The 217,567-nt window shown below is 42.7% G+C and overlaps 1 protein-coding gene across 2 annotated transcripts; it reads right to left on the reverse strand.

The window, feature by feature from the left end:
- Positions 1-36,628: 36,628 nt before the first annotated feature.
- Positions 36,629-173,798, reverse strand: ZFR2 (zinc finger RNA binding protein 2). Of its 2 annotated transcripts, none has more exons than XM_089687463.1 (18): positions 173,677-173,798; positions 169,884-170,109; positions 160,491-160,653; positions 140,093-140,337; positions 130,865-131,035; positions 127,157-127,328; positions 110,119-110,252; positions 104,865-104,984; positions 86,742-86,890; positions 82,038-82,158; positions 71,467-71,645; positions 68,593-68,761; positions 64,360-64,540; positions 61,313-61,404; positions 50,746-50,841; positions 48,732-48,843; positions 46,678-46,775; positions 36,629-41,292 (listed from the first exon to the last, which is right to left on the reverse strand). In XM_089687463.1, exons 1-18 carry the CDS (start codon positions 173,721-173,723, stop codon positions 41,113-41,115), a joined length of 2,655 nt encoding a protein of 884 aa, XP_089543589.1. In that variant the 5' UTR covers positions 173,724-173,798; the 3' UTR covers positions 36,629-41,112. The 2 variants fall into 2 exon arrangements, with proteins under 2 accessions (XP_089543589.1, XP_089543590.1); XM_089687464.1 differs by lacking the exon at positions 173,677-173,798 and adding an exon at positions 173,429-173,608.
- Between the last annotated feature and the right edge of the window lie 43,769 nt (positions 173,799-217,567).

Genomic DNA, 217,567 nt, shown 5'->3' on the forward strand with positions numbered 1-217,567 from the left:
TTCTGAAAATTCAAAAATTATTTTCACTATTTTTTTTTTACATACTGTCACCAGTGCAGTACAGCGTCATCATATAACTGGCATCAGGGACACTGACTGGTGACAGTATGAAAAAAAAAACATATAATTTTTTTAAATTTTTTTATTATTTTAAATTTTTTAATACTTTTTTTTCAAGATTTTTTTTCATATTTCACTATGACCAAAGTTGTACAATATTACCATAGTAACATTGTACTACTTTGGGGAATGATCAGTATTTTTTTTTTTACACAATTTGCTTATAGCAAAGAATTACTTTGCTATAAGCAAGCATTTACCTGAATGACATCGATTCATTCAGGGTTTTTTTTTTTTTTTGTGCTTAGCTGTGATTTGGCCACGGCTAATCACATGACACAGCTGGGCTGTGATTGGCCCAGCTTGTGCATGTGATCGCTGTGATCGTTCACAGCTAGACACACTAGTATACAATGGATGGCATGAATGAAGCCATCCATTGTGTACAACTGTCATGTGACCTGCTGTGATTGATCACAGCAGGTCAAATGGTACCGGCAACGGGGCTGGTACACAGATCTTTCATTGGCCATGTCCGAGGTACACGGCCGGTGACAGAACGCGCCGCTGCGCGGCTCTGCAGGCGCGCAAACTGTGCATGCCCGGGAGGACACCATATGGCGTCCACCCGAAACGCTGCGGGATTTTGCCAGCCGCCAAACGGCCATTGGCCAGGTGGCAAGAGGTTAACAACAATTGCACACTCGTTTGAGACAGTTCCCCATACAAGGCTAATGTGTAAGGTAAAATCTATGGGCTTGGAAAAATTTGTATGTAAATGGATAGAAAACTGGCTAAAAGATCGTATTCAAAGAGTAGTGGTTAATGATTCATACTCTGAATGGTCTAGGGTTGTCAGTGGTGTACCCCTAGGTTCAGTGTTGGGACCCTTACTTTTAAATATATTTATAAACGATATAGGGTCTGGGATTAAAAATCCCATTTCAGTCTTTGCAGATGACACAAAGCTGTGCAGTGGAATAACGTCTTTACAGGATGTCTCCAACTTACAAGCCGACCTCAATGTACTATTTAATTGAGCAACTATATGGCAAGTGAGGTTTAAATGTTGATTAATTTAAGGTTTTGCACTTGGGGGGGTTAAGAATATGCATGCATCATACATACTAGGGGGGTACTACTGGGGGAATCAATGGTGGAGTAGGATCTGGGAGTTCTGGTGGACCACAAGCTTAGTAATGGCATGCAATGCCAAGCTGCGGTTTCTAAAACAAGCAAAATCCTCTCTTGTATTAAAAGAGGTATAGACTCCAGAGAGAGAGATATCATATTACCCCTGTACAAATCATTAGTAATACCTCATCTGGAATATGCAGTTCAGTTTTGGGCACCAATTCACAAAAAGAACATTGGGGAACTGGAGAAAGTACAGAAAAGGGCAACTAAACTGATAAGAGGCATGGAGGAGATCAACTATGAGGAAAGATCAAAGGAACTGAATTTATTCTCTCTTGTGAAGTGGAGATTAAGTGGGATATGATCCACATGTATAAATAAATAATAGTGAATTCGGTGTAGAGCTATTCACCCTGAGGTCATCACAGAGGACAAGGGGGCACTCTTTACATCTGGAGGAAAAGAAATGTAATCTCCAAACACGGAAAGCTTTCTTCACAGTGAGAGCTGTGAAAATGTGGAATAGACTCCCTCAAGAGTTGGTTCTGGTCAGCTCAGTGGATTGCTTCAAAAAAGGCCTGGATTCTTTCCTAGATACACAGAATATAACTGGATACTAACATTTATAAGTAAAGTTGATCCAGGGAATATCCAATTGCCTCTCCAGGGATCAGGAAGGAATTTGTTTCCCAGCAGGAGCAAATTGGACTATGCTTTGCTGGGTTTTTTTGCCTTCCTCTGTATCAACTGTGTGTATAGGATTATAATTTTTTTTTTTACTGGTTAAACTAGATGGACTTTTGTCTTTTTTCAGCCAGACTAACTATGTAACTCTATTTTCTCAAAAGCCACCTGCCTTGATGTACAGTTTCTTCTTCGCATTGTAAATATTCTTGTTTATATGGGGTGGAAGCACACCTCTTGATGTACTTCCATGTCTGCTTAGATGTAAGCATTGCAGGTCTCAACAGACCTCAGCATTATGGTTGCATCTCTACTCTCCTTATCTCCAGGACAATTGCAAAATACACAGCCAAGGATTCATTTTCTGCATAGCCTGCTGGAGAGGGAGGTGGAGATGTGACCATACCACTAAGGTCTACTGAGACCTTACACCAATATTATCATGCACTAGGTGTAATATGAAAATGCAGCACTCAATCCTCCAGATACAAGGAATTGCAAATAACATTTAAGATAAAAAAGGTGCACAAACTCCTATATTATTATACCCACAATTTCAAAAGATGATACCTCCATCTTGTGAATTTTGGATTGATTGAACACTTTTGGAAAGTGGCAGTGGACCCTGAGAGTGATCTTATCCAACACTTTTGACCTCTTTTGCTTAGAGATCCTGGTAATCCAGTAAAGAGTAGGCACTGTTGGTTATATGGTGACCTGGAAACACTACTGAGACCTGCAGAACTTACATTTAAGTGGGCACGAAAGTACAGTAGGAGCTGTACTTTCACTTGCATGTAAACCAGATTTGTGGTGAAAGTAATTAAAATGTACATCAAGTTAAGTAGCCTTTAAGGAAACGGATAATGCAACTCAGTGAAAAAATGCAGCTTTTAATATCGTATAAATATCAACCTTACAAAATGTATGGTATGAATAACATAAGTACATGCACTGTAGAGTGCTAGAGTCATTAACGTGAACAAACGTCTTAATAATGACGTTTAAAGTGCAAAGGTGATATAAATAATAAATAGGTTGCAAGTCCAAAATAAATCATTAAATGAATTCCGTGCCTCCAGTGGCTAAGAATGAGTGTATATTGCACTAACTGGACAGCGCAATAGAATGCGCATTTGAGTATATCAGACCACTCCTGGTAATCTGGATCTGGAAAGGTGAAAATCAGGAGGATCATCTGGCTAACCACCGTAAGACAGGTAATCAGCATATCATCACTCTCCAGGCTCCAGGGATGCACATCCATCCAGCAGGGGGACCACTCTCAATGGTAAGTACGGAGTAACAGGAATCCACCTTGGGGGGGTGGCTCGCAATGAATGAGCCCAAGCAAAAACCTCTGATAGTGTAGTAATTTTTATTATCGTATAAACAGATACACATCAAAGGAATGAACTCACATCTGGCACACTAGACTGAAACAAAGATGGCCGCTGGCCTTCTTCGTGGCCTGTGCGGCGTGATGTCACCAGCCGGGCTCCTCCCTAATGCGGTTCGTGCCTGTGCATGTTTTCAAAGGGCTATCAGAGGTTTTTGCTTGGGCTCGTTCATTGCGAGCCCCCCCCAAGGTGGATTCCTGTTACTCCGTACTTACCATTGAGAGTGGTCCCCCTGCTGGATGGATGTGCATCCCTGGAGCCTGGAGAGTGATGATATGCTGATTACCTGTCTTGCGGTGGTTTGCCGGATGATCGCCTGATTTTCACCTTTCCAGATCCAGATGACCAGGATTGGTCTGATGTACTCAATTGCGCAATATATTGCGCTGTCCGGTTAGTGCAATATACACTCATTTTTAGCCACTGGAGTCACGGAATTCACTTAATGATTCATTTTGGACTTGCAGCCTATTTATTATTTATATCAACTTTGCACTTTAAATGTCATTATTAGGGCGTTTTTTTCACGTTAATGACTTATGTTACTCATACCATACATTTTTTCAGGTTGATATTTATATGATATTAAGCGCTGCATTTATTCAGTGGTTTATGAGAAGGTTTAGAGGTTTTGCCTTTACGCTAGCTGCTTGCTATATATTATACCTAGCGCTCAAATACTCATTTCTATTCATTTATGGATAATACAACTCGTTTATAACCAGGGTATTCATTGTGTCTGGATTTGGACTCCAACAGATGAAAAGAGATCAAATAATGTACATTCATCCTTAGGGTTTATATAAAGCCAGTTTGCCATTGTTGACCCCTGCTCTTGAAAACTTAGAACTGAATCAAATATTGTCAACAAAAATGCAGAATGTAAATTGGAGTATCACCAACTGACTTTGGGTAAACATCACAAGTTTACTCACAACAGAAATATGTTTAAAAGGCTAAACACAAAACCTATGTGTTTTATGTCTAACAATAAAATCCATAAAAAAGTGCATTTATAATATACAAAACTAAAGGAATTTTTCATCATTTGATATAAAGAGTACTACAAATGTTTAAAAAAGACAAGAAGGTTAGCAGAAGTTCAAAATAAATGACAAACGTCTAAAGAGAGTAACACCAAAAAATTATTTAAATATAACAATAGTAAAAGAAAACAGACGAGAAAAATAAAACCAGACTCAGTAGTTATATTTCATTTAGCTTTTTATCTACAAATAAAATTGGCAATACCGATGTATAATATGAGGATGGTATGAACACAATTTAAAGCCTGAGTGCAGCCAAAATCACAAACTGAAAAATCAGAACAAGGGACACAATTTATAGTCAGTAGGATGTGTCCCTTGTGCTGATTCCTCTTCTGTTATTGAAATTCTTCCTCTGTCCTGTAACCTCACCCCCACAATCATCCCATGTCGGGGGGGGAGGAGGGTTAATACAACGTATTAAGAGAACCTGACTATGCCTGCCCTTTCCAGCTGTACTACAGTTTCTATAAATGAAACATAATCTATAAATGGATGGGGCAGAGCTATCAATCATCCACCTGTCAATCATTCCGAGATCCTGTTTCACTCATAGAAACTGGAATAAAAAAAACAATGACCCTAACAAAAAATAATTTTATTCCAAAGAATATATGTGCTACTTACTATTGAATTCAGTAATGAAGATACACACAAGAGGGCTATAGAAAGGGATTCACTTTTATTATAGGAAAAAATATGAGGGATTGGTAAAAGGCTATACAAGAGTATAAGTTGAAAAAAATGTAATAAGCAATAGCTTACATTGATTTACGAAAAACAGAAAATGTCAATAAATTCTACTTACCTTTTAAAGAGGAAGTAAGCTGCCACTTAAATAAATTCGTCTTTAAATAGTTTGGTTTTGACATGGTTTTCCACATACAGATAATAAAGGCTTAGAAAATGTTGTCTGTAAATGGACAGGATATCCCGAATGTTCTAAGATTGTGCGTGGTGGACTTAAAGGTTTAGTTTTTAATACGTATACAGTAGCCTATTTAAATAACTGATCCTGTGTCTGAGTCAGCTGTAAAAAATGACAGCCAAACATTTGTATAGCTGGAGTTTGGCAGTTTCTCAGTTTCTGATTGATTACACATTATAACAACTAGATGGATTGCAATCATGGGTTTAAATCAGGTGGTGAGGAGGAAACATATCGCCTTCTCGCCATTTGTCAAACACATTTGGATTGCTTTTCAGAGGCGCAACAGAGTCTGCTGCACTTGTGAATAAGCCCTTAGTGCAAAACTGTTCTGTCATTTTTTCCAGCTGACTGAATTGACACAATAACTATTTAAAATAATTTTTTCCTTGCATTGAGTCTGCGTTGATCAATGCAGCTGAATGTACATTAAGTGGGAAAGAAATAAAAATGGGAAGAGTATGGATGTGGTTTAGGTGGTGATAGGCAGGGCTTTCTTTTCAGCAGGAACACAGTTTCGGCACCTCCAGCACTGAATATACTGTATATACAAGGGGTGGTGGGGTGTGCTGGAGGGTCTCTTGATGCTGGCTGCTGGGGGATCTAGTGTTGCTGGGGAGGGTCTATTGTTGCTGGCTGCAAAGGATCTATTTTACTGCTTTTCTTGTTATTAACATAATCCTTACAAACTACTTAGCACTACATAATGAATTGTTCTGTATTTCCTAAAAGAGGCAATACTGGGAGGTGGGTAGGGGGTGGAATCAAGGGACAGAGCTTGGAGGTGGGTAGGAGGCAGAGACAAGGGGTGACTTAGGAGGGGGAGTACATGCACCTATTCTCTGAGAAAAAAGCCCTGGTGATAGGAATGGGTAGGAAAGTGTAAAGAGCAACATTATAAGAGTGGGGTGAAATAGGGGGTATGGCTTAAGAGAATGTGCGAGCCCTAAATGGAAATTGACAAGTTACGGTGCCCTTCCTGCTTCTTCTTACATGTTCTAGCTCAATTGGTACAGCACCTATTGTGAGGAAATTTCTAGTTGTCAGTACAGTAGGGGTAAGCAACCTTACAGAGCTGGAGATCTACCTAAACAACATGGTAGATGTCAAAGATCACCAGGCACAGTGTCGCCTCCTCACACCTGATTTACACTTCTAATTGTTGTACTACCGTGTTGCAATCGCATGCATTGCATTGCAATCATTTCAAATTGTTTAAATCAGGTGGTGAGGAGGAAACATATCGCCTCCTCACCATTTGTCAAACACACTTGGATCGCTTTTCAGAGGCGCAACAGCATTTGCTGCACTTGTGAATAAGCCCATAGTTGCATTCAGTAGTGGCACCCTTAGGGCTCAGGCACATGTAAAGTTGAGGGGTGGTAAAACCCTGTGGTTGAGTCTCAGTTTTACCTCTCCCAATTTCTACCCCCTTTAGCTGTTAGGAGGGCAGCAAGCAAAGGTGTACATATGCCGCAGCAGGAATTAAACCCCCTGTTGCTTTTGATGGGTGCTACCACCAAGCATTTATAACCTATTCAAGTAAATGGGGCCAACCTACAAGTGCCCTGCAACTGCATGCTTCTGTGGGGTCCAAGGGGTTAAACCATGTGGTGAGAAAGCGACATAACGCTGCCTGTTTTAACCCCTTGTTTGCTGTACTGTACAAAATTGCAGGGCACTTGCTTTGTTCGCTTGAATGGGTCATGCTTGGCACCCACCAACCAAGACAGGGCATATAACACATGCAGCATGTGTACACCCCTGGCCACTGCAGCTAAAGGAGGTGCAGTTGGACCAAGGGTGGTAAAAACACATGTTAACTATGGGGTTTTATCACAATCCAAACTGCAAATGTAAATGAAACCTCACTGTTCTGAGCCCCCTATAAAATTGCTTTCACACTGACGTGCTGTGGTTTACTTGCACCATGACTTGCACTTTGCCATAGACTTCTATTATATCCTGAAGGTGTGGTGCATTTACTGAAAGCACTCCAAAACGCCTGCATTCAGGAGTGTTGGTGCTCTGTCACAATGCTGACCCCCACAGTACAGCATCTATAGCAGGGGTCTCCAAACTATGATCCTCAAGCTGTTGAAGTACTGCAAGTCCCATCATGCCTCTGCCTCTGGGAGTCTTGCCTGTGGCTGTCAGAGTCTTGCAACGCTTTGTGGGACTTGCAGTTCCTCAACACCTGGAGGGCCATAGTTTGGAGACCCCTGATCTATAGTGTCTCTGGGGACATGCTGGGTGAGCTGTGTCAGTAAAACACTTATTGTGCTGACATGCTTAATGAAGAGGTCCTGCATGGCCCTAAGATGTTGTGCATGCACTCACTTTGATGTGATCACTTTAAATAGAATCACAACGGATCAATGGGGTGCTAATGACTGTTTTTTTATTTTAACATGTTGTCATATTGCTTGTGTGCTAGTATTATTATTATTATTATACAGGATTTATATAGCACCAACAGTTTGCTCAATGCTTAACAATATAACGGGCAACTGTACAGCAACAATACAGTTCAATACAAAAGGGTTAGGAGGTTACAATCTAAGAGGGAAGAGCTGGTGGTACAAAAGGTAATAACTGTGGGGGATGAACTGATAGGAGAGATAGACGATTCTTACATGTTCTAGCTGCCCTGAAGAGAGAGGTTTTTAGAGACTGCCTAAAAATGAGCAGAGTAGGCAATGTGACAGGTGCGGCGTCAGACCCCAGCCCTTTTCACCAACTTGTGACCGAAGGACCAGCCAATCTAAGACCGCGCTGCCACTTCCATAACAATGCCACTCTCAGCTGCGCCCTGCACAAAGATTTTCCAGCTCGCTGGACCACAATCTATGTGCCAGTGTCAGGGATCGCGGCTCCGGAATCAGGGATCGCGGCGTCTTCCCCCGCGCATGCGCACTGGCGGCAGATCACGCCGGGACACAGGCACTAGGTCCCGGCGAGCCGCGGCTGACAGGACGCCGCGCATGTGCAGTAGGAGCCGCGGGCGCGCCTCAGGCGTCCAATGACAGCCGGGGGCGCGTCCTAGCCGGCCAATGACAGTGCAGGGCGCACTATTTAAAGATGCCCTGCACTGTCACAGATTGCCGCAAGGTCTATCTGTGATCCTGAGTTCCTGTACCCGTTCTAGTGACCCTGATTGACCCAGACTACGCTGCCTTCTCCTGTGATTGACCCGGATTGCCCTGACTACGCTGCCTTCTCCTGTGATTGACCCGGATAGCCCTGACTACGCTGCCTTCTCCTGTGATTGACCCAGATTGCCCTGACTACTCTGCCTTCTCCTATTCTGACCCCTGGCTTGCCTGACCATTCTACGGACTGACTACCCTGCTGATCCTGCGTGTGACCTGACTACTCCTTGCCCGCCGATTCGGTATCCCGCTGACCCCCACGGGACCACGATCCGTTACCACCCTGCTAGGGTTGCCATCCTCTTCACATCTGGCTCTCCCAGTACCTGCATACGTCCCCGGAGGCTTCCTCAGCCACTGGTGGTCCTGCTCAGAGGTCGTGACCTGGCCCGGGACTGTTACAAGTCCATCCACACCATCAGGGGCCCTGGTGAAAGCACAGCCCGGGCTTAGACTCCACGCTCTGGGTAGGTCCGTCAGTTGGCAGCCTGAGGCACCACCTGGCGGATCATAACAGCCAACAGCCTGAGAGCGATTGTTACTGGGTCAGGTTATTTACGCAATTAACCCTTCACACTGCCACCACCACCTTTTTACAGAGAAGGAGGAAACTCACATATCTTAGCAGTAACACTATGATGTTTGAATAAGCATCTGTATACAGACTGCCATGGCAGACAGATGTATGCAGAGGGTTAAAACACACGGTAGCACTCTTCAGAGACAGGGATTCTTAGTTTGCATTAAAGAGCTTTAGAAACAGTTCAACACTTTTCAGAAAATAGGATTTATTACTAAAAAGGTCAAAATGGTGCAATAAAAATATTTACAGAAAAGATGTAGCCAATATATATATATATATATACACAGTGGGGCAAAAAAGTATTTAGTCAGCCACCAATTGTGCAAGTTCTCCCACTTAAAAAGATGAGAGAGGCCTGTAATTGACGTCATAGGTAGACCTCAACTATGAGAGACAAAATGAGAAAAAAAATCACACCTGTCGCCTCCTATAATTGGAAGTATATGACTTTTTATCCACGGCAAAATGGCGCCCACAGAGTCGCGCATGCGCACTCCGCGGTCTTTGGCAAAATGGCGGCGCCGCAGTGCACACGCGCGAGCGCCGCTCCACATTATAAATCGAAGGGACGTCAGTCATGCTTCTGTTGGTATCCCCTCTGATGATGTACTTGGGCACAAAAGGCCTTAGGAGGAACCGACAGAGCATGACATCATATCCGCCCGGAGCCACGAGGTAGCCCGGCGGTCATTTTAACTAAGGGGTCAGTATCATTGCTGCACACTCTGCACTGTTAATACAGTTATTGAAGCTCTATACTACCCTGTATTCACTCATTTTCTGCTAATAAATATTTAAAACCTACTACACTATGGGCACCTGTTTTTTGGCTCCTGTTTGGAGCTAATTAACTCGCAGGACACCTGTAGTCTGATCCACTACCACCAGAGGGAGGGAGCCCAGGATCCCGGCTGAGCATCCCACCATCCTTAAGGGGACCTCTGGACCTAGCAATACATTCTTCCAGGCAGGACGATCCATAGACGGAAGCTCACCTTTTTCGCCTACCATAAAGATTCCAGTGGATATTGATTATATGCGCATTATTCATGCGTGTCCGGTAAGTGCGCAATTCTATCATTGGTTCCTGCTCTTATTAGTTATCCTGGAATTCTGATATAGAAGTGGATCAACAACGTTATTATCATTTATGAACTATTCTTTTTGTACTTATTTTACTCACTTTAGCGCTGCACTGTGTTTACTTTGTCACTTTATTGGTTTACTGCAATTACCTTTAGTGCTTTAGCCGCTGACACAGGAGCGCTTACTTTTTATTCTATTATTTTATTGTATACTATATCCAGTGTTAAGTTGTAGCGGCTCTCTTACATACTTATCTTCAATTATCTTCCGTCTACTGTCATTTAAGATGGGAGATATATTTGATCTCAGACTGTCTAGGATAGACTTATCTGAGGATTGCTTTACCATTGATGATGATACTGATGATCTTAAAGGTCTCTTTTTACATCTCAAAAACCTTACCACAGCAGAAATAAAAACACTATGGGATATCTCATTTTTAGATAAATATATCAAAGAACAAATGGTACCCAGGTCTCTACGATGGGATGTCCCCCCTGATTCAGATGATAGTAAAGACCACTTGGAATGGTACCAATACTTTAATGCTGCCGGTATAGATCTACTTAAGTTTTTGATTCTACGGAAAAAGAAAAAACTAGTATATGTAGACAAAGAAATTAATTTAGTACCAGAAAAACTCATGCCATTTGAGGACAATGAGAATTATAAAATAGAATCGGATAGACTAAAAACACATATGGAAGGAGTAGAAAGAGAACAAAAAGTAAAGAAAAAGAAAAAATACCAGAGGGATCATAAAGATTACTCTGAACAAACAGTATTCAACTGGCAAAATAAAGAAACTTCTTCAGTGCAACCGATCACTACTCCCAAAACTCCTATGTCAAGATTCAGACCTCGACCAACTAATCATTATAGTAACCAAAAGACTCAACATTGCAACATTAATACTTCCAATAGATATGAGACCCCTTTATGAACCACATGATGAAAATATAGGCTCTAGAGATTCCCGCTGGCATCCCAATATGAATACACCAGCATATACCTATAATAACACTCCTAATAGAAATGGATATAAACGCCATGATACTTGTCAGAGACATATAAGAGACAATGCCTATCATCCACCCCCACGTCAATATAACAAAAAGACACATCCACCCTACAATAGACAACACTTGCAAGGTCCAGCAAGGAGAGATCAACCTTATGCTCATGAGGCACCTCCCACAACTCCCAAAAGGAATACTAATCCTCACAACTCCAATAACAATAATCACAACTCACGGCAGCTTTTTTAGGGGAGGACAGAGTTCGAAAACGGAGAAACAGCACAGAGGAAAGAGAGGAGGGAGGAGGACAAATAGACGCAAACAAGAAAAGGAGGATGTAGTGGGCAAAGGGCTATTTAACCTTAGTAATAAAGAACTAACTAATGAGGAATTAAGACTACTTGACAAGGGACTTAAATACGCCCCTGCCAGTAAACTGAACAAGTTTCAAGTATATATGGATATACATAAGTTTGCTAGGCAATTGTCTCTAAAAAGATTTTTTGCCAACAAGCCTATTACTAGCGGTAAGATACAAGATAATTATATCCATTCCAACTTGCGAAACGCCTCCACTTTTAATCCACCTCCACAAACACATTCATATGTGAACTTATTCAAAGATAAAGTTCTTAAAGAACTGGGTAATTTATCCATCAAACGGCCATTTGATGGATCAGGAGATCATAAAGCCATCAGATCACTTTTGGAGAAGAAAGATTTGGTGATTAGACCAGCGGATAAAGGAGGTGGGGTGGTGGTCCTCAACAAAACCAATTATATAGCAGAAGTTAAAAATATTCTGAAAGATCGGACTACATATGCCCCATTAGCAAAAGACCCTCCTATCAGCTACAAACATTCTCTTAAAATATCATTAACTATGGGTATGATAACCATATACTCAATAAAAAAGAGAAGGCGTTCCTGATTCCGGTTGCACCTAAACTACCTATTCTATATATATTGCTGAAAATCCACAAAGACCCGATTAAACCGCCAGGACGTCATATAATAAGTGGAATTGGGTCTCTGTGCTCCAAAATTGGAGAATATATTGATTTTTTTCTGCAACCCCTAGTTATACAGACGCCCTCTTACCTAAAGGATACCAAACAGGTATTGAACCTAGTCAATAATGTCACCATATCTCCAGACACTTTCTTGGTAACAGCGGATGTTTTAAAAACTGATCCGGTTCTGTGTAACATCTTGCCAGATAAACCAGAAATTTTGTTCCGAAAAGCCACTTCTATGAGACACAGCCTGGCACCTAATGTGGTTGACTCCCCCAAAAACATCACATTGTTTACTGATCTAAAGGGTTTTCACCCCTGCAACAAGTGTGTCATTTGTAAATGTGATAACATCAGAAAACGCAGGATAAATTCATTTACTTCACACGTTACTGGTAAATCATATATCATCAAGAATTTTATTTCTTGTAATAGTAGGTACGTAGTGTACTTGCTTCAATGCCCCTGCCTTAAATAATAAGTGGGTCGAACCACCAGAAGACTACGTGACCGCTTACGTGAGCATGTATCCAATATCAAGAAAGGATATAGGGAGCATTCCCTATCGAACCATTATAGAATATATCATAATAAAGATCCTGCCTCTCTTAAGTTTACAGCTATTGATGATATTATTATCCCACACTGGAGAGGTATAAATAAAACAAGTGCGGTGTCACAAGCTGAAACTAGATGGGTGTATGAACTCAGCACCTTACACCCTTTGGGACACAATATCGAGATTGACGTTAACTGCTTTCTTGCAAACAGTTACTAGATAAGGAGATTATATACTGCATATATTTATATATTTTTACCTTTTATCCCTCTTCAGTTACTATCCTTTTATTAAATCCATTTTTATTCATATTGAGAATATTAGGTTTTTTACTGGGCAAGGCATTACTCCTGTTATCAGGAGTCTTTTTATGTTCATTAAGGAACTCCATGGCAACCGATATGATGATCTGTTATGTACTTTCATCAATTCTTATGTTGAGTCTTATGATTTTTATGTAATTTTTATGATTTACTATTAAGTCTGGATTATATATATATATATATATATATATATATATATATATAGATATATAACTTTAGTGTTTACAGACTTAAATAGTATCTTAATATGGTTAGTATTTTGTGACTACCCATTTATTATCATATGATATCTATGAGTTATGACCCCTTGCATTGATATATTTTATTTTATTTATGAACAACCCCTATTGTGTTGATATTTATTTTTATATTTATACATTTATAATTATGTTTTTATCTATGGGTAACCCCCCCACCCTTTTTGCCGTGGTATTAATAAGTATCTATTTTAAAACAATAATCTTTAATATGTTTTAACTTTATACCTTTATATTTTGAGATGCACCTACACTATGGATGATTTTTAGCCATAGATATTGTACAGCATATGTAGCTGCACACTTACTCATCCTCAGTGTTAATATACAGCTGTCATTGATGCAGTCTTATCTGGTTGATTAATAACAGTGTTAACACCTGTCTGCTCCTATAATGGGAAGTATATGACTTTTTATCTACGGCAAAATGGCGCCCACGGAGTCGCGCATGCGCACTCCGCGGTCTTTGGCAAAATGGCGGCGCCGCAGTGCGCACGCGCGAGCGACGCTCCACATTATAAATCGAAAGGACGTCAGTCATGCTTCTGTTGGTATCCCCTCTGATGATGTGCTTGGGCACAAAAGGCCTTAGGAGGAACCGACAGAGCATGATGTCATATCCGCCCAGAGCCACGAGGTAGCCCGGCAGCCATTTTAACTAAGGGGCAGTATCATTGCTGCACACTCTGCATTGTTAATACAGTTATTGAAGCTCTATACTACCCTGTATTCACTCATTTTCTGCTAATAAATATTTAAAACCTACTACACTATGGGCACCTGTTTTTTAGCTCCTGTTTGGAGCTAATTAACTCGCAGGACACCTGTAGTCTGATCCACTACCACCAAAGGGAGGGAGCCCTGGATCCAGGCTGAGCATCCTACCATCCTTAAGGGGACCTCTGGACCTAGCAATAGATTCTTCCAGGCAGGACGATCCATAGACGGAAGCTCACTTATTTCACCTACCATAAAGATTACAGTGGATATTGATTATATGCGCATTATCCATGAGCGTCCGGTGAGTGCGCATTTCTATCATTGGTTCCTGCTCTTATTAGTTATCCTGGAATTCTGATATAGAAGTGGATGAACAACATTATTATCATTTACAAACTATTCTTTTTGTACTTATTTTACTCACTTTAGCGCTGCACTTTGTTCTTTTGATGCAACTCAGCATTCTCTCTCCTCCAAACACGACGAGTTGTGTTTCTACCAAACAGTTCTATTTTGGTTTCATCTGACCATATGACATTCTCCCAATCCTCTTCTGGATCATCCAAATGCTCTCTAGCAAACTTCAGACGGGCCCGGACATGTACTGGCTTAAGCAGGGGGACACGTCTGGCACTGCAGGATCTGAGTCCCTGGCGGCGTAGTGTGTTACTGATGGTAGCCTTTGTTACGTTGGTCCCAGCTCTCTGCAGGTCATTCACTAGGTCCCCCCGTGTAGTCCTGGGATTTTTGCTCACCGTTCTTGTGATCATTTTGACCCCACGGGGTGAGATCTTGCGTGGAGCCCCAGATCGAGGGAGATTATCAGTGGTCTTGTATGTCTTCCATTTTCTAATTATTGCTCCCACAGTTGATTTGTTCACACCAAGCTGCTTGCCTATTGCAGATTCAGTCTTCCCAGCCTGGTGCAGGTCTATAATTTGGTTTCTGGTGTCCTTCGACAGCTCTTTGGTCTTCACCATAGTGGAGTTTGGAGTGTGACTGTTTGAGGTTGTGGACAGGTGTCTTTTATACTGATAACAAGTTCAAACAGCTGCCATTGATACAGGTAATGAGTGTGGGACAGAGGATCCTCTTAAAGAAGAAGGTACAGGTCTGTGAGAGCCAGAAATCTTGCTTGTTTATAGGTGACCAAATACTTATTTTCAACCATAATGTGCAAATAAATTCTTTCCAAATCAGCCAATGTGATTGTCTGGATTTTTTTTCTCTTTTTGTCTCTCATAGTTGAGGGCTACCTATGATGCCAATTACAGGCCTCGCTCATCTTTTTAAGTGGGAGAACTTGCACAATTGGTGGCTGACTAAATACTTTTTTGCCCCACTGTATATATAAATAGAGAGAGCAATAACACAACAGAGAGATAAAAGAAAGAAATTTGAGAAGGTAGGATACTTGCAGAAGTCCTTGATTTAAGCAGAGCTCAAGTGTCCTGAACAAAAGGGTACCTTTTCTCCCAAAGATGGTTCCTCATGTTAAAAGGGAGAATCTCTTCAACCCTCTCTCCAGGCATGACAGCCTTTTCTAGTGTCCCAGCAGGGGGTGTCTACTGAAGCCAAGGGACAATCACCTCATTTGGGGAGGGGTGTTAGGCGGAAACCCAGGCTGTGACCCAAATCCCTCCCAAGTTTATACCATGGTCAATAGCCTTCCATAGGTACATGTTGCAGCCTAGCCACTGGTAGATTAATATGCAGAATCATATTCTGAACGTCCAGACACCAAATATGACATATCCGGCTGTGACGGATAAAAAGATAATGCTTTCTACTCTCTGGTAGACGTTACCTAGGGGTGTAAGGTATCAGGTGACTTGTATTAAAATGACATATCTGAATATATGCTTTGTTTTAATGTACCTTGTTCCTGTCGGGATTTATGAATTTGTATGAAAAAGTGTGTCAAGTGGGATGTACGTTTTACTGCCACTCCGGAATGCTTTTCATGTCCAGTGACTGACTGATTTATAGCTTTACGACCAGGCCAAGGCAAGAGTCTGACAGACATCACGGGACCAGCTAATTGGGTTTACAACCATGAAGCGTATCCAGCTGTGTCTGATGCACTTGTAACCCCAGCATATACACACACCACATGCCATTCAAAAAAGGGAGGGGAAAGACTGAACGGAGTGAGAATGACATTTGCAGAGTATGATACAAGATGGTAGATCTTAACAAAATGGTTGTCCGCGTCCAATCGCCACAGGCAATAGTTGGAGAGATTGGGGTAGAGAGTTCCAGAGGATGGGGAGGCTCTGGAGAAGTCTTGGAGATGAGCATGGGAGGAGGAGACAAGGGAGCTAGAAAGAAGGAGGTTGTGGGAGGAGCGGAGAGGACAGTTTGGGTGATATATGGGGACAAGATTGGTGATGTAATTTGGGGCAGAGTTATAAATGGCTTTATATATGTTATTGTTAATATTTTGATTGTATTAATTGGGCAACAGGAAGCCAGTGGAGGGATGGCAGACATGAATGGTTGGTAAGGTGGATGAGTCTGGCAGCAGCATTCATGATAGACTGAAAAGGGGATAGCCTGCGATTAGGTAGGCCAATGAGGAGGGAGTTATAATAGTCAAGGTGAGACAGGGGCGGACTGAAAACTGGATCATGGGGCCCCTGTATCCTTGCCCACAGTCAAAGCACACCCAAAAAAGCCTATAAATGGTACCAGGGGCATTTCATGGGGCCCCCTACTGACCCAGGTCCCTCGGGCAGTGCCCGAGTGCTCAAATGGTCAGTCCGCCCCTGGGTGAGAGGTAACAAGGGAGTGAATAAGTTGCTTAGTGGTATCAATGGTTAAAAAGGGGTGTATTTTGGAGATGTTGCAGAGGTGAAGTCTACAAGATTTGGACAGTGATTGGATTTGGGGCTGAAAGGACAGATCAGTGTCTAGGATTACATCTAGTACCCTGGCATGAGGGGAGGGATTGATGGTTGTATTATTCATCTTGATGGAGAAGTCAGGGGAGGGGGCACGGGCTGGAGGGATTATCAGTTTGGTATTAGAATGAGTCTGATTGTGTCTTTGTTAGCTTTTAGGTTGTGCTAGTACAGTACTTGTTTTGTCTTTGCAAAGATGCTGCTGGTTGTAATTGTGTTCATTTGTTTTTGATTGAACTTCTGTAAGTACGATCAGTATCTTACTATTGTTCTAATATTGTAAATCTTGGTAGAAAGTTTTTGTGCAGTATGTTGTGAGTGCTTGAGACTAATTTAGAGGAGAAAAAGGTATAAATTCAGTCCTGAGTATACAGAATATGTTGACCTACTGAGAAGATATAACAGAGGAAGGGAAACCAGAACACAACACAGCAAAGCAGAAACGTGAACTGAAATTTAAATACAAACTATAATGGTTTGGGTCAGTTTCTATTGCAAGTGTTCACAATTATGTACAGTAGTTATTATACCTGTTTTTCCATATTCTAAATCATGATTTCATAGTACAAATAATAATGTAACCGTTTAATTGCTTTCACTGTAAATATTACAGCAGAGCAGTAATGGAATAAAATGTTTTTACTTTAATCAACTTGAGTGCTTTTAGGCATGGTTCACACCAATGCATTTGTTTGTGCTTTTTGCAGAAATGCACTACAGTTCATTTAACATGGTTTCCTGTGGGACACATTCACATCAATGCTTTTTTAAGCAACTGTGTTTTGGAAAGGATCAAGGACTTTTTTAAACACAAAAAGGAAAGTTTTTGCGACAGTAGCATTCAGTGGAGAAACTGCTGAAACACATGTAGTGCGATTTTGTGTTTTTATTCTGCTCAGCAACAAAAACATTTCCCCTTTTAACAAAAATAAAGATGAAAAAATGCAAAACGTGGCATAAATGCACATGTAAAAGCGCGAAGCAAAATGCAAAAAGCATTGCAAAAACAGACCACAAGCAAACTGCATTGGAGTGAACCAAGCCTTAACCACTAGCCTACAGGGCACTTATACCCCCTTCCTGCCCAGGCCAATTTCCAGCTTTCAGCGCTGTCACACTTTGAATGACAATTGCGCGGTCATGCAACACTGTCCCCATATGACATTTTTATCATTTTTTGGTGACAGAGCTTTATTTTGGTGGTATTTAATCACCTCTGAGTTTTTTATTTTTTCTGTCTGATCATTTCTGTAGGCTAAGATTGGCTTCACCCAACATCTGAACCCCCCTCCCACATACATTATATTGCCAAAAGTATTGGGACACCCCTCCAAATCATTGGATTCAGGTGTTCCAATCACCTCCATGGCCACAGGTGTATAAAATCAAGCACCTAGGCATGCAGACTTCTTCTACAAACATTTGTGAAAGAATGGGTCGCTTTCAGGAGATCAGTGAATTCAAGCATGGTACCGTGATAGGTTGCCACCTGTGCAATAAGTCCATCTGTGAAATTTCCTTGCTACTAAATATTCCACGGTCAACTGTTAATGGTATTATAACAAAGTGGAAGCAACTGGGAACAACAGCAACTCAGCCACCAAGTGGTAGGTGTCACAAGTTAGCTTACAGCCTCTTGTGTGTTTACTCTTACCTCCTTGCTGCTCTTGATTCCTTCACATGTGTGTTTGTCCTGCTCACCTGTGGGCATCATCTGCTATTCCCTGGGTTTTATGTCCTTCCCTTTCATCACTTCCTGGGCCGCCTGCTGGCTGGCTTGTCTATTTAAGACATGCTCAGTGTGTCCCGCTTTGCCTGAGCAACTTTGTGTTGTTAGAGCTCCCGTGTGGTTCCTCTGTGAATCCTGTGTTGTGTATCTGTGCACTGACCCCGGCTTCGTTCCTGACCCTGCTTGTTTTCCGCCTGTCCTGACCCCGGCTTGCCCATTGGATTCCCTGTGTCTTCTCCCTTTGTACCCTGCTCCCACTAGCGGTCTCCTCCACCTCAGCTGGGTGTACCTGGGGGCCACTCTGCGCCCTGGGGAATCCCAAATGGTGGACCTATAGAGCTCACTACCATAGGCGTGACAGTTTGCTCAGGCATGAGCTCTTTGGAGCCTGTTCTAGAACAACTTCAGGCTTTGGCGCTGAGAGTCGAGGTCCAGCAGGCCTTGGAAGAACAAATCATGCACTGTCTGCAGGAACTCTCCTCCCGGTTGGATCAGCTACAGGTTGTGTCCACTTCCTCACCCTCTATTTTGGCCCCGGCTCTGGCTGCTCCACCTTCTGCTGTTCCCCCAGTGGAACACTGTCCTTCGAGAGTCCAGGTGCCTCCACCGCCTCACTTCTCTGGTGATCCCAAAGCTTGTCGGGGCTTCATCAATCAGTGCTCAATTCACTTCGAGCTAGCACTATTTTTCAACTGATCGTTCCAAGGTGGTGTATATGATTTCCCTCCTATCTGATGCAGCACTGGCTTGGGCCTCGCCACTGTGGGAGCGACAAGATCCAACTATTTGCAGCCTCCCAGCCTTCCTGCAAGCTTTCCGAAAGACATTTGATGTGCCCGGCAGGACTTCATCTGCCGCAGGAGCTCTTCTTCGGCTTCGTCAAGGTAGCAGGACTGTTGGACAATATGCAGTTCTGTTTCGCACCTTAGCCTCGGAACTGGCATGGAATAATGAGGCCCTCTCTGCAACCTTTTGGCAGGGTCTACCAGACCGTATTAAGGACAAACTAGCTGGAAGAACCATACCAACTCCCTGGATGACTTGATTGCTCTTAGCATCCAGATCGATATCCGCTTCCAGGAGCAAGATCTGGAAAGGGCTCATCCACGTCGCCCTCCAGTGGGTTCTCTTGCTCCTGGTTTCCAGATAGTCCCTGATCAACTTACCTCTGCAACCGTACCGACGTCTGAAGAGCCCATGCAGTTAGGCCGAACACACCTTACTCCACAAGAGCGATCGTGTCGCCTAAGATTTGGTCTATGCCTTTACTGTTTGGCTGAAGGTCATCTAATTAAGTCTTGTTCTGTCCGACCACCTCGCATTGTACCCATGGCTGTGGCCACCACCTCTCCGATGCTCCCTCAACAATGCCAGACCTTACAAGATGTTTCTTGTAGTAAGGCTGCTCCCCTGCCTACTCCTACTGTGGGCCCCCTTCCGGTGCTGTCCATCTCTAGTTCCTTACCCTCTTTGCTGCCCAAATCTTTGGTCCCTTTATATATGTTGCAGCTCAGAGCTCCTATATCGCGACCTTCTGGATGAGTGGAGGTCCCAACATCTGTGACCTCTGTACCATCTGAGTTCCCAGATTCATGTGCTCTGCATGCTGAGACCCCAAAACTCCCTTCAGCAGCTTTGGATCCAGCCGTGGTTTCCACATTAGTAGCTACTGTACCCTCTGTCCCCTGTCCTGCCCCCATGTATCCTAAAGTGCCCTCTGTTCCTTGAATCACCCCAGGTTCCTGTTCTGCACAGCCTGGTTTGCCCACTTTACAAATCAAAACCTTCACAACTACTCCTGTGCCCTCCCTAGCACCCTCCTCACCAGACCCTTCATCCTGGTTATTGGTGTCTGCTCCTGCCCAGCTTCCTGTCGTGTGTTCTCCTATTCTTACTCCTTCTGAGGCAAATGTTTTCAAGAGCTTACATCAGTCAGCTCCTAAGTACAAAGTAGCTGCAGATTGTCATCACCGGGTGAGTCCCAAATATTTCCCGGGTGACAAGGTTTGGCTCTCTACCAAGAGTATCCGTTTACGGGTACCCTTTATGAAATTTGCTCCTCGGTTCATTGATCCCCTTACTATCCTTCGCCAGGTCAATCCTGTTGCTTTCAAACTCCGCCTCCCTTCACATCTGAGAATCCCTAATGTTTTCCATGTTTCTCTTCTGAGACCGTATATCATCAACAGATTTTCCTGTCCTCATCATCATTCTTCCCCAATAGCGAGTACTTCGGATCAGTATGAAGTCAAGCAAATCTTGGATTCTAAATTCATCAGAGGGAAGCTCTTGTATCTAATTGACTGGAAGGGATATGGTCCTGAGGAGAGGTGTTGGATTCCTTCTACTGATGTTTCTGCCCCCCGTCAGGTGGAAATATTTCATCAGAGGTCTCCCCTTAAGCCTAGCCCTAAAAAAGTGGGGAGACCTCGTAAGAGGGGGGGTACTGTCACAAGTTAGCTTGCAGCCTCTTGTGTGTTTACTCTTACCTCCTTGCTGCTCTTGATTCCTTCACGTGTGGTTGTCTGTGCTCACCTGTGGGCGTCGTCTGCTATTCCCTGGGTTTTATGTCCTTGCCTTTCATCACTTCCTGGGCCACCTATTAGCTGGTTCGTCTATTTAAGACATGCTCAGTCTGTCCCACTTTGCCTGAGCAACTTCGTGTTGTTGGAGCTCCCGTGTGTTTCCTCTGTGAATCCTGTGCTGTCTATCTGTGCACTGACCCCGGCTTCGTTCCTGACCCTGCTTGTTTTTCGCCTGTCCTGACCCCGGCTTGCCCATTGGATTCCCTGTGTCTTCTCCCTTTGTACCCTGCTCCCGCTAGCGGTCTCCTCCACCTCAGCTGGGTGTACCTGGGGGCTGCGACCTGGTCCCAGCCTGCTGCAAGTCCATCCCCACCATCAGGGGCCCTGGTGAACAAGCAGGCTAGGGCTTAGACTCCGCGTCCTGGGGAACCCCAAGCTGTGGACCTATAGAGCTCACTACCATAGGCGTGACAGAAGGCCACGTAAAATGACAGAGCGGGATCAGCACATGCTGAAGCGCACAGAGTCTATAGCTAAAGACCTCCAAACTTCATGTAGCCTTAAGATTAGCACAACAGTGCGTAGAGAGCTTTATGGATTGGGTTTTCATGGCCGAGCAGCTGCATCCAAACCTTACATCACCAAGTGCAATGCAAAGCGATGGATGCAGTGATGTAAAGTACGCCGCCTCTGTACTCTAGAGCGGTGGAGGCGTGTTCACACTTCTGTTTGACAATTCGATGGACATGTCTGGGTTTGGCAGTTGCCAGGAGAATGGTACTTGCCTGACTGCACTGTGCCAAGTTTAATGTTTGGTGGAGGGGGGATTATGGTGTGGGGTTGTTTTCCAGGGGTTGGGCTTGGCCCCTTAGTTCCAGTGAAGGGAACTCTTAAGGCATCAGCATACCAATTTCATACTCCCAACTTTGTGGAACAGTTTGGGAATGGCTCCTTCCTGTTCCAACATGACTGCACACCAGTGCACAAAGCAAGGTCCATAAAGACATGGATAAGAGTGTTTTGGGGTGGAGGAACTTGACTGGCCTGCACAGACGTCTGACCTCAACCCGACAGAACACCTTTGGGATGAATTAAAGTGGAGACTGCAAGCCAGGCCTTCTCATCCGACATCAGTGCCTGACCTTCTGGAAGAATGGTCAAACATTCTCATGGACACACTCCTAAGCCTTGTGGACAGAATTCCCAGAAGAGTTGAAACTGTTATAGCTGCAAAGGGTGGACCAACTCAATATTGAACCCTACAGACTAAGACTGGGATGCCATTAATGTTCATGTGCCTGTACAGGCAGGCGTCCCGATACTTTTGGCAATATAGTGTATTTCCCAGGCACATCTACAGTTCATTTAACATGATTATCCTATGGGACACGTTCACATGCTTTTTTGAGCAGCTGTGTTTTTGAAGAGAAAAAAGAAGAGTTTTTGCTTCAATAGAGTTCAGTTAGAAGCTGCTGAAACACATGTAGTACAAAAACAAAAGCCGAAAAAATGCAAAACACGGTATAAATGCACTAAATGCAAAAAGCATTGCAACAAAGGATCAAAAGCAAACGACTTTGGTGTGAACCAGGCCTCAAATAGAAGGTAAAGCTGTCTGATCACTTCTATAGGCTTAGATTGGCTTCACCCAACATCTGAAACCCCCCCTCGCACAAATTTCCCAGGTACATCTGTGTCCTGTGGAAGCCTGGCTGCTATCAGTATGGTAAGGTGTGCAGAAGAACAAGCAGCATCCCTTCCCTGATCTCTCCTGTGATCAATGAACCTGAAAGTGCTAAGCTCTGAGCACTTCAGGATTAAGAGCTACCAGATCCTGCCAGTAAACCGCAGACTGCGGGACCCTTTGTTGGTCAGGCACAGTGAGCAGACACCAGGGCTCTATTAAAGTTAATCTGTCTGGAGAACCGCCAGTTTAACACCTGTGTTGTAACCCATTCCCCTACAGACTTCCATCCTCTTCTCCTAATTTCCATTCTCTGAAAACTTTCTTAATCTCCCTTCCTTTTCCTGGGATTTATTATTGCTTATATCATCAGTTTTTCCAAAAACCTTCCTCTCCCTTTTCCCTACTTTTGTTGTCCAGACCTACATGTTCAATTAGTGGTCTTGACTATCTATCCCTCATCATGGGCCCATAAAGAGGCCTTCATGCATCATGTTCTGATAGGCCTTGTGTGTTTACTATTGTTATTTGATTATTCTACCCTTACTGTCTATTATGTCTATCAGATTACCTGCATGACCATGGCTGTTGTTCCTTTTTAAACCAATAACAACGATTACAAAAAAACCCAACAAACTATAATACATTTTTTAAAAATGTAAATGATCCTTGTGTAAGCCTAATATAATTGTGTGTACATAAATGATATTTGTGGTATATAAACTAGGTATCATCTCACATGCCAGAGTAAGAGGAAAAATGCCAGGGCAATCATTTAAACTTTAAACTACAGTGATGAGCTGTAAATGATGTTAAAGTGTTGCCAATAGTACAATTTTGAGCTTGTTGCCACTTTACAGGTACAGTATATACAGTTTAGTGGCTTGACATATTTGGTATCTATTTACTAGACACAGTATCACCTTTTTATATATAACAAAAAACAAAGAATATATTCACATTTTTGTGTGTCACTCTATAGCCAAAAGTGGTGGTAGCACCATCTTGGAACACCATTCTCGCTGTCTCAACGAGCACTGGAAGTGACGCCACCACCGCCATATTGGAAATCCTAGGCACAGGGAAACACGCTGCAGGGGAAGACAGCAGATCAGGATGCCACCAATGGCCCACAAAACGGCCATCCTCTTCAGCAGGTATTCAGCCATGCCCACTGCCAGGAACACAGCTGTGGGGAAGCCACCAGAGCTTCCAGGGTCTGTACAACCATTTTATGGAGAAGCAAGGTCCAGGTGAAAAAAAAAAAGGAAAATGAAGAAACCTCTCAGCTCTGTAAAACTACTAGGACCATACCCACAAGTAGGCCAGTAACACTGGGAGGAAAGCAGGTAACCACAGATACCCACTCAGAGAAAATGGTAAACGGACGATGTGTTTCAGAAACACAATAACAACTGGGGACGAGGGGGAAGGAAAGGACTTTTCTGGTATTGCTTCCTGTAGAGGCAGAGCCAGTATCTCCCAAGTAGCCACCCTGGAAGACCCTTTGGTAAATTATATTAAAGTGTAGACAATAGGAACATTTTGGAATTGCAGCTTTACAGGTGTATACATTTTAGTTGCTTTACATATTCACTATCTGCTTACTTGACAGTCTTATCTTTTATATATAACAGAAAATGTGAAAATTGTGTTTGTAGTTTGTTTTTTCAGGATGGTGAGTGATCCTCTTACTTTTTGTGTACCTGTACACGTTGCTTTGAGCACTTCTGGATTCATGGCTGCCAAATTCTTGCTGCTGGTGGCCAGGAATGTAGAAAAAAAAAAAAACAACAACCACTGTCTGTACTTGATTTGTTTGCAAGCAGTGCACGGGAGACATCAGAATTCTAAAAGAGCCCTTATGTCTCCCTAAAGAGGACCTATCACATAAAATGTACTATTACAAAATAAAAAGAGATTATAAAGGACCTCCACCCCCCACAATGCATGCACATACTCATGCATACACACGTAGGATGTTTTTATGTAAGCAGATATAACGTAACACATTCGGTGTGGCTGCCACTCAACACAATCTTGCCTTTTTAAAGTTTGCAAATTTATTGAAAGTCTATTTTTTACAGAAAATGTATGTTTGAAAAAGAGATTGCATCCATCAGGGCGGATGGCAATGGATTGGATCCTTTAATGGCTCTCTGATGACATTATGACAAAAGGTCTGGAACGTGGCTTGGAGGGAAGGAGAGAAAGGGAGAGGGCGCTAACAATACACGCTTACATGGAAGGATCCATTCCTTTGCCATCTGCCCTGACGGTTGCAGATGTGACCTATTTAAAGCTTTATATGTCTGGTCTTACTACATGTGAGAGGCTATTTCTATGGGGTTTTTTTTTAAATAAAAGAGCAGTGATCACTATATATATATATATATATATATATATACACACTGTATATATATATTCTCATTGTCTTTTCACATGTAAATAAACACTGAACCATCTATCCAGCAACCTGAGCTGTTGAGGTTCTCTAAGAGTTAGAGTCCTTGCTAATTAAGAAGGAAAGGAGTCCATCTGATGTTGTAGCACATATTGAACCTTTCTTGTAGGGGCCAATACAGAGAGGTGAGAGTTTGCCCATAAGGGATTCTCCAGGGTGGAGGTGTTTTCTACTTGCACTTTCTTGCAGCACTTACCTGAGAGTGATATATAGCACAAGTTGTTTGGGACTGCTACATTCATGATTATATGGATGTTTTCTGTTTTATTTATGATTGGTTGATAGTTTTTTCCAAATAATTGATGAATGCTGAAATCACATAGAACGCAATAAATTACTGGTAGCACAGCATTTACTCTTTTATATACATTCACTTTACCTAACCAGGGGTCAACAACCAGTAGATTGCTGTCTGAGCTTGCTGACCCGCCATCCCAGAGCATCAGAGTGCAATGCAGAAGGACTACTTGTGAAGTTGGAGCTGTAGTAGGGAGGAAGTGCCACATAAGCTGATGCCTCTTGTGTAGTGCTGGTGCCTGTCCCTTGTGGAGTGATACCAACTGAAGTCCACCTCCCGGCTAGTGGTCACCAGAGTGGTGCCAGCAGCAGCAGGAAAGGAGATCTTGAAGCAGGCACTGCTGCTCCTCTGAAAAGCTATCTGAGTGTGTTTGACAGCTGCCTTCTCACTACCTGAGTGAAACCCATGATTGTTGTGCAATGCACTCGATTGGGACACAGTAGAACAGCAATTATAAGTTTAAATCAGGTGTGAGGAAGTGACACTGTGCCCGGTGATCTTTGACTTCTTGCATGTTGTTCAGGTAGATCTACACCTTTTTAAGGTTGCCTACTACTGCATGCTTGCAGCTTTAATTATTCACACACTTGTGCGCAGATAATCACACAATTTTTTTACACTGCAGCCATAGATCATGGGTGCAATGGCTGGATCCTGCAGACACTCAGTACACTGTCTGCCTGTAAATCCCGTACAGGCAGGCAGTTATTGTATAGCAGGAAGAATCAACGGTCTACGAGAGTCCTCGCCAGGATTGTTGTAGTTTATTGAGAACTACAAGCTGTTGGCCATGGAGGCCAAAGGTACTTGTAGAACTCTGTGAATGAATGATGTGGCTGTGTGGGTGGAGCCCCACATGGCTACGCTGTATTTAAATTCTAACAGTGGGTGCGGGCAGAAAATCCCCTGGCTGCTGTCACAGGGAGGGTGGATGGGGGTGAGAGGAGGCAGGAGCTGGAACACGTTACATGTACCACCCTAAATACAGGTGGAACATGTATCATATTCCAAAGGTGAACTTATCCCTTGAGTCTTGACTGGCTTCTTTCAGATGAACTGCCTGAAAGCCTTGAAACTTCTTTCATCCATCTAAAACAATACATTGCAAAATATTAAGTGCCTTTGTGTGAATCCATACCTCCCAACTGTCCCTCATATAGAGAGACTGTACCTCTTAGTTATACCTTACTTTGGACAGATGTGTAGACCTCTTGTCAGTTAACTATTAAAGTTGATGCTCATTTTCATGAGCATCGTGCACATGTTCAAGCAAACAGCCGAGCTTGGGCCAGTAACCAACATGCACTGACATTGCACATCTGTGTGCACTAGTGCACACAGATACATTTGTACATGCCCGTACACACCCAATCTCAGCAATGGCTCTAAGCTGCTTATTTAAAGGAAGTCCTGATGTGTGCTAATCACTAGATGTTTTCCAGTTTCCCTGTGATCAATGTTCCTGTTCCAAAACACAAAAGCCCACTTGGAGTTTGGTTTCCAAAAAAAAAAAAGCACCTGAGTATCCTTCAGGGGCTTTCACGTGTTTTACACTGATGAGAGGCTTCTGTTTAGCCACTCTACCATAAAGCCCAGATCGGTGGAGGGCTGCACTGATGGTTGTCCTTCTGGAACTTTATCCCATCTCCACACAAGATATCTGGAGCTCAGCTAGAGTGACCATTGGGTTCTTAGTCACCTCTCTTACTAAGGCCTTTCTGCCCCGATTGCTCAGTTTGGCCAGCTCTTGGAAGAGTCCTGGATGTGTCAAACTTCTTCCATTTGAGAATTATGGTGGACACTGTGCTCTTTGGAGCCTTCAGTGCAGCAGACTTTTTTTTGTAGCCTTCCCCAGTTCTGTGCCTTGCAATAATCCTGTCTCCGAGCTCTGCAGGCAGTCCCTTTGACCTCTTGGCTTCTGCTGTGATATAGTATGCATTGTCAACTGTGAGGCCTTTTAGGGTCCTTTCACACAGCGTGGACCCGTTTAGCAGATCCACTTTCTCAGCAGGGGATCTCTCCGCTGATCCCCCCTGATCAAGTGGATGAAAGGTCTGTGTCTGCAGCGCAGGCACAGAGCAGCTCGCTGTACTCAATGGGAGGTCAGATGGAAACGGACCACCTCCCGGTTTACATCCGACAGAAGTGGAATTGGATCCCCTCCGTCTCTTTTTTGCGGGTCAGATTTGATGCTGGCAGGTGTAAACGGACACACCCACCGCTCCATAGAGGAGAATGGAGGTTCCGACTGGGTCCACCTGAAAAAGGGGAAGACGGACCCGATTGGAATGTCCATGTGAAAGAGGCCTTATAGTGAGGTGTGCGCCTTTCCAAATTGTGTCCAGTCATTTTAATTTACCACAGGTGGACTCCAGTCAAGGTGTAGAAACATCTCAGCAACAATCAAGAGAACTGGGAGGCACCTGAGATAAATTTCAAGTGTTGTGGCAAAAGGCCAGAATACTTAAAGTGATACTAAATACACACTGGTTAATTTACATTGACCCAGTTCTTTCCTAGCCTGTCTGCAGGGATACAGTAGCAAGGAGAAGCTTCTAGCCTTCTGATGCTAGTCATATGTTCAAAAAAAAATTAAAATAAAAATCAGCCTTTGGGATACAGAGTAAAAATAAATTATATCAATAAACTGTTTTAAACCATCATACAAATGCATTTGAAATTAAATCTCAATTATTTTTTGGCAATAACAATAGTGGATTTCTACCAATCACAGGCTGTGTCATGCCCCTCCAGCCTGTGTCTTAGAATAGCATGGAGGTGAAGCCTTAATCAATCTACATGTAATATTCCAACCAGTGGTGTATTTAGGTTTTGTGCTGCCCTAGGCAACACAAAAATTGTGCGACCCCCATGAGAGTGCGAGACTTCAATAAGTGTGTATATGTATATAAAATATATGTATTTATTTTCTCTCTCTCTCTCTCTATTCCAATTCCTCCTAGTAAATAACAACCCCCCCCCCCCCCCCAATTCCCCAGCAAGAGGTGAGCTGTGTTGTGTTCTCTGGGCTCTCCCTGCAGCAGGAGACAGGATCGCTGATAGATCATATGGAACTACACACGCACATTTACCACTCCCTACCTCCTCTAGGGGCTGCTCATCTCCGGCAGCAGGAAATTTGGGTAGGGGGTGGTAATCATAGTGTGTGTGCAGTCCCATACGATTTATCAGTGACCCTGTCTCATGTGCTGAATGGACGATAGGAAGGAGAGCCTAGAGAACACAACACAACTCACCACCTCCTGGCTCTTTCCTCTCTGCCACTTCTCCTCTCCCTGCTCCAGGCTGTCCCCTTGTCCTGCCACTTCTTTTCACCCTGCTCCAGGCTGTCCCCTTGTCAGGCTCTGAGTGCAGGCGGGGGAAGGAGCTCAGCACCCCCTTGATCCAGCCACGTCTGTCTCTCCCTCCAGCAGCAGAAAGGTGTCGGGATAGGGGGAGAAACCAGCTTTCAGCTGCTGGAGGGAGCGATACATAGGGAATTGTTCTGCAACTGCTCTGCCCCACCATACCGATCCTCCTGCTGTCCGGGCCACATAAAGGAGAACCGGGGGTGCCCCTCAGATGGCGACCCTGCATGGGTCAGTCTGCTGCTGCTCACCAGGTCCCTTATTTCGGGGGTGCTGCCCCCCTAAAAATTGCCACCCTAGGCAAGCGGTGTATTTACTGAAAGGCAGATTCCAACTCTATTGTGTTTAGCTGATTTGTGGGCATGAAGGAAGAGGGAGGGGGCTGTCATTTAACACCATGTATAAGCCCATGTGTGTTGACTCTACAGTCACATGAGCTGCTCAGATGTGATAGGGAGGAAATGCTCAGCATAGAAACTCACTGAAAACTGAGCATGTACAGTAGCTGCCACCACTGCCCTGCAAAATCCCCCATCTGCATTGGGGACATACACAGAATGGGGAGCTAGAGAACAGTGGGATCAACCAGGTTTTTTGCAGAACACAAAAAACAAATCCCATAGTGAATTAATATGAACAGCATGTAGTACAGCATTTGATCGTTTTTTGTTATGATGTGAATTTAGTGACACTGAGTAAATATGATATTTCAGTTTTTTTCCTTTTAATAAATTCACAGACATTTCTAAAATTCTGTTTTCAGTTTGTCATTATGGGGTACTGAGTGTAGATTAGAGAAAAAATAAATAAAACTGGCAGCACAGTGGCTAACTGGTTAGCACTTCCGCCTGGCATTACTAGGGTCATTGATTTAAAATCCAACCACGGCACCACCTGCCTGGAGTTTGCATGTTCTCCCTGTGCCTGTGTGGGTTTCCTCCCACACTCCAAAGACATGCTGGTAGGTTAATTGGATCCTGTCTAAATTGGCCCAAGTATGTGTACAGTGAAGGAAATAAGTATTTTATCCCCTGCTGATTTTGAATGTCTGCCCACTCACAAAGAAATGATCAGTCTAAAAATCAAATGTTAGGTGTATTGCAACACAGACAGAATAGCAACAAAAAAATTCTAAAGAAATGTACGTCTAACAAATTATGCAATGATTTACATGTTCATGAGGGAAATAAGTATTTGATCCCCTTCACAAAACATGACTTAGTACTTGGTGGCAAATCCCTTGTTGGCAATGACAGAGGTCAGACGTTTCCTGTAGTTGGGCACCAGGTTTGCACACATCTCAGGAGGGATTTTGGTCCACTCCTCTTGGCAGATCCTCTCCAAGTCATTAAGGTTTGGTGGCTGACAGCTTTCAGCTTCCTCTAGAGATTTTCAATTGGATTACGGTCTGGAGACTGGCTAGGCCACTCCAGGGCCTTAATGTGCTTCTTCTTGAGCCACTCCTTTGTTGCCTTGGCTGTGTGTTTTGGGTCATTGTCATGCTGGAACACCCAACCACGACCCATTTTCAATGCCCTTGCTGAGGGAAAAAGATTCTCACCCAAGATTTGACGTTACATTGCCCCATCCATCGTCCCTTTGATGCGGTGCAGTTGTGTTGTCTCCTCAGTAGAAAAACACCCCCAAAGCAGAATGTTTCCACTACCATGTTTGACAGTTGGGATGGTGTTCTTGGGGTCATAGGCAGCATTCCTCTTCCTCCAAACACGAGTTGAGTTGATGCCAAAGAGCTCAATTGTGGTATCATCTAACCACAACACTTTCAACCAGTCCTCCTCTGCATCATTCAGATGTTCAGTGGCAAACTTCAGACGGGCCTGGGCATGTGCTTTCTTGAGCAGAGGAATCTTGCGGGCACTGCAGGATTTCAATCCTTGTCGGCGTAGTGTGTTACCAATTGTTTTCTTGGTGACTGTGGTCCCAGCTGCTTGGAGATCATTGACAAGATCCTCACCTGTAGTTCTGGGATGATTCATCACTGTTCTCATGATCATTGACACTCCACAAGGTGAGATCTTGCATGGTGCACCACATCTAGGGAGACTGACAGTTGTTTTGTGTTTCTTCCATTTGTGTATGATTGCACCAACTGTTGTCACCTTCTCACCAAGCTGCTTGGCGAGAAGGTGTGTAGCCCAGTCCTGCCTTGTGTAGGTCTACAATCTTGTCCCTGACATCCTTGGACAGCTCTTTGGTCTTTGTCATGGTGGAGAGTTTGGAATCTGATTGTTTGATTGCTCCTGTGGACAGGTGTCTTTTATACAGGTAACAAAATGAGATTAGCAGCACTTCCTTTAAGAGACTGCTTCTAATCTCAGCTTGTTACCTGTATGAAAGACACCTGGTAGCCAGAAATCCTGCTGAATGATAGGGGATCAAATACTTAATTCCCCCATGAACATGCAAATCAGTGCATAATTTGTTAGACATGCATTTCTTTTGAATTGTTTGTTGCTATTCTGTCTCTGTGTTACAATACACCTACCATTTGATTTTTAGACTGATAATTTCTTTGTGAGTGGGCAAACATTCAAAATCATCTGGGGATCAAATACCGTATTTTTCGCTCCATAAGACGCACCTGACCATAAGACGCACCTAGGTTTTAGAGGCGAAAAACAAGAAAAAAAAATATTCTGAACCAATGGACTGCAGACATAGTACAGGAGATGACCAGAGACTGCAGACACAGTACAGGAGATGACCAGAGACTGCGGACACAGTACAGGAGATGACCAGAGACTGCGGACACAGTACAGAAGATGACCAGAGACTGCGGACATAGTACAGGAGATGACCAGAGACTGAGGACACAGTACAGGAGATGACCAGAGACTGCGGACACAGTACAGGGATGACCAGAGACTGCGGACACAGTACAGGAGATGACCAGAGACTGCGGACACAGTACAGGGGATGACCAGAGACTGCGGACACAGTACAGGAGATGACCAGAGACTGCAGACACAGTACAGGGGATGACCAGAGACTGCAGACAGTGCAGGGAATGACCAGAGACTGCAGACAGTGCAGGGAATGACCAGAGACTGCAGACAGTGCAGGGAATGACCAGAGACTGCTGACCTTTGGGGAGGGAGGTGGAGCGGGTACCTGAATTTGACAGGTACCCGCTCCCACTTCCGCAGAGCTGTCCTTCCCTCTTCTTCCCGGGCCGGCTTCTGTGACAGCCAGGTGCCCACTGCGCATGCGCGAGAAGCACTGCGCTTTGTGAATGGCCCGGCGCCTTCTTGGACCTGTCATGTGTCCCAGAAGACACCGGATCATTCACAAAGCGCAGCACATGCGCAGTGGGCACCCGGCTGTCACAGAAGCCAGCGCGGGAAGACTGTGCAGCGCTGGAGCGAGGAACAGGTAAGGCCCTGCAGGAGAGAACAGCTGAGTGGCCAGCCCGGTATTCTGACATGGTGGCAGCGGAAATACCAGACCGGCCGCTTTATATTCGCTCCATAAGACGCACTGACATTTTCCCCCCTTTTTGGGGGGGAAAAAAGTGCGTCTTATGGAGCGAAAAATACGGTACTTATTTCCTTCACTGTATGTATGAATGTAAGTTAGGTACCTCAGATTGTACGCCCCTTGACGGTTAGGGACTGATGTGAAAGTATAATATATATGTAAAGAACCGTGTAAATTGACGGTGCTATATAAGTACCTGAAATAGCTGAAAAAAGAAAAGGGGATCCCTCCTAGATTGTAAGCTTGAAAGAGTAGGGCCCTCTTACCCCTTATGTGCTGTTTGATGTTACTGTACTGTTTCATGTATTGTCCCCCCCTCTATTGTACAGCGCTGAGCAAACCCTTTGGCGCTATATAAACTCGATAAATAAATAAATAAATAAGGGGATCTGAATACTTTATGAGGGCACTGTATAGGAACAAATGTACTGTGCTATGTGCATAGTTTATGGATGGCTGATCATTTGTTGTCAGCATTGACTTTGATTCCTGGATGTCTACAGCACTTTATTCAGCTGAACACTTTGTTTACATTTTGTTTTCGAAATCATAAAAATTAGAAGGTGGCTCTATTGTGAAGATATGTGAATGACTTCATCTTGTGGCAATTCTTTATTACAAACTCTTAGATGGATTTGTATGGCTGTGAAATGGTTTCTATTAAAGGTGGATTTTATTAAAATGTTACAAACTGTCTGAACTAGTTCTTCTCTGTACGCCAAAAGAGAGTTGGTCTTAATTAGTTCCAAAATACTTGTCTGAACTTCCAAGTGGTTATAGAGGCAGAAGGTTTTTTACCTTCATGCATTCTATGCATGAAGGTTAAAGAAAAAAAAAACCTACATGAAGCTTACCCCCCAGCCCCCATTTATTCTTACCTGAGGCTGATCTTGAACCAACAAACAATGTGCACAAGAGCTGAAGCTCTCCCCCCTCATTGGTTAGAGCCATTGGCTCCTGCTGCTGTCAATCACAGCCAGTGAGGTGGGAACAGGAGCGGGGCCAAGCCGTTCTGTGTCTCTTATGGACACACAGGGCTGACTCGGGAGCGAGCACACACAGGTTCCCCCACAGCAAGCGGGGGGGACGAGCCAGGAGTGCCAGCCGGGGACCCGAGAAGAGGAGGAGCAGGGATGCTCTGTGCAAAACCATTGCACAAAGCAGGTAAGTATAAACAAGTTTGTTATTTTGAAGGGGATGGGGGGGGGGACAAAACAAAGGTTTAGTATCAGATTACTCTTTTATAGGTTGTTAGTGCTTGTGTACATGGGTGTAGAAAAAAAAAAAAACCTCAGCTTTCAGATATTTTGTTTATGCTTCTGAAAACAGCTATAAAAAAGCCAATGTGCCTATACACATTCTGAAATATAAATCGGTAGTTTAGAGCAGTTTTAAAGTTGTAAATAATGCCCAAAACATGCATTCCAGAACATAATGGCATCATTTCTGTTGCAAGTATGTAAACATTGCATACAGCGCAAATGTACTTTATCGGCCACTGCTGCTCAGGGCCAGCATGTAAATACCAACACCGTGTAGCCAGCTGATTACACGCCATTGTTAAATACATGTTAGCTCAGCTTGGGCCATTTTGTCAGGCAATTTGTGTGGGCAGAGTTAAGCCTCCTTGTGTATATTACAATGCAATGGGCTGTTCTTGTAAAAAGGTCTGCAAACAGGACAAGGAGGATGGATTCTACTGTTCTCAATGTTATGTTGCTGATATTTTCACAATGCCTGAAAAGACGTGGAGGTCAAAGCTAGTATATTTTGGGGTGTTGCCATTTCCCATCAGGTCCACTCTGACAAGCAGTGGGAGGAGCCCTTTCTGCCTGTTTAAAATTTGATGGGCCCCGGCCAATCATATTATATATATATAGGCAGAAATGGCTGCTCCCACTTTTTTTGTCAGAGTGGACCTGATCGGGAATCGCAACAGAGAACAGTAGACTTTATTCCCCCCTCTTTGAATGCTGGCCTAATGAGAAGCAAGTTGCCACAAATTATATTTATTTATATATATATTTACATCAGTCCCTGCCCTCAAGGAGCTTACAATCTAAGGTTCCTATCTCACATTCAGAAATGCACACACTAGGGCTAATTTACACAAGATCTGAATAACCAACCAGAATGTCTTTGGAGTGTGGAAGGAAACCCACGCAGACACAGGGAGAGTTATACACCAGGCAGAAACAGTTCCACTCAGCAGTTGTCAGAGTCGACCTTATGGGAACAACTTAGAATCAGACTCCACCCCCTCATCCTGAACTGACTGGTGCAAGAATGGCCTATATTGTAATAAATACAAAGGGGAAATATAACAGAAATGTTTACATGCATACAGGGTATGGACAACATTTTACACAAGATCTTGCTGCCAGCTTCTGGCTTGATCATTAACAATATACACAGTCAAACAACTTCACTACCCAGTCATCAGATTGAACCTGATGGGGAATCACAACTGAGAACAGCAGATTCCACACCCTCATCCTGAATGCGGACCTGATGGAAAAATCAACTGGAACAAATTATACATAGGTAGAAACAACTCCTCCCACTGGCCTTTAGAGGGGATCTGATGGGGAACTGCAACTGAGAACAGTAGACTCCAAGTCCTTATCCTGAACTGAATGACACAAGGAGGGCCTATAGTGCAAAATATACAAGGAGCACTAGCCCTGCTTGGATGCAGGATTAGTGCCTAGCATCCTTCATTGCTAGAACGCAGATAGTGTGAGCAGCCTAGCATCCTAGAAACCAATAGAACACATTTGTGCAGTACACTTGTGAACAATACAGAAATGTTTACATGTGTACAGACAACATTTCACACAAGATCTTGCTGCTACCTTCTGGCAGCAAGATCCAGCATAAATAAATATTTTTTACACCCATTTGCATATGCCCTTAAAGGGAGGGGTAGAAAAAGTGCTTTTAAATGACTTTGACATGCAATCGATATAGTGAAGCAAACCACATTCCCTAAGAATTCATAAAGACTGGTGCAGACAGATTTTGGGAAAGTGTCTCTCATGCATTCTACAAGTGGTGCAGAATGTGCCAAATTCATGAACCTGTCTAGAACTTGTGCTTTAATTTAGCTCATGCGCCACTTTCAGAATGCAGGAGAGACACTTTACCAAAATCTGTCTTAGCCAGTTTTTCTCTCTGTAGGCCAAATAAGATTTGGTCTTAATTAGCTCCATTTTACATTTACATAGTTACATAGTTAGCCTGGCTGAAAAAAGACAAACGTCCATCCAATTCAACCATAGAAAAAAAAAAAGTTATAATCCTATACCCACAGTTGATCCAGTTGATCATTTGCTTGTGACATTTGGCACATTCAATGCAAAATAATGTAAAAGTGGCGCACTTTTGAACCATCTGAATATAGTGTAGGAGTTTCTGTCAGAACCAAAAGTATTGAAAATGCTTATTAAATTTGGTGCAATACAAAAACGAGAGATTAATGCCAACAAGTGGCGCAGCGGCTTTATTGAATTCCCCCCTGTATTTTAAACTTTCTTTATCTTATACCATTTTGGTAGTAAGCCAAGCAAGATGTTCAAGGTTCCACATTTGCAATGAGCTTTTCAGTGCGTTTGGCTACTAATGTAGGAATGCATAATACATGAAAATTAAAGCCATAATGCACATATTTTTAACATGTGAATGAGACCTCAAGGTGTCAATAAATTCTCAGTACCATACAGTATATTCATTAGAAAATTACCCAACACAGATATTGAGAAAATATAAACAGCCTGTGTGAGAAGCCTCAAAAAATGAGTTATTCTCTCACTAGTGGGGCAGAGAGAAAATTGCAATAAAGAAGATGACATTCTGTTTTGGAGCTAATAAAAAAAATATCACTTGCATTACAAAGCTACATCAAAGGCCCCTCACGCAAGTGTTTTGCTTCACGGACACAAGTAAATTTTTATTCTTAACCTCCAAGGCACACAAACATACACAGCGATGTCTCTTGACCACAACATAGGCTGAAGATGAGCACCAAACCACCAGATTTTTAATCCTAGATCTTCTCAATGCTAGTTCCTGTAAAGATTTGTCTATATATTCTGAAAGTGCTCTTCAATGGAACTCCAATGTCCCATTTCTCTGCTACTAGAAGCTGATAGGAGTGACGTTCTTTGTATAATACTTGAATAAAATACAGTACTGAGCAATTTCATTTTAATAAAGTCAAGAAAAATTAAAACAATTCAGTATACTATGAAGGGCACACTGTAAAAACAAAACTAATTAAGCAACAGACTGTAAATTACACAATACACAGTAAACACCTTTATGTTAACTAACATTTGCTTGGATAGATTGAAAACGCTAGGTATTTGCACTATGCATTACCTTATCTGTGTTAAAAATGTATAGTCCATGTTTCCAAACAATATGTATGTATGTATATTTTTCTATTTAGATGTGTGTGGATGTATAATGGATATTATTTGGCATTATATAACTGGATTTGCATACAGGAGTTCCAAATGTATGCATATATACTATATAAAGCACTGGTTTCGAAATGGGGAGCAGGTTTAATGCCTGAAAAAAACACATTACAAAACATTGTTCAACAAAGAAAAATAGACTTTTGTACTCACTGTCCGTTAAGCTGGACAGGAAGTTTTCCATCTTCAGGTTATGCCGTCACCTACAGAAGAATCGGCTACTGACAAACAAAAATCCTGAAGGGCAGCCCAGGATAACACCTTCTACTACCAGCATGACTCGGTTTTGTAAAAAAGAGAAAGAACCGAGAGTATTATCATAAACACAGAGGGGTGGGACCAGTGTTCCTAAATGGTAAGCACAAAAATTCTATTTTCTTTTTTATCTATTGCAGGATGTCTTTCACCATAAGGATGTCAAAACAGTCCAACTAACAGGCCTAAGAAAAACAACAGATAAACTTGCTACTGCCTGCAACTCAAAGAGCCAGGTGAATGACCTGACACCTGAAATTAACATCAGATGATACTGCAATGCAATGATAGAACTTAAAGTGGAACTTCACTTTCTCAATCCACATCGATTATTTTGAATCCTTACGCTGCCAGCATTGGTAAATACATAGGAAAGTGTATATATATTTTTTGCCTTTCTTCAGTTACTTTCTGGTTTCCTGCCTAGGCAAATTACATTATACATCCCAAGAGTCTTCGGGGGGGGGTTCTCAGCTAAGCACACACTTCTGCCTGTATGCCTGAGCTAAGGGCAGATGAATTCCAGCAAGTAAATGCTACTTGAATCATCTGCCCAAGATGGCCACAGCCAGAAATCCTAGGGGGGTGTTTTTCAAAGTGATTTCTCAGCAAAATAAAGCATGGAAACATGGATGGATGGGGGAGTTTGCTTTGAATATTACAAATTAATTAAATAGCGTTTTCGGTTTGTGGTGTTCAGATGCAGGGTAGTTCCTCTTTAATGAATTTGTGAACACAAGACCAAGTACCAGCCTTGAAAATCTGGGAAACAGTTTCTTGATGTGAAAAAGCCAAAGAAGCACATACAGATCTAGTAGAGTGCGCCTTGATAGAAGAGGTTGGAGCCCAAACCTTGAAACCATAAGCTTGGATGATGATCTCCTTTTGATAATTTGGAGTTGGACAGACAGATGGAATACCGATGTCCTGGTTGAGGTGAAAGGCAAAAAGGATGTTTTTGAACTCAACACTTGCAGGGGTAATGGCTAAAAGGATTACCACCTTGTCCGTGAGAATAGAGAGAAGAATGTCTGTAATGGGTTCAAATGGTGGTTTCTGAAGAGCGTAGAAAACCAGAAAAAGATCCCAGGGGAACAAACAGGGGGAACTACATTGGCCTTAATCAAGTAGTGGGAGGCCAATGGTCTCAGAAAAAGAGAAATGTCAAAAACCTGATCTTTGAAATTGCTGAGTCTCAAATACTGGTCCAGACTCAACTGTTGGAACAATGGGCTTCAACAGCCATGCTGACAAACTCCAGTGACCATGAAGCAGTATGGCAAATCGGACCTTGAGGCAGTGAACCTGGATGATCTGGTAGAGCCCATAGAGTGTCCATATCTGCATGGGTTAACCTGCAGCAAAGAGAGTCACCACATTGCTCTCCATCTCCTATCTGCAAAGCAGGCGAGAAAGTTGTTTTAGGGAAAGAAAGGCATAGATCATCGAGTAAGGATCCCATCGAGTCACCAGAGCACCCACTGCTTCCGCTACAGGATCCCTGTACCTGGAGACAAACCTGTCCACTTCATTGTTAAACATAAAGACCAAGAGGTCGCCCTCCAGCATCCCCCACACATCTTTGAACACCTCCAGGTAGGGACCACTCCCCTGATTCCAGATATTGCCAGCTGAAGAAGTCTGCCTGCCAATTGTCCACACCTGGATGTACACCTGGATGTAGCAAGACTTCTGGTTCCTCTTTGATGGTTTATGTATGCCACTGCTGTGGTGTGGGCCAATTAAATCTGGATTGGATGACCCTCTAGAAGGTTAGTCCAATGCTGCAAAGACCAAATTACTTTGAAGATCCAGAACGTTGATCAGGAGTCAAGACTCCTTGATGACCAAGTTCCCTGAACTTTTCAATACAAAAGTCAGATTGATGAGCCATTATTCCAGGGACAACATGGTCCTCGGTGCTCAATAAATTGGTCTGTTCAGGAAAGTGACTGATTTGTTTCAAGATGATAGAATGTAGAATTGTGGAGATCTGGACTGAAACTGGGTAAATGGGAATGCGTAAAAAACTCTTTAAGTCGAACGACTCCTGGAATGAAAATCTTAAATCTGAGATCTGAAGAGAGTTTCCCCTGTGGGAGAAACACTCTGGCCTGTGCCAGTAGCACCAAACAACTCACTGAGCCATCTGACGTGATGTAAATGCCTGGACAGTCAAAGTAACATAATCCAAAAGAGCCTGCGTCAACTGTTTTCTAAACAGGTCATCTAATTATGCCACAATGGGGTGCTTGCAAAAGTGTAACAGTGCTAGTACTGGGACCAGCACCTTGGTGAATGCCCAAGGAGCAGGTGATGTCATGAACTGACAAGGTAAGGGGTCCTACCCCAAATCACAGGAAACTGTGCTGAATGAAGATGTTTGGTGCTTTCAGGTTCAAGGTGGGGTGCTTTGGGTTTGGGAACCTGGAACAGGTTGGAGTAAAACCCCTGAAAATGTTTTGCCACAGGATTGTGGCAATGACACTTGATCTAAAAGAACTGAAAGGGCTTGATGGAGATCTGCTAATTTGTCTGGTCACAAAGGAAGGTTGCAGGTGAGAAACCAAGGTGAGGGTAGGAAGCCAAACTCTAGCTTGTAGCACATGGAGACCACCTCCTGTACCTAGGTGTTACTCTGAAAAATGGAGTGTGACTTTCATGCTTAGGAAAATTTGTCTGGATTCGGGGGGGCTTTCGTCCTCAGAATTTGCACTAGGGGACAAACTTGGGGGGTCTGGACAGGGTGTGTGGGGGGCTGATGGGAAGGTACATTAACCATCACACCTTTGGCACAAATACACCAGAAGCTACAACCATCTGCCACGGTGGATGCAGATCACCACCAGCTGGAGCAAAGCTGCTGCAGGCATATGAGGGGGACACTGTGACAGACCATCAGATTTGCTGGTCATATGTGCCCCCTACGGATTGAACCCCACAGGATGCCCATTAAGAAACTGGGCAGTTGCAGCTAAACCTGCACATGCTTGATAGATGGCTGAAACTAGAAAAAACTACCAAGATCTATATTATATGGCCTGTCACCCAGCCAGCAACCTGCTTGGAGACAAAAAAAAAACAAAAAAAACAAGAACAAAGGACTTTAGGATATCCAAGAGGAAAGTTATGTGCTTTATGTCTGGATGTTGAACAAATAAACAAGTTGTCAACAGTTGTGGAGGGGGTTTTGGCCACCAGCAGGGCCCCCTAGGCAGTCTCTGTTTTTTAATGCACCTAACTTTCTACCCTTGCAGGTGGTGATATAATCAGTATCTAAAGTTGAGCTGTGTCCCCCAATAAACAAATGAGAATATAGATAAGTAATTTACGCAACATAGCTAAAGAAAAGACATCCATCCTCCTAGCAAACTAGCATAAAACTCAGGGATGTTTGTAGTAGGGGGGTTGCCCTGAGCTGGCCTACATGATTTTTTTTTTTTGCCACTGTAGAATCCTCCCGCAGGTGCCAGTATAACCCGAAGGTTAAAGAATTCTTGTATTCTTTAACGGACTAGAAAGAAAAAAAACTGAACAAGCTGACAACTCAAAGTTTACATTTCAAGAAAAAAATCTTTATACATTTTTTGTATTGTGTGTTACAGATGAATGCTTGTGTACATAACTTCACAATCTGTGTGTTTAATGCACAACATATATGCATACATATATAACAGCTTTTTTTCCCCCACAGAGTATGTAGAGTGCTACAAATATAGCAATACTTATTGCGTCCAACCAATTACATTCCAACACAGAAAACTATGCCATTAGATTTGTGTATGTCAAGCATTGCACTGTAAACACTACTGGAAAGAAAGGTGTTGTATATGTACTGGTACTTTGGAAAATAAATGTTATAATGAAGAAGTGCAGACACACCTATTAAGTTTTATTCAAGCTTCTAATATAAAACCGTGGTGTTCATGCACAAGTCCTAATTCGCTTTTTGAACATTTTCCACATTTTCTTTCTTGTCCTTCTTTCTTGCTCCTAAACCAGAGTCACTATTGTCCCGTGGACGCTTTCTGTTCTGTCTGCTTTGTCTTGTAGATCGCAGAGGTTCCATATCCAAAACCTTGTGAATCTGTCTAAATGATATCATCCTGAGTGCTTGCTGAAAAAATCAATTTGTTTGTTAGTATTTGTAATGTTTTCAAATAGAAACAAGTTTTATTCTACTTACAATAAAATCCCCATGCTACGAGGCTTAGAATGTGCATGCAAATATCTCTATTCCCACATGCCCCTATGGCCTTGACAGAGGTGATCCTGGGCTCGGACCCAATGAAGTTGATTTCAGATTTATACAACATATTACTGATGCCCTCTGTGACTAAGCTGGCTTACCTAATTAAAACTAGATGACTTGATAATTAAAAATGACTTGAGAAGAGACCATTTTGTCATTGTCTAGTATTTCTTCTAACTCATTTCCCTCTACATTTCCCAAGTTCACAGACCATCTAATTCAATTGTATATTTTACCCAGGGCTTACCTGACTCCAGTTTGTGTTTCTCACAATAAGCCCATATGCCCCTTCTGTATACAACAAACAGGAACCTTCTTCCAACTCGTGTGGGCCTATCCAGTGGTCCAGACATACTGGACCCAGGTGATTAAATTTCTACATGATCTCTATCTCTAGACCCCAAATCCTGTCTACTTGGCCTTTTCCTTGAATATATTTCTACATGAAACACTGTTTATTCTCAAAAAGGAACCTTAAACAGCACGCCTGCAAAACTTTGCAACCAAAAAAAGCAACAGAAGATGCAGACACATCAACTCTGTAAAATTGGCAAAAGTATGCAAAGGCGATTAGGTAGCAGCCTTGCAATCTGAGATACATGCGCCCAATATCGGAAGGCCCAAGTGGTACCAATTGCCAAAGCAGGATATGCCGTAATGGGGAAGGGATGAACCCGACTGAGGGCAGACACCTGAATAGCCGTTTGCGGAATCCAATGAGGCAAGTGGCAGAGGAGGCTGCCAAGCCTTACCCCAGGCTGTCCATGAGCACCCAGGAGAGTTCGACCCCCAGAAGGAAACACACAATACACACAAGTGTAGTGCAAGCATCCTAGGGGGAGAAGGCCATGGCCATGGGGAAGGCAGGACAATATCCTCATTAATATGGAAATCTGCAACCATCTGCGGAGGACAGACAGAACAACCTCATTCCTGCGCCATATCCAAAAGGGAAGACTTACAGGACAAGGCCATCTGCCTGAGCACCCGTGGCACAGAAGTGATGATGATCAAGAAGAAGAAAGACGCAAGTGGAAGAATAACCCTACTACCCTCAAATGGACCATGAGAACCAAGTTAAGGTCCCATGGTTACAATGGAGAAACACACAGAGGGAACTACCTGGCGAACCCTTGGCTGAAGGTACGAAGCAAGGAGCTTGTGACTAAGGGAAATTGAAAGAGGATTGCCAGGATAGAACTCGGCCGATAATGGTAGTCAAGGCAGTGAAAGGGAAGGACTTTAGGGAGGGAAATCGAAGCTACCAGAGGAGAGAGGTCATATCTGGTTGTCCAAGAAAGCGGGAGATTTATCCCAGTTTGCCAGGATCTCCCTCTTCAGAACCCTCATAAGGGACTGCTGCAAAGGTGGACACCAGAATGCCCAGGACTAGCATGAAAGACCACAGGGAAAAACATCTGAGGGGCAAGAAGAGTTGGACCTCAGTACAAGTGTCCACAGTCCATCGGGAAGAATACATTGGCCTGCACCAAGTCACGGATGAGACCCAGATATTTCAGTCTCCTAGTCAGGGTTTAGGCAGACTCCTTGAGATGCAGGACCTATCCAAAGTCCTGCAGAATGCGCATCATGATATCCACGTAATCCATAAGCGCAGAGTGATCCCCTGCTTGCAAGAGCAGGCTGTCTAGGTGACCAATTACGGCAATCCCTTGACAAACTTGGTAAAAAAATAGAGGAGCAGAGGCCAAGCTGAAGGGGAATGCCATAAAATGATAATGTGTGTCCTCTTCTGCAAAGTTGCATCAAGAGATTCATAAAATGCGTACTTCAGGCCATGGCCCAACATGTCCACCATTTCTGAATACACCGGGGACATCTATTCTAATATCAAACCTTGTCCTAACATCTTGGCCCACTAAAGAAGCATCTGAGATACCCGGGTAATGGGGAAATTGTATATTTTATTCCTTATTTTTTCCTTATTAATGTTTGCCTCAAAAATGTTTAAGAATGCCTCCAAGCCCTGGTTAAAGGGCTCTACAAGGACAGGGTCTGATTACCTTAAATAACAAAGGATGTGATTAATTGGACAAGCCAAGCCAGACCACTGCTCTCCTTTTTGTCTGCATGGGGGGTGGGTTGACGATTGCTTACACACAAGTCCAGTATATAATGCAAAACTAGACTGGAAATATTTGTCTCAACCTAGAGCATGTCTTAAGCATGCGTCTAATCTGATCATTGGCCACGCCATATAATGGAATGACCTGTGGCGGAAACATCATCTTTAGTTAAGTATTCTTGTTATATTTTCTTTTTCTTTATCTGTATCTGTTTATTATAAGTAAAACATTTATTACAAGTAAGCATTTGTGTGATCTTTCTTTGAACATATCAAACACAACCCCAAAACCCTAACAAAACACCGGGCCAGGGCCAACCCAAGCCACAGATGGTAAACATATTGTGAGCATCCGAGTCTGCCTTACAGTCCACAGGATCCTGAAAGGAAGGAGATTCCTTCAGCGGACAAAAAACCTTAGCTGAACGAGCTGGCTCATGGGCAAAAAGGGGACAACCACTTCTTTCTAGCACCGCCACCAGCCCCTATTCCTGTGCTGGAACAGTGGCAGAGGGGGTGCCCTCTGAGTACAAGGACCAGTACTGAAAACCAGGCCCACCAGACCCCTAGGGAGGAGCACCACCCATTTAGAAATGGCTTGCTAGGCATGCCGGTTGGCAGGGGTGATGAATCATATGATCAACCCTCTCATTTTCTCCTGGGCAGAGCTCACCACAGAGGTTTACATGCCAATCTATTGTGAGGACCATGATGGCTAGGATTCGCCACAAGGCATAACAGGGAAGAAAGGGGGAATGAACTGCCCACGTGCCATAGGTGTTTAAAAGTGTGACTCAGTACTGATGTGACCTGCTTCCACAGAGGGATAGCGCACCATACATCGCCAAAACGGCCGCTGGTTCAGGGTACACCAAGATGGCCACGGGCGCGAAGTGCTAATCCCAGCAGAAGGGTGGGACCTTGATGACATCCCCGGTCGCCCAGCACAGCCATGCCCTGCAGAAAACAGGTACTGGATGGAGAGAATAGCGAGTGCCCAAAGATGCTGGGCGTCACAGTCTGCCCAGAAGGCCACAAAGCTGCAGCCTAAATTAAGGGAGGTAGCATTAAAATCACCACAAAAGGCCAGGAGGGGAGAAGGAACCCCCAACACAGTATCCGGGGAGGAGGGGTGCATCTACTTACCAATGCAGTGGAGCATACTGTCCCATGTCAGATCCTTCACTTCGAGTCAGCTAGGGGAAAACACTGTGACACAGACTTCGACAAGACGGCAGGGTGGGGCTGTCGCAGCCAACCCAGTGAGTAGCTAAAGGACTGTGTGCGCTTGTTGGCCAGACAGGAAAAATCCCAGGAAAAAAAAAATCTATGGAACCACAGGTCCCAGCAGGAAACCAGGTCCTTACTCATGAAACACTAGGCAGAAATATCTGGCTTGCCTATAGCTGAGAGGAGGTTTAAACCAGCTAGGACTTGCCATAGGCAGTGTTGTGTTCTTTTTCGGCCTAGTGTCCTACTCCTGTAGGTGGTGCTATAACTGTATGGTCAAGAATAGAAGAGCTGTGTCTATTAACCACTTGACCTCCAAAGGATTTATCCCTCTTCCTGACCAAGCCATTTTTTGCGATATTGCACTGTGTTACTTTAACTGAAAATTGCACGGTCATGCAACGCTGTACATAAATGAAATGTATATCTTTTCCCCCACAAATAGAGCTTTCTTTCGGTTGTATTTGATCATCTCTGCATTTTTTTGCTCTATAAACAAAAAAAGACCCGACAATTTTGAAAAAAAAAAACAATATTTTTGACTTTTTGCTATAAAACATATCCAATAAAAATTTTTCATCAAATCTAGTCATAAATTTAGGCCAAAATGAATTATGCAACGTCTTTGCTAAAAAAAAATCCCATTACGTGTAAATTAATTGGTTTATGTGAAAGTTATAGCGTCTACAAATGGTGGTATATATACTGGAATTTAGATTTTTTTTTTTTTTTTTTATACTAGTAATGGTAGCGATTAGTGACTTATAGCAAGACTGCGGGACTGCAGAGAGCATTCTGACACTGGGCGGGAACTGACATCCCCAGTGACATTAAAATAGTGATCAGTGCTAATAAAAACCACTGACACTGTACTAATGACACTGGGCAGGAAGGGGTTAACATTTGGGTGATCAAAGTGTTAATGGTGTGCTGTGTGTGGTTTACTGTGCATGCTGTTTTACTACAGAGGCATGCTACTTTGTATTTCTCTGCTGTGCAAGGACATGCTGGCAGGAGAGAGACCTGTGATGTTTATGCACAGGTCTCTCCCCTGTCAGTTCTACAAGGCGATCTCCGGGTGCCGGCGGGGAATCTCCGGCCAGGACCCGGTGATTGACATCCCTAGCCAACAACAGCGGCGCGGGTAGGGTGGTGAGTGCACCCCCTACCTAGAAATGCAAATCACATATATATGTGATTTTGTGCAGTCCTGCCGCCATGTAGCAGTAGTTCTACTATAGGGCAGTGGGCAAGTGGTTAATGAATGCAGGTTTTTCACTTTAAATAGCTCAATGGGCCAAGCTTGCCCAAACTATTTCCATAATAGAAAGATGTGTAGACTATAGCAGCATTAGCTACATACAGTGAGTGGTGCTGTGTCCAGAAGTGGATAGGAGAGCGGATGATATCACAATCTCCACCTTGATCAATCCAAGGAAGCCTTGTATTCATTGATAAAAATACTAGTCAGAAAAGTCAGAATTCCTCATCTCCAAATTTGTTCTATGTCAGTGATACAGAAATTATTTTGAAAGGAGAACGCAGTGGAAGCCTCTACTTTCTTCTCATTAATGGCTTCTTTTAAGCCATGTCATTAGCAACACTTCATGTATATTCTGAAACATGGGCAGAAAGGAATGATCTGTGAAGCTCAACACTGAGTTAATTTAGCTCACTAAATACAACCTGGCTTTAAGATGCAATCTTCCTGACAGGATAAGCAAAACTACCTTGTTTTTTTTAAAAGAAATGTCTCAAAGACAGAGCAATTTGAACTATTTTACAGTTTTCTCTTTTACTGTAATAACATGAAACCGAATCCCCTGATTGCATACTACTGACTGGAAAGCTTGTACATGAAAGGTACACCCATATCACACATAAAAAGCAATTACTGAACAAATACATCAGTTCTGTAGACTTCTGTATAGTACCTGTGCATTTGCAGTGATGTCTTCTCGTTCTTGATTAGTGAGTGATTCTAAGACATCAAACGTGTCCTTCTGACAAGGATCTTGAAGCCCTGGACCATCTAAAATAATTATACAAGCAGATGAAAAAGTATTTAACCACCTCAATACCAGGTACATTCACCCCCCTTCCTGCCCAGCCCAATTTTCAGCTTTTAGTGCTGTCAATTAAATAACAATTGTGTGGTCATGCAACACTGTATCTATATTAAATGTTTATCATTTTTTTCACACAAATAGAGCTTTCTTTTGGTGGTATTTAATCACCATTGGTTTTTTTTTGCATAATAAAGTCTGTAGAAAAGTTATAGTCTACAAATTATGGTATATATATATACATATATCTGAAAATGGATTATATGTACTGCATGTATTTCCTGAAACCCGAAAACTCCAGGACAGTACAAATATTCCCCATATGACCCCTTTTTGCAAAGTAGACACCAGGGGCGGACTGACAACTCATGGGGCTCCCGGGCAATAGCGGATCATGGAGCCCCTGTGTCCTTGCCCAAACTCAAAAAAGCCTACGAAAAAGGTAACAGGGGCATCTCATGGGGCCCCCTACTGACCCCGGGCCCTCGAGCAGTGCCCGAGTTTCCAAATGGTCAGTCCGCCCCTGGTAGATACTTCAAAAGACATACCGAGTTTTTATATGTAATGTTTTGTCACAATTTTTTGGAAAATTAAGAAATGTAAAAAAAGTTAAAAAAAAAAATTTTTCTCCCATTTTTTTTCTTTTTTCACATACTGTGACCAGTGCAGTATAGCCTCATCATATAACTGGTGTAGTGGTGATCAGGGACACTGACTAGTGACAGAATGCAAAAAAAATTATTGCAATTTTGTAATAATGATGATCACTGTGACCAATCACAGAGATCAACACAATAGTACACAATGGATAGCATGAATAAACACAATGGATAGCATGAATGATCACAATTGTCATGTGATCAGCTGTGACTGGTCACAGTGATCACATGGTACACTGATCGGTCATCTGCTTTGTCCAGTGGACACAGTGGGTAAAAGATCATGCTGCAGCATTGCCATGAGGAGCGTTCAGGGGAGGACGTCATAAGGCGTCCACCCAGAATGATGTACGTTCTGCCCAGCCATCAATTATCTATAGGCCGAGCAGGAACCGGTTAAACATCAAAGTTAAAGTGGCAGTAAAGGCTAATACTAACTCCCCCCCCCCCTTTTCTATCTATCCTGCATTAAAAAAAAATGTGTGTACTTACCTTAATAACAGGTAAGAACACAGATCTGTAGGAGGGGGGAGGGAACACTTTTAAGAATAGTTCATATTAGTCTCATCTTCCACTTGAAATCTGCATTCACGTCTAAACATTGCTTTTACACACATGTATTACACTCATATAATCTTTATATCAGCTGCCATTTAAAAATAAACTATGCTGCCAGAGACTTCTAAGTGATTCATGAGAGAACCAGTCATTTTCTACAAAGTAAACAGACTACTTTCATGTTACTGATGAAGTCTGATGAGCGCAGATAAGCCAGTCCACTTCATGCAACATTTTGAACAAGGACCAAGCTTAGCTTCCACTGGCTTAAAGTGAAACTTTAAATAAAATTTGAAAATATGAATTTTTATAGCAGAAGAGACTTACTATGTCATACTACTCCTACCTGTCTGTTCACAATCCTCTTCATGCTATACACTGAGCTGTGCATGTGCAGGTCGGTGTACATTTTCAGCATCTACAGGGATGAATAAACTCTCGGGCAAGCACAGGAGTAACATCATCTCTATATGGGGAATCAATATGGGCAAAGATTCCAAACCCGGAAGGGGATTAGCTGAAAATGAATGGGCTGCTACGAAGCCTCCTTAATACAGTTTAAATAAAGATCTTTTCTCTCTAAGTTAGTGTTGTTACCAAGGGGATAAAGCAATCAATTTTGAATATTACAATTTAGAATACAGTAAGTATGTAATGCAGAAAAGTTTATAACTACCCAACTAAAATCAAGGTTCAAAGACTAACCAGAAAGGAGAACTCCAGAAGCAATACATTCCAGTACTCTTCGTGTGGCTTCTGCGGGCGAAAGTGACGTGGACGATGAATTCAAAGCCTTCTGGACTAATAATTCCAAAGCCTAAAAGAATTACAGAAAAGGCTTGATTAACAATGCGCTTGAGAAGATACATTACACAGCAATGACATCCAACGTGTAAAATGAATCGAGTGAATTTATACTACAGGTTATTTTTTGGTGTCCTTGTACCTCTTGGAGACAACTCCAACATTTTGGATTTCACCGAACTTTCTTTCTTTCTTTGGTGACATTGGTCAAAAGAACAAAAAGAGTGAATTCTAATGGGAACACAGACACCAATAAAAACTTGACATAGTACCAAACCTTCACCAATTTATCCAAAACTAAAAATAAGTTTTGCCTAGACATACGCATCCATACAATCCACACAGCACACAAAATTGGAAGCATCTGGTGTGCTACCTCACAGGTTACAGCAGCTGGGGTTCCCAGAATTCTAGCAACAAGGAAATCTTTATTTTGTTCAAAATTGTTGACAGAATTTGGGCTTCCATACATAGCAATATGCAGCAAGTATGCAGGATGCTACTAGAGGGACTCAGCTATGAGGAAAGATTAAATGAATTGAATTTATTTTCTCTTGAGATGAAGAGATTAAGGGGATGGGGGATATGATCAACCTGTATAAATACATCAGTGGTTCATATAGTGAACTCTGTGTAGAGTTATTCACCCTGAGGTCATCACAAAGGACAAGGGGGTACTCTTTACGTCTAGAGGAAAAGAGGTTTAATCTCCAAATACGGAAAGGTTTCTTCACAGTAAGAGCTGTGAAAATGTGGAATAGACTCCCTCAAGAGTTTGTTCTGGCCAGCTCACTAGATTGCTTTAAAAAAGGCCTGGATTCTTTCCTAGATACACAGACTATAACTGGATACTAACATTTATAGGTAAAGTTGATCCAGGGAATATCCATTTGCCTCTCGGGGGATCAGGAAGGATTTTTTTTCCCTGGAGGAGCAAATTTGAATATGCTTTGCTGGTTTTTTTTTTGCCTTCTTCTGGATCAACTGTGGATAGAGGATTATAATTTTTTTTTTTTTGGTTGAACTAGATGTACTTTTGTTTTTTTTCAGCCAGACTAACTATGCATTTTTTGGTTTTGAGACTATACTGGTCATAGGCCTGTTTACTTTTAATGAAGCTATGAATGGCAGCTCCTATATTTTAAACCTCAAAAGTTCAGAAAGTATGGAAGTCAGGTACAGCCAGGCAAATCATATTCATATGATAAGAAGTTATGGCAGTCCCCTTATTTCTATGGTTGTAGCTTTCCTACTGCCTGCTGTCATAGCAATTGAGTCTCCCTGTGGCAGCAGAATGTATTTATTTCACATGAGAAGAGCACCGAAAGAAAGGGAACCTTTTAAACAGCAGAAGCAAAGGCAGAACCAAAACTGTTGGCAATATCATGGGAATCCCAAAATAAATGCAAGGACCCAATAAATCAACTTGTATGCACACCCTCAAAAATCAGTTTTGGGTGAACTTAGCATTTAGTATTTTTTCTGAACAAATGCTTTTTTGCATACTGTAAATTCTTTTCTTGTTAATTCGGGGGTGGGGTGGGGCATTAGGACTCTTGTGAGAGTTGTTGCCCACAGTGACTAATCAGGCTATATATTATGTTATATTATTATTATTATACAGTATTTATATAGCGCTAAAAGGTTTGCTCAGCGCTGTACATTATAGTGGGGGACAGTACATGAGACAATGCAGTAACAAAACAAAACATGAGGGGGTCAAGGGCCCTGCTCTTTCAAGCTTACAATCTAGGAGTTATATGGGAAAATTAAACAAATCAAACTGGACAGTATAAGTAACAACTCCATTTCCCCCCATGTTTATTTAAAACTAAAACAAATATTGACAAAATAATTTTCCTAGTCATCCAGAAACACACACTCGCAATGTATTTAAAATCCCATTGTCCCTTACCCAATCAGAAAGAGCTGTCCATGCCGACACTCTCTGACGCAAGTCACGAAAAATGCGAATAACAATAACACAAGACTGCAAATCACTTGCATGAGACTGGAAAAGATGTATTAGAAAACAGTAATTAATTTATTATGAAATTTTCACAAATACTTTATTTACCTTTTAAAATGGAGAGTATATCTGTTATTTATATTGTAAAAGATTAACCACTTCTGGACACACACACACATACTTACAGGCCCATATATATTTGGACACAGGCACAATTTTAGATTTTTTCAGGTATTTACCAAAACATATTCGCTATAGTTATATAATGTTATATAATGGATATGGGATGAAAGTGCACACTCTCAGGTTTAATTTGAAGGTATGTACAACCAAATTGGAGGAAGGGTTTAGGAATTACAGCTCTTAAGAATAGCCATCCCCCTTTTTTCAAGGGACCAAAAATAATTGGACAATTAAATCAAAAGCTGTTTCATGGCCAGGTGTGGGCTACTACTTCGTTATTTCTTCATCAATTAAGCAGGTAAAAGGTCTGGAGTTGATTCTAAGTGTGGTATTTGCATTTGGAATCTATTGCTGTGAACCTACATCATGCGTTCAAAGGAGCTGTCCATGCAAGTGAAACAGGCCATTGTAAGGCTTCAAAAATGAAACAAATCCATCAGAGAGATAGCAGCAACATTAGGAGTGGCCAAATCAACAGTTTGGTACATTCTGAGGAAAGAACGCACTGGTGAGCTCAGCAACATAAAAAGGCATGGACGTCCACACAGAAGACAACAGTGGTGGATGATCGCAGGATCCTCTCTATGGTAAAGAAAAACCCAACATCCAGACAAGCGAAGGACACTCTCCAGGAGGTGGGCATATAATTGTCAAAATCTATTACTATCAAGAGAAGACTTCACGAGGCCAACGACAAATTTAAATCACAAGGGCACAAGGGTAGCCTGACAGCAGGGACTGTACGAATGACACCCTGTACAAAGGCTCGAACCAGGGAGTGCAAAGCAATTGGCCTTTGAAAGAATACAGACAAAGCTGAAATCTGACCTTTATGGTGCCCAAGGCCAACCTCATTTACACACTTGAGTGGAGAAAATAGAGAATCCTTCCAATCACATATTTCCTGGGATGCCATCCTTTGGTCTCACACCATGAAATGTAAGACTTCCAGACTCTGTAATAGATGTTCTTGGAAACCGGCTTCCTAGCATTCAACAGTGTAGAAAAAACTGGACCCGAGACCCCTCGGTCCCTCAAGATCCTGGCTTCAATAGTCACATTGTCAAATTTAGTGACCATAAAGCAGGGTCCTGGGCCCTGAGACAGTAGGTCTGCCAGGACTGGAAGGGCCCATGGACCATCCACAGCTAGTTTTACTATATCTGCGTACCAATCCATCCTGGGCCAGGCCAGAGCCATCAAGATCACAGGTGTTACCTCCTCTTGGATCCTGCACAAAAGGCATGGCAGGAGCTGAATAGAAGGGAAGGCATGAATTAAGGAGAACTGATCTCAAGAAGTCACCAGAGCATCCACCCTGAATGCTTGCCCTTGCTCTGGACATGAACTTGTACACCTTGTTTTTGAACTTGGATTCCAACAGACCTACGTTCGTGGTACTCCAACGCTAGCAATTTCTGTGAATATCTCAGGGTGTAGGGTCCACTCTACTAGAACCAACTGCAGGTGATGGAGAATCAACCTGCCAGGTCTCTACCGCCAGAATGTAAACTGCTGAAAGAAACGGCAGATGAAGCCAAGCCCAAGCTAGATGTGATTCACCTCCTCCTGGGCCATCCGGCTGCTGGTGCCTCCTTGGTGGTGGATATAAGCCACGACCGTTGCGTTATCAGACTGGATGATGACCGGATATACATGTAACCTGATCGCCCAAAACTTCAGAGCAAAGCGAACCGCCTGAAGCTCCAGGATATTGATGGGCAGACTCTTCTCTGGCCGAGCCCACTTCCCTTGGACTGTGGCTCCCTCCAGAACAGCCTCCCAGCCAAAAAGACTAGCATCCGTGGTTGCTATCTTACAACCGGAAGAGAAATCTTCCCTATTTCCAGAGTGCAAGCCACCAACCACCAATTCAGACTCTGCCTTACCCTGGGGAACAGAGACATGTGACAATCCAAAGCTTGGAACTTCTTTTTCCAGACAGACAGAATGTTTCTCTGCAATGGTCTGGAGTGGAACTGTGCATAGGGAACTGCCTCAAATGTCGATACCATCTTCTCCAACAACCTCATGCAGAGGCATATATAGATGGATATCTTTTTCTCCTCAGCACCTGATCTTTCAGAGCATGGCATTTCCTGGGGGCAGGAAGACTTTCGCCTGCACCATAACCAGGACCGACCCCAAATATTCCAGACTTTGAACTGGCTCTAAGGCCGAAACCCTAGAAGTTTAGGATCCAGCCTAAGTGTTCTACAACATGTACTGTATGAGCCACATTTTGCTTTAAGCTCAGAACAAACTGTTCCCTGAGAAATAGGTCATCCAGATATCCTAGTACCAATATTCCCTGGGCTTTTAGTAGGCCCAATACTGGAGCCAGAACTTTTGCGAAAACACGAGGGGTTGTAGCAAGCCCGAAGTGCAGAACCACAAATTGAAAAGGATTACCTTCTACTGCAAACTGCAGAAAAGAACAAACAGAAATTGGTTCAGAGCCTTGAGATCTAGTATAGGCCCCACAATTACCCCTTGGGACAGCAATCGTTCGAGTGCTTGAAATAAAAAATTTCTCTGCAGTTGGTTTCTGGGTACATTAGACTTTAAAAACCCGGAAGGGGGAAGAACCCAGAACTCTAGTCTGTACCCCTCAGAAATCGTGGAAATAACCCACTTTTCCTGAGTCACCTTTTCCCGGGCACTTGAAAACGACAAAAGTCTCCCCCGCACCCTTCATAAAGAGAGCTTAGGGCCAGCCTTAGCTGATTTCTGAACCCATGGTTTCCTTTGCCCTTCAGGCTTGCTCTAGATCCAGATGCCTCTGGGCGCCGAAACTGCCTGGCAACTGAGGCTGTAGCACAGCAGGAGTACATGAACCCATCAAACAGGCGCTCACCATGAAAGGGGAATCCAAACAGTTAATTTTTACACAGTAATTTCACTGACCAGCTTTTCAAGATCCTGCGCATGTGTACTGAAAGAAGAGCCAATTGTGAAACCTGCAGTATAGGTAGGGGGAAATCCAGTCACCTCCTCAGCAGAATCCTCTCCCTGACCAGGAAGATTCTTAACACGATCCTTCTTGGATTGACATACGCTAACTGCCGCCATCGCAGGTTGTGCGGCAGACTCAGCAAGAGCAAAAGAAGCCTTCAGTAATGATTCCAAATTATTTGCCAGATCACTGAACACTTGGGCACGGCAACCGCCAGCATGCTCCATTTTTTAACAAATGTTTCCTCCATCGGATACAGCACGGAAAACCTCTTGGGAGGAGCAAATAATCTACGCAGGTGACCCCAGTCAGCATGTACTACCTGCTATAAGAGTGGATGCAATGGAAAGGCTTGAGCATTCTGCAGAGGCTGCATCGAACTCAAGGAGGAGTAGGAGGCCTCAGAAGCTTCCAATGGAAGCAATCTCAATCCAGAGCGGACCGTTTCCGTAAGGGACTGAACCAACAATCTCTGGGACTGAGAGGTTAGCAACACTTGGTCCTCCTCAAGTACTGACTTCCCTGAAGCAGGACCTTTCTCCAGCTTAACAGCGACCTTCCTCCATATCCTATACCCATTCCTGCTTCAAAACAGGAGGATCAGGGTAGGGGGATCTTTCACATTTCTTCCATCCCTGCATAACAGAGGAAATCATGCCAGCCATTTTATTCTCCAATCCAGCCAAGGCAGATGCTAAATCATCCTTAGTAACATATGCTGAAGCAGACACATTGGTAGTAGCCACAATAACAGACAAGCAAAGTGGCTTCGATTGCTCAGTCGCCTCTGGTCTTTCAGGGAAAGTCAATACAGTGGAACTCAGAATAGGATCTTCAGGACCTGATGATGGTGCACACGTGCCCCGTCCTGCTGTGGTTTCCCCACTCCGCTTTCTAGAAGATATTACTCTTAATTGAATTTACAATAATGCAACTGGGGCTTGTGATAAAAAAAAACCCTCATTATTCCACCAGTACAGCACCCCACCATGCAAGGCTGTAATCCAGCATATAGCAGCTATCACAGCCTACACCGCCAAAAGATGCAGTACTACAGCAGGAGCAAGCCAAACTGCCAACTGTGACCATACCCAAACAAGGACTCACGTGCTCAAAAGAATAGCCTACTCTGTGTTCCTTCCAGCCGCCTCACAGGAGCCCCATGTGTAAAAAACTATCCACTTAAGTAAGCTGGCCGGTATTGTGCATGCACAGCATGCCACTTGAATGCCCACTGTGCGTGCCTACGAATAAAAAGCTACTGCGCCAAGCACGTTTGCGAGCAAAACTGCTACTAAGCATGCACGGCGTACGTGCACACTCAAGCTTGGAAAGATGCATGTGCGCTCCTGCGAGTGTCCCACGATCCAGTGGGCAGGCCTGGACGCCTACTGACCACAGCTGAAACAACTAGAAAATGGTTACCCCAATGACAGGAGTTCCCCACAAATCAAAATAAAACCAGCTAGGAACACACAGACAGTAGCCAGTACCTATACCGTGCTCCCGATGCCCTCTAGTGGCAAACATGAAAAGGACACATTGTGGATACCTGGCCCTGCTTGGCTGCATAGGTAGTAGTGGTGCTTTGCATAAAATCTTTTATTTTGCCCTCGGAAATGAAGGTATTAAAATATACACCCCTCTGTCCATGCTTGTTTCTTTTCTCTTTCTTAATTTTTTTAAATAGAAAAAAGAAAAGGGCAAACTTACCAATCCCATCACAGGGGCTCTGCTAATAGACACCCAATCTTCACCCATCATGGTGGGTCTTGCCACTTAAAAGACCTTCAAGGATCCAGTTCCCCTATGTTTTTTGGGGTCTACTCCCTTGAACCTGTATAGCACCTTGCCAGAACACTGCCTTGGACCTTTAACAAAAATGCACAGGGATCCATAATGCAGGGTCTGGAGCCAAAAGGGCCGCATTACAGGCAAAACCTTGTTGAGTCCTCCATCTTCCATAGGAGGCTAGTGTACCATTTATTTTAGAGTACAGCCATCCAAATGGATCTGCTTAACCAGTCCCTTGATCTTTATAAGAACCATTTTTGGGACCAAACCACATTCTCAAAGAGAACAGAACTTCATTGACCATCACCTTCCAGACACTGGTAAAAGACTGCACTACTTCCGGTGTAGGAGGGGTTATATAGGGGAGGAGTTCTTGTCTGTTTTGGTCCACCAGTGTCCATTCACCTATAGGTGGCGCATAACCCAGATAGTAATGAATATAGCTTGCTCTGTGTCCCATGATGTATGATAAAGAAAAGGGCCTTTATTTCATTTGTAATAACTTTGCAAAGCTTTGTACCAATACATACATGCAAATACAATTTTAGCATTATAAATTAGATCAAATACAGAATACAAGGTACACTTTATCTACAGTAATATTATTCATTTTAAATTTAACAACCTGTCAAAATAGAAAAAAGACACATTTAAAAAATTTTTTGCAGAGGTACTGAACTTTGGAATTGCTCTGATCCATATGAGTTATATAGGAGTGAGAGCTGAAGTGGTTAATACCGTTGCATCTTTGGTAAACTTCTACAACTGAAGTACAATGCTAACAGAGCCCAACAGAGATGGGAATCAAGAATTACAGATACATGGGCACCAGCTCTATTACCTAAATCTGAACTGCAGATATAAAACACAAATACACTGCTCAAAAAAATTAAAGGAACACTTTTTAATCAGAGTATAGCATCAAGTCAATTAAACTCCTGGCATATTGATCTGGTCAATTTAGGAGGATGTTGATCACTTTCAGCTGCTTTGGTGTAAATGAAATTAACAACAGGTGCACTAGATGGGCAACAATGAGACGATCCCCAAAACAGGAATGGTTTTATAGGTGGAGGCCACTGACATTTTGTTGTCACTACTGGTAGCATGAGACAATACCTGGACCCTACAGAGGTTGCACAGGCTGAGAGCAGGCTCAACCTGAGCACATGTGACAGACGTGAAAGCGTCTGGAGAAGCCGTGGAGAGAACGTTATGCTGCCTGTAACATCGTTCAGCATGACAGTTTTGGTGGTGTGTCAGTGATGGTCTGGGGAGGCATATCCATGGAGGGGCGCACAGACCTCTACAAGCTAGACAATGGCACCCTGACTGCCATTAGGTATTGGGATGAAATCCTTGGACCCATCGTCAGACCCTACACTGGTGTAGTGGGTCCTGGGTTCCTCCTGGTGCACAACAATGCCCAGCCTCATGTGGCAAGAGCATGCAGCCAGTTCATGGAGGATGAAGGAATTGATATTATTGAATTGCCCCCATGCTCGTCTGACCTAAATCCAATAGAACACCTCTGGGATATCATGTTTTGGTCCATCCGCTGCCGCCAGGTTGCACTTCAGACTATCCAGGGGCTCAGTGATGCCCTGGTCCAGATCTGGGAGGAAATACTCCAGGACACCATCTGTCGTCTCATTAGAAGCATACCCAAACGTTGTCAGGCATGCATACAAAGCACGTGGGGGTCATACAAACTACTGAGTACCATTTTGAGTTGCTGCAATGAAATTTCAACAAAATGGACTAGCCAGCAGCATCATTTTATTCGCTTTGATTTTCAGGGTGTCTTTGAATTCAGTACTCTGTAGGTTGATCATTTTCATTTCTATCAAATGATGGGGCATCCTTATGTTCCTCACACATTACCCAGTCCATGTCAGTATAGATATCCAGCATGAGAATTTTTTTCCCCATTGAGATCTGATGTGTTTTCAAAGTGTTCCTTTAATCTTTTTGAGCAGTGTATATGCAGCCAATTTTAAAAGAAAGTATTTTACGATCATAGATTTCATGTGGTATCAGCCTTGCAATCTCTGTACAGCAGAGTTCAGACTGGGAGAGGGAGAAGCAGCACAAGGAGCCTAGTGGTTGAGCTGCAGTGCTCATTCTCTAACAAGGAACATGCTGATATGAGGATAGAACCAGAAAGCTTTACATAACTGCAGCAAAGAAAATCAGGTCTTCTGCCTCGCCAGACAAGGCTGTGCTAAGTGGCAGAACTGTGTAAATATCAGAACTAAATGAACAGAAATTGAAATCCTTTGGTAGGTAAAACAGCTCTCATATTTATTAAGGTAAAGGCTTGTGAGCTGCTATGTGAGTATTGAAGCCTACTTAAGTGCTAATTGTGAATTAACTGCACCTGACACATACTCATACTAGTGTGCTAAATCAATAATACACCTTAATGTGCCATGCTTCACTTGAAATTATACATCCAATTACTATTACTTAGGCTGGCCATACATTATACAATTATCTGGAGATTTTTGGTTTAGATTTACCAAAAACCATATAATAGTAGGACAAACCTAAACACTTTCAGTTGTATCCAATTAGGCAGGCCCTTGCACTACACAGTTGAAGGTAAATCTAAAGAAAATTGGGCAGAAAATTGGAAGATAATTGTATAATGTATGGCCAGCCTTATATTGCATACCACCATAAATAAACAATTAAATGAAATATGATGAATAAAAGTGAATAAAAATAAAGATAAATAAAAAATATATTAAACCAGTGTCAATTTCCAATAACAGTGTCCATATAATTATCAGGAAAGTCCATAATAAGATTTCTTCAAACTTGCATAGTTCACTTTAAAAATATAATAACCCGTGCTTCTGAAATAAAATGTTTTGTGCAAAAAAACTTTCATGGACGTGCTCCCCCACCGGTTGTGCTCTCACCTCAAGTATATGACCAAACCGTTAAGTAAGGTCATATAACGCTTGTGTCCCTTTAAATGGGCCAGAGTATGGATGAGATAATATCTTGCCTTTTGCGGTCCTTCTCCACTCAAATAATACTCTTCCTTTCCACGGTGGTTAATATAGAGGAATGGATCAAATCATTTCCCCCTGACGTAACGCGTAGGGGAGAGGCTCTGACGCTACGACGCTCGATGGTACCATATTGACACCAGCTGGCAATTTTAGGTTTTTTACCATAAGAAAAGATCTGGAGGACACATTTTGTGAACAAAGCGTTTTTATATACAGAGTATATGTGAGTGCATTACTTTTATGAATAAAATGTTTTTTTAAAGGATAATACACTATGATTTGATGCATTCCTCTATATTAACCACCGTGGAAGTCCTAATACAGTCCCAGATTGTGGATGGTCCAGTACTACAGAGGGGAAGCCTATCTTTTTGCTTGTTATAGGCTGTCTTGTCAGTAGACCACTAGTCTTTTGGTAGAGTCTGACAGTTTTCACTCCTCATTTTATACGAGGGTCTTTTTGGTGCTCTACAGCCCCATGGCTGATCTTGTGTCACCTGTATCCGCGCTGGGTCTGTCCCCTTGCCCCTCTCGCCGGCCTCTTTCCCGTCTTCCTTGGGTACCGGTATTCTATCTGAGGGCAGCATTGTGAGATCGGTATTTTTATTGATGTACACTTTTTTTTTAGGGTCTCATCCCCCCCCCCCCTTTTTCTATGCATGTCTTGCACCATAATTTATCATGGGTTATCGGAAAGATGAAGTGGTTGAGCAGTGGCGTAGCTTACGTTGAGGGAGGGGGGAGATGGGGATAGTAGTGGGTGGATAGGTTTCAGGTGGCATTTCAGGGTGCCTGTGTGGGCGGTTAGCACCGATGATTATCATGGATTATTATATATATTTTTACCATATATTTATATTTTTTGAAAAAACAGTATTTTTGCTACAGTGCTGTCTTTGTCATTTTCTTGCATTTAGCCATTTGCCTGGAGTTTAGCTATAAAGGTTTGAATGTATCTTAACATAAGTCATTTCTGGAAATTTTCTAAACTGCCACATCTCACCTTCAGGCCTCATTTACATGGTTTTATGTTCAGTGTACACCTGTGCAAGGGTTATGTTTTCCTGCACAGGGATGCACAGGTGTGCCATGCATCCCCACGTAGGCAACCTTATTTATGTCAATTGGGATGCAGCAACTGCATGAACAGAGCTGCTGCTAATAACCTGACATCTATGTGGGTGCAGGTTCCCGAATGCACGCTGTCTGCGTTTAGGGCTGTGCACCCACAAGGGGGCAGTCAAACTGGTAGCAGCAACTGTGTTCGTGCAGACACTGTGTTCCAACTGACATGAATGGGACTGCCTGCATGGATGTATGGAATAACTGTGCACCCCGTGCAGCCAAGTATAAGGCCCTACTTATTCTCTCCAAAAGTAATAATTTTGCTGAATTTAAATGGATTCTAATATTTCAACAGATCACTAGAATACAATATATTGCCTACAGAATATGTCCGTGTAAAAAAACAAAGAAAATTTAAACCTTACAAAGAATGAAGAGCTTTATAAAAACTGAGATTATAGGACACAGGTACTCTCATCAATAAAAGTTTACGAGGCTGATTTTAGAGAATCGGTAATTTAAAGGAACATTCTACATACAGCAGTTGCTTACTAAAACTAATCTCTAGCTAACACACTAGGATTTACTAAAACTGGAGCGTGTAAAATCTGGTGCAGCTCTGCATAGAAACCAGTCAGCTTCCAGGTTTTATTGCCAAAGCCTAACTGAAAAATTTAAAGTTAGAAGCTGATTTGCTAACATTCACAGCTGCGCCAGATTATGCACTCTCCAGTTTTAGTAAATCAACTCCCATGAAAAGAATTATAATTACGATTTTTGTCTTTGCAGGCCTCAAAGTGGCAAAAGACAAGCCTCAAGGCTGGTACACACGGGCCAAATATCATCCAGTTCAAATGAAACTGGCCGACATTCGGCCCGTGTGTGCGACTGTCCAAGAGAAGCTGTTCTAAACAACCGTCTTTTATTGAATGGGAATGCTGGAAAAACCAGCATCCAATCAGTGCTTGCAGCCCATGGCTGTGAGCACTGATCAGTGCGTTCTGCCGGAGGGTGAACACATAAGCTCAGCAGTATAGATTTGCGCACAGCAACCTCAGTTTTTTTTCGTTCAGCTCGCTGGGTTGAGCGATATAAAACTCCCCGTGTGTACCAGGCATTACCTTAGCTTTTTTTAAAAAAAGTGTATGTAAAATGTATAGAAAACTGTTAGGAGTAGGGAATATGAGTTAGTGATGGAAAAATTAATGATTTCCCATCAGTTAAAAAACTGCTCTTTACAGTATAAGTGGACGAGGTATATGTCAGTGCAAAAAAACCCCGAAAAACTTACAACTACTGAAGGCTAAAGCAATTTTTTGATCCAGATAATTATTCTGAATGTTCTTAATGGGAGCAAAATAAAATGATATTTTATTCTGTGTAGCAAAAATGCAAGCTGCAATATATTACTTTATGAGTTAGATGGACTGTAAAACCTATGCAAAAGTGTACAGAAAAAAATTAAATTTAGAATAGTACAAATATGCTTTACCTGAAACCACTGAGCCTGATGAAGACGAGCTAGAGACTCCTTGCATTTCTCTTCGCTAAGAAAATTGTTTTCATCAGATGTTGTACAAGCATCTGGTACAAAAAAATTAGAAGTCAAACCTTAACTTTCTTAAAAGTTGTTTTCAACTTTTTTTTTTCAACTTTCATCTACCTTATCAGTTGTGTATAGTGTTTGTGGTGATTGAAGTTGGCCAAGTTACAATCTAAATGTACCAAGAATTATGTGGTGGAAAGGCCTAGCTGATTGGATCTAAATTGAATTAAGTGACCCTAATACTATTTGTATATTAGTGCCTTGAATGCATAACTTTGTCAAATGTAAAAGTGGACTATATAAATGACATGGAGGCAGGACAGTGGCGCAACTTTCTTGATTACGTGCCGCTGATGAGATACACACATACTAGTAATGGCGGCGATCAGCAACTTATAGTGGGACAGTGGTGGGCATTCTGACACTGGTGGGAACTGATGTGGCGTCGCTGACATCTCCAGTGACACCAATACAGTGATCAGTGCTAAACGAAAGCACTGACACTATACTAATGGCACTGGGCAGGCAGGGGTTAACATCTGGGCGATCAAAGGGTTAACTATGCGCTGTGTGTGTTTTACTAGGGGGCTGTCTCTGTGCTTTCCACTGTAAGTACACTGCTTTGTATGGCTCTGAATAGCAGAGCCATACAAAGCAGTGTGCTGAAGCTGACAGGGGAGAGAACTGTATTGTTTACATACAGTTCTCTCCCCTTGTCGTTATTACGTGGCAATCACCCGGTGCTGGCGAGTAATCACTGGCTGGGACCCGGTGATTGACAGCCAAAAGCCACGAATGGCAATGCGGGTAGGGCAGGCATGCTATTTCTGCTATAGGGCGGCAGTAAAGCAGTTAATGACCAGCATAGTACCACTGGACTGGAGTAAGGCCAATGTGGTGCCTATATTTAAAAAGGGATAGAAATCTTTACCAAGTAATTATAGACCTGTTAGTTTAACTTCTATAGTTGGGAAGATACTGGAGAGTTTAATAAAAGACCACAGAAATGAGTTCTTGCTTGAAAAAAATATTTTAAGCAATAGACAGCATGGATTCATGGAAAACAGAAGTTGTCAAACAAATCTGATTTCTTTTTATGAGGTGAGTAAAACCTTGGACAGAAGGGTGGCGGTGGATGTGGTATACTTGGATTTTTCAAAATCGTTTGACAGTTCCCCACACACAGCTAATGTGTAAGGTAAAGTATACAGGCTTGGAAAAATCCGTATGTAAATAGATAAAAACTGGCTAAAAGACCGAATTCAGAGAGTAGTGGTTAATGATTCATACTCTGAATGGTCTAGGGTCGTTAGTGGTGAATGGTCTAGAGTTGTCAGTGGTGTACCCCAAGGTTCAGTGTTGGGACCCTTACTTTTTAATATATTTATAAACAATATAGAGTCTGGGATTAAAAATCCCATTTCAATCTTTGCAGATGACACCAAGCTGTGCAGTGGAATAACGTCCTTACAGGATGAAGTTTAATGTTGATTAATGTAAATTTGGGGGCTAAGAATATGCATGCATCATACATACTAGGGGTAGTACAACTGGGGGAATCAATGGTGGAGAAGGATCTGGGTGCACAATTATTAGACAACTATTAGGCCCCTTTCACACTGACGGTCCGATCGGGTACGTCAAAAACAGACAGATCCGTCCGTTTGGCAGTTAATTTGCTTCTTTTTTTCTTAATGTTTCTTGTAACTCTGTTGACTATGTGCAAAAATAAGTTTGATGGTTGTGTGATCACGCCCCAATATCTTAGCAAATTCAAGAGTGCTGCATCCCTCTGAAAGACGTTTTACAATTTTTGACTGTTCAGAGTCTGTTACGTCTCTTTTTTGGCCCATTTTGGTAAAATAAAGAAGCTGCCTAATAATTATCCACACCTTGATATAGGGTGTTGGTTTCCTTAAGCCACACCCTCCCTCATTACAAAAATACACATCACCTAATATACTTAAATCCAATAAGCATTCAAATTTATACAGCTTGGTGTTGGACAATAGGGGCAGCACAGTGGCTAAATGGGGCAGCACAGTGGCTAAATGGTTAGCACTTCCGCCTGGCAGTAGTAGGGTTGTTTTTAATCCCAACCACAGCGCCACCTGCCTGGAGCTCGCATGTTCTCCCCGTGCCTGCGTGGGTTTCCTCCGGGTACTCTGGTTTCCTCCCACACTCCAAAGACATGCTGGTAGATTAACTGGATGCTGTTTAAATTGGCCCTAGTATGTGTATGTATGAATGTAAGTTAGGGATTTTAGATTGTACACCCCTTGAGGGTTAGGGACTGATGGGAATGTACAATATATATGTGGAAAGCACTGCGTAAATAAACGGCGCCATATAAGTACCTGTAATAAATGAATTAAAAAAAATATATATATATATATATATATATAAAAACGATGATTTGGTCAAAATACTCGCTTGCCTAATAATTGCGCACACAGTGTATATTACTATTATAGATTGAATCTTAATCCTCCTGTTTTTATTTAGTTAGTGCAGTCATGTGCCTGAATGGCAGACTCTATGCAAGATGTGCAGCTCCCCAGGCATTATAAAGCACAGGGCAATTTAGGCATAAAAATTGGCTAGAATAGTTTGTGTGCATGTACCCTTGCAAACCTGTAGTTGCTTTTTTGCAACACTGTAACCTTTTGTTTACATTTATCCACTGTGTTATAATACCATGAACAGTTGACTGTAGCAAGAAAATTTCATGGATGGACTTATAGCATAGATGGCAACGAATCACTGTACCATGGTTGAATTCACGGAGCTCCTAAGAGCAACCCATTTCACAAATGTTTGTAGAAGCAGTCTGAACGCCTAGGTGCTTGATTTTATACACCTGTGGCCATGGAGGTAATTGGAACACGTGAATCCAATGATTTGGAGGGGTGTCCCAATACTTTTGGCAATAAAGTGTATATATGTGAATGTTTTTGTGCCCAGAGTTCAGCTTTAATCGCCCCAATGTTCACCTTTCTCTTTTTTCTCTAGATCTTCTGTTTCTACATCCTCCTTTTTTTCTCCATTTTTAGCAACCACTTGGTTGCAGGTAAGAAACACAGTGAACTGCAACCTTGGTTCATCAGCAAACGTAATCACAAGGCGGGCCTCTTCCATGTCATAGGTTACACTATGTTGCTTTTTGGATAACTTCTGCAGAAAAAGAAAAAAAAAAAAGTAACAAGGATAAACAAGCTATTCTTGTGACTAAAAAATGTTTACTAATAGACAATCGTAAGTTCAACAGTTAAATATTTTTTTTTTGCAAACACAATAAAATAGTAAGGAAACAAATATTACTTCTGGACCAGGCCTAAACTACCTAGGCCATGGTGCTTTGGCTTCTTCACAAGCCAAAAAAGTAAGTCTTTCAATCCTATAATTTGTCAAATGCTCTACTACCCACTGAACATTGATATTTGATAGGTTGCTTATAGTCAGCAAGGATTATTGCCAAGAGTTGCTAAATCTTTTTTTTTTTGTTAAGAAAAGTTTTATTATACATATGCAAACATATCAAAGTGAAGACCATGACATTAATACACCAAGGTACATGTACAGCATCCAAACAAAATAGTACAGTTGCTATACTTCACCCAGCTAGCATGGCCCCACTCATAAGGCTGGCAAGTACAAAAATACGTTTACATATTTCCAACATCTCTGTTTCACCATGTGCTGCAGTTGAAAAATATGGAACAGAAATACAAATGCACATTAACCCAGTAGCCTATTCATGACCTGGTCTACAGGGGCTAGTCTTGGCACATCTAACGATCCTTCCCACACTCTATCAAAGTTGGCCGGGCAACCCCTATGCTGGTATATATTATGTTCATATTTAAGTGTGGTGCCCATATGGTCTAGCCATTTCCTAACTGAAGAATGGCTAAATCTTAACTTAGGCAGAAGTCGAGAACCAAGTACAACCTTGACTTAAGGTTCAAGAAGCTCCAAAGGCACTTCAGCTCTACAGTTTTTTAACCTTTGACATGTTTTATGCAAAGTCACTTAACAGGAAAACTACTAAATATACAAACCCTTTTTCCTGATAAAATATATTCATGATTCTGTTCAAACACTTATGATTCACTAACCTGTGATCTCCCTGTGCCATCCACAGAAGCTCAATTATTCTGCACCATTCTTGGCCTTCAATATTTTTGATCATGACATTCGTTCTCTGGTACGTTTTTTCTTGTGATCTCTTTTAAGTCAGTGTCCTCATCTCCCTTCACATCACAGTCCTCAATTACCCCTTCACATCACAGCCTTCCTTCACATTAAAATCCTTCTTCATATCAGTGTCCCTGCCCCCTAGACTTCAACCCCTCCCATTTACATCACAGTCTCCCCTTCACATCACAGCCCCCCTTCAAAGGATATGCCATTAATCTGCATATAAAACAACATGTCTAAATACATTGTCACAGAGTATTTATGAATGAAGCTGGCAAACTGCAGCACAGGGTAGGGCCCAGCTATCAAACTAACAGCTGTTGTTGGAAGTTTTACCAGACATGCGTGGCATGTAGTAAGGATTACCCACACAAGTGACTAATCACTGCTAAATGCTTTTTGTGTGGCTTATACCACAAGGAGCCATGTGTTCAATCTGAGTAACAATTTACCACTACTCAACGAGTAATTGTTGAGATTTTAAATGCTTTGTGAATATTACAATTAAATTACCACAAAACTAAAACAAGAGTATGGTAAATTCAGTTGTTCTGTGCAATGATTACTTTAGTAAACTATAAAAAAGCATCTTTGTTTCTAAAAATGACCAACTAAAGCGGGGATGAGTAACCAATTGATTGCGGGCATGTGAAGGGTAGATCGCATTCCTTGGTTGCTGACCCCAGAACCTGGAGAGGAGGGCTTGCATTTGATGAAACTGATGGGCTGTATTTTCCTCCCTACAGCAGCTGAAAGCTGGCAATTCTTGCTTCGCCTCTTCTCCCTCCTGCCGGCATTTGGCTGCATGGAAGGAATATACAGCCTAGTGGTTTCATTAAATGCCACCCCTCCTCTCCAGGTTCCTCTTCTCTGTGTTGTCTGGCCCCTGTATGCACCATTTCACCCCCCCCCCCCAATGCACTGCCGGTTGCCCCTCCTGCTGGCTGCTGCAGGGGATGTTTCATGATGGAGAGCAGGAAAGGGATCTTTAAATATGTCATTTACAGGCCCCGTTCCTTTTCTGAAAGAATATAGTCAATGATCAGTACTGATCACTGACTGCGTCCATTCCTAACTGAAGCATAGTAAACTGAGTTTACTATACTTCAGTTTGAGAACCAACAGAAAGCCGCCGGGCACAGAGCACTTTCCATTCATTCACTGTCTAGTGCAGCTGAGGCTGCGGAGAAAGGAAATGGGGAATTTCTGCCCTCAGTGCATTTCTCTGTCTCAAAAGTAAGACATCAGGAGTCTGTTTAGAACCCTGATATTTCACAAAAGCCCCCCAATAGGGTTCCTAAAAAAAAAGTGTAAACAAATAATATTAAAAAATGTAAAAATTACAATATAAAAAATTGCTGACACCATCCACTGCCCTACTGCTACTATCCACTGCTAAGGTAGACTAAGTTTATATTTTTACAGTGACATTTGTTTTATTATATTTTTGTAAGTTTTCCTTACTATTTACTTAGGCCTTGCTAAGTAATCTCTTAAAAAAAAAAATCATGTCAAACCCTGGCGATCTTTGATCCGTTTCATTTTGTTAAAGTAAATTTCCACCTCTCAAAGGTTGCCTACCCCTCCACTAAAGTAATGCTTAAAAGACCACATTCTGGCAAAAAAAAGTTAAACAAAATGAACCATCAGTTTCAGGACGCTATGCTAGAGAGAAGGGAGGACCAGAAAACACAATACTATTGATGGTCCTGAAGTTTCTCCAAGGGAAGGAGAACTTTTGCCTGTCCAGTGTCCAAAACAAAGTTTAGGTTCCCTAGATAAAAAAACAAGCACAGCCAAGATTTTCGGAAGTTTAGGAGCTAGCTGAACTCTAAGAATTTGAAAGGTCACTTAGAGATCACAGCCATAAGGAGGAATTCCAGTACGGGAACTAGCACCTTCTTGAAAACTCTTTCGGCAAGGATAAAGGAAAGGGTCACAAATGGGGTTGTGCAGGTTTATGTCCTGTATGTCTATCAAAAATTCTCCTGGATGAAGTGATGCAAATACCAATTGATAACATCCTTTTGGATTTTCCTGAATTTGTTGAGAGCTTTCAGGTCCAAAAGACGGACACTTTCCTTTTTGTGTACAGTAAATAGGTTTGAAAAGAACCCTCTGAACTTCTCTGGTGGAGTAACCAAATTACCCCCTGTGAGGAGACCCTTTACATCTAAATTAATATCCACCATTCATCTTTGGGATGTCAGAAGGTGGTTCAACATAAAACTGCTCCAAATGCAGACTGAAATTCTATCTTGTTGCCTGATGCTATAACTTCACAAACCCAGGCATCCAGTTTGACTGCTCCACTAGTTGGTGAAAGGTAAGAGTCATTTCTCCTTCTCTACCTTGCATCAGAGAAAGAGAGATTGACAAATTTAGTATTAGAGCAGAACTCAAGAAAACTTTTTTCTTACTACTCATTTTCGTTTGCTACTTACAGTTTAATTTAGGCCAGATAGTATAGCTTTCACTATTCTTCTGGCACTGCGACTAGGAGAGCTGCAGGACTCATACACAGAAGCCGTACTGTCTTTTATCTGCTGCTCTTTCTCCTTGTGCATTCACAGAATGCCTTGTATTTTGTGAACAGTTAAGTGAATATAAGGCAATCTTTGAATGGACAAGGGGAGAGAAGCTGTGGAAAAACAAGGATACAGCTTCTGTGTATGAGAACTGCAGCACTCATAGTCGCAGCGCTAAATACAGCGAAAGCTCTACTATCCAGCATGAATGAAATTGTAAATAGAAAACTTTGTGACTAAAGTCTTTTTTTTTTTTTTTTTTTAATACAGCACATTTTAAGAAAAAAGGTTTCCCTTGAGTTCTGCTTTAAAACATCAGAACCTCTTCAAGTATTTTCTTTTATACAGAATGATTTATACTTTTGATAACAAGTTTTGTATTATCCTACCATTTTACATACAAACAGTGACTGGTGGAGATTTTTCATTTTAGAAAACAGACAAGTTTTATCTCCAGTGCAAAAATTTAAACACACAAAACTCACACTAAAGACTTACCTCTAGCTGTTCTGGGAGAACTTCCGCAATCCTCTTTATCAAGCTGCAAGTTGGCTTGTTTGAGCATAACAAGGTTAGCTGAAAATTCTGGTTGCCTCGCAAAATGAGGCCTTTTGACAGGATACCAACACGTTTAACACCCCTCAAGACACCGGCATTGCCAGTTTTACTGTGAATAACATAGGTATATTAACAATACATCACATACACAAAAAATAAAAAATGTAAATAATAGACAAATATATCAATATGTATCTGTCAAATGAAGCATCGTGTGCATGGACCCGCATTTAGGTCCAATGTAGTTTTCAGTTGCACATGCACATTACCTGCATGTGCCAAAAATCACAAATCAGCAGAACAGAAATGCAGCATAACATTCTAAAAAAGACATGCACTGTAACGGAGTGAACTCTTCAACTGAAAGCAGTATTAAACCCAAAACCAAAAAATAAATATATTGCAGATTACCAATCATTAGATGTGGTGGTTGCATCAATTTTCTTTTCTTTGCCTGTTTTCCCCTCTGTTAACCTGGTGATCTAGCCAGTAACACACTATTAGTGAGACATCACTCTGGATGAATTAGTACAGTGGGCATAGCAGACAGCACAACTGTCCCTCTGGGGAATACAGGATTGTTAAATGTATTATTAGATTTAGATACTCTAACAAATTAAAGCCAGACTCCAGCTCACACTTTATAAGCAGTTATAGCAGTTTATTTCCCCTTTTGGGATAAAGAATTTACATGCATAAATATAAGCTGATCATTTTATTCACCCCCATCTGTGTTCAGTGGTTTGTCTCATCCATGTAAACTGATACATTCTGTTGGAGAGCTGGAGCTTTTGAAAAACAGACAAACTAGCTGGCTTACCAGATGAAAATAGAACAAAAAGCCTAAAAAAAGAAACTTACACAGCCATTACTTTTAAGTATTGGTAAGCTGCAATGTAATAAAGGTTTGCTTTTGGATTTAATACGGCTTTATTTTTTTTCCAGTGATCTGAAGTTTACCCACAGTGGGGGCTCAGAAAACTACATAAATGTAAGCAGGCCTTAAGATAACATTTATTGCCTTCAGAAAAGTTCTAAGGGGCTCATTGAGTCTCTATACAATAGAAGCATGGAGTTCACAAAAATGGTAGCGTGTATAGTGTAGTGCCATGTATTATATACACTACTGTATACAGAACAATGTACAGAGTGGAGCAGTAGGGAGTAGATAAATGTACAGCACAGTGTACAGAGTGGAGAGAAAGCTGAACTATTGGTAGATATTAAAAATAAAAATAATGTAGCTTTATATTCAATAATACGGCACATAATGAAATGTATTTCTTAAAGTGTTAGTAAACTCTTAATTTGTAACTTTTTACTACAGGTAAGCTTATAATAAAGCTTATCTGTAGGTAAAATGAATATCTCCTAAATGTGCATTTTTTAGGACGGGGGTCAGCAACCTGTAGATCGCAATATACCAGTAGATCACAGCCAGGTGACTGGTAGATCTCGGTCTGGGCTTGCTGACTACTTGGAAAGTTGCAGCTGTAGTAGGGAGCAAGAGCTACATAAGCTGATGCTTCCTCTGTAGTGATGGCGCCTGTCTCATGTGGAGTGATGCCAACTGCACTCCACCTTTTATCCCGGATAGCGGCCTCCAGAGTGGTGCCAGCAGCTGGAAAGAAGAGATCTTCAGGTCACTGTGAAGCAGTACACTGAGAATGATAGTACAGAGCTGCCTTCAGACTGATGTGCTGCGTTGTACCTGCAGCTTTCCAGTGGGTTTGCTGTGCTTAGCCACAGACTTCTATTATATCCTGTTGGTTTGGTGCACTTTCTGAAAGTACACCAAAGCTCCTGAATGTAGGAGTTTTGGTGCGCTTTCAGAAAGTGCACCACACCTGCAGGACATAAATCTATGGCAAACCACAGTTAACCCGGGAAATTCGCAGATGCATTGTGCTGCACCCACACTGCAGCACATCAGTGTGAAAGCAGCCTTATTCGGGGCTCAGAACAGTAAGGGTTCGTTTGCAGTTTGGGGGGGTGACAAAACCCCATAGTTAAAACATGTTTTTACCACTCCCGCCCCATTCGCACCCCTTAAGCTGCAATGGCCAGGGGTGTACACATATCGCAGCCCCAGCATGCTTTATTCACCCTGTCATGGTTGGTGGGTGTAACACCTGCCAAGCATGACCCATTCAAGTGAATGAGGCTGCTCTGCAAGTGCCCTGCAACCTTGTGCAGTACAGCAAACAAGGGGTTTGCTTTCTCACCACCTGCTTTAACCCCTTGTACCCACAGAAGCATGCAGTTGCATGATACTTGCAGAGTGGTCCCATTTGCTTGAACAGGTCACTACTGCCAGCCAGAAGCTCCCACCAACAGCAACAGGGGGTTTAATTCCTGCTGCGGCATATACAAGCCTTTGGCGACTGCCTCAACAGCTAAAGGGGTAAGGATTGAGGGTGGTAAAACCATGATTCAGCTGCAGGGTTTTACCACCCCCTAACAGAAAAAAATGTAAGGGGGGGGGGGGAGCAGAACTTCTCTTTAGGTGAAGTTCTGCTTTAATAAATGTTGTGGACTGAATCCCGCACTGGCTTTCAACAGCTGTTAAGGATACACCTCCATGCTTTACTTGGCAAGCTTGGAAGTGTTCTCAATCACCCTCTCAGATTATGCATTATGTAAAATTCAAACTCCAAAAGGAAGAATAATGGCTAAAGCTAGTATATGGCAAATATCTTGCCAAGACAGTCACTGAACTGGAAAAATATATTTACCATACAGCAACATGTAAACACAGGTATAAAAGGATGAAACATATAGAAGAATAACTCAAAAGTTACATATTTTATTTACCTAGCGTCTTCATCACCAGAATCACGTCTAATGCAATCGGATACAAGCTTGAGTGCTCTTTCAGACAACGATACAGTTTTCTGGATAGCCTGAAGCTCTTTCTCAGTGGGATAGATCTGAGCATGCTTTCTCATGATGTATTGGTCATCTACAGATTCATTCACTTGAGGTGAATTATGCTGTTGTATAAAATAATCCAGGGAAGAATAAAAATAACAGTATAAAATATAATAAACAAATAATAAATAAAATAGTAATAAATACAAGAAATGGAAAGTAAAGTCGAAAATGGAGCACTCATTAAGTACTCTCCTCTCCTCTGTGCAGTCACATTTTCAGGTATCTGCATGCACCTCTGCATGCAGGTAGCCCATAGAAGTAGATGCAGATTTAGTGGCTGCACAGACACAGTCGCATGTCAAAATCTGACATGCAGGCAGTACTTTGTTGGTCACATCTAAACCAGCAATTGTCAATTCACCAATGCTGGTTTAAAGCAGGAGTAAACTCTAACAACTTTTTTTTTTAACTGGACCCCTTGCAGTGTTATGCCGTAATGTGCTAGTATTAACCACATACTAGAACATAATGACTTACTTTTCAAATAGAGCCTTTTCAAATAGAGCCTTCCAGTACTGGTCTGTGACTACTCCTGGTGCTTCCATCTTTACTTGGTCTTCCTTCTAAGTTCACACTCTCCAGCCATTTGAATGACCAGGTCACTCCTGTGCCTGAACACGGCAGTCATTAAGGTAGTAAGGAGCTTTCTACATTCATGGCACACTCAGTAGGCCTTGAATACAGAGCGCACTGCACATGCGCGGTGACATTATCCCCTGGAGCCACTGTGAATATTTCCTAAGCAGCATAAGCTTGAAAGATATACATAGTACCTATATTTAGGCTTATTAAAAGATTACCTGTAGGACAAAATTAAATTAAGTTTACTACTGCTTTAAGGGCTCTGTTTTGTCGACTTTTATTTAACAGAAAAGTTCACAAGTTCATACTCATACTTCATTATTATTATTATTATATAGTATTTATAAAGCGCCAATGGTTTGCTCAGCGCTGTACATTACAAAGGGGGACAGAACATGTGACAGTACAATAACAATACAATACAATGCAAAACATGACGGGATCGAGGGCCCTGCTCTTTCGAGCTTACAATCTAGGTGGGAGGGGATAGTGGCACAGGAGGAGATAGCTGAGGGGGATGGAGTGGTAGGAAGAGTGGAGGAGGTTGGCAAGTTAGCAGGGGGTGGGGTAGGCTTCTCTGAAGCGATGGGTTTTCAGGGTGCGCCTAAAGGAGAGGAGAGTAGGTGATAATCTGATGGGTTGAGGCAGGGAGTTGCAGAGGATGGGTGACACCCTGGAGAAGTCCTGGAGGCGGGCATGGGAGGAGGAGACCAGGGAACTAGAGAGAAGGAGGTCTTGTGAGGAGCGGAGTGTGCGTGCTGGGCGGTACTTGGATATTAGGTCAGTGATGTAGTACGGGGCAGTATGGTGGACAGCTTTGTACGTCAGTGTTAGGATTTTGATCCGTTGCGCAATCGGAAGCCAGTGGAGGGATTGGCAGTGGGGGGTGGCGGAAATGGAGCGGTTGGAAAGGTGAATGAGTCTGGCAGCCGTATTCAAGATCGACTGAAGCGGGGATAGCCAGCGGCGAGGCAGGCCAGTGAGGAGGGAGTTGCAGTAGTCGAGTTGTGATATGATGAGGGAGTGGATGAGCTGTTTAGTGGTTTCTGGGGTTAGGAACGTGCGTATTTTGGCGATGTTGCGGAGGTGGAGTCTGCACAAGTTTGTTAAAGATTGGACTTGGGGCTGGAAGGATAGGTTGGAGTCCAGAATGACACCAAGTACTCTGGCCTGCGGGGCGGGTTTGATGGTGGCGTTGTTGGATGTGACGGAGAAGTCAATGGGGGGTGGTGTCCGGGCTGGGGGGAAGACAAGAAACTCGGTTTTGGAGAGGTTTAAGGAAGTGAAGCGACATCCAGTCTGATATGTCGCTCAGTAGGTGTGTGATTTTGGCGGAGACCGAGGGGGTGAGGTGGGGGGTTGAGAGATAGATTTGTGTGTTGTCGGCATAGAGGTGGTAGTTGAAGCCGTGAGAGTATATGAGTTGGCCAAGGGAGGAGGTGTAGATGGAGAAGAGAAGGGGCCCAAGGACAGAGCCTTGAGGGACCCCAACAGAAAGGGGGAGTGGAGGGGGAGGTGATAGCATTATAGGTAACGCTGAAAGAGCATTGTGACAGGTAGGATGAGAGCCAGGAGAGAGCAGAATCTCTGAGGCCGAGGGAGTGTAGTTTTTTGAGGAGGAGGGGGTGGTCGACTGTGTCGAAGGCCGCAGAGAGGTCAAGGAGTAGGAGCACTGAATAGTGGCCATTAGCTTTGGCGGTTAGCAGGTCGTTGGAGAGTTTGAGTAAGGCAGTTTCGGTGGAGTGTAGGGGACGGAAGCCAGACTGTAGGGGATCGAGGAGGTTGTTGTCGTTGAGGTGAGAGCTTAGGCGGGTGTAGACTAGGTGCTCGAGGAGTTTAGATGTAAATGGGAGCAGGGAGATGGGTCTGAGGTTATTCGGGTCATTGGGGTCCAGGGAGGGCTTTTTAAGTATGGGGGTGATGTGTGCATGTTTCAAAGGGGAGGGGAAGTGCCGGAGGAGAAGGAGAGATTAAAGATGTGGGTGAGGGAGCGTAGGATGGAGGGGGAGGGAGGTCGTAGGAGCTGTGAGGGGATAGGGTCGAGGGGGCAGGTGGTGAGGCGGGCATCAGAGAGGATCTTGGAGACTTCCTCGATAGTAGTAAGGTCAAAGGTGCGGAGTGTTGGGGGGGCTTCAGTATGAGGAATGCAAGGTGGGGTGGAAGTGGGAGAGGGGTGATGAGGGGGTAGCTGAGTGAGGGGGAACAGAGCTGGAGGGAGTTTGAGCAGCGACGAAGTCCCTGCGGGTTATGTCGAGGGAGAGGGGGGATGAGGGGGTAGCTGTGTGAGAGGGGACAGGTTGAGAGGGCATGTGAGTTGCGGCGATGTCCTTGCGAATTGTGTCAATCTTGTTTTTGAAGTGATTGGCAATCTCAAGGGCAGTGAGTGAGGTGCTGGGTGGAGGTGGGGGTGGCGAGAGCAGAGAGTTGAAGGTGGAGAAGAGTCGGCGAGGATTGGAGGAGAGGGCCTTGATGAGGGTCAGGAAGTAGGCTTGTTTGGCAGCGTGGAGGGAGGAGGTGTAGGTGTGGAAGGCAGATTTGTAGCGGGTGAAGGCTTGTTGGGATTTTGCACCATAGTCGCTCCAGGGCACGATTGCGTCGTTTGAGGGTTTTGGTGTGATCAGTCTACCAGGGCTGGAGCGGTCGGGGGTCTGATGTTGCATGTGGTTAAAGGCGCTAGTGAGTCAAGGGCTGTTGATAGCGCGTTGTTGTAGGCAGTCATAGCCAAGTCGGGGCAGGACAGGGGGAGAATGCTGTCGTGGAGTTGATCAGCTGCAGAGTGGAGGGGGGCAGGGTTAAGGTTGCGGAGGTTACGGCTGGTAGTAGTGTGACATTTAGAGGGGTAGGTGTTGGAGGACGAGGAGATAGAGAAGGTAATCAGGTTATGGTCAGAGAGAGGGAAGGGGGTGTTTGTGAGGTTGTGGGGAGCGCAGCGGTTGGAGAAGACGAGATCAAGGATATTACCGTTGGAGTGGGTGGTGGATTGTATGCACTGTGCAAGTGCAAAGGAGGAGGTTAAGTGGAGGAGATGGGATGTGTCCGGGTTGTCGAGGTTGACAGGGATGTTGAAATCCCCAAGGATGATGGTGGGTAGCTCAGAGGAGAGGAAGAAGGGTAGCCAGGAGGAGAAGTCATCCAGGAAGCGGGATATGGATCCAGGAGGCCGGTATATCACAGCATACTCCGTGCAGGGGTTTTCAGCTTCACAATGACAAATAGAAATTTTCCAGCCTCCTTGCTATCTGAACTGTGTACTCCCTGAGCTTGTTTCTGCACAGACTTACTGCTTAATCCCACTCAGCCTTGTGGTTAACAAAAGCTCCCTAATTGTACTGGTTCCTGCCTATCTACACCCTGTTCCAAATTATTATGCAAATTCTATTTAAGTGTCACAAAGATTAAATATTTTGTTTTTCAGTTTAACTCATGGATGGCATTGTGTGGCAGGGCTCTTTTGATCACTGAAAACAATCTCGGACACCTGTGATAATTAGATTGGCCGGTGAGCCCAATTTAAGGAAAAACTACTAAAGGACGGTGTTCAACATTATTAAGCAGAGCATCATTTTCAAGCAATATGGGGAAGAAAAAGGATCTCTCTGCTGCCGAAAAGAGTGAAATAGTTCAATGCCTTGGACGAGGTATGAAAACATTAGATATTTCACAAAAACTTAAGTGTGATCATCGCACTATTAAGAGATTTGTGGCTGATTCAGAGCACAGACAGGTTAGTGCAGATAAAGGCACATTGAGGAAGATTTCTGCCAGATCCATGCATTGGATCAAGAAAGCAGCTGCTAAAATAACATTACATAGCAGCAAACAGATATTTGAAGCTGCTGGTGCCTCTGGAGTCCCACAGACATCAAGGTGTAGAGTCCTCCAGAGTCTTGCAACTGTGCATAAACCTTCTATTCGGCCACCACTAACCAATGCTCAGAAGCAGAAACGGCTGCATTGGGCAGAAAAATACACGAAGACTAATTTTCAAACAGTCCTGTTCACTGATGAGTGCCGTGCAACCCTGGATGGTCCAGATGGATGGAGTAGTGGATGGTTGGTGGATGGCCACCCTGCTCCAACAAGGCTGCGACGTCAGCAAGGCGATGGTGGAGTCATGTTTTGGGCCGTAATCATGGGAACAGAGCTGGTCGGCCCCTTTAGGGTCCCCGAAGGTGTAAAGATGACCTCTGCAAAGTATGTGGAGTTTATGACTGACCACTTTCTTCCCTGGTACAGAAGGAAGAACTATGCTTTCCGTAATAAAATCATCTTCATGCATGACAATGTACCATCTCATGCTGCAAAGAATACCTCTGCATCAATGGCTGCTATGGGGATAAAAGGAGAGAAAGTCATGGTGTGGCCTCCATCCTCCCCTGACCTCAATCCTATTGAGAACCTTTGGAGCATCCTCAAGCAAAAGATCTATGAGGGTGGGAGGCAGTTTACATCCAAACAGCAGCTCTGGGAGGCTATTCTGACATCTTGCAAACAAATTCAAGCAGAAACTGTCCAAAAACTCACAAGCTCAATGGATGCAAGATTTGTGAAGCTGCTATCAAATAAGGGGTCCTATGTTACAATGTAATGTGACCTGTTAAAATGCTTAAAAAGTTAAAATGTTGTTAAAAGTTTGATTGAAATAGCTTTTGATTTCAGTAAATATGCTGCAAACACAACAAATGACAATTTTCAGTTCTTTACAACCTATAAAGTGTTTTGAAACTTACTGTGCGTAAGAATTTGGAACAGTGCATTGTAAGTTTATGTTTAAAAAAAATCCTGTTATCATTAGGAGGTTTGTTCAATAAAATTTGAATTGTACTCTTATTAGTTGATAACATGAGAAATTATGCTGACTGTTATTTACATCAATTATTTAGGTAAATGAGAAAGATATCATTTGCATAATAATTTGGAACAGGGTGTAAACACTGCTCCCCTTGAGGCCAGCTCCCCTTGAAGCCAGAACAGACAAACTTTCAGTTTCTGTTCATACACATGCTGCTTGTGCGGCAGTTGGTCTCTAAAAGAGATGCCCTGAAGCACACTCAGCCTCTATACTAAAAAGGGATGTGCTGCAATTACTTTGTTGGTTGTATACAAAAGCTGGACCCAAGATAGACTTCATCCCTCCCAATTCTTTACGAAGCCTCCAGGCTTACAGGACCCAGACTGGGTTATACCATACTTTTAGACTGAAAATTCTCTCTGTACTCTATATGACACAAGCACCCTAGAATCCTGCAACCTGCCTGGTTGATAACTTAGGGCAACAGTTAACCTTCTCACACTAAGATGGGTCATCTCACTGTCACAATCAGTATGCTATTCTTCTAATTTTTAAGTTGTCATACGATGTTGGAGCTCTTTCTAGTGTTTGTGGGAAATGAGAACTATGAGCTTGGAAAATTACTATGGACTTGCTTTCTGTATTTCTTTTGTTTGTAGTTTATTCAATAAAATTATTTTTGAATGTAAAAAAGCAGATCGGGCCAAATAAATGGCTGTAGATCCACAGCCTAACTTGCTCTGGAGCCAAGCCCCAATCTAGGAAGGCTGCAATGTGTCCAAGCAGGCAGATGACGGGCAAAAACTTGGGTGTCAGCAAGCAGCCATTACTAAATGATCACGTTAGTCACTAGACTCTGGCTGATCAGGCACAAGATCAGATTATACTGGATAGTGCAGATAAAGCTATTTTAATAAACTGTACTGAATACCAAGACTGAACACCATTTTTTAAAACTAGCTCCATACCTGCAAGGGACAGGCTTAGTGCAGAGATAGAAGCTAATACACAGCAGAGGGTACAGATGACAGCACTGTCTAAGGAATGAGTGTAAACACAGAGCTGTAAACCACTCAATGGTTAGGTTTACTCATGCGGCAGTGCTGGATCGCTTTTCAGAGGCGTTTGACATGCGGTTGCAATGTGGTGGTGCTGTAAATGCAACACCACCACATTGTAGATGCTTGCATTACACCAAGGTGCAGGGTGGTTGCAGCACGGACCCATTAACTTGGGTCGTGTTCGGTAACGGTACTGCCCGTTGAACATGACAGGGGGGAATCACCCCCGCCGCGGCCATAGGACAAAGCATTACAGCATGTGTACACCCCTGTCCAGGTACCTCTTTTTACTGCCTCCCAAACCACAAGTGTAAATAAGCTCTTACAGATCTGCAGAGTTCCTTTCGTATCCCCCAAGAGGCAGTCAGATATTCCCAGGATCAATTTTACCTATAAATATTTTATTTAGTTATATTTTGTGCATTTAGGAAATAATTCAGGCCTTTTTTTAAACAATCTACTGAGTTGGGCAGAACTAGCTCAAGGGAGTCTATTCCATATTTTCACAGCTCTTAGTGTGATGAAGCCTTTCCGTATTTGCAGGTTAAATCTCTTTCCTCCAGACAAAGAGTTCCCCTTCATCCTCTGTGATGACATTAAAGTGAATAACTCTACACCAAGTTCACAATATGGACCACTTACGTATTTACAAATGTTGATCATATCCCCCCTTAATCTCCTCCTCTAAAGAGAGAATAAATTCACTTCAGACAATTTTTCCTCAGACAGGTAGGAGCAGAGACGCCCCATGGAGTCCCATCAGAGGGTCCGGAACACCCAGAGCCCACCATGTGTCAGCGTTTAACGCATAGGACGTGGTGACATATTTGCGGCGCGGCCGCCATTTTGGTACACCTGTAACCCATGCAGATACACCCATAGCATGAGGTTTTTCACAGCTTGTTTGTCTTATTTCAAATGTGAGTGGGCAATTGACTTTTTGTGCTCATAACTATTACTTAAAAAGGTTTTACACTATGGAGATTTCTTTTATATCTTTATCCTAATGGGAGCTGGCTGTATCTGATTCTATCATCCCTGGAGGGAACCTGCTGCTTCTATCTGTATGCCTATGAAGGAATAGCACCAGTGTGGACGGATATCATCCTGGTAGGGGTATCTGAAAGTGGAAGGTCCTTTTGGAATTTCAACAAGCGTTTTGGCCCTTTGGGTCGCTGCAAGGAGGTGAGGGGGCAATTCAGCCGTTTATGGATTATTTCCTATTGGTTGTCATGTTTATCCACTTTATCACCTGCACGTTTAAAGAAGTTTGAAGAGTCCAGATATTTTGGTGTTTATATACCTGTGAACGTTTTTCTTTGGACTTGTTTTATGATTCCTTTTTTTTTTTTATTTCACAATCTGTATTTAATTTTTTTGTCACATATATGAATGTTGATTTATTACATCACTTGCCACTTATATATCTTTGTCCCGCATTCTGGGATTATCACAACACTTGTTAATTTGTGGTAATTTTGTCCCGCATTCTGGGATACATCACAGCACAGTTATCTTGTGAAAATTTGTCCCACATTTTGGGATTCACAGATGTCACTGTCTCTTCACCAAATATTCTGGCACATTTAAAGCCTGTTGGTACGTTTTCTTGTGAGGATCTTAATCCCATTATAGGGGCTCACTTTTACGTTATACATATATTGTTTTCACATCATTGTTAGTCCATTTGGACTAGTTTCATTTTCGCTATTTTCCATCATTGTGTTTATACGTTTTTCACTTCTAGATCGGCTTAAGGATCATTTCACTTTATGATAATATTCATTCACCTTATATATATTTGTATGATTTGTCACTTTTTACGTGTGTTTCAATTTTGTTATTGGGTTTATATGATTGGTATTTAAGTTTATTTAGTGTAGCGCTGCTCCAATACATCAATTATTGTTTCCTCATAGCTGAGCTCCTCCATTCCTCTTATCAGTTTGGTTGACCTTCTCTGTACTTTCTCCAGTTCTCTGATATCCTTTTTATGAACTGGTGCTCAAAACTGAACTGTATATTCCAGATAAGGTTTTACGAATGATTTGTACAGGGGTAATATGATATCTCTCTCTTGAGTCTATATTATATTCTTAATAAAAGAAAGGATTTTGCTTGTTCTGGAAATAGCAGCATGCCATTTTTAAGCTTGTGATCTACCAGAACTCCCAGATCCTTCTCCACCATTGATTCCCCCAGTTGTACCCCCCTAGTATGTATGATGCATGCATATTCTTAGCCCCCAAGTGCATAACCTCACATTTATCAACATTAAACCTCATTTGCCACATAGTTGCCTAATTATACAGTGCATTGAGGTTGGCTTGTAAGTTGGAGACATCCTGTAAGGACGTTATTCCACTGCAAAGCTTGGTGTCATCTGCAAAGACTGAAATGGTATTTTCAATCCCAGACCCTATATCATTTATAAATATATTAAAAAGTAAGGGTCCAAACACTAAATCTTGGCGTACACCACTAATAACATTAGACCATTTAGAGTATGAATTACTCATCAACCACTACTCTCTGAATACAGTCTTTTAGCCAGTTTTCTATCAATTTATAAACAGACTTTTCCAAGCCTGTAGACTTTACCTTACACATCAGCCATGTGTGGGAAACTCTGCCAAATGCTTTTGCAAAATTCAAGTATACTACATCCATAGCCACTCCTTTGTCCAAGTTTCCTTTGTCCTAGTCCAAGCTTATGTCCTCATTAAAAAAATCAGATTTTTTTGACAACTTCTGTCTTTCATGAATCCATGCTGTCTATTGCTTAAAATATTTTTTCCAGCAAGAACTAAGCTATGTGGTCTTTTATGAAACTCTCCAGTATCTTCCCAACTATAGAAGTTAAACGAACAGGTCTATAATTACATGTGATCAGCACAAAGCCAATCAGCACTCTCCAGACAGGGGTTCAGGGGTCTTGCATCCTCCTACAGGAGAATGGAAACTCCTCCTACAAGCTGTAACGAGTGCTCTGTTGGACACTGAAAGAAGTCAAAAGACTGCTCTAACTGCTGATGAGAAAAGGTATTTAGCAGTTATATTTACTAAAATAATTGCATTTCCATGTTCTGTGTACTGTGGGAGACCAGTTATAGTGAATGCACGGTCCTGGGTTTAGTAACACTTTAAAGATTCCCTAAAAATTAGAAATAATAGCTCATTTTCTTTTAGGACATGTGGGTGTAAGTCATCTGGGCCAGGTGCTTTATTCACCTTTATTCTGTCTAAATATTTCTGAACCATATCAATTTTGAGCCATTGTGGATCATTTGGGGCTGTGTGTGAATATCATCCCCATTATGGACATGAGTTTCCCCATGCGCCTTAGAATTTTTTTAAAGAGACTGTCATTTTAAAAATACTGAAAGCTGCTGACAGAAATTATATGTAGGGACCCAAATGTGGATAATATCCTGAGCCACTAACAAAACAAGCATGTAGTTAAGGACTTCTGACATTTCTCTAAGGCAGCCCATGCATGCACCATATTTTTTAATTTAACCAGCGGATTCAACAATAAAAATAAATAAATAAAAGATCAATCAAATGCGTGGCTGGGGGAATCCTCCGGCTGTGCTATCATGTTCTGACAGCAGGATGCCTTCCCCACTCTCAGAATAAAATGATCAGTGCTGCCGACTACAGTCAGCAGCAATGATCAATCAGGAAAAACCCAACAGACTGGATGTACAAAAGTCGATCAAGAGATACACTTCTGTACAACCTGGGTGCCCATGCATGGAATGAAATTCGGCTAGTCCCTGCTAAACCTGCTAAATTTCAATCCATGTATGGCTAGCTTAACTTTTAGGTTATTGATTTACATAGTTAATCTGGCTGAAAAAAGACAAAAGCCCATCCAGTTCAACCAAGAAAGTAGAAAGTAGTGTAGCTAAGAGTCAGCATAACAGTCAGACAGCAAGCATTTTCAGTTGGCCAGAAATAGCTCCCCTTATTTCTTACATGATAAGCTTACTTTAGGTGACCACTGCACTCACCGAGTAAGATTGCCTGCCTCGGGCCATATGGTGCCATTCTAATTGCATGCGTCTCATTTGTTGATATTCCCAAAACAGATACTCTTCTTCCAACTCTCTCCAGTACATGTCCTCATAATGTCTGTAAGGAAAAAAACAAAAAATAAAACAAAGTGGGGTCTGTTTATTCCACACATGCATAGTATGTGCAGAGAGGTCAGCAGACCTAACTGCTTCTGCCCACCTGCTCTCCTGACATCACTGTGCAGCAACAGAGTTGGGAAGGGGCAGGAGGGGTGAGGTGTATGGAAACTATAAGGGTTGTTTAAATACACACACATTTCACACATGAGAAAGAAAGCCCAGAGCACTATCGATTACTTTAACCACTTCCTGTACTGAACATACTTGGACGAAGAGAGTGATATCTTGGTCATCGCTACAGCTGCAGCGATTACTGAGATATTTCTTTAGTCCCGGGGACTCCGCACAAAATAAAAGTAATCTGAGTAGCTAAAGAGCCACTGGATTACTTTTACAGGCAGCGGAAGGGCTCCCCCTTCTGCCTTTACCGGGCTCTTACGTGTGATCGGGTAGCCCAGAGAGGACGTGCCCGGCGGCATCCTGTTCTTGAGACATAGTGTGTGATGTCAAAAAACGGAAGAAACTAGAATTTAGTCACTTCTGGTTTCAGCCTGTTTACACGCCATTGCTGGCTTAGGAGAGCTTTGGATCCACCAGATTTGAGTTTGATCCAAAGCTTTCAAGGGCAGAGGAGCTGATGCAAAGCTTTCCCAGTAAAGAGGACCTGTCACTGCTCACAGGGGACGTTTACATTCCTTTTGATAGCAAAAAAAAAGTAAAAAAAAAAAAAAAGGGTAAAAATGTAAAGAATTCAAATAATATAAATAATAATATTAAAAAAAAAAAAAAGCTTCCCCCATTCCACTGCTGTGCTCACGCGCAATGGTGAAAGCACTCGTTGTTCCTGCACTCATATGTAAATGCCAATTGCACCACACATTTTAGGTATCGCCATGAACACCAGAGCGAAAGCAATAATTCTAGCACCAGACCTCCTATGTAATTAGAAACTTGTAACCTGTAAAGGATTTTAAATCATCACCTCTGGAGATTTTAAAGAACTGTAGTTTGGCGCCATTCCACAAGCGTACGCAATTTTAAAGCATCACATGTTGGGTATCTCTTTACTCGGCGTAACATTATCTTTTATATGTTACCAAAAATTGTGTACTATATTGTCATTTTGTGCATAAAACGTTATTGAAATTGCATTTGAATAAACGCTGCGCAATCACTGTGTGATATAAAAAATTACAAAACACACCATTTTATTCTCTAGGGCCTCTGCATAAAATGATATATAGTATTTGGGGGTTATAAGCAGTTTTCTAGCAAAGAAATTATGTTTTACAAAGGAGAGGTATGTCAGATTTGGCAAGGACTGGAAGTGGTTAAGAAAGCCTAGTACAATTACTTCCCTTTCAAACCTACTGGGTCTCAGTAAAACTAAGGAACACATTTTTTGATAGGTCGCTATGGAAATAGACGAGGATAAAGGTGGGTATGATTAGTGTGTCTCTTGTGAGGCAAAAAAGCAGCTCAGATTAATTTTAGGTATGATATAAGCATAAAATGTAAAAATTACTTGTTAATAAATAGAGAATCTAATAACCTACTCCTACTGTCAGTATGATTTAAAGTTGAAGTTTAATTTGGTTTTATTTTGTCTTCCCTGCTTACTCCTTTCCCCCTTCATTAACATGTTATGTTTTACATACTTTATTTAAGACCAAGTGATATAATCACTGGGCTCTGGGCTACCCTAAGCAAAGCAGGCAGCTATGCACTATGCAGTACATAGCTTACTGAAAACATCACACCACCCTCTGCCTCAGTACTCCTCTCAAGAACCCTAAGCCCTAATGCAAGTTGTGACCTGGCTTTTTGGATGAAGTTAGGCAAATATCGAAATGTTTAGTTGGGTAAATGTCAGTCTGGAGGAGTGGGTATTCCTAAGATTATTAATAAATATATTTTATTAGATTTTTATTTCGTCTTCAAATTAGCGTAAATAAAGAATTTGGATTATCAGTTGATATATGAAAATTGGTAGGGAATCTCTTTAATTCCAGGTCCCCGTGTGTTTTCATACACTATATACTTATTTTTAACGTAGAGCTAAATTTCTGACATATTTTGGAGGCCCCAGCAAGATTTGCCTAAATTTGAAACAAACAGAAGGATAGGTATATATATTTTATTGGCATTTTCTTGGTTTTGAAAGTGCTATCAATTACATATACAGAAAATGTCTGGTCCCAAAAGCGTTTCTAGTAGATCTAGTCATTCTGGTGCAGAATCTGAAGCTATTTTGACCCAGAGAGAGGCTAGAGAATTGATGAAGTTTCAAGTGTTGTTTTTTGTGAAAGATAAATTGGACATGAAGGAGGATATTAATGATTGAGTAACTGAAATGTAGAGAAGGATTGCAGGGTATGCAAATGATATCTGTACTCATTTTTATTATTATAAATATAGATTTATTAATAATTTTTATTATTAATAAATAAATATATATTTTTAAACATTATTGATTTTTATTTTGTCTTCAAATTATTAGTTGATTTATAAAAATTAGTAGGGAATCTCCTTAATTCCAGATCCCCGATCCCCGCCCGCTAAAGTCCTGACAGTAAGCCTATTGGAGGTAACAATCCATTACTCTAGAACAGTGGATAAATAGAAAGAAGAAATAGAAAGGAAGTCAGAAAACACACCCCAAATTCTGCCCACAGTATGCAAACCCGGAACATCTGTAGTGTGCATACAAAACACTCTAATTCGAGGTAGAGGGAGTCCACAGCTTATCGTATTTCCAGGGAAAGACCCAATTATTGTACGTAACTTTATACATAGGTAATGCTGCAACCACCATGGCCTCCCAGGAGGGCACTACAGGAGGAACAGACGACGTCCATGTCATCAAAATTTCTTTTTTAGCATAATAAGGAGAAATAAAATTAACAATTTAGCATGATGAGAGCGTTGGTCGCCCTCATGTATGCCCAACAGGGCCAGGCCCGGAGAAGATGATTAATCTCAGATTGCAATTGATTTTATCACCTCAAAGATCTCAGACCAGTAGGTCATTTTTTACAAGATTTTAAACAGAAAACATTTCTAGGAATTTCTCAGTGCTACCTACAACTAGCAACACTGAAAAAACAATTCAGGTTAAAAAATGTATATAAAACACCACTGAAAAACGGCACATTACCATGGATCTACCAATCCAATCATCTTCTGGCTTTTTTATAATATTTGAAAATCAACTTCTAGCAAAGCATTTTTGAGAAAAAAAAGCAGAGCTTCTTTGCAAAACACTTTGCTGGTCACAGGAAAAAGTAACAAAACAGCCTTTAATGCTGCATGCAAAACTTTGCAACCAAAGCTGGCATCCACATAAACCATACAGAACTTCGTAAAAGTGTGCTCTGAGAATCAGGTGACTGCTTCAAAGACCTGAGGCGATATTGTGATGCTTGAAAACCCATACAGCACTGAGTGCTCTACCACAAATAATACAAAACCCAGGAAACAACCTGGAACAGAGTGAAAGTCATTCTTCATCCCTGGATGCTATGAAAAAACTTCTCTAAAAAAGGATAGGTTTAGTCACCAGGTTATGCCTGCCCATGAGGTTGATTTTTTTTGCGCAACTAGCAGGTGGTCATATAAATCCACTGAATGGAGCTGTATCCCCCAAAATAAAAAAAAATATGGTTTTACTTCTTCAATGTCAAAAGTTATACAATTGTTTTCTGACCACTAATTATGAACAGAAAAAAAGTGCAGCATCAGAGATAATTTGAAGTAGAGATGGTAACAGCGCTATTGCACAGAGCAGGTGAGTATAGTTTTTATTATTTTAATAAAAAAAAAATGTTACCTTTAGTGTCACTTTAAACTGAACATATGAAAAATGCATAAATAAATAAAGTTACCTGCAGTGAAAATTCCTTACGCAGCACAGTGGCATAGTGTTAAGCACTCCTGTCTGGCAGCACCACTGTCATCTGCCTGAATCGCAACCATGACCCTACACCTGCCTGGAGTTTGCATGGGTTTCCTCCAGGTACTCCGTTTCCTTCCACACTCCAAAGACATGCTGTTAGGTCAAGTGACTCCTGTCTAAATTGGCCATGGTATGTGCAAGTATGAATGTGAGTTAGGGACCTGAGATTTTGAGCTCCTTGAGGGCAGGAGCTGATGTGAATTTACAATATATATTGAAACGCCAGCATAAATTGATGGCACTACAGAAATACCAGTAATAAAAAAATATTGGTCAAAATATATAAGAATCCAATGGTGGAAGTGAATTTCAACTTTTTCAGTAGAAACTAAATCTGGCCTAACCTTTTTCCACCATCGAAGTCTCCCAGCCAGGCAATCTGGCGATTCATCACATGGGTCAATAGAGACGGGATTGGGAGGGAGAATATCTATGTATACTGTACATTTAGATGTCTATGGACTTTGACATGCATTTTACACTGTATATTTTCATCATATGCTCAGTTTGAATTGCTCAGAATGTTGATGTTCTTACATTAAAAGACCTAGAATAGTGCCAAACCACACATATATGATCATTGCTATTTTGCATTCAAACAACAGTCCCCATCCAGATAAATATACCTCATTTCCATTAACCAAATTTGTTCTTCTTCTAAGTATCTCTGCATTGCCTGTCTATGCTCCCATCTGCGCCAAATTTTTTCCTCTTGTATCTTCCAAGGTCGATTGCTTGGCTTCACTTCTACTGAAAGGCGTGGGTTCACTTTTTTCTTAAAAACAAAAAGAAAAAATGTTTTAAAGGTTTAGTAAAAAGAGGCCATGGTAGTATACCACACCAGTGAAGGAAAATTTGAAGGGGAGTTCCACATATTTCACAAAGTGAGTGGCAATTCAATTCAAATGCAGTGGAAATGACCTTTTCCTTAACCACTTCATGTTTGGACACTTTCACCCCCTTCCTGTCCAGGCCAATTTTCAGCTTTCAGCGCTGTCACACTTTGAATGACAATTGCGCGGTCATGCAAAACTGTACCCATATTAATTTTTTAGCATTTTTTTTTGAGACAGATAAAACTTTATTTTGGTGGTATTTATTCACGGCTGGGATTTTTATTTGTTTTGCTATATAAATGAAAACGTCCAAAAATGTTGAAAAAAAGTTTTTTCCTTATACAATTTTGCAAATAAATAATCTTTCTTCATAAATCTTGGCTAACATTTATTCAGTTATCTTTTTAGTAAAAAAAAAAAAAATAACCTAAATTAGTTTATAACCAAAAATTATAATTTTTTAAAACATTTTTTTTAAATTTAAATTTTATTTTTTTATATTATTATTTATGTTTTTTTTAACATACCGTCACCCTAGCAGTACAGTAGTATGGACTACTTGTGGGGGGTGATGAAGATTTTTTTTTTTACACTGATTGCTTTTACACCCATAAAGGCTGTAAAGCAATCATTTCCCTTTCTCTCTGGCTGCATTCTTGCAGCCATTGAAAAATACTGTGTGAGCTGTGATTGGTCACAGCTTGTCACATGGTACAAGGCTGTTGTGAATAGCCTTGTACCATGTGATCTCTGTGATCATTCACAGATTTCACACGTAGTAAGCAATGATGTCAGAAGTGACATCTTGCTTACTACTATTTATGTGATCATTGATTGGTCAATCAGTGATCACAGGATCGGGACTTCACACAGAGGTCCCGTAAAGCGATCGGTGCTGCGTTGTGTCCGGAGGACACAGCGGGCACCGGGTCGCAGTGCCGAGCGCTCCCAGGGAGCGCGCACAGTCCAAAATGGCGGGCGCCGTTTATGAATGGCAACCCGCCCCTGCACTGCCCCCATCCGGCCGTTTATATACATGGGCTGGACAGGAAGTGGTTAATGGATGATAGCTGCTAATGATGACACACAGTGCAAGTGCAGAGTATCAAGCAATGCCAATGAACGCATTCAGTGCCCCCTGTTGCCTTGGCATCTTATTGTACAGCTATATCAATGTTTGCTTTGGCGAGTGGTGGTGATATCACTTGGGCTCCACTCAGAGAAAGAAGCCTATGTCAACTGTAATAAGGATAGTGTACATATGCCCATTCTGACAGTACTAAAACCGGATTCTTGTACTTTCTATCAAAATAGTTTTCCTGGAGTCCATTGAAGGACGCAAAAAGTCATATACGGTTGGGTTAAACTGCCACCTACAGGCAAATTAAACACTGGCAACAAAAATCTGTAGGCCAGCCCAGGGTAAAACCCCTCATATCCCTAGCATGTCTTCGCTTGTAGCAAAAAGTACCAAAGCATTATCATAACACAGATATGTGTAACCTCTGTCCCTAAATTTTTTTTGGTGTACAAAAATCCAATTTTTCTCATCCATTGAGGGACGCGGAAAGTTATATAATGTTGATATATCCAAAAGTTGGCCAGGTAAGAGGAGAGCAACCACAAAACACCAAACGTGAACAAAACTGGGAACTGCACAAGGCTCGAGACCCGTCTAAGGGTTTGTTCATGCCATACGCATTGGGGCTATGCTGGCAGCTATTTCCAGAGCAGCCCCAATCCATAGACAAGGCAAAATTCCTGGTATCTGATGTGTCAGTTCACTGTATGCAGTACTTTTCTTCAGTGTAGTGGGCTGCATTGTGAACCACCACATTGCAATCTTACTGTGGTTAATAGAACTGTCTTGAAATGTCACTCTTGACATTTCATTAAAGTTCTGTGGAAAAAAAGGAAATTGCATCTCTCATTGTATACCTGCGGCAGTGCAACCAATGAGGCTAGCTGGTGTGAACGAGCCCTAAAAGGATTATGACCCAAAAGCTTGAACCTGATGAGGCTGAACCACCCACCGGGTAGAAAGAGAACAAGACAAGATTGTAATAACATAGGAATGAAGGCTGATTCCAGAAGACAAAAATACTCTCACAAGTGAGAAAGACCCAGCATGGGGGAACCCAAAACATATACTATAGCGTAGAAGAAAGCTTTTCTAACGGCCTGTTCATACACGAACGCGATGCGTGAAACTCACATTCCATGCGCGCTTTTTGTACCGTGTTCAAAATGCACGCACTAACAATCTGCGGTGGGTTTCAATGCAATAAAAATGCAGGTCACAAACACAGTGTGTTTGCCTGTACCTGATAGCATGGTACAGGAGTAACAAGCAATCCAACTGTAGTGCGTTTTTTAAAGTAGGGCATGCACTACTTTTGATGCAGTGCAGTGTGATTTCAGACTATTGAGATAAATGGGCTGAAAATGCACTGAACTCATATCGCACAGAATACGAGCATGTTCCTGTGCAATTCCTGCTGTAAACCTGTGTTAGGAACTGGGATCAGACAGAGGTATAATTCAAGCAAGGGAACACCCTACGGCTAAAGAAAACTCTAAGCCTTAGCTCAACTGATCCTGATATCCAAGAGAGAAGGGGTGCATGACTGACAAAATTGTCAGGCGAGAATATCCACCTCCAAGAAAGAATCCTGAGAATCACCAATTCAGACGTAACCCCAAGGTATTAAAAGGAGGTCCTTGAACCCTCTCAGAGAACCAGGTTTGATCCCCCCGAAGTCAGCTGATTCACTAAAGCGGTATTAAATCCAAAAATAAAAATGTAATATATTGCAGCTTACCAATCCTTAGATGTGGTGGTTGCTTGATTTTTTTGGGGCTTTTATCTCTTTAATTCATGTGGTGATCCAGTCAGTAACACCTCATTGTCACGCATTGTCAGTCTGGGGAAAGAGTAGTGGTAGACTAGCGGATTTAAATGGACTTGACTTAAAAATGAAAGCTGAATTCTAGCTAACGCTTTATAAGTGGTTAAAGCAAACCTTTTTATTCCCTCTGGGATAAAGGTTTTACATAAATCAATAAAAGATGACCATTGTAAGTACACCTGTTAGTGTTAAATGGTTTGTCTCAAATGGTATTTTGTCTGGACAGCTTGGTTGGAAAGTAATGGACATACTGTCTGGATCACCAGGTGAAAAAAAGAAAAAAGAAAACCTAAAAAAAAAAATGCAGTATATGCAAATTTTTGCAATTTAAAGCAAAACTTTACTAAGGCTGAAACAACTAATAGATATAAACGATTATTAAAATAATGTAAATGTTTGTATGTTTAAAGCAAAACTTTACTAGGGCTGAAATAACTAATAAAACATAATCGATTATAAAAATAGTTGTCAGCTATTTTAATAATTGATTAGTTGGTCAGCCGGTTAGTTGGCCTGCATACAGAATGGTCACATATAAGAAAATACAGTGCAGCACACATACAGCTCAGTACACTGTACATACTTGTCAGTAAGTGCCTGACAACTTGTGAATGTCAGCGGAGCAATGATTCTAAAGGCAGAGGTTTTTTTTATACCTGCTATAGGGGCACTCTGAATGTAGGAGGAGCCAGAAGTGACGGTGGGGGAACCCAAAAGAGGAGAATCAGGACTGCTCTGTGCAAAACCATTGCACAGAGCAGGTAAGCATGACAAGCTTGTAGTTTAAAAAAAATCCAAGGTTTACTATCACTTTAAGAACTCTGTGCAGGGAAGATCAGCATCTCAACCCAGAGAAGCCAGAGGCTCATAGATTGGAGGTAATATAAGGCATTACAAATAAATATAACATAAAATTTACCAGTATTGTGCATTATATTTAAAATTATTATATCCATGCAAAAAAGTCTCAGCCTTAAGTACTACTTTAATATAAAAGATTTATGTCCCCGTCCCCCCTACCATTCATATAGCTTCATGTCTGACTCCCAGTTAAAATACTCTGTGCAGCCTACCTGAAATTGCATATATGTATACACACACACACACAGACACACATACACTATATTGCTGAAAGCATTGGGACACCCCTCCAAATCATTGGATCCAGGTGTTCTAGTCACCTCCATGTCCACGGGTGTATAAAATACTAGGCAGACTGTTTCTACAAACATTTGTGAAAAACTGGGTCGCTCTCAGGAGCTCAGTGAATTCAAGCGTGATACCATGATAGGTTGCCACCTGTGATAGTCCATCCGTGAAATTTCTTTGCTACTAAATATTCCACGTTCGTGGTATTATAACAAAGTGGAAGCAACTGGGAACAACAGCAACTTGTAACAGGCCACGTAAAATGATTAGCCATCCAATGAACGTGCCTGGGTTTGCCTGACTGCCAGTAGAACAGTACTTACCGGATTGCACTGTGCCAAGTGTGGAGGGGGGATTTTGGTGTGGGGTTGTTTTTCAGGGGTTGGACTTGGCCCCTTTGTTTCAGTGAAGGCGTCAGCATACCAAGACAATTTAAACAATTTCATGCTCCCAGCTTTGTGGGAAGAGTTTGGGGATGGCCCCTTCCTGGTCCAACATGACTGCACACCACTGCACAAAGCAAGGTCCATGAAGATATGGATGAGCGAGTTTGGAGTGGAGGAACTTGACTGGCCTGCACAGAGTGCTGACCTCAACCAGATAGAACACCTTTGGGATGAATAAGAGCGGAGACTGTGAGCTAGGTCTTCTCGTCCTACACCAGTGCCTGACCTTACAAAAGAGCTTCTGGAAGAATGGTATGGAGAGAGAGAGAGAGAGAGAGAGAGAGAGAGAGAGAGAGAGAGAGAGAGAGAGAGAGAGTGAGTGTGTGTGTACACAACCTCATTACCTTCTCCGTCTCCTCATCTTCATACACCTACCCTTCCAAACGTCAAACTATCACCAACCGAAACCTCCGCAACCTGAACTCTGCCCCCTTCCACTCTGCAGCTGATCAACTTTACGACAGTATCCTTCCCTTGTCCTGACCTGACCTGGCCACTACTGTCTATAACAACTCGCTGTCAGCCGCTCTTGACTCCTTAGCACCCCTAACCACACGATACATTAGACCCGACCGCTTCAACCCTGGCAGAACGACCGTACCAAAAACCTCAAGCGACGCTATCGCGCGCTAGAGCGACTATGGTGCAAAACCAAATCCCAACAAGCATTCTCCTGATATAAATCCGCCTTCCTCACCTACACTTCCTCCCTCCACGCTGCCAAGCAAGCCTACTTTGTAATCCTCATCAATACCCTCTCCTCCAGCCTTTGCCGGCTCTTCTCCACCTTCAACTCTCTGCTCTCTCCGCCCCCACCTCCACCCAGTACCTCACTCACCGCCCACGAGATTTCTAACCACTTCCAAAGCAAGATCGACGCAATTCGCAGGGGCATCACCACTGCTCAGACTTCCGCCCCACCTAGCATCCCTGACACAAAAACCCCCCCATCACTCCTCTCCTTCAACCTCGCCACTGTCCAGACCTCTACCCCGCCTAACATTCCCCACACTCAAACCCCCTCAACATTCCACTCCTTTGACCCTGCTACCACTGAAGAGGTCACTAAGGTCTTCTCTGAAGCTCGCCTTACCACCTGCCCCCTTGACCCTGCCCCCACACAACTCCTACGATCACCCTCCTCCTCCATCCTACGCTCCCTCACTCATATCTTCAATCTCTCCCTCTCTACTGGCACATTCCCCTCCCCTCTGAAGCATGCGCACATCACTCCCATACTTAAAAAACCCTCCCTGGATCCCACCGACCCTAACAACCTTAGACCCATCTCCCTGCTGCCATTTTCATCCAAACTCCTTGAGTGCTTAGCCTATAATCGCCTAAGCTCCAACCTCACCAACAACAACCTCCTTGATCCCCTACAATCTGACTTCCGTTTCCTACACTCCACCGAAACCGCCCTACTCAAACTCACCAATGACCTACTAACCGCCAAAGCCAAAGGCCACTACTCAGTGCTATTACTCCTCGACCTCTCCGTGGCTTTCGACACAATCGACCACCCCTCCTCCTCAAAAAACGATACTCTTTTGGCCTCACAGACTCTGTTCTCTCCCGGCTCTCTTCCTATCTATCACAACGCTCCTTCAGCGTCACCTATAACGCTGCCACCTCCCCCTCACTCCCCAAGGTTCTGTCCTCGGGCCCCTTCTCTTCTCCATCTACACCTCCTCCCTTGGTCAACTGATACACTCCCACGGCTTCAACTACCACCTCTATGCTGATGACACTCAAATCTATCTCTCCACCCCTCGCCTCACCCCTTCAGTCTCCACCCGAATCACTAGCCTTCTGAACGACATATTAGACTGGATGTCACTCCACTTCCTCAAACTAAACCTTGCTAAAACCGAGCTCCTAGTTTTCCCCCCAGCCCGCGCCCCCCCCCCCGACCTCTCCACGACCAACAATGGCAGCATCAGCCCCACCCCGCAAGCCAAAGTACTAGGTGTCATTCTAGACTCCAATCTGTCTTTCCAGCCCCAGATCCAATGGCTGACAAATTCATGCAGACTCCACCTCCGCAACATCTCCAAAATACGCACGTTCCTAACTCCTGAAACCACAAAGCAACTCATCCACTCCCTTATCATATCACGTCTTGACTACTGCAACTCCCTCCTCGCCGGCCTACCCCAACACAGGCTATCCCGGCTCCAGTCTATCCTGAATTCTGCGGCCAGACTCATCAACCTCACCAACCGCTCCGTATCCGCCACCCCCCTCTGCCAATCCCTCCACTGGCTTCCGATTGCCCAACGCATAAAATTCAAAATACTAACATTGACGTACAAAGCTATCCATAACACTGCCCCAAACTACATCACCGACCTGACATCTATCTACCACCCAAAACACACTCTCCGCTCCTCACAAGACCTCCTACTCTCCAGTTCCCTGGTCTCCTCCTCCCATGCCCGTCTCCAGGACTTCCGCCATCCTCTGGAACTCACGACTCCAATCGGTCAGACTGTCACCTTCCCTTCTCACCTTTAGGCGCACCCTGAAAACACATCTCTTCAGAGAAGCCTAGCCAGCCCTCACACACACACACACAGTGGATATGAAAAGTCTACACACCCCTGTTAAAATGTCAGGTTTCTGTGATGTAGAAAAATGAGACAAAGATAAATCATCTCAGAACTTTTTCCACCTTTAGTGTGACCTATAAACTGTACAACTCAATTGAAAAACAAACTGAAATCTTTTTTTTTTTGGGGGGGGGGGGGCCTAAAATCTAAAATGATGTGGTTGCATAAGTGTGCACACCCTCTTGTAACTGGGGATGTAGCTGTGTTCAGAATTAAGCATTCACATTCAAAATTATGTTAAATAGGAGTCAGTACACACCTGCCATAATTTAAAGTGCCCCAAATAAAGTTCAGCTGTTCTAGTGGGTCTTTCCAGACATTTTCTTAGTCGCAACCTACAGCAAAAGCCATAGTCCGCAGAGAGCTTCCAAAACATCAGAGGGATCTCATTGTTAAAAGGTATCAGCCAGGAGAAGGGTACAAAACAATTTCCAAGGCATTAGATATACCATGGAACACAGTGAAGGCAGTCATCATCAAGTGGAGAAAATATGGCGCAGCAGTGACATTACCAAGAACTGGACGTCCCTCCAAAATTGATGAAAAGACGAGAAAAAAACTGGTCTCGGAGGCTGTCAAGAGGCCTACAGCAACATTAAAGGAGCTGCAGGAATATCTGGCAAGTAATGGCTGTGTGGTACATGTACAATCTCTCGTATTCTTCATATGTCTGAGCTATGGGGTAGAGTGGCAAGATGGAAGCCTTTTCTTACAAAGAAAAACATCCAAGCCTGGCTAAATTTTGCAAAAACACATCTGAAGTCTGCCAAAAGCATGTGGGAAAATGTGTTATGTTCTGATGAAACCAAGGTTGAACTTTTTGGCCATTATTCCAAAAGATATGTTTGGCACAACAACACTGCACATCACCAAAAGAACACCATACCCACAGTGAAGCATGGTGGCGCCAGCATCATGCTTTGGGGCTGTTTTTTTCAGCTGGAACTGGGGCCTTAGTCAAGGTAGAGGAAATTATGAACAGTTCCAAATACCAGTCAATGTTGGCACAAAACCTGCAGGCTTCTGCTAGAAAGTTAAACATGAAGAGGAACTTCAGCTAGAAAGCATGACAACGACCCAAAGCATACATCTAAATCAACAAAGGAATGGCTTCACCAGAAGATTAAAGTTTTGGAATGGCCCAGCCAGAGCCCAGACCTGAATCCAATCGAAAATCTGGGGGTGATCTGAAGAGAGCTGTGCACAGGAGATGCCCTCGCAATCTGACAGATTTGGAGTGTTTTTACAAGGAAAAGTGGGCAAATATTGCCAAGTCAAGATATGCCATGCTGATAGACTCATACCCAAAAAGACAGTGCTGGAATCAAATCAAAAGGTGCTTCAACAAAGTATTAGTGTAAGGGTGTGCACACTTATGCAACCATATTATTTTAGTTTTTTATTTTTACTTCCCTCCACCTAAAAGATTTCAGTTTGTTGTTCAACTGAGTTGTACATTTATAGGTTACATTAAAGGTGAAAAAAGCTCTGAAATGATTTACCTTTGTCTCATTTTTTCTACATCACAGAAACCTGACATTTTAACAAGGGTGTGTATATACACATACACACACACACACACATATATGTACATATACACACACGGGCCACTTTATTAGGTACACCTTGCTAGTACTGAGTCGGAGCCAAACCGATTTCTAAAGTAGTACATGTACTACTTTTGGTGCGATTTGCATAGACATCTGTGTCAGATATCTTGCAAATCACACCTAAAATCGGCATCTCATCCGACTTTGAAATCATGTGACTTCACTGTAAGTCTCACGATTTCAAAGTCGGGCTTGATATGACCGGGGGGTAAATGCACTGAGTTGCTGCCATGTGACTGTGGCTGATTAGCAATTTGTGTCACCAAGCAATTGAACATCTGTACCTAATAAAGTGGCCAAAGAGTGTGCATAAGTTATATATTATTACTTTCACTGTTTCACAGTAAAGATTAACCCCTTACAGTAGTGATTATCTGCTGGTTTTGTACTAAAAAGGGCTAATAAATTGTTTTTTTGATCCAATCATGACAGGTGATAAAAAATGCACGCTGCTACTAAATGTCTTATTGCTGGCCATATACGTATCGATTTTCAGAGACTATTCATACGATCCTTGCACTTTCGATGAATGGACGAATGTTGTCTGAAAATTTCACTTCCTTTAATGTTCAATTTTAAAATAAATGTAATTTCTGAACGAAAACCCATATAGACTGTAAATTTGTTTGATTGAAATGTTTTCTATTCTGCTTCTTCAACTTTTCTCATCACTGTGGTCAAAAACAAACACAATTTGTGGTCAAAAACAATTTGATCCCACTAACAATTAAAAAAATCGAACAAATGCTCTTTAAATGAAAATTTTCTAAAGAAAAATATGTTTGTGTATGTCAGCATAAGTGACTGCAGGTGCAGGTAGCTTGTATCAAGCTACCAGTCTATGACAATGAGTCTGTCATGCACAATATTATATTATTATACTCTCTGAAAATATGCAACACAGCATATTAAGTCTTAATTTTTTTTTCTTTAACCACTTGACAACCGTGTTATAGCTGAAAGACAGCTACAGCACGGTTGTCCAGTTCTGGGAGGGCGTCACATGACGTCATCCCAGAACGCACCCTCCGGTGCGGCCCCCGGCGATTTCCGTTATTGCTGTGTCCTATGGACACAGCTGATCCCGTGATGAGGTAAAAGGCCAATCACAGCAGCCTTTTACATGATCAGCTGTGTCCAATGACACAGCAGATCACCGAGGAAACACAGTTGCCGGTTATCGGATGCACTTTCCTCACGTTGTCACAGCGTGAGGAAAGTACCGCCGATAACTGGCAACTTTCACAGAGATCGGCACTGATGATCAGTGCCCTGATGATCAGTGCCCAGTAGTGCCACCCACCAGTGCTGCCTATCAATCCCATCATTGCTGCATATCAGTGCAGCATCATCAGTGCCTTCTCATCAATGCCCATCAGTACCGCATCATCAGTGCAGCCCATCAGTGCTGCCTATCCATGCCACCTCATCAGTGCCCATCAGTGCTGCGTATAAGTGCAGTCTCATCAACGCACATCAGTGAAGAAGAATTACCTGTTTGCAAATTTTTATTATAGAAACAAGGAAAACTTTTTTTCTCTCACATTTTTTGCTCTTTTTTGTTTATAGTGAAAAAAAATAAAACACCCAGTGGTGATTAAATACCACCAAAAAAAAGCTCTATTTGTTTTAAAAAAATTATAACAATTTCATATGAGTACAATGTTACATGAATGCGCAATTGTCATTCAAAGTGTGAGAGCACTGAAAGCTGAAAATTGGCCTGGACAGGAAGGGGGTAAAAGTGCCCTGTAGGCAAGCGGTTAAATAAAAATTTTGATCTCTGAGTCTGATGAGATGTATCAGATTCAACCTCTTATATTCATCTCTTCTGTGTATTATTCTCAGAGTTGATTATATCACTGTTCCCTAATCGTATAGCTGGTTATTTACAGTATATTTACCACAGCATATAAGGTAGATATTTAGGAATAAATTGTCTTTTTTTTAAACTTTGCATATTAACTAAATTATACTCCAAACGCTTTTTTGAGGCTTTTATCCGATTAATCGAAACAATAATTGACCAACTAATCGATTATGAAAATAACAGTTGTAGCCCTAAACGTCACTCTCTCAATCAACTTTGACCATTTGCAATCCTTATCGCTGCTAGCATTAGTAAATGGATAAGAATGTACAGTATATCATAGAACGGGGGGTGCCCCCACCCCCCATATCTTCAGCCACTTCCTGGTTTCCATGCCTAGGCAAATTATGTCATACACCCCAGTCTTTAGGAGGGAAGGAGGGGGTTTTCTCAACTAATCACACCTTCTTGCCTACATGCCTAAAGCTAAGAGAAGATGGGTTCCTCGAAGTAAATGCTACAGGATTCTTCTGCCCTTATTCAAGATCGCCAGGGCCAGAAATGCTAGGAGGTGTGTTTTTCTCAGTAATTTAAAAGTAATTTCCGAAGAACTACAATATTTAAACTGTCTACAGGTGAGGAGCAGTTTTCAGCACCTCTTTCAGATGGGGCAACTGAACTTTGATACATGGACATGCATGGCCATAAGGCACATCAAGATAGTGTTGTCCACTAAGGCATTGGACATCTAATCTCTCCACAGGATAGTGTCCCACAATTGGGATGCCATAAGAGGAGACTACAGCAGACACTGAAGTGACACCCTGATAAACTCTAGGTGTGCAGGGTACACTGATGAGTCAGAACCCTAGTGGGACAGTTATCAGAAAGTACTGGTCCCATCTGACCATACAGGTCAGAAGATTACTCTGAGGAGAGACGGGGGTTGTTCCACCGAAAGATAATACTACTAAACTGTTGACCTCATGTGTCCTAAGGGATACCTGAGGCCAAACTGGGACAGAGGCTAGAACAAGAATCTCTGGGTTTAAGATACCCCAAGAAAGCAGAGGTAGGTCTGCTAATCTGTGCGGTGGCACAGAAATATAGAGGTTGAGCAGCTGAAGATAACACCAGAGGCAAGGGATTAGTTTGTAAACCTGAAGGGGCATTCTCTGTATCTGAATGCCTGAAAAGCAAACTATGCAAGCATTCACAAGTGTTAAAAAGCCAGACCCAGTTTTGCCGTGACACAACGCGATGCTAACACTTCAGTGTGAACAGCACTGTGTGCTGCCATGTGCAGAATTTTCATAGGTGTTTGAGAAGCATTAAAAACGCTTCCCAAATGCCTGTATGACACCTGCTGACAAAGCTAGTGTGAACTGAGCCTAAATCAAGCACCTAAGCATATAGACTACTTCTACTAACATCTGTGAAAGAATGGGTCGCTCTCAGGAGCTCAGTGAATTCAAGTGTGGTACCGTGATAGGTTGCCACCTGTGCAATAAGTCCATCCATGAAATTTCCTTGCTACAAAATATTCCATAGTCAACAGTTAGGATACTTTCACACTGAGGAATTTTTGAAGCGTTTTGCATTAAAAAAAAAAAGCACTAAAAAGCTCAAGAAAAATGCTACCTTATGTTTGTCTACGTATGTTTTCACACTGGGGCGTTGCGCTTCCATTGCAGTGTAAAAACTCCTGCTTACAGCATCTTTGGAGCATGTTTGTTCAGTTGAAAAACCATCCCAAAACTGCCTCTTCCCATTGAAATCAATGGAAAGCGACTGAAAAGCGCCTCTGAGAAGCATTTTTTGGTGTAGTTTTTAAGTCACATGCCCCTAAAAAACAGATCAGCGTGAAAGTAGCCTTAGTGGTATTATAACACAGTGGAAGCAACTGGGAACAACAGCAACTCAGCCACAAAAATGACAGAGCGGGGTCAGCTCATGCTGAGCGCACAGTGCACAAAAATCGCCAACTGTCTGCAGAGTCAATAGCTAAAGACATCCAAACTTCATGTGGCTTTCAGATTAACACAACAACAGTGCGTAGAGTGCTTCATGGAATGTATTTCCATGGCCGAGCAGCTGCATCCAAGCCTTATATCATCAAGTGCAATGCAAAGTGTCAGATGCAGTGGTGTAAAGCATGCCGCCACTGGACTCTAGAGCAGTGTATACGTGTTCTCTGGAGTGCCGAATCATGCTTCTCTGTCTGGCAATCCGATGGATGTGTCTGGGTTTGGCGGTTGCCAGAACGATACTTGCCTGACTGCATTGTGCAAAGTGTAAAGTTTTTTTAGACAATTTTATGCTCCCAACTTTGTGGGAACGGTTTGGGGATGACCTCTTCCTGTTCCAACATGACTGCGCACCAATGAACAAAGCAAAGGCCATAAATACATGGATGAGCGAATTTGGGGTGGAGGAACTTGACTGTCCAGACCTCAACCCCATAGAACACCTTTGGGATGAATTAGAGTGGAGACTGTGAGCCAGGCCTTCTTGTCCATCATCAGTGTCTGACCTCACAAATGCACTTCTGGAAGAATGGTCAAACATTCCCATAGACACACTCCTAAACCTTGTGGACAGCCTTCCCAGAAGAGTTGAAGCTGTTATAGCTGCAAAGGGTGGGCCAACTCAATATTGAACCCTACGGACTAAGACTGGGATGCCATTAAAGTTCATGTGCATGTAAAGGCAGGCAAATGTTAGAGCAAATGATCGCCTGCGAATTTGTATTGACTCCCTTTCACCAGGCCTTGGCCAAATTGAGGATATTACCCTGTGGGATACTTGCGGAGTATAGGAGCACGGAGTAAACCATCCTGTAATGAATCTTCAAGGTGAAAAGGGGGTAAGAGTGCCCGAAATACCTTACAAAGGCTCTAGGTGGCAAAGTGTGTGAACAGTGATATGATGTAACACTCAGTCATCGGCATGAGACTGAGTACTGAGTGGCTGAATTTTAGTAGCAAGTTTGGTGAATACAGTCCAAACATAGCCCTGTTATTACAGTAATGGTCAGATACAAGGTGACTCTGTCTTAGCTGTCCACAACGCTGGACTGTAAATAATGTCCAGTGGGCATACCCCTGAAGGAGTCGTCAGGGACTGGGTTTCACAGGGGCGAACCACGGCACTGGACCTGTATAGCACCCTGTGACGAACAACACATTGCATGTAGTGCCAAGGTGAGTGCTCACGCGGGATCTAGTGCCCGGAACACCATTACATGCTGTCCCTAAAAGTAGGGTTTCTGTACTGCTCCCAATATTTTACCAAGGCTGCGCCGATCTGGATACACTGCTTCTATGCTGGCATTAGAAGACAGTGAGGGTTTGAGTGAAGAGTCAGCAGATAAAATAATAAATAAAAATTAACAAACTAGTTAAGCTAAAAATGATTTTCTCTGTGAAGGAGAAAAAGGTCCATCACCTTTAATCACTATTGCAAAACTAAGGATTCACAGGGTAAGGTAGGGTCATAGCAGAGGCACCAAGGGGGATGTGTACTCTTAGACTTTGCCAGTGTGCAGGCACCTGAAGGTATATGTCTATAATGCATGGTTTATGAATACTTTGCCGGTGTCCTGTATGATTAAGATATACCCAATATTTTAACCAACTGGGAAGACCTGCACTTTTTGGCTGTCTGGAAAAACTTCAGGATTTCAAATATCTAGCCTAAATGTTTTGCAGCAGCTGCTTGATTGGAGTCAAATTTTACATGAGAAGACTTAATCCAACAGAGACAAAGAGGAACATCTTACCACCTGAGGACACCAAACTAAACTGAGCAGGTTTGCTGGGGGTGGGGTTATAGCTACTGGGTCAGCCCTTTATTTTTTTTTCCCCAAATATTGTGCATCATCCTATAGGCAGCATCATAACTTATCACAAAAAGATTTGTATTTCACTCTATTCAATTCAAAGTTCTACACAGCCCTACCACACAATACAGCATGCTGGCCTTAGATTTCTCTACTGCAGTTAGATCAATACAGCCAGGTCACCGTCCTCTAGTGATGGAGATGGTGCTGTAGATCTTATACATTTCCTCTTGCTCTCTGTCAACATGTTTCTTGTAAGCACATGAGCACTTCAGCACACCCACTTGGCTCCTAATGTTGTCCCTTCCTTTCTCAGCCAAAGTCTACTGTATAGAGGTTTACAAGAAGCTGATGCCAAGTCAAATATAGACACTTACACTATTTGTATTCAAAACACATTGAATGTTACTTGGTTCATTGTCATTTTTAACATCTGCTTGGAGCTCAATTTAAAAAAAAAAAAAAAACGCATAAAAATAATACCCTCCTTGTTTATGATACATATCTCATTATGTGTTAAGTTTTTTTTCCAAGTAGTCCTGGAAACAGTGCCCAAAAAGCAAACAGATAGCAAAGGACTAGCCACCAGTCTTGGTTATAGAAACCAAATAATATAAGTGGTGAAGCGCTCAACTTAAATAATCAAACCTAGTGCAATATCCCCATATATAAATATTAAATCCCTAGTGATATACCAATACACAAATAATACCTCTTAGGTTATGCAAATAATACTGATAAATAATACATAGAAAACTAGTGCAATATCCTCATATATATAAAGAATATATATCCCTGGTGATATAGTGATAACTAATATCTCTTAAACTGTGCAAAAGGTGAAATACATTGATTATTGAAATAAATTAAAATGGTGATGCCACACTGTGCAAAATAATGGCAAAGTGTTCAAATAATGTCACTCCATGCTGCAATAGTGCTCTTCGTGAAAATCTTGACGTGACTCCCCTCAATAGCAGAAATGCCCCCTCACCTTCCACATTCGACCCTTGCGGGTCACAGAGCTTTTTATATATATATCTCTGTCAGATGTTAATCTCCTCCACTGCCTCCACCGACCATGATCCTCCTCCAGGCAGTAAGTACCACTCCAATTACTCCCCTCATGCACCGAACTTTGCCAGATAATACTCTCCTCCACTGCCACCACCGACCAAGATCCTCCTCCAGGCAGTAAGTAATATTCCAATACCCCTCACACAATGGACTCAGACACAGAGCGATTCATATAGAAAGACAAAAGCAGACCTCCATAGTGCAACACTGTTTTAGTAGACTAATCCGATACAGTGAAACATTACACTCACATGTCCTCACAAATCGAAAAGCAGTTTCCCATATGCTATGGGTGTATACAGGAGTCCAAAGATGGCGTCCGAACCCGGAACCGGAAGTACGCGTTGCGCCACGGTCACGTGGCTTCTTCAGGATCCTGAAGAAGCCACGTGACCGTGGCGCAACGCGTCGACGTAGGGGTGACATACTTCCGGTTCCGGGTTCGGACGCCATCTTTGGACTCTTTGGACTCCTGTATACACCCATAGCATATGGGAAACTGCTTTTCGATTTGTGAGGACATGTGAGTGTAATGTTTCACTGTATCGGATTAGTCTACTAAAACAGTGTTGCACTATGGAGGTCTGCTTTTGTCTTTCTATATGAATCGCTCTGTGTCTGAGTCCATTGTGTGAGGGGTATTGGAATATTACTTACTGCCTGGAGGAGGATCTTGGTCGGTGGTGGCAGTGGAGGAGAGTATTATCTGGCAAAGTTCGGTGCATGAGGGGAGTAATTGGAGTGGTACTTACTGCCTGGAGGAGGATCATGGTCGGTGGAGGCAGTGGAGGAGATTAACATCTGACAGAGATATATATATAAAAAGCCCTGTGACCCGCAAGGGTCGAATGTGGAAGGTGAGGGGGCATTTCTGCTATTGAGGGGAGTCACGTCAAGATTTTCACGAAGAGCACTATTGCAGCATGGAGTGACATTATTTGAACACTTTGCCATTATTTTGCACAGTGTGGCATCACCATTTTAATTTATTTCAATAATCAATGTATTTCACCTTTTGCACAGTTTAAGAGATATTAGTTATCACTATATCACCAGGGATATATATTCTTTATATATATGAGGATATTGCACTAGTTTTCTATGTATTATTTATCAGTATTATTTGCATAACCTAAGAGGTATTATTTGTGTATTGGTATATCACTAGGGATTTAATATTTATATATGGGGATATTGCACTAGGTTTGATTATTTAAGTTGAGCGCTTCACCACTTATATTATTTGGTTTCACATATCTTGCGGTATAGAGAATGGGTGATAGCAGCTAACTCACTAGGTCCTGTGGAGCGCAGGGGGATTTCTGTATTTTAGTCTTGGTTATAGGCTCCCTGTGAGCTTTTTCTTATAATGAACTTGCTAGACCTTGCTTGGTTCCATGTTTGTCTGAAAGCAGTTGTAAAGCTAAAATGTTTTTCACCTGAATGCATTCGCCACATTAAGATAAAAAATGTTTTACAGCTTGTTGTCCTCTCCCACCTTCTTAAATACTTACCTGACTCCTCAATCGTTTCAGCACTATGCATGGCTGGATCTCTTCTCTCCTCTCTTCCTCTTCACACAGGAATTCAGGCAGCAGCAGGAGCCATTGGCTGCTGTCAATCAAATGCAGAAGGAAGAGGGAGATGGGGCCAGCCCATGCTGTGTGTGTCTATAAACAAACACAGCTCGTGAGCGAGCACGCAAGTAGCTTGCTACGGGAGCCCATGAAGAAGAGCAGGAGCCAAGATAGCTGGCAGGGGACCCCAAAAAGAGGAGGTTTGGGACCGCTCTGTGCAATACCATTGCACAGAGAAGCTGAATATAACATGTTTATTATTTTAATTTAAAAAAAATTACCTTTAGTAACACTTGAAAGTGGCCATCTTGAGTAAAGTTTTGCATTCTAATGTCAGAGCTGCCCCATGATGACTGCCAATCCCATAACTGGTAAGGAATTATTTAAAAAGTAGCAGAAGTGCAGAAAGCACTGACCCACATAAGCAGAAATATCCTTGCACTGCATGTTCTCAGGTACAACTTACTCATTAGCAAGGAGATAGAACGTTGACCAGCAAAACAGTGACACGGTGCCCTAGATTTAACACTGCAGCTATGAGGTTTAAGGCACAGGAATTCACTGATATTTTTCAGGAATTTAAGACAAAAGATAAATCTTTCAGGCTACCACTTAGGCAGAATCTACAATGTTGGATATAAGCTAGGAAATCTTTACTTTTTAAATTCAGGACAACTTTAAAAGAATCCTTTCCTTTTTGTAATATTTTATTGTTGTTCTTTCCATGACTGGGGGAAAATGAGGACAGGTGACACCTAGGAAAATTCTCATTTTCACTGCATTCAAACTTCCAAACAAACAATTTATTCGAACAGTGTGCTGATGTGCAATTCTTTTTAATAATTCAGTCCATTAAATACTTGGCACTATTAATCCACAAACCTTGTACTGTAGCCTGTGTCGGCGGCCCTTCAGATGCATGTCCCTAGCATTGGTATCATTGAAGCTGCATTCACAAAGTTTACAATGGAATCTCATTGTCTTCCCTTCTTCATTAAGAATCTGCAAAAAATAATGACAAATGTATAATGGTCTCAATTCATTTTTGCCTTTAAAGTGTCTTATTTCCTTTTTATAGTTAAAGTGTACTTATTCCATTTAACTTTTTTTCATTTAGAGCTGATCACCAACTTTTAGGGAAATGTAAATAGTTTGTTTGAACCAAGTTGTTCCAAACAATTACCTTCACTACTAGATGTGCCCACTGTGTGCATTGTATAAACTATATGCAGCCTCAGCTACATTCAGTATACAGCGCTTTGTTCCAGCAGTGCGATGGAATTTCCCATCCCACTCCTGGTAAAAAATTCAGTCAGGCTGAGCACTGCTTAGCTTCTTCTGAATGGCGCAGATCATCAAGTCACCTGTCTGCCTTTGCACCTTACCCAGTCAGAGGAAGCTTTGTATTTATTCGTAGAATACATAGCTTCCCGTGAATAGCTAAGCAGCGCTCTGCCCAACTCAATTTGTTCTGGGTAGTTCTTATTTCACTAAAAGCTGTAGATCAGCTTTAAAGTTCTGTATATCCAAAGCCAAACCTGTATTGGTTTTGGACACGGTGGTTAGGAGTTAGGGCCTCAGGTTTTCCTGATATTGGTATCCCTGTTAGGAAGACATCCAGGTAATCCATGTCACTAAAAGTGAGAGAAAATGCAAACATTTACGTTTTCAACCCAGAACAGGAATTAAGGGGACATCTTCCACTGGTTACACTGTTATATGGTGATGGCATTTCCTTCATTATGGTGACATTTTATCTCACATCCTGTTTCTACTGGTGTGGATGTAATTCTCCCTAATAGGAACATAAAAAAAAAGTGTTTTAACTATTCCCTGCTTTTTAGAACTGGAAAAATGGATTACATTACAAGGCACAGGATCTTAGTCTTAGGCCATTGGTTATATGTGGATTCCTTCAGGTGATTAATAAACAAAGATGCAAGGATAGCCCTGCCCCACTAATTCCCAGCAAACTGCAGTTTTGTAGCAAGCAATAAAGTGTGAATCTTAAAAGGAGTGAAATAAGGAGTGATACAGAGGGGAGGGTCCTGTAACTTGTAATGTGTTTCAAGAAAAGGATTTTACAGAAAAAATCCTATTTTCCTATTAGTACATTACAGAACACAGGAATTTAGTCCTAGCAACACAGAAAACAAATGCCAACACACACCCCAAACAGAAAAAAATGACAAGATTGTTCCCTTATAACATATATATATAAGAAAGGAACTTCCAGCTCACAACATTGTTCCCTCAATGGCTCTGTACTGGCTGAACAAACATTTGGTTGAAAACCATGTGTAAACAACCAACAAAAATGGCCACGGCGACACTTATGGTTAGCGTGCGTGCGTCTTGACGTCACTCCCCTAACACGTTTCGTCACTTCCGGACTTCGTCTGAGTGGTTTTGCGTTTTGCACAGAGTGGAGTGTTGTTATATATATTTAAAAGATAATGCACTATGGGTTTTTCTTTTTACTTTTTTGAGGTTTTCATGGAATATTTAGGATCATTTTCCTTCCAACTGGATTGAAGTGGAAAATTTGGGACCTTGGCACTGGACACATTTGGATTTATTTGAATTTTGGGACATATTTGGGATTGAATTTGATTTGGTCACAACTTTTAATTTAATTGTATTAATTTTGATTGCATTAATTAATTTTATTTGTGGAATTTTATTTTATTTTGGATTTATGTGGTTTATCACAAAAAGGATATGTTATATTGTATACTTTCTAGGGAGAAAGTGTGACTTTTTGGTAGGAGTGGAGGAGAAGGAGGTTATTTGTTTATTGAAAGATTGTTCCCTTGCCTAAGGATCCAGTTCAAAGCAATATTACAGGCCGGCCCAACATCTTCCAAAAGGCAGGGTCTGGGTAAGGCTCCCCATGGCTATGTTGAGAATTCAACTGGTCTGGAACCACGAAGGGCTGCAGTGGCTACGGTGCAGCTAACTGATAAAAGAAACATCTTGGAATATAATTACCCAGAGAGAGAGACCTCCACAGAAGGTCAGCTTCTCTCAGTAGAGGAAAGAGGTCAATTACTGAAGGGCACTAGCAAACAACTAAGGCTAGCTCGGTCTAAGAGGGATGTCACTACAGCCTTCCTTTTTTTTGCAAATGTACAATCACCTGAAGGTCCAAAAAATGTGTATATACTGGCACAAAAAGCAAAACAACACTTGTAAACCGGGGATTAGGTAAGGAACAGTACTGACAGGTTAAACACTTGCCCTCAATAGCCCAATACATGACAAGGAAGTCAGTAGTAAAAACCATAAATATAGTAGACTAGACACAAAGTATTATTCCTAACTAGAATAAAACAACCCTTTAGAACTTGTGGGGACAGGACTTATAGTACTTGTCAGGTGCAGGTAGAAAAGTCTGTTTTCACAAGATATGCTCAGAAGGTCCATGACCAGACAGGGGTTAAATTCCCAGTGCAATAGTGCTGATGTAGCTGGTATTCTTACTGAAGAAAGGAGGCAGAATGCTGTGTAATGATTGGATGGCAGATCAATGGTTTGCACAGAAGAATCCATGGCATGTGCTATTATAGAGCAGCAGCATTCCTTGTGACAGTCAATGTGCAGGCACAATCACGTACATGTATGTCATTGTGCTTGCTTGAGCTAAGGGGGTGCTGTGCACAGCAGATTGTGGATCCTGGTACTCGAAGCCCGGTGATTACATCACAGTTTCAACAAAGCTGTTATGAATTCATTCATAAGAGCTGTGTTTCCTATGCTGTGACTGGCCCACAGCGATCACATGGTACCTGGGCCAATCACAGCACCCTGTACCACGTGATTAGCTGTAACCAATCACAGATCACTAGTGATCACAGCTGTCAAAAATGACAATGATTTTTATTATAATAGCAAAGTGTAAAAAAAAGGTTGGCTAACACCCTCAGAGAAGTACAGTGTTACTATGGTGACACTGAACTAAAAGTATTTAAATTTTTTTAAAAAACATACTATCTCCACTCAGTGTCAATGGTCACCGCCACTCCAATGCTGTAATGCACTGGTGGCAAAAGTGAAAAAAAAATGTATTCAGATTTCTTCCTTTTCAAAAAAATTGTGACCAAGAATTACAACTTTAAAAAACTTGCCATGTCTCTTACTAAATACCTCAGACTGTCTACTTTCCGGGGCCATTGAGGGGGAATTTGTACTGTCCTGGTATTTATGGCCTAGTACACAAAATCGTACAAAAAATATAGCTTTCGAAGCGATCGTACAATAATCTGATCGTTAGTACACAGCTTCGAAATTATCTGAAGGGATAAGCACGAACATATTTCTCGTATGATTACTCTATGGTTTCCTGGGCCATGAAGGCAGCATTCCAGTTGACTACGCTGCATCTAGGTGACCCCTGCAACCTTGTTGGGTCAACAGAGCCTTTATAAGACCCCTGGGTTTTGGCGCACGTTATGAAAGTGACTAGAGTAGGAAAAGAGCACCTGTCTATCAGGGAAAGTGATAGAGTCAGGGAAAGGTTCCTGATGAGTAGAGTCAGGCTAGGGATTTGCAAACTTGTGCTGTAGCCTCCCCTTTTGGACCAAACAGGCCACATTCCTCCCTCTGAAGACAGACACTGTTGGTACAATGTTACCTGCTGCCTCTCTGTCAAGACTAACCGTGAGTGTTACCCTAAGCGGTGTTCTCCCACTGGGGTTGCTTGTGGCTCGCTTCTCTACAGTACAAGATTTGAGTTTTCTGCAACTAGACTCTGTGTCTTTACTGCCACTGCACCTCCTCACAGGTGCAATTTTTACAGAGATGACATAACTGGTTGCTGGGGATGTTTTGAACCCAGTTTTGATGGTGGCAACTGTCATGATGTAAGACTTGCCACTAGTGGGCTTGAAATGGTTCTAGGTGTATATTGTATTGTTGTCATGGTATAATTCAAGGTTCAGGAGAATAAGCGATCACCCAGGGGTTGTCATTGCAGTATTTTGCGAACGGTTCTGTGGAATGGGGTTGTCCCCATTCTCAGACGATGAACCTAGCAGCCAAAATAAGATATGGGGGGCAAATGGGTTTATTTGTCAGATGTCATTGTCCTCCCAGAATGACGCAGTAAGGTTTGCGTGTTTTTATTAACTTTTTATTATTATACTATCAATAAAGTGTCATGCCAGTCACTTGCTAGCTCCTTCCCATGAACCACCCCCTTTTTAAATCTCTGTAAAAGAGTATGTATAGCTTTTTGCCCTCATTATACTACCCATTGGCTTGAAAAAAGGAGCGCTTACCTTTCGAAATGCATTGCCTAGCAACTCGAATAAACCTGGAAGTTTCTTTCCCCACTTTCTCCACAGCTGACACGCTGCTGCTTATATCATTGCTTTACAAAGAGAGATCATTTTGCCTTCCTCACTCTTTTCTCAGCACTACAGGCTTTATCTCTCTCCAAAACAGCCAGTCAGTACTGAGAGTAAGGAGCTGACGCTCTTTACTCCCTCCAATGACAGCTCTGCGGGCTTCTTTTTTATGTAAACCACCAATTTAATATCCAATCATTACTCTGCCTCTTTTCTCCTGCAAAAATCCTTGCTACCGCAGGACCATTACACTGGAAATATAACCCCGCCTGACACTTATCACCTGTGGGTAGATGCAAAACATCCAGCTGTGATTATTTAAAGCATGTGTCCTGTACTGTACAATCTGGAAATTAAATCATTCCGTTTCCAGTCCAGATCATCAACCACCATTTTTCACCTTTTGGTCCTTAACTAGTTCTTCCTTTGAATCCTTTGTCATTAGAAAATTATCACCTGTTTCTCAATTCTCTACCCATTTCACAATGAGCTTCCAGGCACACAACTAGTCATTTTAAAAATAAATTGACTGAGATGCTATGGTTCGAGCAGTTTTTGATATGAGTCTTGTGTGCATCATGAATGTCGAAGATCGACATGTCTGTTATCCTCCCCTCCAATGTACTTCTACCTATGTTGCTTATTTTACAATGACTACTTTTATGCTGCTTTAGGACAGTTTTTTATTTTGTGGAAATTGTTTCCATAGAGCCATCTCTCTATTGTTCTGTTCAAAAAGTCAATAAACACTTTCAAATAATAAAAATAAATTGAAGCTAAAACTATACCTCTTCCACATAACTTTCTCCAACAGGTTTCACAGGATTTCCATAAAACGTATCTTGGGCATCCTTGGGTCCTTCTTCCACCTCTAATATTGATGGGTTTTGCTTGGAACTTGTAGATGAAACTGCAGATGATTCTGGAAAAAAAAAAAAAAACATATAGTGAGGTACTTGCAGATCACCCTGAAGCTTGAAAATCACCACTATGTACTGGAAGCTACCAAACACAACATACACTAATCACTGCTGCCACAGTGCATTATTACTCCATAAATAAATGCATATAAAAATATTTTTAAACAACCCACTAGGTTGTCATCTCAGGAGATGGTCATGATCAAGATAAGTGGAACATCATGACTTGATCAAAATACAGTGAAGGAAATAAGTATTTGATCCCCTGCTGATTTTGAATGTTTGCCCACTCACAAAGAAATGATCAGTACAAAAATCGAATGGTAGGTATATTGTAACACTGAGAGACAGAATAACAACAACAAAAATTCAGAAGAAATGCATGTCTAATAAATTATGCAACTTTCAGCTCCCTCCACAGATTTTCAATCAGATTAAGGTCTGGAGACTGGCTAGGCCACTCCAGGACCTTAATGTGCTTCTTCTTGAGCCACTCCTTTGTCGCCTTGGCCGTGTGTTTTGGGTCATTGTCATGCTGGAACACCCATCCACGACCCATTTTCAATGCCCTGGCTGAGGGAAGAAGGTTCTCACCCAAGATTTGACAGTACATTGCCCTGTCCATCGTCCCTTTGATGCGGTGCAGTTGTCCTGTCCTCCTAGCAGAAAAACACCCCCAAATCAGAATGTTTCCACCACCATGTTTGACAGTTGGGATGGTGTTCTTGGGGTCATAGGCAGCATTCCTTCTCTTCCAAACATGGCGAGTTGAGTTGATGCCAAAGAGCTTGATTTTGGTCTCATCTGATCACAACACTTTCACCCAGTCCTCCTCCGCATCATTCAGATGTTCAGTAGATCCAGTGATATTGGATCAAATACTTATTTCCCTCATGAACATGCAAATCAGTGCATAATTTCTTAGACATGCATTTCTTTTGAATTTTGTGTTGCTATTCTGTCTCTTGGTGTTACAGTACACCTACCATTCGATTTTTAGACTGATCATTTCTTTGTGAGTGGGCAAACATTCAAAATCAGCAGGGGATCAAATATGTATTTTCTTCACTGTAAGTGGAATGTCATGGCTTCGGAGTCTGCAGGCTCCAAGCTATGTTTGTGCAATCCACTGGTGAAGAGGGCAGCAACCACATTTCGTCTTTACTGTTATTGTGCAAACCCCGCTGTCTCCCTCACACTGCAGCTCAGACTCTTCTAAAGAATATTTTGCATAGCACTGCGACACATAAAAAAAAGGTGATGCCACTGCCCATGTGGTAGAAAATGGTGCCTATGCCTGGTAGAAAAAAAGGATTTACATACCTATCAAACTCCCACATGTGCCAGGTATTTGCATAATTTTGGATCATATAAAAATCGCTGCCACCAACCCACTAGTTCTGCTTTTAAGGGAGCCCAGTGCCACAATACTAGCCTGTTCCACATCTGGCTGTGAAGCCATAGACCATATCGTGGCTTGTGTTTTGCCACTACTCCCCATGTTCTAGCATGTACTTTGTTGCTCATATGCAGTGCAGTGATCAGCTCGATCACTGTGCCACAGTGCACCCCATCTCCTTATCAGCTTCTTTATCTATGCACCAGCAATCCGCATCCATATTTTGTCTGTTGCCCGCCCACCACAAAAGTTATTATTGGTATAAAGTATAGTACAATCTGTATAATGTACATTACAAGTACTGTATAATCTGTAGAGCTGTTAAAGTGTCCTTAAATGCAAAAAATAATCGTTCCCCTTTTTTGAAAAGATCAGAAGAGAGAAAATACCTGGTGATCCTCTCAGTGCATATTACATCCTTGCTCAGAGTGGCAACAGTATGCTGGCCTATTCACAGTGTTCCCACCGTTTGTGTATTTTCCATTTCAAGCCCTGCCCTCTTCTTCACCCCTCCCACTAGTCACCCCACATGACACTCCTGCATGTCATATGGGACAGCTACAGCATCATGACTGACCGCAGAGCACTTCTGCAGCGTTCAAATGACTAAGACTTGAAAAAAAAAAATCCATCTAAATATCATTAGCATTATTTAAACAGTTAGTTCACCTTTGAGGGGCAATGATTCTGGGACCCTCACTGAATACAGGTGGGGTGGGGATGTTGATGGGGACCCTGGGGACCCAGACCTAATAAGAGTGAACTCTGGGGACCCAGATGCGAGGGGGAAAAAAATGGGGACCCTAATGCGTCACTGTTGCTGGGAATGGGGATTGTAAAACAATGTATTTTGCTAAATAAAGAATTTAAAAATTCTGTGCCAGTCCAAAGTGCACTTTAGGGCATGGTAGTCCACTTTTATTGAACAAAACGAAAAGTTCACATCAGCTTTCCACAGAGGGACCATTAACACTATTAACATCATTAACATCAACAGAAAATGCAGAGCCACATAACTACATTGTCAGCGGGACTGCTGCTCTTCTTACCAGTCCTTAGCTGTAATGTCCAGCTCTCCTGGTTCACTTAGTCTCTACTTACAGGGCCCTGCTGCACAACCCACTCCTGGCTTCTGGATAGGGGTTCTCCTGACACTGCGCTAGGAGCCCACCTGACTCCTGGAACAAGACCCCCATCTCCGGGCTTGGGCACCTCTTACCCCTGGTTGAAACCTGTCTCCTGACTCCTGGCTGGGACTGTTCTGACCTCTGGGTGAGACCGTTTCCAATGTGGGAGCTGTCTCCAAGCTGGGACCTCTGAGCTATCCTCAGGATTGGCTAAATAAGGCCCCTGCACACATGTATACTCATACAGGCTGCAAGCACCTGGTAAAATCAAGATACAGGATAGAAGGTTCTGCACCACCCAATACACTTTGGAACCTTCAAGCTCCATGCCCTGATCAGGGACTATAGAATCATGAGAAAACCAAAACCACAGCTTTCTCTACTCAGATATGATAGTCTAAAACTCTGCATTAACCCTTAATGCAAATCTTCTCATTTTCGCCTACATTTTCATAATGACAGAGCCTCATACTGTCACAGACCTTAATGTAAGGATGGTGATTCTGGGAACCCTTATATAAAAGGTAAGGAAACTCTGGGGACTCTAAGTGGGGGTGCTTTGGGGACCCCGATTTAAAAAGGAGGGGAATTTGGGGTCTCTAATGAAACATGTTCACCCTGATGTAAAAGGGGGTGAATTTGGGATCCCTAATGAAAGTTGGGGCCTGTGGACACTCTGTAAGAGTTTAGTTTTCTAAAAGTAGTAATTAGTACAGGAATTGGGACTCATCTGAGGTAGGACAGTTCAAGAATTGGGCTGATCTGAGAAGTGAAGGTGCAGGAAATGGGATCGATTTGAGGTGTGAAGGTGCAGAAATTGGGACAGATCTAAGGTATGAAGGTGCAGGAATTGGGATAGATCTGAGGTATGAAGGTGCAGGAATTGGGACAGATCTGAGGTGTGATGGTGCAGGAATTGGGACAGATCTGAGGTGTGATGGTGCAGGAATTGGGACAGATCTGAGGTGTGATGGTGCAGGAATTGGGACCAATCTGAGGTGTTAAGGTGCAGGAATTGAGGCTAATCTGAGGTGTGAAGGGTACAGAAACTGGGGCTGACCTGAAATGTGAAGGTTCAGGAATTGGGTCTGATGGTGCAGGAATTGAGTCTGATGGTGTAGGAATTGCGGTTGATATGGTGCCTGAAGGTGCAAGCATTGGGGTGATGTGAGGTGTGAAGGAGGAGAAACTGAGGCTGATCTGAGATTAAAAGGTACATGCATTGGGGCTCATTTGAGTTCTGAAGGTGCAGTAATTGGACCTGATCTGCGGTATGAAGGTGCAGGAATTAGGGGTGATGTGAGGTGTGAAAGTTAGGAATCAGGCTGATATGAGGTGTGAAGGTACAGCAACTGGGCTGATTGAAGGTCTGATGGTGCAGGATTGAGGATGATCTGAGGTGCAAAGGTGCAGGAATCAGGACTGATCTGAGATATGAAGGTGCAGGAAGTGGGGTGATCTGAGGTGTGAAGGAGCATAAATTAGGGCTGATCTGATATGTGCAGATGCAGCAACTGGGGCTGATCTAAGGTCTGAAGGTGCAGGAACAGGGGCTGATCTGAGGTGTGAAGGTGCAGGAATTGGTGTGAACTAAGGTGTAAAAGTGCAGGATTTTGGGTGATCTGAGGTGTAATGTTGCAGGAATTGAACTGATCTGAGGTGTGAAGGTGTAAGATTTGGGGTGATCAAAGGTGTGGCAGTGAAGCAATTGGACTGATCTGAGGTGTAAAGGTGCAGGATATGGAGTGATTAGAGGCAAGATGGTGCAGGAATTGGGCTAATCTAATGTGTGAAGGTGCAGAAATTGGGGCTGATCTGAGATCTGAAGGTACAGAAATTGGGTCTGATCTGAGAGAGCTTTATTAGAATAACCACTATAACCTCACAGTTTATTTCTAGAAATGTACAGGAATTGGGGCTGATGTGAGGTGTGCAGGTGCAGGAACTGAGTCTAATGAGAGGTATGAAGGTGCAGGATTTGGAGTGATCTGAGGTGTGATGGTGCAGAAATTGTGGTGTTCTGAGGTGTGAAGGTGCAGAAATTGGGATTGATCTGAGAGAACTTTATTAGGATGACTGCTTTTACCTCACACTATTTCCAACTGTGTATTAAGCAGAAATCCTTGACTGGCATATTCAGTTCAACCTTACCGTAATTACCTTGCAGCACACCTGTTATATGGATAAGCTACCATTTACTTTACCACTTACAGTTCTCTGAAAGTGCAATATTCATTTCTTACTATTATTCAAGTCGTTTACAGCATTTTTCCTTTTTCCTGATTGAGAGTGTGAAGTTGACATTTTTTTTTATGTAGATGGAACTCTCAATTTCTTTGAAAGTATTTTTCACAAAGTATGAGAAAGGGCTCTTTACAAGAAAGGGCTGCTAGATCAGGGACACTTCTAACAGATGTGATGGTCACCAAAAAGGCTACTTTACATACAAGGACTTCTAAGGGAAAATCCCTGATGGGTTCAAAGGGTGGTTTCTGCAAGGTAAATAGAACTAAGTTAAAGTCTCAGGGAAGCACAGGGTGCTGCAAAGGGGGCCTGATATAAGAAACACCTTGAACAAAAGTTTTCATAAGGGAATAAGAAGCCAAAGGCCGTTGAAAAAGGATGAGGCTGAATCTTGCCCCTTCAGGGTGTTGAGATAGATTCAGGTCAAGACTTGTTTATATGAAGGCGCAGATGCGAGGCACAGAGTAATCTCACACCATGCAAAATAAGATTTCCAGGTACAATAGCAAATCTTCCTGGAAGTCTTTTCTTGCTTTTTTCAAGGTAGGAAACACAGGCTCAGAAGTACTCTATCCGTTGGGTTTCAAAAGCAATGCCGCTGGGTTGAATAGAGGGCCTTGGGATAGAAGATCTGGCCTGCTGAGAGAATGCCAGGAATCATCTGCAAGAAGCATGAGTATGGCTTTGTATCAGGTTCTTCTGGGCCAGTTTGGTGGCAGAAGAATAACAGTCTTCCTTTCTTGTCCTATTTTGTGGAGCAGGGGAGCTAGAGAATCCTTGGTTCATGGCTACAAACAGAGGTAGCTTGTTGTTGCATCTGGGAGGTTAGGATGTCCACATCCGGAGTCCCCAGTTTTTGGCATATCAAACTGAACATATCTGGATGAAGAGCCCATTCCCCTTGGTTTAAGTGTGGAGGTGTAGATAATCCACCTGCCATGTGGGCCACAAAAATCACTGGGAAGTGAGGTTTTGGATCAGGTTTGCTTCCTCCAACACAATAAGGCTGCTCGTGCCTCCTTGATAGTTGATATATGCTACTGTGGTGGCAATATGTGACTGTACCCAAATGGGAAGGGGGGGGGGGGGGTTTGGTCTCTTTGAAAGGATAGTCCAGTGTTGGGGGGACAGCCTGAGAGCTCTAAATTTCAAGATGCTGATGGAGAGTTTAGCTTCTTCTCTGTCAAGGATTGGAAGACTCCCCTCCCCAAACTAACAGACTTGCATCTGTTGTAAGAACCTTCCAATTGTAGACAGGAAGGATTTTCCTACTAGTAAGAGTCGAAGTGGTAATCCACCAGAACAAGGTATTTCATGTTTGGGGGGAAAATGAGCATAGGTAGATCCAGGGAAAGAGCCTGTTTTTTCCATGCTGATAGGATGTTTAAAGGATAAGTTCAAATGTCGTAACATGTGACACCCCCAGAGTCCCTGTTTTGACAGCGAGCGGGGGATGTCCTCCCCACGCTTGCTGTCGCAATCTACAAAATAAAAAAAACTCGGCTGTACAGAGATTCGCCCACTCAGTTGCATCATTAAATCACAAACGTCATTCTGTGAATGGGAAAACTACATGTTCCGACAGCCTTTGTGGCTGCCGGCTTGTAGTTCCCAATGAACTACCAGAGCGCTGTTGATCGCTCTAGATAGTATACTTAGCTTCCTGTCAGAGTGTAACTGCCTGCCCATATTTAAGATAAGGGCAGACAGATACACAGACAGTCTGCAGGACCATGGCATTGCAATGCTTTACAGATCCTTGACCTGTTGGTGCCAACGGTACGCAAATATGCAGCCTTTTGGCGGCTGGGCCTTGATGTCGAGCGGCCGCATATCTGTGAGCCAAAAGTAAACAAACGTGCCGAGAGTGCACAGGCTCACGGCACATTTACCGGCGCCTCAAGGGAAGATCTTGATTTCAATCTGGACCATTTTGATCATGTGACTGCTGTGACAGCCAATCACGGCAGTCACATGACCCTAACACACACAAACACACATGGGCATCAAACCCACCTTAAAGGGCCAGGAGGCGCCGGCGCCACAGGGTTAACAAAAAGAAAATGAATGCATTTGCATAATTGCAAAACAAAAAAAATGTGCATGTATTTTTTTTTTTTTAAATTAACTTTTCCTTTAACTTTTGAGTTCTTAAATGGAATTGAGCAAAATGTACTGCTTCAAAAGGAGGCCACTATTAACCAGTTGCTGCCCGGCCTATAAACAGATGGCGGCCGGGCGAACAGCTCGTCCCTCCGGATGGACGCCATATGGCGTCCATTCCGGAACACACATTGCTGAGAGCTGTAAGTTAACGGAATCCTTCAGAAGAAGGTCATGTAGATAACCTGTCAACTGGATACCCCGAATTCTGAGAGAGGCAAGCAAAGGTGCTAACATCTTTGTAGAGTACCTTATAAAGGCTCTAGGTGGAAGTGGCATTAAAGTGTGGCGTTAACAGTGGTGTGATGTAACCCCTGGTTTACGTGAGATTGAATTACCTGAGTGGTTGAATTTTAGTGCCAAATTTGAAAAGTTTACACTGTGCATACAGTTCAAACATTGCCCCCCCCCCCTTTAGGAACTGGGTTTCACTGCAATGGAATACAGCCCTTGACCAGACCCTGTAACTAACTCAACGCATTGGACTAGGTACCAACTTACAGGGCCCTGCTGCACAACCCACTCCTGGCTTCTGGATAGGGGTTCTCCTGACACTGCGCTAGGAGCCCACCTGACTCCTGGAACAAGACCCCCATCTCTGGGCTTGGGCACCTCTTACCCCTGGTTGAAACCTGTCTCCTGACTCCTGGCTGGGACTGTTCTGACCTCTGGGTGAGACCGTTTCCAATGTGGGAGCTGTCTCCAAGCTGGGACCTCTGAGCTATCCTCAGGATTGGCTAAATAAGGCCCCTGCACACATGTATACTCATACAGGCTGCAAGCACCTGGTAAAATCAAGATACAGGATAGAAGGTTCTGCACCACCCAATACACTTTGGAACCTTCAAGCTCCATGCCCTGATCAGGGACTATAGAATCATGAGAAAACCAAAACCACAGCTTTCTCTACTCAGATATGATAGTCTAAAACTCTGCATTAACCCTTAATGCAAATCTTCTCATTTTCGCCTACATTTTCATAATGACAGAGCCTCATACTGTCACAGACCTTAATGTAAGGATGGTGATTCTGGGAACCCTTATATAAAAGGTAAGGAAACTCTGGGGACTCTAAGTGGGGGTGCTTTGGGGACCCCGATTTAAAAAGGAGGGGAATTTGGGGTCTCTAATGAAACATGTTCACCCTGATGTAAAAGGGGGTGAATTTGGGATCCCTAATGAAAGTTGGGGCCTGTGGACACTCTGTAAGAGTTTAGTTTTCTAAAAGTAGTAATTAGTACAGGAATTGGGACTCATCTGAGGTAGGACAGTTCAAGAATTGGGCTGATCTGAGAAGTGAAGGTGCAGGAAATGGGATCGATTTGAGGTGTGAAGGTGCAGAAATTGGGACAGATCTAAGGTATGAAGGTGCAGGAATTGGGATAGATCTGAGGTATGAAGGTGCAGGAATTGGGACAGATCTGAGGTGTGATGGTGCAGGAATTGGGACAGATCTGAGGTGTGATGGTGCAGGAATTGGGACAGATCTGAGGTGTGATGGTGCAGGAATTGGGACCAATCTGAGGTGTTAAGGTGCAGGAATTGAGGCTAATCTGAGGTGTGAAGGGTACAGAAACTGGGGCTGACCTGAAATGTGAAGGTTCAGGAATTGGGTCTGATGGTGCAGGAATTGAGTCTGATGGTGTAGGAATTGCGGTTGATATGGTGCCTGAAGGTGCAAGCATTGGGGTGATGTGAGGTGTGAAGGAGGAGAAACTGAGGCTGATCTGAGATTAAAAGGTACATGCATTGGGGCTCATTTGAGTTCTGAAGGTGCAGTAATTGGACCTGATCTGCGGTATGAAGGTGCAGGAATTAGGGGTGATGTGAGGTGTGAAAGTTAGGAATCAGGCTGATATGAGGTGTGAAGGTACAGCAACTGGGCTGATTGAAGGTCTGATGGTGCAGGATTGAGGATGATCTGAGGTGCAAAGGTGCAGGAATCAGGACTGATCTGAGATATGAAGGTGCAGGAAGTGGGGTGATCTGAGGTGTGAAGGAGCATAAATTAGGGCTGATCTGATATGTGCAGATGCAGCAACTGGGGCTGATCTAAGGTCTGAAGGTGCAGGAACAGGGGCTGATCTGAGGTGTGAAGGTGCAGGAATTGGTGTGAACTAAGGTGTAAAAGTGCAGGATTTTGGGTGATCTGAGGTGTAATGTTGCAGGAATTGAACTGATCTGAGGTGTGAAGGTGTAAGATTTGGGGTGATCAAAGGTGTGGCAGTGAAGCAATTGGACTGATCTGAGGTGTAAAGGTGCAGGATATGGAGTGATTAGAGGCAAGATGGTGCAGGAATTGGGCTAATCTAATGTGTGAAGGTGCAGAAATTGGGGCTGATCTGAGATCTGAAGGTACAGAAATTGGGTCTGATCTGAGAGAGCTTTATTAGAATAACCACTATAACCTCACAGTTTATTTCTAGAAATGTACAGGAATTGGGGCTGATGTGAGGTGTGCAGGTGCAGGAACTGAGTCTAATGAGAGGTATGAAGGTGCAGGATTTGGAGTGATCTGAGGTGTGATGGTGCAGAAATTGTGGTGTTCTGAGGTGTGAAGGTGCAGAAATTGGGATTGATCTGAGAGAACTTTATTAGGATGACTGCTTTTACCTCACACTATTTCCAACTGTGTATTAAGCAGAAATCCTTGACTGGCATATTCAGTTCAACCTTACCGTAATTACCTTGCAGCACACCTGTTATATGGATAAGCTACCATTTACTTTACCACTTACAGTTCTCTGAAAGTGCAATATTCATTTCTTACTATTATTCAAGTCGTTTACAGCATTTTTCCTTTTTCCTGATTGAGAGTGTGAAGTTGACATTTTTTTTTATGTAGATGGAACTCTCAATTTCTTTGAAAGTATTTTTCACAAAGTATGAGAAAGGGCTCTTTACAAGAAAGGGCTGCTAGATCAGGGACACTTCTAACAGATGTGATGGTCACCAAAAAGGCTACTTTACATACAAGGACTTCTAAGGGAAAATCCCTGATGGGTTCAAAGGGTGGTTTCTGCAAGGTAAATAGAACTAAGTTAAAGTCTCAGGGAAGCACAGGGTGCTGCAAAGGGGGCCTGATATAAGAAACACCTTGAACAAAAGTTTTCATAAGGGAATAAGAAGCCAAAGGCCGTTGAAAAAGGATGAGGCTGAATCTTGCCCCTTCAGGGTGTTGAGATAGATTCAGGTCAAGACTTGTTTATATGAAGGCGCAGATGCGAGGCACAGAGTAATCTCACACCATGCAAAATAAGATTTCCAGGTACAATAGCAAATCTTCCTGGAAGTCTTTTCTTGCTTTTTTCAAGGTAGGAAACACAGGCTCAGAAGTACTCTATCCGTTGGGTTTCAAAAGCAATGCCGCTGGGTTGAATAGAGGGCCTTGGGATAGAAGATCTGGCCTGCTGAGAGAATGCCAGGAATCATCTGCAAGAAGCATGAGTATGGCTTTGTATCAGGTTCTTCTGGGCCAGTTTGGTGGCAGAAGAATAACAGTCTTCCTTTCTTGTCCTATTTTGTGGAGCAGGGGAGCTAGAGAATCCTTGGTTCATGGCTACAAACAGAGGTAGCTTGTTGTTGCATCTGGGAGGTTAGGATGTCCACATCCGGAGTCCCCAGTTTTTGGCATATCAAACTGAACATATCTGGATGAAGAGCCCATTCCCCTTGGTTTAAGTGTGGAGGTGTAGATAATCCACCTGCCATGTGGGCCACAAAAATCACTGGGAAGTGAGGTTTTGGATCAGGTTTGCTTCCTCCAACACAATAAGGCTGCTCGTGCCTCCTTGATAGTTGATATATGCTACTGTGGTGGCAATATGTGACTGTACCCAAATGGGAAGGGGGGGGGGGGGGTTGGTCTCTTTGAAAGGATAGTCCAGTGTTGGGGGGACAGCCTGAGAGCTCTAAATTTCAAGATGCTGATGGAGAGTTTAGCTTCTTCTCTGTCAAGGATTGGAAGACTCCCCTCCCCAAACTAACAGACTTGCATCTGTTGTAAGAACCTTCCAATTGTAGACAGGAAGGATTTTCCTACTAGTAAGAGTCGAAGTGGTAATCCACCAGAACAAGGTATTTCATGTTTGGGGGGAAAATGAGCATAGGTAGATCCAGGGAAAGAGCCTGTTTTTTCCATGCTGATAGGATGTTTAAAGGATAAGTTCAAATGTCGTAACATGTGACACCCCCAGAGTCCCTGTTTTGACAGCGAGCGGGGGATGTCCTCCCCACGCTTGCTGTCGCAATCTACAAAATAAAAAAAACTCGGCTGTACAGAGATTCGCCCACTCAGTTGCATCATTAAATCACAAACGTCATTCTGTGAATGGGAAAACTACATGTTCCGACAGCCTTTGTGGCTGCCGGCTTGTAGTTCCCAATGAACTACCAGAGCGCTGTTGATCGCTCTAGATAGTATACTTAGCTTCCTGTCAGAGTGTAACTGCCTGCCCATATTTAAGATAAGGGCAGACAGATACACCGACAGTCTGCAGGACCATGGCATTGCAATGCTTTACAGATCCTTGACCTGTTGGTGCCAACGGTACGCAAATATGCAGCCTTTTGGCGGCTGGGCCTTGATGTCGAGCGGCTGCATATCTGTGAGCCAAAAGTAAACAAACGTGCCGAGAGTGCACAGGCTCACGGCACATTTACCGGCGCCTCAAGGGAAGATCTTGATTTCAATCTGGACCATTTTGATCATGCGACTGCTGTGACAGCCAATCACGGCAGTCACATGACCCTAACACACACAAACACACATGGGCATCAAACCCACCTTAAAGGGCCAGGAGGCGCCGGCGCCACAGGGTTAACAAAAAGAAAATGAATGCATTTGCATAATTGCAAAACAAAAAAAATGTGCATGTATTTTTTTTTTTTTAAATTAACTTTTCCTTTAACTTTTGAGTTCTTAAATGGAATTGAGCAAAATGTACTGCTTCAAAAGGAGGCCACTATTAACCAGTTGCTGCCCGGCCTATAAACAGATGGCGGCCGGGCGAACAGCTCGTCCCTCCGGATGGACGCCATATGGCGTCCATTCCGGAACACACATTGCTGAGAGCTGTAAGTTAACGGAATCCTTCAGAAGAAGGTCATGTAGATAACCTGTCAACTGGATACCCCGAATTCTGAGAGAGGCAAGCAAAGGTGCTAACATCTTTGTAGAGTACCTTATAAAGGCTCTAGGTGGAAGTGGCATTAAAGTGTGGCGTTAACAGTGGTGTGATGTAACCCCTGGTTTACGTGAGATTGAATTACCTGAGTGGTTGAATTTTAGTGCCAAATTTGAAAAGTTTACACTGTGCATACAGTTCAAACATTGCCCCCCCCCCCTTTAGGAACTGGGTTTCACTGCAATGGAATACAGCCCTTGACCAGACCCTGTAACTAACTCAACGCATTGGACTAGGTACCAACTTGAGCACCCCATGCACGATCCAGTTCCAGTGCTCAAAGCAGCATTACAGGCTTTCTCCACAACGTGTGGTCCAGGTATGTCTCCTCAAGGTTTTATCAAGGTTGCATCGATCAGGCATTAGAAGGCAGTGAGGTTGATTGAATAATTCTTTAGAAAATAACAAAGGAAAATAATAAATCAGTGAAGATAATTTCTCCAGGAAGAAGATGATGTTCACAGAGCCTGTAACCTCTAGTGTTAAAACAAGGATGTCTCTGTCCTGTACTGTACGATTAACATAATACCTTTATAATTTATGATTGCCAAGTTTCATAAACCTTTATTTACATTGAATCTAAATACTTTATAATCTTCTCAGTGGAGTCCCACTCTTACAGTTTTGTGGGGCGGCTCCAGAACTATGAGTGACAGCAGAGTACTTCCACTCCTACAGCTCTCCCAGTTCACTAGACCAGAACACTCGCTATCCCAGATTTATCGAATCTTTTTAAAAGCTTTTCATCCAGATCCTCTGTAATTACTATCTAAATGGGAACGGAGCTGAATTCATCACCTGACGACATGGATTGGAAAACACTGGCACTTTCCTTTAAACTATCTATATCATCCCATGCCCGGAAACATAACTACTGTATTGTGTCTCGGTGGTATCGATGCCCTACTATCTTACAAAGAATGGACCCTACTATCCTGGTTACATGCTTGAGATGCTTACAAGCCCCTGGGACCATGACGCATATCTGGGGCACCTGCCACATATTATCCCTTTCTGGGATAAAATGCTACAGTTATATGACAAACTTGTAGGGGACAAATTCTCAAATGCACCTCGCATAACTATACTTTTTATGTTGCCAGGCTCCTATAGACAAATCAAGAATAGCTTAATTCGCGATTTCCTTACAGCAGCCCGCTTCGTCATTACTAGACATTGACGGCAACCATCTGTACCCTCTTTGGCTGATTGGGCTTGTGAAATGGACAGGATTGAACACCTGGAACACATGGAAGCATGGGAGGATAATAAGACTGACTGTCACAAACTTATGTGGACCGTCTGGTCATATTTCCAGTTTTCCTCCAATTTTGGGGACTTTGTAGCTGTTCCTTCTGGGGCCTCTCAGGTATAGATGGCATCCACATTTGTTTATTTTTCTTTCTCCATTCTCTACCTCTCTCTATGGTATACTTAATATCTTCCATCTATTTCTTGTATACATGGTGCTCTGGACTGCACTGTTCTGTTTATTATATAGATCATAGCGCCACTATACCTTTTTCATTGTGATCTTTCACGTTACAATGTTGATGGTTATAGAGCTAACAATATCTGCAAATGCTTTGCTACTCTTAACGTGTCTTAATGACCTTTACTTTCTTATAACCTTGTGATATCTCGTCTTGCATTACTCTAGCCTATATGCATCTCTGTACATTTATTGGACATAGACATGTGCTCTTATGGTTGTGCTCTGTACTGTTTAAACACTGAATAAAACAGTTTCAACATAAAGCAGAACTATAGGCAAAAATCTTTTTTTATTTTGGATAGTGTAAGGGAGGGTTAAAACCCTTGTCAATTTTATTTTTTTTTTCGAGTCCATTGGGAAAATATACCTTCACTTTCTGACCTATAGCCAAAACAGGAAGTAAGAGGAAATCCCTACAAATGAAAGGAATCCCTTGGCACCCCACCCAAGGTCATCAGAACCAGTGTCCCCATTGAAAGATTTCCGCTCTATTACTTTTCTAGGGACAACCCACAATTGGTGATTTTTTTTACTTTCAATGATAATGGTATACAGGACAAATAGAAAGGGTGAAATCTCCCTAATGGTGAAAGCAATAGCAACCTGACAAGTGTGCGAATCCATCTCCACTCTGTTCAAAACTAAAAAATGGTTTGCCTTTAGTTATACTTTAAACTTCATGAAACATGGCGATCATAACTGAAGGGCAGTTACAAATACAAAAAAAACCACTATTGATATTTAGAGATTTTTTTTTTTTTTACAAATAGTCACATGACCGGCAGAGCACCAATTGGTTCTATGAGGCCCTGGACAAATGATCCAAATGTACTGCTGTGACGTGTGCAGGACACGTCACAGTATGGGAATCAGATCCACCCACAGATTTCCAGAAGAACTGGAAAGAGATCACATGACCAAGATACAGAAAGTTTTAAAAAGTTATTTACACTCATTCAAATGCTGTAATATGTCAACTATATTGCTATTATATATTTTACATACAGAATGTCAAAGCATATATGATTGGGATTAGAAACACAAACACACATTTTTACAAAGCGTAGGTCACCATAAAACACACAATTTCTGTTTACCAACAAGGATATATTTTTGTCAGGAAAGGTTCAATAAAGAGAAAAGTCCAGATCTGAAGAACGGTCATGTATTTTTTATTTTAAAAATTGTGGGAGAATAAAAAAAAAAATGAAAGAGGAGTTCAGCTTGAGCTTCCACGGCACAGAGCCTATGTTTGTTTGATATCACATACAGTGGATATAAAAAGTCTACACACCCCAGTTAAAAGGTCAGGTTTCTGTGATGTAAATAAATAAGACAAAGATAAATAATTTCAGAACTTTTTCCACCTTTAATGTAACCTATAAACTGCACAATTCAGTTCAACAACAAACTGAAATCTTTTAGGTGGAGGGAAGTAAAAATAAAAAACTAAAATAATATGGTTGCATAAGTGTGCACACCCTTAAACTAATACTTTGCTGAAGCCCCTTTTGATTTTATTACAGCACAGAGTCTTTTTGCGTATGAGTTTATCAGCATGGCACATCTTTGACTTGGCAATATTTGCCTACTTTTCCTTGCAAAAACACTCCAAATCTGTCAGATTGTGAGGGCATCTCCTGTGCACAACCCTCTTCAAATCAACCCCACAGATTTTCGATTGGATTCAGGTCTGGGCTCTGGCTGGGCCATTCCAAAACTTTAATCTTCTTCTGGTGAAGTCATTCCTTTGTTGATTTGGATGTCTGCTTTGGGTCGTTGTCATGCTTTCTAGCAGAAGCCTGCAGGTTTTGTGCCAATATTGACTGGTATTTGGAATTGTTCATAATTCCCTCTACCTTGACTAAGGCCCCATATCCAGCTGAAGAAAAAAAGCCCCAAAGTATGATGCTGCCACCACGACGCTTCACTGTTTTTGCGCCAAACATATCTTTTGGAATTATGGCCAAAAAGTTCAACCTTGGTTTCATCAGACCAGAACACATTTTCCCACATGCTTTTGGGAGACTTCAAATGTGTTTTTGCAAAATTTAGCCGGGCTTGGATGCTTTTCTTTGTAAGAAAAGGCTTCCGTTTTGCCACTCTACCCCACAGCCCAGACATATGAAGAATATGGGAGATTGTTGTCACATGTACCACACAGCCAGTACTTGCCAGATATTCCTGCAGTTCCTTTAATGTTGCTGTAGACCTCTTGGCAGCCTCCCAGACCAGTTTTCTCCTCGTCTTTTCATCAATTTTGGAGGGACGTCCAGTTTTGGTAATATCACTGTTGCACCATATTTCCTCGAATTGATGATGACTGTCTTCACTGTGTTCCATGGTATATCTAATGCCTTGGAAATTCTTTTGTATCCTTCTCCTGCCTGATACCTTTTAACAATGAGATCCCTCTGATGTTTTGGAAGTTCTCTGCGGACCATGGCTTTTGCTGTAGGAAAGACCTACTATAACAGCTGAACTTTATTTGGGGTTAGTCAGAGGCACTTTAAATGATGGCAGGTGTGTACTGACTCCTATTTAACATGATTTTGAATGTTACTGCTTAAGAAACCTGACATTTAAACAGGGGTGTGTAGACTGTACATCCACTGTACGTTTTCAAATCCACCTTCCTGAAATGGATTACATATGCATAAAAAAGGGGCTCTTAACCAGCAGAGAAAGCAGTTCTGAAGTGTGAGCACCATCCAACTACCAAAAGACAATCTTCATCCAAAGACTCTTTCACTGACTGTAGATGGGGAGATTGATGATTTTGTACCCAAGCAGCACTTGAAATTTCAAGTTTCCACACCACGTCAAAATAGTGGACTTCAGGAAAAATATTGTGCAGGTGCACCTACATGCCCCCAATTCAAATGCAAATACCCAAATAGCTACCTTTTGTGAAAATCACCTTTCAAAAGTATAACTAGAAATATAGGCAGCTGTTTTAGGGCTTGTTCACACAAAGTGAATTGGTAATGGACTTGTGTAGTGCAAGACAAGGCAAAAAAAAAAAACCTTGTTCACTATGAGGCCAGTTCACACCATTGTGTAACAGTAGTGTGTGCTGAAAAAGGTGCTGCATATAAGTTCTAAAATAAGAGGCAAACAAAAACAGTAAATAGTGTTATGTGCGGATATCAGCATAAATGGCCAACATATTTTCAGCTACCTATATATCTGAATCTAGCATGTATTATTCATGAGCCGTTCACATAATTTAAATTTAAAATAAGTAAGCTTTAAGCTGTAATTTTTGGATTTTACTCCATTTTACATTTACCTGTAGGTAATGACTCAAAATTGGCAGAATATTCAAGGGATGGTGAATTTTCTAGGTTTTGCATTCCAGTGGAAGTGGATGTCAGGGATTTGCTGGGTGGTCCAGATGTGTGACTTATGACAGGCTCTGAATCAGGAATTGGCTTTCCTAATCTAGTGTGCAATTTCACAACCTGTAAAAGTATAAGAAAAGCAAAAGATGAACTATGTATGGGTGGGATAAACATAACACACAAAAATAGTTTTTTTTTTTTTTTTTTTGTAATTCCTGAAAAATCCTTTTCTCTGCTCTCATTGGAGGACACATCTCTGCTTTGGATAATAATTGACTGGGTATATTACCACATGCAGTAGTGGGGCACTAGGTGCTTTAAGAGTGTCCAGGGATTGACAAAGGCTGGTGGTCAAAACACCCTCTACAGCTGTGGACAGTCAGTTACATGGCAGTGCAAATAACAAGAACTAAATATTTACACCAATGGGCAGCAGCAAGACAGGGGCGGATGCATGGTCCTCCAAAGAATGCAGAGAAAATGTCTTTAGAGTGAGTACAAAAATCCTATTTTTTTCTTTAATGCACTTAAGGATACAGCTGTTCTTCAGATAATCAACTGGGATGTGCCAAAGCAGTTCCACAATGGGGTTGGCTAATAAATAGAATAGAAAGTTAGCCTAACCCATCTTAAAGAAAATTAATACACATCCAACTGCCTCCTGCAAATCTTTACCCCCCAAACCATCATGATGCTGCCAAAACCACATTATAAACTTTGGTGAATGTATGAACGAACAACCAGGTGGCTGCCTTACAACTTGGCGGAAGGACCAGAATGCACTTTCCTCACTGTGATAGATTGTGCTGTTACCAAGAAAGGGTGGTTCTCAGTGATTGAGGCATTTGCAATTGATTCTGCTCGGCCCTCCTGTGGGCCCTCTACAACCAAGAACAGAACCATCTAAGTAAAGACCACTTTTTAGGATACTTACCTTGATTTCTCTGTCCAAAGACAGACATGTGTTATTTCACTGCGACAGAATCTCATGCTGCGAATTTCTGGAGGGATGTTGTACGGAAAATTGCCAGTAGGTGATTACCTAAAGCAATGTGTCCTCCAGTGAAGACTGGGACCACTGGCATACTGATATCATACTTCAAAAGGGAGTACAAAATTACATTCAATATACTTAAGGCTGGATTTAAAAAACTGTGCATGCATTCATGCACTGCAGCAAGGAGGACAGGTGTAAATGAGCTTTAAAATGAAGTGCATATGAGACAAAAATTTAGTAGCACAGGTAAACATTTCCATCAAGTCAAGCCAAGAGTGCACTGTGTCAATAAGAACTAAAATTAAAGATGCCGGAGAGGAGAAAGCAGGAGGGGCTGAGCCAAGTCTGCAGAAATGTCACAAAATGGTATACACATGTGCAGTGTGCCCGACCCAGAAGAATGTTACACAGGCTCAGTGAAAAAATGCACCAGATTTAAGAATGGAAACAATTATTTCCCACTGACTGCTTGCAACTGAATGTGTCACACTCGATGCTCCAATGTTACACCCATGGGGGTCCAGATGCTCCATTCAATGGGCAAAGGCCCTTGCAGTCGCCTTCCATCCTGCACCTTCCCCCAAGGCAAATAGACAGGGTAATAGGGATGAACCCTATTCAGTATTCTTGACCCATCAGGTGGGCATACTCCCTAAGAATTCTATGGAGACTGAGTTCCACCACATCGGTGTAGCTCAACCCTGGACCTGTAGGGCACCCTGTGGCTAACTCAACATGTTGCACCTTGTGTCTAGGTGACCGCCACATTGCAGGATCCACTGTCTGGATTGGCAATGTTACAGGTCACTCCCACATCATCTTCCTGATTGGATCCTAGTACAGTTCCCCAGGGAAAAGCTGAAGAAACTGATCTGGAAGCAACAAAAAGGAGCCCCTTTGGCTCTGCAGCAACTAAAGAATCTTGCTTAAAGAAAAAAGTTTTGACAAAGTAAAAAGGCCTTGCTTTTCACACAGCAAAGAAAAGAATTCTCCTAAGTATACTAAATAAACTGAGGCAGGCTGGGAATGAGAGAGGTTATACTGGGCTATTCTTATAGCTTTGCTTTGCCAGTGTTGAATTCTACTGAAGGTGGCAGTATAACCCAGTGTACAAAATACTATTCTATGACACGTAATACGCTTGAGCCTAGTCCCTTGCCTATTAGGTTAGGCGAATGTATTGCATAAAAGCAGAGCCTATAATATGAATGCTGCTGATTTCTTTTTTTTTTTTTTTTTTACTTAGCCACAAGTTTGTAAATTGGGATCACTAGGTTAAATTTACTGAGTGACAATGATTATTATTTGACATTAAAGCTTAATTTCATCAATGATCGTCAATGAGAGACAAAAACAACAATCACAAATAATAAATACTTTAGCTTAAAGGTTGTTGTTGTTTTACCTAGGTATTAGTGTGGCCATTATCATTATGTCATTTGCTTGGCTTACCTTGTAGTGATGTGATACATGTTGTGGCTGCAGTTTGTACTGTCATGGCCAATTGATTCCCCTATGCAACGTCTTGCTCCATATCACAATCCATGTAGCACCATTCCCACATCACAAATGTGGGAGTGCTAATGTGATGAAATACTGCATGGTGAGCTCTCTCTTAATTGCTCTGCCTGTTGTGTCAGATCTAATTAATTAACTCTCACCTGAAGAGCACTAGACTGAGAGACCTAGGAATTGTGGGATATATAGTTTCTTCACAGGAAGTGTCAGTTCTTGGACTAAAGACTGAGGGCATGCATTAAAGTGGTATTAAACCCAAAAGCAAACATTTATTATTTTGTAGCTTATCAATTCTTAGCTGTGGTGGATGCATTCGTTTTTTTTCTTTACCTTTTTTCACCTGGTGACCTGGCCAGTAAGTCTGTTGTTTTTCAAAAGAACAAAATTTTGCAGATGTAGCAGTTAAGAGAGTTAAGACAAACCATTTTAACACTGACAGGGGCGCTTACAAAAATCAGCTTTTATTTATGTAAAACCTTTAACCCAAAATGAAAAAACTGTTGCTGTAACTGCTTATAAAAAGTGTGAGCTGGAGATTGGCTTCAGTTTCTTAGTGTATTTAAATCTGCTAGAACTTCCAACTCCCTTCCCCCAAGACTGATAATTCTGGTGTGCAAAGGTGGCCCTGTGCGCCTTCACTCCAATACAGATGTGCTACTGGCCAGATTACCTGGTGAAAACAGAGGGATAATAAAAAAAAAAAAAAAAATCAAGCACCCACCACATCTAATGATTGGTAAGCTACAAGATATTACATTTTTTGGTTTATTACCACTTTAACCTGTGCAGTGCATGCAACATGCTTCAACTTCTGACACCAGAATGTGAAGATTTACTCTAAGATAGGATGTGAATACAAGACAGCAAATGACAGCAAGAAACTATATTATCAGTGCATATCATATGCAGCTGAAAAACACAAGCTGCAGATAGGAAGGTTTATAATGCCTTCAATGAATGGAGCATACTGTTAAAAATCAGGTGGCAGCATGCATTCAAACATGCAGAAAAATACAGATTTCATTTTTGAACTTTACGAAATTACGGTTTTATTATTGAATGGTCTAGAAATTAGTGTCCTAATAATATTAAATTGAGATATATAAAACAGATGAGGCAAAAATCTGTCTTATAGGAGTACCTTTTGATGCTTGGCTCCTTTAATGTGTGCAGCATAGGCATCTGGTCCAGTACAAGAAATATCACAGAGCTGACAATGCAACTGCGTATGTGCACCTCTCATAGGAATCTGGGCGGTGACTGAAAGTTCTTTTTTTTTGTGCTTTTGTCCCTCTAAATGCTCTTTGTAAGTCTATGAATAGAAAACAATTACAACTAATTAAAAGGCACATTTATGTTTTACAAACATTGAAATAAAAAATGTTTTCAATATACATGTCATTTTAAGCGGAACTATACTACTCAACTCCACTCTAGCCAGCATCCTGGTAGTTCACTGAGGACTAGAAGATGTCAGTCGCAATGGCTGATGGTAGTTGTAGTTCTCCCCTTCACAGAACTCTGTCAATGAACAATGCTGCCAGATTGACGGAGCCCTGAACGGCCGCATCTTTATTTTTTTTTTAAATAGTGACATTGGGTGTGGGGAGAAGATCCCCAGCCTGCTGTCACAACAGGGGCTCGGGTGGGAAAACTACCAATTTTATGCAAACAGTGTGTGTTATGCCCTGCAGACAGTGTTTAAAGACAGGAACCAGGAGACCCCATCTTGATTTATCCACAACATTGAGCCTGTAAAGTCCATGCTTCGCCCCCATCATGGTACACAGATTTTCTGTGGCTCAGAACCATAGACGTGGACAATGGGTCTGGACCAGTATAGCACCCTTCAGCTAAATTTTACACATTGCACTTTGTGCCAAGGTAAGCGCCTAATGCAGGATTCAGTGCCCAGAGCAAACATTACAGGCCAGCCATAGTTTGGGGTTTGGGTACAGTCCCCTGGGTACACACTGAGGGTAAGCAATCTAGAAACTGCCAAGTAGTGCAAGGCAATAATCAGCCAAATGTTGATAGATTTAGAAGAAATATAAACAAAATGAAAAAACCTTCTCTGTGAGCCAGTTTTTTTTTTCTTGTGCCCTTAAGTGATGGACCTGTTCTTTTCCAGAGAAGGTTTTTTCATTTTGTTTATATTTCTTCTTCTAAATCTATCAACATTTGGCTGCTTATTGCCTTGCACTACTTGGCAGTTTCTAGATTGCTTACCCTCAGTGTGTACCCAGGGGACTGTATCCAGGTGTGTACCCAGGGGGCTCTTTTTCCCATGGAGTTTGGCTGTAGAGAGCATTGATCTGCCTACTGCGCCAGAGATGACCACTGCACCTACATAATAATCGTACAGTACCTGTATTCATAGAGCATGGGTTATTTGCTGTTATTTTCAGGTGATTTGCTAGAGCCTGCTCCACAGCATACCTATATAACTTTCCCTACTCTGGAAAAGAACAGGTCCATCACTTAAGGGCACAAGAAAAAAAACTGGCTCACAGAGTAGGAAAAGTTATATAGGTATGCTGTGGAGAAGGCTCTAGCAAAAGTTTTTGCCAGTTTCCAATCACCTGAAGATAACAGCAATTAACCCATGGTCTATGAAGTACTGTTACCTGTACGATTAATATGTAGGTGCAGTGGTCATCTCTGGCGCAGTAGACAGATCAATGCTCTCTACAGCCAAACTCCATGGGAAAAAGAGCAAACCGCAACATAAATATCAAGGGGCAGGAATTTAAAGATCCAAGCTCTGACCTACCAGTCCCAGGCCATTGGCCATCATGCTTAAGGGGAATTAACGCAGTGCACCCATTTCGGAAGAGCATAAATCTACGGGTTTTCATGAACTGGATCTACTGGGACTAATCTCGGTGTCCCAGTGTAAAGCACCTTGTGGCTAACTCTTTGCCTTACAGGCTGTTCCAAAACAGAAGTAGGAAAGCCTGGGGTTCAGTGTCCGAAGCAATGTTACAATCTGATCCCACATTTTTCAGCTGGCTGTGGCATGCCTAGGGTACTGATTGAGAAGTTGAACAATTAGCCTGGAGTGCAGCTGAGTACTTGAAGCAGGAATTCATGTAGGAAATCCAGAAATCATTCTCAGGAGAAGACATCCATTGCCTACTAAGCAAATACTAAGGGTTGCTGGGAGTAGGAGAGGTTATATGGCAGGTAAACAGAGCTTTAAAACTCAGTTGTGTAAGACTAGGCCTGTGTCCTGTACAGTACGAGACAAAAGTTTTAAACATCGCTGCTTACCAAATCTGAACAATGTATTATTCACAAACTGATGACACTTGTAATTGTGATAATTATATTAAAGCAGAACAAAATTTTGCTGGGCAGGAGTGGGCTCTAGTATGCAACGTGCAGACTTGCATAGTAAAGCATATTTTGGCCCCTAGAGTTCCCCCTTATACTGATGGCATGTCCAGGGTTCCCTCATCTTCCTTGCCACTTCTTCTGGGAGCATCAACAGCCCTCTTTTGGCCACTGATGATGTAAGTCCTGTGCATGCGCACAGGAGTTACATGGTCCCATCTCCATACACTACATGCCAAAAAGACTGATCAAAGCAGTGGAAACTGCAGTTCGGTGTTTCTAAATGTAAAATAATGCACCTAGTAAAATAGGATCTCTTGACAGAGTACAATATTGGGGGTATAGTGTTGGCCAGCACTAGGAAAAAGATTTAGGGGTACTCATTTATGCGTGTGTGGGGGTGGCATAAAGACACCACTGCCACCATTGTGTGGGAAAAGGGGAGGCAGTGGACATGGGGAAGGGAACACTACTGCGTGGGGGGCAGAGGACAGCAATATTGGTGGGGATGATGTGAAGGGGATAGATGACACTAATATGAAGGGTTGTGATGTGAAGGGGTGCCATGTACACAACCACGGGGGGAAAGGTTGTGGGCAGGGGATGATGTGAAGGGGTGCAGAGTACCCTACTGTTGGGGAGGGAGTGATGTGAAGGGGCAGAGGACAATACTGTGAAGGGGAGCGAGGACACTACTCTGAAGTGGAGACTGTGGTGTGAAATGCGGGAATCTTGATGTGAAGAGGAGGGAACTGTGATGTTAAGGGGGACTGTGATGTAAAGGGGAGGGGGGGGGGAATTTTGATATGCAGGGAGGATTAAGGATGGGATTATGATACAGGAGGAGAGGTCTGTGATGTGAAGTCACCAAAAAAAAAAAAAAAGTGATTTGAACCTCTGCTGGAAAAAAATGTACTAATTGGATCTCCATGAATTTTAATTCAATACCCCTGCCCTATATAGAGCTTTAGTTAGGCTGTGTCCAGTTCTGGAGACCTCACATACAAAAAGATACTGATAAAAACGAGAACAATAAGAAGGAGTCCAGAGACAAGCAACAAAAAAGGTGAAAGGTCTGGGGGGAAAAAACATGGAGACACTTCAGGAACTCAATATATAGTCGGGAGCAGATCTAGGCAAATTACAGCCTCAGGGCTGTACCTATTCAGCCCTGATGCCTCCATTATTCTAATGAAGCAGACAGGCTCAGAAAGGCATGCTGACAGATATCCATGTGGAGAGCTACAAGAACTGGAAGAAGAGAGCCTGAGTAGCTGGTTGGAACAGCAGGGAAGCTCAATTCTTGTGAGAAAGCATTGCCTAGTTCAACTACCTGGCCAAGTTCTTTCGGTGTTAGTGTCTGCATGCTACAAATCCCAGGAGCCATGCACCTGCTCTTCACTCCAGGTCAGGAGCTGCAGAAATTATTATTATTATACAGGATTTATATAGCGCCAACAGATTGCTCAGCGCTTTACAATATAACGGGAGACAATATAGCAACAATATAGTTCAATACAAGAGGGATAGGAGGGCCCTGCTCCTCGGAGCTTACAATCTAGGAGGGAGTGGCTAGTGGTAAAAAAGGTAGCAACTGTGGGGATGGACTGGTTGGAAGAGTAGAAGATTCCATTATTAGCTGAGGGCAGGATAGGCTTCCCTGAAGAGATAGGTTTTCAGAGATCGCCTAAAAGTGAGCAGAGTAGGCGATAGTCTGATAAATAGGGGTAGAGAGTTCCAGAAGATGGGGGAAGCTCTGGAAAAGTCCTTGAGACGAGCATGAGAGAAGGAGACAAGGGACTAGAGAGCAGGAGGTCTTGCGAGGAGCGGAGAGTACGGTTTGAGTGATATTTGGAGACAAGATCGGTGATGTAATTTGGGGCAGAGTTATAAATGGCTTTGTATGTTATTGTTAATGTTTTGAATTTTATCCGTTGGGCAATGGGAAGCCAGTGGAGGGATTGGCAGATACAGAACGGTTAGTAAGGTGGATAAGTCTGGCAGCAGCATTCATGATAGACTGAAGAGGGGATAGCCTGGGATTAGGTAGGCCAATGAGGAGGGAGTTGCAATAGTCAAGGCGAGATATAACAAGGGAGTGAATAAGTTGCTTAGTGGTTTCCGTGGATAGGAACGGGCGTATCTTGGAGAAGTTGCGGAGGAGAAGTCTACAAGATTTGGACAGTGATTGGATTTGGGGGTAAAAGGACAGATGGGTATCTAGGATTACACCTAGTACCCTGGCATGAGGGGAGGGACTGATGATTGCGTTATTGAACTTGATGGAGAAGTCAGGGGAGGGGGCACGGGCTGGGGGGAATACTAAGAGCTCAGTTTTGGAAAGATTGAGTTTGAGGAAGTGGAGTGACAACCATGCCGATATGTGGCTTAGTAGGTTAGTAAAGCGAGAGGAGACTGAAGGGGTGAGGGGTAGAAAGATAGATTTGTGTGTCATCAGCATAGAGATGGTACTTAAAGCCATGGGAGTTTATCAAGTGACCAAGGGAGGAGGTGTAGATGGAGAAGAGAAGGGGTCCAAGGACAGAACCTTGAGGGACCCCTACAGAAAGAGGGAGTGAAGAAGAGGAGACAGCGTTATAGGTAACGCTGAAGGAGCGCTGAGATAGGTAGGAAGAGAACCAGGAGAGAGCAGAGTCTCTGAGACCAAGAGAGTGGAGTTTTTTGAGGAGGAGGAGATGGTCAACCGTATAAAAAGCTGCAGAGAGGTCAAGAACTAAGAGTACGGAGTACTGGCCATTGGTTTTAGCTGTTAGTAGATCATTAGTGAGTTTTAGTAGGGCAGTTTCAGTGGAGTGTAGTGAGCGAAAGACAGACTGTAAAGGGTCAAGAAGGTTGTTGTCGGTGAGGTGGGAGCTCAGGCAATTGTAGACTAAGCATTCTAGGAGTTTAGAGGTAAATGGCAGCAGGGAAATGGGTCTTAAGTTGTTCAGGTTAATGGGGTCCAGGGAGGGCTTTTTAAGTATGGGAGTGAGGTGCGCATGCTTTAGAGGGGAGGGGAAGGCACCAGTAGAGAGGGAAAGATTGAACATGTGAGTGAGGGAGCATAGGGTGGAAGAAGAGGGTGACCGTAGTAGTTGTGAGGGGACAGGATCCAGGGAGCAGGTAGTGAGACGGGCTTCTGAGAAAATCTTAGTGACCTCTTCGGTAGTAGCAAGATCAAAAGAGGAAAGTGTTGAGGGAGGTTTAGTATAAGGTATGCTAAGTGGGATGGATGTCTGTGCAGTGGCGATGCCCCTACGAACTGCGTCAATCTTGTTTTTGAAATGATTTGCAATCTCTTGAGCAGTGAGTGAGGTACTGGGTGGAGGTGGAGAAAGTAGGAATTGTATTGCAAGTGTATTCATCAGACCTCTGATGAAGAAGGTATGGCCTTCGAAACACGTCAGCTGTACTGAGTGTCTACCCACATGATGGGATTCGCGCTGGCTCCTTATCTTTGAAGTTCCTTTGAGGACTTACATGCCTGATTTTATTCGCTGTTTGTGAGTACCATTTTCTAATTAATACATTTTGGTAACTGAGGTAATGCGCAAGGTTGGTGCGCTTCTTGTTTTTGTTTCACTTTGCAGTATTGGTCGGGCTTCCCCAGCCTTGTTTGGAGCTGCACAACCTTTTATACACTGGTGGTCGCTTTTTCCAGTTCTGGTTCCATCCATTGGCCACCCGCCTGGGTCCTAGAGCGTAGGAGAAATCGCGTCGGGAGGAATTGTATGTTAAGAAAGCAGATTTATATCGGGTGAATGCTTGCTGGGATTTGGTTTTACGCCACAATCGCTCCAGCGCACGACTATGTCGTTTAAGATTTCTGGTGTCGTCAGTCTGCCAAGGTTGTAACGGTCGGGGCCTGATGCTTTGTGTTGTTAGAGGAGCAAGTGAGTCTAATGCGGATGAAAGCGAACTGTTGTAGACAGCAGTGGCCAGGTCAGGTCAGGGCAGGCCAGGGGAGAGATTCTGTCATAGAGTTGGTCAGTTGCAGAGTGGAAAGGATCAGGGTTCAAGTTGTGAAGGTTTCTGCGGGTAATTGTTTGCTGCTTGGAGGGATAGGTGTTTGAAGACGAGGACACTGTGAAGGTGATCAGATTGTGATCAGAGAGAGGAAAGGGGGCGTTTGCGAGGTTGTAGGGAGTGCAAAGATGGGAGAAAACAAGGTCTAATGTATTCCCATCAGAGTGAGTGGAGGACTGTATACACTGTGCTAATGCAAAAGATGAGGTTAGGTTGAAGAGTTGGGATGTAGCCGGGTTGGTGACGACATTAATAGGGATGTTAAAATCTCTGAGAATGGTAGTGGGTAGTTCAGAGGAGAGAAAGTAGGGTAGCCAGGCAGAGAAATCATCAAGAAAGCGGGACACCTGTCCAGGAGGCCGATAGATCACTGCGATCCTCAGAGAAATGGGAGAAAACAGCCGGATGCAGTGAGTCTCGAAAGAAGAGAAGGATAGAGAGGGAGGGTTAGGGAGGACTTGAAATGTGCTCAGTGGGGATAGAACAAACCAACCCCACCACTTTTCCGACCACTGGGTCTGGGTGAATGGGTCCAGATGAGGCCTCCATAGGAAACTGCAGCGGGAGAAGCAGAATCTGCTGTTTGGAGCCAGGTTTCTGTAATTGCTAGTAGGTTAAGGGAGCGGGAGACAAAAAGGTCATGGACAGAGGTGAGCTTATTACAGACAGAGCAGGCATTCCAGAGCGCACATGAAAAAGGGAGGGTGGTTTTTGGGAGCATGGGGACTGATGTTAAATTGAGGGGATTGTGGCTATTCCCAGAAGAAAGAGGATGCCTGGTGTGGGGGTGAAGTACTGGAGGACCAGAGTTTGGGGAGATATCCCCAGAGGGTAGGAGAAGAAGGGTGAGGAAAGCAAGACGGGAGCGGAATGTACACGAGTGCACATGCCTTCCAGTCCTGGTGTTTGGGTCAGCAGGAGAGTGAAGTATCAGCAGGAGGTGATGAGAGCAGTAGTAGGGAGATGGTAGCAGTGAGGGTGAGATGTACAAGTTTTGGGGTGGAGCAAAGGGATAAAGAAGTGAGATTTTGGGAATGCAGGAAAGTAATATGAAAAGGAGGAGTAGAGGGGACATATTAAAAAGGTACATGAAGTGGGACTCAGACTTGTAAGAGATGTAAATGTACCTCAGGCTCTCTCTCCTTCAAGTCACAGTGCTTTACAGAAGGCATGTGACAGGGAGTGAGGAAGTGTTATGCTTCTCACTACCGGATTTAACCGTATAATGCTGCACTACCAAGCAGCAATCGCGTGCATTGCACGCAGTTGCAGCATGGCCCTATTGAACTCAATGGGTAAGTTTGACATATCAATGTGTCGCTTGTCATTCTCAACAGCCTAAGTTAAAAATGTAGCGCCATGTGAACAGCCCCATCGGGCTGTTATTTTACAGTTCAGGTGGGCAGCCAGGGGTGGTAAAACCGTGGTTCATTCGCCCGTTTTTGCCACCCACCAATGTGAAACAGACCTATTTTATAAACAGCTATACCTATTGTTCTTAGTGCTAGGTGTATTTTTTTCTATATTTTTATGTACTTATAGGCCTTCCTAGGTCCACAATTAATATTGAGCAGAATTAAGTTTGGCCCTCCACAATAGTCAGTTTCTCATGTGGCCCCTTGCAAAAATTAATTGCCCACCCCTGGTCTGGAGAAAAGGAAATGGGAGATATGATTGAAACCTCTTTAAATACATCAAGGATGCAAATAAGGTTCAGGAATGTAGGAGGGCAGTATTTTCAATACATACACACTCAAAGGCCACATTATTAGGTACACCTGTTTAATTGCTTGGTAACAGAAATTGCTTATCAGCCAATCACATGGCAGCAACTCAATGTATTTAGGCATCTAGACATGATGAAGACAAGTTGCTGAAGTTCAAATCGAGCATCAGAATAGGGAAGAAAGGGGATTTAAGTTACTTTGAATGTGGAGAGGTTGTTAGTGCCAGACGGGCTGGTCTGAGTATTTCAAAAACTGCTGATCTGCTGGGATTTTCATGCACAACCATATCTAGGGTTTACAGAGAATGGTCCAAAAAGAAAAAATATCCAAAATATGAAAATGCCTTCTTGAGGTCAAAAGCGAAAGGCAAACTAATTGGAGATGATAAACAGGCAACAGTAACTCATGTCAATATGGACCAAAATCTCTGAGAATGTTTCCAATACCCTGTTGAATATATGCCACGAAGAATTAAGGCAGTTCTGAAGGCAAACAGGGGGCCCAACCTGGTACTAGCAAGGTGTACATAATAAAGTGGCTGGTGGGTGTGTGCGTGTGTGCAAATGTATGTATATACCATATATATATATATATATATATATATATATATATATATATATATATATATATATATATAAATAAAACTGACTGTACAGTCCAGGGATCCCAGCAGATTAAAAAATAATGTTCAGCTTGGAAAAAAATTTCATCCTAGCTTCTATGCAGGACAGGAATGAACGTTCTGAATGGGAGTTTTTTAGATACACTTTGGGAGTGCCGCTCATGGCCTACAGGTATGGCATTTAAACTAAGCAAAACAGCATTTAATCTACTGAACCCTCTGGGCTGCATAGTTAATTTTTATTTATTTTATTTTTATTCAAAAAGTAATTTAACCATTAAAATGTAATTAAAGGCAAACCACCTTTTTTAGTTCTGGGTTGCCGCCTCTTCACCCTCTCTATTTTTCCAATTTACCATTATCATTGAAAGTTAAAGTAAAAGAAAATCCCAAATTTTTGAGTTTACACAACAGTAATTGAGGGGAAATCTTCCAATAAGGACCATGGTGACACCCTGGGATTTCCTCACTTTGAAGGGATTTCCTCTCATTTCCGGTTTTAGCTATGGGACAAGAAGTAAAGGGAAATCTATCCAAAAGGAAAATTAGTTTCGTCTTTAGTAACCCTTTAAGGTACACATAAATAGAAAAAAAAAAAAAAGAAGAACACGACAACCCATATCTCTCTCACTCATGCAGTCACCTTAGTCTCTAATACCTGATATCCTGCACAGCTAATTTTGCAGATGTCACAATAATGCAGCTGTTGTGGTTTCGGCTGCCCCTTGAATTTCGTGTCTTTGTTCACATATGGAGCATTTTTGGCATATTTAGTACCATTTCCATTAGCTCTAGCATCTTTGCTGCCCCAAGATCCATGTCCAAATCGATTAGGCTGCTGATAATGGTAATTGGACGAAGCCTCTGGATATGCAGCAGGTTCACAAGAAGAGTAACTGGAAGCTGAAGAAAAACAACTGAAATGTGACAACTAAAGAGTTTAAGAACTATAAGACTGGCCATGGATAGGTCAACAGTTCAGTGAAAGTTCAACGTACATTCTTAACTGCTGTGTAACATTGTAGAGCAGGGGTGTCCAACCTATGACTTTCCTGGGTCACATTGGAAGAAGAATTGTCTTGGGCCAAACATAAAATACACTAACAAGAAGGATAGCTGATAAGCAGAAAAAGTTGGGCAGATCACAAGTTAACAATCATGGATATAGATTAAGTACCTACTTTAGTAATAAAGGGTCTTTTTTTTTGGTAATATTTCTTATTCTAAAAGTAAAAGAAGGCAACATAGCACTAGTGCGATATCGGACACAGTTTTTGATACACTAACGCATCAATATCTGGTTTAATTGATGTAGTAGTAATTCTCAATTCATTCTAAAGGTGCTCATCAGATATTTTGGTTCTAAGTTTTGCCAATTGTGCTTCATCCTTGATAATAGTTGCTCACAAATATTGGTGCTGCTGAAAACTGATGATATGAATAAGGCATGATCGTGAAGAATGGGAGATTTTTCTTTGGGAAGATAAAAGTTCAGTGAAGAGACAGTCAATTTTTTTTTTCCAGCTGCATGCGTTCACCAAGTATAAATGCATTTTTACAAACAGTTCCCCACACATTCATAGCCGTCTTGGGCCACATGTGGCCCAAAGGCTGCAGGTTGGACACCCCTGTTGTAGTGTAAATAGAATTAACAGTGTCTTACTTTGCAGTAATTTTGCTTGATTTGTGCCACTTGGGCTGATGTAAGCATTTTAACCTTAAACACTAGAACAGATATATTTTAGAAGTTATTTGCATTATATTCTAAAATAACATTTTACTGATAACATTGCTCTAAAACTTACTGTCAAAGGATGATTTTCAAAAAAATCAGAAGATCATATCAACCAACACCATTCCATATTTATATTATTAATATTATAAACTATGTTTGGCTTTTAGATTGTAAGGGATATTACTTGAACAGTATTACTACACAGTATTCTGAAAAATTCTCCCTCTATAGCCAGCCCAAAAAAAATGGATAAATTTAATTAGAAACACACCTGCACTTTTTAACTGCCAATTTTTATCTCTGCCCTTCCTCCACATCAAACTTTCCCAGTGTATTAATGACTGTGTGGCCTTCATTCCAGTTTCAAAAGCCTGATATCAGCTTTAACCTAAAGAGTGCAAGCAGGAGGCAGTGGGAATACGCATCATCTGCATCTGAGGTCTGTATTACAATGTGTAAATTTGACGCAGAGAAGAGGGCACACCAAAAAACTAGTTTCATGGAAAGTACAATTACCCAGGACAGCACCCATAAAAAAAATAAATATATAAAAACTGACAATCAATGTGTCCTTATTTAACCTCCCTAGCGGTCTGATTATGCCCATATTTCTGTGCTCAAAGTGGTACTTTTTTTGCATGGAAATATGTAGTTTTTTTTATTGTAGGACTGTAATTTTAAGGAATAACTCACTGAAATCTGTCTAAACAAGAGTCTAGTAAACATCCCGGGTATGTTACAATTTGAAACACGAAATCATAAATTATAATTCAATAAAAAATCATAAACAATAATAAATTTACTTCAATAATATAATCAAACAAAAAACACTGACATTTGAAATATAGCACCAAATTCGCACATCACTGAGCAAAGTCGCAAAATCGTTTTCAGTGTCTGATGACAAATTTCCCTACAAATCATTATCACTCAATTCTGCAAGTGGTTCTAATTTACTATCGCTGTTCTCTAGCTGGTCTAAAACAGCTTTTGACCTAAAGGGACACTTTTTGGACGCCATGGACATTTCTCAGTTTCCAGGCAGAAAGAACAGTAAATATGCAGGCAGGGCACAGGACAAAGCACTAGGGCCAAAATGTATGTGAAATGGTTTGATACAGTAATGTTTTACTATGTGATTTTAATGTATTTAGTGAATGTCACTTTTTGTCATTTTCAAATTTCCCGCCGTTCCGTCCCCCGTATGTCCCGACGCTCACAGGGGACGGAACCCAGAAGACAGATGCCAGCATCCGCTGGAGGACATTGCCGGGGACACTGCAGGAGGGACATCGCGGGAGCGTAGGACAAGGTAAGTGAAGAACAGATCCCGGAGCAGCGACGCATGGTAAGCCTGAGTGTAGCTCGTGGTTACCGTTTGTGGTACTGAAACTTTACCCCGAGCTACACTCGCGAATACCGCCAGGGAGGCTACTCTGCACTAATTCCTCCTAACTTAGCTGCCAGCACCAAAATTAATCTAAAGACTTATTCAAATACATACACAACTATTGCTGTTGTGCTCAATGAAGAAAGAAATAAACCTATGCAAAAATAACTAGATATGTAGTTCGCCAAACAAATTAATGTGGCAAAAAAAAAATAGAAACTTAAAAAACTTTATTACATGCAATCACCATTGTGATATGTCTTTATAAAAAGAAAAATCATTCAAATAAAAAGTCCCACAGTCCATTAATGTTGCGTGAGATCAAAGAACAGTCCAGAAAAATAATTTTATTAAAATCAAGATCAGTCACTCACATAAAATGGTGCACTCAGATCATGCACTAGCTCTGACAAACATGCACCAATGAGTGTCCAATAATACGATCATTGGGTGTCACACTCACTATGGTGACAGGACACAGAATCCTCTGGTGTTTCCTAGATCCGCCCTACACATTGCATCATAGATTACTTCTTCAGGGACATTTATGCAATGCAGTTCTCATTGTGCAGTTTGTCAGAAGTTGTTTGCAGCACTTCTCCAGTGCTGATTTTTTACATACAGCCTAAGTGGGAATGAGGGCTGCCATTTCATACAATGCACATGCATTGGGCTTTATAAGAAAACAAGGCAGATGTGCAAAGATAACTACCATTTGCAGCACAAAAAAACTAATAGCTCAAAAACGTCTTTCACTATCCTTACCTACCCACGATTTATGGAAACAGTTAATATGCTTATTCAGATACAAAAACTTGTATACCAGCATAGAGGATACCTGAATACATTTACAAAATGCAGTAAAAAATGTCTAGAAACCCCAAGCCTTGTGCTTACATCCTTGATTTTACACACACCCCTAACGAAATAGAGGGTACTACTCTCAAGCGGACATTTGTTCTGGATAGCAGCATATGTAGGGTAATAGCTGTTTCACCACAGGCTTGTTGTGAAGGCACCGCAGCATTTGTCTAGCCAGATATAAATAGCTGTCAAACAATAGAAAGCAAATTTAAAACTGCCAAAGGCAAAGGAAGATGATATAAAGAGCTGACACAGAGGCTGGGGATTGTTACATTGCAGGATTATTTCCTTAAAGGGTGTACCTATCTTAGGAGTTTTATGCCAGAAGAGTAGGGTTTGTCTAAAACAACATGAACAGCAGCTGTCAAACAGAAGGCACATAAATTTACCACAGCCAGAAACTTAAAGTGGTTGGAAAGGAGGAAGGAAAGGCCCCCTTTCAATCCAGCGATGTGCACTGAAGTCTTGGCAATCCCGGGACTTCCTCTCCTTATTGGCTGAGACAGCAGCGGGAGCCATTGGCTTCCGCTGCTATCAATCACAGCCAATGAGAAGAGCGGGCGGGACCAAGTCACGGCTCCACGTGTGAATAAACACACGGAGCAGCAGGTGCTCCCATAGCAAGCTGCTTGCTGTGGGGGCACCCTACAGGAGTGAGGGGCCAGGAGTGCATGCAAAACCACTACAAACAGCAGGTAATGATGATGCGTATGTCATTTTCTTTTTTTAAATAACACTTTAATATTTCTATCCACTATTAACTAAAGTCAAAATCCATTTTATTTTCTATCTCCTCTCACATTTGTTTTAATCCTCGTTACATAAATTCTTTTGCTTCTTCTTTTAACAGTTCCTTACTCTTCAGTCAGTGGCTGTCCTTCCTTCTGGACAGCTCAGCACTCATGTACTGACGTATGAGCTTCATACTGCTCAGGAGTACATTAAGTCTAGGCACCACATTTAGTGCACTGTCTCACAGAGGTGGCTTGGGAGCGAGAACACAAAAGAGTGCTTGCTCTGAGGGCACAAAGAGGGAGGGGAAGAGGCAGACAAGGGAACCGTGAAGAGGAGGATCAGGGATGCTCTGTGCAAAACCATTGCACAGAGCAGGTACATTTAACATGCTTGTTATTTATTTTAAAAAAATAAATAAATAATTGTAACCTTTACAATCACTTTAAGGCAGGGTTTGACAAATTTGCCTTGAATCTAGGAGCCAGCTAAAAAAGTTGGGAGCCAGTTCTTTTTTAGCGTAGCATGGGTTGTCAGCGCCCAAGGCAACTTTTCGATGACAAACTTCACGCGATGCGATTTGCCAACGTGACAAGCGCAGCAAAACCGCACCATTTTTTAGGTGCCACGGAAAACAATGGCACCTGAACCTGCGGCTTCTGATCACACCGAATCTGCCAGGATCCCAAAACGCTCAGGTGTGAATGGAGCCACCCTGGTTCACACTTATGCAATTCTCGAGGCGGTTTCAAATTCACAGCTTCGCATGACAGATATATATTTTGTGTTTATTTTGAGGTGGTTCACACAGATGTGATCTACACACATTGTTTTGAGTGGCATTATGAAAAAGGGTCCTGTGCAAGTTTGTAGAGGTGCGTTCCAGACGACCAGGTGATAAGTGTAAAGTGGCATACGTAGATTGCTATTGACAGGAGTTTTTGCATTGAAGTCTATGGGAGGAGACTTTGCATTGAAGTCTATGGGAGGCAGTGTGTGATCCCAGGCACCAGGATGTAATTTCTAGTCGCCATGGCAACCTGGCACCTGAGATTTGTCGAGCCCTACTTTAAGGCGTATCTGCTCATTATAAAACATTAACACCCCTTTCACTTTGGGTGGTACAAAATTTGTATAATCAGCAAATTAGACACTGATATATACACACGCATACAGTATACACATACATACATATACATGCACACACACATGCACCTACCTACCTGCACATACTGCATATCTAAAATGAAGTATCAGGCAATAACCTGGATTGTGTGTGGAAATGTGTGCATTTATCTTGCAGAGGAGGTTTTTTTTAATTTAATCAGCACTTGCTGGGTTATCATTTCAGGCAGCTTCATGTATTAGAAGGTATATGTACACAATACACATTCGAATGTGTTTTAGTTCAATGGATGAACGCTTGCTCTCTATTGAAATACAGCTGTTGGACAGACAAAATGTACAATGAGACATTTATATACTACAGGGATTGCTACACTTGAATATACTCATCCAAATCTACTAGATTCCATAAATATTGTTGACATTAGATACATTACTCAAAGTAATACCTTTCGTTGACTAATTTTCCCATTGGTCAAGTTAATCCGTTTGCATCTATATTCTTAGATTTGGGCATGGAGATATTTAATAAGATATGTATATACAGTATGTAATTAGAATTTGGTTATCTGTTGTTTTGTGGCATATACAGTAGACAGTAAGGTAAACCATTAAACACTGAGTGGGGCTCATTTCATTGATAAAGATGTCTTCATTGTTATTACATAATGTGATTGCATACCTTGGAGCATTGTATAGAGCCTAAATAGATAATACACTGCTCAAAAAAAAATAAATAAATAAAGGAACACTTTGAAAACATATCAGATCTCAATGGGGAAAAATATCATGCTGGATATCTATACTAATATGGACTGGGTATTGTGTTAGGAACATAAGGATGACCCATCGTTTGATGGAAATGAAAATGATCAACCTACAAAAGGACTGAATTCAAAGACACACAGAAGATCAAAGTGAAGAAATGATGCAGCAGGCTAGTCCATTTTGCTGAAATTTCATTGCAGCAACTCAAAATGGTACTCAGTAGTTTGTATGGCCCCCACGTGCTTGTATGCATGCCTGACCTGACAACGTCGGATGGTGTCCTGGGGTATTCCCTCCCAGATCTGGACCAGGGCATCACTGAGCTCCTGGACAGTCTGAGGTGCAACCTGGCAGAATCGGATGAACCGAAACATGATATCCCAGAGGTGTTCTATTGGATTTAGGTCAGGTGAGCGTGGGGGCCATATTCAATGGTATCAATTCCTTCATCCTCCAGGAACTGCCTGCATACTGTTGCCACATGAGGCCGGGCATTGTCATGCACCAGAAGGAAGCCAGGACCCACTGCAGCAGCGTAGGGTCTGGCAATGGGTCCAAGGATTCATCCCAATACCTAATGGCTGTCAGGGTAACATTGTCTAGCCTGTAGAGGTCTGTGTGTCCCTCCATGGATATGCCTCCCCAGACCATCACTGACCCACCACCAAAACGCTCATGCTGAACAATTTTACAGGCAGCATAACATTCTCCATGGCTTCTCCAGAGCCTTTAATGCTTGTCATATGTGCTCAGGTTGAACCTGCTCTCATCTGTGAAAAGCACAGGGTGCCAGTGGCGGACCTGAAAATTCTGGTGTTTAATGGCAATCAAGCTCTATGGTGCCGGGCAGTGAGCACAGGGCACACCAGAGGATGTCGAGCTCTAAGGCCACCCTCACATCTTCAATGTTTCCCTCTCTACTGTACCTTCCCTTCCCCTCTAAAGCACGCGCACATCACTTCCATACTTAAAAAACCCTCCCTGGACCCCACCGACCTGAACAACTTAAAACCCATCTCCATACTGCCATTTACCTCTAAACTCCTAGAACGCTTAGTCTATAATCGCCTGAGCTCCCACCTCACCGACAACAACCTTCTCGACCCTTTACAGTCTGGCTTCTGCCCCCTACACTCCACTGAAACTGCCCTACTCAAACTCACCAACGACCTACTAACCGCCAAAACCAATGGTCACTATATAGTACTCCTACTTCTCAACCTCTCTGCAGCTTTTGACACGGTTGACCACCCCCTCCTCCTCAAAAAACTACACTCTCTTGGCCTCAGAGACTCTGCTCTCTCCTGGCTCTCCTCCTATCTATCACAGCGCTCCTTCAGTGTTACTTATAACGCTGCCACCTCCTCTTCACTCCCTCTCTCTGTTGGGGTCCCTCAAGGCTCTGTTCTCGGACCCCTTCTCTTCTCCATCTACACCTCCTCTCTTGGCCAACTGATAAACTTCCATGGCTTCAATTACCATCTCTATGCTGACGACACACAAATCTATCTCTCAACCCCTCACCTCACCCCTTCAGTCTCCACTTGTATCACGAGCCTACTAATTGACATATCGGATTGGATGTCACTCCACTTCCTCAAACTTAATCTCTCCAAAACTGAGCTCCTAGTATTACCCCCAGCCCGTGCCGCCCCCCCGGCTTCTCCATCAAGATCAACAACACTATCATCAGTCCCACCCCTCAAGCCAGGGTACTAGGTGTCATCCTAGATTCCAATCTGTCCTTTCAGCCCCAGGTCCAATCGCTGACAAGCTCGTGTAGACTTCACCTCCGCAACATCTCCAAGATACGCCTGTTCCTAACCTCGGAAACCACTAAGCAACTCATTCACTCCCTTATTATATCACGACTCGACTACTCTAACTCCCTCCTTATTGGCCTACCTCATTGCAGGCTATCCCCACTTCAGTCTGTCATGAATGCTGCTGCCAGACTCATCCACCTTACTAACCGTTCTGTATCTGCCACCCCTCTCTGCCAATCCCTCCACTGGCTTTCAATTGCACAATGGATAAAATTCAAAACACTAACACTGACGTACAAAGCCGTTCATAACACTGCCCCAAAAACTACATCACCAATTTTGTTTCCAAATATCACCCTAACCGTACTCTCCGCTCCTTACAAGACCTCCTACTCTCTAGCTCCCTTGTGTCCTCTTCCAATGCTCGTCTCCAGGACTTTCCCCATCCTCTGGAACTCCCTACTCCAATCAATCAGACTATCGGCTACTCTGCTCACTTTTAGGCGCACTCTGAAAACCTCTCTCTTCAGGGAAGCCTACCCCGCCCTCAGCTAATACTGGAATCCTCTACTCTCCCAACCACTCTATCCCCCACAGTTATTACCTTTTGTACCACTATCCCCTCCCTACTATATTGTAAGCTCCAAGGAGCAGGGCTCTTGAATCCCTCTTGTATTCAACTGTATTGTTACTGTACTGTCTCCCACCATATTGTAAAGTGCTGAGAAAACTGTTGGCGCAATATAAATCCTGTATAATAATAAAGTCTGTTTCTGATTGATTGGTCAGAGACATTCACACCAGTGGCCTGCTGGAGGTCATTTTGTAGGGCTCTGGCAGTGCTCATCCTGTTCCTCCTTGCACAAAGGAGCACATACCGGTCCTGCTGATAGGCTAAGGGCCTTCTATGGCCCTGTCCAGCTCTCCTAGAGTAATTCCCTTTTTCCTGGAATCTTGTCCATGCTTATGAGCCTGTGCTGGGAGATTAAGCAAACCTTCTGGCAATGACACGTATTGATGTGCCATCCTGGAGGTGTTGGGCTGCCTGTGCAACCTCTGTAGGGTCCAGGTATCACCTCATGCTACCAGTAGTGACACTGACCCTAGCTAAATGCAAAACTAGTGAAAAACAGTCAGAAAAGAGGAGTAGGGAAAAAAATGTCAGTGACCTCCACCTGTAAAATTATTCCTGTTTTGGGGGTCATCTTATTGTTGCCCAACTAGTGCACCTGTTAAAAAAACCTCACATTGCAAACTCACCTTGAGGACTTTGCGAGTAGGGCCCACAGATCTAACCTCCGCATCCCCAGGCTGCCTGAAATCATTGTTGATCTTCAATCAACAGTCACAGGACTGTTCCAAGAGCTGGTGCCCTCCATGTCTATTGACCGTCTGAAAATGGACAGAGGCCATAGAGCTTTAGCCCCCCGTAGACCTGAGGGCCCACCCCACAATATAATTGCCAAGCACTGCTTTTTCCACACCAAGGAACAACTGAAGATGGCAGCCAGGAACAAGAGCTCTCTGGTCTTTCAAAATCACAATTATTAAATATTACAGGAGCTTTCTCCACTCACCATCACTAAGAGACATGCCCTGAAACCTGATCTACAGATCCTACAGCAACAACATATAACCTACAAATGGGTTTCCCCTTCTCTGTCAGCTTAAAAGACCAAGGATCTCACCACACCTGTAGGTCCTCAGATGATCTCCAGTCTTACGAGACCTTCAACTGCTCTCCACTGAACCTGCTCCAGAAGGTTCCCCCCGACATTCTGCATCCTGCTCTCCAAGGAAGTTACATGAATCTCCTAACTCCAAAGGCTGCTCCAACACCCTAAAAAGGGACCATTATAACTCCCCTGCTCCAGCTCATGAAGATACCGTAGACGGACTCTCCACAACCTCAAAATTTTCTTCATTTTTACCAGCGCTTATGAAGCACCACTGACTGAACTGGGGCTTCAACCTCACCTGCTTTCCAGGCCAAATCCCTTTTGCTTTTGACTTTATAGATCCTAACACCACATTATGAACATCTTTTCCAGCGTTTCCCCCTCTCCCTGGAAATTTGGTTTATTTACCAAACCCCCCACCCCATGTGTTACATATAGCCACCTTCCTACCCCTTTCCCCTCCCCCCACCTCCCCATATCCCACTCAAAATAATCCATGTATTCATAATACATATCCTAGAGCCCTTATGAGTCTCAGGAACTCCTATCAAATTATTACACCCTCCCTTCCTCCTCCGATTACACCAGAGGAAGGATTATGAGCCTAATCCTTGAATCGTATCCCTTCCCTCTCCCCCGATTATTATTACCTAAGCTCCTGATGCTCATAAGGTCCTTACACCACACATATTGGGTTTAAGTTCAGTTCTATGTTTTTCTATTTAATGTACCCAAGTTTTTGGTTTTCTTCCTGTTGATAAGTTACTATTAGTTACTAATATAATTCTTTGCTTTACGAACATTACACCTCTCAATGGCGAGCTCACCAATGCTGTAGCCCGAGCTTCATACTGATAGGTCTATATACACTGCTCAAAAAAATTAAAAGATACACTTCTTAATCAGAGTATAGCATCACGTCAATTAAACTCCTGGGATATTGATCTGGTCATTTAAGTAGCAGAGGGGGTTATTAATTTCATTAACACCAAAGCAGCTGAAACTGATGAACAGGTGCACTAGATGGGCAAAGACCTCGCAAAGTCCTCAAGGTGAGTTTGCAATGTGAGGTTTTTTTAACAGGTGCACTAGTTGGGCAACAATAAGATGACCCCCAAAACAGGAATAATTTTACAGGTGGAGGTCACTGACATTTTTTTCCCTACTCCTCTTTTCTGACTGTTTTTCACTAGTTTTGCATTTAGCTAGGGTCAGTGTCACTACTGGTAGCATGAGGCGATACCTGGACCCTACAGAGGTTGCACAGGCAGTCCAAATCCTCCAGGATGGCACATCAATATGTGTCATTGCCAGAAGGTTTGCTGCATCTCCCAGCAGTCTCAAGAGCATGGAGGAGATTCCAGGAGACAGGCAGTTACTCTAAGCAGAGCTGGACAGGGCCGTAGGTGGTCTTTAACCCATCAGCAGGAACAGTATTTTTTCCTTTGTGCAAGGAAGAACAGGATGAGCAATGCCAGAGCCCTACAAAATGACCTCCAGCAGGCCACTGGTGTGAATGTCTCTGACTAAACAATCAAAAAAAGACCTCACAAGGGTGGCCTGAGAACCCAACGTGCTCTAGTGGGCCCTGTGCTCACTGCCCGGCACCATAGAACTCGATTGGCATTTGCCACTGAACACCAGAATTGGCAGGTCCGCCACTGGCTCCCTGTGCTTTTCACAGATGAGAGCAGGTCCACTCTGAGCACATGTGACAGACGTGAAAGGGCCTGGAAAAGCCATGGAGAACATTATCTTGCATGTAACATCGTTCAGCATGACCACTTTGGTGGTGGGTCAGTGATGGTCTGGGGAGTCATATCCATGGAGAGACCCACAGACCTCTGCAGGCTAGACAATGGTACTCTGACTGCCATTAGGTACCGGGATGAAATCCTTGGACCCATTGTCAGACCTTACGCTGCTGCAGTGGGTCCTGGGTTCCTCCTGGTGCATGACAATGCCCATACTCATGTGGCGAGAGTACGCAGGCAGTTCCTGGAGGATGAAGGAATTGATACCATTAAATGGCCCCCACGCCCACCTGACCTAAATCCAATAGAACACCTCTGGGATATGTTTCGGTCCATGCGACACCGCCAGGATGCACCTCAGACTGTCCAAGAGCTCAATGATAGTGTGGTCCAGATCTGGGAGGAAATACCCCAGGACACCATCCATCGTCTCATTAGGAGCATCCCTCAACATCGTCAGGCATGCATACAAGCATGTGGGGGCCATACAAACTACTGAGTACCATTTTGAGTTGCTGCAATGAAATTCAGCAAAATGGACTAGCCTGCTGCATAATTTTTTCACTTTGATTTTCAGGGTGTCTTTGATTTCAGTTCTCTGTAGGGTGATCATTTTAATTTCCACCAAACAATGGGGCATCCTTACGTTCCTAACACATTACTCAGTTCATATCAGTATAGATATCCAGCATGAGATTTTTCCAATTGATATCTGATGTGTTTTCAAAGCGTTCCTTTAATTTTTTTGAGCAGTGTATATAGCTGGGTTCTCTATGTTTCCTAGAAAAACCTGCTCTTGTTCCTGGTTGGGCAATAACTAACAACATGGCCTAAGGGGACGTCGTCTGTACTAGCTTGATTTTGAAACCCTTGTTACATCCAACAGATATAGGCTGGAGATTATCTCCCTCTACTTCGCCTTTCATAGAGGGCCTTGGCCCTCCACGCACCCGCTTCTATACTCTCCTATAGCCTATATCTAGCTGGGCCTCTTTCATTTAAATTTTTTATTTTCTGCACACTTACTGGCACCCACTAGCATTTTTTTTTGTTAGCCACGGTGAACTCTGAGGCAAGTCACTGCTCCCCCCACTATGTCCATGACTGCCTCACTGTGGTTACTCTTTGGACTGCCTCATGTCCCGAGTTGGGAAGTCTCTAGTCCCATTCACTCACTTCACTGCTCGTCATGTTCCTCCTGTTGACTTCAGCCTTTTTCTCTTTCTACTCCTCCTTTCCTTCACCTCCCCCTTTCATTTCAAACCCCTTCCTCCAAGGTGTTTCTCTGGTATTAAAAAAAAAAAAAGTGCATCGCTCTTTAGACATACAAATTACAGTTTATGCCCATGGCTTCCTTTAATATTTTAACTCTCTGGACTTTTGCTTCCCATAAGAAGCGTTTCTAAAAAAAAAAAAAGTTTCCCAAGAAACTCATTTTACCACCCACTCCTCCCCCAAATTCTTTGGGCATTCTTACCCCCCAGATATTTGCAGCCTCTGCTAAATCCAGAGGGGTCCTAATAGCATTCCATCGCAACAAAACACAGTGATCTCACTATCAAGAAGCGTACATGGGAGGATTGAGTAGAAGCTTTCAGGGTCCTTGATCTCAGCCAGGATTAGTGGCAGAATTTTGTATGCAATATATAATGAAACAGACTGCCATTTGCTGAAGCTGCGCTCCAAGGCCAGGTTAAAACCTGTGGGGGTGACTGCCAGTGTGAGACCACACCAGTCCCTGCAGCTGCAACGACCTGCATAGAAAACAAAGTACGATGTGTGCTGGTGCCATTAATTCAAAAGTTACCCGCATACACTGGAAATCGCAGCAGCCACTTCCCACAGCGGGAACCACACAGTACTTGCCGCTTCTGTGCAGGCTGCAATTTCAGAAATGACCCAGGGACTTTTTCCCTGCATTTTCAAGAGCACAGTAGCCCATCCAAATGAATGGGCAGCCATGCCTGTGCAAAATGGATCTTGCAGAGCTGCAAAAGTGTGAACCAGGCCTAAAGTTTGTGAACCATTTTTTAATATTGCTGCTTGATATCACTTAAAATCTGATCTGATTTTCAAGTCCTAAAACTAGATACTGAGAACTCAAAGTCAAATTATTATTTGTCATTAATGCCATCAGGTTAAGAAAATGTTTTATAGAAAAGTTATTCTGATAAAAATTTGTCTTCCTTGGTCTTCTGCTTCCCCCTCATCAACATGCTAATGAAATCTTTAGATAGGACCTTTCCCTCTTTCTTCGCATATCTTACTTTAAACCCAGCGACATCATCACTCTGCTTCCCTATGCAATGCAGACAGATCATAGGTGGTGTGTACTGTACACAGCTTCCTGAAAAATGACCCTGCTTTAACCACTCTCTCAAAAGCCCTAAACCCAAATACAACTCTAGTTCTTGGTAGGAGCTGAGAAAATGTATTGATGGGTGGATGGATGTCAGATGAAAGAGCGCGATCCTATGCAGGTTGCATTTGCACACAGACAACCCAAGGTAATACCTACACATGTGATGCTGGCCCTCCATGATTGAAAAGACTGGAATTTAAAGAATGAATGGAGTAGGCCATAGAGAGTAAGGCTGAGGGAAGGAAGCCGGGAAATTTGCAGCCAAGAAATGAGGCAGCTTTCTAATGCACACTGTGAGAAGCTGACTGTACTGTGTGTAACGAAATCAGCAATTTCAGTACAGAAGAGAAGCCTATACAAATGTGGAAGACTGAAGGCAAGACTGAAGTTTAGCTTTAAAGGCTAAATTAATCGGTTATAAATATAAATAAATGCACATCTATTTGCAGGTTAAGAAAAAAAAAAAAGTGCATTATATAATTTTACACTGCAGCCTTTAAAGCATTACACCTGCGATCAGCAGATCACCAATGCAATGCTGGGCTCCTGCAGACTGTCAGTAAGCTGTCTGCCTGTACCTCCCACACAGGCAGGCAGTTACTGAATAGCAGGAAGAATCAATGAGCTACAAGAGTGCTCACCAGCATCCCGGTAGTTCATTGAGAACTACAAGCCATCAGCCACGGCAGCCAACAGTCCTTGTAGTTCATTCATTCACAGAACTCTGAATGAATCCCATTAGGGAGCCCAGCATGATCACTCTGATTTTTAAAGTCAGACAGCGTGTGAGAGGAGGTAGGAACTCCCGCCAGCTGTCACAGGGAGGGTGGGGAAGGGTGTACCATGTACTGCATCTAAACATTCCTAGTAAGTATCTGGATATTTCACAGGATAGGGGCTGTGTAGGATATAGTGGATCATCTGCTACACAGGTTGCAACAGTTAACTATTCGAAGGCCATGTGATTTTGTGGACTGTGCTCTCCATAATAAATCATATTATGGGCACATATATAGTATATCTGGACAATAGGTGCTTAAAGTGGTTGCAAACCTCTGAAAAGAAAACTGAGGTAAGCATACCCTCATGTACTGTGTACATTTCACAATTCATAGCACTTAATGTGGATCTGGTCTGCTCTCTCCTTCCTTTGCTATCTGCATGAGTCACTTGTGACTTTCCCCAGACACCAGGCAGGTGATTGACAACATCAGACATGCACATTTCCCAGTAACAGTAAGGATGTGTAGGGGGGGGGGGGGGGGGGGTGTCCTTTCCTCTCCACTCTGGCATCAGATTACACTCAGCTCTGTGCTGTGCATTGTGCAGCATGAGATCCCAGCCCCCTGATAGCTTAGAAATACCACCTAATCTCTGTACTATGGTAAACTCCAGAGGAGAGAAGGCTGCAGATAAACAATTTATGTAGGAGGATTTAAATCAGTGTGTATCATCTGAAGATAGTCACTTCAGTAGACTTATGGAAGGGTTTATTATTGCTCTAAAAAGGTCCTTTCCATGTTTCTAGGTTTGGATAAATAAGCAATGTATGTAAACTTCCTATTGGATAAAGCATGGTTACCATGAAATTTACAAAATGTTTAATTCATTGAAACATTTTGTACTTGGCCTCGTAATCTAGCATCACAAAAATTCGATGTGTAACCTCTTTCCACCGAGGATACGCATATATGTGGTCCCACTGGACTAGGCTTTTTTCTGTGGGGCCACATATATGCGTATCAGCATACTCCCAGCACAGAGATGGGGTCTCACTGGGAGCCCTTGTTCCCACATTGACTCCCGGTTCTAGGTCATCTGATTGACTATAACAGTGATCAGTCACTGTGAAGCCTGCCCCCATGTTTTCTCTCACTCCCTGAGTGGAGGCGAGAATTACATTCATTTATATATAATCTCTCGGAGAAAAAAAAAAAAAAAAAAAAAAAAAAAAAAAAAAAAAAAAAGAAGGAGAAATCTATCTACAATCAGGAACACGAAAATTTATTTTGGGTTGTTCTTTGGTAGTAGGTCATCATAGTAGCAAGAAATTTTTTTTCCCTAATTCTGGCCCAATTTTCCTTTGGTTGTATATATCTTTTTGATTACTTTTTCTTCTTTATTTTATTATCATTTACCACCAAATGAATGCCCAATTTGTCCTGAATAAAACAAAAAAGGTATAATCCACCTGGATGCACAAAGTAGTTTTGATGATATGTATGGTATTACCAACACATGTCAAAGTTGCAAAATTGTGCTTGGGCATTAATATTTGTTTTAACTTTAGGCAGAAAAGGGTTAAAGAAAGATTTAGAGAGGAAAAAAAAGGAAATGTAGCAGAGATTCTATTTTTCAGAATTGTCTTCTAACTAGAGCAAAAACGCACAGCCAGGGGAAATATTTGGGGCATAAAGATTTAAAAAGCTACACAGCATGTGAGACTGCAAATTCAGCCAAAATTTGCTGTCAAATCTATTATCATTGATGGACCTACTGTTTAAAGAGGAAAACTGATTCTTCCAAGAATCAGAGAAACAAGAGCAGAAGCCATGAATCACTTTAAAAAAAAAAAAAAAGGTACAAGCCCAGTGAAGAATGCAATGAAGACTAGTCAAAAAGGTCATCCACATCCTCAACATGAATCCTCTCCAGAGTCAAATAAAAAAAAAATTAAACGTCAAAAAAAAAAAAAATTTAAAATACACTTGCAAATCCAAACAGGAGTGGGGTGCTACTACCTATCAGATGTATTAGGATTAAAGCACACAAGCTCACTGTGCTCAACCAGCAGTCTCCATCTGCTTATGTATACAAGTCCAATTCAAAAAATGTGGGCAGCAGGTGAATACAAAAAAAAAAATCATCTATTGCATAAAAGGAGTAAAAATATTCTATGGCAAACTAACTCAAACCTGTTTCAGTCTAAAAACAGAACTTATTCATAGCTATGAATAAGGTCTGTTTTAGATTGAAATGCGTTAGCGTTCGTTTGCCATGGAATATTTTTACTGCTGTATGCAATAAAGAAGATTTTTGTATTCATCTGTTGCCGACAAGTTTGCTTAATATGTGAACAAAATTGTAATAAATGACTCCATGAAAACCTAATGCTTTACCTAAAGTGAGCTACTGCACAGTCAGTCAAGAAGAGCTCCATACAACTGCTGAAAATGCAATAAAGCCTTGTGTTGATGTACATGAAATCGGCTGGCTGGAAAAGGAAGCGGGGGAAAAAAAATATAAAAAAAATGTATACAGGCGCATTACTTATTAATGACAATTTAAAAAGAAACATTCTCTGCAGTTAGGATTTTGAATTCTCATTTTCAGACTAAAAAACACTGCTTTTATCTTAGCTACTTAACGACATGTCTGTGGTTTAGCAGTCCTGTTTGTTTTCTTGCAATACTAATGTAATAGAGATGGGATGTGCAAACATTTGTCTGTGATGATTTGAAAAAATTACAAGAGAATATATGCCTGAAAAAAAATAGGACTGGTTTTATCCACTTATAATAAAAAGGGGAATATAATGGCGCCTAAGGAAAGGGTATCAATGAAATATAACCTAATCTACCAGCTGCAAACTCCACCCTAATTGATATAGTGTGTGCCAAAAAACAAAAAATTTGCGCTAGTAAATAAAACAAAAACACGCCAAATAAATGTGATACTAACCAAAAATAAATACAAAAAAAAAAAAAGAAATACAAAAAATATAAATAAATGAATGTCCCAAAAAAATGTCCAAAATGAATATCTTTGAAGTCCAAAAAAATGTGAAGGAAATTAACAGTCCACCACCAAATTGAACTAAATAAACTCACCAGAGCTGAGAGATAAATCAGCATGAAACATCAATTTCCCTGGGGGCAATACTCTGCAGGATAAGCCACTTCCAGAGGGTGATATTTAGCAGAAGACAACTCCAAATACCCAAAATGAAGGAAGCAATGATCTGTATTGAAAAGTACCACTAAGGAAATCCACTTCTCCCAGACTCCACCTTATTCATATCCAAAGGGTATTAGGCCAGGCACTCGGAAAAGAACAACAACAACTTCATAGTGCAGTACCTTAAAACTTCATTTATTATGTACTCATTGCACTTAACGCAAAAGGTGTCCCAGCCGACACCAGCGGTATCAGCATGTAAAGTAACACAGTAGACGAACGCAGCCACTCGGCACATGTGCAGTAGATCGCTGGGAAACGTAATGACGTCACATCAATCAGACCCCGCCCTACGCGTTTCGTCATCGACATCCTCACGGAGCGGATAGATGTGAGACGTCACAACCTCATTAAGTATTCACTGCATAGGGGACGGCCAGCTGTCAGCAATACAAAATCAAGCGGCAAGCAAGACTCGCTGCTGACAGATCGCTGTAATACACCACCGCAATTGTAAACAGGATTCCTTCTCATAGACATCAAGAGGCCAGGAGGACAATAATAACAAATTAACAAATAAATATATACTAAAAAAACAAAAAAAAAAACAAAAACTATGACATTAAAGGGTCGGTCCAAGAGGTAAAGGAAAACGCCACCCTATTAGAAATATAAATATATATCTCTCAATCACCTCAATAATACAATTTAAAGGGCCAGTCCAAATCTAAAGGAGGGCTCTAACCTCTCAAAAAAATATTATATAAAAAAAATATATAAATTAGCATAAAAAATGTATATAATTATTCTCATAGCCACTGGATGTCTAAGCAATCAAAGTCATTACCACAAAATAACACAAATTCAAAAAATTTGTGAGAAAACAATTCAAGTCAATATTTAACCCAAGTTCAATTTGGTGGTGGACTGTTAGAATTTCCTCAACATTTTTTTGGAATATTCATTTTGAACATTTTTTTGGGACATTTATTCATTTATTTATATTTTTTGTATTATTTCTTGTTTTTTTTGTTGTATTTATTTTTGGTTAGTTTCACATTTATTTTGTATTTACTAGCGCAAATTATTTTTTGTTTTTATCCACTTATGATCAAATTTGGAAACAGAGCACCAACATCTATGCCAATGATGGCAAGGCAATGCAGGGTCTAATTTTTGCAGTCATCACAAGAAGGAAGTTTGTTGTCCATGGCTGCAAGACTAAAGTTGGCCATACATGCACCGATTGCTGAGATTGAACAGATTCCTCCATTTACCCTTAACATGGACAAAATGTCTTCTGCCAGCTATTGTAATCTGACAGCCAGCACCTGCAGCTGTCAGAACATCCCAACAGTGACCATCTTGTTGGATGCGGTCCCTGTTCAGTCTCCAAACTTTTCCACCCAACAAGTTGATTTGACTTTTGTCAACCTGGGCGCTGCCAACAGGGTCAATCTTTAGCAAAAATGAAGTATAGCAGCCCTAAGGCTTGGTTCACATATGTGTGGGTGGTGCTGCTGCGGATCCACACAAAAATCCATGCAGCCACACCACCTGCACAGAAGAATGCGGACCCACAGGCAGATGCCATTAATTCTAATGGCACGCCACCCGCACTGGAAATCACAACTGCACTGGGAACCTAGGTTCCCCTGCCGTCTGCGGTTTCCAAATAAGTGCAGGGAATTCTTCCGTGTGTCACAGGGCATGGGAGTCCATTCAAATGAATGGGCTCTTGTGCCCACGCAAAATACAGCCCACACGGCCACATATGTGAACCAGGGCTAAAAGACAGATTTTATTCAAATGGTGCAAATTGTCAAGTATGTGAAACCTAGTGCCTTGAATACAAGACATTTAATTCTGCTTTGGAGCAAGATGAGCAAAAACTAGGATTTCTCACTGTTCTAAACAGAGGGTTATTTCGCCAAGTCGCTGAATAGTGCTGGTGGATGCGTTTGTAATTGAGAGGACATTGCAGGAAACCTACAATAGTATTCACATTAACTTTTGAGAAGTTAGAAAGATTCTCCCCCCCCCCCCCCCCCCCCCCAAGTAAAAGCAGCTAAATGGATGGAGTTCTAGTCTATAGGTCCAACCTAAATAATAAGGCCTCTTTCACACTGCAGCTTGAAAAAGCTCAGTACAGAGGGTTTTTTTTTTTTTTTTTTTTTTTTTTTTTTAACTGATCCAAAATGCAGCCCATTGTTTACAATGTGCCTGTACACAGGAGCGTAAACAAGCACTGTGTATTCTTGAGAGAACAAAAAAAAAACAAAAAAACAACAACACACACATATGCGCACAAATGTTAATGGATTTTGCCTAGGATATGTATTGTGCACGCAAATACACGAAACGCAAATGCCCGAAATTATGTCCAGAAATGCTGATGCTCAAACATAAGTACCATGTGCAAGAGGCCTAAAAGTTAACAATTATCCTGAATTGTAAAGAAAATTGTTAGATAACGCAAAGAGAAACCACATTACAAATACTTTGGTTTTACAGTGTGTTTTTATTTGTTATTTATTTTTAAACATGTACAAGAATGCTAGTATGATGCTAATAAAAATGGGTCACATTGCAGCAAGCAGAAAAAAAAAAAAAAAAAAAAAAAACAAACAAAAAAAAAAAAAGCATGATACTAGGAGGTCATGTATTATACAGAACATACAAAATATAAGGACAAAATACATATTGCCATTTTCAAGGTTACTGTATATTTAAAAACTGTAAAATGTTACTGATTGTAACAAATGCCTGATTGTAACGAGAAAAATGCATGACTGTCTTAATGCAAATAACAAAACTTATTTTGTAAAACATTACAGATACTGTAAAAAGTAATAGCACCTTGGGGTATCTTAGAAACGGTAAAAAAAAAAAAATAAAAAAAAAAATATATATATACATTGAGAAACTAGAATTCTATTTGTGAAACTCATGTACCACACAGGACAAAGCTAATGAACTCCTACCTCGTTTCATATCCCAAGTGGGCATATTCCATGGTCCCTTTCGGCTATCCTCTTTTTCCTCCATGTAGTAATCATACTCTTGATTCTGCGGTTCCGCCTCCTGATAACTTTGTCTGTGATCATAGCTGCCTTGTGATGGCATATTTTCATAAGCACTACTTTCCTATTTAAAAAGAAAAAAAAAAAAAAAAAAAGTGTCAAAATTTGGTTACTTATTCAACATTTCCATATTTGAGAAAACAAAACACATGGGTACTGAAAGCAAGATCTACCTAAACAACAAGCAGCACAGTTTAGGGCTCATTCACACTACAGCAGGGAGCTGTGTTTTTCTGCCCAAGGGCACACAGAAAAGAATGATTTTCTATGTGCCCTGTTCACACTTCCCCACAGGTGTCACCTGTGGTGCGGAAAACAGTGCTGCAGTTTTCCACACCACTGTGCAGGTGAACTGTGCCAAAATGCACAGAAAACACCCACATCAGGGGAAATCTGACAGTCGGGTGGTCAGTGCGGCGGAGGGCCAATTACAAGTACTGATCTCCCTGTATGGCTCCTCCTATCCCTCCCGCAGCTTTCATGGTGAGCCATACAGGGAGATCGGTTTTCGCGATACCGCATCGATTACCCCTGTCTCCCCCTCCCGAAGTACTGCTGGCTTCCTTCTGTTAGGGGGAAGAGGCTGTTAAATGGGTCATTACCGATCACGGACTCTGTTCATTCATAACCGAAGCATAGTAAATGCTGTCTCCTGTTCATTCATCCACAGTGTAGCTGAGACTACAGAGAAAGGGATTGGAGAATGTTTCCTCAGTCCCTTTCTCTGTCTCAGAAGTGAGACTTCAGGGGTCTGTTTAGACCCCTGATATTTTATCAAAGCCCCCCAAACAGGGCTGTTAATCTCTTCCCGTCTGCCCATTCTACATAGACGGCAAACTGGAAGCAGCGCAGATGCGAGCTAACGTTCCTGTACATCAGCCCGCATCGATGGCTCCTGAGCAGCTCACAGAGCGCGCACCCACAGAGCCGCTGTGTTCGGGCGAACACGTGGCGTTTGACAATGTGAATGCTGTGACCAAACACAGCACTCACATAGTAAACACTAGAAAATGAAAGTAAAACTGTTTCTCTCTGCTCTCAATGTAAGAGCAGAGAAGTGATCCTGCAGTGTGTGAGAGTGTACAGCAGACTGTCAAGCTGCTTGTACACTCACACACTGAAGTACCAGCCACCCCCGTGTCCCTGATCACTGCCCCACGATAATAATAAAATAGGGATGACCTGTCACCTGTCCCAGTGCTCACAAACCCCCCCTCCCCATACCAGAGCCCTGATCGCCACCATACCATCACCCTGATCACCACCATACCCCATACCAGCATCCCAATCACTGCCATACCAGCGTCCAACATTTTAGGATCTCAAATGATCAATTTTCAAAAATATATATCCCATAGTTTATAGACTCTAAAGCTTTTACACAAACTAAATATAAATGGTTTTGGGTTATGTTTACCCCCAAAATGCAGCAAAATACATTTTATGAAGAAAAATCTTTTTGCAAAATTGTCTAACAAAAAGCAAAAAAAAAAAAAAAAATTTTTTTTTCTCATATATATATATAACAAAAGCTCGGTCTCAAAAAAAAGGATAAAAATTTCATATGGGTACAGTGTTACATGACTGAGTAATTGTCTCTCAAAAATGTGATAGTGCTGAAAGCTGAAAATTGGCCTGGATTGGACCACTGACATCATCCACTGCCCCCGCCCCCCCCAAAACATTGTTAAAAAAAAATTCCTTCTTGATCCCCCAAGAGGCTGTCGGATATTCCCTGGATCAACTTTACCTATAAAAAGCAACCAGTTATATTCTGTGTATACAAGAAAGAATCCAGGCCTTTTTTAAAGCAATCCATTGAGCTGGCCAGAACCAACTCTTGAAGGAGTCTACTCCATATTTTCACAGCTCTTACTGTGAAGAAACCTTTCAATGTTTGAGGATTACATTTCCTTTCCTCCAGATGTAAAGAGTGTTCCCTTGTCCTCTGATGACCTCAGGGTGAATAACTCTGCACCGAGTTTACTGTATGAACCACTGATGTATTTATACATGTTGATCATATCCCTCTTTAATCTCCTCTTCTCAAGAGAGAATAAATTCAGTTCCTCTATTCTTTCCTCATAGCTGATCTCCTCCATGCCTCTTATCAGTTTAGTTGCCCTTCTCTGTACTTTCTCCAGTTCCCCAATGTTCTTTTTGTGAATTGGTGACCAATATTGAACTGCATATTCCAGATGAGGTATTACTAATGATTTGTACAGGGGTAATATGATATCTCTCTCTCTGGAGTCTATACCTCCTTTAATACAAGAGGATTTTGCTCGCTTTAGAAACCACAGCTTCGCATTGCATGCCATTCTTAAGTTTGTGATCTACCAGAACTCCCAGATCCTTCTCCACCATTGATTCCCCCAGTTGTACCCCCCCTAGTATGTATGATGCATGCATATTAACCCTCAAGTGCATAACCTTATATTTATTAACATTAAACCTCATTTGCCACATAGTTGCCCAATTAAACAGTGCATTGAGGTCGGCTTGTAAGTTGGAGACATCCTGTAAGGACATTATTGCACTGCACAGCTTGGTGTTATCTGCAAAGAATGAAATGGGATTTTTAATCCCAGACCCTATATCGTTTATAAATATATTAAAAAGTAAGGGTCCCAGCACTGAACCTTGGGGTACACCACTGACAACCCCAGACCATTCAGAGTATGAATCATTAACCACTACTCTCTGAATACGATCTTTTAGCCAGTTTTCTATCCATTCTCATACAGATTTTTCCAAACCCGTAGACTTTACCTTACATATTAGCTGTGTGTGGGGGGAACACGCGCTTTTGCAAAATCCAAGTATACCACGTCCACAGCCACCCCTCTGTCTAAGGTTTTGCTCACCTCCTCATAAAAAGAAATCAAAATTTGTTTGACAACTTCTGTTGCTTAAAATATTTTTTTCCCAGCAAGAACTCATCTATGTGGTCTTTTATTAAACTCTCCAGTATCTTCCCAGCTATAGAAGTTAAACTAACAGGTCTATAATTACTTGGTAAAGATTTTGACCCCTTTTTAAATATTGGCACCACATTGGCCTTACGCCAATCCAGTGATACTTTGCCAGTCATTAAAGAGTCCCTAAAAATTAGAAACAATGGCTTTGAAATGACAGAGCTCAATTCTGTAAGGACCCGTGGGTGTATGCCATCCAGTCCAGATGCTTTATTCACATTTATTCTGTCTAAATATTTTTGGATCATATCAACTGTGAGCCAATGTGGATCTGTAGCTGTGCCAATACCATGCTCATTATGGACAAGAGCTCCCCCATGCTCCTTTGGGGGCAAAGAAAGGCAAATTTATTAAATACCTTTTTCAGCTCTGTGTTTACAGTCACCCACTCTAGATTATTTTGTAAAGGGCCTACATGTTCACACCTGACCTTATGGTCACTGCTACCCAGATGTTCTTTTATATGGACATTCGTAATAAGCTCTGCATGATTTTAGATTACCAGGTCCAGTAGAGAATCATTCCTAGTTGGGACCTCTATGAACTGTACCATAAAATTGTCCTGTAGTAGGTTTAAAAATGTTTGCCCTTTAACTGTTCCTGCAGTACCATTACTCCAGTCAATTAAATCCCCCATTATCATCACTGTCTCAGTCTTTGCAGCCCTTACAATCTGTGGAAGAAGCAGAGTCTCCACCTCCTCATTAACACTGGGAGGCCAATAACAAACTCCAATGATTACCTTTCGTAGTACACACCCCCATCTGCAATTCTACCCATAATGCTTCAGCCTCATTACACTCTCCATCAATTATATCCTCTTTCACACTCGCTCTGAGATCATGTCTCATATACAGACACCACCACCTTTCCTTTTTACCCTGTCTCCCCAAAAGAGTACCTAGCCAAGAATATGAATGGGCCAGTCATGTGAAGAATGAAGCCAAGATTCAGCAATACCAATTAAATCATAGTTCTGTTCATGCACCAAAGCTTCCAACTCACCTATTTTGCTTGGCAGACTTCTGGCATTGGTGAACAAACATATTTTGCATATTTTTTATTTTCATACAAAATGGTACCAATTCCACTGATTGTTTGTAACATGGGAACAATCTTATCTGCTATAGCCCTCCCCCAATCTTTTCCCATTCCACCCACCAATAAGTACTGACCCCGTCTGATCTTTCTACCCAGTTATAATCTAATTCTCCCTCCCCCCTCGATCCTAGTTTAAATACTCCTCCAGCCTTCCCATAAACCTCTCCTCCAGCAAAGCAGACCCCCATTCCATTTAGGTGCAAACCATCTCTAGCAAATAGGCTGCACCCCAATGAAAAGTCAGCCCAGTGCTCTAGAAACCCAAATCCTTCCCTCTTACATCAGGTACATCATGCATTGAGTTCTCTAATCTCCCCGTCTTTCCTGACTTGCACATGGCACAGGTAATATTTCCAAGAATATCACCTTGAGAAAGGATTTCCCAGTAAGATGGTAGATCTTTTGGGAAGTGACTTTTCCTGCTTTCAGCAAAGTAGTAATGACAGACTGAGAAGCTCATCTGTCTCCTAAAACCTGGAATTCAACAGGCATGTCAAAGCCAGTGACTGAGAAGCCAGATGGAATCCTTCTGGGCCAGTTTGGTGCAATTAGAAATCACTGTCTTCTTTTGCTCTACTTAGTTTATAAGATGAGGTAGGATTATTAGGTTGCTTTCTTCAGGGCTGAAAGCCTCCTAGTGCCAAATTGGTGGGTTGATGTAGGGCCACAGCAGTGACATTGTCTGACTGCACCCTGATTGGGTGCCCTTGCAGAAGGGGTTTAATTGTGGCAGAGCCATGTTCATTGCTCTAAGACATAGCAACCATGAGGCCTAGAACTCTCATGAAGAATCTCTTTGTAGGTCTCTTTTCTGGAGGGAAAAAAAGCTTTGCTTGGGATGTATCCAAGACATGACCCAAGTATTCCAGATGCAGAAAAAGGCAGGAGAGCATATTTTTGAAAATTGATCCCCCAGCTGAAGACCTGGAGCATTTGGATTGCCCTGTGGAAGTTTTCAGATAGCTGGAAGGAGAGGAATCCTTCAGGAGATGATTGTCTGGATAACCTGTAACCTGAATGCCCCAAGTTCTGAGAAGTGCTAAGACCTTTGTGAATACTCTTGGAGCAGAGATTAAGCCAAAAAGCAGTGCGACAAGCTGGAAGTGACTGTCTTCGTTGCAAAGCCCAGAAAGCACTGAAGAGGTTAAATGTGAGTCACAGATAGGCATCTTGGGATGACTACAGATGCCCAACATTCCCTTTGTCTTAGAAAAGCAATAACTGACAGTGCAGATTCCAAGCTAAATTTTGGAATGTGAAGGTATTTATAGAGATATTTTAAGTCCAGAATAGGACAAAATGTCCCCATTGAACTTTGGTATAGTGAACATGCTGTAGTTAAAAAAAAAAAAAAAAAAAAAAAAAACACACAACACACACAAAACTTTGAACCAGTCTTGTGGAGGCACTGGCAAAACTTCCTGAGACATGAAATGGTTCATGGCATTTTGCAATGCTGATCATCTTTGGGCAGATTTTGATTGATTAAAGTGAGGAAAACCAGTGAAGGGGTATTGTGTACCCCTTTTGAAAGCACCAACTGAACCCAGGGCATCCCTTCATTGGGAAGAGGGTTCAGGGAAAACTTGCTGGGCTTTGTGGCCCATGCCTTGCACCAAAAGGAAAGGATGAAATTAAGTTTGGAATTTGAAGCCTGGGAAGAGTAACTGGGTGCCCTGCGCTGTGAGTAAAACCTTCCCTTCTGTGACATCTTTTATGAATTGATCAAGTGCCTCCCCAGACATTTTCCTTCAAAAAGCACATGTGTGAGGCATCTTTAGGCTTTTAATTACAAGATTATTTCCATGTGAATAAAGATTGGAGCTATTCTGAAAATCTTTCTAATGACATGCTTTAAGCAGAGCACATGACAATTGCTGTAAATGCTCTATTAAAACTCCATCCTGGAATAGAGGGTCATGTTGGTTGTTCATTGTTCTGATCCTATTTGCTGGAGATTGACATAATTAAATTGTAATGAGAGCTGGTTGCAGGGCTGAACCTGCATAAGTAAAAGAGAGCTTCTCAAATTTTCTATTTGCAGAATCTTTAAAAAAGGAGCATCTTCTAGGAGGTACATCAAGATGATTGTTAAGACTGAGATGACAGGATCATCTCCAAGAATAGACCACTTTTTAGTGAGCTTCACTGGATAGCATTCTGTAAAGATTTTGGAAGGAATGAAAATCCTTTCTGGAGTGATCTAATCATCATAAATTGAATATTCTATTTGTTCATGAATGGCCGACTGTCTTTGAAGATTTTGCAGGTCTCTTTTGTACCCAAAGGGCAATAGCGAGACATTGAAGAATCACTCTGAACAATTTGGGAGCAGAAGTGTGCTTTTCCACATTAGCCAGTATTCTGTGTGAAGCTCTCTCTTCAATAAAACATCAGTCTGGGGAAGAAAAATCTTCAGCAGATTCCTCAAATATTGTCTCTATGCCCTCTCATTCCCTTCTTGGTCTGACTTTTTCAAGGCAAGCATATCAGGATTTGACTCCGGTAAAGACATGGGAGTAGAAGAGGCCTGGACAGAAATGGCTGTATTAGAGCCACTATTTGTCCCAGGAATTGTGACAAATTCAGAGAATTCTGTTTTTGTTAGGTAGGCCACTTGCTGCATAAATGAAAGAGCTAGAATCGGACGCAGAGACCGGTGTTAAAATTGGGTTCTGCTCTGGTGCAAGGGGTGCATAGTCACCCTGAGGTAGAGTGTTGTATGGAGCTTTGGCACAGCAAATGTTCAGCTGCAGCTTGGCCATAGATATGGGAAAGGGTATTCACCTGTGGGGTACTCATGGAATAGTATGCAGCTAATAAGATAAGCGTGTCCAAAAGGAGATTTCACCAACCCAGGTGTAGACCATCCTGTAACGAATCCTCATGGTGAAAGGGTGCCCAAGTACTTTAAAAGGGCTCTAGGTGAAAGTGGCAGTAAGTATGTGACCTATGGTGTGATGTTACACCTCTGGTCATCCACCCGAGACTAAACTGAGTGGTTGAGTTTTAAACATTTGTACCAAAGTAAATACAGTTGAAATATAACCCAGGTCTTTCTCTGTAACGGGCAGAGATACAGGAAGACCGTGTTCTACCTGTCTATGAAGGTCGACTGTCTATAAAGTATAGGCTTCACCAGTCATGGTGAGCATACCTTCAAAAAGATCTTCAGGAAGGGATTCCTGGGGTTCCATAGGAATGGACCATGGCCCTAGACTTTTATAGCACCCCGTGGTTGACTACATGCATTGCACTAAACACCGAAGTGAGCATCCATGCAGGATCCGATGCTCAAAGCAACATCATAGGCTGTACCCAGCATGGAGGCTGGGTACAGCTCTGAAGCTGCTACTGAGATTGCATCAATACGGATGCACTACTGCCTCTGTGGCATTAGAAAACTAGTTATGCTAAGACTGATTTCTCTGTGATGGAAGGGGGGGGGGGGTCTTTTTTTGTTTTTTTACAGGGTATGCAGGATATGTAGGAAGGAACATTTTTAAGAATAGTTAGCTTTTACTAACACTTTAACACTGCCATACATGGCACGAATTTTGTTTGATTCTTGCTGAATTTAACAAAAATCAAATTGTGGGTGCTTGTGTCGACACCTCTTAGAGCAACAAAAGACAACTGCTCAACTGACTTATATAAAAAGGAGGAGTAGAAAATAGTCAAAGAGCAACTGACAATCAGATGATGCTGGCTATCAGAATATAATAGCCAGCAAGAAAGACTTATTCATCTGCACTGTTTAACATGGATGGAGGAATAGGGTACATTTCTTTTGTTCAGCCTGTAGCCTAAAAACACACCCAAGCACTATTCCTAACCACCAGAGCTGGGGGATCTGCTGAGTGAAGGTACTAATAAGCTAGGAATCTGCAGAACACACACTCACACACTTTGCCAAGCTTCATTAAAACCTCAAAAAAGGATGTTGAAGCAGTGGGCATCTTCATAAGTGTTAAGGTCAAAGCAAGTGTAAAATGGGCCCCAAGAATCACCACCTGAAAAGCACTGGAAGAACGTTTGGCACACAGCCTGCATCCAAATGCCTCTTGCCTATTCCTTGGGCTCTTAAATACAGTTTAGAAAAATACAACCCAAAATCATTTCTCCAGACTGCAAGTGACCCGGGATAAGAAGTGTACTATGGCATATCAAAAAAGGTGAGAAGGAAAGCAGTCAAGAAAAAAAGAGAAATGCAGCAATCACATTTATCAGCAACACTCATGAGCCACTTTATTAGGTACACCTTGCTAGTGCCAAGAAAAATATCACCTACAGCATTACACCACTAGCCTGAACAGTTGATACAAGGCAGGATGGATCCATGCTTTCATGTTGTTTACGCCAAATTCTAACCCTACCAGCAACCAGTCTGCCCATCCTCCTCTAACATCAACAAGCCATTTTCGTCCACACAACTGCTGCTCATTGGATATTTTCTCTTTTTTGGACCATTCGCTGTAAACCCTAGAGATGGTTGTGCGTGAAAATCCCATTAGATCAGCAGTTTTTTAAAATATTCAGACCAGCCTATCTGCAACCAACAACCATGCCATATTCAAAGTCACTTAAATCCCCTTTCTTCCCTATTCTGATGCTCGGATTGAACTTCAGCAAGTCATCTTCACCACGTCTAGATGCATAAATGCCATAGGATTGGCTGATCAGCAATTTGTGTTACCAAGCAATTGAACAGGTGTACATAATAAAGTGGCCGGTGAGTTTATATAAAGACCAATAACATTTCCAATTAGCACATATCCTTGTCCCTACGAAAAGCCTATGGACAAATCTGTCTATAGTAGCATCAACTAATGTGGTGATTTATTGAAAAACAAGGATGTTTGCATGAGTTCAACAATAGGAGAATTGGTATGAATGGAATAGACAGCCGAACTGCAGCAAAAATGTTTTGTTTAGTTGTAGATACAATGAGAAGGTTATCATTTCTGTCAGGATTTCATTTCTGTCTATAACCCCACTGGCAAGATTTTCCCTTCCTGCATGCCCCTGTAATGAGGGAGAGGCACGCATTTGTCTCCGAGAGAGTTAAGCACAAACACCATTTTGCCCCTTTCCACTGGTGAAATCATTAGGACAGAAAGCGGTTTGAAATCTCCCTAAAGTAGACACAGACAGCAATCAATACATAGAAATTAGGCCTTCAGAGAACAGATGTAAATACTTTGTCAATACACACCTGATAGCCATGATTGAAGGCTGACTGTTGCATTCGATTGTCTTTCCATGTTCCATAACCGGGATTAGTTTCTGTGTAGTTCTGATGACCCTCATAATCCACTGGCTGGATATTCTGAGATCCTTTGGGATATTTGCCATCTCCAGTATATGAATAACTTTGCATGTTTCTGCCAGGATAACTGGGTGTTGATGTAGTACGGGAATAGGTGGATTCTGTGTAAGAACTGCAATTAAAAAAACAAGCAGTTACATTGATTTAAAGAAATTAATATTACCAAATATGTGAATAACTTTTGGTTTTTTTTACCATTGACTGGCTTAAAGTAGAACAAAAAGGAAACACATTTTCTTTTTAATTTTAGATAGAGCAAGAGCGGGTTATAAACCCTGTCAGATTTTTTTTTCACTGCCTGTGTCCCATTATGGAGCTTTTCCTTCGCTTCCTGTCCCAAACAGGAAGTGAGAAGATATCCCTGCAAATTAAGGGAATTCCTTGGGGACCCCTAGGTCACCAGAACTAGTATCCCCATTGGAAGATTTCCCTTCTATTACTTTTCTGGGGACAAATCAAAATATGGGAATTTCTTTTACTTTCAATGAGAATAGTAAACAGAACAAATAGAGAAGGTGAAACACCCTTTCAGGGGCACAGACAACAAAAAAGACAAGTGTTCCAATTCCTCTGCACTCTATCCAAAACAAAAAAAAAGTATTACTTTTAGTTCTACTTAACGTGTATTGTTAATATCATGCCTATACTGTATAATTACTAACCTTAAAGGAGATCTAAAGTCACAGCATACACTTTCAATTTATAACATCAGTATTGTAATAGCAATACAAACAATTGTTATGTTCAATAATCTAACATGAAAAAAAAAAAATCTTGCTTCATGTTGAGAGCTGCATATCTGCTGGTCATTTATTTGTACAAATTTCTGGATTTCCTGCATGCTGGATTTCCTGCATTCCTTTGGTTTACTTTTGATTTCTAAAGACTAACATCCCATGGTACCTTGATGCCTGCAAGCGTGGTGATGTCATTTGTGTCCTGTACTGACTGTGCCTCCTGTAGTTCAGAATGCAGGCTCTGTGAAATGTGTGACAAAGCAGAGCATATGTACAGAGCATAGTGATTAGTTTTTAGGCCTTCGATGTTTTATTTTCACCTGGTGATCTGGCCAGTAAGTCTGTTTTTCAACAAACGCTGTCTTGCAGATAAAGCAATTAGAGGGTTAAAACACACCATTTACCACTGACAGGGGTGATTACAATTGTCAGCTTTTATTCATTTACGTAAAACACTCATCTCAAAAGGGAAAAAGCGTCTGCTGTAACTGTTTATAAAGTGTGAGCTGGAAACTGTGGCCATCCCAACATCAAGTAAAAAGGGGAGCAAAAAAAAAAAAATCTAAAAATTGTAGGGGGATGGGTAATTGCCTCTTGAAGTAAGTGGAAAAAAAAAAAAAAAGACTTCGATGTATATATATATATATATATATATATATATACAGTCATGGCCGAAATTGTTGGCACCCTTGATATTTCTCCAGGAAATCATGTATTTCTCACGAAACGTATTGCATTAACACATGTTTTGCTATACACATGTTTATTCCCTTTGTGTGTATTGGGACAAAACAAAAAAAGGGAGGAAAGAAAGCAAATTCGACATAATGTCACACAAACCTCCAAAAATGGGCTGGACAAAAGTATTGGCACCCTTTCACAACTGCGGATAAATAAGAATGTTACAAGCATGTGATGCTCCTGTAAACTCACCTGGGGCAAGTAACAGGTGTGGGCAATATAGAAATCACACCTGAAAGCAGATAAAAAGGAGAGACGTTCACTTAACCTTTGCATTGTGTGTCTGTCTGTGCCACACTAAGCATGGACAACAGAAAGAGGAGACGAGAACTGTCTGAGGACCTGAGAACCAAAATTGTGGCAAAATATCAACAATCTCAAGGTTACAAGTCCATCTCCAGAGAACTAGATTTGCCTTTGTCCACAGTGCGCAACATTATCAAGAAGTTTGCAACCCATGGCACTGTAGCTAATCTCCCTGGTCGTGGACGGATGAGGAAAATTGATGAAAGATTGCAACGCAGAATAGTCCGGATGGTGGATAAGCAGCCCCAAACATGTTCCAAAGACATTCAAGCTGTCCTGCAGGCTCAGGGAGCATCAGTGTCAGCGCGAACTATCCGTCGACATTTAAATGAAATGAAACGCTATGGCAGGAGACCCAGGAGGACCCCACTGCTGACACAGAGACATAAAAAAGCAAGACTACAGTTTGCCAAAATGTACTTGAGTAAGCCAAAAGCCTTCTGGGAAAACGTCTTGTGGACAGATGAGACCAAGATAGAGCTTTTCGGTAAAGCACATCATTCTACTGTTTACCGAAAACGGAATGAGGCCTACAAAGAACAAAACACAGTACCTACGGTAAAATATGGTGGAGGTTCAATGATGTTTTGGGGTTGTTTTGCTGCCTCTGGCACTGGGTGCCTTGACTGTGTGCAAGGCATCATGAAATCTGAGGATTACCAAAGGATTTTGGGTCGCACTGTAGGGCCCAGTGTCAGAAAGCTGGGTTTGCGTCCAAGATCCTGGGTCTTCCAGCAGGACAATGACCCCAAACATACGTCAAAAAGCACTCAGAAATGGATGGCAAAGAAGCGCTGGAGAGTTCTGAAGTGGCCAGCAATGAGCCCAGATCTAAATCCCATTGAACACCTGTGGAGAGATCTTAAAATTGCTGTTGGGAAAAGGTGTCCTTCCAATAAGAGAGACCTGGAGCTGTTTGCAAAGGAAGAGTGGTCCAAAATTCCGGGTGAGAGGTGTCAGAAGCTTATTGATGGTTATAGGAAGCGACTGATTTCAGTTATGTTTTCCAAAGGGTGTGCAACCAAATATTAAGTTAAGGGTGCCAATACTTTTGTCCAGCCCATTTTTGGGGTTTTGTGTGACATTATGTCATATTTGCTTTTCTGCCTCTGTTTTATATTTGTTCCAATACATACAAAGGGAATAAACATGTGTATAGCAAAACATGTGTTAATGCAATACCTTTTTTGTGTGAAATACTTGATTTTCAGGAAAAATATCAAGGGTGCCAACAATTTCGGCCATGACTGTATATACATATATACATACATACATACACACATATATCTCTTAGATTGTAAGCTCCAAGGGGCAGATCCCTCCTAACCATCTTCTATTGAACTGTATTGTTGCTATACTTTCTCCCTTTGTATTGTAAGGCGCTGAGCAAACTGTTGGCACTATATAAATCCTGTAAAATAATAATATAAAAAGCACAACACACAGACTGTGGGGGATTGTGATGTAATTGGCCTATAAACACTAGGCAAAAAGAATATATATATATATATGACTGGGCAGTGAATGAACACACAAGGGTGGATTGTACCTTTTGCCATCTGGCCCTCCTTCCCCTCCCCCTGGTTCTAAGTCACTATTGAGTTTCCTAGGAGACCAAGACATAGATAAACACAAGCCAGCACGCACCAATCACACTCCCACTGCTACTACCCGGAAAGCCAGCACCTGCACTCAGGCAGGCAAGGTCTGAGCCCATTGCCATCACGTCAGAAGGCGAACAGCCATGGACCTCTCTGCTTCTGCTGCGTGCCAGCCCTCCATTTTACACAGAGAGCACCATCCTCCTGCTCCTGACATCTGCCGGCTCTTTTATCGATTTCTCCTTTCCGCTTCCCATTACCGATCCCATCCCAGCGGCTATGCTAGGACAATACCTGTGGTATCCATCGTTATTGAAGCCGTAACAATTATTGGCAGCCATGTTGGGTACTTTAGCAAAGCGGGAGCCAGTGCAGAAGGCGCGGCTTCTGAAGAGCAGGTGACCTCAAAAGACCACGTGATAGCGCCAGTGCTCTGCCGGTCTTCCGGGTTCGTCTAGTGAGAAGGTTGTTGGTTAGGAAGTGTGATAAAATGGCAAATAATAGGAAAAGAAAGTACTGGAGGATAATTGCAAGCAACGGTAATGTTATGTTACAACAGTAGTGGTTATGTAAGCGGCTGGGAGCGTGTTGCATTCTACATTTAGTCATAGGTGCAGGCAGACCTGGTTACCTGCCATGTTTGGGACTTAAAGGCATAGTTCACCTTTATAACAAATAAATACAAATTGCTTATGCAGATAAGGGATGCCTGGAGATACAAACAAACGGTGCAGCTCTGGCCAACGTTGGATAATGTGCGTTCCATTGAGTTGACACGAAATACGCAGTATACAGGACTCTTCAGAGTGCACCGCACCCCTGGGATGTAAGGTTCCATAGGATTTAAATAGAAGTATCTTTATTGCTTTTAAGCAGAGTGAAAGCAGGAGGTGGTGTAAGGGTTAATTTCAGTCAGGATGCTCTCAGTCTCCCATCCAACCTGGGGTGCTTACCCGGGAATAAGATCAGAACACACCAAGGTTTTGCAAATCTTATTCCGAACTTTAATCACTAAGTTCAAACTGAAATGTGCAAGGTGGACAGATACAGTGCCTTGGAAAGTTATTCATACCCCTTGACATTTTCCACATATTTACATGTTACAACCAAAAATGTAAATGGATTTTTTTGGGGATTTTATGTGATAGGCAAACACAAAATGGCACATAATTGTGAAGTGGAAGGAAAATAAATGATTTTCAAAATTTTTTACAAATATCTGAAAAGTGTATTTGGCCCCCTTTACTTTGATACCCCTTGTAGCAAGCGTACACACAGTGATGGACGCGGTTCAACCATTTTGTTAAGCATTCTCCATGTTGTCCCATAATCCTCCCTCTCTGTTCCTTTACAGTGACATGTGGCCTGAGTGATGAAAAGTGTTACAGGAGGCCAAAACACAGCAGGGAGCTATAACTATAACACCCCCAAGGGAGCTGGGGCCTCGCTGTCTAAAGAAGCTGAGCACTTTGGCATCTCGTAAAAAGATAACCCAAGCCTTCCCCTGAGTTCAAAGACATTCCCGAGGAGTAAGAGACTAGATAACACTTTTAAAATCTATTTTTCCCCTATCTCATAACTTTTAATATGAGAGACTTGCATAAAAACCAAGTCTATCTTCAGATGGCCCACAATTAGACAAATCGTTTGATAGGTCACACTCCCTGACTGGAATACCTAGGAAAGCAGAAAATTACATCTCTTGAACCCTTCAAATATGTATTTCATATGTAACCGTTCCTCAGATGCATCTGCATACTAATCTACCCGCGGGTGGAATGGTACTTGTGAAAAAAAGGGGGAGAGAACAATGTTCTTGGACAACTTGCCAGCCAGCTTGCTAACAACCAAATTAACCTGTCTAACAGTATGCGTTTATAACAGGGGTTTAGTTAGCACACATTTGCAAATACATACGTAAGCCACAGAGCCACGACACGGCACCCTGATCATCTGTGGTCCTAACTCTAAAATTTATGAGTCCCCATAGTAGAGGCACATGCATTTAATGGATAGATCAAGGGCAGGTGGACCTGAGGGAGCCACCCCTCTTAAAGGCAAAGGAGTGCACTGGACCCCAGCATGTAGCACAATGGCAACCAGGGCCCTAGTGCACCCACGTACCAAAAACTCAAACATGCATAAAAGTGGCCACCCGCCCAAGTCTATAACTGGCTTATGAAGCAAGGACACAAACAGGCATCACATAGTGAAAAAAAGGGGGAGAGAACAATGTTCTTGGACAACTTGCCAGCCAGCTTGCTAACAACCAAATTAACCTGTCTAACAGTATGCGTTTATAACAGGGGTTAAGTTAGCACACATTTGCAAATACATACGTAAGCCACAGAGCCACGACACGGCACCCTGATCATCTGTGGTCCTAACTCTAAAATTTATGAGTCCCCATAGTAGAGGCACATGCATTTAATGGATAGATCAAGGGCAGGTGGACCTGAGGGAGCCACCCCTCTTAAAGGCAAAGGAGTGCACTGGACCCCAGCATGTAGCACAATGGCAACCAGGGCCCTAGTGCACCCACGTACCAAAAACTCAAACATGCATAAAAGTGGCCACCCGCCCAAGTCTATAACTGGCTTATGAAGCAAGGACACATAAGGACCCTGTTATAAACGCATACTGTTAGACAGGTTAATTTGGTTGTTAGCAAGCTGGCTGGCAAGTTGTCCAAGAACATTGTTCTCTCCCCCTTTTTTTCACTATGTGATGCCTGTTTATGTGTCCTTGCTTCATAAGCCAGTTATAGACTTGGGCGGGTGGCCACTTTTATGCATGTTTGAGTTTTTGGTACGTGGGTGCACTAGGGCCCTGGTTGCCATTGTGCTACATGCTGGGGTCCAGTGCACTCCTTTGCCTTTAAGAGGGGTGGCTCCCTCAGGTCCACCTGCCCTTGATCTATCCATTAAATGCATGTGCCTCTACTATGGGGACTCATAAATTTTAGAGTTAGGACCACAGATGATCAGGGTGCCGTGTCGTGGCTCTGTGGCTTACGTATGTATTTGCAAATGTGTGCTAACTAAACCCCTGTTATAAACGCATACTGTTAGACAGGTTAATTTGGTTGTTAGCAAGCTGGCTGGCAAGTTGTCCAAGAACATTGTTCTCTCCCCCTTTTTTTCACTATGTGATGCCTGTTTATGTGTCCTTGCTTCATAAGCCAGTTATAGACTTGGGCGGGTGGCCACTTTTATGCAGGAATGGTACTTGTGCCTAGGAAAAGTTATGAGCCAAAATATGAGTTAGAGATTTTGGTTCTAGTTTGGGTCTCTGCCCAGACAATCTCTCCCTAAATTAGGCATTGGTCCTTGGCTTCAGAGACACCCCCTGCTGGGGGATTACAAAATAGGCTGTCAGGCCTAAGAGTGTAAGTTGAAGAATTCTCCCTTTTAACATCAGAACCACCTTGGGAGACCGTGCCTTTTCGCTCTGAAACGTGATCTGCAAACCCAAGGCTGATTGGCAAGTACTTTAACCTCCTTTCTGTTACCTCTTTGCTGTGCTGTTGTTCTCTGTATATTTATATATATATATATATAGGTTACATCTTTTTTTTCTGTAAATATTTTTATTGCACCTATTTGACCTTTTTGTAATAAATATTTCTTTCTGAAAGTGTCGAACTGTTTCTATAGCTCCTTTAATGCAATTTATGAATTCCTGCCTCTAAAAGAGCGCTACTGTGTTTTGTTTAACCTTCTGTATAACCTGTCTGTGGTGACAGTGCTATACAAACGATTATCTCAACCATCATAGTGTTATTGCTGATATTGCCGAGTTTCCTCTTTCTCTGTACAAAAAGGAGGTGGTGGCAGTGTGAACGGTTGGTTAATTGCATAATTAACCTGACCCAGTAACAATCACATGCAGGCTGCCGATACATCGATTTGAGGTCCAGTGAGCTGGAAAATCATTGTGCAGGGTGCAGCTGAGCGTGGCATTGTTACGCACGTAACATCGCGGTTTCAGATTGGCTAGTCCTTTGGTCACGAGTTTGGTGAGAAGGTTCTGACGCGCGATCGTCACACCCCTAACTAAAATCTAGTGGGGCCAATTGCCTTCAGAAGTCACCTAATTAGTAAACCCAGTCTACCTGTGTGTAATTTTAATCTCAGTATAAATACAGCTGTTCTGTGAAGCCTCTTAGCCTGGGTTCACATATATGCAGTGTGGTATATAACATGTGATTTGCACAGGAACCGCACCGTATTCCTGTGCAAATTACATGCGATTGGAGCCATACATTTTGTCAGAATTTCCTTTTTCCCTGTAAAATAAAGACTTTACATCAAGCAGTATATGAGACGTTCACCAAATATTTACTGATGGTGAACCAATTGTCATTTAAATCACACAGACCAGAAAGATTTAGCTGCAGTGAATGTTTGTTGAATGTCAGATTCACTGTTTTATAAATATGAACCTTAGAGTCTACAGTTAGCTATTTGCCTGAAGAACTTCAGCAAGACATGTTGGGAATACATTGTAATATACTTTATAACTTATAATAAGAGGGTCACCTTTGTGGAGATCTGTGATTAAAAGATGGCATGGCTACATTTTGCTGAATATTGGGTATGGCTTTTTAGAGTCTTAACCTACTACAATATACACCACAAACATATCATGCAGTCTTTTACCCACAAAAAATTAAAAGTTTGCAGCTCCAAATACTGCTGCTGCTGACTTTTAAAAGGACACATTCCTGTCCAGGGATCCAGCACTGTCCGCACCCAGGCCGGTTCTGAGCCAGTCTTCAGGTCCCTGACACCGCCATGTTTATTGTGGGAAGCCAGCTATGAATCCTTGCAGCTTCACATCCGGCTTCCCACTGCACATGTGCATGTTGCACTGCGTTTTGTGAATGGACCTGCAGCATCTTGGGACCTGTGATGTGTGCCATAAGGCTTCAAAGGTTCCAAAGCACGGGGAGAGGGGCTGAACTTCAGCCTAGGTGATCCGAGCAAAAGTGGGTACATACCAAAACTAGTTATCTGCTTCCCCAGAAAAAAAAGTTCCCAAAAGTTAAAGAGGAGGGGAAGGGGAAAAGCGGAACTTCACCCGAAAGGGTCTTTCATGCACACCTAAACCTCAAGACAAGGGATTACCTCCAATACCAGACCTCCATCATTCAGTGTTTAATGCTCAATAAGCCCCTTGATCCCCACCTACTCAGTAGTTTCTGGCACTACAGTTGTTCTGTCATCTGGCAGGTACAGCACCCTTCATCTGTCCCCACCTGGCCTCTCCCTCACTATTCTGTCAGGAAGGCTGTGCCTGTTTTGTACTAGCTTACCATGGAAAATGGGTGTCTATCACTGGATTTTACCATCCAGAAGTAATGTGCACCCCACCAACATCCTGCAAATTATCTGTTCAATTTTTTTATGTTTTGTTTTAATTGGAGGCGGTTCATTTACTGAATCCATGTAAAAAAATATAATGAAAACTGATCCAATGGGCTGAGGTGCTTCTGCATATCTCTCTACATTCTGAAAACTACCTATCTCTTAATTTTTCAAGTTGTAGCAATGGGAAACTGTTCATCTGGTGGTGCTGTGACCTGCTGATATTCATAGTGCATAGCGGCCTGATCATCTAAGTAGGTGTTGGTGTCAGTGTAAAAAAGTATTCTAACACTGGTGGTTTCCTGGTTTTCTAGAAGTGCAAATACTACCTGTGCCAGACTGTTCTTATTAATTTTCTTTCTTTTCCTCTGTTACCAGTAGTCTATATATTTTTTCCAATGAAACTGTGGGGCCAGGTCTTCCTGCATGATATGAAATGCCCTGCTTCATTCCTAAAAAAAAAAAAAAAAAGATCTAAGGACAAGGCAGGGTGTAGATACTGTGCACAGACAGTATAAAATGTTCCTATTGCGTTCCTTTTGTTTTCCATATGCCAACTTACCTGCTTTATGCTGGATAAACATACAAAACCACCTTAATATTTTGCCTTTCCCATCGACTCAAACACATTTCACAATAACAAAATGTAATATAATTTATCTGAAACCATAGTTAAGTAAAATGGGACAGTACATGTCTGCTTAGCAGCAACTGTTGGGACACTAAAAACATTGGTCAGGACCAAATATCATATAACATAGTGTATACTGTCCAATGGTCAGGAATATCCCCGCTTCAGTCTATCCTGAACTCAGCGGCCAGACTCATTCACCTTACCAACCGCTCCGCTTCTGCCACCCCCCCTCTGTCATTCCCTCCACTGGCTCCAGATTGACCAATGCATTAAATTCAAACTACTAACACAGACATACAGAGCCATTCATAACGCTGCCCCAAACTACCTCACCGACCTGATACCCAAATACCACCCAACCCGTACTCTTCGCTCCTCACAAGACCTCCTACGTTCTAGCTCCCTGGTCTCCACCTCCCACGCCCGACTGCAGGACTTCCTCCATCCTCTGGAACTCACTACCCCAATCCATCAGACTGTGACCTACCCTCCTCACCTTTAGGCACACCCTGAAATCCCATCTCTTCAGGGAAGCCTACCCCGCCCTCACCTAACAGCCGATCTCCTCCACTCCTACTACTCCATCCCCCACAGCCACTTCCTCCTGTACCACTATCCCCTCCCTCCTAGATTGTAAGCTCGAAAGAGCAGGGCCCTCGAACCCCTCGTGTATTGTTCTGTTACTGTATTGTCTCATGTACTGTCCCCCACTATAATGTACAGCACTGAGCAAACCTTTTAGCGCTATATAAATACTGTATAATAATATGTAGTGTAGCATAGGACAGAGCATATACAAAGCCATAGCCAAGAGTATATAAAATACAGCTTACCAGAGTGCAAGCAGTATGGTGTATACACATATAACACACTTCCCAATATATTGCTGGTCAGTGGGAGAAAACAATGTCCCATCTTCAGTGGACAGTTGGAGGAAAAAGGTCTCATGGTCAATGTCCCTGGGAGGTATACTGCACTAGTGTTACTATATGTCCACAAAATAGAATGCTCTGGTGTCAGTGCTTATTGAAGCAAGAATGTCCTGGGGTCAGTGTCAATGGCGATAGAATTCCACCTGACAAGTGTCCATAGAATGAAGAATATACTTCACAATGTCAATGAGAAGATGATTTCCCAGATGTTGTCTATTTGAGGAAAAATGGCAGAACAGGGCGTGTCAACAGGAATACCCTAGCATCAGTGTCACGTACCTGGATAGTGAACCTGACGTGAAGAGGCAGGCCTCCCGTACAACCCTGGCTCAAGCAGCTGTAGGGGCACGGCGGGGTATGAGTGCCTGTGATCAGTCCAGTAGGTGATATTCCAGCAGTAGCTGGTAGGCAGATGAGCTGCAGGGCAGGCTGAAGGCAGAGAGCAGGACCCGGGTGCAGCCGTGCTGGATGGATCACTGAGGAGCAAGGTTGAGGATGCAGGGTCAGACGAGCCAGGTTCGGTAGCAGTCGGGCAGATCAGGCATAGACAGCAGGAGGAAGTGTAGTTGGGTCACGGGCCAGGTCAGCAGCGGAGGATCAATCAGACAGGAGCAGGAGGCAGAAGGCTAATCCAGGACAAGCCAGAGGTCAGGGCAGGTAGCAGACAAGCGGAGGTCAGGAACAAGCTGGGTCAGTATCAGGAGTCAAGCACAGGAATTGGGAACACAAGCGGGATTAAAGAACAAACGGCAATGAGACATTACTGCAGCCAGTTTACATAGTCCTTTTGGTGCCAGCATTAATGACAGGCGCGTTCCTGGATGCACGAGTGCCCGCGCATGTGCGCACGCCTATGCCCAAGCACCCGCACATCTGCCCAGCTCGTAATAGTTCTGCACACGTGCATATTTGTGCATCGCGAATCTTCACCTGTACTATGGGCAGGCCTTTCCTGACAATCAGTGTCTGCTGGAGGAAGATATAACCCGTTGGAAGAAGACCATGACAGTTTGCTGGTGTCAGGAAAATATTGCTGGACAAAGATTGTACGGCTAAGTTAGCAGATTTTTAAGGCATAGTGAGAGACCACACTATCTTGTAAAATTATCACAGATTATCCACATAAAATCCCAGAAAATATGTTTGAAACAGACAATACATACAGTGAAGGAAATAAGTATTTGTTCCCCTGCTGATTTTGCATGTTTGCCCACTCACAAAGAAATGATCAGTCTAAAAATCAAATGGTAGGTGTATTGTAACACTGAGAGACAAAATAGCAAAAACAAATTCAAAAGAAATGAATGTCTAACAAATTATGCACTGATTTGCATGTTCATGAGGGAAATAAGTATTTGATCCCCTTCACAAAACATGACTTAGTACTTGGTGGCAAATCCCTTATTGGCAATCACAGAGGTCAGACATTTCCTGTAGTTGGCCACCAGGTTTGCATATATCTCGGGAGGGATTTTGGCCCGCTCCTCTTGGCAGATCCTCTCCAAGTCGTTAAGGTTTGGTGGGTGACGTTTGGCAACCCGAACTTTCAGCTCCCTCCACAGATTTTCAATTGGATTAAGGTCTGGAGACTGGCTAGGCCACTCCAGGACCTTAATGTGCTTCTTGAGCCACTCCTTTGTTGCCTTGGCCGTGTGTTTTGGGTCATTGTCATGCTGGAACACTCATCCATGACCCATTTTCAATGCCCTGGCTGAGGGAAGAAGGTTCTCACCCAAGATTTGATGGTACATTGTGGTCCCAGCTTCCTGAAGATCATTGACAAGATCCTTACGTGTAATTCTGGGATGATTCCTCACTGTTATCATGATCATTATCACTCCACGAGGTGAGATCTTGCATGGTGCACCAGACCTAGGGAGACTAACAGTTTTGTTTCTATTCCATTTGCGAATGATTGCACCAACTGTTGTCACCTTCTCACCAAGCTGCTTGGCAATAGTTTTGTAACTCAGTCCAGCCTTGTGTAGGTCTAAAATCTTGTCCCTGACATCCTTGGACAGCTCTTTGGTCTTTGCCATGGTGGAGAGTTTGGAATCTGATTGTTTGATTGCTCCTGTGGACAGGTGTCTTTTATACAGGTAACAAAATGAGATTAGCAGCCAAGGCAACAAAGGAGTGGCTCAAGAAGAAGCACATTAAGGTCCTGGAGTGGCCTAGCCAGTCTCCAGACCTTAATCCGATTGAAAATCTGTGGAGGGAGCTGAAAGTTTGAGTTGCCAAACGTCAGCCACCAAACCTTAATGACTTGAAGAGGATCTGCCAAGAGGAGTGGGCCAAAATCCCTCCTGAGATGTGTGCAAATATGGTGGCCAACTACAGGGAACATCTGACCTCTGTTATTGCCAACAAGAGATTTGCCACCAAGTACTAAGTTATGTTTTGTGAAGGGGATCAAATACTTACACCGTGTTCCAAATTATTATGCAAATTATATTTTTCTCATTTACCTAAATAATTGATGTAAATAACAGTCAGCATAATTCTCATGTTATCAACTTTTAAGACTACAATTCAAATTTTATTGAACAAACCTCCTAATGATAACAGTATTTTATTTAAACATAAAAACTTACAATGCACTGTTCCACATTATTACGCACAGTAAGTTTCAAAACACTTTATAGGTTGTAAAGAACTGAAAATTGTCATTTATTGTGTTTGCAGCATATTTACTGAAATCAAAAGCTATTTCAATCAAACTTTTGACAACATTTTAACTTTTTAAACATTTTAATAGGTCACGTTTTATTTTAACATAGGACCCCTTATTTGATAGCAGCTTCACAAGTCTTGCATCCATTGAACAGTGTCTGCTTGAATTTGTTTGCAAGATGTCAGAATAGCCTCCCAGAGCTGCTGTTTGGCTGTAAACTGCCTCCCACCTTCATAGATCTTTTGCTTGAGGATGCTGCAAAGGTTCTCAATAGGATTGAGGTCAGGAGGATGGAGGCCACACCATTATTATTATTATTATTATACAGTGTTTAGCACAAAAGGGTTTGCTCAGCGCTGTACATTACCGTGGGGGACAGAACATGAGACAAAACAGTACAATACAACACACGAGGGGTTTGAGGGCCCTGCTCTTTCGAGCTTACAATCTAGGAGGGAGGGGATAGTGGTACAGGAGGAAGTGGCTGTGGGGGATGGAGTGGTAGGAGGAGATCGGTTGTTAGGTGAGGGTTGGGTAGGCTTCCCTGAAGATATGGGATTTTAGGGTGCGCCTGAAGGTGAGGAGGGTAGGTGACAGTCTGATGGATTGGGGTAGTTCCAGAGGATGGAGGAAGTCCTGGAGAAATCCTGCAGTCGGGCGTGGGAGGAGGATACTAGGGAGCTGGAGAGTAGGAGGTACTGTGAGGAGCGAAGGGCAGGGGTGGGGTGGTATTTGGGTAACAGGTCGGTTAGGTAGTTTGGGGCAGCGTTGTGAATGGCTTTGTATGTCAGAGTTAGTAGTTTGAATTTAATGCGTTGGGCAATCGGGAGCCAGTGAAGAGATTGGCAGAGGAGGGTGGCAGAAGTGGAGTGGTTGGTGAGGTGGATGAGTCTAGCCACTGAGTTCAGGATAGACGAGTGGGGATAGCGTTTGTTTGGGCCAGTGAGAAGGGAGTTGCAGTAGTCCAGGCGTGAGATAATGAGGGAGTGTACGAGTTGTTTAGTAGTGTCTGGGGTGGGGAACATACGTATCTTGGAGATGTTGCGAAGGTAGAGCCTGCATGACTTTGATAGTGATTGGACGTGAGGTTGGAAGGAAAGGTTGGAGTCTAGGGTGACACCCAGGACTTTGGTGTGTGGGGTGGGATTGATGGTGGCTTTGCTAGTCGTGATGGAGAGGATGGGGGGGGGGGGCGCGGGTTGGGGGGAAAACTAGGAGCTCAGTTTTGGACAGGTTTAACTTGAGGAAATGGAGCGACATCCAGTCTGATATGTCGTTCAGGAGGTGGGCGATGCAGGGGGAGAGTGAGGGGGTGAGTTGAGGGGTGGAGAGGTAAATTTGTGTGTCGTCGGCATAGAGGTGATAGTTGAAGCCGTGGGAATCAGTTTGCCAAGGGAGGAGGCGTAGATAGAGAAGAGAGCCTTGGGGGACACCGACAGAGAGGGGGAGGTGGCAGCGTTATAGGTAACGCTGAAGGAGTGTTGGGATAGGTAGGAGGAGAACCAGGAGAGAGCAGCGTCCCTGATGCCAAAGGAGTGCAGTTTAGTAAGGAGGAGGGGGTGGTCGACTGTGTCGAAAGGCCACGGAGAGGTCGAGGAGCAGGAGGACTGACTAGTGGCCATTAGCTTTGGCGGTTAGCAGGTCGTTAGTGATTTTAAGTAGGGCGGTTTCGGTGGAGTGTAGGGGACAGAAGCCAGACTGTAGTGGATCAAGGAGGTTGTTATCAGTGAGGTGGGCGCTTAGGCGATTTGTAGGCTAAGCGCTCAAGGAGCTTGGAAGAGAATGGCAGCAGGGAGATGGGTCTAAGGTTGTTTAGGTCCGTGGGGTCAAGGGAGGGTTTTTCGAGTATGGGGGTGATGTATGCGTGCTTTATGGGGGAGGGGAATGCGCCAGTAGAGAGGGAGAGATTGAAGATGTGGGTGAGGAAGCGAATGATGGAAGAGGGGGGTGACTGGAGGAGTTGTGAGGGGATAGGGTCCAGGGGGCAACTGGTGAGGCGGGCTTCAGTGAAGACCTTAGTGACCTCCTCAGTGGTAGCAGGGCTGAAGGAGCGGAGTGTTGGGGCGGTTATAGTGTGCGGGGCATTGGGTATGGTGGGGGGCAGTGCGGTTGCGAGGTCGAAGGAGGGGAGTTGAGGGGGTGATGGAGGGAGGCTAGGTGGAGAGGTAGATTGTGAATTGACAATGCCCTTACGGATTGCGTCAATCTTGTCTTGGAAATGATTGGCAATCTCGTGGGCGGTGAGTGAGGTACTGGGTGGAGGTGGGGGAGAGAGCAGGGATTTGAAAGTGGAGAAGAGCCGGTGAGGACAGGTGGAGAGGGTTACGAAATAGGCTTGCTTGGCGGCGTGGAGGGAGGTGGTGTAGGTGAGGAAGGTGGATTTGTAGAGGGAGAACACTCGAGGAGATCTGGTTTTGCGCCATAATCGCTCCAGCGCACGACTGCGTCGTTTGAGACATTTTGTATGGTCATTCTGCCAGGGTTGAAGCGGTCGGGTCTGATGTTACGCATGGTTAGGGGTGCCAGGAGTCTAGGGCAGCTGACAGTGAGTCGTTGTACGCAGTAGTGGCCAGGTCAGGTCATGATAGTGGAAGGATACTGTCGTACAAATGGTCAGCTGCCGAGTGGAGATGGGCCGGGTTCAGGTTGCGGAGGTTATGGCTGGTGATGGTTTGATGCTTTGGGGGGGGGGGGAGTTAGAGGAGGGGGAGATGGAAAACGTGAGGAGGTGGTGGTCAGAGAGTGGGAAGGGGGTGTTGGTGAAGTTGTGGAGGGTGCAGAGGTGGGAGAAAACGAGGTCCGGGGTGTTCCCATCGGTGTGGGTGGAGGACTGTGTGAGCGCGAAAGAGGAGGTTAGGAGGAGGAATTGGAAAGTAGCCGGGTTGTTGACGTTGATGGGGATATTGAAATCCCCGAGAATGATGGTTGGTAGCTCAGAGGAGAGGAAGAAGGGAAGCCAGGCGGCAAAGTCATCCAGGAAGACGGATATGGATCCTGGAGGCCGATAGATTACTGCAATCCTCAGAGGGATGGGAGAGAAGAGCCGGATGCAGTGGGCCTCGAAGGAGGAGAAGGATAGGGAGGGGGGGGTTAGGGAGGACCTGGAAGGCGCTCAGCGGTGGCAAGAGCATGCCGACCCCACCGCCCCTGTGACCACTCGGTCTGGGTGAGTGGGTCCAGACGAGGCCTCCATAGGTGAGTGCTGCAGGGGAGGTGGAGTCGGTGGCTTGGATCCAGGTTTTGGTTACCGCTAGGAGGTTGAGGGAGTGGGAGACAAAGAGGTCATGGATGGCGGTGAGCTTGTTGCAAACCGAATGGGCGTTCAGGAGTGCAACCGAGAGAGGAGGGGTGGAATGCGGGGAGGAGGGGGACGGGTATGAGGTTGAGCGGGCTGCAGCGGCTGGCGGGAGCAGGAGGGTGCCTAGAGAGAGAGTGGGGAGGTGGGGGGCCAGGGTTCGGGGAGATGTCACCGGCGGTTAGGAGAAGGGTGAGGAAGGTGGCATGGGAATGGGATGTGCAGGAGCGTGTGGATCTGTTAGTGGTGGCGTGTGGGTCGGCGGGAGTGTGGAGTATTAGGAGTAGGTGGTGAGAGCTGGAGTGGGGAGAAGGAAGAAGTGAAGGAGCAAAGAAGAGCTGTTTTGGGGGAGTAGGAGGGTAGAGGGAGGCGATTTTGGGAATGGAGGAGAGGAGTACAAGGAAGAGGAGTGCAGGTGGCATGTTAGAGTGAGCGGAGTGCTGGTCAGATTGGGCAGGTGAGAGGTTTCACATCAGGGCGTGATGATGCGGAGAGTCTGTCACGTCGTGGCGGTGTTCATCTGTGTCCATCTGTAGGAGGAGAGTGAGAGTGGTGGGTGGCTGGGTCAGCAGCTGGCTAGTTGCAGTCTGTGGGTGCTGTGGCTCGGCGACTGGATGAGCTGTAGGGCGCGGGGTCTGAGGATGCCGAGGGCCCGGGGTTGGGGGAGATGCAGAGGGCCTGGCTTCAGGGGCTGCCGAAGGCCCGGCGTCAGGAGGTGGTGTAGGCTGACGTCTGGAGGCGGTGCAGGCCGATGTCTGGAGGTGGAGTGGGCTAGGCGTTGGCAGGCGCAGCAGGGCCCGGCGGCAGTGGGTGCCGCGGGCCAGTGCGTGTGGATGCCGCGGGCAAGCGAATGAGGGCGCTAAGGGGCCCAGCATCTGTGGGAGCGGTAGGGTCCGGCGATCGTAGGTGTTGTAAGGCCCGGCGTCAGGGGGTGCAGGAGGCCGCGTGGCAGGCTTGCCTCCGCCGGACTGGACGACCATGACTTTCTCTCCTTTTATCCCCATAGCAGCCATTGATGCAGAAGTATTCTTTGCAGCATGAGATGGTGCATTGTCATGCATGAAGATGATTTTATTACGGAAAGCATAGTTCTTCCTTCTGTACCAGGGAAGAAAGTGGTCAGTAATAAACTCCACATACTTTGCAAAGGTCATCTTTACACCTCCGGGGACCCTAAAGGGGTCGACCAGCTCTGTTCCCATGATTGCGGTCCAAAACATGATTCCACCACCGCCTTGCTGATGTCGCAGCCTTGTTGGAACGGGGTGGCCGTCCACCAACCATGCACTACTCCATCCATCTGGACCATCCAGGGTTGCACGGCACTCATCAGTGAACAGGACTGTTTGAAAATTAGTCTTCTTTTATTTTTATGCCAATTGCAGCCATTTCTGCTTGTGAGCATTGGTTAGTGGTGGCCGAATAGAAGGTTTATGCACAGTTGCAAGATTCTGGAGGACTCTACACCTTGATGTCCGTGGGACTCCAGAGGCACCAGCAGCTTCAAATATCTGTTTGCTGCTATGTAATGGTATTTTAGCAGCTGCTGTCTTGATCCGATGCATGGATCTGGCAGAAATCTTATTCAATGTGCCTTTATCTGCACAAACCCGTCTGTGCTCTGAATCAGCCACAAATCTCTTAATAGTGCGATGATCACGCTTAAGTTTTTGTGAAATATCTAATATTTTCATGCCACGTCCAAGGCATTGAACTATTTCACTCTTTTCGGCAGCAGAGAGATCCTTTTTCTTCCCCATATTGCTTGAAAATGGTGCTCTGCTTAATAATGTGGAACACCCACCTTTAGTAGTTTTTCCTTAAATTGGGCTCACTGGCCAATCTAATTATCACAGGTGTCTGAGATTGTTTTCAGTGATCAAAAGAGCCCTGAGACACAATGCCATCCATGAGTTAAACTGAAAAAAAAAAGATTTGATCTTTGTGACACTTAAAAAGGATTTGCATAATAATTTGGAACAGGGTGTATTTCCCTCATGAACATGCAAATCAGTGCATAATTTGTTAGACATGCATTTCTTTTGAATTTTTTGTTGATATTCTGTCTCCAAGTGTTACAGTACACCTACCATTCGATTTTTAGACTGATCATTTCTTTGTGAGTGGGCAAACATTCAAAATCAGCAGGGGATCAAATACTTGTTTCTTTCAATGTATTTCCCTCACTGTACATAACCCCCGAACACATAAAGGGGCAAAAGAAGATTAGTACATCGCCTATCCCTTTACACATGTCACCTATAGCACAATTGTTTGTTCCAAGAATGAAGTAGAAAATTAGAAAAATGGTCAACGCATTTTGCCTATACATCTGGCTTCTTCAGGACCATAACTTCTATATAGGGGAAAGCAGTACTGCTGCATATAAAATATAAAGGAAACAATGTATTTCTACACCATCAATTATGTACAATAAAATAAAAAAGACATAACGAACAAAAGAAAATTATTGGGCTTACATAGGAGTGCGGCAGCCAGCGGTATTGTCAGGAGCCGCCACGATCCACGGCTCGGCGCAGGCGCACTGTGCCCGTTCACGCTAGTGTACAGGCACTAGGTCCTGGCCGGCCGTGGCGGAGACGGAACCCGCGCACTCGGAGCCGCGGGTGCGCGCCTGGCACCAATGACGGCGCAGGGCGCAATATTTAAATCGCCCTGCGCTGACAGGTATTGCCGTTTTGGTCTCCCTGTGTTCCTGATCCTGTTACTGTGATTCTTGCTGACTCGGATTGTTCTTGACCTTGCTGTTTCTTCTGCTCTGACCCCTGGCTTGACTGACCTCCCTCCTGGATGCCCCCTTGTGGATCTGATCTTCTGTTGCTGACCTGGCGTGTGACGACCATACTCTGCCCGCTGCTTTGTACCACACCACTCCCACGGCTACCGACTCGGCTTGTCTGACCATGCTCTTGCTCATCCATCCACCTTTCCCTGGCATATCCGCCTCTTCACATCAGGCTCTCACCCTGCAGGAACCTCTGGCGGATTCCTATCATACAGGTAGGTGTACTCAGGAGCCGCGATCTGGTCTCTGTTTCCTCCAAGTCCATCCCCACCATCAGGGGCTCTGGTGAACAAGCGGACCGGGACTTAGACTCCGCACTCTGGGGAAACCTGACCAGTGGGCTGCTAGCGGTACCGCCAGGCGGTTCCTTACAGATATATAGTCTAGGGGGCGGACATAGAAGACCCGAGTGCGGAACACAGGTAACAGACCAGTAAACGAGATAGAACATAACCGGATCCTATAAAAAGAGATACATAATGCCACCAGCAAATAATACAGTTGTATAAATCCAAATATACTGACTGACAGATGCTTAAAACAAATATCTGGGCTCATATGCACAATAATCACAAGTTGTGCCCACACATGGAAAAAACTATAAAGATCCAATGTGTGAAGGCTGGAGGCAATGTGGGATAAGGGTCACAAAAGGCGTTGACAAGCCTAAAGAAACAACCATATTTAAAATGGGCTGTAACCGAATAAAAGTCATATATTGTATAAAAAAAGGCTTCAAACTAGTGTGGCTACTAGTGTGGCTGACTTTGGAAACAAGTCTAATGGAAAAAGATTAAATGAATAGATTTCCGGATCACAGAACCTAGGTCATAATCAAACAGGAGCCCAGCGTCTATAGTGGTGTATATAAAGGGTATCACCTACCGTATATTGCCATAAAACAAAGTAAAACATTCAGAAAATTTACCAATGACCCGTAAGGATAACCCACTGTATATAGTACTGCACCTGAAGCAGTGATCCAGATGAAGAAACTATGTAGTATGCTTGCACCAAATCCTTATACAAGGTCCCTATTAAAAAGACCATGAATAGCACATTTAGATCAGTGAGACCACCAAACCCATGTACATAAATCTACAATGGGGCAAAGGGAATTGTAACAGCCCATACCTAAGTTCATCATCAAGCCCAGCAAGCATAGTACTCCCGCCATGCCAGTCATAGCCAGTCACGCGTGAATCACCGCGGCGTGTGTTCGCCCTAAATGTGGCTGCGCGAATGATGTCAGACACACGTCATGCCTACAAGGCGAGGTGCATGCGCTGAAAAGCCAATGGCGCAGGCACACTGACGGAACATGGTAGCCAGGCCCCAGAAGACACGGCAGGCCGCCCCATAATCACAATCCCAAACTGGGACAGTGGGCAGATACATATGCCCGCTCTGAGACCAACACCCGTGACCACCGCCACCTTCAAAAGACCGAAAGCCCAGGACAACACAACAAAAAAAAGGAAAAATAAATTATTGCACAATATATATCAGGTAGATAATTACAACAAGATGCATAAAACACACAAATCAATCCATATCCATAGCAAAAATACAGATACAATTTAGACACAGCTTGATATTGGACACATCTCATAGCATATCAAAGAGAGGATAATAGAGTGAGTGTGATAACAAACCCACAATATTGAATAGATTGTAAGAAAGGCTTATAACTCAAAGTTTCATTCAAACAAAGGAGTATAGTAGCCTGTAGATGATATATCCAGCGTGCTTTTCGCTGCAAGATATATTTATCAAAGTTACCTCCTCTTGGGTTTTCTTTTATGCATTCCAGTGCAGCAAATCTCACTACCTCAGCATTATTTTTATGGCATAATCCCACATGTCTCCCTATTCGGGTAGATAATAAATCATTATTGATGTAGTAAATATGATCTTTGATTCTTCGCCAAAATTGGCGTTTGGTCTTGCTCACATAGAATGCTCCGCATTCACAGAACATGATGTACAGTGAGAAACAGAAGTATTTGAACACCCTTCCATTTTGCAAGTTCTCCCACTTAGAAATCATGGAGGGGTCTGAAATTCACATTGTAGGTGCATTCCCACTCTGAGAGACAGAATTTAAAAAAAAATTCAGGAAATCCCATTGTATGATTTCTAAAGAATTTATTTGTCTTGCACTGCTGAACATACAGTGGGGATCGAAAGTTTGGGCACGCCAGCTAAAAATTTGTATTAATGTGCATAAAGAAGCCAAGGAAAGATGGAAAAATCTCCAAAAGGCATCAAATTACAGATTAGACATTCTTATAATATGTCAACAAAAGTTAGATTTTATTTCCATCATTTACACTTTCAAAATAACAGAAAACAAAAAAATGGCGTCTGCAAAAGTTTGGGTACCCTGCAGAATTTATAGCATGCACTGCCCCCTTTGCAAAGCTGAGACCTGCCAGTGTCATGGATTGTTCTCAATCATCGTCTGGGAAGACCAGGTGATGTCAATCTCAAAGGTTTTAAATGCCCAGACTCATCTGACCTTGCCCCAACAATCAGCACCATGGGTTCTTCTAAGCATTTGTCTAAAAAACTGAAACTGAAAATAGTTGACGTTCACAAAGCTGGAGAAGGCTATAAGAAGATAGCAAAGCGTTTTCAGATGTCAATATCCTCTCTTTGGAATGTAATTAAGAAATGGCAGTCATCAGGAACAGTGGAATTTAAAGCAAGATCTGGAAGACCAAGAAAAATATCAGACAGAACAGCTCGCAGGATTGTGAGAAAAACAATTCAAAACCCACGTTTGACTACACAATCCCTCCAGAAAGATCTGGCAGACACTGGAGTTGTGGTACACTATTCCACTATAAAGAGATACTTGTACAAATATGGTCTTCATGGAAGAGTCATCAGAAGAAAACCTCTTCTACGTCCTCACCACAAAAATCATCGTTTGAACTTTGCAAATGAACATATAGACAAGCCTGATGCATTTTGGAAACAAGTTCTGTGGACCGATGAGGTTAAAATTGAACTTTTTGGCCGGAATGAGCAAAGGTACGTTTGAAGAAGAAGGGGCACAGAATTTAATGAAAAGAACCTCTGTCCAACTGTTAAGCATGGGGTTGGATCAATCATGCTTTGGGGTTGTGTTGCAGCCAGTGGCACAGGGAACATCTCACGAGTAGAAGGAAAAATGGATTCAATAAAATTTCAGCACATTTTGGATGGTAACTTGATGCCATCTGTGAAAAAGCTGAAGTTAAAGAGAGGATGGCTTCTACAAATGGATAATGATCCTAAACACACCTCGAAATCCATGAAGGATTACATCAAGAGGCATAAACTGAAGGTTTTGCCATGGCCTTCACAATCTCCTGACCTCAACATAATTGAAAATCTATGGATAGACCTTAAAAGAGCAGTGCGTGACAGACAGCCCAGAAATCTCAAAGAACTGGAAGACTTTTGTAACGAAGAATGGGCAAAGATACCTCAAACAAGAATTGAAAGACTCTTGGCTGGCTACAAAAAGCATTTACAAGCTGTGATACTTGCCAAAGGGGGCAGTACAAGATATTAACTCTGCAGGGTGCCCAAACTTTTGCAGACGCCATTTTTTTGTTTTCTGTTATTTTGAAAGTGTAAATGATGGAAATAAAATCTAACTTTTGTTGACATACATAAGAATGTCTAATCTGTAATTTGATGCCTTTTGGAGATTTTTCCATCTTTCCTTGGCTTCTTTATGCACATTAATACACATTTTTAGCTGGGGTGCCCAAACTTTCGATCCCCACTGTAAGTATTTGAACACCTAAGAAACAGCAAGAATTCTGGCTCTCAAAGACCTGTTACTGTGCCTTTAAAAAGTCCACCTCTACTCCACTCATTAATCTAATTTAGTAGCACCTGTCTGAGCTCTTTAAAGACACCTGTCCACCCCACAGTCAGTCAGACCAAAGGGGCAATTGGGCAAGACCAAAGAACTGTCAAAAGACACCAGAGACAAAATTGTGGACCTCCACAAGGCTGGAAAGGGCTACGGGGCAATTGCCAAGCAGCTTGGTGAAAATAGATCAACTGTTGGAGCAATTGTTAGAAAATGGAAGAGGCTAAAGACGACTGTCAGTCTCCCTCGGACTGGGGCTCCATGCAAGATCTCACCTCGTGGGGTATCACTGATAAGAACTACAAGGGAGGAGCTGGTCAATGACATGAAGAGAGCTGGGACCACAGTTTCAAAGGTCACTGTCGGTAGAACACTACGCCATCATGGTTTCAAATCATGCATTGCACGGAAGGTTCCCCTGCTCAAGTCATCACATGTCCAGGCCCGTCTGAAGTTTGCCAATAACCATCTGGATGATCCAGAGGAGGCATGGGAGAAAGTCATGTGGTCAGATGAGACCAAAGTAGAACTTTTTTGTCTAAACTTCACTCATCGTGTTTGGAGGAAAAAGGATGAGTTGCATCCCAAGAACTTCATCCCTACTGTGAAGCATGGGGGTGGTAACATCATGCTTTGGGGGTGTTTTTTTTGCGAAGGGGAGAGGACGACTGCACTGTATTAAGGAGAGGATGAATGGGGCCATTTATTGTGAGATTTTGAGCAACAGCCTCCTTCCCTCAGGGCATTGAAGATAGGTCGTGGCTGGGTCTTCCAACATAACGACCCCAAGCACATTGCCAGAATAACCAAGGAGTGGCTCCGTAAGAAGCATATCAAGGTTCTGGAGTGGCCTAGCCAGTCTCCAGACCTAAATCCAATAGAAAATCTTTGGAGGGAGCTGAAACTCCGTGTTGCTCAGCGACAGCCCCGAAACCTTGCAGACCTAGATGAGATCTGTGTGGAGGAGTGGGTCAAAATCCCTGTTGCAGTGTGTGTAAACCTGGTCAAGAACTACAGGAAATGTTTTGACCTCTGTAATTGCAAAGAAAGGCTTCTGTACCAAATATTAACACTGATTTTCTCAGGTGTTCAAATACTTATGTTCAGTAGTGCAAGACAAATTCTTTAAAAATCATACAATGTGATTTCCTGAATTTTTTTTTTTTTTAATTCTGTCTCTCAGAGTGGGAATGCACCTACAATGTGAATTTCAGACCCCTTCATGATTTCTAAGTCGGAGAACTTGCAAAATCGCAAGGTGTTCAAATACTTCTGTTCCTCACTGTAAACAATACCAATAGTTTGACAATCCACATAATGTCTAATAGAGTGAAGTTGGCCATTAGGCAAGTACAATGATTGGTTTTCATAAATTCAATTACAGAAATTGCATTTGCCACATTTCCAAGTACCACATATCTGATGGTCCTTTTTGGGGCCTGCCTGTTCAAAATGGCTCCTAATAATTCTATCCCTAATGGACTGGACTCTCTTGTAGGTAATTTCTGGATAATCCTTAACATATTTTTTGAGGATGGTGTCATTAGCCAGTAGGTACCAGTGCTGTTGAAGAATGTCGTATTAACCCATGCTGTCTAGTGAATGAGATGATTAGTCTGACTGTGTTCAAATTGGAATGTCTTTTTATGAAACAAAATTTCCTCCCTGGAAGATCGATACACCTTATTATATGCCTTTCGAAGTGTAGTGCGTGAGTAACTTCGTTTTAACAGCCTGTCTTGTAGTGCTTCTGCCTCTCTTTTGAAATCCTGATCATTCAAACAGATACATCAGAGTCTCAGGAATTGACTATTAGGTATACTGCGTTTAAGTGGCCTCAAATGGAAACTATCTGCGTGCAAGATAGTATTTCCTTCTGTTGATTAAATTACGATACAAGGTGGTACCAATGGTGCCATCATCCAGTATCGTGATTTGAATATCCAAGAAAGAGACAGATTTATCACTGATGTGAGAAGAAAACTTTCAAGTCATTTGTACCCAATATAGACATAAATTCAGAAAACTCCTGAGTGGATCCCACCCACAGAATGATAACATCATCTATGTAGCGAAGCCACAATAATATGTATGGCCAGAATTTACTAAACTTCTCATCCGAGAATACCATACGTTTCCCCCCCCAGGTACAGGTTTGCGTAAGATGGGGCACAACATGTCCTCATTGCCCCGCCCTGTACCTGGATGTAGTGGGAACCATCAAACGTGAAAACTTTCCTAGTTCGAATGGGTTCCCATAGAGCCAGTATGAAATCACTATATACATATGCTTACTGAGGTCTCTTTCTAAGGAAGCATTTAATGACAGAGAGGCCTTTAGAATGAGGTATACTGTGGTACAGAGCTTCTATATCAATTGCAGCCAATTTCGTATAAGGGGCACCTGTATCCCTTTCAGAAGCTTAAGTAGATCAGGAGTATCTTGAATGTAAGATGGTACTGTTGTAACATGAGGACGCAAATATGCATCAACCAAATGACTAGCTAATTCAGTATAGGATCCAATTCCCGAAACTATGGGTCTACCTGGGGGATGATGTAAATTTTTTGAGTTTTTGGTAGCAAGTAAAACGTAGGTGTACATGCTGGTTTGCTGGTGTTAGTGGGTGGAAAAATATGCCACCCTCCATGTTTGTCTGCCGTGTTCGGACTGCCATTGCTCTACTCTGCCTGTCTGCCAACCTCAAGTACCTGTTTGCTGTGCTTAGATTGCGACTGCTCCCGCATGGTAGCCAGGCACTATAGCATTCATTGTGTATTAGACCTTAGGGCAACTGAGTAGGCCTGCTCACCTTATGGGGAAGGGGGATGCTATGGGTGAAGACAGCTATATTGCCTAACCACCAACAATAGGGGTAGGCATGAAGTTATCACAGGCCATTTTAAAGAGTAGACTTTTTGTGAAGATGGACTCTTCACAGTCTTGTTTATTTGTGGAGGAGCTTTGCAAACTGACATGCCAAGTCCAGAAACTGTCTCTGCACGTTACACAGCCTGGGATTCACCCCCAGCAGTAACACAGGAACCATAACCTAAGGTTAACCTACCTGGTGACTGATTTTAAAAACAGTTGTATACTGTACATTAAGCTTAGACCACACTCTTCTGGTTTTGAAACTCAGCGGGTTAACCTGATTTTTACATGGTTGCAGGAGGAACCCCCAGTCTTGGGCTTTTGGTTTCCCTTCAGAAGATCCATCCTGAGGGTCAGTTGAGGCATTTTTCAAGGCCCTGGGTTTACTCTATAATGACTCTGACTGTACCCATTCAACAGAAACTAAACCTAGCTCATTATGACAGGGTAAACGCTTTGCTGAATAATACTGATTTCCATCGCTGGGCACCTGACTCAGGGTGGAATGACCCAGCTCTAAAAAGCCAGTCTCTGTTAGGCCTATCATCATGAACTTAAGACACAACTCAGAACCAAAATTATTGGATGAAAACATGTAAGTAGCCATCCATATAGACAGGCTTTTTTACGGGAAAGGCATACAGAGAGGTTTGTTTCCTTCCCCACTAGCGCTCTGCCCACATCTTCTCCAGCAGGTGTGCCTTCGTCTTTCCAACCTCTCCAGGAGCCTATGCAAATTGGTGCTATTTGCTTATCTTCTGAGAAAAGGGCTAGAAGAAAATCCCAGGCACTCTGCTTATATTGTGGTGGCCATGGCCATGGCCACTTTGCTGCCAGCTTCCCCAATAAGGGAAACGCCGAGAGTCTAGTGCGGTTGGGGTCTACCTCTCTAGACAATACTGTGCCAGTCCCCCTTCAAACATACTATTTGTTCCTACACAACTAGTTCTGCCATAATCTCCCATCACTTCTCAGCCTTAATAGATTCTGGTGCCGCTAAAAATTTTATCAATAAGGACCTAGCACACCAACTACAGATTCTCTTGACTAATGTGCATAGCCCCTTTTCAGTTGTATCTATTGATAACTCTTCCTTATCCACTGTCCTAGTTGCCTTTTGTACTTTACCCATTACTCTGACCAATGAGGCATTCTATAAAGAGACAATCCACTTCTACTTGATAACATCTCCTGCCTAGCCCCTTATCTTAGGATATCCCTGGCTTAAACTCCATAACCCGCACATAGATTGGGCTACAGGGGAATTTATATCCTGGTCCCAGACCTGCCTCTAGAAGAACTTCATTAAAACCACCAATTTACTAGCCACATCACACTCCCAGCTCTCTGCATTTGTTACACTGACTTTTCTGATGTGTTCTCTGAAAAGGCTGCTTCTGTCCTCCCTCCTTTTTCAGCCAAATGATTCTCCAATAAACCTGCTGCCTAACACTACCCCTCTGAGAGGCCAAATTCACCCTCTGTGACTACCTGAGACCCAGGACATGAACTCCTATATTCAGGAAAATTTGGAGAAGGGGCAGGTTCCTAACATGGATTAAACAAGATCACCTAACAAGTATCTCCTACTGTTCATTGCTGCGCTCTTTAGCCACATCCAGGGAGCTCACATTTTCACCAAAATGGATTCATGGGACACTTACAATTTGTTTCACGTTCTCGAGCATGAGGAGTGGAAACCGCCTTTTAATCATGAATGCCACTATGAATACCTTGTCATGCTGTTCGGCCTGCATAATGCACCAGCTGTCTTCCAGGAATTTGTGAGTTGGAATACATGGTTCACATATTTTGAGAAATAACTACATTAGTATTCAGTAGAGATATATTCTTCAACCAGTAGATGACAGTGTGTGTAAGTTTGTAGTTGCATCTATGGTATTGTCTTTTCTCTGAATAAGGTTTCCTATTTCCTTCTTGCAGTGAAGCAGAAAAACATATGTGGACTGTGTACTGTCTGTTCTGTAGGGCTTTATACAGAATTCCTAACAGGTTATGGGACCAGTTTCCCAGTCTTAGCCTAATAGAGCAAATAAGTGCAAGATACAGAAACAAGACTGCAACAGAGTAAAGGAAATTGGCCAGTAACGCAGCTGCAACAAATCTTTCATTTGCAAATCCGACAAAGCAGAACTACCAGGAAATTCAAGATGAAAATTCTGCTAATAAGAGAAGTGTAAATGTATAAATTAAGTCAGGCCAAAAAACACTTCATATGAGTGGATAGAGAAAGATCAGAAAGCTTAGTGCACAATCTCTGTTAGCATAGAGGATGATCAAATCATATGTAAGTGTGAAACTGCTAAAGAAATGTGGGAAGAATTACAAAAGGTGCATGAAAGAGATAATCTCAGCAAACTGTATTTGATTAAAAAGCTATACCAAACCAAGATGATGAAAGGCCAGGATATGCAGGATTACATAAGGCACACCCTGGAAATGGTTGAATGCCTGAGAGCTATAGGAGAAGAATGAAAAGATTTTCATGTCACAACACTATTACTTAGTGGTTTAGTAGAAAGTTATGAAAAGCTTGTCACAGCACTTGATGCACACCCAGATAGCGAACTGACATTGTAATATGTTAAGAGCAAGCATGTGGATAAATATAGGTGTAAAACAGACAGCATTAATAGTGACAGTGCCTCTTTCACAGAGTCTGCTTTAAAGACAAAAAATAGGAATAAAAACAGTAACATGCAATAGGAAACATGTGAGTGCTTTGTGTGCAAACAACAAGGCCATTTAAAAGCAGACTGCAGAATCTGGGAAGCTAGAATACAAAAAAAAAAAACTAAACTACAAAAGTGTGAAGGAAGAAACTGATTTTTCTCCGATAATATATGTTTCTCAATCATCTGTACAGGTATGGTATGTTGACACAGGAGCTACAAGTTACATGACAAATGACAAATTTCTTTATTCAGCTTTACCAGAGTAAAACAGAAAAAAGTCACCACAGCTAATGGGAAAATAAGGAATCGGTAGGAATAGGAGATGATTTTCTTTACAGTCCTATTTCCTAGAGAAATACCTGTGACAAATATCCTGTATGTCCCAGCTCTTGAAACTAATTTTTTGTCAGTAAAGAAGCTCAGAAATCAAGGCAATGTAGGGACCTTCCAAGATGTCAAACAACAACAAAGCAATTATCCTCTCTAACAGTTCACATTAAAAACGGATTTAGTTTGCACACATTTGGAAATACTCTGCATGGCACCCCAGTATTCTGCGGGTCCTAACTCTATAAATTTTTAGAGCCTCCATAGTAGTAGCACATGTATAATAATGGATAGATTGAGGGTAAGGAAGCCTGGAGGGAGCATACTCCTCCTTAAAGGCACAGGTAGTACCGAACACCCAGCATATAGCACAATGACAGCAAAGGTGTCCAGTGTGTGTCCAAGCTCTTCAAGCTCTCCTGTTCATTCTCAGACATTTCTTCCGACATTACCAATGCTGATACCACAATCCACACGTTTTCTCAGATTTGAAGTAAAGTCCCAGCTAACTTGTTCTCAAGTTCAAGCTCCAAATTTCTCCTGCAGCTGTGGGGGTTAATAGAGCCGAGGGACCTGTCATAGACCGAATATGCCTGGCATTTCTGCCCCTTTCCTCCATTCATAGAAATTGTATTATCACTTTAATCAAAGAATGGTGAGCAATAGTTCTATTTTCATTGATCAATTCCTTGATGAGTACCTATGACAGGTCCCTCAGTTTCATTAACCAGCAGCACAAGGAACACTTCTCACTGAATGTAAGTGCTGATTATTTATTTATTTTACTAAACGTAGGCTTTAAACATGCTGGACAATTTTTGTATGCTATCAGGCTTTTGCTAAGCTGGTTTACTTTCAGCCCTGTTGCTATTATTTTATGGTGGCCTTGCCTCCTCATGACATCATGGACCCAGCATGCCCCAGTCGATGTCATAAGCGGGAGGGGTCAACCGAGGATGTCACCGGGTGGCTCCTCCCCCTCGGCTTAGTTAAGAGCTGTCGGACAGCGGGAGCCTTCGTTGGGAGCAGAGCTGTTTTGTTTTTTTCTTCGGGTCAGCAGTGATTCATCATGATCGACATTTGATCTACTTCGGGGACAATTTTTTTCCCCATAAAGAACTTGTTAAAAACTGTGGTTGCGTTTTTACTCCCTGTCATGGATCCACACCACACGCACACGCCCATGGCGACTAGCTAACCGAGGCGTCCATGTCCGGCCGTGACTTGGGGTAAATGAGGGGGACTTACTTTGAGCATATAAGACTGGCCGTGATACACTTTCACAGCCCGCACTACCTCTGGCCACCACTAGAGGGAGACTCCAATCCAGCTGGCTGACCACACACAGGCAGATAGGAATCTTATATACAATCTGGTGTACTTTAAGGGTTGGGGAGCATTCTAGCAATTGGCACACCCTTCTAGGATTACTCCAGCTATCCTACAAGCTAGAACCCCGGTGTTAATCACTCTTCCACTGTCCACACACCCCCACACCAGACACACAACAAACGGTAGCTTGCCACCACCCAACAGTTTGTCCGCAGATTGGTCTGCTGGGCCACCACACACACACAGATCTCCATCTGGCAGATCTGCTACTTTACAATCTGCATGCAATCTGCCAACATGCAGTGCAATTGCATACAGATTGGCAATGAACTTGACCGAGCATAAATAGACACTGCAATACAATACAATCTCTCCTGAGATATGAGCCCGAGCTTAAGTACCCAGAAGTCACTTATTAATTTTATGATTTAATATCCCGAAAGTGGGCAGTGCATAAAATATGTACAAAGAAAAAGAAATACAAAAAGACACGCAATTGGCTATTCACTATAAAATAAAAAGGAATAAAAACAGAAATAAAACTTTTACCAAGCGTTTTCTTGCGACTGGAGCAAGGCAGATTCGCCAGTCAAATAGTACTGGCTCCGTACGAATCACCCCATCCATATCTCAGGGTCCTCAATTTATTGAAATATGGACGTAGGCTGGACATTAGCCCTTGGCCAATCAACCCTGGGAGGTGTTCCTGTACCAGCCCACAGGACGTTCTGGGTACTGAAGTGCCCAAAATCGATTGAACCAGGAATGGTTTGAATCACCAAGTCAGGGATAGAATTTCCGACACCAGCGCATCAGTCCGATCACGACAGTATCAATCACTGTTCAACTGTCGCAATCAGGCGCCCTATAACCGGTTTCTGCATTTCTCTGGGATTCTACATAGGCTACAAATACAGTTTTACATGCAGATGTAGCCTACAGTGTGCCCAATCAGAAGGAAGTATTTTCATCTCTCTGCAACTAATATTTTAGCTTTCATGAGAGATTAAATATTTTCCTTTTGATCTGTGTATATAAATCATAGCTGGCAGACACATCGGAGCCACTCCTGGTCTCCTGCTGCTTTCCGAAGCTGAAATGGCTGGAGCTCCTCTTTCAGACTTCAAGAAGGTGGCAAAGTCTGGGTACATAGGTGACAATGTTTTATTGGCATCCAGGTGTCAGCCTAGAAGCTGCTCTGTCCTTTCAGATGCTAATTGGTGAACATATGTCTCTGACTGAATACTAAACACAGATCTGTAATAACATGGAATGAAACTAAATTTACAGTGACATATTTCTACTGATCACGTCTCAACTACTCGAATCTTACATAAATGTCACACTCACGTTTTAAATCTTTTTGGTGAATGCGTATGGGTAAACATATTTTTTCACATGGAGGGGGTGGGATCTGGGGCCTCCTTGTTAATCAGGATTATCAGGTAGGAAAATGGGTTACTGTAGTGAGGGAGTGGTAGGGGCTCACAGAAAAGGAAGTCCGGACCTGGGTTTGTGCACCCAAACAGATTTGCTAAGCTGGGTGATGAAGTGGGGGTGGCAGCCTTGGATGTCACTGCTATTTCTAATGTCAATGACGTCACGGGTGGCCGCGCACATCGGATTCACGCACCTTGTCCTGGTCGGTGACACATGGGGGTTTATTTACTAAAGCTGGAGAGTCCAAAATCAGACTCCCTTCTGCATAGAAACCAATCAGCTTCCAGGTTTCATTGCCAAAGCTTCATTGAACAAGCTGAGGTTAGAAGGTGATTGGTTTCTATGCAGAAGGGAGTCTGATTTTGGACTCTCCAGCTTTAGTAAATAAACCCCATGGAGTCATGCTACTTTCCAGTGCAGAATACGGACGGATGGTGCACCTATCTGGAGGCAGGGCTCTGCCTATAGTAGTCCTGATACGGCAGCTGCCATACAGATTCCCCTCACAGAACTATCCATCCCAGGAAGGGTGACCTTGCTTCCAACTGGTCAAGCAGGTGGTGAGTTGCACACTTCACTCACACCTGTATGACACGGCGCTCTTATCTGGAGTCAGGGTTCTGCCTATAGGAGTCCTGAGACGACGGCTGCCATATAGACTCCCTTCAAGGAACCATCCATCCCAGGAAGGCTGACTTTGTTTCCTACTGGTCAAGCAGGTGGTAAGTTGCACACTCCACTCATACCTGGAAGACACAGCACTTCATACTAAGGATACCACAAGGCCATACTCCTTCACTGATCCCATGAGGATTTGTTTCTGATCATCACTGAATGACATATATTGAAGTCACACATATCCATTTCTGCAACCAGCTGAGGAGGCCATGTTTCATCCTGGTTGATTCCAGTGCCTTATTTTGTCGCTACTTTGACACACATTTGTATATACTGACTCTGCTTGCCTGTATCCATTACTAGGAACTGTTTCACCAAGTGACCTTTCCCACACCTGGGTTTGTGATTATTTACATCCTGTGATAGATTTGGATTATATCCGTTCTAGCATATTATATGTACTTGGTCTTGTTGCACTGAAACCGTTTATCTGGTTGATGTGCATATTTATCCAGGTGGTGCACCCAGATGTGTTTGCTGTCTTGGCAGAAGACTACATAATCATTCCCTATTAAGCATATTATGCATTTTGGCCTAGCCATGTCTCTCTTTTTTATTTTTGTTTTTAGGTTATTTTGTTTTTAGGTTTTATTGTCTCATTGTCATTGGGTGAGGTGATGGCTATTATGCAGTCGTTATTTAACTGTTTGATACTGCAATTTTGCTATTAAAAGCATTACATGATTACATTTTGGTGTACCGCCTTGTCCTTTATGTAACCGCTTTTTTTGTGAACACTTTGTTCACACTGTTCTTATTCTATAGTGCAGAAAGGCCTAGACAGTTGGTAGTAGGGGATTCTAATTAGAAGGACTGATAGAATAATTTGTCGCCAGGATCGCCTCAACCAAGTGGTTTGCTGTCTCCCTGTTGCCAGGGTTTGGCATGTGGTGCACCGGGTTCATAAATTACTGGGAGGGGCTGGGCATGACCCAGCTGTCTTGGTCCATGTTGGAGCCAATGACAGAATACATGGAAGGTGGAGGCTCTTTAAGAATCAATTTAAAGAAGTAGGCTGCAAGTTGAAAGTGGAAAGGTGGTGGTGTCTGTCTGTATGTGAGAAGTGATCTCAGAGCGAATGTGAAAGAGGACCTATTTGATGGAGAGTGTGATGAGACTGAAGCATTATGGGTGGAACTGCACATGGGAGTGCGTACTACAAAGGTAATTATTGGAGTTTGTTATAGGCCACCCAGTGTTAATGAGGAGGTGGAGACTCGGCTTCTTGCACAGATCGAAAGGGCTGCAAGGGCTGGGACAGCGATAATAATGGGGGATTTTAACTACCCAGAAACTGACTGGAGTAATGGTACTGCAGGAACAGTTAAAGGGCAAACATTTATAAACCTACTACAGGACAATTTTATGGTACAGTTCATAGAGGCTGCAACTAGGAATGATGCTCTACTGGACTTGGTAATCTCAAACCATGCAGAGCTTATTATGAATGTCCATATAAAAGAACATCTGGGTAGCAGTGACCATAACATGATTTCATTTATTGTTAGCTGTAAACATCAAGCACATACGGGAAAAATAAAAAGGCTGAGAGCTGCTCTCCAAGACTTAGACTGGGAGGGAATATTGGCATCAATTAACACAACACAGAAATGGGAGTTCTTCAAAAAAACTGTATGTGAACACACTGCAAAATGTATTCCCATGGGCAACAAGTTTAAAAGGCTAAAAATCAAACCTATGTGGCTTATGGCCAAAGTTAAAAAAGATACCGTATCTTCCGGCGTATAAGACGACTTTTTAACCCATGAAAATCTTCTCAAAAGTCGGGGGTCATCTTATACGCCGGTATACAGCGTGCTGACACTTCCGAGCCGGGGTAGCCAGGGGGGTATTTGCCTAGGGCAGCACTTTTTAGGGGGACGGCGCAGTGCTGCCGCTGCCCCCCCTTCCAACGGAAGGGATACTAAGTACAGGGGCGGGCAGGGGGCTGCTGTTTCTTACCTGGCTCCGGTCCCAGTCCCACGATGATCCAGTCCAGGAAGCGCAGCTGCTCCTTCATTCAGTTCGGCTGTTCCCTCACTCAATGTTTGCGGGGCCACTCGGCTCCACCACCTCCTTACTGGTGACTGGGCGCCAGAACTGTAGCTCAGGAAAGGCACACAGGCAGCCAATCACCTGCGAAGAGGCGGAGCCGAGTGCCCCCCATGAACATCGAGTGAGGGAGCGGCCAGTAAGTGTGCCGTGCAGATGGTGCTGCTGCAACCACGTATGGTAGCTGCAGCAGCACCATGCTGGAACAGGGGTCAGCAAGTGTCATTGGTGTCAGTGGGAGGAATAGTGCCCCGTCATTGGTGTCACTGATACTAATGATGGGGCATTATTCCTCCCACTGACACCAACGATGGGGCACTATTCCTCCCCCCACTGACACCAACGATGGGGAAATGCCTCCCATGGAGCTATTGTGTTCTGGAGAGGGGGAAAGCCTTCCTGGCCTGCAGAACACCATGATTACTGCTAGTGGCCATAGCCGCGGGCAGTAATCACGTGCTAAAAAGCCAGCTGGCTGGTTGTACCCAAGTTGATCGATGGATTAACTTAAGTACAATCAGCTTGCCCAAAGATGCATGGAATCTCAGCAGGTAACCGGTGAACGGGCTGAGATTTGATCCATCTATGGCTGGCTTTGGGCTGACCATTCACCAAAGTGCAAGGGCTTGCTTGATTTGATATTAATGACATGGATTGTTTAGGTTTTTCCACATAAAACATAGTTTTGGTAAATCAAGAGGAGATTTTGCAAGGATCGTACAATAACATTTTATAGTGTATGGCCAGCCTTAGGCCCTATGCACATGTGTGACAAGTGTCACTGATACTAATGATGGGGCATTATTCCTCCCACTGACACCAACGATGGGGCACTATTCCTCCCCCCACTGACACCAACGATGGGGCACTATTCCTCTCCCCCACTGACACCAACGATGGGGCACTATTCCTCCCCCCACTGACACCAAGGATGGGCACTATTCCTCCCCCCACTGACACCAACGATGGGGCACTATTCCTCCCCCCACTGACACCAAGGATGGGGCACTATTCCTCCCCCCACTGACACCAACGATGGGGCACTATTCCTCCCCCCACTGACACCAACGATGGGGCACTATTCCTCCCCCCACTGACACCAACGATGGGGCACTATTCCTCCCCCCACTGACACCAACAATGGGGCACTATTCTTCCCCCCCAATGACACCAACGATGGGGCACTATTCCTCCCTCCCACTGACACCAACGATGGGGCCCTATTCCTCCCCCTACTGACACCAACGATGGGGCCCTATTCCACCCCCCACTGACACCAACGATGGGGCCCTATTCCACCCCCCACTGACACCAACGATGGGGCCCTATTCCTCCCCCCACTGACACCAACGATGGGGTCCTATTCCTCCCCCCACTGACACCAACGATGGGGCACTATTCCACCCCCCACTGACACCAACGATGGGGCACTATTCCACCCCCCACTGACAACAACGATGGGGCACTATTCCACCCCCCACTGACACCAACGATGGGGTCCTATTCCTCCCCCCACTGACACCAACGATGGGGCACTATTCCACCCCCCACTGACACCAAAGACGAAGCACTATTCCACCCCCCACTGACACCAAAGACGAAGCACTATTCCACCCCCCACTGACACCAACGATGGGGCACTATTCCACCCCCCACTGATACCAATGACGGGGCACTATTCCTCGCTCTGATACCAATGACGGGGCACTGTTCCTCACTCTGACACCAATGACGGGGCACTATTCCTCCCTCTGACACCAATGACGGGGCACTATTCCTCCCACTGACACCAATGACGGGGCATTATTCTTCCCACTGACACCAAAGATAGGGCACTATTCCCCCCCACTGATACCAATGATGGGGCACTATTCCTCCCACTGACACCAATGATGGGGCACTATTCCTGCTACTGATACCAATGATGGGACATGATTCCTCGCACTGACACCAATGATGGGGTGCTATTCCTCCCACTGACACCAATGATGGGGCACGATTCCTCGCTCTGACACCAATGATGGGGCACTATTCCTCCCACTGACACCAATGATGGGGCACGATTCCTCGCTCTGACACCAATTATGGGACACTATTCCTCCCACTGACACCAATGATGGAGCACTATTCCTCCCACTGACACCAATGATGGGACACTATTCCTCCCACTGACACCAATGATGGGACACTATTCCTCCCACTGACACCAATGATGGGACACTATTCCTCCCACTGACACCAATGATGGGACACTATTCCTCCCACTGATACCAATGATGGGGCACTATTCCCCCCACTGACACCAATGATGGGGCACGATTCTTCCCACTGACTCCAATGATGGGGCACTATTTCTCCCACTGACACTGATTGAGTGCTATTCCTCCCACTGACACTAATGATGAGACACTATTCCTCACCTATTCCTCACACACTGACACTAATGATGGGGCACCATCATTGGTGTCAGTGGGAGGAATAGTGTCCTATCATTGGTGTCAGTGGAATGAATAGTGCCCCATCATTGGTGTCAGTGAGAGGAATAGCACCCCATCATTGTAATACCATACTGAAATACCATACCATATTGAAATCAAATCTGATGTTTTTTCATTTTTATTTGGTGTGCATTGGAAGAGGGGTAGTCTTATACGGCGAGTATAGCCCAAACCCTATATTTTAACAGGAAAAGTAGGGGGTCGTCTAATATGCCGGAAAATACGGTATACTGTAGATAATAAGAAAAGAGCTCTTATTAAACATAAAAATGAAGGAACACTATCATCGTTTAAACATTACAAAGAATATAGCAGAGTATGCAAAAAGGAAATAAAGGCCGCAAAAATTGAAAACGAACGACAGACTGAAAAAGATAGCAGGACAAACCCCAAAAAATTCTTCAAATATATTAATAGTAAAAAGGTTCGGTCTGAGCATGTAGGAACTTTACAAAATAATCTAGAGTGGGTGACTGGGGACAAAGAGTAAGCTAATGTATTAAATACCTTCTTCAGCTCTGTGTATACAAAGGAGCATGGGGGGGGGCTCTTGTCCATAATAGGAATGGTATTGACACAGCTCCAGATGATCCACATTGGCTCACAATTGATATGATCCAGAAATATTCAGACAGAATAAAGGTGAATAAAGCACCTGGACCGGATGGCATACACCCACGGGTCCTTAACCACTCCAGAGGATTTACCCCCCTTAATGACCAGGCCTCTTTTTGCTACTCGGCGCTGCACTAATTCAACTGATAATTGCGCGGTCATGCAATGCTGCACCCAAACGAAATTTACGTCCTTTTTTCACACAAATAGAGCTTTCTTTTGGTGGTATTTGATCATCTGTGCACTTTTTATTTTTCACGCTATAAACAAACAAAAAAAAAATATTTTTTACTTTCAGCTATAAAAAATATATAGTAAACTCAAAGTTGGTTATAAATTTAGGCCAAAATGTATTCTGCTACATGTTTTTGGTAAAAAAAATCCCAATAAGTGTATATTAATTGCTTTTTGTGAACGTTATAGCGTCTACAAACTATGGTATAGATACTGCAATTTACGCCATTTTTTTGCTATACAGCGCTGTGCTAGTTTAACGGACAATTGCGCGGTCATGCAATACGGTACATAAATGAAATTTACATCCTTTTTTGCCCCACAAATTGAGCGTTCTTTCGGTGGTATTTGATCGCCTGTGCGGTTTTTATTTTTTACGCTATAAAAAAAAAAAAGGCTGACAATTTTGAGGGAAAAAAACAATATTTTGGACTTTTTGCTATAAAACATGTCCAGTAAAAAAAATGTAAAAATCAAATTTAGTCATAAATTTCAGCCAAAATGCATTTTGCGACATATCTTTGCTTAAAAAAAACCCCAATACATGTAAATTAATTGGTTTACGTGGAAGTTAGAGCGTTTACAAATGGCGGGAAAGATACTGGGATTTTTAGGGTTTTTTTATACTAATAATGGCGGCGATCAGCGACTTATGGCGGCGATCAGGGACTTATGGCGGCGATCAGCAACTATGGCGGGACTGTGGCGGACATTCTGACATTGGGGGGTACTGACTTGGGGTCACTGACATCCCCAGTGACACCAATACAGTGATCAGTGCAAAAAAAAAAAAACACTGACACTGTACTAATGGCACTGGGGAGGAAGGGGTTAACTTTATTTTGCAGGGAAGGGTTATCTGAGTGAGGGGGAGTGTTTTACTAGAGGGCGGGGGTGTGTACTGAAGGGAACACCACTGATCGGGAGAGGGAAACTCTTCTGTCCCGGTCAGCGTGTTCTCGAGCTGTCAGGGAAGTGACAGATAGCATAGCTACTGCAGCTGTGCTCTCTGTCACTGATTGCCGCCGATCACCGGGTTATAGCCGGTAAGGACCGGCTGTGACCCGGCGACTGACATCCGCGGCTGTGATCGGCGGGACAAGCAGGGCGGCGGTGCGCCTCGCGCGCGCCCCCTACCTGTTTACAAAACACACGTTTTAAAACGTGGTTTTGCCTGCCTGTGCCGCCCTGCCGCCATATTTCTACAGTGGCAGGGCGGCAAGTGGTTAAAGAATTGAGCTCTCATTTCAAAGCCATTGTTTCTAATTTTTAGGGACTTTAACCACTTCCCGACTGGCCTATAGCAAAATTACGTATATACAGTCAGGTCCATAAATATTGGGACATCGACACAATTCTAACATTTTTGGCTCTATACACCACCACAATGGATTTGAAATGAAACAAACAAGATGTGCTTTAACTGCAGACTGTCATTTACATCCAAATCAGGTGAACGGTGTAGGAATTACAACAGTTTGCATATGTGCCTCCCACTTGTTAAGGGACCAAAAGTAATGGGACAATTGGCTTCTCAGCTGTTCCATGGCCAGGTGTGTGTTATTCCCTCATTATCCCAATTACAATGAGCAGATAATAGGTCCAGAGTTCATTTCAAGTGTGCTATTTGCATTTGGAATCTGTTGCTGTCAACTCTCAAGATGAGATCCAAAGAGCAAGCCATCATTAGGCTGAAAAAACAAAACAAACCCATCAGAGAGATAGCAAAAACATTAGGTGTGGCCAAAACTACTGTTTTGGAACATTCTTAAAAAGAAGGAACACACCGGTGAGCTCAGCAACACCAAAAGACCCGGAAGACCATGGAAAACAACTGTGGTGGATGACCGAAGAATTCTTTCCCTGGTGAAGAAAACACCCTTCACAACAGTTGGCCGATCAAGAACACTCTCCAGCATGTAGGTGTATTTGTGTCAAAGTCAACAATCAAGAGAAGACTTCACCAGAGTGAATACAGAGGGTTCACCACAAGATGTAAACCATTGGTGAGCCTCAAAAACAGGAAGGCCAGATAAGAGTTTGCCAAACAACATCTAAAAAAGCCTTCACAGTTCTGGAACAACATCCTATGGACGGATGAGACCAAGATCAACATGTACCAGAGTGATGGGAAGAGAAGAGTATGGAGAAGGAAAGGAACTGCTCATGATCCTAAGCATACCACCTCATCAGTGAAGCATGGTGGTGGTAGTGTCATGGCGTAGGCATGTATGGCTGCCAATGGAACTGGTTCTCTTGTATTTATTGATGATGTGACTGCTGACAAAAGCAGCAGGATGAATTCTGAAGTGTTTCAGGCAATATTATCTGCTCATATTCAGCCAAATGCTTCAGAACTCATTGGACGCCGCTTCACAGTGCAGATGGACAATGACCCAAAGCATACTGCAAAAGCAACCAAAGAGTTTTTTAAGAGAAAGAAGTGGAATGTTATGCAATGGCCAAGTCAATCACCTGACCTGAATCTGAATGAGCATGCATTTCACTTGCTGAAAACAAAACTGAAGGGAAAATGCCCCAAGAACAAGCAGGAACTGAAGACAGTTGCAGTAGAGGCCTCGCAGAGCATCACCAGGGATGAAACCCAGCGTCTGGTGATGTCTATGCGTTCCAGACTTCAGGCTGTAATTGACTGCAAAGGATTTGCAACCAAGTATTAAAAAGTGAAAGTTTGATTTATGATTATTATTCTATCCCATTACTTTTGGTCCCTTAACATGTGGGAGGCACATATGCAAACTGTTGTATTTCCTACACCGTTCACCTGATTTGGATGTAAATACCGTCAAATTAAAGCTGACAGTCTGCAGTTAAAGCACATCTAACTATAGCTTGAATATTTTTTGGTAAATGCCTGAAAAATTCTGAAACTGTGTCTGTGTCTAAATATATATGGACCTAACTGTATACCGCCATTTGTAAACGCTATAACTTTCACGTAAACCAATTAATATACACATATTGGGAATTTTTTAGCAAAGACATGTAGCAGAATACATTTTGGGATAAATTTATGACGATAATATTTTTTTTACTGGACATGTTTAATAGAAAAAAGTCAAAAATATAGTTTTTTTATCAAAATTTATTTATTTTTTTTTTTTTTAATAGCGCAAAAAATTAAAAACGCACAGGCGCTCAAATACCACCAAAAGAAACCTCAATCTGTGGGAAAAAAGGACGTAAATTTAATTTCGGTGCATCGTTGCATGACCATGCACTTGTCATTTAAAGTAACGCAGAGCCATAACACCAAAAATGGCCTGGTCAGGAATGGGGGGTAAATCCTCAGGAGGGCAAGTGGTTAATGACTGTCATAGTACCACTGGATTGGCGTAAGGCCAATGTGTTGCCTATATTAAAAAAGGGTCAAAATATTTACCAAGTAATCATAGAACTGTTAGTTTAACATCTATAGCTGGGAAGATACTGGAGAGTTTAATAAAAGGCCACATAGATGAGTTCTTGCTGGAAAAAATATTTTAAGCAACAGACAGCATGGATTCATGAAAGACAGAAGTTGTCAAACAAAGCTGATTTCTTTTTATGAGGAGGTGAGCAAAACCTTGGACAGAGGGGTGGCGGTGGACGTGGTATACTTGGATTTTGCAAAAGCGTTTCACACAGTTCCCCACAAACAGCTAATGTGTAAGGTAAAGTCTACAGGCTTAAAAAAATCTGTATGAAATTGGATAGAAAACTGGCTAAAAGATCATATTCAGAGAGTAGTGGTTAATGATTCATACTCTGAATGGTCTAGGGTTGTTAGTGGTGTACCCCAAGGTTCAATGTTGGGACCCTTACTTTTTAATATATTTATAAACAATATAGGGTCTGGGATTAAAAATCCCATTTCAGTCTTTGCAGATGACACCAAGCTGTGCAGTGGAATAACGTCCTTACAGGATGTCTTCAACTTACAAGCCGACCTCAATGCACTGTTTAATTGGGCAACTATGTGGCAAATGAGGTTTAATGTTGATAAATGTAAGGTTATGCACTTGGGGGCTAAGAATATGCATGCATCATACATACTAGGGGGGGTACAACTGGGGGAATGAATGGTGGAGAAGGATCTGGGAGTTCTGGTAGATAACAAGCTTAATAATGGCATGCAATGCCAAGCTGGGGTTTGTAAAGTGAGCAAAATCCTCTCTTGTATTAAAAGAGGTATAGACTCCAGAGAGAGAGATATCATATTACCCCTGTACAAATCATTAGTAAGACCTCATCTGAAATATGCAGTTCAATGTTGGGCACCAAGTCACAAAAAGAACATTGGGGAACTGGAGAAAGTACAGAGAAGGGCAACCAAATTAAGGCATGGAGGAGCTTAGCTTTGAGGAAAGATTAGAGGAACTGAATTTATTGTCTCTTGAGAAGAGGAAATTAAGGGGGGATATGATGAACATGTATAAATACATCAGTGGTTCATATAGTGAACTTGATGTAGAGCTATTCACCCTGAGGTCATCACAGAGGATGAGGGGGCACTTTTTACGTCTGGAGGAAAAGAAATTTAATTCCCAAATATGGAAAGGTTTCTTCACAGCAAGAGCTGTGAAAATGTGGAATAGATTCCCTCAAGAGTTAGGTCTGGCCAGCTCAATGGATTGCTTTAAAAAAGGCCTGGATTGTTTCTTGGATACACAGAATAGAACTGGATACTAACATATATAGGTAAAGTTGATCCAGGGAATATCCGATTGCCTCTTGGGGGATCAGGGAGGAATTTGTTCCCCTGCAGGAGCAAATTGCATCATGCTTTGCTGTTTTTTTTGCCTTCCTCTGGATCAACTGTGGGTGTAGGATTATAACTTTTTTATGGTTGAACTGCATGGACTTTTGTCTTTTTTCAGCCAGATTAACTATGTAACTATTAGAGATGAGCGAATTATTCAAAAATTCGATTCGGCTGATTCACCGAATTTGAGGAAGAAATTCGATTCGATGCGAATTCAACTTATAAAAAGGCGTTCTAGGCTTCAGAGAGCCTTTAAATTAGTGCAGAACACTGTACCTTTAATTTAAATGCCCTTGGAGATGAGGAAGGAGAAGGAGAAGGATGAGAAGAAGGAGAAGGATGAGAAGAAGGAGAAGGATGAGAAGAAGGAGAAGGATGAGAAGAAGGAGAAGGATGAGAAGAAGGAGAAGGATGAGAAGAAGGAGAAGGAGAAGGATGAGAAGAAGGAGAAGGATGAGAAGAAGGAGAAGGAGAAGGATGAGAAGAAGGAGAAGGATGAGAAGAAGGAGAAGGATGAGAAGAAGGATGAGAAGAAGGATGAGAAGGATGAGAAGAAGGAGAAGGAGAAGGATGAGAAGAAGGAGAAGGATGAGAAGAAGGAGAAGGAGAAGGATGAGAAGGATGAGAAGAAGGAGAAGGAGAAGGATGAGAAGAAGGAGAAGGATGAGAAGAAGGAGAAGGATGAGAAGAAGGAGAAGGATGAGAAGAAGGAGAAGGATGAGAAGAAGGAGAAGGATGAGAAGAAGGATGAGAAGAAGGAGAAGGATGAGAAGAAGGAGAAGGATGAGAAGAAGAAGGATGAGAAGAAGAAGAAGGATGAGAAGAAGGAGAAGGATGAGAAGAAGAAGAAGGATGAGAAGAAGAAGAAGGATGAGAAGAAGAAGAAGGATGAGAAGAAGAAGAAGGATGAGAAGAAGGATGAGAAGAAGAAGAAGGATGAGAAGAAGGAGAAGGATGAGAAGAAGAAGAAGGATGAGAAGAAGGAGAAGGATGAGAAGAAGAAGGATGAGAAGAAGAAGAAGAAGAAGAAGGATGAGAAGAAGAAGAAGGATGAGAAGAAGGAGAATTCCAAGCCGGCAAAAAGTGTATCTGCAGAGCTCCGCTATTTCTTAGCGGAGCTCTGCAGATACACTTAGCGGAGCTCTGCAGATACACTTATGCAGGCCATAGATGGGTCGAAAATCGGCCGATTTTTCGCGGCAATTAGTGGGCAAATCGGCGGATTTTTTTACCGATAAAAAATCTGCGCATGAGCAGTGACCTGCAAGAGGAAGACAAAAAGAAGAAAAAGAAGAAGAGGAAGACGATGAAGAAGAGGATGAAGAAGAAGAAGAGGAAGAAGAAGAGGATGAAGAAGAGGATGAGGATGAAGAAGAAGAAGAGGATGAGGATGAAGAAGAAGAAGAGGATGAGGATGATGAAGAAGAAGAGGATGAGGATGATGAAGAAGAAGAGGATGAGGAAGAAGAAGAGGATGAGGATGATGAAGAAGAAGAAGATGAAGAAGAGGATGAGGATGAAGAAGAAGAGGATGAGGATGAAGAAGAAGAAGAAGAAGAAGAGGATGAGGATGATGAAGAAGAAGAAGAGGATGAGGATGAAGAAGAAGAAGAAGAAGAGGATGAGGATGATGAAGAAGAAGAGGATGAGGATGAAGAAGAAGAAGAGGAAGAGGATGAGGAAGAAGAAGAAGAAGAAGAAGAAGAGGATGAGGATGAAGAAGAAGAAGAAGAGGATGAGGATGAAGAAGAAGAAGAAGAAGAAGAAGTAGGATGAAAATAAGAAGAATTCCAGTCCAGCATAAAGTGTCTCTGCAGAGAGCTCCGCTATTTCTGACAGTTCTCTGACAGTTCCTTGACATTTACAGCGGTTGAAACATTGTATCTATTTGTTTCTGAATAAAAACATCTGTATCCTAAATGGAAACAAATAGATACATTGTTGCAACTTCTATAAATGTCAAGGAACTGTCAGAGAACTGTCAAAGAAATAGCAGAGCTCTCTGCAGGGACACTTTTTGCCGGCTCTAGACGGGTAGAAAATCGGCCGATTTTTTTTTACCATTGATGGTAACGTCGGCCACTTGAACAACCGATTTTTCATTTTTTAAAAGAAAAATCTGCAGTTTTTCTCCCCATCTATGGCCTGCATTAGCGGAGCTCTGCAGATACACTTAGCGGAGCTCTGCAGATACACTTTTTGCCGGCTTGGAATTCTTATTTTCATCCTACTTCTTCTTCTTCATCCTCATCCTCAGAAGAAGAAGAGGATGAGGATGAAGAGGAAGAAGAAGAAGAAGAAGTAGGATGAAAATAAGAAGAATTCCAAGCCGGCAAAAAGTGTATCTGCAGAGCTCCTCTATTCTGCAGATACACTTAGAGGAGCTCTGCAGATACACTTTTTGCCGGCTTGGAATTCTTCTTATTTTCATCCTACTTCTTCTTCTTCTTCATCCTCATCCTCAGAAGAAGAAGAAGAGGATGAGGATGAAGAAGAAGAAGAAGAAGAAGAAGTAGGATGAAAATAAGAAGAATTCCAAGCCGGCAAAAAGTGTATCTGCAGAGCTCCGCTAAGTGTATCTGCAGAGCTCCGCTATTTCTGACAGTTCTCTGACATTCACTCCATACAGCGGTTGAAACATTGTATCTATTTGTTTCCATAAATGGAAACAAATAGATACAATGTTTCAACCGCTGTATGGAGTGAATGTCAGAGAACTGTCAGAAATAGGCTATTTCTGACAGTTCTCTGACATTCACTCCTCAACCGCTGTATGGAGTATTGAATGTCAGAGAACTGTCAGAAATAGCCTATTTCTGACAGTTCTCTGACATTCACTCCATACAGCGGTTGAAACATTGTATCTATTTGTTTCCATAAATGGAAACAAATAGATACAATGTTTCAACCGCTGAGCTCTGCAGATACACTTAGCGGAGCTCTGCAGATACACTTAGCGGAGCTCTGCAGATACACTTTTTGCCGGCTTGGAATTCTTCTTATTTTCATCCTACTTCTTCTTCTTCTTCTTCTTCATCCTCATCCTCAGAAGAAGAAGAAGAGGATGAGGATGAAGAGGAAGAAGAAGAAGAAGTAGGATGAAAATAAGAAGAATTCCAAGCCGGCAAAAAGTGTATCTGCAGAGCTCCTCTATTCTGCAGATACACTTAGAGGAGCTCTGCAGATACACTTTTTGCTGGCTTGGAATTCTTCTTATTTTCATTCTACTTCTTCTTCTTCTTCATCCTCATCCTCAGAAGAAGAAGAGGATGAGGATGAAGAAGAAGAAGAAGTAGGATGAAAATAAGAAGAATTCCAAGCCGGCAAAAAGTGTATCTGCAGAGCTCCTCTATTCTGCAGATACACTTAGAGGAGCTCTGCAGATACACTTTTTGCCGGCTTGGAATTCTTCTTATTTTCATCCTACTTCTTCTTCTTCTTCTTCATCCTCATCCTCAGAAGAAGAAGAAGAGGATGAGGATGAAGAAGAAGAAGAAGTAGGATGAAAATAAGAAGAATTCCAAGCCGGCAAAAAGTGTATCTGCAGAGCTCCTCTATTCTGCAGATACACTTAGAGGAGCTCTGCAGATACACTTTTTGCCGGCTTGGAATTCTTCTTATTTTCATCCTACTTCTTCTTCTTCTTCTTCTTCATCCTCATCCTCATCCTCAGAAGAAGAAGAGGATGAAGAAGAAGAAGAAGAAGAAGAAGTAGGATGAAAATAAGAAGAATTCCAAGCCGGCAAAAAGTGTATCTGCAGAGCTCCGCTAAGTGTATCTGCAGAGCTCCACTATTTCTGACAGTTCTCTGACATTCACTCCATACAGCGGTTGAAACGTTGTATCTATTTGTTTCCATTTATGGAAACAAATAGATACAATGTTTCAACCGCTGTATGGAGTGAATGTCAGAGAACTGTCAGAAATAGGCTATTTCTGACAGTTCTCTGACATTCACTCCTCAACCGCTGTATGGAGTATTGAATGTCAGAGAACTGTCAGAAATAGCCTATTTCTGACAGTTCTCTGACATTCACTCCATACAGCGGTTGAAACATTGTATCTATTTGTTTCCATAAATGGAAACAAATAGATACAATGTTTCAACCGCTGAGCTCTGCAGATACACTTAGCGGAGCTCTGCAGATACACTTAGCGGAGCTCTGCAGATACACTTTTTGCCGGCTTGGAATTCTTCTTATTTTCATCCTACTTCTTCTTCTTCTTCATCCTCATCCTCAGAAGAAGAAGAAGAGGATGAGGATGAAGAGGAAGAAGAAGAAGAAGAAGTAGGATGAAAATAAGAAGAATTCCAAGCCGGCAAAAAGTGTATCTGCAGAGCTCCTCTATTCTGCAGATACACTTAGAGGAGCTCTGCAGATACACTTTTTGCCGGCTTGGAATTCTTCTTATTTTCATCCTACTTCTACTTCTTCTTCTTCTTCTTCTTCATCCTCATCCTCATCCTCAGAAGAAGAAGAAGAGGATGAGGATGAAGAAGAAGAAGAAGAAGAAGTAGGATGAAAATAAGAAGAATTCCAAGCCGGCAAAAAGTGTATCTGCAGAGCTCCTCTATTCTGCAGATACACTTAGAGGAGCTCTGCAGATACACTTTTTGCCGGCTTAGAATTCTTCTTATTTTCATCCTACTTCTTCTTCTTCTTCTTCATCCTCAGAAGAGGATGAGGATGAGGATGAAGAAGAAGAAGAAGAAGTAGGATGAAAATAAGAAGAATTCCAAGCCGGCAAAAAGTGTATCTGCAGAGCTCCTCTATTCTGCAGATACACTTAGAGGAGCTCTGCAGATACACTTTTTGCCGACTTGGAATTCTTCTTATTTTCATCCTATTTCTTCTTCTTCTTCTTCTTCTTCATCCTCATCCTCAGAAGAAGAAGAAGAGGATGAGGATAAGGATGAAGAAGAAGAAGAAGTAGGATGAAAATAAGAAGAATTCCAAACCGGCAAAAAGTGTATCTGCAGAGCTCCTCTATTTCTGACAGTTCTATGTCAGAGAACTGTGAGAAATAGAGGAGCTCTGCAGATACACTTTTTGCCGGCTTGGAATTCTTCTTATTTTCATCCTACTTC

The sequence above is a fragment of the Staurois parvus genome, unplaced genomic scaffold (assembly GCF_062004578.1).
Source record: "Staurois parvus isolate SC_StPar_1 unplaced genomic scaffold, SC_StPar_1.0 ptg000425l, whole genome shotgun sequence".
NCBI lineage: Eukaryota > Metazoa > Chordata > Amphibia > Anura > Ranidae > Staurois > Staurois parvus.

Bases quoted from the DNA above. Each gene is read 5' to 3' on its own strand.
- ZFR2 (XM_089687463.1), bottom strand. From the start codon at position 173,723: ATGGCTGCCAATAATTGTTACGGCTTCAATAACGATGGATACCACAG. The intron at 64,541-68,592 runs GTAAGTCTTTAG...CTTTTTCTGCAG, and splicing joins TTCTCCCAGAACAGCTAGAG to AAGTTATCCAAAAAGCAACA. The intron at 41,293-46,677 runs GTACTATACAGA...TGATTTTTTCAG, and splicing joins ACATCACTGCAAATGCACAG to CAAGCACTCAGGATGATATC.